At 47.3% G+C, this 288,358-nt stretch overlaps 2 protein-coding genes and 1 pseudogene across 7 annotated transcripts; 1 reads left to right on the top strand and 2 right to left on the bottom strand.

The window, feature by feature from the left end:
• Nucleotides 1-14,760: 14,760 nt before the first annotated feature.
• On the top strand, nucleotides 14,761-71,388 carry ACTR2 (actin related protein 2). 2 transcript variants are annotated; one of them, XM_089327603.1, is made up of 10 exons: nucleotides 14,761-14,923; nucleotides 29,035-29,145; nucleotides 31,789-31,803; nucleotides 35,502-35,717; nucleotides 42,694-42,766; nucleotides 47,279-47,415; nucleotides 50,801-50,950; nucleotides 55,305-55,450; nucleotides 64,776-64,908; nucleotides 68,825-71,388. In XM_089327603.1, the coding sequence occupies exons 1-10, from the start codon at nucleotides 14,876-14,878 to the stop codon at nucleotides 68,993-68,995; spliced, it is 1,200 nt and encodes a 399-aa protein (XP_089183729.1). In that variant the 5' UTR covers nucleotides 14,761-14,875; the 3' UTR covers nucleotides 68,996-71,388. The 2 variants fall into 2 exon arrangements, with proteins under 2 accessions (XP_089183729.1, XP_008252549.1); XM_008254327.4 differs by lacking the exon at nucleotides 31,789-31,803.
• LOC108177422 (cytochrome c pseudogene) lies at nucleotides 19,482-19,966 on the bottom strand (annotated as a pseudogene).
• Nucleotides 71,389-107,424: 36,036 nt separating the features above from the next.
• On the bottom strand, nucleotides 107,425-233,186 carry SPRED2 (sprouty related EVH1 domain containing 2). 5 transcript variants are annotated; one of them, XM_017340722.4, is made up of 6 exons: nucleotides 232,835-233,186; nucleotides 144,462-144,639; nucleotides 134,500-134,668; nucleotides 132,402-132,466; nucleotides 113,367-113,516; nucleotides 107,425-110,570 (listed from the first exon to the last, which is right to left on the bottom strand). In XM_017340722.4, the coding sequence occupies exons 1-6, from the start codon at nucleotides 232,858-232,860 to the stop codon at nucleotides 109,905-109,907; spliced, it is 1,254 nt and encodes a 417-aa protein (XP_017196211.1). In that variant the 5' UTR covers nucleotides 232,861-233,186; the 3' UTR covers nucleotides 107,425-109,904. The 5 variants fall into 5 exon arrangements, with proteins under 5 accessions (XP_017196211.1, XP_089183726.1, XP_089183727.1 ...); XM_089327600.1 differs by lacking the exon at nucleotides 232,835-233,186 and adding an exon at nucleotides 198,394-198,553; XM_089327601.1 differs by lacking the exon at nucleotides 232,835-233,186 and adding an exon at nucleotides 198,231-198,335.
• Between the last annotated feature and the right edge of the window lie 55,172 nt (nucleotides 233,187-288,358).

Raw genomic sequence — 288,358 nt, 5'->3', positions numbered from 1 at the left:
TTCTTAATTCTTGAAAATAACCTTTTTTTTTTTTACCTTAAATAATAGACTTCCCTCTGTTATCTGTACATTCTTCCTGTCAGTTTTATTATTCTGATATTGGTCTGATGACTCAAGGCTGTCCCATCATATTTAAGAGTAAAAAACACTGATTGGAACCTTGTGTTGGATGCTGAGTCTTGCTGACTAATGGGTTTCACGTTGGGTGTTACAACGGGGATTTGGCTGTTTTTGTTCGGGGATCCCCAGCTGTCAATATCTATAGATCTTGTTTCTGGAAAGGTGCTGTTTTGTTTTGCTTCATTTTTCCCAAGACAGGAAGGGAGTGGAGTCAAGAGGAGATAGAAAACCGGTTACTGGCCTGTAGGCAGAAGTCGAATGCTATGGTTTGAATGTGTGCCCCCAAACTTCATGTGTTGGAAATTTAATCCTCGAAATCCCATGTGAATTGCCTTAGAGATGTCGGGGGTGGGGCGTCTTTGGGAAGTAATTAGGATTAGATGAGGTTGGCACCCCATGGTAGCCAACCTCATCATCCCATGATTAGGATCAGGAGGTTGGCACCCCGGTGTAGCGTTATACGAAGAGGAGCAGAGACCTGAGCTAGCAGCTTGCTCCGTCTTTGCCATGTGATGTCCTCCACTACATTATGACGCAGCCAGAAAGTCTGCACCAGGTGCCAAGCAGATGCTGGCGCCACTCTTGGATTTCCCAGCCTCCAGAACGGAGGGGTAAATGAACCCGTGTTCTTTCTAAGTTACCCAGGCTATGGGATTGAGGGATAGCAACAGAAAAGGACTAAGGCACTGTGTGTTTTTTTTGTTTTTTGTTTTTTGTTTTTTTTTTTTTTTTTGACAGGCAGAGTGGACAGTGAGAGAGGGACAGAGAGAAAGGTCTTCCTTTGCCGTTGGTTCACCCTCCAATGGCCGCCGCGGCCGGCGCACCATGCTGATCCAAAGGCAGGAGCCAGGTGCTTCTCCTGGTCTCCCATGGGGTGCAGGGCCCAAGCACTTGGGCCATCCTCCACTGCACTCCCTGGCCACAGCAGAGAGCTGGCCTGGAAGAGGGGCAACCAGGACAGAATCCGCCACCCCGACCGGGACTAGAACCTGGTGTGCCGGTGCCGCAAGGCGGAGGATTAGCCTAGTGAGCAGCGGCGCCAGCCATGCACTGGGTTTCTTACACTTTGGCTACAGACTTCTCACCTAAGCTCCCTGTTTTCAGTAAGGTCCCCTATCCCAGTTGTACCTGTCTTTTAAAAGAGTGCCCTTGGGGCTGGCACTGTGATGCAGTGGTTTAAAGCCCAGGCCTGCAGCTCCGCCATCCCATATGGACGCTGGTTCGTGTCCCAGCTGCTTCACTTCCAATTCCAGCTCTCTGCAGTGGCCTGGGAACACAGTAGAAAATGGCCAAGTCCTTGGACCCCTGCATCCATGTGGGAGACCGACCCAGAAGAATCTCCTGGTTCCTAGCTTTGGAATGGCTCAGCTCCAGCCGTTGTGGCCACTTGGGGAGTGAAGACCTCTCTCTCTCTCTCTCTCTCTCTCTCTCTCTCTCTTACTGTCTCTCTGAAACTCTGTCTTTCAAATAAATAAAATAAATCTTGAGAGAGAGAAGTGCCCTTTTCTTTATCCTGAGAGTAAAAGTGCTCCACATCGTTACAGAGGACTGAGGAGGGCCTGCAAGGACTGACAAGCATATTTAGGACTCCGGCTGATCTCTTGCCTGTTTCCCCTGGTTCCTTCTCGGGATTCTGCTTCCCGACCAGGTTGGCTTCTTTCTCCTCCTCTTTCCAGCTCAGCCATTATGTTTTAAGCTTCCTAAGATTTGCTGAGTTAACTACCATTCCTTCCTCTGCTCTCTGGTTTATAAATGTTTGCTGATATTCTTTCATCTCTTTGTCTTCCTGTGGGCTTCTTAAATGAACCTATCATTTTACTGGAGAGAGCAGAGAAAATCTGTCATGCTTAACCAGATATGCTTGCTTGCCAGTGTTCAAATAAAACCTTCTCAAACTGCTGAACACCTTCCAGAGCTGTGCCACATCTCCTGGAAGAGAATCTCCTCTCACTGCAGTTTACAAAGCTCATGACAGCTGCCACCGCCACCGTTAGTTACTGTGCGCTGGCCACATTGCCCTACTTCTGTTCCTTGAACAAATACACCGGGCTCATTTTCTCCTTGTCTTTTTGTTTAATGCAATAGCCATTCAGTCCCCTTGCCTGGAAATAATACCTCTGATTTTTAACTTGGCACATGGCCATCCAGAACGAAGACAACATTTCCCATCCTTTCTTACAGCTGGATGTGGCTAATGGGCTGGGGCTGGGGCTGGAAACAAGCTAACTTCCAGGAAGAGTCCTTCAAAGAGGGCAACAGCTGCCCCTTCTTCATCATCTCTGCACCCCGATACTCACCCCTTACTCCTTCCTACTGACGGAATGTGGAAATCAGCGCAGCACAAATAAGGACCACATTCTAGAAAGCAGAGCTGTATGACGAGGTGCATAGGGAGAGTCATTCAGCCCTACCAGGCTGACCATAGGCTTGATTCATGTGGCACAGAAATAAACATGGGTTTTCTAAGCCAATGTTATCTCATAGCTGAATTGAACAATCGCACAGGGGTTCAGGTCATGTGACACCTCTTCAGAATCGTGTCCCCCATCCTAAGTCACTTTCTTTTTTCTTTTTTTTGAGGTGTTAGAAATTTTATTAAACTTTTTTTAAAGATTTATTTATTCATATGAAAGAGTTACACAGAGAGAGGAGAGGCAGAAACAGAGAGAAAGGTCTTCTATCTGATGTTTCACTCCCCAGTTGGCCGAAATGGCCAGAGCTGCGCCGATCCAAAGCCAGGAGCCAGGAGCTTCCTCTGGGTCTCTCACATGGATGCAGGGGCCCAAGGACTTGGGCCCTCTTCCACTGCTTTCCCAGGCCATAGCAGAGAGCTGGATCAAAAGTGGAGCAGCCAGGTCTTGAAGCAGTGCCCATATGGGATGCCGGCGCTTCAGGCCAGGGCGTTAACCCACTGCATCACAGCACAAGCCCCAATTTTATTAAACTTAACATTCCATGATTCCATACAAATCAAACTGCAAGAATTTCCAGGCATACTATCACCTATGTAAATGTGCCATCTTTCTTCCCCAAATGTCAAAAATGTACTTCTTCTAATGATACAAAAAGTCTTTAGAAAGTCAAATCCACCGTTGATTTGTGTTGGATAATCACTTCATGGAACCCAATGTTAAAAGAACCCTGTCTTGGTTGTATAGCGTTCTTGTGTTAATCCATTTTCCTCACTTCCCCATAGTGGACTGCTGTCTTGGTTTCTCTGTGGTAGTGTCCATTTGAGGCTCTTCAAGCTGACTGCTGTAAAGGCTTCCACCAGTGTCCGTCCCTTAGGCTGTACAAGCCCTCTAGAGTATCCAGTCTGAATACTGACATTTTTGCTGTTTGAAACACAGACTTTTCCCAAAGATTCCTTGCTCCCCAAGGATAAAATGTCAAAGTATCAGTCTTCAAAATGGCATACCTCAAATAAAAGAGCTGTATTTTTTTTTTTTTTCAGAACAATCAGCAATCAAATCAATTTTAATATTGTATGTTACTGGGAAGAGTCTCGGAGGCCCCTCCTTGGGAGACCCAGAGAGAGCTTTCTCACCCAGAAACGTCAAAATTGCTCCCAAGGTGGGAGGGGACTCGCCTCGGCCCCTGAGCCCGTGTGGCCCGCCTGGCGCCCTCAGTCACTTTCAATTTCTCATTTCTGAATTTATCCTATTTTTAAGCTTTTTTGGTAAATATTTGTTTCTCCCAACAAGAATATATGCTTCATAAAATCAAAGCCCGTGTCCAGGACATAGAATGTGACCTGGTGTACAATGAGTATTCTACATGTATTTGCTGACTGCATTAACAACCCTGGTGAGGTCAAAGTGCTACTGGTGTTAGGAAAGAGGTGCAATTCTCTAGGCTCCCTCTGCACAGAACAGTTAGTTGCACTCTCTGTTCAGACACCACACTCACACAGGTATGTTCTGATCATACACTCAGTTTCCCAAGTGTTTTGAACCTGGAAGATCAGATGTCTGAAGAGATGACTCACATCTCTTGCTCAACAAAAGGTGTGTCCCCCATCAAGAACAACATACTGGGCTTGTGGTTTGTAATAGTTAGGAGGCATGGCTTTCAAGGTGGGCAAATGTGAGAATAGCAGCTTTTCTGTCTATGGAACTGGGAAGTTGATTACTCAAATTTACTGAGCTACAGCTCCTTTGTTTATTAAACAAAGAGGGGGACTTGCAATACCCACATGTCAGAACTGATGTGAAGATCCAATGAGAGAACACATGCAAGAGGTTGAACAATTTGCTCAAGGAGAGAGCTAAGAAGTAAGGGGATCAGACTTTAAATCTAAATCTCTACCATGCTGATGCTTAGCTCCTTTTTTTTTTTTTAAGATTTTGTTTTATTTGAAAGGCAGAGTTACACAGAGATGGAGATACAGAGAGAGAGACAGACAGAGAGAGAGAGTCAGAGACAGAGAGAGATTCCATCCATTGGTTCACTCCCCCAAATGGCAGCAATGGCCGAGCCTGGGCCAGGCTGAAGCCAGGAGTCTGGAACTCTGTCCAGGTTTCCAATATGGGTACAGGAGCCCAAGTACTTGGGCCATCTTCTGTTGCTTTTCAAGCACAGTATCAGGAAGCTGGTTCAGAAGTGGAGCAGCTGGGACTTGAACCAGTGCCCATATGGGACGCCAGCATTGGGCGACAGTTTAACCTATCAAGTCAGACCTGGATGCTTAGCTTAACCTCTGTGCTATGCCACCATGGAAAGGATTCTGTGGCTATACTTTGTGGCCTATCAGTCTTACAGCCTTAATGGGTTAGAATATCCCAACTGGCTAGGGGAGAATACTTTAATTTTTTCCCCAAATCTCAGCTTTAGGTGGTAAAACAAGTCTGAACATTTAGGACCTGCAGTTTATTCAGTCACAGAATCAGAGTATTTGGTAGGAAGGGTAACTTTGGGTTGGAAAGAGTAAGAATGGAATCAGTTAACCCAGTTCTAATCCACCAATAAAAGTAGAGCAGTAGAGGGCCAGCGTTGTGGCTCACTTGGCTGATCCTCCGCCTGCAGAGCAGCATCCCGGGTTCTAGTCCCGGTTGGGACGCCGAGTACTAGTCCCGGTTACTCCTCTTCCAGTCCAGTTCTCTGCTGTGGCCCGGGAGGGCAGTGGAGGATGGCCCAAGTGCTTGGGCCCCTGCACCCGCATGGGAGACTGGGAGGAAGTACCCGGCTCCTGCCTTCGGATCGGCGCAGCGCCGGCCGTGGCAGCCATTAGGGGAGTGAACCGATGGAAGGAAGACCTTTCTCTCTGTCTCTCTCTCTCTCTCACTGTCTAACTATGCCTGGCAAAAAAAAAGTAGAGCAGTAGGGAGCCAGTGTTGTGGCATAGTGGGTTAAGCCACCACGTGCTATGCTGGCATCCCATGCTCTACTTCCAATCCAGCTCCTTGTTAATGGCCTAGAAACAGCAGCAGAAGATGGTCCAAACGCTTGGGCCCCTGCCACCCACATGGGAGACCTGGATCTGGACCATTGTAGCCATCTGTGGAATGGAATGGAAAATGGATCTCCCTCTCCCTCTCTCCCTTCTCCTCCCCCTCTCTCCTTTTCCCCCTACCCCTCCCCCTCTCCCTCCCTCCTCCCCCCCCCCCCCCCCCCGTCTTCCTCTCTCTGTAACTGGTTCAAAGAAATAAATAAATCTTTAAAAAAAAATAATAGCACAGTGTGTCCCTAAGTGAAATTCTAGTGGATTATTCTGAAATTTCTTTAAAGAAAAAACAGCTTGGGGCCAGTGTTGGGGTGCAGCAGGCTAAACTACCAGCAGCAATCAGAGATCTGCTTCAGATCCAGCTCCCTGCTAATGCACCTGAGAAGCAAAAAGATGATGGCCCAAGGACTTGATTTCCTGCTACTCACAAGACCCAGACAGAGTTCCAGGTTCATCGCTTCAGCCTGGCCTAGTGCTGGCTGTTGCGGCCACATGGGGAGTGATCCAGCAGATGGACAATCTTTCTCTTTCTGTTTCTGTCACTCTATCTTTCAGATAAATAATAATAATAATAATAATAATAATAATAATAAAGCCTTATTGAGGCCGGCGCTGCGGCTCAATAGGCTAATCCTCCACCTTGCGGCACCGGCACACACGGGGTTCTAGTCCTGGTCGGGGCGCCAGATTCTGTCCCGGTTGCTCCTCTTCCAGTCCAGCTCTCTGCTGTGGCCCAGGAAGGCAGTGGAGGATGGCCCAAGTACTTGGGCCCTGCACCCCATGGGAGACCAGGAGAAGCACCTGGCTCCTGGCTTCAGATCAGCACGGTGCGCCGGCCGCAGTGCACCAGCCGCGGCGGCCGTTGGAGGGTGAACCAACGGTAGAGGAAGACCTTTCTGTCTCTCTCTCTTTCTCACTGTCCACTCTGCCTGTTAAAAACAAACAAACAAACAAACAAACTCATTGAGATAAAATTCACATACGATTCACTCCTTTAGAATGTGTAATTCAATGGTAGAGCTGGGCAATCATTAACAAGCAACGTTAGAACAGTTTCACTGCCCCAAAATGAAATCTTACACCCAGCAGCAGTCGTCTCCATTTCTCTGCCACCCTGCAACTTCATTCTAGCCACCACTAATGTATCGCTATAGATTTACCCATTCTGAACACTTATTTAAAAAGCATTACATACTTATTTGAAAGGCAGAGCAACACGGAGAGAGGCAGAAAGAGATAGCTTCCACCTACTGGCTCATTGCCCAAATGTCAGAACAGCAAGGGCTGAACTAGGCCAAAGCCAAAAGCCAGGAATGCCATCCTGTTCTCCCAGATGAAGGCAGGGGCCCAAGTATTTGGGCCACTTCCAATGCCTTCTCAGGCCCGTTAGCAGGAAGCTGGTCAGAAACAGAGTAGCTGAGGCTCAAGTAATGGCTTAAGACCTGGATTGAGTTCCCAGCTCCTGGCTTTAGCCCAGCCCAGCCGCAGCCATTGCAGGCATTTGGGGAGTGAACCAGCAGGTGAGAATTTTCTGTCTCTGCCCCTCCAAAAAAAAAAAAGTTTATTTTGGTGCATACTCATATATTTTGCCATTCTGTGATTATTTTTTTCTTTTATTGTTGTGCCTTTGTTGTTATACCTAAAAAATTATTGCTAAATCTGAGGCTGTTATGAGTATTTGCGAAGTGAGCCAGGAGATGGAAGATCTCTTTCTATTTCCACCGTTCAAATAAAACAAACAAAAAACCATAATAATTCCTCAGAATTATTTTCTGTCAATTTTGAGATTTAATTATGTATACAGAGCATCTAAAAGCAAGCAAGTGACTAAACAAGTCAGGAAATTGGATAGGAAAATGTTTGTTTATTAACTCATATTTATTCCCTTTCCCAAGGCAAGAGGCCAAATCACACATCCATTCTTCTTCTTTTTTTTTTTTTTTTTTGTATAACAATTGTACTTATCCTAGCCTAAATCTAAATTGGGACAATAACATATTTACCATATCATAAGATCTGCACTTCATTTCTATGCCAAACAATGTTAATGTATTTTCTAAAGCAAACCATGTCCTTGTAATGCAGCCAAACTGGCCAAAGCATCATCAAAGAACATAATAGCATCTACAAATATCAATTTAGAATGTAATTAACCTTGAGAAAACAATCAGACAAATCCAGAACACAGGGCATTTCTGCATATCAAATGTCCTGTACCCTCTAAAAGGTCAGTCTGATGGAAAAAAGTGGGAGGACTAGTCTAGATTAAGAGACTAAAGAGACATAACACCAAAAGCAATATATGCTTTTCATGACAGATGCAGAGTAACCAAGCAAAGCTCTGGTTCTGGTATCAGGCACACCCCTGTCAAATCTTGGTTCTGCAATGTTATAGGTGAATTTGGGTAAGTAAGTTTGATGTTTTTAGACAACTTTATTAAAGTTACCATGCATAATTTACATACCTCAAAACCTTTCAAAGTGGGAAGTTTGAATATTGTTAATGAATTTTTATAGTTTTGCAGCCATTAGCAAAATCCTATTTTAGGACTTTCCATCAAAACATGAATTTGGGGCCGGTGCTGTGGTGTAGCAGGTAAAGCGCCGCCTGCAGTGTAGCATCCCATATGGGTGCCGGTTCGAGTCCCAGCTGCTCCTCTCCTGACCCAGCTCTCTGCTATGGCCTGGGAGAGCACAAGAAGATGGCCCAAGTCCTTCGGCCCCTGCACCCAAGTGGGAGACCCAGAAGAAGCTCCTGGCTCTTGGCTTCGGGTCAGCACAGCTCCAGCCATTGCAGCCATCTGGGGAGTGAACCAGCGGCTGGAAGACCTCTCTCTCTGTCTCTCTCCTTCTCTCTGTGTGTAACTCTGAACTTCAAATAAATAATCTTAAAAAAAAAAAAAACAAAACATGAAGTTGTCTCCTGCTCATTTACAGCCAAACCTGGCACTTTGCTCTTGTAGTCACTCATTTGCTTCCTGTATCTAGAAATTTGCTTTTTCTAGAGACCCCCGTGGAGCATACAATTGTCTTCTTAGTTTCCTTCAAGTAATAGCATGTTCATTTTACTGCTAGATAACATTCCATTGTATGAATATACCAGCTATTTTTCACTTCTTATTCACAAACTATGGACATTTGGATTTGTTTATACTTTTTGCCTCCTATGATTAATACTGCTATGCGAATTTATGCATAAGTCCATAGACACATGATTTCATTTCTCTTGGGCATATATCTACGTGTGGAATTGCTGGATTATGCATTAAGTTTACGCTTAAGTTTTTAAGAACTGGGAAAACTTTTCCAAAGTGGCTACACCATTTTACATCCTCACCAGGAATATTTGAGTGTTCCAATTTCTCCACCTCCTTGCCAACATGTTTGTCTTTTTGATTACAGCTGTTCTAGTGAGTATGAAGTGGTATCTTACCATGCTTTCAATTTCCTTTTCCCTAATAGTTAATGATGTTGAACATCTTTCATGTGCTTATTACCTATTCATAACTTCTTTGGCAAAATACCTATTGAAATTTTTTACCCATTTTAATTAGGTTAAGTTCTAAATGTTCTTTGCTTTTTCTGGATACAAGTTGGATATACAATTTACAAATATTTGCTCCTAATCTGTGGCTTTGCTTTTTATGAATACATGAATTAAAAGTTTTAAACTTTTATTAAGTTCAATTACCAATTCTTCTTCTATGGGTAATGATTTTAGTGTCACAGCTAAGCAATCTTTGCTCATCTCAACATCAAAATATTTTTCTCATTTTCTTCTGAAATGTGTAGTTTAAATCTTTTACATTTAAGTCTGTAAGCAATTTCATTTTGTGTCTAGAATGAAGCAAAACTGTTAAAATTCTTTATTTCCTGTACCATTTGTTGCAAAATGACTTTCACCAAATCAGTAGTTTCAACTCCACTATTTAAGATCAACTGGCCCTAATGCAAGGGCTTATTCCTGAACTACCTGTTCTGTTCCACAGATCTGCTTATCTATCTCTATGTTAGTATTGCACTCTCTTCACTACTGCAGCTTTATTAATAAGTTTTGAAATCAGTTAGCAAAAGACCCTCACCCTTTTTTTAAGTTATTTTATTTATTCTGCTTTCTTTGCATACTATATAAATTTTAGTCAAATTTGTCAATTTCTTTAAAAAGAATTTGGGGGGATTTATTGAAAGGTAGTCACACATACACTTATACATAAGACAGAGGGAGATCTTCCATCTGCTGGTTCACTCCCCAAATGCCCACAATAGCCAAGGCTGGCTAGGCTCAAACCAATAGCCTGGAACTCAATCCAGGTCTAACGTGGATGGCAGGGATCCAAGTATGCTGGAGCCATCACCTGCTGCTTCTCAAGGTGTGCATTAGAGGCTGCTGGAATCAGAAGTGTAGCTAGGACTCGAACCTAGGAATTCCAATATGGAATATGGGTGTCCCAAGTAGCATCTGGTGTCTTAACCATCAGGCCAACACTTTCCCCAAAGATGTTAATTTCTAAAAAGAAAAAAAAAAACCTGGCTGGAGGTGGAAATTTGGCACAGCAGTTAAGAGCCTACTTTAGAACCTTGGGGGCCAGCGCTGTGGCATAGCAGTGAAGCCACCGCCTGTGGTGCCGGCACCCCATATGGACTCTGATTCGAATCCCAGCTGCTCCATTTCTGATCCAGCTCTCTGTTATGGCCTGGGATAGCAGTAGAAGATGGCCCAAGTCCTTGGGCCGCTGCACCTACATGGGAGACCTGGAAGAAGCTCCTGGCTCCTGGCTTTGGATCAGCTCAGCTCTGGCTGTTGCAGTCATCTGGGGAGTGAACCAGCGGATGGAAGACCTCTGTGTGTGTGTGTGTGTGTGTGTGTCTGCCTCTCCTTCTCTCTCTGTGTAACTGAATTTAAAATAAAATAAATAAATATTTAAAAAAAAAGAACCTTAGGATGCCTGCATTCCATATCGTAGTGCCTGGAGTCAAGGCTCTGATTTTAACTTCCTGCTAATATGCAATCTGGAAGGCTCAAATACTTGTGTTCCTGCCACCCTTATGGGAGAAATGGATTGAGATCCAGAGCTCTTGGCTTTGGGCTTGTCCACCTGGTGTTTGCAGGCATTTGGGGAGTGAACCAGAGGATAGATCTCTGTGTATTTCCATCTCCATGACTTTGAAATAAGTAAAAATAAATATATTAAAAGTCTACTGGCATTTTAATAGAGAGAACAGTCACCTTTTAAAAAATTTATTATTTATTTGAAAGTCAGAGTTGCAGAGAGAGGAGAGGCAGAGACAGAGAGAGAGGTCTTCCAGCCGATGGTTCACTCCCCATTTGGCCATAACGGCCAGAGCTGTGCCTATCCGAAGCCAGGAACTTCTTCCGGGTCTCCCATGCAGGTGCAGGGGCCCAGGCACTTGGGCTATCTTCCACTTTCCCAGGCCATATCAGAGAGCTGTATCAGAAGAGGAGCAGCCAGGTCTTGAACCGGCACCCATATGGGATGCTGGCGCTTCAGGTCAGGGTGTTAACCCACTGCACCACAGCGCCGGCCCCAAACAGTCATCTTTTAAAAAAATTTTTTTATTTATTTGAAAGGTAGAATGAGAGAGAGAGAGAGAGAGATCTTCCATGCTGGTTCACTCCCTGAATGTCCACAACAGCCAGGGCTGGGCCAGGATGAAGACAAGAGCCAGGAACTCCATCAAAGTCTCCCACATGGATGGCAGGGACCTTAGTACTTGGGCCTTCATCTCTACTTTTTTTTTTTTTTTTTAAGATTTATTTTATTTATTTGAAAGAGTTCCAGAGAGAAGTAAAGACAGAGAGAGAGGTCTTCTCTCCGCTGGTTCACTCCCTAGATAGCTGCAACAGCCTGAGCTGCGCCAATCCAAAGCCAGGAGCCAGGAGCCTCTTCCAGGTCTCCCACACGGATGCAGGGGCCCAAGGACTTGGGCCCAGGCCATAGCAGAGAGCTGGATCAGAAGAGGAGCAGCCAGGACTTGAGCCGGCACCCATATGGGATGCCGGTGCCTCAGGCCAGGGCTTTAACCCACTGTGCCACAGCCGGCCCCTACTCTGCTTTCTAAGATGCATCAGCACAAGGAATCATTTATCCTCTTGTACCACAGAACTGGCCCCAAGAACAGTTATCTTAACAAGAAGCTTTCCTCCACGAATGTGGAATGTTTATTTATCTAGCTCTTTGATTTCTCTCAGCAATGTTTTGTAGTTTTCAGTATATAAGTTGGCAATACTTTCATTATTCATTTTTACGCTCTTGTGAATGGAATTTTCTTATTTTCAGACTGTTCGCAAATAGTATATATAAATAAAATTGGTTTCTGAATTGAAATATCCTATTACCTTGCTAGAATGATTATAAGAATCCATTTTCTCATGTGTAAAATGGGGGATAGTTACCCAACAAGGTTTTTGTGTGGAATAATATAACTAAAATCTTATCAAAAGGCTAGAAATGAAGTCTCTTCCCACCAACACATTTCAATTGCCTAAAATTTGAGACTGCATTTTTTTTTTTGACAGGTAGAGTTAGTCAGTGAGAGAGAGAGACAGAGAGAAAGGTCTTCCTTCTGTTGGTTCACCCCTAAATGGCCGCCATGGCCGGTGCGCTGCGCTGATCCGAAGCCAGGAGCCAGGTGCTTCCTCCTGGTCTCCCATGCGGGTGCAGGGCCCAAGCACTTGGGTCATCCTCCACTGTCTTCCTGGGCCACAGCAGAGAGCTGGACTGGAAGAGGAGCAACCAGGACAGAATCCAGCATCCTGACCGGGACTAGAACCCAGGGTGCTGGTGCCACAGGCGGAGGATTAGCCTAGTGAGCCGCGCAAGGACTGTGAAATGACCTGGTATTGAAGGATGGGGCTACACACCAATAGCGGTACATCTAAACCTCCATGGCCGAGGGGTTTTGGCTGCATTAGTGCACTGAGACAATGTCAACATTTTGTATCATGGCCCTGTATTGGTTTTACAACAGAAAAAAGCTACAAATGTCTTTAAAAATAAAATTAGCAATCCATTTAATTCCATAAAGAGGAAGAACACAGAGATGCTTGATTTTACTTTGGTAAGACCAAGTAAGGGGCTGGTGTCGTGGTGGGTAGCCTGAGCGCAGTTGGTGTCCCGGCTGCTCCACTTCTGATCAGAATCCCTGCTATGGCCTGGGAAGATCAACAGAAGATGGTCCAAGTGCTTGGGCCCCTGCCACCCATCCAGGCAGACCTGTATGAAACTCTTGGCTCTGGCCTGCCCCAACTCTGGCTGTTACAGCCATCTGTGAGTGAACCAGTGGATGGAAGATTTCTCTGTCTCTCCCTCTCTATAACTCTTTCGAATAAATAAATGAGTCTTAAAAAAAAAAAAAAAACTTAAACTAAATATACTTACAGGAAAACAGCACTGTGCTAGGCCCTGGGACCACAAAAGAAAGATACAGACTTTCACTAAAGGAATTTATGCATCAATGCACTGTGGGGAGCCAGTGTTATGCTGCTACCTATGATGCTGACATCCTGTATCATCCAGCTCCCTGCTAATGTGCCTGGGAAAGCAGCAGCAGATGGTCCAAAAAGTACTTGAGCCCCTGCCATCCATGTGGGAGACCTGGATGGAGTTCCTGTCTCCTGGATTCAGCTTAGTCCAGACCTGGTTGTTGTAGACATTAGCAGAGTGAGCCCAGAGGAAGGGAAGATCTTTCTCCTTCTCTGCCACTCTGCCTTTTGAATAAATACATGAATTTTTTTAAAAAACGCACTATGGAGTAGGCTGAGGTACCTCAAGGACTGCAAGGCAGGTGAAGAGAAAAGATATTCCCTGAAGGCCCTATAGCCATCCCAACCTAACTACTGCAACTATGGCAGCTTTACTTATTTATTTTTAATCAATTTTATGTGTTGGGGTTCCAAATAAAATTAAATATGAACAAAACACTCAATGCCTTTAGAAGTGTTGAAAACCACTGGTCTAATAAAAGAACAAGGTGAAACTGATAGGCAGCTGCTACTACTATTACTAAAATAATTGGGGGGAGACGTGTGATCCAATTCTAGTTGTTGGATGTGTAGACATGTGGAAGTCACAATTTTAGTTCTCATCTCTCAAAAATGATGCAATGCTTTCTATGAGTTTTAACGTCATTCATTCAATAAATATTTGTTGTGTGTAATAAACACAATGATGTTATTCACAACTCCATGGGAAAGCAATAGCAAAGGCAGGGGTAAAGAACATCTTGGGGTACCAGCAAAGGAGTCAGAGATGGGACAAGCTTAGCATATGAGTATTAGTTTGACAACTGGTTAAAAAGAGAGAAAGTAGGGACATTATAGGTGGGGAGACCCACAGGTTCAAAAGTACAGGATTAATAATAAATGGCTACCCCTGAATGAACGTGTCCTCTAGGCACAGAATTCTATCCTCACAACAACCCACAGACGTATTACTACCATGCACAGACCAGGTTTTGTCCAACAAGACTCGTGAATGGTCGGGCCAGATCTGAAACTGGGGTTGTCTGATTTCAGAGCCCAGGTTCTGGGTTCGATCAGGCACGCGTAGTGAAGAGGGGTGAAGCAACCTGCGGCTACTGGAGGAGGAAGTGGTGGGCGACAAGGCTGCGAATGCAGGCACCTAGTCGACTGTAGACGACTCGGGAAGGCTGTGGAGGTAGCAAATGCATGAGCTCCAAGAAGTGTGGGTATATCCATCCCAGCTCGGGGCACTGAATGGGTCCAGCGGCAACGACGCACTAATTAAGCCATATTCAAGGGGGTTCACAAGGACCTCCGGGTTTGCTTCCAGCCGCCCCGGATGGCCCCTCCGTCACCCTCCACGGCCTCCTCGTGGAGATGTCTTCCACGCGGTGTCTTCCACCTTTCTGCGTCCTCCAGAGTCCGTTAAACAGCGCCCTTGATCCATGCCACACCTTAGGGAGAAAGCCGCAGCTTCCGCGACTTCCGCCGCCATTAAATCCCCACGAAACACCGAACACCAGACGCAGCTTGAGAAAGACCTGCCTGCTCCGCATCCGTGACAGCGGAGCCCTAGCCAGGCCCTCGGGCGGGGCCCCGGCGCTTCTCTGTTTATGATTGGTGCACACAGCTGCCATTCGCGGCCTTCTACGTTCCGTCCCACCCCTTCCGCGCAGGCGGTCAGCTAAATGACGGGCGGGACCGGCGAAGACTTCCGGTTGGGGGAAGAAAGTTGGGGCGAAGGAGGGGCAGTGAAGGAGGAGGAAGAGGCAAGAGCAGGGCGGCGGCGGCTGTAGGTTGTGCGACGGCGGCTCTCCTCCGGACGGACGATGGACAGTCAGGGCAGGAAGGTGGTGGTGTGCGACAACGGCACCGGGGTAAGCGCCTGGACGGGAGGCCGCGGCGGCCACAGGCCTGGGCGGGGATGTTCAGGCGTCGCGAGGCCCTCGGCGCGGCACCTCTGGGCCCTCGCGGCTAAGGGGAACGGGGCGGCACTCCCCGCTCGTGCGGGTGTCGGGAGCGAGCGGGTGGGGCGCTGGTTTCTCCAGAACCTTCCCTCCCGGTAGCCCTGCGGGTCTGGGCGGTGGGCGAGCCCGGGGCGGGACGCCGGTCCCACCTGCCGCCCGCGGGGGCCGGCTTCGTGCACAGAGAGGGGTGGGGTTTGCAATTTGGCTCGAGTGCGGAAGGGGTTAGAGGCTGGGTTCGTGTTTTGGGAGAGGGGCTGCAGCCCCAGGGTCGCGGGTGTGTAGAATGGAGAAACACCTAGAGGCCTTCCTCTTCCTGTCTAGTTGAAGATGCGGAACGCGAGGCAGGAAGTGGGCTCACTGAAGAAAAGGGAAGTGCTGTCATTCAGGGGGCTACGGCCCTTTCTCAGTGTTGCTGCATTTTGTTGATTTGCTTTGGTTTGTTGGTTTGCTTTGGTGTTATCCCTCTTTCTTCTCGGAGCGAGGAGGCGGCTAGACCAACAGCACAGCGTTTGCCCTGTGTTCTCCATGCTGGTAGTTTGGCTCAGGTGCAGCCCTGCAGAGACCAGCGTGTTCCGTTGGATGACTTTGGGGGATCTGGGACCGGCGAGCCCAAGTGTTAATCCCATTGACCTGGGGGAAGTTCAGTCCCCGCCCCCATTTTCCTCCATTAGGTTCAGAATACAGATGATGGTAGTTTTCAAATACCGTAAAAACGTAAAGCACTGATTTAGAAACCATTTGAAAGTTGCTTTAAAAACGTTTAAAAGATGCATTTTGGGTAGCAAAGTCGGCAAATGAGATGCTTACTTATTTTTATGAGTTCTGTGGTGATTGCCGAAACTATTTTTGTGTTGCAACATTTTGTGACTTTTCTCTCCTCCCTTGCGTAAATGCGACATATGACTTAAAATAGATTTTACTTGAACTTTAAAATACTTTGGAAACGGGGGAAAAAAAAAAAGCTGGTATGCATTGAGGTAACTGCCACTGCCCTGCACTGAATTTATTAGATTTTTTACAAGCAGTAATTATACTGGCTTCATCTGAGTATTTAGTACTACAGTAAGAATGTTACAATGGCGTGTCCATAGAAAACACTTTAAAAAAGGAGGCAGATGCACTGCTATGGAGATGTATCTAAAGACAGACTTACTGTTAAATTACAGACAAGTTTATGATTCCACTTACGTGAGTGTTCTTCATTAAAAATACTTACCTGTCCACAAACTTCTGCCTGTGTGTTGAAGTTTTGGTGGGAGACATAAGAAATGGTGCCTGTGAGACAAGGAATAAGGGAGTTAAGAAAGACAGGGAAAACTTCACAACCCTTCTGAATTACTGGGAAAATGTTTTCTTAAAGCAGATGTTGCTAAACTATATTTAAATGAAGTCAACTATAAACATGTTATTTTTACAATTAATACTCAGTTAAAGATGCTTTTAGAAAAATATTAGCTTGATTTCCATTTTAGTCTCAAGTTCTAAGAAAATTTAAAAATTTAAAGCTTTAAAAATTAAATTTAAAATACTTTGTTTTGTGACTGTCAAATACTTTTAGAAACTCTATCCAATAATATTTATATGGATTCCTCTGAGTGGCTCTAGATAAAGAATCCTTTATGTATTTATAGAATATGGGAGCTTTTGATGTTAGAATGGGAATGTTAGCCATAGCTAATTTTTATGTTACTATTTTGTTTAGCTCACATTAAAAAGCTGATTGTGTATATTGTCAGTTAGTCTTGTATCTAGTTCATAGTTTAAAAATCCTGTTCCTTAAGACAAAAGATGAGTTATTGCACAAATGAAAAAAATATAGTTAATCCAAATAAAAACTGATGTGTTTGGTGTTATGCTTCTGATTAAAGTTTTGTCTAGGTTTTTTTATAGATATGATTGATTTCAAAGAAGAAACAGTTTTGATAAAATATGTCAGAGGTGCATTTGGTACCTTGTTCAGGCCACTGCCTGGGTTGCCTGCATCTCACATCTTAGTGCCTTGGTTCAAGTCCTAGCTCTACTGCTGATACCAATTCCTGTTGGTACACACCCTGGGAGGCAGCAAGCAGGTGATCACCCAGGTAATTGGGTCCCTGCCATCCATGTTGGAGACCCGGAGGGGTTCCCAGCTCCTGGCTTCCATCCGGCTGAGACCCAGCTGTTGTGGGCATTTGGGAAGTGAACTAGCGAAGTTTTCTCTCTCTATCTGCCTTTCAAATATATAAACTTTTTTTTTTTTTTTAACAAAGTGAACCATATGACAGGAATGCTGTGATGTTTCTGAAAATTTACACATCTGGAAACCTCTTAGATTGTGTGTGTGTGTGTGTTTACTACTTCTAGACATGAAGAGTTGCCTTGATTTTATTTAGGTATCTGAAGTTATAATTATTCTTCTAAAATTAAATGTTAAAGAAGATACGGAGGCCGGCACTGTGGTATAGTGGGTAAAGCCATCGCCTGCCGTGCTGGCATCCCATATGGGCACTCGTTCGAGTCCCAGCTGCTCCACTTCTGACCCAGCTCTCTGCTATGACCTGGGAAAGCAGTAGAGGATGGCCCGAGTCCTTGGCCCCTGCACCTACATGGGAGACCCGGAAGAAGCTCCTGCTTTCAGATTGGAGCAGCTCTGGCTGTTGCGGCCAACTGGGAAGTAAACCAGCAGATATATGGAAGATTCTCTCTCTCTCTCTCTCTCTGCCTCTCCTTTCTGTGTGTAACTTTGACTTTCAAATAAATAAATATATTTTTTTTAAAAAGATGCTCACATTTCATTTTTAAAAATTTGTGGAGTTGTTACCCTAGTGTTTTTATTTGTTCCTGACACATTTTAGGGTCAAAAATTATAGGCCATTTGAGAAGTTGATGGGGTTTTGTTTTGTTTTTTAAGCCTTCTCACAGGCCCAAAACTGAGTGCTCACATGTCAGATGTAGGGCCTGCTGCAATTCTTCACTATCCTCATAGCGAGGCCAGTACCTCATTAGGGTGGCCTAGTAGAGAAAACTCATCCACTTTTAATAATTAATGCATTTCATCCACCTAACCACTCAGACCTACTAAAATAGAGCCACTGAAAGTGGCCAAATAGATGAAAATATGGAGATCTGTGAAGCCCTAGGGTTATGTCCTTTTCAAGAGTTGGACCCAGGCCCCTGGTGTTGTCTCCTGTTACCGAACTCAGGCAATTTAATCAAATGTGAATTAGTTGACCAACAAACATGACTTCCCTAGCTAGTGCCTAGTGCTTCACTGGGACAGTGCTGGTTAAGATACCTTATAGTGCTAGAATAATTATATTTCCTTTTATAATTCACATTTGTTGCTGGTTTTTATGTTTGAAGATTTGAATAGTATGCAATTAAATTAATACATCACTAGCATCAGATAAAATCAGTAAAATACAAATTTAATTAAGCCTAACTGGGGCTGAATAAATCCCAGTTTACTTTTTGAAGGGAAACAGTACTTACAGAGTAGATGTGGGAAGGCCCTTCATTTTTGCTTGCAAGAACATTGTGCTGTTCATACTCTTACCGTTTGATGACTCAGTGGGAAGTAAGAGAGCCAGTTCAAACCACAGTGCTATGAAGAGGAAACTATATATGGTAAAATCTATTTCTTAAACACAGCCTTACTGTACACAATAAGAGAACTAAATCACCAAGTCTTAAAATGATTCGCATGGGGGAGGAATTTCAAGGATAAAATACCTAATGAGTCGTCTTAGGATATTTTCTTCATATTTATCACATTATGATGTATAGATTTTTTTTTTCATGATCTATAATTCTGTTTTTAATTTAATTTCATTCTTAAGTCTTGTGATCACATATTTTAGAGGTTTTGTGCTGATGGTATCCCCTCTACCTTAGTCCTTCCATTGAGCTGGCAAAAGCAACATTACTAAACACAAATATGCAGTAGCTCCTCAGTTTTATGTGTTTCCAAATGGCTGCTTATAGACAATCCTGAATTTTAACTTAGTCTAAGGTAGTAAAGAATTCAACAGCAAGTGTAACTTGTTACTCCACCTGGTCATGCTGACCTTCAAAGCACCTGACCTTACAGATCATCTATAAAATGTGAGAAGTGTTAAATATTCTTTATTTGATATGCATAAACCACACTAAAATGCCTTTCAGTAAGTAAAAGGCAGAAGTTTAGATACAGGAAATTCTAATGAGATTGCCACAGCTAAGACCAAAAATACGAAGTAGACGTTTCCAAATGTCTTCAGCTCTTGCCTTAGGTAGGTAAAGAACAAGTGAATCTTGTTCAGTTCTGAGACAGTGAGGCAATTTCCCCAGCATTTAAATCTAAATCCAATCTCCCAACAGGTTTTGGGATGGCATTGACAAGTTTTGTTAGTTAAGTCCAATCATATCCTTAGAAGGGGAAAAACGGTGAGGGCATTCACTGAACTGGAATTACTACCAAAATTTCCTATTTAACCACACAAGGCAATATTAGACTGTTGGACAAAAATATTCTGTCAGCCATTCATGATCTGAATTCTGGTGTATGAGAATTAAATTATGGTGCACATAAAAAAAGTCACGGGACATTGCTGTTTTGTAATAAATAAGGCAGTGGCCAGCTATTACTCATTCGTAGCTTTTTTGAGATAAGCTATCAAGTCTGCCCTTTCATTCTTCTTCTTAATGCCAGCGAAGATCATTTTGGTTCCAGGGATGTATTTCTTGGGATTCTCCAAATACTCCATCAGAGTGTCTCTCCCCAGGTGATGCCTTTGTTCTTGCTGGCGTCTGTGTAGGAGAATCCAACGGCCTGACCTGTCTTCCGCCCGAACAGACCATGGAGATTTGGTCCAGTCTTGTGCTTGCCTCCCTTTTCCACAGTGTGGCACTGGGCACATTTCTGAACAAAAATCTTCTTGCCTTTCTCAACATCACCCATTTTTAACTTGCTCGTTAGTAGCTCGCGCCCCAAAGGACCGCACTGGGAAGCTGGACATCCCGCTCTCTCTAGATTTTTTTTAAGTATAGATTTTTTTTTTGCAGGAAAGAGATGGTCTATTGTAGACCATTGAACATGGATTATCTTTTATTATAACAATCAGTGCTTTTACATTTGAAATAATGTGAAATAGTGCCGTTTTTGCTGTTTCAATAAAAATATCTAGTACCTTGTAGGAATGCTATCACTGGATTCTCTGACATCTTTTGCTTCCCGTAAGCTGCTTAGGCAGAATAAATAGTTTATTTATATGTGTTTGATATCTTTAGTTTGAATTAAAAGCCAAATTTTCTTTTTTTTTCTTTTTTTAAGATTCATTTATTTATTTAAAAGGCAGAGTGAGGGAGGGAGAGGCAGATCTTCCGCCAACTGATTTACTCCCTGAATGCCCACAATAGCGGGGCTGGGCCAGGCTGAAGACAGAAGCCAGGAACTCCATCTGGTTCTCCAGCATAGGTGACAAGGTCTCAAGGACTTTGACCATCTTCCACTGCTTTCCTAGGCACCTTAGCAGGGAGCTGGACTGGAAGCAGAGCAGCTGGGACTAACTAGTACTCGGATATGGGATGCCTGTGTCGCAAGTAGTGGATTAACCTGCTATGCCAGAACACCAGCCCCAAATTTTCATTTTTTCCATGAAGCAGTAGCAGTGAGTTCACAACTGTTACCATTTCAGGGATCTCAGTCTTCAACTTCAGAGGCACTTGGCAAATGTTATGTCACTTGAACTATAGTCAAACATGAATTTTAATGAACTGTCCATCTGAACAATTATAGTAAGAAAACATTGAGGGATGTGATTTTTTACTGCTTTGCTGTGTTGTATGTTGCCAGAGTATCTGACTGAGGTGAGTGTAAAAGGACAGATGTAGCAACCTTAACGGCCTCCTCCCTACACCAGGGTTTGACTGGGTCCTAGGCGCCTCCTCCAATCTTCAACTTCTGTTAAGAAGTTCATAAAATCGTAAGTTTACAGTTAGTATGCTGAAAATGGTCCGTACAGACTTGCAGCTTCTCTGTTCGTTCTATAAGTTTTAAAAAGATTTACTTATCTATTTGAAAGGAAGAATGTCACAGACTGAGACAGAAAAAGATTGAGATCTAGCCTCTGGTTCACTCTCCAAATGCTTTTTTTTATTTATTTATTTTTTTAATTTTTTTTTTGACAGGCAGAGTGGACAGTGAGAGAGAGACAGAGAGAAAGGTCTTCCTTTTGCCATTGGTTCACCCTCCAATGGCTGCCACAGCCGGCGTGCCACGTTGATCCGATGGCAGAAGCCAGGTACTTATCCTGGTCTCCCATGGGGTGCAGGGCCCAAGCACTTGGGCCATCCTCCACTGCACTCCCTGGCCACAGCAGAGAGCTGGCCTGGAAGAGGGGCAACCGGGACAGAATCCGGCGCCCCGACCGGGACTGGAACCCGGTGTGCCGGCGCCGCAAGGCGGAGGATTAGCCTAGTGAGCCGCAGCGCCGGCTGTCTCCAAATGCTTTTAACAGCCAGGTCTGGGCCAGGCCAAAGCCAGGAACTTTATCTGGATCTCCCAGATGGGTGTCAGGATCCCAAGTACTCAGATCATCATTTGCTGCCTTCTCATGTGGATTAGCAGGGAGCTGGATTAGAGGCAGAGCAGCTGGGACTCTGATATGGGGTGTGAGTGTCCCAAGTGGTATCTTAACCAACTGTGCCATGATACCTGCCCCTCTAATTTTCTTTGAGAACATTTTATATCCATGTAAGTGAGCATTTTCAGACTGATGAGTAGATGCTTTCAGCTTACCCAGTGTCCATACCTGTTCATTGCTTTGCAGAAAATATAAAAATTTAATAGTCTAATAGTATTTTCTATTTTGTTTATATGGAAATTTGAGTATGTTTAGGATAATGATGAGAACATAGTCTCTGCTCTCCTATAGCGTTTAAAATCAGATTGGTGAGTGGATTTTGATCTAAGGCCAAAAGAGAGCTTGTGATTCAGGAGGAAAAGTGATGAGAGGTTCATGGGTTTTTGTTTTGTTTGAAAATGCTATAATAAATATATTAAGTATTAACATTTTCCTCTGGTAATTGCTCCTCCAAGTCCTAGGTCACATTAATAAATTATTTGAGAAGACATTGTAGGAAAGTAAGCTAGTGCTTTTGAATCCTGTCTGTTTTAACATTTCTTTGGGGTGGAGAAATATATTCTGGTTCTGTATTCTAGTTCTCTTCAGATGAGGAGGTGGATACAAGTTAGCAGGTTGTCTGCATATGCCATTACAGCATATTAACTTTGCCTTGAAAAGTCGTGTGGGCAGAATTTTTACAATACTGTGCTTTTCGAAATAGGTAGCTGTACTTGAAAAATGCCTTAGCCTTGATGGCTCTGTGGTAAACTGACTAGGTCTAGGTGATGAGGATTTGGGCACAAACACATCTTAACAGTCTGTTTTATGTAGGTTCTACAAGTGTAAACATGAACTTAGAGGATGTGAATCCAGATTGTATTGGGAATAGGAAACTTCCTTGTTTCAGACAGATTTTCAGAAAAGCTTTAATCTCTTTAAATCATTACTTTGACATATTTGAAAAAGCTTTATTTATAAAAGACAGTTGAGATTCTGGATGGCAGAATGTTCTAGGCTATTTATAATTCAATGTGGTTCATTGATGCAGATGTTTGGTACAGCAGTAAAGATGCTGCTTGGGGTGCCCACATCCAATTTGAGCCTTCTGCTAATGCATAGCATCAGAGGTGACAGTAATGGCTCAAGTTGTTAAGTCCCTGCCACCCACATGGGAGACCTGGGTTGAGTTTTGATCTCCTGGCTTCAGCCTGACCCAGCCCCAGCTATTACAGACATGTGAGGAATAAATCAGTAGATGGAAAATCTCTTCCTTTTAAGTAATTTTTTTAAAAAATGAAAAAATATGGGGCTGGTGCCTGGCTTAGAAGCTTAAGCCTCTGCCTGCAGTGTGGGTGCTGTTTCAAGTCCCAGCTGCTCCACTTCTGATCTAGCTCCCTGCTAATGCACCTGGGAAAGCAGTGGAAGATGGCCCAAGTGCTTGGGACTCTGCACCCACATGGGGAGACCCAGAAGATGCTCCCGCCTCCTGGCTTCATCCTGGCCCAGCCCCTGCCATTTCAGACATTTGGGGGGTGAACCAGCAGATGGAAGATCTCTTACTCTCTCCCAGTCTCCTTCTCCCTCTCCTTTTCTTCCTTCCCCTATACTCTCCCCTTCTTTTTCTGTGTGTCTGCCTTTCAAATAAATAAGTAAATCTTTAAAAAAACATTTTAAACATAATGAAGGTGGTTAATCCACATTATTTTCAATGAGATTGCTGAAGGGATATTTGAAAATATAAAAAATGAATCAAATTTTTATATTTTGGAGGATTAGTCAAAACAGTTCCTTGTATAGTAGTAGCTTTCTGATAAGGAATATGTTAATATTTTGTACCCTTGTCATTTATTGCATTCAGGCATTGTTTTCATCCTTCTTCTAAGAATGTATGGTGCCTGGAGATACAGAATAGGTGTTTTTTTGTTTTTTTTTTTTTTTTCTGAACATTAAATGTACAGCTTATTCCTCATATCCATGGGCAACTGGTTGCAGAACACACACACACCCCGTGACCCATGGATGGTTAAGTTCCTTATGTAAAATGGTGTAATATTTTATATAAACTACACACATTAACATATACTTTAAACCATCTCTAGATTATTATAATTATACCTTGGGGGCTGGTGCTGTGGCATAGTGAGTAAAGCTGCTGCCTGCACTGCCAGCATCCCATATGGGTGCCAGTTCGAGTCCCAGCTGCTCCACTTCTGATCCAGCTCCCTGCTAATGCACCTGGGAAAGCAGTAGAAGATGGCCTAAGTGCTTGGGCCCCTGACCCACGTAGGAGACCCGGCAAAAGTTCTTGGGTCTTGCCTTTGGATCAGCCCAGCTCCAGCTGTTGTGGCCACATGGGGAGTGAACCAGCAGATAGAAGAGCTATTTCTGCCTCTGCCTCAGCTTCTCTCTAACTCTGCCCTTCAAATAAAAAAATAAATCTTTAAAAAACTACCTTATACATGGAAAGCCAAGGCACTGTGGCAAAAAAAAAAAAAGAAAAAGAAAAGACCTAAATGAAAGATCTATGGCCTTGTCTAAATAAGATCGGAGTTGGTGAACTCAAGAGGCTTCCGTAGCCTTGGCAGCTCATGACAAGAGTCTCGGGTGGTTACTGACGTCATAAATAAGGGTGTCAATTGTTAACGGGAGTCACTGTGTACCTACTCCCCATGTAGGATCTGTCCTTAATGTGTTGTACTATGTGAATCAACAGTAAAACTACTACTCAGTGTGTACTTTGTGTATCCGTGTGGGTGCATTCTGTTGAAATCTTTACTTAATATATACTAAGTTGATCTTCTGTATATAAAGATAATTGAAAATGAATCTTGATGAAGAATGGGATAGGAGAGGGAGTGGGAGATGGGATGGTTGTGGGTGGGAAGGAGGTTATGGGGGGAAAGCCACTATAATTCAAAAGTTGTACTTTGGAAATTTATATTTATTAAATAAAAGTTGAAAAAACCTACCTTATAATATAGTATACATATTGTACTGTTTAGGGAATAGTGACAAGGAAACTAGTGTGTGTATTTTAGTACAGACACAATACCTTGCTTTCTAGTATATTTTTTAAAGATTTATTTATTTATTTGAAAGAGCTACAGAGGCAGAGAGAGAAAGAGGCCTTCGATCCACTGATTCATGCCTCAGATGGCTGCAATGGCTGGAGTTGGGCTGATCTGAAGCCAGGAGCCTGGAGCTTCTTCCGGGTCTCCTGTGTGGGTGCAGGGGCCCAAGGACTTGGGCTATCTTCCACTGCTTTCCTAGGTCATAGCAGAGAACTGGATCTGAAGTAGAGCAGCCAGTACTTGAATCGGTACCCATATGGAATGCTGGCACTGCAGGTCATGCTTTACCCCCTATGTCACAGCGCCAGCCCTCTAAATTTTTGAACCATGGTTAATTGGACCATGGATGCAGAATCCATGGATACAGAGGACTCATTATGTTTTGTTGTTGTTGTTGTTGTTTTGACAGGCAGAGTGGACAGTGAGAGAGAGACAGAGAGAGAAAGGTCTTCCTTTACTATTGGTGCACCCTCCAGTGGCCGCTGCGGCTGGCACATCGCACTGATCCAAAGCCAGGAGCCAGGTGCTTCTCCTGGTCTCCCATGCGGGTGCAGGCCCCAAGGACTTCGGTCATCCTCCACTGCACTCCCGGGACAGAATCTGGCGCCCCGACTGGGACTAGAACCCAGGGTGCCGGCACCACAGGCAGAGGATTAACCTATTGAGCCACAGCGCCAGCCTCATTGTGTTTTTAAAAGGCTTTTGTTGGCCAGCACTGTGGCTCACTTGGTTAATCCTCCACCTGTGGCGCTGGTACCCCGGGTTCTAGTCCCGGTTGCTCCTCTCCATTCCAGCTCTCTGCTGTGGCCCGGGAAGGCAGTGGAGGATGGCCCAAATGCTTGGGCTCTGTACCCGCATGGGAGACCAGGAGGAAGCACCTGGCTCCTGGCTTCAGATCTGTGCAGCACGCTGGCCATAGCAGCCATTTGGGGGGTGAACCAACGGAAGGAAGACCTTTCTCTCTGCCTCTCACTGTCTAACTCTGCCTGTCAAAAAAAAAAAAAAAAAAAAAATCTTGATTTATTTTCATTTTGTTTGAGAGACAAAGAGAGCTTCCACCTGTTAGTTCACCGCTCAAATACCCAGAGCTGAATCAGGCCAAAGCCAAGAGCTGAGTGGTCAAGCCAGGTCTCCCAAATGGGTGGCAGGGATCCAGGTACTTAACAGTCAGCAACTGCTGCCTCCCAGAGTATGCATTAGTGGGAAGCAGAAATCAGATGTGGAACCAAGACCTATTCTCAGGCACTCTGATATGAGATGTGGGTGTCCCGAGTGGCAACGTAACCACTGTGCTGAAGGCCCACACTGGGATTTTTTTTCGTAGCAGATTATTATTAATATTATTATTATTATTTGAAATGCAGAGACACAAAGATAGATCCTACACCTACTGGTTTATTCCCCAAAAGACTTCAATGACCATAATTGGTTCAGACTGGAGCCAGGACCTGGGAGGTCAAACCAGGTCTCCCATGTGGGCAGCAGGGACCCAACTACTTGACCCATCACCACTGCTTCCCATGGTGCTTAGCAGCAGGAAGCTGTAATCAGAAGTGGAGCCAAGGGGCCAGCGCTGTGGTGTGGCGGGTAAGGCCACCGCCTGCAGTGCCGGCATCCCATATGGGCACTGGTTCTAGTCCCAGCTGTTCACTTCAAGCCAGCTCTCCGCTATGGCCTGGGAAGGCAGTGGAAGATGGCCCAAGTCCTTGGGTCCCTGCACCTGTGTGGGAGACCTGGAAGAAGCTCCAGGCTCCTAACTTCAGACTGGTGCAGCTCCGGCCATTGCTGCCTTCTGGGGAGTAAACCAGCAGATGGAAGACCTCTGTGCCTCTGCATCTCTGTAATTCTGTTTTTCAAATGAATTTAAAAAAAAAAAAAAAAGAAGAAGAAGTGGAGTGAATTCAGGCATTCCAGTGTGGGATGCATATGTCCCAAGCAGTGTCTTTTTTTCTTTTTTTAAAGGTTTATTTTATTTATTTATTTATTTATTTTTTTGACAGGCAGAGTGGACAGTGAGAGAGAGAGACAGAGAGAGAAAGGTCTTCCTTTTTGCCGTTGGTTCACCCTCCAATGGCCGCCGCTGCAGCCGGCGCACCGCGCTGATCCTGGCAGGAGCCAGGAGCCAGGTGCTTTTCCTGGTCTCCCATGGGGTGCAGGGCCCAAGCACCTGGGCCATCCTCCACTGCACTCCCTGGCCATAGCAGAGAGCTGGCCTGGAAGAGGGGCAACCGGGACAGAATCCGGCGCCCCAACCGGGACTAGAACCCGGTGTGCCGGCGCCGCAAGGTGGAGGATTAGCCTATTGAGCCACGGCGCCGGCTTATTTTATTTATTTGAAAGAGTTACAGAGAGAGGGAGAGAGGTCTTCCGTCCACTGGTTCACTCCCCAGATGGCCGCAATGACCGGGGCTGCGCCGATCCGAAGCCAGGAGTCAGGAGCTTCCTCTGGTTCTCCCACATGGGTGCAGGGGTCCAAAGACCTGGGCCATTCTCCACTGCTTTCCCAGGCCATATCAGAGAGCTGGATCGGAAGAGGAGCAGCCAGGACACGAACCGGTGCCCATATGGGATGCTGGTGCTTCAGGCCAGGGTTTTAACCCACTTCATTACAGTGCTGGCCCCCAAGCAGTGTCTTAACAGTGTCAAACACCTGCCCTGCATTTGTATTTTAAAATAATTGAATAGTTTAATATTTACCAGTTATTTAATGTATATCTGCAATGTGCCAGACACTGTTCTAGGCACTTGGAATTTATTAATAAACACAAAGATTCTTTACCGTGTAGCTTACATTGAATAAAGACTTAAGGGGGATTGATTATCAACTTGAAGTTTTCAGTTGTTTCTTCCATGTAATATTTGATTTTCTTTTGAAGATTTATTTATTTTTATTTGGAAGGCAGAGGTAGAGGTAGAGGAAGAGCGAGCGAGGTCTTCCATCCACTGGTTCACTCCCCAAATGGCTATAATGGCCAGAGTTGTGCCAATCCGAAGCCAGGAGCCAGGAATTTTTCTGGATCTCCCACGCAGGTGCAGGGGCCCAAGGACTTGGACCATCTTCCACTGCTTTCCCAGGCTGTAGGAGAGAGCTGCATTGGAAGTGGAGCAGCCAAGACTCGAACTAGCACCCATATGGGATGCCAGCACTGCAGGTGGCGACTTGACTTTACATGCTATGCCACAGCACCAGCCCTCAATATTTGATCTTTTTTTTTTTTTTTTTAACATTTATTTCTTTATTTGAAAGGAAGAGTATAGAGAGGCAGAGAGGTCTTCCATCTGCTGGTTCACTCCCCAGATGGCCACAATGGCACCAATCTGAAGCCAGGAGCTTGGAGCTTCTTTCAGTTCTCCCATGCAGGTGCAGGAGCTTGAGGACTTGGGCCATTTTTCACTGCTTTTCCAAACTATAGCAGAGAGCTGGATTGGAAGTGGAGGAGCCAGGACTCAAACCGGCGCCCATATGGAAGTTGTCACTGCAGATGGTGGCTTTACCCGCTATGCCACAGCACCGGCCCCTTGATTTTAAAAATAAACAGAGGAAGATGTGTGGTGCTGTGGGTTAAGTTGCCCTTGTTACACCTGCATCCCCTATCAGAGTGCCAGTTTGAGTCCTGGCTCCTTTGCTTTTGATTCAACTTTATGCTAATGCTCTTGGGACGGCAGCAGATGATAGTCCCTGCAACCAACCTGGGAGACCTGGATTGAGTGCCAGACTCCTGGCTTCAGCCTGGCCCAGCCCTGGCCATTGCAGGCATTTCATGAGTTAACCAGTAGATGGGAGATTGTTCTGTCTCTGCCTGCCTCTTAATAAATAACTAAATATATAAGTAAGTAAATAAATAAATTTTTGTTTAAAGTAGGTTGCCTAAAATGCCTAATGTTTATTTTCTTGTAATGCTAGTTCACATGTCACTTGTTTTTCCCATTTTGGAAAATAAGATTGCTTAAGTGCAGTTGCCCAAAATGAATGAAAGCCTGCTTTAGAACTGAAACTTCAGTTCTATTTATTTCCTGATATCTCTTTTTTAAAGTACTTAGCACATGTTGAATGAATTTGTTCTTTCCCCACATCTCGCTTGAGTGACCACTAGGCATCAAGCTCCAGCAAGTTCAGCTTAGCTCCTGCTCTTGTGTGGCTTTCCCACTTGGGGGGATTAGGCACTAAATAAGCAGTTAATGGAAATAAACACCTCCAGTAGTAAGTGCTGTGAAAGTAGATGATTTGGTAAGAGTGCTTTGGATCATTTGAAAGCACCAACAGTTTATAATGTTGGATAAGCACCAAGTGTTTTTCAGATACTGTTTTTAAATGAATATAGTTTATACCTTGACACTAACTCAGTTTTTTACTTTTTCCTTCCAGTTTGTGAAGTGTGGATATGCAGGCTCTAATTTTCCAGAACACATCTTCCCAGCTTTGGTTGGAAGACCTATTATCAGATCAACCACCAAAGTGGGAAACATTGAAATCAAGGTAATATTTTATTTATTTATTGACAAGTGACTGTCAAAACCTGTGAGCTGTTTGAATTAAGTGTTACTGAAAGTAATGCCATGAGAAGCAAAGGGGGAAGGCAGAATTTCCCATATTTTTCATTTATGTTAATACCTGAAGTTAATTTAATCTGATTTTGTTTATGTGTGGCTTGGTGCCATTATTATGTGAAATAAAATACTTAAATTTTTTACATTGATGTGAAACATTGTATAAGTGACATAATGTTCTATTATATATTTTTTAAAAAGACATCAGGCTGATATTTTTGTCTGTCAATTCCATGTATTTGTCGTTACATGTTAGCGTCTCTTTGGGACCTTTGATTTTTTTCTTTCCATGTTTTCATGGCTTGATCCCCTGACTTTATATAACTAGTCAGGAAAACACAGGATATAAATCTCATTGGTTCTATAATGTGCTGGAGAAAACCGTGCTAGTCTTTATTTTGCCTTGCATTGTTTTTCTTACCATAAGGAGAAAGAAGGGAAAGGTGTTATTGCTTGCTCATTGTACATAACTTCAGAGACTCTACATTAAGGGTGATATGTTTTCCCCCTGTATTGAAGAGATCAGAAATTACATTATTTTAGAAGAAAGAAAAAATAGAACATTAAAAAGACAGTGGTCACCAATTGACTTTCAGTTCATCTGGTCTGGGGATCAAGTTATACAGAATGCAGTAGATTTAAAGGCTGTTGCAGTGGCTTACTTGTGAATAAGCTGGCATTGCTGGTCCTGCCTGGACAGTCTTTTCCAGCACTTCAGTGAGCTATTAGGTTATATGTTATTTGAAATGTGAGTTAGGGTGTACCTCTTAGGTTCAGCTGAGAGATCTAGGAGGGTGGTGAGAGGAGTAGAGATTTGCCATGTGGTAGCTCTGCAGTAGGGACTAGAGAATTGAGTTACACAATGGAAGAGCAGTACCTACTGAAAATTAGATACTGTGTTAATTTCTTAAAGATTTAAGATAGTGACTGTGGCCTCTGTTATGTTACCAAAAAATTGAGATACTCAATGTTTTTTATTAGGGTCCTGTCTTTTAGGAAACTTAGGAGATTTCTTGCTCTCTTTTTGTGAACTCCTTTCATTCTGGTTGAATTCTATCTTAAATGAACTATGACTTGAAATTTAGTTAATAGCGATGATGAGAATTAACTACTGTTTAATGAAGTTGAAGGCAATACTTTTTATTCAGTGTGAAGCTTTTTAAAGAATAGCTTTAAAAAAAAGATTTATTTATTTATTTTAAAGCACCATGGGGAGAAAGATCTTCCATCTACTAGTTCTCTCCCCAAATGGCTGCAACAGCCAAGTCTGGGCCAGGCCGAGGTCAGGAGCCTGGAACTTCATCCTGGTCTCCCACCTGAGTGGCAGGGACTCAAGTACTTGGGCTGTCTTCCACTGCCTTCTCCAGTGCATTCTCAAGGAGCTGGATTGGAAGTGGAGTAGCTGGGACTCAAACCCACACTGTTATCAGATGCCCGAGTCTTTAACTTGCTGTATCATCATGCTGGCCCAAAAGAATGCCTTTTTTTATTGCTTCATGGAAAATGAGATTTTTGAGATGTAAAGATATGTCATGTTTAGCCATTTTTATTCTGCAATAAATTTAAGCACAAATACACATCTCTTCATTCCCACATTCTTGCTTTTATTTATTTATTTGAAAGACAGAGTTAGAAAGAGGGAGATAGAGAGGGATCTTCCATCCACTGGTTCACTTCCCAGTGGCTGCAATAGCCAAGGGCTGAGACAGGCTGAAGCTGGGAGTCTGGAACTCCTTCTGGGTCTCCCACATGGGTGCAGGGGCCCGAGTACTTGGGCCGTTTTCTACTGCTTTCCAAGGTCAATTAGCAGGAAGCTACATCGGAAATGGAGTGGCCAGGACTTGAACCATGCTCATTTAGGATGCTGGAGCTATAAGCTGCAGTTTAACCTGCTATGTGTGCCACAGTGCCGGCCCTCCACTTTCTTGCTTTTTAAGGCAAGTGATAGAAATCAAACCAGTTAATAATCTAATAAGACTTTTTTGCCAAAGAATTTACCAGTAGCATTTGCTTGTGTGATTTGTTGTTCTGTGCCGTAGACTCAGTTCTGTTCTCTCTGCTCAGTCTTTCAAGCCTTTCAAATTAAATTGTTCTTCAAGTAGAAAGCAGAACTTGACCTTTGAATCTAAGCTGAATACTAGAGCTTGGGAAAACAACTCTGAACTATCTAACTCTCCATTGCTCATCTAGACTTTTGCTGTTCACGTTTATTTTCTTTTAAGTTCTTACATTCAGTAATAAATTAAAGAAACTTTACTTTTTGGAATTCGTGTGCTTAGTGGATTGACTTAATACTTTTTATGTCTTGCTAGCTAAAATGTGATGGTAAACTTAAAAAGTGGAAATTAAATTTAAATTAATGAGTTAAATTTTGTTCACGAGTAATAACTGTCCATGTTAATTTGGCCCTAATTATTAACTCCATAAAATACAGTAGTACTGCATCTGACCTCAACCTAATTTGTCTCTATTGCTTGTATGTTTAAAAATTTCAGTGAGGATTTTATTTAGGCCTTTTCTGACTCTTACTTCTACCTTCTCTCTCTTCACCTTTCTTGACCCGTTGAAGTAGAATAACAAAAAGATGGTAAGTGAGGTTACACACATGCTCTGTTTGTTTTCCACTTTTGCTTGATGGGACAGTAGTTGTTGTTTTGTGTCCCTTTAGTAATGGGGAGGGGGGGTAATTCCATAATTTTATTTTAAGTGCTTTGATTTTTAACCTTTTCCATTGCTTCGATTTGGTAGCAACTAATAAAGTCGTATGCTTTCCTGATTGCATACAATGGACCAAACAAGAACTAATTACTAACATAGATTTGAATTGTTTTCCTTGTTTTTCTTGTAGATAAATGTTATAATTAAAATGGAATGTGGTGTGCATAATATTAGAAACCAAGTGGCATTTTGTAGGATATATGTGATCCAGAAAATTGGAGTCACACATGTTACATTTGGATAAGTCCACTTTACTGACCGATGTTAAATTAAACATTGTCTGTCATTGTCTGTGTATATATATATATTTGCATTCTTCGTGATATCATGTATGAACTGAATAAACTGAGTCAAATTAGGATATACAAATGAACCACAGATGGGAAAAGGAATAGAAGAATTATTTCCCATGTCATTCTTTCTAAGGAATATGTTTGACCACGTTATCTGAGGATAAATAACAAAAAGGTAAAGCACTTGTGAGGCTTTTTCGTGAATGGTAGATTTTCTCTCCCAAGATAAATACTGTTGTGTGGTGTCTTTGCTTTCAGCCAGAAGCTTGCTGGGGTCATCCCAGACATTTGGCTCTGTTATTACATTTTTCAGTGATAATCTAAGTGCTTCTAAATAGCAAGTAGTTTCAAGTTCATTTTTGTTGTTTGTAAGCAGTTTTGACAAGAATATCAGACATTTCTAGTGGTAGGATGTATTTTACCTAGTAACAGTAACTGAAGTTTCCTTCTGAGTAAACGAAAACATTTAAAAGTGGAATTGCTGTATTTATCTTACATAAGAGACTATGCATTTGTCATAAAGTACTAAGGAGATTAAGAAAAGGTTGAACTTGTAGAGAATAGTGTAGGCTTAATTTAACACAGTACTTTTCATGGAATTTCCTTCAAGGGATATAATTGTGGTTTTAAATTTGTTTGCTCTATTTTCTAATTAAAGGTGACAAACAAAATGATGGCGGGCAAATACAGTCTACACTGCCAGCTTTTAGTAGAGCATAAATGCCTTTGAAACAGTATCTCAGTTACTGCAGTTTTTCATTCTTTAGGTTATAGTTGATGGTTCAGATTTGAAGTCCAGTGTGAGGCACGTGATAAAAACCCAAGGCCTGATCTGATTGTTATAACTTTGGTTCTGAGAGGTGAGGGCAAGTTAACCTGACTCTTAGCTTTTTTTTTTTTTTTTTTTTTTTACAGGCAGAGTGGACAGGGAGAGAGAGAGAGAGAGAGAAAGGTCTTCCTTTGCCGTTGGTTCACCCTCCAATGGCCGCTGCGGCCGGCGTACTGCGCTGATCCGAAGCCAGGAGCCAGGTACTTATCCTGGTCTCCCATGGGGTGCAGGGCCCAAGCACTTGGGCCATCCTCCACTGCACTCCTGGGCCACAGCAGAGAGCTGGCCTGGAAGAGGGGCAACTGAGACAGAATCTGGTGCCCCGACCGGGACTAGAACCCGGTGTGCCGGCGCTGCAAGGTGGAAGATTAGCCTATTGAGCCGCAGCGCCAGCCTCTTAGCATTTTTGACTTTGAAAAGTTGAAGTGTTCTAGGGAAGATTTATGTATTCTAGGATTTTTAAATCAAAATTTCAGGTACAGATATGCAAGAAGTTTTGCACTTCCCAAATACTTATTTTCTTCTACTTTAAATGTCCCCTTTGTTCTGGGGAACTAAGGATACTTGATGGCAGACAACATTCTTTTCAGTTAATCCTTTATAGTATGTGTGGTCCAAGAAGTAAGATATACAAGGCTTTTATTTTGAAGTGGCATTGAGTCAGACATAAGCCCCTATTTTTTTTGTGGAGTTTAAAGTAAATACTCTGTTGAAAATAGATCACACTTAATCTAATTTAGTTGAGATAGTACTCATTACTTTAAACCATTTAATAGCTTACCTTGTGTAACACAAAGAAATATAGGAGGAAAGAAGGTATAACAAATTGGGTATTAAATTAACATGTTACTATCTAAAAGTAGTATATGTACTTATAGGTATAGATTCTCCCAGCATTTTACTAAGCAGTATTTAGAATGTGCAGTGATGTTGAAAAAATTTTACAGTAAAAACCTATATACCTATCACCTCAATCCTGACATTTTTAAATGTTGTGCTGATTTATCATGTTTCTGCTCATTTGTCTATTCATCAGTCCATCTTGTTTTTTTTTTTTATGTATTTTAAAGTAAGTTGCAAATATCAGTTACCATCTCTGAATATTTCAGTGTATGTATGTCACTATCCAGAATTCACATGTATTTGTGAATTCACATGTTTTTAGTTTTCTGTTTTTTTCACAGAAGATTACAAACAGATGATATTTAAGACATTTGAATAATTAGTAAATCAATTTTATAAGGAATTAGAGCATAAAGTTTTAGTGAACATTTCTAAAACCTACTTTAATTTTGTTTTTTCTTCGGGCTATTGCTTTCAGTGGATTTTCCAGAAATCTGATTGTTAATAGAGACCTTACATAGGTTTTACCTCTGGTTTTTTAATTTTAAATTTTTTTATGTTTAAAACTCATGTTTTTCTAACTTCCATTATAAGACATTTCATATTAATGTAGTCATTGCTTTTCTTCATTTCCCCATAATTTGAACTTAAAAGTACTATAGCAAATAGTAGCCATTTCTGATGTTAGGATTTTTTATTTATTTTTTTTTTAGAAATTGAATTTATCAGCACAGGTAGGAACTAATATTTAACATCTTGACTAGTTGGTTTTGAAATAAGTTTGAATTCTAGAACTTCAGTAGCTTTACTATACTTGCAAAGTTTGACTTTTCAAATGTGGGTCATCTTAAGTATGCTCTCATTGGAGGGAGACAAGACTTGTGAGTATTAAGCTTCATGTATGATGGCATTGTTTTCCAGTATCACATTTTAAGATTGAAAATGTTGCTCATGAGATAATTTTAAACTTCTTTCTAATTTTTTGTTTCTCTGAAAATTCTCATTCATACTAGTGAGGCACATGTAGATAGAAGTTTGTGGAATTTACAGTTGATTAATTCATATGTTCATTACTACAGAGAAATAATCATCTTTTGCATCCTTCATTATGCTTTATATTACTTACATTTATCATTCTGATCTTTAGTACAAAGAAATGTACTGCATGCATTGAGCATTTTTCTACAAGGTTTTTTTTTTCCCTGATGTGCTATTTCACATATCACAGGCCTTATTTTTTGAACATTTGAGCAAAAGAAACAGATGAAACCTCATACAAAACCCTTCAAAATATGAAAATGTGGGGTTTATTTGTGCTAATTATCTTCTTTTGGAAACATGTGTATTAAAGGTAAGGTCAATTTATTGATTTAAACCACATTGTACATAAAGATTTATTACCCATGATTGAACTTTGCAAGATCTTGTTTTGGAAAGAAAAAAAATTTTATTTGTGGAATAAAAAACTTTACATAAAAGTGTCAGAAAGATTAAAATTAATTATTCCAAAGTTTTCTGAAATTTCATGGGAATATACTTTTCTGAAGCTATTTTTGTGCAAAAATTTGAATGGTCTAAAGCTTTGCAATTGTAATTTTCTAGGATCTAATGGTTGGTGATGAGGCAAGTGAATTACGCTCAATGTTAGAAGTTAACTATCCTATGGAAAATGGCATAGTACGGAATTGGGATGACATGAAACATCTGTGGGACTATACATTTGGACCAGAGAAACTTAACATAGATACCAGAAATTGTAAAATCTTACTTACAGAACCTCCTATGAACCCAACCAAAAACAGAGAAAAGATTGTAGAGGTAAGTTTTTAGATGGGATATGCAAATGTGTTTCTTTGATATAATGGTAAATAAAAAGTCTTACCTTTTGTCTTACCATTGTTGTCATAGGGGTGGTAAATCTTTTTTTCTGCCAAGGGCCATTCAGATATTTAAAACATCATTTGTAGGCCATATAAAATTGTCAACTTAAAAATTAGCCTGCTATAGATTTATTCAGTTTCAAGTCCCACCTGCAGTTGCCTTGTTAGGGCCAGGCAGACCAGATGTTCCCCACCCCTGTAAAGGAAACATATAATTTTTTTTCCCCTAGATCCTGTTTATTGAGCACTTGCTAGTCTAGTTACTGAGTACTATTGTGATGTTATTGGCGATGAGTAGTAGGGTTCTTGTCTTCAAGCAAGAATTCAGGCATGAGACAGAGAGCAGTGGATAGCAAAGTAGCAAGGTTTTATTGGGGTAGAGCGTGGGAAAGAGAGAGAGGGTGCCTAGTCACCCAGGCTGGGGAAAGCAAGGTTGCAGGGTTCAATGGAGAGAACACACCTGGCAAGACAGACGGGTGGCTCAGCAGAGAGCTGAGTGCTGAGTGCGCAGACTGTATTCAGACTGCCGCTTATAAGGGAGAGGGTCCAGTTCTCCTGCCATTTTTCTTTCCCCTCCAGGACAAAGAAAATTCCTCCCAAGGGTTTACTACTCAGTGCTATCAGACTGGGGAGCCCACCTGGCAGGGGAGCTTCCTCTAGCATGCCTGCCTTGGAGGAAGGCTGTGAAGGTTTTATTGCTCCATGTTATCAGGCCAGGTAACCCATTTGGTGCTAAGGAGAGAGGAGTGTCCTGGGGGGCTCCCCTTGGGGAAAGGGTTGAGACCACCTGGGCTGCTTCCAACGTGAGCTTTTGCAGATGCTATTGCTTCCCTCTCAGACCCTTCTCACACACATTTCTAACTTCTAATTTTTAATTTCTAACTTCCTACCTAACTGTGACACTCAAGAAGTTTCAGGTTTTGAAGCATTTCAGATTTTGGTTTAAGAATTCTCAAATGATGGGGGCAGCGCTGTGGCGCAGCGAGTTAACACCTTGGCCTGAAGCGCTGGCATCCCATATGGGCGCAGGTTCTAGTCCCGGCTGCTCCTCTTCTGATCCAGCTGTCTGCTACGGCCTGGGAAAACAGTAGAAGATGGCCCAAGTCCTTGGGCCCCTGTACCCACGTGGCTCCTGGCTTCAGATTGGCGCAGCTTCTGCTGTTGCCGGAGAAATAAAATAAATCTTAAAAAGAATTCTCAAATGGTAAAGTATCAAATATTCCAAAATGTGGAGAACTCCAAAAACTGAAGCATGTTGATCCTAAGCGTTTTGGGTAAAGGATATTCAACCTATATATGCTAGTCATTATTATTTTTTTTTCAGAGATTTATTTATTTGAAAGTCAGAGTTACACAGAGAGAGAGGGAGAGGCAGAAGGAGGAAGAGAGGTCTTCCATCCGCTGGTTCACTCCCCAGATGGCTGCAATGGCAAGAGTTGTGCCAATCTGAAGCCAGGAGTCAGGAGCTTCTTCCAGGTCTCCCATGTGGATGCATGGGCCCAAAGTCTTGGGCCATCTTCTACTGCTTTCCCAGGCCATAGCAGAGAGCTAGACTGGAAGTGGAGCAGCCGGGACATGAACCAGCACCCAAATGGGATGCCGGCACTGCAGGTGGTGGCTTTACCCGCTATGCCACAATGTCTGCCCCAGCTAGACATTTTTCTAAGTAGAGTATATTAGCCGACAAAATAAAGTCCTGCTGACACAGAGTTTAGGGAGAAAGTGGGCCCCCCAAAATAGGCTAATTAATTAATTAATACATTATTTGGCAGAGACAAATCTCCCATCCACCAGTTCACTCCCCTCAGTTGTTAGACTAGGGTGGACATGTGTTTGGTGAAGTGGTTAAGTTGCTGCTTGGAACACCTGCATCCCATACTGGAGTACTTGGTTTGAGCTGCAGTGCCACCATTACTACTGCTGCTACTGCATTTTTTAAGATTTATTTATTTGTTTGAAAGAGTGACAGTGAAAAAGAGATCTCCCATTCACTGAATAGCTCCCCAAATGCCCACAACAACCAGGATCAAGACTGGGCCAGGCTGGAGGCAGAACCTCCATTCTGGGCTCCTACACAGGTGGCAGGGACCCAAGTACATGTGCCTTTTTGCGTTGCCTTCCCAGGTGCATTAGCAGGAAAGTGGATCTGAAGCAGAGTAGTTGGGGTTCCAACTGCCACCCTTTGATCCAGCTTCCTGCTAATGTGCACTCTGGGAGTTAACAGGTGATGACTCAAATACTTGACTCCCTGCCGTCCATGTGGGAGACCTGGATTGAGTTCTGGGCTCCTGGCTTTGGGCTCGTCCAGTCCTGGCTGTTAGTAGGCATTTGGGGGATAAACCAGTGAATGGAAGATCTCTGTCTGCCATTCAAAATTTTTAAATAAAAGTAAATTAAAATAACCTTTAGACCAAATACCTACCCTTTTAAGTTAAATTGTTTGCTCAAAGGTAGTAGATGCTATAGGGGAAAAAAATAGAGCTGGTTAAAGAGTGGAAGGTGGCAGTTGTATAGTGATTATAGTTGATTATAGTGATAGGCCTCTCAGAAAGTGTTGATTAAACAAAGATAGGGTAAGTAACAGAGCTAGCCAGATATTTAGGAGAAGAACATTCTGAGTAAAGAGGGTAGCCAGAGTAAAGATCCTAAAGTGGAAACAAGGCTTGAATATTAGAGAATATACAAGGAAGACAGCATGCCTGGAGGGCATGACGGCACCAGACGATGAGAATGGGTCAGGAACATTAGGGCATTGTATGCTCTTTCAGGAAACTGGGCTTTTATTCCATGTGAAATGAGAAATGATTACAAGGAAGGGAAATATTCAGATTTAGATTTCTCTGGCTGCCGTGTTGTGAGGATACCATAGGGAGGTAAAAGTGGAAAAGATACCCATTTGGAGATTTTTTTTTTTTTCAATTATTTAGGCTAAAGATAATGATGGTTAGGATTAGAGCTAGTAATAGTAGCAGAAGTAATGAGAAGTGACCAAATTGTGGGTCTGTTTTGAAGGTAGGGCCAAAGAATTTTCTAGTGCACTAAATATTGGTGGTCGTTGCACAGAGGGAAGAGGAGTCAGAGATGACTCAAAATGGAGGATGGAATTACCATCAGCTGAAGGAGGAGGAAAACAGGACAAGATTTGAATTCAGTTGTAGACAGTAAGTTTGAGATCATCATTAGAAGCCAAGCAGAAATGTCTCAGATGTAGGAAATCAAGAGAAAAGCCAAGGGGTTAGAGAGTCATCAGGGTATAGATGATGCTGTTCACCAAAGAAGAGAGAGAGTGGTGAAAAGGCCAAGGACCCGAGAGATAATGAAGCCTGCAGAAGGAGATTGAAAAGCTCATGAGGTCAGCAGTGTCAGAGGAGAGAACGAGCAAGAGGGCTACATTCCTCAAGAGTTCAAATAAGACATTTTTCAGGGTTCTCTTTGATTTTATGATGTGCAAGGTAGGAACTTTTCAGTAGCTTCTGAGTTATTAATGTATTTTGATTTGCTCTATGAATATATTTAGGTGATGGATATTTTAGAGAGAGTTTAAAAGAATTCTTTTTTTGTTTTTTTATTTTTTCATTTGAGAGACAGCAAGAAAGAACTGTCCTGTTCTGGTTCACTTAAATATGCAGAACAGCTGGGATCTGGAAACTCAACCCAGGGCTGGCGCTGTGGTACAACGGGTAGAGCTGCTGCCTGGGGTGCTGGCATACTATATGAGTGCTGGTTCAAGTCTTGGCTGCTCCACTTTTGATCCAGCTCTCTGCTATGGGCTGGGAAAGCATTGGAAGATGGCCCAGGTGCTTGGACCCCTGCACCTGTGTGGAAGACCTGGAAGAAGCTCCTGGCTACCAACTCCCATCAGCCCAGCTCTGGCCATTGCGGACATTAGCGTTGTGAATCAGTAGATGGAAGTCTCTCTCTCCCCCCCCCCCTCCCTCTCTCCCTCCCTCCCTCCTTCTCTCCCTCTCTCCCTCTCTCCCTCTCCCTCACCCTCTCCCTCTCCCTCTCCCTCTCTCTCCCCCCCCCCCCTTTCTCTGTCTCTCTCTCTGTAACTCTGCCTTCCAAATAAAATAAAGCTTTAAAAAAAAAAAAAAAAGAAACTCAATCCAGCTTTCCCATATGGGTGGCAGGATCCTAAGTAGTGTTTAACCACTAGGACAAGGCCCACCCTTTTCTTTTTTTTTTTTTAAGATGTATTTTATTTATTAGAGAGAGGTCTTCCATCCGAAGGTTCACTCCCCAGATGGCCCCAACGGCCAGAGCTGCTCCAATCTGAAGCCAGGAGCTTCTTCCTGGTCTCCCACGTGGGTGCAGGGACCCAAGGACTTGGGTCATCTTCTGCTGCTTTCCCAGGCCATAGCAGAGAGCTGGATCAGAAGAGGAGCAGCTGGGACTAGAACCGGCACCCATATGGGATGCCAGTGCTTCAGCCAGGGCTTTAACCCGCTGTGCTACAGTGCCGGCCCCAAGCCCACCCTTTTTAAAAGTCTGAATTAGGGGCCTGTGCTATGGCATAGCGGGTAAAGCTGTCGCTTGCAGTGCACTTGGGCCATCTTTTATTGCCTTTCCAGGCCATTAGCAGGGAGCTGGATTGGAAGCAGAGCAGCCAGGACTAGGGATGCCAGCACTACAAGCAGAGGCTTAACCTGCTATGCCATTTTGCTGGCCCCGAGAGAGATCTATCTGCTGGCTCACTACACAGATGGCTGCAATGACTAGAACTGAAGCCAAAGCCAGGAGTCAGAGCTTTATCTGGGTCTCCCACATGGGTAGCAAGGGCCCAAACACGTAACCCACCTTCCGATGCTTTTTTTTTTTTTTTTTTTTTTTTTGGACAGCAGAGTGGACAGTGAGAGAGAGACAGAGAGAAAGCTCTTCCTTTCTTCTGTTGGTTCACCCCCAAGTGGCCGCTGCGACAGGCGAGCTGAGGCCGGTGCACCGTGCTGATCTGAAGCCAGGAGCCAGGTGCTTCTCCTGGTCTCCCATGCAGGTGCAGAGCCCAACGACTTGGGCCATCCTTCACTGCACTCCCGGGACAGAATCCATTTCCCCAACTGGGACTAGAACCCGGTGTGCTGGCGCCGCAGGCAGAGGATTAGCCTAGTGAGCCACGGCACTGGCCCGATGTCTTTCCTAGGCCACTAGCAGGGAGCCGGATCAGAAGTGGAGCAACCATCCATATGGGATGCCAGCATTGCAGGTGGTGGCTTTACCCAGTCTGCCACAACGCCAGCCCCTAGACATATCATTCTTTATGGTTCATATTTTAATGTTCTTATTTGTCTATGATATAAAACTTGCTGTGACTGATAATGTCTTACTTAATCTCATCCAGAAAATTGTTTTAGTAATACTTTTTAGTGGTCTCACAAACAAAACCAAATTCTAACAGGCTTTCAAGGTGGTATGTGGGAATTTTGCATGATACCACTATACTAGGATGTATACCACTACAAAGGATGATGGAATCGAATACCAGTCAGAATATCTGTCTGCTTAGTTGATGGGCATGTGTATGTTTCAGAGTTGTAAAATCTTCATTCTGTATAATTCCCATTGTGGTCAATTATAAAATGTATTTTTTAAAAAAAGATTTGTTTATTTGAAAGTCTGAGTTACACAGAAAGAGGAGAGAGAGAGAGAGAGAGGTCTTCCATCTGCTGTCACTCCCCTGTTGGCTGCAATGGCTGGAGCTGTGCTGATCCAAAGCCAGGAGCCAGGAGCTTCTTCCAGGTCTCCCACTTGGGTGCAGGGGCCCAAGCACTTGGGCTGTCTTCTACTGCCTTCCCAGGCCATAGCAGAGAGCTGGATCAGAAGTGGAGCAGCCAGGTCTTGAACCAGTGCCCATATGGGATGCTGGCACTACAAGCAGCAGCTTTACCTGATACGCCAAAGCACCAGCCCCCAATTATAAAATTTCTAAACACCTAAACTAAAATTCAGATAGCTCTACCAGTCAAGGACTACTATAATTGATCCAAAAAAATCAGTCAGAATGTTCTTGCTCACCTAGGCCATCGAGAATGAGCATAGGTATAAACAGAAGACATAAAAGAAGCTTTTCCTCCCTTGAATGTAGTCCATTGTGGGGTGGAGTTATAGCTTGGTTGCATGTAGTAGATATTGTAGACTCAGGAGCTAACTCATTAATTTTGTCTTTGCCTTCCTGTTTTACCTTTTTTTTTTTTTTTTTTTTTTTTAAGATTTATTTATTTGAAAGAGTTAAACAGAAAAGGAAAGGCAGAGAGATCGATCTTCCATCCTAGATGGCTGCAACGGCCGGAGCTGCGCCGATCTGAAGCCAGGAGCTAGGAGCCCTCTCTAGGTCTCCCACTTGGGTTCAAGGGCCCAAGGACTTGGGCCATCTTCTTCTTTCCCAGCCCATAGCAGAGAGCTGGATTGGAAGGGAGCAGCCAGGACTCAAATTGGCACCCATATGGGAAGCCAGCACTGCAGGCAGCAGCTTTACCCACTATGCCAGAGCACGGGCCCTTACCTTTTTGTTTTAACTGCTAGGATAAGAGCCACATTCTTGGCCCAAATTGAGGGGAAGAAGTGGGAGGCTCAAAAGTTATTTCTTCGCATTAAAAGATTCCTCCTTTTAAGGGACATGAGTTAAGAAACTTGTTCAAATGTAGAGTACTTTCTTTAACATTAATTAGCTGTTAACTAACAACTCAGAAATCTTTGCTCTGTAGCCCTTATGAAATACTTGGGGGCAGTCTGTGTCCAAAAATCCGTCCTCAGAATTAGAGTTCTGTGACAGCAAGAACGCAATACAAGCTATAGGAACTAATGAGAATGGAGAACTCTTTCAAATCCCTTTCATTCTCTTCTCAGCAGCTAATCTACTCTGTGACCATGATGAAAGCATATTTCATATTATTAAATAACTTTTCTCTCTGCATTTCCAGGTAATGTTCGAAACTTACCAATTTTCTGGTGTGTATGTAGCCATCCAGGCAGTTCTGACTTTATATGCTCAAGGTAGGTGAGTCGTTTGGTATTTTTTTTTGAAGATTTATTGATTTATTTATTTGAAAGTGTTACAGAGAGATCTTAGAAGGAGAGGCAGATCTTCTATCCACTGGTTCACTCCCCAAATGGCTATGATGGCAAGGGCTGGGCCAAGCCGAAGCCAGGAGCCAAGAACTTTATCAAGTCTCCTGTGGAGATGGCAGGAACCCAAATACTTTGGGTCGTCTTCTGCTTTTCCCACAGTAGCCATGACTTGAACTGGCAACTCTGATAAGGGATGTGAGCATCCCAAATGGTGATTTCACCTGCAGCACCACAGTGCCTACCCCTCATATTGGATTAAAACATACTAGATACTGTATGTGGATGCGTAGAAGAAACTATTTACTTGGGGGATTTAAATTTCTAGAGAAACTTTTTTCTTTCACCAAATTTTTTTTTAAAGATGTATGTATTTATTTTGAAAGTCAGAGTTACGCAGAGAGAGAGAGAGAGAGAGAGGTAGGTCTTCCATCCACTGTTTCACTCCCCAATTGGCTGCAACGGCCGGAACTGTGCCCATGCAAAGCCAGGAGCCAGGAGCTTCTTCCAGGTCTCCCACGTGGGTGCAGGGGCCCAAGGGCTTGAGCCATCTTCTACTGCTTTCCCAGGCCGTGACAGAGAGTTGGATAAGAAGTGGAAGAGCTGGGACTCGAACAGGCAACCATATGGGATGCTGGCACTGTAGGCGGCGGCTTTACCTGCTATGCCACAGCACCGGCTCCTCACCAATATGTGCCTTGCACTCTGTTTAGTACAGAGGATGTAACAGTAAGATAGGTATAGTTTCTTATCCTTAAGGCGATCATAGTCCAGTTACAGTTTTTCCTTTGAAAAAGGAATTGAAAATCACTCAAGGTTAGAACGTGCTTGTCTTTATCTAGGTAGTTTTATTTTTATAAAAGTAACTTTTGGGGCCGGCGCTGTAGCATAGCTGGTAAAGCTGCCAGGTGCAGTGCTGGCAGCGCGTATGGACACCGGTTTGATTCCTGGCTGCTCCACTTCCGGTCTAGTTCTGTTATGGCCTGGGAAAGCAGTATAGAAGATGGCTCAAGCCCTTGGGCCCCAAAGATTTCATTTCTTCTTTTTTTTTTTTAAAGATTGATTCATTTATTTGAAAGTCAGAGTTACACAGAGAGGGAAGGAGAGGCAGAGAGAGAGAGAGGTCTTCCATCCACTGGTTCACTCCCTGGATGGCCTCACCTACTGGAGCTGTGCTGATCTGAAGCCAGGAGCCAGGAGCTTCTTCTGGGTCTCCCACACAGGTGCAGGGGCCCATGGACTTGGGCCATCTCCTACTGCTTTCTCAGGCCATCGCAGAAAGCTGGATCGGAAGTGGAGCAACTGGATCTTGAACCAGTGCCCATATGGGATGCTGGCACTACAGGTGGCTGTCTTACCCACTATGCCACAGCGCCGGTCCCGATGTCTTTTCTTAATTGCTGATACTCACTCGTTTTCATTTAACTAGTGAACACTTTGAGAAATACTATTCCAATAACATTAACCAGGCCATAGTGAAATTCTCTTTCTAAATAAGGTGCTGCCAATAAAAATGTAGACATAAAAGAAACATTTTTGCTATAGAAGATTTTTGGGTTTTTGATTTATTTTACGTATTTGAGAGGCAGAGAGATAAGCTGCCATCTGCTGATTCACTTCTCGGATGCCTATAGTGGGACTGAGCTAGGCTGAAACTGGGAGGCAGGAATTCTAGGCAGGTCTCCCAAAAGGGTAGCAAGAATCCAGTATTTGAATCATTATTGCTGCCTCCTAAAGTCTGCATTAGCAGGAAGCTGAAGTCAGAAGCTAAGCCAGGTATCAAACCTGCAAACTCTCATCTAAGGCACGAGTGTTACAACTGCTGGGTCTAACATACAAACCAGAGGAGAATTTTTTTTTTTTAAAGATTGATTTATTTGAAAGGCAGAGTTACAGAGTGAGGGAAATTTCTTCCATCTGCTGATTCGCTCCCCTAATGGCAACAAGAGCTGGGCTGGGGCCAGGCTGAAGCGAGGAGCTTCTTCCAGGTTTCCCAGGTAGCTGTAGGAGCCCAAGTACTTGGGCCATCTTCCACTGCTTTCCCAGATACATTATCAGGGAGTTGGATCAGAAGTGGAGTAGCCAGGACTTGAACTGGTGCTCACATGGGATACTGGTGCTGCAGGAGATGGCTTAACCCATTTTACCACAGTGCTAGCCCCAAAGGAAGATTTCTGAATAAAAAACCGACATGGTGATTTGAGAAAATGTTTCACTGCATGATACACAACTGAGGGGAATAACTAGAATTACGGAATGCTTGAGTGGTCAGGGGTGACATAAATGAAGAACATGCAGGCAGGCATTTGACTCAGCTAAAGTTAATAATGTCACTTGGAATGCCTACAGCCCCATGTCAGAATGCCTGGGTTCAAGTCCCACATTTGTTCCTGATTCCAGTTTCTTGCCAGTGCATACCCTGGGACGAAATAGGTAATGGTTAAGTGATTAAGTGCCTACTCTACATGGGATATCTGGATTGAGTTTGAGGCTCCCAGCCAATGGGAACTCTGTCTCCCTCACGCTTGCTCTCTGCCTGTTTAAATCAAAAGCAAGAAGAAATGATAAGAATTTGAGCATCTAATAGCTGATAGGAATTATAATGGAAAGAAAGGATAATTCAGTGACAAAAGGATATGTCTGTGAAAGTGAATCAAGTGTGTTCAGGGAAAGGCCAGTACATGAATAATAGAGAATGAGGATTGGTAGAAAATGAGGTGAGAGGCCAGTGCCGCAGCTCACTAGGCTAATCCTCCGCCTGTGGCACTGGCACCCCAGGTTCTAGTCCCGGTTGGGGCACCGGTTCTGTCCCGGTTGCTCCTCTTCCAGTCCAGCTCTCTGCTGTGGCCCGGGAAGGCAGGGGACGATGCCCATGTCCTTGGGCCCTGCACCCACATAGGAGACAAGGAGGAAGCTCCTGGCTCCTGGCTTCGGATCTGCGCAGCGTTCCAGCCGTGGTGGCCATGGGGGGGTGAACCAACGGAAGGAAGACCTTTCCCTCTGTCTCTCACTGTCTAACTCTGCCTGTCCAAAAAAAGAAAAAAAAGAAAAAAGAAAATGGGTTGAGATTGGGAGCTAGTGCTTTTTGGGAAGTAAATTGTAAATGCTTTAGTTGACGTTACTGGAAGTATTTCTGAATTAGGAATGGTAGAAATTTTTTTTTGTCAATTGAAAATTTTTTTTAAGATTTATTTATTTATTTAAAAAAGAGTTACAGAGAGGTAAAGAGAGAGGTCTTCCATCCGCTGGCTCACTCCCCAGATAGCCGCAGTGGCTGGAGCTGGGCCCGTCGAGAACCAGGAGCCTCCTCTGGGTCTCCCACATGGGTGTAGGGGCCCAAGGACTTGGGCCATCTTCCACTGCTTTCTCAGGCCACAGCAAAGAGCTGGATCTAAAGTGGAGCAGCCAGGACTTAAACCGGCGCCAATATGGGATGCCAGCATTGCAGGCAGTGGCTTTACCCACTACGCCATAGCACTGGCCTGGAAAATCTTTTTTAGAAGACTATAGCATTAGAAGATAGTACATGTGTTTTACAAAGTTTATATCATCATTCAAGGAAAGTCCAATTGTATCAACCTGAAAAGGAGATGATTTGGATAAAATAAAGCCATTATAGTTAAATATCACAGTGCATGCAAATTTGTATTGAGAAACAGAAGGGGAAAATACTGTTATGAGTAATGCATATTCTAATTTAAAGAATTTTTTCTATTAAAATGTGCATTAGAAAAAATTTTCTTCCTTTTGAATTAACCATGGTACGAAAGATAAAACACCAACTTTTTGTAGCCGTTTTTACCTTTAAAAAGCGCATTTAGGAAACACTGCCACCTTTTTGTTGTTTTTTATTATGAGGTTTAACTGATGTTGCTTTTCTGGCTTCCCATAAATAATTGAAGTGATGCTTTGCCTAGCTAAGATTGTTGTCAGATTTCTAATTATCTAGTATCAATAGGCATTTTCCCAAAGCAATAGTTTTAAATATATCAGTGACCAAAAAAAAAAAGGAACTAGGTGATTTCAACAAATGCACTTTACACCTTTGTACCTTTGTGTAGCATTCACTTTGCACAGTGGTTTTCATAAAAGTTATCTATGTTGCTTTAGAAAATTTCACTTTAAGGGAAGTCATTGATCAGAATTAAGTTGGAGAGAAAAAGGATTGCACTAAGCTTTAAAAACCTGTTTATTTTTCAGTCCTATGTATGTCCCCATTTCCATCCTTTAGTAGGAAGTGATTAGACTAGAGGTCTCTTCAGAGACAGGAGAGAATACTTACTTTGTATCTATGTTTTAGAAACAAACTGCAAAATAAAAAATAAAACACTGGCTTCTAGGCCTTGACAGTGGGTTAAGTTTCTAGTTTGGCCTCAGTTCCATATTTGAAACTGTTTTTTTCTGACTTACCTTTTATTTAAAACCCCCTGGTTCCTGCAGGTTTACTGACTGGTGTTGTGGTGGACTCTGGAGATGGTGTAACTCACATTTGCCCAGTGTATGAAGGGTTTTCTCTCCCTCACCTCACGAGGAGACTGGATATTGCTGGGAGGGATATTACCAGATACCTTATCAAGGTAAGCAAAAGCAAGATTTTGTGGAAATTAGATCTTGTAGTTTGTTTACCAACTTAACACAAAATTTATCATTGTAGGGTTTTGGCAAATCTCTACTAGAGAAATCACTGTTAGTCCATTACACATGTAAAAATTGACATGAGATTTACACACATGATCTCAGATATACCAATAAAAATACACTGGCTCATTACATAGTTATATGTGTTAATTCCTGAGGAAATGAAACAGAGAGGTATTTCAAAGATGGACAAGACCTTGAAACTTCCTTGGACAACCTGGGTAGAGTTTTCTGCAGCAAAACTTTTTGAACAATATATTTTAAGCTGTGATTTTGGCTGGGTGTTCTTGTTCTTTCCCACAAAGTATAGTGCTAGTAAATTAACAATATTTGGGGGGAAAATTTAGAATGTTGTTCATACTAGAATTCTGTAACCTGTGAATTTTTTTTAAAAAGGCCAATGGTTCTTATCTAGGGACAGTGCAGTGTGCCCCCACTCCCAGGGACATTGACAGTGTCTGGATACAATTTTGATTGTCAAATTGGGTGGCAACGCTGCAGAGCACATGAATGTGGACAGGGAGGCCCTGCAGTGATAGTGATGTGGTCCGAAGCGACAGTGATGCTGCTGTGGAGAAACCCTGCCAGTGCGTTATCAGTGGTGTCCTTTGGGTCTGTGAGCTTGGGTTCCTTCAGTCTGATGGCAACAATGGCAACCTCAGGGCCATTGTTGTGGCAGAGAGTGTTAAGCCACCACTTGTGACACTGGCATCACATGAGCGCAGGTTAGGGTCCCAACTGTTCTGCTTTTGATACAGCTCCATGCTAATGTTCCCAGAAAAGCAGAGGATCCTAGGGCTAATTATTTGGACCTCTGCCGCTCATGTGGGAGACCCAGATGGAATTAAAGGTTCCTGGCTTCTGCCTGGCCCAGCTCTGGCTGTTGTGGCAAATTGGACAGTGAACCAGTAGATGGAAAATCTCTATTTCTTCCTATCTCTCTCTAACTGCTTTTCAAATAAATAAGTAGATCTTTAAGAAAAAGACAAGGAGGGCCGGCGCCATGGCGCCGGCATCCCATATAGGCACCAGTTCTAGTCCCAGCTGCTCCTTTTCCAATGCAGTTCTCTGCTATGGGCTGGGAGAGCAGTGGAAGATGGCCAAAGTCCTTGGGCACCTGCACCCATGTGGGAGACCTGGAAGAATCTCCTGGCTCCTGGCCTTGGATCGGTGCAGCTCCAGCCGTTGCAGCCACCTGGGGGGTGAACCAACGGAAGGAAGACATTAATGTCTCTACCTCTCAAATAAAATAAAATATTAAAAAAAAAAAAGGGAGCGAGATCCTTATCACATGGGAAGATTAAGTTAGGGAGAATTATATGTCTTTCTTGTAAGGGTCTTCTTTTGAATGTGCACACAAAGATTAGGAGATTTTAAAGTTTTTCTTTTTTTTCTTAATTGCTATGGCTGACACTGCTACTCTTTTTTTTTTTTTTTTTTTAAGATTTATTTATTTATTTGGAAGGCAGAGTTACAGAGAGGCAGAGAGAGACAGAGGTCTTCCTTCAGCTGTTTCACTCCCCAGATGGCCACAATGGCCAAAACTATGCTGATCTGAAGCCAGAAGCTTCTTCCGGGTTTACCACGTGGGTGCAGGAGTCCAAGGACTGGGGCCATCTTCCACTGCTTTCCCAAGCCATAGTAGAAAGCTGGATCGGAAGTGGAGCAGCCAGGACTTGAACTGGTGCCCATATGGGATGCCAGCACTGCAGGTGGTGGCTGTACCCTCTATGCCACAGCACCGGCCCTGATTTTGAAGTTTTCTATGAAAAGTCGAGTTGTGTTTATTATGCTTTATGTTTTTTTACTCTAGTGTTTGGGAAGTAGAACACTAGATGTTATACTTCCATGTATCCCAGTAATACTGTTTATCATTCACTTATTTTTTAAATGTATTTATTTATTTGAAAGAGCTACAAAGAGGGAGAAGCAGAGAGAGAGGTCTTCCATCCACTGGTTCACTCCCAATGGCTGCAACAACTGGTGCTGGGCCAGGCCAAAGCCAGGAACTAGGAGCTTCATCCAGGTTTCCTACGTGGGTGCAGGGGCCCAAGTACTTGGGCCATCTTCCGCTGCTTTCCAAGACACATTAACAGGGAGCTGGATCAGAAACAGAGCTGCTGGGATTCAAATCAGCACCCATATGAGCTGGGCTTTACTTGCTATGCCACAGTGATAACCCCTTTATCATTCATTTTCAACAAATCCTATTGCCCTGCTAATATATGCCAGACAGTATGGGAATCTAGGTATAAAACTGTTTTAAGGTCTGGGGGATGTCATATATATGGCATTGATACTGTGAGCAAATTGCCAACTACAGAAGCCCAGCCAGCACTGATACAATCTTTACTCATTAATTTATTTTGGATTATTTATCAAAACTAAACATGAATCATAAAATAGTATTCTTTTAAATATTTATTTTCAAATAAATAGGCAGAGCAATAGAGAGAGGGCAAGACTGAGGTCTTCCATCCTCTGGTTCACTTCCCAAATAGCCACAAGAGCCAAGTCCAGGCCGAAGCCAGAAGCAGAAATTCCATATGGGTCTCCCACATGGGTGGCAGAGACCCAAGTACTTGGACCATTCTCGGCTAGTGCCCCAGGTACATTAGCAGGGAACTATATTGGAAGTGGAATAGTTAGGACTAGAACCAGCACTGCAATACAGGATGTTGGCATGGCACAAGTGGTAGTTTAATCCCCTTCTGCATAACACTGGCCCCAGTAGTAAGTACTCTTTATAAAAACTGGCTTGTTTTCATTTGTTACTCAATAACTGTTAATCTGTTACTGTGAAACTGAAATTAAGTATTTTTAAAGCATTCATGTTTGCAAATATACCTAGTATGCTGTGTGAGTTTAAAGGCACTGCACCTCTTAAAATAGATGAGCCAGAAATCCTTATTTCTTAAGCAGGTGTGTCATACTGTGAAGAAAAGTGCAGCAAATTTAGATCCAAAGTACAAAGTCGTTCTGATTAGTAACTTCCAAATTCTTCTTGGGCCCTCCCCATAATGATTCCTGAGGACCACAGAGGCTGTGAACCTCCAGGTGCTCCATCCCAACATAGCAATTGGAAGCGGTACAAAAACTGCAGACTGAAGAGGGGAGGCATGGCAGCACCACACCAACTCCACCTTTTTCACAACCTTCTTACAGCGGGTAAAATCCTTGCTGCTGAAATATCCAGTAGAAGCTGAGGATTCACTGCCTTTTGTATTTATTATTGATGTGACATATTTAGTGAGCATTAATAGCTTTTGCAGAGTGAAATTCATTCAGATCTGTTATGAACTTACTGCTCTTTTTTTGTACCAGCTGCTTCTGTTGCGAGGATACGCCTTCAACCATTCTGCTGATTTCGAAACAGTTCGCATGATTAAAGAAAAACTGTGTTATGTTGGATATAATATTGAGCAAGAACAGAAACTGGCCTTAGAAACCACAGTATTAGTTGAATCTTATACAGTAAGTATTTGTAATGCATAATATATATATTTGATTTTAAGATGGACAGCCTTATAATTATTGTTGTCAAATTAAGGAGATTTTCTTGAAATCAGTATTTTTGTTTTGGGTTGTAACATATGTAGGTGTGACTTAAATGTCTCTAAGATTCTGTATTTATTTTAGGATACTGTATGATTTGAAGGCAAGAATCCTAAAGAACTTTCTACTATAGGATATAATTAGATATATGAGTTTGAGATTCCAGTATTTAATTAGCATTTTTCAATTTTTAAGATTTTATTTATTTGAAAGGCAGAGTTAAAAGGAGACAGAGGGGTCTGCTGGTTCACTGCCCACATGGCCATAATGGCCAGGGCTAGGCCAAGCTGAAGCCAGAAGTTCCCTCCAGGTCTGCCACCTGGGTTCGGGGGCCCAAGGACTAGGGCCATCCTCTGCTGCTTTCCCAGGTACATTAGAAGGGAGCTAGAGCAGAAGTGGAGCAGCTGGGACTCGAAATGGTGTCCATATGGGCTGCTGGCACTGCATGTGGCAGCTTAGTCTGTTATGCCACAGTGCTGGCCTCTTTCAATATGGTTTATAGGATGTTCTTTCCCTGAGATGTTAATGCATGTTTCAGAAAAGTTAAAAAGGGTTAAATTATCACTTAAGTATGTGAGACAGTTTTACTTTTTGCGTAAGACTTTTCAGAGTCATTGATGAGCTAATGGTTCACAATTGTGAGATTATAGTTTGCCTATTTTCCTGATTTATTAAACTCTGTGGCTTTTCAGCATTTCATGAGATTAGGAGCCCAAGAAACATCCTTTGGAAAGTGGTCATTCGAAAGTATTGCTTTCATAATTCAGTAGGTGGCAGCATTTCCTTAATAGTTTCCTAATGAGTTGTTCAAAACATTATATTGTAACTGATGAGAATCAGAATCTAGTTACAGCACCAGGGAGATGATCCTCCCAGAATTTTCCAGATTTATTTTTACTTATTGGAAAGGCAGAGCAACAGAGAGAGGTCTTCCATCAATTGGTTCACTCCCCAAATAGGCTGGGCTAGACCAAAGTCAGGAGCCAGGACCTCTACCCTTAAACTCTCCCACACAGGAAGCAGGGGCCCAAGGTCTTTGGCCAACTTTTTCTGCTTTCCCAGGCATAGCCAGTCTGGAACCTGTGCTCCCAGCATCACAAGTGGCAGCTTACCCCGGCTGTACTATAACACCAGCCCCATCCCTGAATTTTTAATGAATTACCATCTTTAGCCCATTAAATTCATCTGGATGTAAAGTACTTGCATTTCTCATTTTTGCATTTGTATTACTAAAATGAAGTAGCGATAGGCAATAAAATGTATTCTTAAACTGTGATCAGTATTAGCTCTGCATATTCACAGATATGTTTAAGATAGTCATTTTTAGAGTAATTATAAAATGTTATGAATTGGTTTATTTTCATTTTATCGGAAAGGCAGAGAGAACATAGATCATCCATTCTCTGGATCACTCCCAAAATGCCCATAACAACCAAGGCTAAAGGCAGAAGCCTGGGACTCAATCCTGTACCCCCTTGTGGGTGGTAGGATCCCAAGTACTTGAGCCATCATCTGCTGCCTCCCAGGGTGCACAGTAACAGGAAACTGAATTGAAAGCAGAGGGACTGGTACTTGAATCAGGTACTCTGCTACGGGATATGAGTTTTTCAAGCAGTGAATTTAACCATTGTATTAAAAACCAAGCCCTGGGTTTTTGAATATTGATGCAAATACACAATAAAACACACACTTTATAACTTAATGATTTCCAGATTTGCACAAGATATTCTTTTCTGAAGCCACTAGATTTCTTTACTATTTATTTATTTATTTGAAAGGCAGAGTTACAGAGAGGCACAAAGAGAGAGGGGTCTTCCATCGCTGGTTCACTCCTGAAATGGCAGCAACGGAGCCAGGAGTCAGGAGTTTCTTCCAGGTCTCCCATGTGGGTGCAGGGGCTCAAGGACTTGGGCCATCTTCAACTGCTTTCCCAGGGCATAGCAGAGAGCTAGATTTGAAATGGAACAGTTAGGACTTGAACCAATGCCATATGGGATGCTGGCATTGCAGGAAGCAGCTTTACCCGCTACACCAGGGCAGGCCTCTCCCCCTTTTTTAAAGATTTATTTATTTAGAAGGCAGAGTTAGAGAGAGGCAGAGAGAGAAAGGTCTTCCATCTGCTTGTTCACTCCCCAAATGGCCACAGTGGCCTGGAGCTGGGCCAGTCCGAAGCCAGGAGCCAGGAGCTTCTTCTGGGTCTTCCACGTCGATGCAAGGGTACAAGCACTTGGGCCATCTTCGACTGCTTTCCCAGGTCCTAACAGAGAGCTGGATCGGAAGTGGAGCTGCAAGGTCTCAAACCGGTGCCCATATGTGATGCTGGTGCTGCAGTCGGTGGCTTTACCCGCTACACCACAACACCAGCTCCAGTTCTGTAGATTTCTAATGTTCCATCTACTGGACCTGTTGGTAAGAAAGTATCACAAGGCAGGACCAGTATTACAGCCACACGGGTAAGCCACGGCCAGTGACTTTACTGGCATCCTGTGTCAAAGTGCCAGTTCAAGTCTCAGCTACTCCACTTCTGATCCAGCTTCTTGCTGATGGGCCTGGGAAGTCAGGAAAAGATGGCCCAAGTCCTTGGGCTCTTGATACCCATGGGGGAAACCACGATAGAGTTCCTGGCCCCTGGCTTCTAGCTTCAGTCTGGCACAGCCCTGGCTGTTGTGGCCTATAGAGAGTAAAGCAGCAGATGAAAGGTTTCTCTCTCCCTCATTCTTTAAAAGAGTGGCACAAGCTCGCTCGCTCGCTCTCGATCTCTTACATTCTCTTAACCCTCTCCCCCACCAACCCCACCCCGTCGGGCTTCCCCTACCTGACAATAAACCTTTCCTCTAAAAAAAAAGAGTGGCATGAGGCAACTAGAGATGTAAAAAACAAGTCTTATTTATTTCTCCCCTTTTGTAAAGGCAAGTTACCAAAATACATGAGTATAAAATAGCAAACTTTAAAAAAAGCCAGCAAACTAATAAGTAAAGGAGAACAATGGTGGATAAACAGATGATAGGATAAGATTTGGTGCAAAGAAATGCCTTGCCTGTAGTTCAAACAGTTCCTACAGGTGGGTGACTGAGGAGCCATGCAGGCCAGCAGCCTGCAAATGGAGGTGAAGTGCACTGTCAGAGAGGTTGAGGTGCACGGGAAGGAAATTTTGCTTTGTGAAGTCTTTCCAAATGTCTTGGCTGAGCACACGTGAACTCATCTGAGGGTTTTTGTTTGTTTTTAAGGATAAAATATTTGGATTGATATCTCATTTTTATGAAATCTGATACAATTTACAAAAAAGTTAATCCTCGAGTTTGTGGGGGAGATGTAATTGCTTTAAACGTACTCATGTGTGTGAGCAGTAACAGCCATATGTAGTCAGTGTTTTAAGGAATTTAATTTTGTAGTGCTTTATCATATTGGGTAGTTACTTTTAGAATATAAATATACTTCTAATTACAGAAAATAATTAGAAATACTACTATAAAACTAATTCTGATGTCTCATAATGCACAGTACATGAATGTGTTTATTAGATCAATGCATTGAAGTGAAACGAGCTTCTCTACCATTTTTCATTTAATGTAAACATGTAAATTAAGAGTTTTTCTATTAGAAGTCATGGTGTTATGATATTTGAGCTGTTTACATCTTTGAAAGTAACTGATAAATACTTTTAATTTAGCAATTTATAAGGATTTAAAAGGGTAGAAAAGAATTACCTAATGAAAAGAATTCTAGGTCAGCATTCCTTAAACTTTCTTGATCATAAAATGGTTTTTGGATTAAATGATTTGATAGAAGTAGTATGCATGTTACAAAGTATTATGGCAAAATAATAGTTAAACAGTAATTGTTTGATAAAAGAAAATTTAAATGTTTAATGTTTGTTCTACATGGCAGAAATTTCCGTAAGATCACAACTGTGTTGAAATTACAAAACAAACAGCATTACCACATACAGACTGTAATCAGATCCAGTAGTTGGTCAGTGCTGCCTGTTTAGTCCTTGGCTGCTCACACAGATGGGATATCCTGAGCTCATGCATTGGTGATTTCTCCAAGAAATTCCCAGATACGCAGAGGGGCACGGCACACCATCTTTAAAAACAGCGGAGCATGATGACAGTGATCAACCTTTGTCCCCCTCAAACCATATTTTAGCAAACATGGTTGCAGATAATGATTTTGATTGTAGAACAATTGTGTTTGAAGTGCTAGTGTTTTAGAGAACACTGGAAAATGTTCATGTTTTGCTAACTGGAACCTGGTTGGTGTTGGTTTCTAGCTCCCAGATGGACGCATCATCAAAGTCGGGGGAGAGAGATTTGAAGCTCCAGAAGCTTTATTTCAGCCTCATTTAATCAATGTGGAGGGAGTTGGTGTTGCTGAATTGCTTTTTAACACAATTCAGGCAGCTGACATTGATACCAGGTATGTTAGAAGTAACAGTTTCCATATCATTTCAGACATAGATGAAGTATAAATAAGAACAACAAAGTTGTCTATTAGCCCCTTCATAAGTTTTGATAGTGTGGTACTGGATGTTGAATAACATCTTTACATACATGTGTGTAATAGCATATATATGAAGTGAAAAGCCACTTGAAGGTTTTTTGAAATAATTTCTAAGTTACATAAAAGTTATAATAATTCAGAAAACTCAAATATACCTTTTAGTTGGATTTATTATTTTACTAATTTTCATGTTTTAATTGCTTTATCGTTCTTTCTCTATTCATTTTCTTAACTACCTAAAAGTAGATTCAGTGCATCAATTCTTACCAGTTTGTGTTTCCTAAGAACAAAGATACTCACTTATATAATCCAAGTTTAGTTAAGGAGTTTGAGACTTACTGTTGATGCACATTTTACCTACCCTCTTTATCTGATAGTTTCTTAGTCTTTTAAGACACTGACATTTTTGCACAGTACAGACTGATTATTTTATTGGTTTGTCTGTTTTTTCACAGTTAGACCCAAGTTACATAATTTTGGCTAGCATACCATGTAAGTGACATATCCTTCTAAGGGTATCACATCCAGAGGTCATTTCTCTTCCTTGTTGGTGATAGTTTTTCCTTTCCTAATTAATAAGTAATTTGTAGAGAAATACTTTGAAATGACACCAAACTTTGTTCTTTCCCTACATGTAGCATCATTGATGATTCTTGCCTAAATCATTTTTATTGTGACGGTTGTAAAACAGTGGGTTACATTTTATTACTGCCTTTAATGTGCTGCTCATATTGTTTCTGATTTGGACTGTAGAAGTCCCTTCTGTGACTTGCCCCCATTAGTTTTTGGGCATATTCTGTTTTGTAGTATAGGATGGTCTCAGCTCATCTTTGACATTGTTTTTGAAATATATAATATTATCTGTACAGTCAAAACTGTACAAAAATGTATATCGAGGGGCGAGCATTTGGTATAGTTAAGACACTACTTCTGACACCTGTCTCCATTTTAGAGTACACATGTTCATGTTCCAGATCCATTTTCTTTTCTTTTCTTTTTTTGACAGAGTGGACAGTGAGACAGTGAGAAAGGTCTTCCTTTGCCGTTGGTTCATTCTACAATGGCCGCCGCGGCCGGCGCACCGCGCTGATCCGATGGCAGGAGCCAGGTGCTTCTCCTGGTCTCCCATGGGGTGCAGGGCCCAAGCACTTGGGCCATCCTCCACTGCACTCCCTGGCCACAGCAGAGAGCTGGCCTGGAAGAGGGGCAACCGGGACAGAATCCGGCACCCTGACCAGGACTAGAACCCGGTGTGTGGGCGCTGCAGGCGGAGGATTAGCCTATTGAGCCACAGCGCCGGCCCAGATCCATTTTCAGTTCCAGCTTCCTGCTAATGAGCACCCTGGGAGGCAGCAGTGGTGGCTCAAGTACTTGGTTACTTGTCACTAACATGGGAAACCTGGATTGAATTTCAGCTTCCTTGCTTAATCCTGTCCCAACTTCAGCCATTACAAGCATTTGGGGAGTGAACAAGTGGGTAGATCATTTCTCTGCCTTTCAAACAAAATTAAAAAGAACATTTTTTAGTGGAAAAAAAAATGAGAAGTATCCCACACAGTCCTCATCCCTCTTACAGGTCCATCATCTCACAGGTTTCTGGTTATCCTTTCTGTGTTTCTTATTTCTTCTTACACAAAAGGTAGCATACATCAGTTACTTTTTTGTACTTTGCTTTTTTACTTAACAGTGTATCCTAAATAATGCTGTATGATTTCATAGGGATTGTCTTCATTCTTTTGTCAGTTGCATAACACTATGTTGTACAAATATATCCAGTTAATTCAGTGAATTTTTTAATATTTATTTGAAAGGCAGAGTCACAGAAGAAAAAAGATTTTCCATATCTGCTGTTTCACACCCCAAATAACTGCAACAGACAGGGCTGAGCGAGGCTAAAGTCAAGAGCCTGGAACTCCATACAGGTCTCCTGTGTGGGTGCAAGGGCCCAAGCATAGGAGTAATCTTCCACTATCCCAGGCACAGTAGCAGAGGTGGAGCAGACAGTGGCTTAACCCACTGCTGGGTCCCTTATTATTGGTTATTTAGGTAGAGTCCAGTATTCATGGTGACAACACTGTAGTTAATAACTTTTTTCATGCATGTAAATGTATATGTTCTAGGAGAGGAATTTGCTGGGTCAAGGCATAAATGCATATATTTGTACATTTTCAAGTGTTTTTATTTATTTGGGAGGAAGGGAAAGGGAGAGAGGTCTGTCTCCCATCTGCTGGTTCACTACCCAAATGCCCAAAATGACAAGGGGGCCAAAGCTGGAAACTCAGTCCATGTGGGTGGCAGAAACTCAATTACTTAAACCCTTACTACTGTCTCCCGAGTCTGCATTAGCGTGAAGCTAGAGTCAGGAGCCATGTGGGACAGCAGGTTTAAACACTAGGCTACTTGCCCACTCCAGTTAATCTGTTTAAACTGACAAAACTTGCATGTATTATTGGTATACAGCATGATGTTCTAAAATATATTTACGTTGTGAAATGGCTGTCTCACTAATAGAATTTTTATGAGAATACTTAAAAGTATATTAATAGCAATTTTAAAGTATACAATATGATGTGGTTAAATATAGTCACCAGAGGATGGGCATTTGGCTTACTAGTTAAGGTGTCCACATCCCACATCTGAGTACCTGGGTTCATTTTCAAGCTGTAGCTAGTTTCTACTGCAGCTTCCTACTAATGCAAACGTTGGGAGGCAACAGAGCGCTCAAATTGTTGGGTACCTGTCATCCATGTTGGACATCTGGACTGAGTTCCCTGCACCCAACTTCAGCCCTGGTAGCGGACGTTTAGGAAGTGAACCAGTGGATGGGAGCACTCTTTCCCTGCGTTTGTCTCAAATTTTTTAAAAATATCATTTTAAAAATCTGCACCATGGTACACAATAGATCTCTTGAGCTTTTTCATCCTAACTGAAACTGAGTCCTTTGACCAGCATGTCACCCCACTCCCATGTTCACTGCAGCACTATTCAGAGTGGCTACATGGTGGGATTGCTGGCCCACACGGGAGCTCTACTCCAACTCTTTGAAGAGCTTCCATTCCTTTGTGCACAATGGCTCTACTACTTCACATGCCCACCAAGAGTGCACAGGTTCCCTTACCTCCACATCCTCACTAATGCTTACTTTTTGTCTTCCTGGTAATAGCCACTTCAACAGGTGGGAGGCCATATTATAATTTAATGTTCATTTCCATGATGGTTCAGCAGGTTGCATCTTTTTTTTTTAAACATTTTTTACAGTACAGAAGTCTTTTATTTCTTTTTACACTTACTAAGCTGTGAATTCATAAGGAATGGGTTCCAGCAGCTCAGGCTCCTTTCCATTGGTTTTGACCAAGTGGGCTTCTCTGGGTGGAGCAGGCTGGCCCTTCTGTTGAACCCAGGTACCCTTCTCTTTGGCTTCCTTCTTTTTCCAGCCATTTTCCTTTGCAGGTTTCAGGAAATTATCTCAGCTCTTAGAGTGCTTAATACGCTCAATAAGTACATTTATTTTCTTAGCAAGAATCTTACCCTTGTTTATAACAATGCCAGCAGCTTTGCTGGGTAACATTGTTGCCATGGTAACAGTGACTTTTTTTTTTTTTTGAACTGTACCCATTCCCTTGATGTCTGCAATGTCACCTTTCTTGTAAATGCTTGTGTATGAGACCAAAGAACTCCAGGAATGCCTGGAAGACTTGTATCTGGTGCCATTCTTTGCCTTTGTGTTCATTATCTTGGCAATTACTGGAAGATGGCGGTTTGGATGAAAGCAAGCATTTTTTTTTTTAATATTCCTGTTGGCCATTTGTATGTCTTTTTTTTTTTTTTTTTTTTTGACAGGCAGAGTGGACAGTGAGAGAGAGAGAGAGACAGAGAGAAAGGTCTTCCTTTTGCCGTTGGTTCACCCTCCAATGGCCGCCGCGGCCAGCGCGCTGCGGCCGGCGCACCGTGCTGATCCGATGGCAGGAGCCAGGAGCCAGGTGCTTTTCCTGGTCTCCCATGGGGTGCAGGGCCCAAGCACCTGGGCCATCCTCCACTGCACTCCCGGGCCACAGCAGAGGGCTGGCCTGGAAGAGGGGCAACCGGGACAGAATCCGGCGCCCCGACCGGGACTAGAACCCGATGTGCCGGCGCCGCAAAGCGGAGGATTAGCCTAGTGAGCCGCGGCGCCGGCCTGTATGTCTTTTTTTTTAGAAATGTCTATTTAGGGCCTTTGCCCATTTTTTAATCAGGTGGTTTTCTTGTTGTTGAGTTGTTTGAGTTCCTTATGTATTTGGAGTATTAATCCCTTTTTCAGTTATATGTATGGTTTACAAGAATTTTCTCCTAAGTTTTCTTCTAAAGATTGTTTCCTTTCCTATGTGGCTTCGAGTTTGATGTAAATGTGGGTTCTTTTTGTTAGATGTTGCCAAATTCCCCTCAGAAGGAATCATCCATTTGAGGGTATGTTCTTCCATCCACTGGTTCACTCCCCCAAATGGCCGCAATGCCTGGAGCTGGGCCTAATACCAAAGCCAGGAGGCAGGAGCTTCTTCCGGGTCTCCCATGTGGGTGTAGGGGCCCAAGCACTTGGGTCATATGCTGCTGCTTTCCCAGCCTATAGCAGAGTTATCTTGGAAGAGGGGCAGCTGGGACACGAACTGGTATCCATATGGTATGCCGGAGCTGTACCATAGAATAGTCCCAGGAGCCTGGAAGGCCATCTGAGACTCCTACATGGGTGACAGGACCCAAGCACTCATGACATTTTCCACTGCCTTCCTAGGTGCATCAGCAGGAATTGGATAAAGTGGAGCAGCTAGGACTTGAACAAGCATTTGTATGAATGCCAGTGTCACAAGCAGCAGTTTAACCTGCCATGCCACAATGCTGGCCCCCCATTTACTACTTTAAAAAAAAAATCATTTATTTTGGAAATCCGAGTTGGAGGGAAGGAGAGACAGAGATCAGTCTTCCATCTTGGTTCACTCCCGAGATGGCCACAGTGGCCGACGTACTGGGCCAGACCACAGCCAGGAGTTTGGGACCCAGGTACTTGGGCCATTATCTGCTGCTTTCCCAAGCAGTTAGCAGGGAACTGGATCAGACAAGAACTGGCACCCATAGGGGATGCCAGCATCGCAGGTGGCTACTTTATCCACTGTGCCACAGCACCTGCTCCCCCAAGTTTACTGTTACTCCAAGCTCAGTATAGTGGTTTTTTTGTTTGTTTTTAACAGGCAGAGTGGACAGTGAGAGAGACAGAGAGAAAGGTCTTCCTTTTGCCATTGGTTCACCCTCCAATGGCCGCCGCAGCCGGCGCACCGCGCTGATCCGATGGCAGGAGCCAGGTGCTTCTCCTGGTCTCCCATGGGGTGCAGGGCCCAAGCACTTGGGCCATCCTCCACTGCACTCCCGGGCCACAGCAGAGAGCTGGCCTGGAAGAGGGGCAACCGGGATAGAATCCGGCGCCCCAACCGGGACTAGAACCCAGTGTGCTGGCGCCACTAGGTGGAGGATTAGCCTATTGAGCTGCGGTATAGTCTTAATTCAGTATAGTTTTAATTTTTGCTTCTCTTAGTAATAAAGTTGAGGGGTCAGCTTATATGTTTTTAAATTTAGCTTATTTTCATTTTATTTGAAAGGCAGAGATCCTCCATCTGCTGGTTCATTCCCAAATGCCCCCTACAGCCAAAGCTGGGCCTAGGCCAAAGTCAGGTGCCTAGAACTCAATTTGAAACTCAGTGTGGGTGGTAGGGACCCTGCCATTTCACTCATCAGCTGCTGCATTGGTAGGAAGCTAGATTAGAAGTGGAGGAGTTGAGCCTTGAACCAGACATGTAGGTGAACCAGGGAAGCAGGTGTCTCAAGCAGTGACTTTATTGCTGTAACCGATGCCTACCCATGTCTTTGGTTTGTTTTTTTTTTTTTTTTCTAGGTTTTTATCTCATTTTTTAAATATTCCACTTATATATTTGAAAGACAGAAAGAGAGACATAGCTCTTCAATGCACTTGTACACTCCCCAAATGGCCGCAACAGTCAGGGTGGGTCAGGCTGAAGCCTTGGGCCATCTTACGTTGCTTTCCCTGGCATATTAGTAGGGAACTGGATTGGAAGTAGAACAGCTGGGACTTGAACCAGTGCCCTGTGGGATGCTGGCATCGCCAGCAGTGGCTTTACCTACTGTACTACAGTATTGGCTTGTTTACTCAGTTTTTAAAAGTTCGTTCTTTTAGCTCTGTGATAGCTGTTGGAGATATTTTTATCCCAATTTGTCTTTTGTTCATGGTATTTTTATTTATATAGAAAGATTTATAATCTTGTTCAAGTATCGTTTGAGTCATAGTTGTTAAGTTAAAAGCTCTTCCCTATACCTAGCAGCATAATGCCAGGGTTTGTATGTTTGTTTAAACCTGAATTAAATAACCCCTAATTAATTTTGGATGGATGGCTGGGGAGCCCAGATAATAGAAATTAATAAAAATACAAATGGGCTGATAAACTATAAACCAAGTGGAAGACAATCAAAAATCTCATCTAGCCTTAGTAATTATGGTAAATTCTTATGGTAAGGATCAGGTAGATGATTTTGTTTCTTGATCTAATGATCCTGAGCAGCAACCATGTATTTTGAGGCATGTGCTTGGGGCAAGAACCCACTGCTTAGAACACCCACACACACCCCGACCCCATTTCCCAGATTGGCTTATGTCCTGGCTACTCCATGTTTCCAGTCCAGCAGATGATGACCCGAGTGCTTGGGCCCCTGCCACCATGTGGGAGACCCAGATAGAATTTCAGACTCTTGGGTTCTGCCTGGCCCAGCCCCAGCTGTGTTTGCCACTTGGGAGGTGAACCAGCAGATTTTTCTATTTGTGTGTGTGTCTGTCTGTCTGTCTTTGATACTCTGCCCTTCAAATGAATAAAACAAATCTTAAAGGACAGGTATTTGGCACAGTAGTTAAGATGCCACCTGAGATGGCAGCATCCCATATCAGAGTGCCTGGGTTCAAGTTCTGGCTTTGTTTCCAGTTCCAGCTTCCTGTTAATGTATGCCCTAAGAGGCATGGATCTCTGCCTCCCATGTGGGAGACACAGCGAGTTCTGGGCTTCTGGCTTCAGCTTGGCCCAGATCCAGCTGTTGTGGACAAATAAGAGGATAGGGGAAGTGAATCAGCAGATGGAAGATAGATAACTCTGCCTTTCAAAGACTGAATTTTAAAATATATATTTTTTTAATTTTTTAATTTTAGGGGCCAGCATTGTGGCATAGCAGGTTAAGCCTGCAGTGCTAGCATCCTGTATGGGTGTTGGTTCGAGTCACAGCTGTTCCACTTTTGGTCCAGCTCCCTGCTAATGCATCTGGGAAAGCAGTGGAGGATGGCCCAAGTCGTGGGCCCCTGCACCCACATGGGAGACCCAGAAGAAGCTGCCAGCTTCAAAGCCTGGCAATTGCGGCTGTTTGAGAAGTGAACCAGTGAATGCCAAGACCGCTCTCTCCCCCACCCCAGTCTGACATTCTTAAATCACAGGAGTCAGATTTGATATCCTCTCCAGAGCTTTACATTACAAAGTGACATAACACAAATGTTTTTGTGTGTTTTGCTCCTTGAAAGCAAACATGTAAAAGATCACATGTTCATAGCACATGTAGCCATGCTTCAACTGCTTGGCTTATGCTATATTCACAGTGCTTGCTTCAGCAGTAACATACAAAAACAGTGGTTCTCTTTTTAAGGCTTTTAAAGACTTTGAGGACTGGCGCCATGGCTCACTTGGTTAATCTTCCACCTGAGATGCCGGCATCCCATATGGGCGTCAGGTTCTAGTCCTGGTTGCTACTCTTCCAGTCCAGCTCTCTGCTGTGGCCCTGGAGGCCAGCAGAAGATGACCCAAGTCCTTGGGCCTCTGCACATGCATGGGAGACCAGGAAAAAGCTCCTGGCTTCGGATCAGTGCGGCACCAGCCGTAGTGGCCATTTGGGGAGTGAACCAACGGAAGGAAGACCTTTCTTTCTCTCTCTCCCTGTCACTGTCTATATCCCTGTCAAATAAATAAATACTTACTTGAAAGGCAGAGTTAGAGACATTCCATCTGCTGGTTCACTCCCCAAATGGCATAACAGCCAGGGCTGAACCAGGCCAAAGCCAGGAGCTTCATCCAGGCCTCCCATGTGACTGGCAGGGGCCCAGTTGTTTGGGCCTTGTGTAGCTTTCCCAGACACATTAACAGGAAGCTGGATGGGAAGTGGAGCAGCTGGGACTCTAGTTGACACTGCTATGGGATGCCTGCATTGCAGGTGCCTACTTAAACCTGCTGTGGCACATCAGCCCCTCTTTTTCTAAAATTTGAGATTCAGAGAGACAGCTCTGATCTGCCAGTTCACTGCCCAGATGTCCACAGTGGCCAAAGCTGGGCCAGGCTGAAGCTGGGAGGTAGAAACTCAATCCAGTTCTGCCACATGGGTGGCAGGGTCCCAACTACTTCAGCCATCATCTGCTGCCTCCTCGGGTTCTGGCAATTGAGAGCCGAGGCCAAGAACTGAACCCAGGTACTCCATTGTGGGGCGTGTAACTTCTGGGCCAAACACCCCTCCCACAGTGCTTTTGTAAACAGTAAAATCGCAGAAACTTAAGCCATTGGAAGCCTAACTTAAACTAAAAACTTAGATGACATTTTGTGACTCAGCTCCCAAACTTTGCTATAAGAGTTCTGGAGACCCTCATTCAGATTACATTACTGCTGTGTAATTACTTCAGATTTATCTGGTATATATACAGCCAAAAGCATATTTAAGAAAAGAGGGAGATGTTATAAAAAGGAAACACATCAACTTAGCCAAAAATAACAGATAGCCTCAAGGCAAAAGGAACAAAAGGAAATACTTAAAAAGGCAAATGAAAAAAACTGAAAAGCAGTAATCAAAGTAGAATATAGCTAATTATGGGAGATAACCACTTCTCAGCAGCTCCAGGGAAGCACTTGATAAAGTTTGTAATGCTCTTTATTAAAAGACTCAATTACATTTGTGATGAAATGTCATGTAATTTTTGAAATATTTTTATCAAAACTGATAGAAAATGTTATGTGTAAGTGGGTTGTTTTCTAAGAATAACAGTAGTGAACATTCAGCCCCATAGTTCACATGTGAAATTTTACTTAATTCTTCCAGCAGCTCCCTGAGGATGACGTAAGTAATCCTGCAGTGCTATTTACCTAATCTGAAAGTACACTAAATGAACACCATTGTATCTTTCTAGATCTGAATTCTATAAGCACATTGTGCTTTCTGGAGGGTCTACTATGTACCCTGGCCTGCCATCGCGGTTGGAAAGAGAACTTAAACAGCTTTACTTGGAAAGAGTGTTAAAGGGAGATGTGGAAAAACTTTCTGTAAGTATCTGTTAGCATTCTTTCAAAAGCATGTGAAGTAGCTTGATGACCACCAGAGGGCGCAGAAGTCTTCCAAAACAAATTCCTGCATCAGTCAAGTACAGCCTGGCATAGTTACGAGAATTGGTTCAAGGTACGCTGAATGCTGGTATTTACCAGTATATGGAGACAGCAAAGCCTAGGACCAAGTGTTCTGGTTTGTGACGACCAGCTTGGAATCTAAGCCTCTAAGTGACCTGGGAAGAACCTGTAATATTACAGAAAAATACCCCGTTTTGGGATTTCTTAGCGTACTATTCTTGGTGTATCTCATGTTTCTGATTTTAGGTTTTCTGGTGATCTGTATCATGCCTCCAGTTCTTTTATATTCCTAATAACATATCTCCTGAAGTAGACATTAATTAGTAGTTGTTGATGTGTAAAATAGAAAATTATAACCTAGTATATAACAGTTGGTGTTTCCTTTGGGGTGTGTGTGTGTGTGTGTGTGTTTTTTTTTTTTTTTAAAAGATAGACTTATTTATTTGAAAGGCAAAAGGACACATTTTCCATCCACTGGTTCATTCCCCCAAATGGCTACAATGGTCAGGACTAGGCCAAGCCCAAGCCAGCAGCCAGGAACTTTATCCAGGTCCCCCACATGGGAACAGGGGCACAAGTACCTGAACCATCAACTACTGCTTTCCCAGGCATATTAGCAGGGAGCTGGAGGGGAAGCAGCACAAGTGGCCCTAAGCCTGGTGTGGTAAATAGACACCAGCAAGGAGGCTGAGAGGACAGAGGTAGCTGAGGTTTGAAGTGGAAGAGTTGGGGCTGGTGTTTGGTGTAGCAGTTAAGACATTCTATTTCAGAGTACCTAGGTTTAAGATCTGGTTCTGTTCCTGATTCCAGCTTTTTGCTAATGCAGATCCCAGGAGGTAGCAGTAATGACTCAAGTAATTGGCTTCCTGCCTCCCACGTAGGGAACCTAGATTGAGTGCCTGGTGCCAACTCCTTCCCCAGCTGTGGGTCGTAATGGGCATTTGAGGAATGAACTAGTACATGGGAGCTCTTTCTGCCTCTCAATAAAAGTTAAAAGTAGAATGGAAACTTTAAAGAAATAGACTGAAAGGGGTATCTTGGGGGAATGGAAGGAGGGAATGGAGCAATGTAATAGGCTTACCAGCTAGCACTGAGGGATCAGTTGAAGTTACTGATACATTTACAGGAAGACACAGAGTTTCTTTCCTGTCTTATTCAGCTGCTTTAGGGCAGGTACAAAGTAGAGAGTTGATAACCTGAGTTGATGTTCTGCCAAGTGCATATGAGAGGAGGAAAAGGCCAAAGTCACTAAGGATGATATCAGGATGTGGTAGACGAGTATGTGCATGAGTGAACCTTGAATAGGCATGAGAAGAAATAACCTGGAGATCTGTAGGTGTGAGCAAAGATCCATGGATGATTTCACCGAGGAGGAGTGCAGGAGCACATGGCCTGATAGAGTGAGTTTCAGAGGGGCTGTGGAGTTCAAGAGGAGGGAGATGGAAGCAGCAATGAAGAGCCAGAACTCTTGTTACCGATCTCCAGGGTTACAAGGAGGTAGTGTGAAAGGAAAAATAGCAAAGAGTTGACAAAGCCACAGGGAAGACAGTGTCTTCAGGAACTGGGTAAGTTTCTCTTAGAGCAGATGTGAGCAAACTCCAGTCCTAGAACCAAAACAGTCTTTTTGTAAATAAGTTGAACTGGGATACAGCCAGGCCCAATTGTTTACCTAGTGTTATCGATTACACATATGGCCACTTGCCAGTAGCACTTGGCGTCAAGTAGTTAGAAAAAAGACCTGGAAAACCAAGTGCTCACTGTCTGCCCTTCCAAAAGGGGGGTGGGGCTTACTGACCCCCCAACTCAAGCAGAAGGTAACTAGGAAATTTTTTTTTAAATAAATCTTTATTTTAAAGAGTTAGAAGGAGAGACAGTTCTCCCATCTGCTGGTTCACTCCCCAAAATGGCCACAATGTCCAGGGCCGGGCCAGGCCAGGCTGAAGCCGGAGTGAGGAGCTCAAAGCAGGTCTCATGTACTTGAGCTATCACCACTGCCTTCCAGGATGGGGGTAGTAGCAGGAAGCTGGAATTGGGAGCAGAGCTGGGATTCAAACTCAGGCACTCCCATATGGAATATAGACTCCCCAGGCAGAATCTTCCCTCTGCCCCCCTGCAGTTCTCTATGAAGTAAGATAATTTGGAATTACATACTTTGATCTTCTTTGCAGCCTTTGTGACTGTGACACTGGTAAATAGCATCAGTCATGTTAAAGTTTTTCCTTCAGACATTGATTGACCCTACACATAAGGGTGTGTCCTTTCTTAACAATTAATAGTAACTATGGAGTACAGAACATTTTCCAGTTGTCTTTAATTTTGGTTACTGGGTTCGTTTTATCCAGCATCCTGTGATTTGTTTTGACCATATTTGGCTTTGTTTTATTTTGAGAACATTTCATTTGAATTTGAGACAACAGAAAGTCAACTTTAAAAGAGCTTCGGTTTCTCTCTTGCACTGGACCAGAGTCATAATGGTGTTAGACCTCTAAGTCCTCTTATGCAGGCTTTATTATACAGTTAAGTGACCTTCCCATGTGGTCATCCACCAATGAATGAGAAAACTTGCCTCTACTCAGACTCTGAGGGTGATTGATTCTAAAAAGACATCGTTCAAATCCACTTTGTAGAGGGAAGAGGAGTACTATTAGTATTAAGGATGTACAGTAAGTGTAAATAGGACTGTCCAAGGGGCTACACTGTGCCGTAGTAAGCTAAGCCTCTGCCTGCAGACCAGCATCCCTGTTCGAATCCTGGCTGCTCCTCGTCCAATACAGCTCCCTGCTAATGTGCCCGGGGAAGCAGTGGAAGCTGGCCCAAGTGCTTGGGCCCCTGTTCTCATGCCGGAGACCCAGAAGAAGTTCCTGGCTTTGGATAGGCCCGCTACAGCAGTTGTAGCCTTCTTGGGAGACAACCAGCAGATGGAAAAACCTCTCTATCTCTCCCTGTCTGGAGCTCTCTCAGATAATTTTTTTTCAAGATTTACTTTTTGGGGCTGGCACTGTGGCATAACAGGTAAAGCTGCCGTCTGCATGCCAGCATCCCATATGGGCGCCAGTCCCAGTCCCATCTGCTCCACTTCTAATCCAGCTCTCTGCCGTGACCTGGGAAAGCAGTGGAAGATGGCCCCAGTTCTTGGGCCCCTGCACCCACGTGGGAGACCTGGAAGAAGCTCCTGGCTTCAGATCAGCCCAGCTCCGGCCGTTCTGGCCGTTTGGAGAGTGAACCAGTGTATGGAAGACCTCTCTTTGCCTCTCCTCTCTGTAAATCTGCCTTTGAAATAAATAAATAAATAAATAAATCTTAAACAGAAAAATATTTGAGAGGCAGAGTTACAGACAGAGGGAGAGAGAGAGGGGTCTTCCCTCTGCTGGTTGACTCCATAGATGGCTGCAGCCACCATAGCTAGGCCAATCCAAAGTCAGGAGGAGCCAGGAGCCTCCTCTGGGTCTGCATGAGGGCACAGGGGCTCAAGTACTTGGGCCATCAGCAGGAGAGCTATATCGGAAGAGAAGTAGCCAGGACTTGAACCAGCACCCATATAGTATGCCAGCACCACAGGCAGATGCCCAGCTTCTGTGCCACAGAGCAGGCCCCAGGAGGTAAATTTAAAAAAAAAAAAAAATTAGGACTTTTTAAGTGCACTGGAAGAGCTGTTCTATCTCGTGCCTGTGAGCTTTGGGACATCGATGGCAAAGTGTACCTCAGGAATCTCCTTCTGCATACATCGCAGGGCTGTTGTGAGGTTCCACAAGAGAATACATGAACGTCATTGTCACAGAACAGAATGCAGAAAGCACTATGCACGCATGACTTGTTACCCTTTTTTCTCCTTTAGAAATTTAAGATCCGCATCGAAGACCCACCCCGCAGAAAGCACATGGTGTTCCTGGGTGGTGCAGTTCTAGCAGATATCATGAAAGACAAAGACAACTTTTGGATGACCAGACAAGAATATCAAGAAAAGGGTGTCCGTGTGCTGGAGAAACTTGGTGTGACTGTGCGATAAACTCCCAAGCTTGTTCCCTTCACACCCCTGATGCTTTCTTTTTTCCTTTATTGCCAATCTTTGAACTCATTCAACTCCAGGACACAGAAGCAGCCTCTCTCTGCCCTTTGACAAGAAAGGTCAAGTTGTATTCTGGTGTCTTGGGGAAGCTTTGTTAAATTTTTGTTAACGTGAGTAAATCTGTTTAATTCAACCACTTCGCTACAAACAAAAGGGCAAAGGTCCTGTTTGCTGCTTTGTTTCTCCCAAGTAGGCATTTTAGATCACTCCTGTAGGCTTCCTGTTTTCACTTTCACTGCTCCTGCTCCCAGTGCTGCTAGTTGTAGTCTTTAGCACAGTAGGTGGTCTGCATTTATTAGCATAAGAAACTTTACCAGGAGCTTTTACTTATTATTGGGGTGGGGGTGGTAAGGGATGGGTGGGTAGCCCTGAACCCTGGAGGGCATTCCCTTTGTAGTCTGCCTCTTTCAGCAGTGACTCCTGCAGCTTTAAGTACCTTCCTGCTTCTCCTATTAACATCTTAGGGAAATGTTGAACTCAAAACTGAAGTGTTTGGGGTGGGTTTTTGCATTGGGAGGGAAGTGGGTGTCTTATTTTAAAAATTTGAGGTACAGAAAATGAACTTTATTTACAGTACTTTGATTTGGCTAGTTTTCTTCTACTTTTGGTTTGCCTGGAACTGTTTTCCATGCGATATAAAAAGCAAGCATAGTATTCCATTACCATGTGGCTTACGGATTTGTTTTTTAAAATCAGCCATGTTAGCTGGGACTAGACTTCCTAGAATCTGTTAGTGGGAAAGTAAGTTGTAAAAATACTTGTGTTAATTGAAATTACAGATACAAAAAGTGCTTAGGAGCTGGTGTTTTCTAAATGCTTCTATTTATTACAGAATTAAGGTAACCCAGTGCCAAGTACCATTCTTGGAAATTATTCTTTTATATATAACTGACCGGTTCTTATTTAATAAGACAAGCAGATACATAAGTAATTGCTGGCAGGTTATGATTGTTGGGTTAAAAATAACACTGGCATATGGGACTTGTTGCCAGTTGAGTGATTTTCATTTTTGTTTCTGTTGGTATTCATTTGTTTTGATTTGAAAAAACCTGATGACTATTTAAAATGTTGCTCTCCCTCCCCCCCAATCAGGATTTAAAATTGTGTTTGTACTGCAAACTAATCATAACTGCTAATTCTCAGCCATCATGTTTGAAAGAAGAGCACAGAGTATTTTATAAATGCTAGCAGACTTTAGTGCCTGTCAGAAAGTCCTATTTATGGGTCCTGTTGGTGTTGCTTGGTACCTGGAAAAAAAATCAGTACTCAGACCTGAGTTCTTTCAAATTTGAAAAAGAAAATGAGAAATGTTATCATGCTAAGTACAAAATGCAGTCTAGGAAAAGGTTTTCGTTTATTGAAAACATTGTCTACCAACAATGGATTTGAAAGAAGTGACTTAATTTTTTGGGTGACAAATCAGAAAATACTGGCTTCAGAGTCTTCTTTGTGAGAAAACTTTTATCAGTTTATATGAAATAAGCAGCAGCAGGTTAGCTTCAATATGCAGCTTCTGTAAATATTGTCTGTCTGTCTTACCTCAAGAAGTTTGCATGCTGGCCATGCCTCCTTACACACGAATAGCCCATGAGAAATGTCTACTGCATTGTGGAGACCCGGGCCTACCAGTCACTTTGGAGTTCTAAAGCCTTCCTAACTCATGTTCTTAAAAGTACCCCAGCCTTCTGAGGGCTGCACTTGTTAAAGGACCTGCTGTGGGTAGGACCCATACCTGCTGGCTCTTCAGCTGGAATAAATGGATTGGCCTTTGGTCATGATTTTATAGAGGAGTAGAGAACAAAGAAGAGGATGGACTCTTATAAACAATAAAAGAGCACTGGTCCCTTGAATGTAGAACTTTTTATTTTATAATTCTGCTAGCAAACATGACAGTTAAAATGGTGTATATATATAAAGTAATCTAGAAATTCCATTTTATAATTTTCCTATTCTAAGGCGAAATATTGCATTTAATAATGTGGAAGTTGGGGGAGTATTATGTTTAATTGAAGTTGTTGTCCACTCAGTTTTCTAAGAGATATGGTTTTTAACCTCTTGAAACTCATTGTCATTTAAATTTCCAGTAGTTATTAAAATTCTTTCATCTTTAGAATTGTCAATGCCTTGACCTTTGAGAAGGATTTCTTAGAAATAGGTTCTACATTTAAACTGTTTTCTCTCAAATGTGGTATTGGATGTTAACTTTTACATAGTTCTGAGCACTGCTATTATCTGGAAAGTATTTTGAAAGATCAACAGAAAGCTAAACATTCTAAGTTTAACAAGAATACACTTTTTTGATTCAGAAAATAAATCAGATTTTTCAAAGTAAATCTGAGTTGTGTCTTTTTTCTTGTAATAGTTCTTTATGTTCATATGTATATTTTTACTTTGCCTAATGCAAGATGGATGGACAAATTCATGGTTGGGGTTGGTGGCACTGTGGCGTAGTAGGTTAAGCCTCCACCTGCTGCACCAGCATCCTGGCTGCTCCATCCCAGCTCCCTGCTGATGGCCTGGGAAAGCAGTGGAGGATCGCCAAATGCTTGGGACCCTGCACACAGGTGGGAGACCGGGAGGAGGCTTCTGGCTTCTGATCAGCTCGACCATTGTGGCCATTTGGGGAGTGAACCAGTGGATGCAAGTCCTCTCTTTGTTTCTCCCTCTTTGTAACTCTACCTCTCAAATAAAAATAAATCTTTATGGTGGTTGTTAAGCCAAGCTCAGTACTATTGAACTGTTTTGTTAATGACCAAAACTGGTTTGATGTTAAATAAAAATTAGGAAAAAAAACCTAAAGGGGCTGGCACTGTGGCATAGCAGGTGAAGCCACCACCTGCAGTGCTGGCATCCTACAAGGGTGCCAGTTCGAGTCCCTGCTGCTCTACTTTTTTTTTTTTTTTTTTTTTTTTTTTTTGACAGGCAGAGTGGACAGTGAGAGAGAGAGACAGAGAGAAAGGTCTTCCTTTGCCGTTGGTTCACCCTCCAATGGCCGCCGCGGCTGGCGCGCGGCGGCCGGCGCACCGCGCTGATCCGATGGCAGGAGCCAGGAGCCAGGTGCTTTTCCTGGTCTCCCATGGGGTGCAGGGCCCAAGCACCTGGGCCATCCTCCACTGTACTCCCTGGCCACAGCAGAGAGCTGGCCTGGAAGAGGGGCAACCAGGACAGAATCCGGCGCCCCAACCGGGACTAGAACCTGGTGTGCCGGCGCCGCTAGGCGGAGGATTAGCCTAGTGAGCCGCGGCGCCGGCCTGCTCTACTTCTGATCCAGCTCTCTGCTATGGCCTGGGAAAGCAGTAGAAGATGGCCCAAGTCCATGGGCCCCTGCACCCACATGGGAAACCTGGAAGAAGCTCCTGGCTCCTGATCAGCCCAGCTCTGGCCATTACAGCCATTTGGGGAGTGAACCAGCAGATGGAAGAACTCCCTCCCTCCCTCCCTCCCTCCAACTCTGCCTTTCAAATAATTAAAAAAAAAAAAAAACACTAGAAGTCAGCAACTTAGAGCTATAGAGAGATCTTTTTTTGTTCCTGCCCAGATTTTTGTTTTCCAAGAGACTTAAGGTAGCTTTCACAGAATTTAGATAGACCCTCATGTAACATGCCTCTTTTCAAGGACACTTTAGCTCATGATGCAGAATTTTAAGCATGCTATTTTTTTAAAGCATGTTATTTTAACACAGTAAGGCGTAAAAATGTGTAAATATATTTATTTGTCTTTATTTGAAAGGCAGAGCAGCTTTAGAAAGAGACCTTCATCTACTGGTTTACTCCCCCAATGCCTGCCACATTCCAGAACTGGGCCAGGCCAAAGCCAGGGTCAGAACTCAATCCAGGTCTCATGTGGGTGACAAAGACCCTCAAACTTTGAGCCATCATCAGCCACCACCCAGGGTAAGCATTAGCAAGAAAGTGCATCAGAGTGGAGTAGCCATGACTCCATGCAGGATGTGATTAAGTGACAACTAACCACTGAGCCCATCCTAAGATGAAAGTATATTTCACTGACCCTTTGTTTTATACTTGTCTTATGAGACTTTAACCATTTTATTTCAAATAACCTTAGAAGAGAAAGCAGGGGAGATGAAAATAATTATATAAATTTCAGTAATTTTAATATTAAAGCATCCTGAGGCATCTTGCTCTGCATTAATTACGTCGTGGTTACTTTTGTCCTCATTATCTACACTTGATGGTCCTGCACCTGCTCTAAGTATCTCAGTTTGTGTTACCAGCAGCTACCGGCGATTTCTCTTCTGGGGGAATGGAGTTTCTGTCTCTGTCTCTTTTGTATCCCCCCCCCCCCAACTCCCACCCACTAGAGAAAATGTTTAATTTTCTATGAAATACTTAAAATATTCTCTAATTCTCCTGTGCCCACTTAAACTTGGGTTTTGCATGGGCTGCTTGGAAGGTGCGGGTATGGAAAGTGTAGAAGCCATTTGGAGGTAGTAGTTTTCAAGCTCGAGGTAGATGCTGAGAGCTACCCTTTGCCATTAACATTAAGTTGGGCTTCTGCCTTATGAATGCTTTTTTAAAGATAGGTTAAAAAAAATGAGCTATTTTGCTCCTTCTTGAACAGAAGTTGGGACAACAGCCCCAACTCATTAAGAATTGTATAAGAGAAATGATAAATATTAACATCAAAAGTTGGTGTTTTAAGCAATTAGTTTGGGGAATTCTGAGGTTAATTAATTTGATCATTTTGTTAAATTGAGCACCTCAATATCCTTGTGGGTTTTGAGATTTTTCTTTAAGCATGTCTAAAATATGCATAAGAAAATTGCAAAGTCTACATGTTTTTTAAAGGACTCTTTAAAAAAAAATCATATTTGAAGGGCAGAAAGAGATCTTCCATCTGCTGGTTCACTCCCCCAAATGCCTAAAACATCCAGAACTGAGCCTTGCCGAAAGCAGGGACCTAGAACTCCATCTAGGTCTCGCTACACCACAGCCACAACACCAGCCTCTGGTATTATTAAGTGTGATTTGAGAGCTACTGAAAAGGAGTGGAACCTGAAAACAATGGTGACTACAATTCAGAAGTCCTCCATCATTTAGGGAGGCTATCTTGCTCCTTTTTTGTTTAGTTTTTATGGGCTGTAAACATACTTTTAGCATTTAACAAAGTTCTCCACTTACACACCTTGGAATTCCAAAGAGAAAACCTAAAATGACATCACATTTTTCTTTTAATGTATTAAGTACCCATTTCACATTTATTTAAAGTAGAGAGACAGGTGGACAGAGATCTTTCTGCTTGTTCACTCCCCAAACCTAACAGGGCTGGGCCAGTCTGAAGCCAGGGCCTAGAAACTCAATCCAGGTCTTCCACATAGGTGGCAGGGACCCAACTACTCGAGGCTGAGCACTGGCAGGAAGCTGAAATCAGGGGCGGAGTGGAAACTTGAACCTAGGCACTCCAATAGGTGTCAAGTGGGAAATGCCCACAATAAATAAGTGTCACATAGGAAGTGAGGTAGCTAGAGTATAATTCTCTAAATTTTAAAAACAGCTTACGTGCCCCCTCAGTGCTTAAGATTATCAGAATTGGCCAGTGCCGTGGCTCAATAGGCTAATCTTCCACCTGCGGCGCCCGCACCCCGGATTCTAGTCCCGGTCAGGGCGCCGGATTCTGTCCTGGTTGCCCCTCTTCCAGTCCAGCTCTCTGCTGTGGCCCAGGAGTGCAGTGGAGGATGGCCCAGGTGCTTGGGCCCTGCACCCACATGGGAGACCAGGAGAAGCATCTGGCTCCTGGCTTTGGATCAGCGTGGAGCGCTGGCCGCGGCAGCCATTGCGAGGTGAACCAACGGAAAAAAGGAAGACCTTTCTCTCTGTCTCTCTCACTGTCCACTCTGCCTGTCAAAAAAAAAAAAAATCTTTAAAAAAATTATCAAAATTATGAGGAATTTTTTTTTAATGGCGGTTCCTTAGCCCCACTATGGACCTCCCTGGGGGTGGGGCTGAGGGTTTGCTTGGTTTTCAGCTGCGTCCCAAAGCGCTCCACCTGCACACCCTTCTTGCCTCCCTCCTTGGGAACCCACAAAGAGCTTATAGCAGGTAGGTCACCAGAGAAACCAACAAGCCCTGGGAAGCTGGGACTAAAGAGATCCACTGCCTGGCTGGTTCCCAGGGTGCAGACCTCCACCCCAACTCCCCCAAAGGAAACCCCACTTCAAGTGGGTGATGAACAGACTTGACTCAAAATGCGGATTCTGAAAGGTGAAAGCACCAGCAGCTACTCACATATTTGTGTGGATTAAAAAGACACCTAGTGACTCCCAGGGACACCTAGGGAAGATTAGCAGCTCTTTGTGATTGGAGTGAACGGGAAGGTCTGTAACTGGCTTTGGCTTAAGGCACGCCTTGGGGACAACTGGCAGACTCAGGCGGTGCAGTTTTTAGAGCAAGCCCACTTGTAGAGGTCTGGGTAGAAGGGGGTTGGGTGCCAGAAGTACTGAGAGAACCAGAGCAAATTGCCCATTCCAACGTCCCTTTGAGAGATGTGTCTCCTCACTTTGACCTGCTGGTCAGCTGGAGCTGGTACTGCCAGTGTGTCCGAGTCTGCTCTCCATGGATGAGACTGACCGGCGGTCTGGCAGAGAGGCTTTGCTTCTGGAGGGGAGGCATACAGCTGCCTTACAACGGAACTCTGGGGGCTGGTGTGCCGGTGTGGAGGTGAAGCCTCCACCTGGGACTCCGGCATCCCATATAGACACTGCTGCTCTACTCTGATCCAGCTCCCTGCCAATGGCCTGGGAAAGCAGTGAAAGATGACCCAAGTCCCTGGGCCCCTGCACCCATGTAGGAGACCAAGAAGAAGCTCCTGGCTTAAGACTGACCCAGCTCCAGCCAGTGCTGCCATTTGGGGAGTCAACCAGCAGATGGAAGCTTGTTCATTCTCTCTCTCTAGCTCTGCCTTTCAAATAAATAATTAAGACTAAAACAAAGGAACTGCAAGAAGCAGCCTGGGAGACTGCTCATATGTAGCTCTTTCAAGTCTTTCAGGGTTTGGTTTGGCTTTGTTTAGGTACAAACCCAGTTAGTTCAAGAGTCGATTTGTGGAACGGTTCTGACAATTGGTAAAGAGTCAAGCTCACCCCTGTGTGTGCCGTTTTAGACAAGGATGATTCTACCCAGAGACCTGATGGGCAGGGCGTACGTGCAGCTCTGGCAGTGAGTCCAGGGGGTAAACCTGTGTTTACACTTAGTGAGCAGCTGCAGGCAAGAACATGAACGCAGCGAGTGTTCCCAGCGTGCGCACCCTCTCCACGGGCCAGTTTGGTGGGATTTCGAGCGGAGTCAGAACTCACTCGATATCCTCAATCTGACTAGGCAGCCCCTACGAGGGGCTTCCCAGCCCTGTCTGCACGGGAAGCACGTAGCTCACGCTGGATCCATTTTCTTTGCCTGCATATCTGCTGTTTTCACTGCGAAAGCTTCCCTCCAGCTTTCTATTCTAAAGCACACAACAGATACACGGTACAGTCAGCCGAAAACGTGTTGTCAGGTGCTCGGAAGCCATCTTACTTCTGAGCGCCTACCTGGAAGCTGTCCCCAAGTGCAGGTGTCCGATTGCTCCTGCCGACCCAGCCTCCACACAGGACCTCGAATGACCCCTGTGCTCACCATTCCTAGGACATCAAAACTGACAGGTCCCCCAAAGCAGAATGCGGCTCGCAATGCAGATGTGGAGGGTACTGGGGTCTACTGTTCGCTTTTCTTCAACACACGAGGTGCAGGGAGGGCTATGCAAACGCTCTAATGACTTCAAACTGCCGTTCTTTTTCAGGCGATATGATGTTCGTGTTGAGTTCTTCGCTCTGGGTCAGCCCTCCCAGTGGCAGAGGAGCTCCAGCTCTCTGCCCCTGCTCACATGCCACGCTCGGAGGCCGTCTCTCAAGGTCACACTACCAGGAAGGCACTGAGATTTGCCGTGGCAGCCCTAGGCACTGACACATGACAAGGCAGGCTTCCTCAAACATTCAAAATGAGAAGCTTGCTGTGTTCTGTTGTATTTGGGGGTTTGAGGGAAAGGGTTTTGTAATGCAATTCCCTTTAGAGTCTAAAGAGGTTTGGATTTGTGGTGCTCCCTCCCCCACCCCCACCATCAAATCCCTGAGATGGGGAGACTTGAACATGGCCCCGACCACAGAAAAACCATTGCTGCTCCCAAGTGCTCCAACCTGTCGGGATACAACGAAATCCCAAAGAGCACCTTCAACGCCTAGGGGCCACAGCTCGCTAACGGGTGGACTAAGCCAGATGGCCGCTCACTCCAGCGGATTTTCTGATTCAGGAGGGGGACCAAAGCAGGGACCTCTCCCGCCAAGTTTCACTGCAGTTTGACAGGCTCTGCGCCTGTCTGGTGAAACACTTAGCTGTGAGGCAGACAGGGAAAGGAGGCAGGAAGTCAAGGTCAGGAGCAGGGGAGATAAAGCGCTCGCTGGACTCACAGCTGCCCACCCTGCAGAGGAGCAAGCTTGCCAAGAATATCCACGCTGATTTATGGAAGAGAAATGAGGAAACCATTTACCCCAGATAGCTTGGATTGGTGACAACATCGGTGTAAACTATTTCCATTTAGGCTGAGAATTCTGAGTCTCCCTGGTGTTCCCTCACCCCCGCCTGCACCCCTTCCTCTCTTGGTGATTCCAGCAGTAATCAGGCCAGCCGTGCTTAAACTTGGGGTGCCCAGGGATCTCTTGGGGGGCTCACACAGATGCCTGGCTGCCCGTCCAGGTCCTCTGCACCTGGAAAAACACGAATCCCAAAGAAGGAAGCTGCAGGAAGAAGGTGTGCACAAAGTGATAAAGATGGAGGTCTGTTCAAAGGTTTGGCATAACAGAGTTTTCTAGAAGGAGGCAGAGGCTTCTCTGCCTCAGATGCAGCCCCGGGCTCCGGGGGCCACCGGCTTACTCTCCAGGGCTCCTACTGTGTGCCTGGAGCAGTCAGCTTCAATACTCCGCCTTCATTTTGCTGCACAGGACGGTGCCACCAGGGTCCTCTATTTCAAAGGGCCTTTGTTCAGAGCCCTGGGGAAGTGTGTGTTCCTGCCGTGGGTTACTGCCTTCTGGAGAACACAAATGCATCTTAAACAAGTGTTTATTGAACTTTTAAAGTTCCCCGACTGGGGCGGGCGTTCAGCCTAGCAGTTAAGATGCCACTTGGGACCCCGGCATCCCACATCAGCGGGCCTTTCCCAATTCCAGCTTCCTGCTGATGTGCACCCAGGGAAACTGCGGCCGATGACTCAAGTACTCGGGTTCCTGCCACCCATGGGATAGGCCTGAATTGAGTTCCAGGCTCCTGGCTTCAGCCAGGCCCAGCCCAGTCACGGAGAGCATCTGGGGAGTGGAACAGTGGATGGGAGAGTCCAAGATCTCTTTCCACTCTGCCTTTCAAACAAAAGTAAATATTTTATAGAGACAGATGTGGTCTCTGCTCTTCAGCTGTGTGTTAGCTTTTAAAAAAATAACGTTCTTTGATTTTCTGTGAGACAACAGGGGTCTTTCAGGCCCTACATTAATGAAAAGCCACATCAGAAGTAACAGCAGTGAGAACACCACACACAGCTGCAGTGGGCACCGTTTATCGAGTGGCCCACTAAGTGCCAAGTGGAGTGCCTTCAGCATGTTACCAACATTCCCATTTGATATAAATAGGAATTGTTATCTCTGCTTTTTAAAAATTTCATTTCATTTGCTTATTTGAAAGGCAGAAAGAAGAAGTGAGGGCTGGCACTGTGGTACAGTTAAGCTGTTGCAATGCTGCCATCCCATGTGAGTCCCAGTTCAAGTCCCAGCTGCGCCACTGCCCATGCAGCTTCCTGCTCAAGTGCCTGGGCCCCTGCCAGGCTCATAGAAGACAGGGATGGAGTCCCAGGCTCCTAGCTTCAGCCTCACCCAGCCCTGGCCACTGTAGATGTTTTTGGTAGTGAGCCAGAGGATGGAAGAATTCTGTCTCCTCTATCATTCTGTCTTTCAAATAAGTAAAATAAATCTTTGGAGAAAAAAAAAAAATAGGGAATGAGCTCCCATCTACTGGTTTACTCCCCAAATGCCAGCAATAGCTGAGGCTTGGCCAGGGCCAAAGCCAGGAGCCAGGAACCTCATCTGGGTCTCCCACAGGTATAGCAAGGACCCATGTACTTGAGCCATTACTCTCTGACTCCCAAGGTGTTCCCAATGGGAACCCCTGTTGGAAGTGGAGCTAGGACTGAAACCCAAGGTCTTTGATATGGGATCCAGCATCTCAAATGACTTCTAAACCAGTAGGCAAAAGCCCAGTACCCTCCACTTTATAGGTAAGAAAATGGAAACTTAAGAGGCAGAGCAACAGGAACAAGGACTCAGAGATAGGAAACTGTACAGCCAGAGCTGACCCCAAGCATCTCTCTGGCTATGTAAGCCTTGCTTCTCTAACACAGATGATTGTCCTGTGTGGTGGCTTTAGAGCACCCCCCCCCCAATTTCTCCCACCACCTACAACTCACCCCACCTCCCTCAGTCAAAAAAAAAAGTCTTGATTAGTTTACGAGCCTGGATTGCCCCTGCCCCTCACTCAGGGCCCTGGGAAAAGCACTTCTCTTTTGTGCGCCTTAATTTAACTCCGAGCGAGTCGAGTGCTCCAGCCTGGAGTGGCTGGTGTCCCAAGAGCCATTTGAGCAGCGCTTTGATATGAAGTGCCCCACAAGAGCTTGCTTTCCCATGAAGAAACTCAAGTGCAAGCTCGGGGAATGAACAAGTGGACGGCCTGTTAGCCACAGGCATTTAGATTCAAAAGGAATTTATCACACTTTTAGGATTTATCGAGTTGGGACATTTTCTTTTTTTCTGTAGTAGGCTTAGTTTTAGCCTAGCAGGTGTTCCCTCTGGTCCAAAGCCCTGGATTTACATCAGAACTTGACAAATGAGTCAGTGGAGTTTTCAAAGTCTCAGCTCCCAACAGGAAGGCAAGAAATGGAAAGAATGTCAGTTATTAAGGTTAGCAGGAGCTCCTGGAATCCAAATGGCCCTTGAGAAGAACACTGGGGAAGGGAAGCTTTTGAATCGCCCGATTCTCCTAAGAACTTGTCCCGACAGTGGCACGTGCATAAGCAAGCTCTCCAAGGAAGGTCGCCCGCACAGGCGATGGCGTGCATGGGGGACGTTGCCCTCCCAGAGGCAGGAACTGGCTTCCACGCACAGCAGCTGTGGCTCACTGCAATGGCAACTAATTGTGCCCTCTGAATCCAAGGCTGGACTGTAGACAGGCTTGCACTGAAGATGGCCACTGTTGCCTCCTGTCTGCCTCCCGGCCAGGAGCCGAGGGAGGCGCCGGGGCCTGGTCTCCTGTCGTGGCTGCAGGAGGACGTGATTAGTGGTTAGCCTATCTCTGAAAGCCCTAGGGAGCAAAGGGCAGGAAGGAAGGAAGGAAGTCGTGTAGGATAAACAAAACAAAGCAAGCCCAAAAAAAGCCGCAAGAAAGCAGTGCAGATGTGCAAGAATCTGTAACTCATATACTCATGGGATAGCTGAGGGTTAGGACCTGGATTAAATGTTTTCACATGAAATGGGAGGATGAAGAAAAAAGCAACCAAGGGTGGGACTTGGGGTGCCTGGCTTGGTTTTTAAAGAGGTCCTGGAAACAGACTTCTCTTGCGTTTCTGGATGTTTGGACACACCAAGGCCCTACACATAAGTTGTTTAAAAACATATCCAGCAAGTTTTGCCGTAAGAGCACTCATGCCGCCAATTTGCCCTTACTTGTCCATGGCAGGACTAAATAGGTTTTATGATCTTGAACACAATTCATCACTTTTTCAAAAAATGTGGTTTAAAGGAAGTCATAGTCCCGACGTGAGGTAAACAGATTTCTTGAGGGGGCACTTGCAGGGCCGCTGCACCGCTTGCTGTGTGCCGCAGGCAGCACTTCCGGAGCACAGGCAAGGAGACGCAGCAGAGCCCGGCGCACCTTACAGATGTCCCCACCCTGCACACACACCCAGCATCTAACGGCCTTTGGGATGAGACAGGACACCTTTAGAAAGTAGGAATGGTGGGGTCATGTTAAATAAACTGCAAAACCGTCTCACTGTCAAGTGCGCCAAGGATTACTGAGCCAAACGGTGCGCCCAGGTTGGAAATGCTGCTGTGTGCAGCTGTGACGGTGGGGAGCTTGGGGCCCAGCTTGCATGGCAGCCAGGTTTTCGACGTGTATGTGTGTTAACCTAGTTTGAAGATGATCTGTCAAGTTGCACTTGGCAGTAAACAGAAAACAAAACCAAGAAAAAGCAAAGTCAGCTCATGACAACGTTACAGAATGAACACCCGAAATTCTGTGTGTATTAAACTGACGTCATCGGAAATGAATCTTTTTCATGGGAAACCAATCTTCCTCAGCACATAATGTCACTGTAGCCCGCGTTGGTCACATTCATTTGACCACAAAGCTTGCCTGTAAGGCCGGGGCCCTGCTGTTTAAAGATCTCACGCTGCACTTCCCTAGTCAAATGGAGATGGGGTAGGGCAGCTTCCCAGAGAGCTGGAGAGGCCCGCGGCTCGGCTCAGCACCCTCCTTCCATTTTTAAAGGAGCCCTCCACGTTGGTCTGAAACCAGGTGACTTTACAATCGCTGTATCTGCATCAAAGTTTTGAATTTGGCAATGTGATTTCTGCAGGGTTCTAACGCGACCAAGAGGCAGTCTAGCCTAACACTACACGCCCTGGGAGTATTCTGTGAGTCCCAGCAAGACGCCTTACATCAAAGAGTTTAGGGCAACGCTGCAAAAACCTCCCTGGAGTCTATCAGAGTCTCCAAGTCCTGCAGGGTGCAACGTGAGCTGACTTTATCCAGGGCAAGGGGAGGTCTCCTCAGCTCTGTTTCTCTGTGTGTTCTGTTTGCCTCTCCCTCCATCTGCTCTACCTCCCACTCTCTTCCCCCCTACTCCTCCCACATCCCTCTCTGGCCCACCAACTACTAATCAGCAAAGCACATTCTGGAAAATCCTGGCCATAGCCAGTAGCGTCACTAGAGTAGCTATGGCCAAATCCCACCTCTCCAGGCCCCGTTTCCTCTCCTGTAAGCTGTAGGTTTCCAGGTGCTTGGAACAGTTTTCATCTGCACTCCCTCCCCCAAAGGATCGCTTTAGAATCAAGAATCAAAGACTTTACAGGGTTTTTCTTTCTTTTTTCATGTTCAGAACAAGCTTTACAAAACTAAAACAGCAGCTGGTGGACAGAGAGAAAATGAATTCAATGATTGCAAGGAAAATCTAGAAACTGGAAGTTTTCTTTGTGTTGGTTCTTCCCACCATGGTGATGTATTAGTAGACACTGGTTATGGCTTGTGGCCATAAGTCTTTTTGTTTTGTTTTTGTTTTTAAACTTATTTCCCATCCTTAGGGGCCTTTCCACCTTAAGTCTTGCCTCCCTGAGACAGAAGTCAGTAACTCAACCTGCCAGCCTGTCCAGTAAGGAGGATCTGCCCATGAGAAACTCCCACTTGGGAAGCAGGCACCCAGAGGAACTGCTCCTAGCCAGGGTACAACACAGGCCTAAGGCTTTGAAGAAGAGCCGAGGGGCCGGCACTGTGGCACAGTGGGTAAAGCCGCCGCCTACAGTGTCGGTATCCCATATGGGCACTGATTTGAGCCCTGGCTGCTCCATTTCTGATCAGCTCTCTGCTATGGCCTGGGAAAGCAGTGGAAGATGGCCCAGGTGCTTGGGCTCCTGCACCTGTGTGGGAGACCTGAACAAGCTCCTGGCTTTGGATCAGTGCCGCTCCAGTCATTGTGGCCATCTGGGGAGTGAACCAGTGGAAGGAAGACTTCTCTCTGCCTCTCTGTAGCTCTGCCTTTCAAATAAATAAATCTTTAAAAAAAAAAAAAGACCTACATGATAGATCTCTGTGATTGATATCCCAGTGGAAAGAATGGGCCAAAGAAGGAGGTACCTTTCTCTGAAGGGAGGAGAGAATTTCCACTTTGCTTATGGCCTTGTCTAAATAAGGTCAGAGTTTGTGGACTCAAAAGGCTTCCATAGCCTTGGCAGCTCATAACAAGAGCCTCCGATGATCACTGATGTCATAAGAGTGTCAATTATTAAATCAACAACAGGAGTCACTGTGCACTTGCTTCCCATGTAGGACCTCTGTCTTTAACGTGTGTCTGTGTGGGTGTAAACTGTTGAAATCTTTACTTAGTATAGAGTTGGTCTTCTGTATATAAAGATAATTAAAAATGAATCTTATTGAAGAATGGGTGGGAGAGGGAGTAGGAGGTGGGACGGGAGTAGGGCTGGGGGGGCAGGTATGGGAGGAAGAACCATCATATTCCAAAAGCTGTACCTATGAAATTTATGTTTATTAAATAAAAGCTTTCTTTAAAAAAAGGGCAATAAATAAATCTTAGTTTAAAAAAAAAAAAACAAGAGCTGAGTGGAGTGCCTGGTACCCAGGGCCCGGGGGCACAGGTATGAGTGGCGCCAACTAGGCCAGCAGGGGTGGTGGCAGGAGTCCCTGCTGCAGGCTCATTGTGTGGCTGGATTTGATCCCTAACCAGAGGCCTCCAAATGGATGCTGTGACCCTGCTGGAGATGCCGTGAGCCCCCAAGTATCTTCTGTATTTTCTGATGAAATCATCCAAGGTAGGTTATGTTGCTTGCAGCTCAGACCCCAAGACAGCTAGGACGCAAATGACGCAAATCCGTTTAATCAAACTGGTGCTTAGCAATGAATGTCAGAGGGTAGTTCCAAAACATTCTCCTCAGTAATACAGAGTGTGTTTATTTTCTCATGTGTCTGGGGTAAGAGCGCTACCTACCACACAGAGCAGGGGCTCCCTAACTGTCACCTTCAACTCTCTTCATGACACAGAGAGGTCACACTCAGCCCCTGCATCTGGCAGAGCGTGACTGTGACCTGGGGACAGTGACAGGAAGGGCAGAGAGTACACTCGGCCACGACTTGCTCACCTGCTCAACCCCAGCTACACTTCCAGGAAACATGCAGGAACTTCTAAACAGATTCACACCATGGTCCCCCCCCCCCCTTTTTTTTTTGACAGGCAGAGTGGACAGTGAGAGAGAGACAGAGAGAAAGGTCTTCCTTTGCCGTTGGTTCACCCTCCAATGGCCGCCACAGCCGGCGCACTACGGCCAGCGCACCGCGCTGATCCGATGGCAGTGGTCTCCCATGGGGTGCAGGGCCCAAGGACTTGGGCCATCCTCCACTGCACTCCCTGGCCACAGCAGAGAGCTGGCCTGGAAGAGGGGCAACCGGGACAGAATCCGACGCCCTGACCAGGACTAGAACCTGGTGTGCCAGCGCCGCAAGGTGGAGGATTAGCCTAGTGAGCCACGGCGCCGGCCCGGTTTTCCCCTTTTTCAGAGGAGCTAGGCGTAGAGAAGGGGGTGGAGAGGCTCCCATTTTTATTTGGGCCTTCTCTGAAATAAAACAGAAGCGTTGTAAGCAAAGAAAGCCACTATGGAAAGTATTTTCCTTGATGTCAGGAGGCTGCGGAACTATTTAACCAAGTAACCAACAAGTATTTTTAATTTGTTACCTGCTGTGGACTTAGCTGTCTGCTCCCCGGAAGATAAAAGCAACATTTACTCTTTCTGGACCCTCCCAGGGTGGCTTCAGACATCATGGCCCTTTACCTGCATTTCCCAAGAACAAAGGTGCCTTCCTCACAGCCACCGCGCGGGCAAGCTCACAGCTCCCATACTTTCTGCTACTCTCCACTCCGGGCCCACTTCTGTCACCTCCCCGTCCAGTGCGGAATGAAACCCAGCGACAGCCACCTCGGCCAGGAGCCAGATGATCTGTTCTCATTACTCTGCAAGAGTTCCTACCCCGGCCTTTCTTAATCTTCCATGACACTGAAATCTTTTGTTTTTACATTTTAGGTACTCGTTTGTTTTTATTTGATTTGAAAGGCAGACAGCGACAGAGATCTCCCATCTGCTGGTTCACTCCCCAGGTGCCTACAAAAGCAAGGAATGGGCCAGGCTGAAGCCAAAAGGCTGGAACTCGATCCGGGTCTCCCTTGGGGGTGCAGGAAACTCAGGCACTTGCGCTGTCAGCTGCCGCCCAGGGTGCGCTTCAGCAGGAAGCTGGAATCAGCAGCCAGTTGAGCAGCTGCCTGGGGTGCTGGTATCCCTCATCACAGTGCTGCTTCAAGTCCCATCTGCTCCACTTCTGATGCAGGTCCCTGCTAATGCACCTGAGAAGTCAGAAGAAGATGGCCCGAGGATTTGGACCCCCGCCACCCATACGGGAGACCCAGATGGAGTTCCTGGCTCCTGGCTTTGGCCTGGGCCAGTCCCAATCATGTGGCCATTTGGAGAGTGAGTTGGCAGATGGAAAATCTTTCTGTATCTCTGTCAATCTACCTTTCAATAAAACAACAACAACAAAACACTATAGTGTTTTCTGTCTCCATTACACAGGAAAAAAAAAAAAAGACAAATTGAGACTCAAATCTACCCAGAAATTGCAATGTTTGAAGAACAGAGGCCAATTATTCTGTAGGGCAGTCCTCACCGAGAGCCCTGGGTTGGCCCAAATCCATTCCGCAGCAAAAACAGCATTTCACCCTCCTTCCGCCTCCTTTTATAAGGAAGGGGGTGGTGCCTCTCCCCCAATCAGCTATACATGCGGGGTGGGGTCTGAGCATGTGCCTGGTCCTGGATGCTACAGGTGTGTCCTGGGAAGGCGGGCCTATCAAACCAACAGTTAAAAAGATAGGGCAGCTTTGCAGGGGTATAAGAATCCCAGTCACCTAAACTTTAGCCACCAACTTAACACCATATCAATTCTGTGTTTCCTCATCTATGAAACGAGGTGCTTGAACAGATCTGTAGCTCTCAATTTGGCCTGTGCATTCCAAACAGTAGGGGAAATTTTAAAAATAACAATTCCTGGGCCTATCCCCAGGCCACTTGAATGAGAAGCCAGACACCAGAATTTTTCAGAGGTTCCCCAGATGATTCTACTGTGAGGTAAATGGGAGAACCACAAGCCTCAATAATCTTAAATGCCCTTACTTGCCTGGAGTGTCTAGGAGTCCCTGAGTGGACTATTTTGAGGAACTGAGTTTTCTGGTGAACTGAGAATTCACCACCAGAAATTTCTTTTTGCTTCTATTTCTAGTTTTGAAAACTCTTCTACAGTGGACAAGTTTAAATCATCTGGAAAGCCCTTCCTACCTTAAAGTTTCTATGACCACATGAAAAGGATACTTTTTTAAGATTTACCTATTTGAAAGGCAGAGTTACACAGAGAGAGGGAGAGGCAGAGAGAGAGAGAGAGAGATCTCGGATGCACTGGTTCCCTCCCCAAATGGCCTCAGCGGCTGGGACTGGGCCAGGCCAAAGCCAGGAGCCTGGAGCTCCATCCAGGTCTTCCACATGGGCAGCAGGGGCCCAAGCACTTGAGCCATCTTCTGCTGCTTTCCCAGGTGCAATAGCAGAGAGCAGGATTGGCAGCGGAGCAGGTGGGACAGGAACCAGTGTTTGTATGGGATGCCAGCATCGCAGGCAGTGACTTCAACTGCTGTGCCACAACGCCGGCCCCTGAAATTTTTTCCGGAGTCTACAGTACTAATTTTCTGCCTAGGGAAGCAGGAACAATCAGTTCACAACGTGGGGACTGTAACCTGCTGGCTTTTTAGATAATGCAGGTGTTTCTAGCTGATGAGACACTTCTTCCCCCTACACAGCCATGCCCAAACACATTTGAGGTGAAACCTATTTGCCATCCTGGGAATGGTGCATTTAGTGTGAGGTTTCTCAAATCTGCCCTCACTGCCTTTCACCGGGCACAGGATGTGGCCCCAAGTTCTTACTCTTTTTCTAAAGAGCTGGTGACATCTCAGCCTTTATTTAAAAAGAGAACTTTATCTGGGAGGCAGAGAGACAGAAAGTTCCCACCTGCTGGCTTATTGCCCAAGTACCTGCAACGGCTGGGGCTGGGCCAGAGCCGGGAGCTGGGGACTCAACCCAGGGCTCCCATCAGGAGACAGGAGCCCAGTCACTGCTGCCTCCCAGGATCTACACTAGCAGGCAGCAGGGGTCAGGAGTCAGGAGCAGGAGCTGCACGTTGAGCCCAGGTACTCGACGCAGGACGTGGGTGCCTTCACCTGCATGGTAACTGCTAGCTAATGCCCCCCACCCCCCAAGTCCTTGTTGAGTACTAGAGACTTTTTTCTTATGACCTTTATGCCAAGTTGTAAACTAGGGATCTACCCTGATGCTATACTTACAAATAAGCCCCAGCTGAGTTATGACGTTGAACCGGTAGCTTGCTTTCATATGTTCTCTCTATTCTAAATAAGGTTATTTTATTCTTTTCCTTGTATCCGAATGTATTCTCTGTTGTTACTTGGTTTAAACCCAGTTGCCAATGTCCCTTTGTACCACTGCTGTTTCAGCTTTCTGACCTTACTTCCCTTAAACCCAAAGCCACTCACTGGCGATCGGTGCAGGCTTCTGGCACCTCACGTGGCCTCCTGGGCGTGCTCACGCGTATTACTGGAACTACATGCAGTTTTCTCACACGCTGACTGCTTTTTGTTGATTGTTTATGTTGGAGGAGTGGTTCTCAACTGGGGACATGGTTCATCCTCCTCCCTGCCTCCCGCCCCGGGCATTTGGCAATACCTGAAGACATTTTGAGCTGCAGCCATCCTTTGGGATAGGGGCCTGGGCTGCCTCTAATGTCCTGCAATGTACAGGACACCCTCTCCCCAACACACAGAGTCACGTGGCCCCAAAGCGCTGAGGCCAAGAAACCCTGTGATATAGAGATGTTAGGTAAGCCATGAATTTCATCTGGCATAGTAAAGAGAATTGACAAAATACTTACTATAAAAAGTCACACACCACTGGCATACATTGAAATAAGAGGAAGTACTGTGGATGCTCCACTTCCACAACTGCCCTTGAACGAATGATGTAAATAGAAAAAGTGTCTGTCCAAGGTCAAATGCAAAACTCAGCCAAACTTGCAGCTGTGTTTCTTGAACATCCGTCACCAGGCATCCTCACTTCAGGTAACATTTGTTCAGAACTGGTGATTCCAGATGCCCCCACTCCCCACCTCCCACCTCCAGTTTTGATGGTGAGTTTTAGGGAGCACTTGAAAGGGTCTAAGTCACCCAGGTTTGGGTAGGTTCACTCACAGCCCTGGGTCTGTCTCACTCTATCACAATTCCTAAGCTAGAGGCACACAGCTGCAAGAAGGCAATGAGGGCTTCCTCTCCATGCCACAAATATCCTGAAAAGAATCCTCAGAATTATTTGAAGGTGTGGCACTTAGTGTGGCCAACATGGGAGAGGCGAGTTTGTATATAGTAGCAGTTAGCACATTCCTTCCCAAGATGCATTAGGAAGTCTTCATCACAAGTGGTGTTGGGCAGATGGAATGGAAAATTCCAGAGTCTGCAAAGCAAAGCAGGGGTGAGCACACTTGGGAGGAGATGATCCCTTCGGGTGCACAACACGGCGGCAGGTGGACCTTGGTTTCACCATGCATGGTGCTCCATGGCTTTGGGTCTCTCTGCACCTCCATGACTGCTCCTCTGTAAAAAGGGGGTCATGAGGTGTACGAAAGGCCTAGCAGGTGTCTGGCCCACAAGCTGTGCTACCAGTTCCTCTGGCTTATGAACGCGCTCAAGGCTGGACTGAGGCTCAGTAGGATGGGCCCCGCCCATGTCTGAACTGGAGTTTGCTTTCAGTGAGCTCTGTTCAGGCTGTTCAGTCAGCGCAAGGGAAGGGGCCCAGGCTTTAAACCAGCCCTGTCCTTCCAGTTTCGGGGCTGCTACTCAGTTAGGTGCTGGCCTTGGTTCCATGCATAATCTCATTTTATTCTCATGGTAATCCAATGCAGAGTCGCTACTGTGCCTGCTGGTGGCTAAGCGAGGCCCAGAGCAGTGCATCACAGTGCCAAGTGGCCAGGGAGCCAAGGCAGGACTGCGCCACGGCCCTCGCCTGCTGCCTCTGTCCCTGGTCAGGGCCTTATCCTGCCTTCTGGAGAAGTCACTGCCGGAAGCCTGTGCTGATGCCTCAGCAAGAGAGGCCCAGGGAAGCCAGCAGGCCCTTCTCTGAGGCTTCCACTCCCAGACTGAGCTCGCTCTGCCTCTCAGCTGGCGCTGTCCCCAACCCGCCTCTCAAGCCTTGGCTCCCGGCTGCCACATCTGCTTGGTGGAGAAATGGGTGGGGCCCCCAGAGCAGATTTATTGCACCCCCAGTGCCTTGGGCTCCGTCCCAGCCATGCAGAATTGGACCAGTGTGACAAGGATAAATGTGTTTGGCTCCAGCCTCAGTCACTGAGGATTTATTTAGCACCTGCAGTAATAAAAAATAACAATGCTGCAGTGTGCAAGGCAGCGCGCGGGCATGCGGGGACACGGGACACGAGAGGAGGTGGGACAGTGGCCGCTTGCCTGCTCTCTGGCAGCTTGCAATCTAGTGGGAAAGAGATGGTTCTGGGGGAATCCAAATCCGGTTCTGGAAGGCTCCCGAGAGGTTAAGTGCTTTGTCTGAGATCACACAGCTAGTGGAGAGCTGGAGACTTGCTGACAAGTGAGTTCTTTAACATGTGTGGAAAACTACAAAATAAAAATACAGCTAAGCAGAGTGGGAGAAAAAATAAATCACTGCAAATCCCATCAGAGACAACCATGGTCACCCTCGGACATGGAGGACATGTCCCAGCTTCTCTCTCTGCAGATGCATCGAGATGTGTCTGAGAGAGCCTGCTGATGTCTCCGGGCGGATCCTGCGCACCTGCCCGGGAACCACCGGGAACTCCTTTGTGATGTGCATCTGTGATTTGTTTACTTATTTATTTAAAATTTTTTAAAAAAATTTATTTGAAAGAGCGAGAGAGTGCTTCCATCCACTAGTTCACATTCCAAATGGCCCCAATAGCCAGGGTTGGTCCAGGCTGAAGCCAAGAGCCAGGAACTCTACTCTGGTCTCCCACATGGGTGGCAGGTACCCAAGCACTTGGGCCATCCTCTGCTGCTCTCCCAGGTGCATTTCAGGAAGATGAACCAGAAGTGAAGGAGCCAGAACTCCAACCAGTGCTCTCATATAGAATGTGGGTATCACAAGCCGTAGCTTAACACACTAGGCCACAATGCTGGCCCCTTTTTATTTATTTAAAGTTAAATTTTAAAAAAGATTTTATCTATTTATTTGAAAGTCAGTTACACAGAGAGAGGAGAGGCAGAGAGAGAGAGAGAGAAAGAGAGGTCCTCCATCCGCTGGCTCACTCTCCAATTGGCCGCAACAGCCGGAGCTGCACCAATCTGAAGCCAGGAGCCTCCTCCAGGTCTCCCACGTGGGTGTAGGGGCCCAAGGACTTGGGCCATCTTCCACTGATTTCCCAGGCCACAGCAGAGAGCTGGATTGGAAGCAGAGCAACCGGGTCCTGAACCAGCATCCATATGGGATGCCGGCGCCCCAGGCCAGGGCACCACAGTGCCGGCCCCAAAAGTTAAAATTTTTTATTTCATTTTTTTAAAGGCAGAGAGGGGAAGAGAGATCTTCCATTCACTGATTCATTCTCCAAATACTCCCAACAGCCAGGGCTGGGCCAGACCAAAGTCAGAAGCCCAGTACTCCATATGGTCTCCCACATGGTGAAAGGGCCCAAGTACTGAAGCCATCATCTGATGCCTCCCAGGGTGCTCGTTAGCAGGAAGCTGGAATCAGAAGCAGTGAGGACTTGAACCCAGGCACACTGACATGGAATGTGGAAAGTTATCTTTGCACCAAATGCCTACTCTGGCATCAGCTGTTTAAATAACTCCCCCAGGGGCTGGCACCATGGCATAGTGGGTAAAGTCCATATGGGTGCCAGTTCGAGTCCCAGCTACTCCACTACTTCTGATCCAGCTCTCTGCTATGGCCTGGGAAAGCAGTAGAAGATCCTCAGGCCCCTAGACCTTCATGGGAGACCTGGAAGAAGCTCCTGGCTTCAGATCGGCACAGTTCCGGCTGTTGCGACCATCTGGGGAGTGAACCAACGGATGGAAGACCTCTTTCTCTTACTCTGCCTCTCTGCAACTCTGCCTTTCAAATAAATAAATAAATCTTAAAAACAAACAACACTGTCTCAGAAGCAGGACAATGTCTCAGGAGGTACCATGTTAGCAGGCAGTGCTGCTGCGGCATTGGTGATGTCCAGGCCGTGCTTGGCTGCACAGGGCATGGCTGGGGTAACCGAATTGCATCAGAACATAATGGCTGCTCCAAGAGCCTTTTCTCCTGTGGTTGGCTGGGAGCCCTTTCCCTCATTTTTCCATAAAAGCTCAGGGAGGAGAGGATGTTCACCCAGCTACACAACAACCCTGGCTCCTGAGAGCGAGTTTGGGGAAGTCCGGTGGAGAAGCACGCTTTTTCAGAAGGCTTTGGGGATTGTTAATAGCAGAGTGCGCAGGGCATAGGAAGGGGCTCTGAAGGAGTGTTCTCCATGAGACACTGCAGGTGAGAAAATACTAGCACCCAGGGGCTGGGGCTGGGGCGCAGCAGGTTAAGCTACAGCCTGCAGTGCTGGCAGCCCATCAGGGCACTGTTTCAATCCGATCCAGCTCCCTGCTAATGTGCCTGGGAAAGCAGTGGAAGGTGGCCCAAGTGCTTGGGGCCCTGCACCCACGTGGGAGAGCCAGAAGAAACTCCTGACTCCTGATTTCGGACTGGCCCATCTCTAGTCACTGTGGCCATTTAGGGAGTGAACCAGCAGATGGAAGATCTCTCCCCCACTCCCCTGTACCGGAACTCTGCCTTTCAAATAAAAAATAAATATATCTTTTTTTAAAAAAATTAAAGCCCAAACCAGCACTTGCTCTTCAAGCAATGGCCTTAATGATTCTGTCAGATATCTGGGCCCTGTGGTTAAATGAACAGTGAGCTTTGGGATTTACCAAAAACAGCATAATGGGTGCCATGAGTGGGTTTCAAGGGTGTTTTTTGGGTGCTCAGCTCCTCTATATCATTGTATTCAATCTTCACCTTACCCAGCAGGGTGGGCACTGCTATTGTCCCCATTTCAGAGATGAAGAAACTGAGGCTTGCCCAGGATCACACAGTTCATGTGGCAAAGTGTGGCCTGAACTCTAGGATTGGGATTCCAAAGCCAATGCTTGCTTTTTCCTTTTCCTAGTTTGAGAGACAGAGAGCGAGTGAGCGAGCGAGCGAGAGCTCCCAGTTGTTGATTTACTTCCCGTTCCTTGCTGGATCAAGCTGAAGCCAGGAACGTGGGACTCCATCCAGGTCTCCCATGCGGGTGGCAGAGATGTAACTACCTCTGCCTTCCAGTGTGCCCATTACCAGGAAGTTAGACTCGGGAGCTGAGCTGGGATCGAAACCCAGGTACTTCAATAGAGATACAGGTGTCCCAAGCAGCAGCTGACCTGCTAAGTCAAACACCCTCCCCAAAGATTGCTTCCTTGACTTCTCTGAAATAAAATTTAAAGGGGACACATCCCCCTCTGGTAAAAGGTAGTACAAAAGAGTTTACGGTGAAAATGACCTCTATCGCACTGGACTCCACTCCAGGGCAGCACCATTACCCATTGTGTTGTCTTCTAGCTATATGGAGTGTGCCCTCAGACATGCACAGCTCTGTGTGTCTACGCGTGTGCGTATAAAATGCTATCCACACTCTCTTCACCTTGCTTTCTTCACTTCACATTTCTTGGAAGGCCTTAGCAAAGCCTCACAAAAAAGCTGCCTGATTGTGAAGTGGCTGCACAGTGGGTCACAGTATGTCTGGACAGGAGCTGTACCAGTCCATTCCTTAGGGACACTGAGGACTTCTGAGATTTTTGCTGTTGGTAGTAAGGTTGCAATGAGCACCCTGGGGCAAATGGCCCTGCACCTGTGTGAGAGCAACATTGTGCTTCTGATAACAAGAACCAGATGGCATCTGGGATTGTCACTTGCCAGGTCACTGGCCCAGAGTATCTTTGCAGCACCCAGAGCACATCGGGGATAGCATGAAAGGCACAATGTGGGCTGCCAGCTTTGGGATAGCCCATACATATGACTGGCCAGGTATGACAGTGACAGACCGCAGCACACCTGGTGCCCAAGGTGCAAGCAACAATATGGATAGAAGTGCCTCTCTCCAGGTGTCATCTTGTCGCAGCACCCCCAGGAATTGGGACACGGCAGGAGGCATGGACAGAAGTTCTGAGAGATGAGGAGCTTGGCCAAGGTCACACAGATTGTGGGGGAGTCAGTGGGGTGGGGCTGGAGTAGGATCTTCTGTCTCCTTGTGCCCAGCTGTCTCCACTGCCTCACACTGGGCTGGGGCAGGGCTGCTGAGCAGAGGTTTCCATTTGCTGTAGTTAGCAGGAAGGCTTGAGGGGACCCTGAAACCACTCCTGTGTCGGGAAGTGGGTGCAGGACTGACGGCGACGCCTGTCCTATAGGCAGGGGTACAGGAGTCCCTTTGTCACCCTTTGCCTTCCTCTCAGGAGGGAAAGCTGCTTTTTCATCTATCTCATGAGATCGATTTTTTAAAAATCATTTTTATTTTTTATGTGAAAGACAGAGACAGATGGAGATACATCTTCTGTCCACTGGTTCACTCCCCAAATATGTGCAAGAGCCAGGGCTGGGCAGTGTTTGAAGCCAAAGCCAGGAGCCTCCCACAATCCAGGTCTCCCACATGGCTGGCAGGAACCCAGATACTAGAGCCATCATCTGCTGCCTCCCAGGGCGCACATTAGCTGGCAGCTGGACTGGAGAGCAGAGCTCTGACTCAAACCAAAGCGCTCCAAGGTGCGATGTGGGTTTCCCAAGCAATGCCTTAACCACTGCACCAAACACCCACACTGACGTTGAGGTTTCCCCCAAAAACTGCCACTGTCTGTGTATCCGTCGGGATGGTCTCCATGGGTAACAAACCCAGAATCGTGCTGGCTCAAGCCACGTTTTAGCTTTCATCTGCCCATTCACTCCCAGACGCTTGGCGTTCCCACGTCAACTGCCCTCCCACGGTGACTCACCGACCCAGTCTGCTTTCATCTGCTGGGTCTGGGCTCAATGGGTGGCCAGCAGGATTGCTCTGGGTGTATGTGGGGTGGGGGGTGCCAGGCTAGGGTCGGGTGGACACACGAGAATCACAGACTGACCCTTCAATGTCACGAACAGCCCAGAGTTAGTCATTGGCCACACCTAACCACAAAGGAGTGAGAATGAGGCTCCATGGACCACCCTGAACAGTGTGTGCCTCCACCAGCGCCCCCTACTCGTGGGGCAGGGCAAATTTGGGCTGCATGAAGCAGGACATGGACCACAGGTCTGTGTGGACTTTGTTAACTGATTTGGGAACCGATACTAGCTTTTAGGTGCTACTCAGCTGCTAACTCATCTGCAGAGGACTTTTATTTTTCTGACCATTTTATTGTAAACTAAAACACACAGAGAAAACCCCACAAAACCTCATTAAATTATTATAAGACAAACGTTCTTGAAACTGCCTCCCAAGGTGGAAACCAGAACTCAACAACAGAGTTAACTGTTTCAGTGTTTGGATTGAACTCTAGTTTGTTGAACCTGAGTCTAGCCCAGTTTCAGGAAAAGTGAAATGCTGACTTTCAGGGGTGTAATGCTCCACTTCTGAACAGAGGGCTGTCTCATCTCAACAATGGACTTGCAATATCCCATGGCTAAGGGAGTGAGGAATAAATGGCGGGTGGGTGGGTCACAGGCAGGCCAGCCAGTAGACTGGGGAAGCTTCAGCCAGACTCTCCTCCTGTGCCCCAACCGTGGCCACGGTCCCTGGGTTAGCCTGCTTCTTGTGGCCCTGGCGCTCCCAGGGAACAAGTCTGCTCTGAGAGGCCACCACACCCACCGTATGGCCTCTTCTTAGGCCAAACTGCAGCCTGGAGGTCAGCCTGACCCCGGGGACTCCCAGCTTTGGGCAGAAGCCGCGTCACCCCTGCCAAGGTATGTGTCAGCTGAAAAGCAGCACACAGTGTTTTGGTAACTTGTAGAGGCTGAATCCTAGAAAGGCTGCGTGTTCTTGGCCATGGGATATCCAGAGATGCTTGGAGATGCTCGCCCCGCCCCCTGGGAGCCCGATGCACCTGCTGGGAGATAGCACTGGGCTAGGCCCTCCCGTTCAGCTCTGTCAACACATATTTCCAGGCTCAAGTCAGCGCAGCTCGCTCCCTTCTCCACACCCATGGAGCAGCTGACCTAGTTTTGGGGAGAAGAATGAGACTCTTCATCAATCAGATGACAGGTGAGGAAGCAAAGGCCACACTACCCCATGAGGCCTGGACACGAGCCTCCTGAGGAAGGGGCAAGGGACCTGGGTCTTCTGTCTCTTTTCAGAGCATTTAGAACAAGCTCCCAAAATACCAGAGGCGGAGTGCGAACCTCCTCTGCTGTCATCAGGCAGGAGCATCAAGCATGCCAACGCGCAATTCCTCTGCTCTCCAAATACTGCACATGTACTTACACTGAGTGTCATTTTACATGTGCAAGGTATTTTTTGAAAAACTCTCTCTCTTTTCTAAACCAAAAACACCAGCTGTGAAACCCACTGCTTCCTTGCCCGCCAAATTTGTAGTGTCTGGAGGCGGCGGCAGCAGACGGCTGGGCCCCCTGTGCTCTGAGTCAGGCCTCCCTCTCCGTGGCTCGCCCCGCCTGCAGAACAAGCTGGGAAGCTGGTGAATGGCCCGCAAGCGTGTAGGAGGCCCAAATTATTTGCAAAGGTGCACACTCTGTTTGCAGAATGAAAGGCCGCTATGTAAATACCTGTGGCATTTTCAAAGGGGCTTCTCTGCGTGCCACATGAAACTGGGGAGGAAGCAATGACACTCATTCAAAAACATCACACAAGAGCCACACCGCAACTTCCTGGCCCCAGAGGGTCAGCTTGAAGGGACCACAGGCCCGGGGGCCTGTTCCGACCTTTCTCCTTCACTGCTCAGGGTGGTTTTGTGATGGCCTCTACAATGTCAGCTTGCAGGGCTGGCAGCCGGCATCGATTTGCTCCCTTCTGGCAGGGAAAGGGCTTTTTTGGAAGACACTCAAAAGGCAACCATAGTTACCAATGGAGCGCAGCAAGCACGAGCCAGAGGCAATTACTACCCGGGCTTGACTAAAGGGGAAAAATCGTGGGTTTTGCATCAAGCCACAGATAGGAATTCCAGGGACTCCGTCCCGGACGAAAGACGACGCAGAGCAGACTCACCTGAGCGCCCTGGCAGTGTCTGATCGGATTCCCAGGAGTCTCCCCCTAGCATGGAACCTGGCAACAGCCCTCCCGACAAGGCGTGGCCACGAGCCCAAATCCATTGGAATTCTCACTGCCCACAGTGAGCGTGGGGAGGCATCTAGAACATCCTTGGATCGACACCACTCACGCCGCCCTCTCGGAGCCAGAGCAGCACAGACAGGAAGGGAAGGAAACACTTGTTCCTCAGCCCCTTCGTTGGTGATGGTCTTCCACCTTCTAGGTCAGACAGGGCCTGGGCTCACCCTCCTTTTCCACCTCTTTCCAGAACAACAACAAAGCGCACAATTGCCAGCACACAACACAGTGAGCGAGCAGACAGAGAGAAGGCAGGCGTCATGAGCAGCGGTAGACGGGAAGGTGCTGAAAGTGCTGTCCCGGGAAGGGAGGGGAGCTGCAGCAGAAACTCCAGCTTTACCTGCAACCCCAAGAGCCGAGCAGGAGGCCCAGCTGTAGGCTGGCTCGGGGTACCCCCGGCTACGCTCACCAGGTGTTTCCTGCGTGAGGCAGGATTAGATCCACGAGGGGAGGACCGCCCCAGGACCCAGGTGGGAGGCGAATGACTTTACATTCATCTCGTCTGGGGCTGAGCTTGAGCCAGCATAAAGGGTTCTCCATGCAATGGAAAAATACTCACAAATGGCCAACGAAAAGGGAGTGGAGGGAGACTGCCCTCAAGACCGGGGGCAGCTTCTCTCCGCACACGACTGCTCCACAGGAAACGGATGCTCGGCTCTGCTAACTGTTGCTTACTGGCCTCAGTGGAGACTGGCCCAAGAAAGAGCTAGAACACAATAGTCTGAGATAAGACAGGAGATACAAAGGGAGCTGTCTAAAATAAGAAGGTAATGCAAAGTACCCAAAAATAGAAGAGCCCAGTCAAAGCTGCATTTAAAGGGAGTAGGAGCAGACTTGACCACAAAACAGCCTGCTAACCAGCAGAGGAAGAAGCCACACACGTTTTGTTCTCAGTTTCCCTTTATAGCCTAAAATTTACTCAAGTTCTCCACGTGCTTTAGTCTAAGTTATGCTACTGATATGGCTGTGTTATACATTAAAACTGAGAAATTTAAAAATATTTATTAAAAATCATTTAAAATACAATAAACTATTTGCATGTTCATGTAAATAACATTTTCATATTCAATGATTTATGTATTTATGGATTTGAAAGTCAGTGTGATAGAGACAGAGGGGGAGAGAGAGAGGAAGAGAGAGAGTCTTCTATCCACTGGTTCATTTTCCAAATGGCCTCAACAGCTGGGGCTGGTCTAGGCTGAAGCCAGGAGCCCAGAGCTCCATCTGAATCTCCTACATTGGGGTCAGGGGCCCAAGGACTTGGGTCATCCTCTACTGCCTTCCCAAGCGCACTAACAGGGAGATGGATTAGAAGTAGAGCAGCCAGGGCTGGAACCAGTGTGCTGATATGGGATGGCAGCATTGCAGGCAGTGGCTAGCTCACTGCACCACGCTAGCCCTGTAAATACCATTTCCAGTGAAAAATAACTATTTTCCAAATAAAATTAATTTGGTGAGAAGAGAGTCACTGGCTTATATTTTGCAAATCTCTTAACTAATAGAAGACAGCTGGTTCTCATAGCTGCTTGTGAATTCAGTCTGTTGTGATATGCAGTTTTGGTTGATGTATATGAAGAAAATCTGACCTCAGATATGTTACTGGAAAAATAAAGAGAATTTAAGCAGATTTTTTTTAATTAAAATGAAAAAATTTCTTGGGGTTTATTTATTTGAAAGGCAGACAAAGAAGGAGAGAGACAGGTATCTTCCATTTGCTGATTCCTCTCCCAAATGCCTGCAACAGCTGGCGCTGGGCCAGATGGAAACTGGAAGTCAGAAACATAATTTGGGTCTCCCAAGTGGGTAGCAGGGACCTAACTACTTGAGCCATCGCTGCTGCCCATCCCGCACCACCCCCACCAGGGTGCACACTGATAGGAAGCTGGAATTGGGAGCAGAGCCAGTAATCAAACCCAGGCATTCTGATATTGGATGTGGATGTCCCAACAGGTGGCTTAAATGCCTTGCTAAATGCCTGCTCCAATACCCTCTTTTTTTTTTTTTTTTTTTTTAAGATTTATTAATTTACTTGAAAGGCAGAGTTATAGAGAGGCAGAGGCAGAGAAAGAGGGAGAGGTCTTCCATCTACTGGTTCACTCCCCAAATGGCTGCAATGGCTGGAGCTGAGCAGATCTGAAGCCAGGAGCTTCCTCTGGGTCTCCCACATGGGTGCAAGGGCCCAAAGACTTGGGCCATCTTCTGCTGTTTTCCCAGGCCATGGCAGAGAGCTGGATTGGAAGTGGAGCAGCCGGGACTTGAACTGGTGTTCATATGGGATGCCAGCACTGCAGGCTGTGGCTTTACAGCGCTGGCCCCTCTAATACCCTCTTGAGATCCTTGTGGATAGTCTTTGATACCATGCCAAAACTCACCAGTGACAGTTTCTTCAAGGTTAGTTGTAAGGTAAAATTTGGAACCATATCACTATCTCACACATTCCAATTCAGAGCCTTGTACTTCGAACGGCTCTTTCACCCACTCATGATTTTGTAACAGCCTGCAGGGATCACTTGGAAGATACTGGTCCAATGAATTACACAGGTCTTCCGAAAGTTGACACAGTTCATTTCCATTATGTAATATTTTAAAAACTCACATTTTTTTATAGAAACAATTTGTTTTTATTGCCATTGAATACTGCAGATTAAATTCATGTTAAAGTAAAGTCAATCATTTGGAGTGACTATTGAAATTTTTTTTTAACTTTTATTTAATGAATATAAATTTCCAAAGTACAGCTTATGGATTACAATGGCTGCCCCCCCCATAACTTCCCTCTCACCCGCAACCCTCCCCTTTCCCGCTCCCTCTCCCCTTCCATTCACATCAAGATTCATTTTCAATTCTCTTTATATACAGAAGATCAGTTTAGCACATATTAAGTAAAGATTTCAACAGTTTGCACCCACATAGAAACACAATGTGAGCAATACTGTTTGAGTACTAGTTATAGCATTAAATCTCAATGTACAGCACATTCAGGACAGAGATCCTACATGAGGAGTAAGTGCACAGTGACTCCTGTTGTTGACTTAACAATTTGACACTCCTGTTTATGGCATCAGTAATCACCCCAGGCTCTTGTCAGGAGTTACCAAGGCTATGGAAGCCTTTTGAGTTCACTGACTCTGATCATATTGAGACAAGGCCATAAGCAAAGTGGAAGTTCTCTCCTCCCCTCAGAGAAAGGTACCTCCTTCTTTGATGACCTGTTCTTTCCACTGGGATCTCACTTGCGGAGATCTTTCATTTAGTTTTTTTTTTTTTTTTTTTGGCCAGAGTGTCTTGGCTTTCCATGCCTGAAATACTCTCCTGGGCTTTTCAGCTGGATCCGCATGCCTTAAGGGCTGATTCTGAGGCCAGAGTGCTGAAAAACTCACATTTCTTATGATCACCAACAATTTTATGAGAAATGTCTATTGGGAAACTGTCAAGGCCAACAGTAGCAGACACATGTTTTACAAAATTCCAATTTTTGCTTGACTGCTCACATTTTGTCACTGGCAACAAACACTGCTGTCTTCCTTGAAGTAACAGGCTTGTTCTGCTCATCTTTTGTCTGCCAAATATCCCTGCCTGAAAAACCATGACAATAAAGCTGTAATGACAGCCTGTCAGTTGCTCTTTCAAGTAAAAGTGGTGTCCTGTGATAAAAACAGGTAGTTCAGCTTTGCAACTCAAAACAACTGCAGACGTTTTGCCCTAAGACAACAGAAATGATTATGTTCCATTTTGTCACAGAGAATGTTATGATGTGAAGGCAAGGGTCCATATTTTATATAAATAATAATATTTATTGTTTGAGCATATTCTTATGTGAAACTGACATTTTGTCTTAAGAGCATGCATGGCTTACAACGACTAAACTAGCAGCTTAGTAGTTCTGTCTTGATTGGTGTTAAGGCACTAGCAGCCTTTTACCCTTCATTGCTTTTGCACCATCAGTGCAAATGTCAACACAACAGGAAAAGCAAATAATGTTTTTATTTATTTATTTATTTATTTATTTTTTATTTTTTTTTATTTTTTTGACAGGCAGAGTGGACAGTGAGAGAGAGAGACAGAGAGAAAGGTCTTCCTTTGCCGTTGGTTCACCCTCCAATGGCCGCCGCGGCCAGCGCGCTGCGGCCGGCGCACTGTGCTGATCCGATGGCAGGAGCCAGGAGCCAGGTGCTTTTTCCTGGTCTCCCATGGGGTGCAGGGCCCAAGCACCTGGGCCATCCTCCACTGCACTCCCTGGCCACAGCAGAGGGCTGGCCTGGAAGAGGGGCAACCGGGACAGAATCCGGCGCCCCGACCGGGACTAGAACCCGGTGTGCCGGCGCCGCTAGGCGGAGGATTAGCCTAGTGAGCCGCGGCGCCGGCCACAAATAATGTTTTTTTAAGATAGGTTTGATCTCAAGGGGTCTCAGGGATCTGCAGACTACCCTTTGAGAAATGCTTCTTTAGCAAAGAAAAAAAAAAAAAGAGTGAGAGAGAGAGAAAGAAAGTTAAAAATCCCAGAGTGCAATTTAACAAAAGGTCAGGATGAAAATGATGAGAGGATATGATAAGGAAGATTAGAAAGCCAATCTATAACTTACCTGTCTGAGGAACTTGAACTGTAAGGAGAAGCAATCATCAAAGAAATACTAGAAGAAAACTCTGCTGTATTAAAAATCTGGAGGGCTGGCACTGAGGAGTACTGGGTAAAGCCACTGCTGCAGTGCTGGCAACCCATATGGGCACTGGTTCAAGTCCCAGCTGCTCCACTTCCAATCCAGCTCTCTGCTATGGCCTGGGAAAGCAGTAGAAGATGGCCCAAGTCCTTGGGCCCCTGCACCCTTTGGGAGACCTGGAAGAATTTCCTGGTTCCTGGCTTCAGATCAGCTCAGCTCTGGCCGTTGTAGCCATTTGGGGAGTTAACCAGTGGATAGAAGACCTCTCCCTCTCTGTCTTTCTGTAAATCCCCTTTCAAATAAATAAATAAAAAAAATCTAGGGGTGGAGGCAGCACACCTTTGGTCTAATGGTTGAGACAACAGTGCTCTACATCCAGAGTACCTGAGTATGATTCCTGGCTCCTGACTCCAGCTTCCTCTTCACGAAGACCTTAGGAGGCAGGGCTGATGGCTCAAGTAGTTGGGTTCTTGCTCCCCGTGTGGGAAACTCGGAGTGAGTTTCCAGCTCCAGCTTTGGGCCCCTGGCTGTTTCTGGCCCTAGGGGTGGGAGCTCTCTTGCTCTCTAATTAAAGAAAAATACGGTTTTACAAACCAAAAAAGGCTCACTGAATTTCAGAAAAAAATGTTATATACAAGCAAAAGGCTTTAGTAACAAGATCTATGTTTAAAAAATGTTACCAATGAACAAAAATTGGAGAAGACTCACAATGATCTTTTTCACAATAAATGCCAGGAGAAAGGGTCATATATCCAGCATTTTCACGGGGGGAAGGATTGTTGGCCAAGGATTCTGTACTCAGCCAAGCTGTTGGACATGTGTGTATGCAATAGAAAGACATCCTTTTTAATGCAAAAACTCAGAAAATAACATTCACTTTTAGACTCTTCCTGGGAAAACCACCTGAGACTTAACTCCAAGTATGAAGAACTCTATAGAATGCAGTATTGTGCTGCTGGATTGGTGGTGAGCCTGAAACTCACTACATTTACAAGAAAGCATAAACAACTGCTGTGAACACGGTTACACATGTTGAAGGCAAAAGCTCAGGGCTGTTCTTGAAAAATAATCTGGATGCTAATCGATGGTTATCTCTTAGTGGGAGAATTTCAGGTGATTTTTATTTTCTCACATTGAATCTGAGAGCTCAAGGGTACAAATCACACGTATTCCAACAGAAGGCCTGCGGTACAGAGTTAAAGTAGGTAACATAGTGATTAACACACCACTGACGCACCTGAATCCTATAAAGGAGTGGCTGGGTTTGCGTCCCAGCTCCACTCCTGCTGATGCACACCCTGGGAGGCAGCAGGTGATGGCTCAGGTACGTGGGTTCCTGCCATCGTGTGGGAGATCTGGATTGAGTTCCAGGCTCCTGCTTTCTAACTGGCCTAGTCGCAGGTGTTGTGAGTGTTTGGGGAGTGAAGTAGCAGTGGGAGCTCTGTGTCTGTGCCTTTAAAATAATAAAGAAATTTTTTTTAAAGACCACTACGTTTTATTCCACTATTAGATACAAGGTTTATAACATAAATGCTCCTGGCTGGCGCCACGGCTCACTAGGCTAATCCTCCGCCTTGCGGCGCCGGCACACCGGGTTCTAGTCCCGGTCAGGGCGCTGGATTCTGTCCCGGTTGCCCCTCTTCCAGGCCAGCTCTCTGCTGTGGCCAGGGAGTGCAGTGGAGGATGGCCCAAGTGCTTGGGCCCTGCACCCCATGGGAGACCAGGAGGAGCACTTGGCTCCTGCCATCGGATCAGCGCAGTGCACAGGCTGCAGCGCGCCGGCCGCGGCGGCTATTGGAGGGTGAACCAACGGCAAAAGGAAGACCTTTCTCTCTCTCACTGTCTACTCTGCCTGTCAAAAAAACAAAACAAAACAAAAAAACATAAATGCTCCCAAGAAGACAGCCGGGCAGCAAACTCACCTTCAGGTGTAACACTGATACAGATAGTCTTTTTCTTCCATAGGGTTTTGGAGTAACAGTGAAAGACACTGTTCTTGCAAAGGGGTTTATGGCAACTGAAAGGGCAGGGACAGAAGTTGACTTGTCTGTCAGTTTTGACCTGTGCTGGTTAGTTCCCAGGCAGAAGCTGAAACTGGTATGGCTGGCCTGGCAAAGGTCATGGATGCTCATTCATCAAAGCATCACCCTCCTGCCCTCAGTCAGCCCAGGCATTGAGATCAAGGTGCTGAGCTCACTGCCAGCTTCAAACATTTATTGCAAAGACTGATAGCCCCACCAGGAGAGAAGGCTCAAGGAATTTATTCTGAATTCATTGGAGAAGTTAAGGAACACACATCCATTTCAACCAGAAGGTTAGGTGGACTGTATCTTACATTTTTCTTTTTAAAAAAGACTTATTCAGTTATTTGAAAGGCAGACTTACAGAGAAAGGAAGAGAGAGAGCAAGAGAGCAAGAGAGAATGTTACATCTTCTGGTTCATTCCCCAAGTGGCTGCAACAGCCAGGGCTGGGCCAGGCTGAAGCCAGGAGCCAGGAGCTTCATCTGGATCTCCCATGTGGGTGGCAGGGGCTGAAGCACTTGGGCTATCTTCTATTGCTTTCCCAGGCATATTAGCAGGGGGCTGGATAGGAAGGGGAGCAGCTGGGACTTGAACCAGAGGCCATAGGGGATGTTGGCACAATGCAGGTGGAGGTTTAACCTGCTGAACCATCACATTGGCCTCTTATATTTTTCTAATCGGATAAAAAATTTTTTTTATGTGAAATTCACCCTCCCTGCCCCAACTTTCCAATTATCTAGCAGCCCCATTCTCCGTGGTTACAATTGTCACCAACAACTATCTGAAAAACACCAAGGAACCAGCTGAGAGAGCCCCGATAGTTGTGGGGAAATTAGGCACAGGAGGCAATTTAAAGATGGCGCCCAAAGGAAGTAAGGTGGGCGGTGCCCAAAGTCGTTTACCACCAAAGCTGATTGGCCGCGCAGCATCAAGGGAGGTGACGACTGATGATGAGTGTACAGACATATGGCTGGTCCTGTAAAAAGTCACCCTGTAAAATGACCTTTTAAGTAATTGGTTGGTCCTTATGCCCTGCCCCAGTATCCTGTGGTCTTGTGCTTTAAAAGGCTTTGCTACAGGTGCAATAAACGGAGTTCTTGCTTGCTTGACTTGACTCCCCGCTGCTTCTGATTGTCTCCGGGATCGGGAGGCTGGGGAACGGACAAGCAGTGCACTTACCTTTCTTTGGACCCCGTCCATCCTCGTTCGGGTGGACTAAGACCCAGCAGATAGTCAGAGCCTGCAGATTTCCTTCCTTGAAACTGTTTTCTTTTCTACCAAATGGGAATGGGACTAATTTTCCTCATCAGGTGATTGTGAGGATAAATGAGGGACAGAGAGAGCGAGAAGGCTGCCAAGGGAGGTATTCAACAAATGTTGGCAATAGCACAGTGCTTTGGATTGGGAAATGGCAACATAACCATGTTATGAACACAGTGAAACTGTTGAGAAGGGCACCATCCATGTAGTCACAAGCCAAGGATACATTCAATTAAAAACCAAACAACAGGTTTCAGAGCAAGGTAGCAGGGTACATGACTCTGTTTTAGTTCCCCTCATGCACAGATAAAGGTGCAGAAATGTAAATGCATAGAAGACACAGTGGTCACCTTTGGTGACAGAGGAGTGTCAGCGGTTGCAACATGGCACCCAAATTTCTTGGGTTGCAGTCCTGACCTCTAGGGCCTCCCTGAGTGTGACTGACTGGAAATAGTTTTTTTTTTTTTTTTTTTTTTTAAGATATATTTAAGTCAGAATTACACACAGAGAGAGAAGGAGAGGCAGAGAGAGAGAGAGGTCTTCCATCCGATGGTTCACTCCCCAGTTAACGGCAACGGCCAGAACTGCGCCAATCTGAAGCCAGGAGTCAGGAGCTTCTTCCGGGCTTCCCTCGCGGATGAGGGACCCAAGCACTTGGGCCATCCTCCATCACTTTCCCAGGCCCCAGCAGAGAGCTGGATCGGAAGTGGAGCAACCGGGACTAGAACCGTTGCCCATATGGGATGCCGGCGCTTCAGGCCAGGGCATTAACCCACTGTGCCACAGCGCCAGCCCCTGGAAATAGGTTCTTTACAGATGTCATCAAACTGACATCAGGGCACCAGGGTGGGCCCTACTCCATGTGACTGGGGTCCTTCTGAAGGCGGAAATTCTGACATGGGGACAGACATCTTCCCATGGAGAGGGGAGACAATGGGAACAGACGTGGGGAAAAGAGGCTGGCTGTGAGCTATGTATTAACATCTATTTAAAAAATTTGAGAGGGGGAGAGAAAGAGAGAGAGGAAGGGGGGTGGGGAGACACTCCCATCCTCTGGTTCACTCCTCAAATGCTTGCAACAGCCAGGACTGGGCTGGGCTGAAGCCAGGAGTGAGAAACAATCCAGGTCTTCCATGGGGCAGGCAGGGACCCTACAGGACCCAACTACTTGAGCCATCACCTGCCGCCTCCCAGGGTGTGCACTGGCAGGAGGCTGCAGTCAGGAGTGGAAGCCCCACTGATTACAGGCACACCAATGTGGCAAGTGGGCATCTTACCAATTGTTTAACACATTTTTACAACTCTTCTAGTCTGACACCCCCACCCCCATCCCAGTTTTCAGCAGAAAGAGAAAGATGTAAGATGGGGAGGGCACCACCAGGTGCCACATAACTGTCTCCTCCACCTTAGAAACAGAGCCTACTGTCTCCCCCGGCACCACTCGCACATGCGGCTGATGCAGCTGGGGACAGCAGGCAGGCTCTGATTCGCTCAGCCAAGGTTGGTCATGGATGTTACCAGGGTCTTCTCCCTTCATTCCACGCAACTGGTTCTGGCCTAAACGAACAAAGGGAGCGTGGTGCTTCTAACGCCCTCACCCGGCAGGCAGAAAGCTCCACAGGCCTGCAGGACGTGTGCCTGTCCAGGAGTCGCACACGCTCCGCACTCCGGCCCCGGTTCCCAAGGACGGCTGTTGACTGTCTGCTCAGGAGCCACCATGAAATAAGGAGCTGTCCTGGGAGTCCCTGTGCCACAGGGCTCTCCCAGGACACTCTCCCCTGGGCCAGGCGGACTGTCTGGGGAGTAGACCCTCAGGGGAGGGGCCAGTGAGCAGCAGCAGAGGACAAAGCGGGCTTGGAGGGGCAATCCAGGGGAGCGGGGTGGGAGGTCAGGGCAGGCGGCGTGCTCGGATCCGGGCCAGCACAGCTGAGCTCTCCCCTGCCCACCAGGCAGCCACCACTGGGGCTGTCAACCTAGAAGGCTCGACAAGGACTTGACACCCGGATCACAGGGAAGTTAAGACGAAACCTCGACTCACAGGTTGTAGATCTCAGCACTCACAAAGCATCCATGCTGCCTGCAGCCTCCTGGGCGACGAAGAGGTCGTCCTGTGCAGCTCCCGGCATTTCCGGAGGACCCCAGAATACAGGAGGCCCCGAGGAAGGAGCCTCCGGTGTACTGCACTCTGCCCCGCCTGCTATCCCTGGGGAAACTGAGAGGTGACGTCACCTGCCCAATGGCTCACCACCAGCAGTGGCAGAGAGACCCTCGGTGGTTTCTCTGAGCTTCATGCTACACAGGGGCAATGAAGCCCCCACTGTGTACAGGGGTAAAGACAAGACGGGTAATGGGTCTCATTCCCCGCCTAGTGCCCAGGACGCCAGACAGCAGGCTCCTCCTGAGGCAGCCGCACAGAGCGAGGCCCCACAGGGACTGGCGTTCAGCCCCTGCCTCCTGGCCTGCAGGCTGCCCGACCTGCTCCCCCTTTTTCTCAGCTGGGCCCCTCTGACTGTGTCTCCGGCTTCTCGCCTTCACCTGGGGCTTGGGAAAGCCACCCCTTCCGGGAAGAGGGAGAACATCTCTCTTCGGAGAAGGTCCTCTGTGACCACTCCTCCAAGACCCCACCTTCCGCTTCCTCCTGGGGCCGGTCCCAGAGCTTCGGAGCACCCACCAGGCCACTGGAAAGGAAAGTGGGCCAGGTTGTCTTCCCGGTTGTCTTCAGTGAGAAATGGTCTTCCATACTCCACACGCAGCCCGGTGGCCAGCAGGAACCTGTAGAACGCAACCTGGAGGCTGCCCAGCTGCTCCCTCTGGGGGGCGCGGGCGGGGAAGCCAGGTCTGGGAAGTGGGGTGTTCCCCGTGGTGGCTGCGACACGCAGCATTCCTTTCACTTGAGGCGGCCAGGCCCAAGAAGCTCCGGCCCCCGCCTGGGGAATATGACATAACCAGAGGCGGGGACGCATCGCAAAAGCCAGAGTGGTGTCCACACATCCCTTCCACAGAGGAAAGCCCACCCCATCCCAGGTGCAAGAAACGCCATGTCTACCCCGGCTCCATGGCTCCCCTCATCGGTCGCCGGCCCCACAAACACCCCCAAGTCAGTGATCTGATAGGATGTGTTTATATTTACATGGTACATTTTAAAGCAATGGCTACATTGGTCATACATATTAGAAACCATAAAAAAAAGTTAAGAACTAAAATGTACATCATACACTTGTATATATATTTTTTTACACAGAGGTAAAAAGGCTTATTATAAAAAATCAATACAACGGGGTTTTAATATACAGGGAAAGAATGGATCATGTCTCAGGCACTTTTAATCTGTTAATGTGAGCAAACAGCTTGGGTGGGGGAGGGGAGACGGTCAGGGAAGCTTCCCAACAGAAAACCTTTTGGTTAATGTTTTGTTACCACCGATACAAAAATAAAATCTGAGTACTTTTCTCAAATGACTGACGTCATGATGGCAAAGCTGACTTGGGAAAGCACTACACGTTGTTCAGCTGCAGGGTGGTGCTGGGAGAGACGTATTTACATAAATGTCCCCATGGCCGTCTTTGTGCCCTTAACCGCTGCCTTCACAAACCAAAAAGGATTTGCGGAGAAAGACTCGCAGGTAGGAAGGGTCGAGGGGCAAAGGAGGGTGGGCAGGACGACAGAGGTGACAAACAAAAGGTGGCTCTGAAACGTGTGTTCCTGTTGAAATAAATAGGGGCGCTTGAACGGAAGTCTAAGGACACATACATTAGTGTTGTGCTTTGTAGAGAGGAGACCTTAGAGAGAGACCCTGAGGGAGACCTCAGGCGGGAAGAAGGTGCCGTCTCGACAGCGTCGTCGGAGCGGGAGGCTGGAGGGTGTCTCGCTGTTCTCCAGGCAGGGAAGCCGTTAGCTCTCCTTCCATCGATCCACATGGACGGTGAACCGGGTCCCACTGGTCACTCCAACAAATGGCAAGAGCTGCCAACCAACTCAGAAGCACACTGGGTGTGTACGCAGAAGAAACGGGTAGGGCTCCCAGGCGGGCTGAACGCCCTGCCGGGGAGGTTCAGCATGGCTAGCACTTTCCTTGAAGACTATGTCCTGTGTGCAAGAGAGAAAGGACAGGGGAAAGGAGGCGAGGAGGACAGGGTCCTGCCAGTGGCTGGCGATTCCCACAGAAGGACTGTGGCAGGAAGAACAGCCAGTGTCGACAGGCCTGCTGTCTGTCCCCCGTGGTCTCCACGAGGTTCTGATTGTACTATGCTAGGTACAGGTAACCACTCTTCACTTTTCCTTTTTCTTCAATAAGAAGATTTGGCTTTTCCTCCCAATATATTAGAAAAATACTCTGTTCCAGCTAAGTAAGAAGCCTCCTACGTGGCAAGGTGACAGGTGGAACTGGCCGGCTGGCCTAACCACCTGTGCACGCAAAGTGGCAAGTCTGGGTTTGGAGTTGCAGGAGAAAGACACTTAGGCATTGGAAGGGTTTTTACATATGGCCTTGTTTTTTCCCAAGTATAAATGAAGAATTTGGTGACATGAAGTTGAGTCCAAAATGAAAATGAAAACATAAACCCACAGGCAAAAATGCGACCCCACCACTCTTGGAAGTGATGATATTTAAAACCCCCCACCCTGTTACTATAAATAGCCACCAGGGGGAGGGAAAGAAACTCCTATAGCTTTATCCCCCACAACCGTAGTGTAGTGCCACTTGCTCCTACAGCACTGGTTTGTGTTTGAATAGACTATCTGGCTCGCAAAACCATGAGCAAGATTTCTTACTCTAATTTTTACTCTTATTCTAATATTGCTAATTTTTTTTAGCAAGTGGTGGCAACACAACTGTTAAAAAAAGTCAATTTTTAGGATAACCAGGGAGGCTCAAAGAAACCTGAAATATCCCCTTTCTAGCCCTGGTCTGAGGGTGTGACGCAGCTGAAGGAGTTTTCCTGATTCTCACGAGTTAATCTGAAGTTAAGGCTCAATTCTCATTTTATGGTGAATGTTTTGCATCAGTGAACAATTTCGACAGGTTATTATTATTATTTTTGCACGAGGAGGGGTGGGGGGAGGCAGGGACAGAAAATGATGATGGACTTAAGAGAAACTGCAGCTTTCATGGGAAATTTGGCTTTAGAAGAGTTAAAGCGATATTTTATGGTACAAGTTTGTTAACTAGCTCACCTCCTATACATAATAACTGACTGCAGGTTAAAATACTTCCGGTAGGGTCGCATCATTCGGGGATCAGGGTTCCGCAGGAACCTGCTGCCGGACCGAGAGAAAGACCGGGTCTGGGAAAACCCAGCCCCAAATCCACAGCAGTTCCCACTGCAGACGCCCTTGAACTGGAAGAGGTGGGGAGGACAGACAGGAAATGGCCGCGTGGATAAAACAGCTTGATTACAGGTTGTTAATAATACACCAGAGTCCAGGCCCAAGTTCCTTTCCTCAGAACACTGTGTGTGAGTGGGTGTGTGCGGCTGCCGCAGGGCGGTGGCGGAGGGAGCTGAGAGCCCCCCGGGCAGGTTCCCGGGGCTGGAATGGTGCCTCAGGGTCCCGGGGCAGGAGGAGAGGAGCGCGGGAGAGACGCCGAGTCAGGCGGCCGCTTTGTGCTTGCCCCCACAGCACCTGCACAGCACTCCGCAGTGGTAGCAGGCCCGAAGGGGCAGGTAACAGCACATACAGGGGGCCAGGAAAGACAAGGCAATAAGAGCCATCCACCGGAGGCAAAACTTCTCGTCGCTAGTGTCGCACGAGCAGGGGTCTGTGTAGTCCCCCTCGGGGTCCGACATACAGTGATACAGCATGCTGTCCGCACACCACATACAGCTCACCCGGCGGATGCAAGTTCTCACCGAGTCGGGAGCGTCCTGGCAGTGGCCCCGCCGGTTCTCCTCGTGGTTGAACATGTCCCTGCAGTACACGCACCGGGAGCGCTCGCCGTCCTCCTTCCGCCACCGGGACTTGCCCCGCGACGGCTGTGTCTTGATCACGCCGCCCCCGCGGCCTTTGGGGTCCTCGCCGAGGCCGAAGTCTGAGGAGTCCACGTAGGGGTAGTTGTAGTCGTGCTTGGGGACCTCGCCCTTGGCGAAGCGCACGTACGAGTCCACGTCCTCCGAGGGGTCCGGGTACTTGGCCCTGACCGGCGCGTGCCGGTAGTCCTCGTAGCCGGTCATCCAGATCTTCTCCCGGGGGTTGATGCGCACGATCTCCTCGTCGTCGTCCGGGAAGCTCACCTGGCGGTAGGGCCTCGGCATCGGCTGCCGCGGGGAAGAAGGAGAATTTGTTTTATAGTAGTGGCCAAAAACAGCGGCCTCCCTCCCAAGTCGGCCAGAAGGCACCTTTCACCCCCAGCAAGGAGCTTCCTTTTAAAATTACTTTCATTTATCACAATGAGACACAGAGTTCTCATCGGCTGGTTCTCTCCCCAAAAGTCGGACACACACTGGGTGGGCCAGGCTGACACCAGGATCCCAGAACCTCAATCTGGATCTCCCACATGCGGGCAGCAGAACCAGCATTGGAACCCAGGCACTCTGATGGGCAGCGTGGGCACCTTAACTGCTAACACAATTACCAGCATGGCCCCTTCCAGGCACTGCTTGACCAAATGGACCCATCTTGTTAATTACTGGACATCTTGATGGTTGATCAAAGATGGATTTCAAGGTCTGAGTCTCAACTCATTGAGTGCATCTGGACATCTGTGTAATGGGTTGAGACCAGCATTTCCCTCCCTTTTGTTGAAGTATTATCATATATGCCAGGAAGTGTGCACATCACAGGAGTCTAGAATATTCAGAAGGCCAACACACCCAAGTGACGGGGCAGAACAGGACCTGCCTGCCTCCCAGAACGTCCTCCACCTCCCTCAGGTACCTTCCACTCCCAGAGTACCAGCCATGCTGACTCCCAACAGGTACATCAGTCTCACCTGCTTTTTTTTTTTTTTTTTTTTTTTTAAAGGGGATGGGTGGTGGGAAGGGAGGAAGGAGGGAAAAGGAAAAGAAAAGAGAGACACATAGAGCAAGCTCCTATCTGCTGGCTCACTCCCCAGATGCCTGCAAGGGCCATGCTGGGCTGCACCAAATCCAGGAGCTGGGAATTGAACTTAGGTCTCTGTGGGTGATGGAGATCCAATTACTTGAACCATCACCTGCTGCCTCCCAGGGTCTGCACTGGCAGGAAGCTGTAGCCAGAAGCCAGAGCTGGGACCCCAACTCCAGCAGTCTGCTGTGGGACTCTGGTGTCCTTCCTCACGCCAGGTCACAGGCCTGCCCCTTGGCTGTTGCTGTGCAGTACGTTCTCTTGTGAGCCTGGCTTCCTTTACATGTTGTATGTAACAGCAAGGGCTGCTTCAAGGAGGTTCTCATCTTCTGCATGTATACGGTATGTGGGCACTGGGGCATGACCGGAGACGCACTTCTCAGTGCTGGCCACGTTCTAAAGAACGGTAGGGGGCATTCTAGAAAAAAAGAGGGCTCAGTCTGCAACCTGCTGGGCAGATTGCATGCAGAGAAGAGAAGGGTGAGTGAAGGCTCTGTGACCTGACCTGACCTCTGGGCTCCAATCTCTCAGACTGCGAGTGGGCAGATCCAGAGCCACACCCTCTAACCCTCAAATCCAAACTGCCTTCTCCCCTTGTGCACATGAGCCTTCTCGGCAGCTGGTCCCGCTGCGGTGTTCAACAGAGCCTTGTCCAGGGCAGCAGGCGCGGGGTAAATATTTACTGGAGAGACGCACGTAACCCGGCTCGCCCAGGAGCCCCGCTTGTGGCAGAGAACGAGATTTTCTGCCTTTGAAGTCCTTGGCGGGTGAAGGGCTGTCTGGGGATGAGGGGCCTGGCTCTGGAGTGACCCACTGCTGTCAACTGCGGACTACGCTACGGGAAGCCTAGCAAGTCGCTGAGACGCAGTCTCCGTGGCTACCCAACTGCATGGGCCGTTGTGAGGATGAAGAGAAGCAACCTGTGCCGAGAGCCGGCTCAGAGCCTTGGTGCGTAGGATGCAGGTGACACCTGCTGCCGTCACGGTTGTTAGAAGGCTGTCTCAGAGCCCATCATGTGGCGAGAGGTTTCCCCACCACCAGCCCGCGCGCGAGCTCCTTGAGGTCGGGGCCATGCCTCACACACTTCACCCGAATCCCTGCCAGATCTTCCCTATCAGAGTTTCCCAGACTTCAGAAAAATCTCAGTCCTAAAGGACTTCAAAACAACTTGTGGGAACTGATAGACTTTGCTAGTTTCTATGCTGCCAAGTAAGGCAAGCCAAAAAGTCCATTTCCAATGACTGCTATCATAATGTTATTTTAGAAAGAGAACATTTTAATGCTAAAATATTAGGAAGCACATAATAAAGTTACTTTAAAAAAAAAAAAAAGTCCAAGAAATCTAGCTTTATGTTTAAAAAACACACACACACAACTCGCTGCCTTGTGCTCCTTTTTATTCTTCTCATTTCAAAAGCAGTCTAGCGAGCACATCACCCCACACAGGCACCAGTCCATGCCCCACAGTTTGGAAACCTGCTCTGCAGAGCAGTCGCTCAGTAAATATTTGTTGAATTACTGAATTCCAGACTTCGGCTGCATCCCCCTGAGCGAGACTGGGCCTGCAGCCTGTGATGCCAGGGGGCTCACGCCAAGCGCGCAGCATTCCTTAGTGCTGATCGCGGCTCTGTGCTTCCACACAGAGCCAGGAGGCCCTTGAGACGCAAGAACGCAGGGGCCAGTGTAGCCCCGTGGGCGAGGACAGACTTGGGTTCCCACCTTGTTCCACCTGGTACTCCAGCTCCCCTAAGTCTCGGCTCCCTCACCTATAAACCAGGGACGCTGGTGACCTGTCTTGTGGGGTAACTGGTGAGGATAAACCAGATAAAGCACATGAAGGGCTTGGCACACAGAAAATCCTGGATAAGGCTGAGACTAGCACGTTCAGTATGGGGCCGGGGGGCACAGAGGAGAGCAGAAGAGACCCTACCTGGGCTCGAGGCTGTGGCTCCCTTCCAGAGCTGGAGCCAACTGCACTGAGGATGGCAGAGGAGCGAGACACCACTCACCTGGTCGAGGTGATAGTGGTCCGTGGGGTACGAGTCATGGAGGTGGCCCAGGGTGTAAATCCTCTGGTGCTCACAGGATGTGGGAGAGGAGATTGTCCGAGTAGGTTGTTCCCTCTTCTGGGAGGAATTAGAAGAACTGTCTGTAGCTGTCTGTTTGGAGAGAGGTAACTGAGTGTTAATGAAGAGACAACAGCAATAGAACCCCACACACTATGCAAATGCATCTCCCGAGCCATGGCCTCTCGCTGGACTTCCAACACCTTGACTTTATGCCGGCGCAGCAGGAGGACTCTTCAAGGGCCGGGCCTGTCTAAACGCCAACAGCCTCTGGAAAGCTGGGTTTATTTTCTCCGACTTAGGAGCAGCAAGTGGGTTTGAGGGGAGGGCCCAGCGCAACCCAGCAGAGGTGTTCCACTGGGTCGAAAATGGTTACCCTGGCTGCGGCCCTGGCTGCGAGGCACTGTGGCAAGGAGGGGAGTACACATCACTAGAAGGAAATCCCAGATATTTAAATCTTCCTGCACTCGGCAGAGCAGGCCAGCTGGGCCCAGGTGGCAGCCATGTCACAACGCTCTGGCCCAGGAGTCACATGCTCCTCAAAGGCAGCCAGCTATAACAGCGTCCCCGGCCCATCTTCTACTGCCTTAGTGTGACAGATTCCCCACTGACAGATGCAAAGAAAAGGGTTGTCTTCAGGGCTGGTCTCCTGCTTGTGGCAAGTCGGAGGTATCCCCTCCTGGGCTGCCGCCTCTTTCTACTCCTCCGGCCCTACTTGCATATCTGTGCTTTACATGTTTTTCTGGGAGCAAGGCCAAGTTGAAACAAATACACTTGGCAGAAGTTTGCTTTTTATTCCCCTCCCCATTTATGAAGTAGTAATACCTGGACTACAAGGAAACAGAAAAAAGACCAGACCCTCTGGTTCCCATCATGCAATATGATCACTGCTAGTTTTTAGAAGTTGGTGCGGTGCACAGCATCAACCGTCCTGGATTTCTCTCTGTTTTGGTAGGTTCATAGGAAGCAAGGTTTCTATCTGTTTCAGATCTTCCAGTCCACCTAATTCTGACATGGACACAAAGTCTTCCCTGAAGCAGTAGAGAGACACTCTGACAGAGAGGTCAGAAAAGCCGTTATCTCCATCTTTGAAGTTAAGGGCTAAGGGTCGCATGAGCCTGGGGATCCTGCTGAAGATGAGGGGACATGAACCATGAGAAGAAGGTCCCGGGCCCCACGGGAGCGAGCTTCTGGATCCAGCAAGCCTGAGTGCTGGGCTGCTCCAGGATGCCCCAAAGCCATGGGCCAGGTCTCCTGTGTAACGTAAGCTTGAATGTCCCAGGTTTGCCACCTGTGTCCTACTCCTGGCCTCTCCCTGCCCTCGCTTACAAAGTGTCCTAGGCAGACGGAGTGGAGCTGGGCGTGTTGTCTGCTGTCCCCTCCTCTTTTCCCTTTCCTTGGGAAGCAGCCCCCTGACTGACGTGTGACTGTGTGCTCCACTTGGGGGTGGAGGGCCAGCCTCTCCAGCACCCACATATGTCCAGTGGGACATGTCTGTCTAATTTTGGGGTCCTGTCCTAAGAAGCCCACTTCCTGCAGATATAAACCAGGACCAGCCACATCACTAGTACAGGGTCACCTGTCACTCCCCCCCCCCCCCTTACCTGGCTGGTTCAGAACTCAGGGAAGAGCTGCTACCTTACCCCTGCGATCCCAGTAACCGAAGGAGACCAAACTGATCCCCAGCACTTGTACTTTCTCCCAAACCCCAGGCTGCTCTCCTCCGCAGGTGAGAGGTACTGCCTCTATCCTTTCCCGTACAGGTGGCTGTAGATCAGCCAAACCCACAGCATCAAACTGTGTGAGCGCTTACAGTGTACCAGGCCCCGCGTGACTGTGATTCCTCAGCCCACCCCTGCAGGTCAACACAGCGCCCACGTCACATGTGGAGACCACGCTGTGCGGGGCACTGCAGTCACTGCTGGAGCTGGGATTGCAATGCAGGCTCCTGGCTACAAAGCCATGTGGCATGCTCCTCTCAAACTTGGGGACACCGCTTCCTAGTCCCACTCCTTGGGGTATTTTATTAAAACACACACACACACAAGCAAAATCACCTTCGATAAGCAATGTCTGGACTGTTGAGAAACATTTTTCTTAATTTTTTTTTCATTTTCCCCCTTCTCTCTTTTTTTCTTTCTTTCTTTTACTTTTTCAGTCTAAACAGGAGAGGGGGTGGGAGAGTGGGTGGGAAGAATTACTATGTTCCAAATGTATTTTACAAGATACATACACGTAAATAAATAAATAAATAGAGTTAACACCAGCATAGGTTCTTCTAGGGCACCCTGCTTTATATGAACCTGGGGGAGATAAGGGGAGGACTTCTCATAATACACAGGTTGCTAAAGACCTCAATAAATACCTTCTGAATGAGTACATAAGGGCCTGTCAGCATGATTCAAATCTCAAGGGTTAAATTCTTTTCCAACAACCAAGGTTCGGCCACCTATTAGGTGAGACGATGCCCTCTGTGAGCACAGCACAGCCACCGTTAGTCATCTGATCACCCTAACCCACCCTATTTTTCCGTGACTGAAGTCTGGGTTAATAATGTGTAGGAAGTCACCCTGGGACATGAGACACTCCCAGTTTCCCTCAGTGTTCGTTAGCCAGTCGGAAGCACCACCCCGATGCCTTCCCAGCCCTCAACAGCCTCTTCTGCACAGTGAGTGCAAAGTACCCCAGACATTTGGCTGAAAATGCACCACTGAGAAGAACCCTTCGGCACCTCCTAATCTAACGACAAGTCTGGACAAAAGACGACCACGAACATGTCTGCCCACAGTGTACGGCCTCTTGGGGGCAGAGCTGACAGTGTGCCCTGGCCCACCCCCGCATGCTCAGGGTTTCTCTGAACTCAGGGAAAGAAAGCAGGCAGGAGAGGTGCCACCAGATGTAGAGGCTGATTTCTGAGCTACACAATCACACAAATCTTGCAGAGCAGCAAAAGAAAGGAACGGACTATCAGGGCAAGAGGGAGGTGCTGGTTCGAGTCCCGGCTGCTCCACTTCTGATCCAGCTCTCTGCTATGGCCTGGGAAAGCAGTGGAAGATGGCCCAAGTCCTTGGGCCCCTGCACCCACATGGGAGACCAGGAAGAAGCTCCTGGCTTCTGATTGGCCCAGCTCTGGCTGTTGCGGCCATCTGGGGGAGTGAACCAGTGGATGGGAGACTTTCTCTGCTTCTGCCTCTCTGTAACTCTGCCTTTCAAATAAATAAATAAATCTTTAAAAAAAAAAAAGAAAAAGAAAGAAAGGCCAGAGGGAACAAAAATCTTTTACCTGCAAGCACCTCTCAGCTGGTTCTAACTCTGCACAAGAAAAGCGGCCCGCTCGATGCCTGCACTTGCACACAGAAGCAAGACTCTCACACACTGGTGAGACCTCCCAACCTACCCACCTCATCCTTCATCCCCAAGACCCACCCAGCAGTCGTGAGCTCTCTGGCTCTGAACTGTTCGGGCTTCAAACACATGAACATGGAGGTCTTCTGCAACACCCCTGTGCACAGGCCATCACTCGAGCTCCTCCAAGAGGCGCTCACCCACAGGCCTCCCTCCCAGCCCCAGGAGCCTTTGCACCCGGTGTGCACAGTGAGGCTGCACTGCTCACTCACGGGTGACCTTCTGCACAGCCCTGCCACCTTCAAAGGTGCCTCCCAATAACCCTTGCCTCTGGGTTTGCCTCTGACTCCATGTTAAGCCCTTTATTAAACAGATGTGCAATTAAGAAGTGTGCAACCTAACACGAGGCACTGAACAGAAACGCAGTGCAGGGTGACGCTAAAAATAACAGGCTCTTGGCTGGTGCAGATTACATTTGAGCCAGGTCTCTGCTAATTATTAGGTGTGTGATTTGGTCAAGTTAATCTCTAACTTGTTTTTACATCTGTAAAATGGAAATAAAGTCTTCCCCAGGGTTACTGAAAAAAGAAATGAGATTTAAAATGCTTATTTGCTTTTAAATTTTGCATTTCTCTTTTATATCATATATTTCCAACAATGTCTTAATCTAAAAAAAGGCAGAAATTAAATAAGTAAAAATCTCAGAATTTAAGGTCATGTAACAAGCTAAACCATACACACCTTGATTAAGAAACTAATACTTGACTATTATCCAAATAATAAAGTAGGCACTTGCTCAATGATCTCATTCCCTGTATCAGAGAAGAGGCATTAAGCATTCAAGTAGTAAATTTATTTAGAAACATACCTAGCATGCTAGGAGATCAAGAATTTAATCCATTTTTCAGAGACGGCACTTTCTGAAATGCTGTTAGCTGGTAAACGGGTGACCTAAAGCATCCTTATTTCTTAAGTTGGTGTCGTACTATGAGGAAAGGTGCAGCAAATCCAGGTCCAAAATACGAAGTCATAACCAGCAGCCTCCACCTGTCTTCACTGAAAATGGCCAACTCTTCCCCAGGCCTCCTCACGGTGGCTCCTGCCCACCACGGAGGCTGTGAACCTCCGGACGCTCTGCTGGAAGTGCTGCGTGAGGCACAGAGACCCAGGGAGGGAGAAACAGCGCCACACCAAGCCTTGCTCTTTTCTTTTCTTTTCTTTTTTTTTTTAAATTTATTTGAAAGACAAGTGACAGACAGGGAGAGATACAGAGAGGGTTATCTTCCATTTACTGGTTTACTTCCTAAATGCCCAGGACAGCCAGAGCTGGGCCAGGCTGAAGCCAGGAGCCTGGAACGCTCTCCAGGTTTCCACCGTGGGTGGCAGGGCCTCAAGCAGCACACTAGCAGGAAGCCGGACTGGAAGTGGGAAGGAGCTGAGACTCAAACTGGAAACTCTGACATGGGATGTGGGTGCTGACATGAGAGGTGGGTGTCCCAGGGGGTGGCTTAACCTGCTGTACCACAATGCCTGACCCTCGAATGTACATTTTCTTTTCCTTCTTTCCCCTCTTTCTCCCCCACCCCCTTCAATTTCTTTTATTTATTTGAAAGGCAAAGTTACAGAGAAAGAGAGGAGGAGACAGAGAGAGGCCTGGCCAGGCCTACACCAGGAGCCAGGAACTTCTTCCAGGTCTCACGTGGGTGCAGGGGCCCAAGCTCCTGGGCTACTCTCCACTGCTTTCCCAGGCATCTTAGCAGGGAGCTGGGTTGGAAGTAGAGCAGCCAGGACTCCAGCCGGTGTCCAAATGGGATGCTGGCACGGCAGGCGGTGGTTTATCTGGGTATGCCACAATGCCAGGCCCAGGTCTCGTTAAATACTAACTAATTCCTTATTCAGAAACTTGTCATCTAGATTCCTAGGTGAGACTGGCTTCTATTTTTCTCCGAGTCTCATAAATGGAATCAGGCAGTTTTCTATTTTTTCTATGCTTTGGAACAATATTTATAACATGGAAATTATATGCTTTAACCACTCAAACTAGGTGCGTTTTTAAAGGGCATATCTTTGAATACGTTTCAATTTGTCTATAGTTTGTATAAAAACTCACCTATTCTGAGTGACACAGTAACAAGCTCCTTGTGCCCTGGCTTTGAAAAGCCTCTATCAGGGCAGTGAGCTGAGACAAGACTTTAATAAGTAAAGAAAATCACAGGAATGGGAGGGGAAGGGCGGTGGAAGCAAGAGTCAGAGGGCAGGGGCATGAAATGGGCACTGCCAGCCTTAACAGAAAACGCGGCCATGTTGCTGGGGGGATGCCTCGTGGCCCAGGCAGAGGCAGGAGCGGAGCCCTCGCGTAGCACAGTGCAGGCCTCACAGTAGCAGGAAAGCATGGGCAGGGCCCCTGCAGAGCGGCTCCAGAGATGAGTGGACAACCCTGAGTGAGGGCCAGAGGAACGGGGCTCAGGTTTACCAGTGAATACCCGATAGACTCCTCCACAAACAGTAAGCTTCGGTGGCTGGATTCTGCAGGCACACCAGCACGGTGTACTTACTGAGAATTCAATGTTTCCTAGAATTCTCCAGGATTTATTTGAAAAGCAGAGAGAGGACGGGATGAAGAGGGAGACAGACATGGAGAGGGAGAGGCTTCCCACCTGCTGGTTCACTCTCTCTACAAATGCCTGCAGCAGCCAGGGCTGTTGGGCCAGGTGGAAGCCGGGAGCCAGGAACTCAACCAGGTCTCCCACACGGGTGGCAGGGACCCATCACCTGCTGCCTCCCAGGGTGCACTTTAGCAGGAAGCTAGAATCAGAAGTGGAGCCAGAACTCTGACATGGGATGTGGTATCCTAAGTGGTGTCTTACGCACTGTACCAAATGTCCACCCTAGCCCTCCAGAATTTAACACGAGAGGAAAACCAGAGTCTCAAAAGCTGGTGCAAAGTATTAAAAAAAAAAAAAAGAAGAAGAAGAAGAAGAAAGAAAAAGAAGAAAGGACACCTTGACAATCCTATTAGAACATGAGTGCAGAATGAGCTGAGGCTGCCTGGGCTCACGAACTGGTCGATCCCCCAAGGTCAGTGCTGTCTGCTTTGGCTGGGATTTGGATTGAATGGAGGAGAGGGGAAGGCCGATGCTTCACGTTTCATTGGGGGCAAGCTCCCTCCAACTACACGGGCCCATTTTGTACCTAGGATCTCTGACTCAGAAGTGCCGCTCCTCTTCCCTGTCTGCGGAGGGACTTTGGATTTAGTAGGAAATTCTTACAGAAGCCACGCACCTGCTCACGTGCCCTGGGTCTGAACGTGCCTCCCTCTGACTAAGGGAAGCTCAAGGAGGCAGAGAAGGAACCAAGAGGCCAGTCAGCTGAGGGGACCACGTGCCTCAGTTGGGGACAGGACCCTGGCTGTGGACCAAGCGCTCGGAGGCAGTTGGACTATGCATCTCCCAGTGAAAACAGTGCTTTCGGGGCTACGTGCTTCCCTCCATGCCCCTGGATTTTCCGGCTTAGTCTGTTTTTTCCAAAAGGGGGTGAGGGCAGAGCACGAGGCAGCTGCAGTGAGGGGGAGGGAGGCCTGGGGCTGTCTCCTCCAGGACACCTGGAGCTAGCCAGGGGCACCAGCTTTCCAGGTGTCCGCCTTCTCAAGGGCGGGGCTGTGGGAAGGCTGGATCGAGAGGTGAGGAGCAAGCGCAGGCATTTCATCAGCACTGACCCGAGACCACCCGGAGACCACCCAGCGGCAGGAGCCAAGCCCTCTCTGCGTGGCACGGTGGGAGGTCCACAGGCTCGCACCTCTGACTCCATCACCAAAGCCGAGAAGGTGGTGAGCGCACCAGACCACACTGCTCAGGAGTCCTGGGAGGCTGCATGGGCCCTGGAGGGCTCCTGGACCAGTGACCTTTTCTGGTTCCAGATGACCTCCAGGGTCTGTGTGAGCTCTAACAAGTTCCCACGTAACCCTTCTCCCCCGCTCCCAAGAATGTTCCGGGTCAGAGGAGCTGGATTAGGATGGCTGCTTGACTGACTCAGGAGCTACCGAGTAAGCACAACTCTGCCCTGTCTGCAGTGTTGCTGGTCCTCTGGATTTGAAGGTGGCTGGCTGGCAGCTAGGACTGTATCTGCCTTCTTTTTTGCCTCTACCTAGCACCAAAACACATCCCAACAGCGGACGCAACCAAAGCTATCTTTTCTATTGTAAAGGATTCTTGTTTTATTAATAAAGAAAAAACCCCTTTTATACTCATACATGAAGATACTTTAAAAAGTCTGTGAAGGGGCTGGCACTGTGGCGTAGCAGGTTTAAGCTCCAGTCTGCAGCTGCGTCCCATGTGGGCACTGGTTTAACTCCTCGCTCCTCTACTTCTGATCCAGCTCCCTGCTGGTGCGTCTGGGAAATCAGTAGAAGATGCACCCACACGGGAGACCCCTTAGAAGTTCCTGGCTCCTGGCTCTGGCCTGGCCCAGCCCTGGTCATTGCAGCCATTTGGGGAATGAACCAGAGGATAGAAGACCTCTCTCTTTCTCTCTCTCTCTCTGTCTCTACCTTTCTCTGTAACTTTGCCTTTCAAATAAGTAATATAAATCTTAAAAATGGAATTAAAAGTTGATTTTGATGCAAATAAATTTTAAAATCTGTGCAATTTTTTCGTAACACATTTTCCATGAACTTTTTGAAGCCCTTATGTATGCATGGATTTCAAATTTGCACCAAAATAAACACATTAAATATTTTTTAATCTTTAATTTATTTGAAAGGCAGAGAGAATTTCCATCTGCTGGTTTACTCCCTAAATGAATACAACAGCCAGGGATGAGCTAGGCAGAAGCCAGGAACCTGAAACTCTAGTCTGGGTCTCCCATGTGGGTGGCAGAGGCCCAAGCATTTGAGCCATCATCTGCTGCTTTCCAGGATGTATTAGTAGAAAGCTGGCTTGTAAGCGGAGGAGCTGGGACTCAATCTGGCACTTAAAAATGGGCTGCAAGTGTCCCAAATGGCAATTCAACCTGCAGTGTGTGTGTGTGTGTGTGTGTGTGTGTGTGTGAGAGAGAGAGAGAGAGAGAGATCATTTCTCTGAAACTTGGGCTGGGAGGACCTCCAAAAGTTGTTGGTTCAAGCCGTCTGGATGAGCTCCAGGCCCTCTGGCCAAGCCTTTCTCCTTTGGCAGACAGGAAGTGGTCATTTTGCCAATGGGTGGTTGGGAGCAGGTAGCTCTGGCTCCCCCGACCTAAAGATCTACATTGGTCCCAGGTGTTCTCTTCTGAAGAGGCAGCTCCTTGGGGAAGACGACCCTGTCCTCCTCCAGGACACAGCCCCCCAGCAGATCGCTGGAGGATGCCTTTGCTGTCAAGTCCGCTCACGGCAAGCATGAAAACAAGAATGAGTTTGTGAAGTTTCCTGTTTCTGTATCTTGAAGTTCCATTTCGATATAGGAGGAAAGGACTCCCATGGCTCACCTTCACTGGATGGACCCGGGGATTGGGAGCGGGAAGGCAGGGTTTCGGTAACCCTGAACAGGTACAGTGAGAATCAGTAAAATGGAGTCAAAGTGCCTTTTTGTCCCCAGCTTACAAAGATGGAAGTGACCTACTCGTATGTATAAATACAGACAGACCCAAGTAGAGGGCAAAGACCTTTGCCTTCCCCAAATTGTGAACTTTTCAAAGCTTCTGTTTGGAACCATAGACATTTTTACATTTTTAATTTTTTTTTTCTTCAGATCTGGCCTAACCTGAAGTTCCTGTCTACAAGATACCTAAGGAAAAGCTTGGCCAAACAAATTATTTTTATTTATTTTTTATTTATTTGACAGATAGAGTTAGACAGTGAGAGAGACAGAAAGGTCTTCCTTCCATTGGTTCACCCCCAAATGGCCACTATGACTGGAGCTACGCCAATCTGAAGCCACGAGCCAGGTGCTTCCTCCTGCTCTCTCATGCAGGCACAGGGGCCCAAGCACCTGGGCCATCCTCCACTGCACTCCCGGGCAACAGCAGAGAGCTGGACTGGAAGAGGAGCAACCGGGACTAGAACCCGGTGCCCATATGGGACGCCAGCACCACAGGCGGAGGATTAACCAAGTGAGCCACGGCCCCGGCCCCGGAAGCATAGACATTTAACTGCTGTAATTTAGCCACTGTAGGCATTACAGACCAAATAAAAAGATCTTCTTACTGTGTAGTGTAAGCTTGATAACTATGGTCATTCAGAGGAGAAAGGAACCCATACCCATCTTCCGAGACCTCCACACCAGCCCACCCAGTGCTGGGTTGTGGCCAACCCCTGTTATGGGGATGCCCTGTTCCCTTGGGTCTTAACGACATGCACCAGCTTCCTCAGTTAAACTTCAAACTGTTTTCTCTTTTACTTATTCCTCCTGCTCCGTCACACACAGTCAGCCCCAATCCTTCAGTTCCACAAGAAAAGACACCAGCAAACATTTTCCATCAACGATCTTCCCAAGTGAGACAGGGACTTCCAGGCCAGCACACGGGAGCCTCTACTGAAGAGGTGGCTGGGGCTGGAAGTCAGAGCACTGCCTACAAAGTCCCTGGTTTAGGCAGCTCTTCAGTAGCGAATGGAATCAGTGTTTTGAGTATGCAAAATTTCCAGAGACTTAATGAACCATATTTCCTATCCTTAAACTTCCCTGAAAGGCAGCAAACAGGTCTGGGGTTTGCCTTCTGAATGAGCAGAGAGTGGGACCACGCACAGTTCCCTTCCTCTTTCTGAGCCATGGTGCCTTTGTCAGCAAAAATGAACAGTGTTAGTACCTAGCTCTCGGGGTGGTGGTGAGGACCGAACGCAGGCATGTGTGACAGTGCAATGCTGCTGGGACATCCCTGTCCTCTACTGGAGAGCCTCAACTGGAGGCTCAGCTCCACTGCTGACTCCAGCCTCCTGCTAATACACACCCTGGGAGGCAATGGTGATGGCGCAAGTAGTTGGGTCCCTGGCATCCATATGGGAGACCCAGATTGCATTCCCAGCTCTTGGCTTTGGCCTGGCTCAACCCCAGCCATTGTGGGCATTTGGGGGATGAACCAAAGGATTGCAGCATACTCTGTTTCTCTCAAATAAATAAAAATTTGGAAGTACAGTGCTAAATGCCAAGGACAGAGATGGCTCCACACCACTGTCTTGTACCTTCCCTCTCCTACAATCAGCAAGCTCAGACTCATAGGAAATAAGTTCACTCTGAAAAGGTTTTGAATTCAAAGGGTCAGGTCAGTGCTCCTAGCAAACCAAGTCTAGAATCCAGGCCTTTTCCTAGATTCCAGCCTCTACACCCACTTGACCCTTCATCCTTTACAGGACTCTCCCGCAGTGGGTGTCTAGCCTACCACTGACGATACTCGATCGCATATCACACTACCTGGCTGTGGATCCAGCTCCAGATCTGAGTCTAGCTTCATTCCAATGAGCATCCTAGGAGATGGCACTGATGGATCATGTCACTGGGGTCCTGCCACTCATGTGGGAGACTCAGATTGAGTTTCGGACTCTCCACTTTGGCCCTGGTCCAACCCGCAATTTTTGGCATTTACAGAGTGAATCAAAAGATGGGAGTGTTTGGGGCTGGCGCTGTGTTGCAGCAGGTTAAAGCCCAAGTTTGCAGTGCCGGCACCCCATACAGGTACCAGTTTCAGTCCCAGCTATTCCACTTCTGATCCAGTTCTCTGCTATGGCCTAGGAAAGCAGCAGAAGATGTCTCAAGTCCTTGGGCCCTCGCACCCACATGGGAGACCCAGAAGAAGCTCCTGGCTTCGGACTGGCACAGTTCTGGCCATTGCGGCCATTTGGGGAGTGAACCAGTGGATGGAAGACCTCTCTGTCTCTACTTCTCTCTGTAACTCTGTTTATCAAATAAATAAATCTTTAAACAAAAAAAAGCTGGGAGTGTTTTCTTTCTTTCAAAAAAGATTTATTTATTTATTTGAAAGGCAGAGTTGTGGCTTGGCGCTGTGGTGGAGCAGGTTAATCCTCTGCTTGCAGCACCGGCATCCCATACAGGCACTGGTTCTAGTCTTGGCTGTTCCTCTTCCAATCCAGCTCTCTGCTATGGCCTGGGAAAGCAGCAGAAGATGGCCCAAGTCCTTGGGCCCCTGCACCCAGGTGGGAGACCTGGAAGAAGCTTGGCTCCACATCAGCTCAGCTCTGGTCATTGCGGCCATTTGGGGAGTAAACCAGCAGATGGAAGACCTTTCTCTCTGTCTCTCCCTCTCACTGTCTGTAACTCTACCTCTCAGTTTAATAAATAAAATCTTAAGAAAAAAAGAAAAAGAGAAAGAGAGAGAGAGAGAGAGAGAGAGAGAGAGAGAGAGAGAGAAAGGTCTTCCATCTGCTGCTTCACTTCCCAAATGTCTGCAATGGCTAGCACTGGGCCAGGCCAAAGCCAGGAGCTTCTTCTGGGTCTCCCACATGGATGCAGGGACCCAAACAATTGGGCCATCTTCCACTGCTTTCTCAGGCACATTAGCAGGGAGCTGGATCAGAAGTGGAGCAGCTGGGACTTGAATTGGTGTCCATATGGGATGCTGGCATTGCAAGTGGTGGCTTTACCTACTATGCCACAATGCCGGCCCTTATTTGTTCTTTCTGTCTCTCAAATAAGTCGATCTGTTTCTCTGTTTCTGTTTCCCTCTCTCAGCAACTGAACCCCACTCACTACAGAATCAGCAGATTTGCCCTCTGCTTTAATGTTTGCTGGGGATGAAGTTAGTGTAAAACACCCTCAAGAAAAAGAAAAAGCATTCTGAACTCTTCTGGCTATGTAAATGAATCCTTGATAACTCAACAAATTCGCTGTTTCCACTGAACCAAGAATGCAAATAAGCACTACTTGTAAATAGTCAAAAATCCATCTAGGACAAAACAAATGGCTTCCTGGTGCTCTGGTTTGAACCATGGGCTCCAGCCCTTTTAGGAACACCTGGGGTGGCTGGGCGGGGTCTGAGATGCCACTAGGGACAACTGCTCTGAATAGCCAGAAAGCCATAAAGTGCAGCGTGTGATAAACAGGATGTTAAGGTTCATGCACAGGGCATGATTAAAGACCACGTTTTCCAGTCTGGGCAAAACACGGCCAGAAGCTGATGCTGCTGCAGAAGACTGGGCATGCTCATTGTGCGAAGGGGGACTGCCTGCTACACAGGAAACCATGATGAGATGCCACAACAGAATCCCAGGCCAGCCCCTGCCAAGTGGCTTCGGGAGAGTGTGAAGCCCCAGGCAGAATCATGTGAGTGACTCAGTTCCGAAAAGGATGGCACACAGCTGGTGCCATTCTCCGTGCACTGGAGAGAAGTGAGTTTATACACAATGGATGCCTGAGGGTTTTAATAACGAATTCTGGTCGAGATGGGCTGCCCAAATCCACATATGCGATACTCTGCTGATAGCAGAAACCTAGACGGGTGGAAATATCTTGAAAGCTTCGTGTATGGTAAGGCTATGTAGCATCAAGCATATTGGAGACCTCAAATACGTGACACCTACTACAGTGGGCCCTGATCTGCCATGTGAAGGGCTTTGGTGGGCACAGGTCACACATCTTTCCTTTGATCCATCCCCTTTCCTACAGTACTCTATTGTATAACTCTTATATTTGGTGGTTGTTTGAAACACAGAAGAGCTGAAATATCATGAGAGTAATTATTCAATCAAGGAAGAGAAAACAGCAGTGGTGAACTGGAGAGGCTGGCAGACGGCATTGGCTGCTCCTCCACCATGAACTAGCAGTGCGACCTTAGGCAAGTCTGACTTTCAGGGCTAATTCAGTGACTGCAAAATGAGGCAGATCCCTACTATGCTTGCCAGAGGGAAGCAGGCTGGATCGGATGAGCTCACAATCCGACCCCACTCCAAGACCTGTAATTGCAAGGACTTGGCACAGCTATGGTTTTCTCACCTCTCAGCAAGCCAAACACCTGCAGCTAACTCCCGCCAGCCGTCCTACCTGATGGGCCATTATTTATCTGGTGGATAATCTGCTTCCTAACGCCAGGCAGAGAAAACAGCGACGGCCACTGAACGAGCCCCGGAGCCAGAGCACTGTCTCCGCTCAGTCTCTAAACTTCCAGATGAGGGAATCTGGACGGCCAGGATGTCCCTCGGTTCCCCCTTCCCCTTGGCCTCCCATCCTTCCTCCTTTTCTTTCGTAAAAAATGAAAACAATACACGTACAAATGTACAAACTTCAAAGAGTTTGTGGAAAGATTGAATCAAAAGATAAGTTTGGAGGCCAGGTGTTGTTGTACAGTGGGTTAAGCCACTTCTTGTATCCCATATCAGAGTTCCTGGTTCAAGTCCCCACTCTTCCACTTCCAATCCAGCTTCCTATGAATGTGCCTGGGTTCAAGTACATGGGTCCCCGCCACCCACCTGGGGGACCCGGATGGACCCAGACTGGCCTTGTCCAGCCTTGGCTGTTGCGGGTATTTGGGGAGTGAACCAGTGGATGCAAAATAATCTCTGCCTCTTTCTTTGTCACTCTGCCTTTCAGATAAATTAAACAAAGATGTAATTCCCCTAAATTTGAAATCCATGCACAAGTTTTTTTATAGTATGCCTTTTCTATGGACCTTTTTGGAAAATGCCTCATCTGCATGCAATTCAAAGTTTTTTGGTACCAAAAAGCTTGTCTTAATTTGCCTCATATAGTGTTTAATAAATCAAAGAGCAGCCCCTGTCTCACACCTGCCTAGAGAAACCCCCTTTCAATTCTGTGGCTCTTTCTCCTGATATTTGTCTCCGTTTTTAAAATGCCATGCATGGTCACACTGCTTTTCGGACTTAGATATTATTTAAGGACTTCTTATTATGGAAGATGAGGACTTGGGTACTTCACACACCCCCAAGTATCTTCCTGTGAAGCAAATATTTCCCTAATCCCCGGCATGAGAGCCAGAGCCCAGCCTCTGAGGGCCAGGACAGCTGAAGCAGCGACAACACTTGACCGCGGAGTGCGGATTAGTGCTCCAGAGGCATGCGCGCGCCGCAGCTGCATTCTCCCAAGACCACGGAGAGATTATCCCTGTCTATCTGCGAAGATGCTAATCACACTGCAAAATGACTGTGGAATTCTGCGGCAGGAAATAGGCCACCAGGGTTCAATGGACCAAATCCTCTCAGCAGGAATTTAGAAAACTGTCCATGAAATGCGGGTAAGACGCAGGGTATCTCTGGTTCTCTACACCCCATTTTCTCTGCTCCCACTGGCCGACCCCACAGCAATAACCCCCTATCTTACCTGCGCCAAATCCTCTTGCCTCAGGCCTCAACCGCAGAGATGTGGGAGGAAGTCAGTCCTACGTCAGAGAGCAAACCAGCTCAGCTTTATCCACGGAGCTGCACTGTTTTTGCCAGTTGCCCAAAGTACAACAGACGGGACGGACTTCTGCTCTCTCAGCTCTGTCCCAAGAATCCCCAGCTCTCAAGTAAAACTGACCCTCAAAAATGCCAAAAACTCCCTTGCCATCGAATGCTAACTTGTTTTCCGCTGTTGATGTTTTATATTCTTTGCAGTTTTTAGCTGACAAATTTGTACCAAACGGCCCTGACACTGGGATACCTAAAAGCATCCACATTAAATACTGGGCACCTTTGTAACTGAGCCCCCTCCCCTACCCCATGGAATTGCCGGGGCTGGCGGGAGCAGGACTGCAGGATGAGAGGCCTAAGTACCCAAGGCTCGTGCTGAGCAGTGACGCTGGCTGGCAGCTCAGCTCTGGATGGCAGCAAACAGCCAGAGTGTCACCCAGCCCTGCTGAGACGCCCCTAAAATCATCCACCTATAGAGTCTTGAGGATAACAATAAAGCAAGAGAGTGAAAACACAGGATTATTGCCTACTATACCTGGGTTGCAGAATTCCCACTTACTGAGCACAGAGCAAAACTACTGTCAATTTATAGAGACGACAATGATGAGTTGCCTGCTTATAATCGAATTGGATAAAGATTTATTCAGTCAGCAAATAAAATATGAATGGGAATAAAAAAGGACAGGTGTTCAAGTGGCAAGTGAGAAAGGAAAAAATACTATGGAATTTTCTTTTTTTTAAAATATTTCAGAGGGGCCGGCACTGTGGCGCAGTGGGTTAATGCATTAGCAGGGAGCTGGATAGGAAGTGAAGCAGCCACTACTTGAACCAGTGCCCATATGGGATGCCAACGTTGCAGATAGGGGCTTAACCCACTGTGCCACAAAGCTGGCCCCCAATATGGGCATTTTAGCCATTAGGCTAACGGCCTATCCCTGCTATGGGATTTTAAAGGAGAAATAACAATTCTAACTAGGTAAGGGAGAAATATGTGGAAACATACATGGAACAAACAGAACCAAAGTCAGAAGGAGCAGCCTCTGTGGGGGAGCTTCAGGCAGTGACCTGGGCAGGGACGGAGTAGGCAGGCCCCAGGCCGGGTCAGAGAACTGGGACGGACAGTGGAAGAAGGCTGCAGAGGCGACAGTGCTGGTGACTGGTGCGAGTGTCTGGGAAGAGTGTTTCCAGGATTGCCACAGGGTGTCATGCTCCCGAGACGCCGGGGAGACCCTGTGAGTGGGGGAAGGAAAGCCGAGACGGCTCGGCTCCACTGCGCGGCTGTAGGGGGTGCCCCTTCCTCCAGGCTCTACTTCCCAATGAGAACATCGGCTCATGAAGTGACCACAACATGCTGTTGTCCTCTTGGGCCCAAGGGACCCCCTCCAAGAGGGCAGCCTGCGGCTCCAGTGGCAGGAACAGGAAGGCTGGCCCCCGGCTTCACTTCCCTGGCTCTGGGTTTCAGTCTCATTTACTCTCTTAAGATAGCAAGTCCAATGGCAGGGAGAGCTCCCGAACAAATGGGGCCCGGGGTGTGATCCCCGCTGCCCACTTTTCCATGGGGTGTGCGTCTGCTGGTCGATGGCTGCTGTCAACGGGTCCTTGGTGGTGCACAAATAGAGCACAGGCAATGGACCATGTGCGTCAGGGCCCTGGAAGTGGACACTTCTCCCAGGAAGTCTCTGAGCGTGTGGAAGCAGAAGGCTGTTTCTACACTTTCTTCCAGGCCCTCAGCGTCACCCCGGAGCAGCCTGTGGACGCGAGGACGGATCCAGGAGGGGTTCTGCCTCCACCCTCGCTCAGTCCTATAAATCACTCCTGGTAGGTAGCTGGAAAGCAGCTGCGGGGCCCACTTTGCTCCGCAGCACAGGAAGCCACCTTTTAACCCGCCTGCTGTTGTTTGTCTCCCGAAACGTGACAAAAGAACAGATGTAAGCAGCGTGCCAACTGTTGAGAGGCTCTGCTCGGAGCCCGGTAGGAAGCCCGCTCAGAGCCCCAGCACACCAGCCGCTCCAAGGACGCAGGGCTGAGTTCACTTCCTGAAACCCTCACATCCACTCTATTCACACTGCAGTGGGATGCACAGAGCTCAGGCAGCCACCCTCTCACACCCCTACCCCTGCTTTTGCCCCGGGGGGCTCCCCATTCTCCAGGGACCCTGCCTCTCCACTCCAGTGGTCCAGCCTCCCCTCTTGTGAGGCCCATCTGCCTCCAAGTCCCTTCCTCTAGTCCAGACTTTGCCTGGCTTGGGCCAGTCCCGAAGCCTCCCATGCATCATGTACATCTCTGCAAACCAGCCTGTAACGCCCTACAGGGCTGAAGCCAGGGTCACCTTATCTCTGTGTGACCAAAGCAGTGCTTCTCAGACCGCTAGATGCAAGCCATGGGTGCACTGGGAAACAAGCGTAATGGGTGACACCTAGTATTTTAAAACATGAGATAAAAACTAGCTTATAAAAGACATCGTTAGGAGAACTGGGGAACTAAGAGGTGGACAGGAGATGACATTATGAGATTCTTATTAATTTTCTTAGGGACGGTAATAGCATTTTGGTTGTATAGTAGAATAAAAAATGTTTTTATTGGACTTTATTTTCTGGAGAGTGGGAGGTATCCAAATAACCTGTACACTCGGCCCCACATTTGTCATAATCGACGGAGATACACAGGCACATCATCACCACCTAAGGGCTTCCACCCACAAAGATCTCACACTTGGTGGGTCAGGACAAAAATGCAATGGCGCACTTTCCCACTCAAGTAGCACCGAGTAGTTTTACTGCCCTAAAATTCTTCTGTGAATGCCTTACTTTTGAAATATGTGTGTGAAGTTCTGACAGGAGACACTTTCAAACAGGTCAGCAAAACAATAAATAAATAAATAAATAAATAAAGCGTGCATGTGTGTGCAGGCCCCTAACAAGCAGAGAAGTCAAGCCATCTGTTTAATGTTATAACTGTTGAAGCTAGTTGTACCGTATGCAGGCAGTCACTGAATTATTCTGGGTGTGTGAAAAGTTTCATGATTAAAAAAACGAAACAGAAAAAAAGAAAAAAATTCAGAAAGCAGAGCATGAAGTACGGTTTGGTGTGGGGCATCTACTGATTTGTGTGTGTCCTGGTCGCAAAGCAAATGCAGTTCTTACTGTGGGTCATGGCCCTGCACTTGAAAATGCTGCCTGATAGCAACTTGCTGCTGTGAGCACACAGCAGGCGGGCAATGAACTGTTTGTTAATTAACTTCTAGAAGCACAGATTTACACAGAGAAGCAAGCCGAGAAATCAGTTTGTTACCCGTTCCATCCCGTTAACTTGGGCTGTGTCAAAACATCTAAGCCCTCTTGGGCCCTACACACTTGAGCCTCACCTCAACTGGGCTTTAGGCCTTTCTTATCAGACGTTCAGCTACGCCCGGGAGGGTAACACGCCCTCCATGCCACGGCGTGTGTTAACGCAAGACTCCAAGAAGGGTGACCAACTGTCCTGGTTGGTCTGGGATTGAGATGCTTCTCAGGACTAGGGACTTGTGTTGCTAAAACTGGGACAGCCCCTGGCAAACCAGGGCAGCTGGTCATCCTAAATTTAAGAGTGGATTAAAAATATGTATTTTTATTTGAGAGGCAGAGAGATTGAGCGAGAACTCTCATCTACTGTTCTACTACCCAAATGCCTACAATGGCTGGGGGACACAAGCCAGGAGCCGGGAACCCAACTACTTGAGCCGTCACTGCCGCCTTGCAGGGTCTGTATCAGCAGGACCTGGATTCGAGGCGGAGCTGATCTCCAACCCAGGTACATCAGTATCAGGTGTGAGTGAACCAACAACTAGGCCAAATGCCAGCCCCGACAGAAGATTTTGAAGGAACCCTTGACAGATCCAGGAGAGCCGACGCCGTTGTGCTGTGTTGTGGATGTTACCACCGCAGCATGACAAACAGGAGCAAATATAGTGCAAGAAAAATTGTGATAAAGGGGCCAGCGGGTTCAGCTGGTTAAGCTGCCACCTTGTATGAGTGCCAGCTGGGGTACTGGCTGCTTCATTTCCCATCCAGCTCCCTGCTAACATGCCTGGAAAAATGGTGGGAGATGGCCAAAGTAGTTGGGCCCCTGCACCCACGTGGGAGACCCAGATGAAACTCCTGGCTCCTGGCTTCAGCCTGGCCCAGCCCAGCCCTGACCATTGCAGCCATTTAGGGAGTGAACCAGTAGATACATGATCTCTCTCTAAATCTTTCAAAAAATAATAAATAATTCCAACCTTTCTTTGAGTATCCATGAACTAATCCAGAAAGAAGAGGACAAAGGCAACTTACTGTAAAGACATCATCGTCACCAAGCTCAGCTTCATTATGGATGGTAGAAGATGAAGTCGTGGAGCCTAAGAAGACAAAATGTAATAACAAGTGTTTCCAAAGAGGGTAAGTCAAACCCATCCATTCAAAAATGCGTTTTAATAAAAACCACATTCCATTCTTTTTGCATCTTTCACCAGGAGAAACCAGTGATTTGGGAATAAAGTGCTTTTAATTTATTCTTCTTTAAATGGCTCTTGCCAGGATGCTCCTTAAATTAACTCAGCCTACTACCGTGTTCCCTATTAATGCCTTCAACTTTGTCACTGGTCACTGGTGAACAAGCGCCTAGGAGGTTCCCAGAGCGGGAGAAAAGAGAGCCTGCATCCCACCCAGGCTGCACAGTGACCTTGAGGGAGGTACAAGCAGTGTGGAGGGGGCCGGGAAGGCCCATGTTAGATCTGCCCTAATCTCACTGCTCAGCTGGATGGGGCTTCTGGGGGCTTCTCAGCCAGTGAGGAGGTTCTGAGTAACTGGCTGTGTGGTCACCCTTGTTTTGAATTCAGACACCATCCTCCAAATGCCAGACTGCAGGAGCCTCCTGCCTCAGGGACACTTCTCTCGTGACAGCAGAGCACCAGTGAACTTTCCCTACTTTGCTTCATCAAAATTAAGGCTCCTATTAGAAAACCCAGCGAATTCCATCATGGGATGAACTGGTCCTTAAAGTTCAACTTATGCATTTGTTCACCTCTTCATTCTACGTATCAGCAGAACTGTCTCATTTTCCTCCCTAAGAGCACCTCCTAAAGTGTCGATCAATTAAACTGATCCAAAGAAAACACATTTACGTTTACGTAAGTGATAGATACATGATAATGGGATTTGTTCCCCACCTTTTCCTTTCTGTGGTCAGGGGTTTTCAAATGTGCTTTTGGAAAATGTTTTGCCATTACATACAATTGAAATTATAAGAGCGGCAGAGGAAGGGGTGACAAACACTTCAACTTCTCAAGAGGGACTGCAGGAGGAAAGATAACCATCCCAGCTGCTGCCACGCATGCCTGCTAACGTTCAGGATTTTCTCTACTTTCCGATTTCCCCCAGTCAATGTTTAGGGCAGGTTTACCAGAAAACAGTTAGACTGACTGAATATGGAGAAGGTAAGCACAAACAGGAGAATCAAATTTTATGCACAACTTCAGTGATTAAGTACATAGATAGCAAACTTCTATGGGTAATACAGAAGCTATTTTGTCTAAATGCTTAAAAAGCTATGCTTTAAAAAAAAGAATTTGCCACTTCAGTCTTTTTGGCTATCTCACGGCTGTTGTAAACAGATTCACATTCCAGCTAGAATCGTCCTACTACTGATGACAATGTTATGTGATTTTTCCTCTTAAGATCTGCCCTTCTCCCTTCTCGTAAATGAAGAAAACGACTTTGGGACACTTAATTTATAAACAAATCAAACACCTATTCTTGTGACTGAGTTCCCCAAATTCTGAACTTGGCATTAACGTTCTTCACTCAACAATTACGACACCTTCAACTCTCTGATTTGGGTGTGAAGTGGAGTTGCTGGGTGTCTCCTACCTGTGGACTGCAGCCAAGCCCACCATGAAAACTGCCCCAGGGTCTTCCTGGCCATGCCTCCGACCCACTCACAGAGTAGGCTGCAGACCACAGCCCCTTTCACAGTGGCAGCCACCCACCAGGACCTTCGAGTGCAAGGGGTCCGTGGGCAGGCCCAGAGCATCCTGGGATAGCCCGAATCCATCCTCGGGCATGGCAGACTGGACAGCTTTTTAAAAGATGAGACCTTTTAAAAAAGCTGTCTCAACAGTCAGAACAAAGTGAAATCAGGCAAAAATTCATTTGTGTGGAAACCCAAAATGCGCCCACTTGGCTTGTTCAGAACAGACTACCATAAAACCACCTCCCATTGGTCTCCATTGCTGCTCTAATGACCTCCTTGGACTTCTGAAAGCTTTGGCACCTACTGACCTGGCCCCAGATCCTCCTCAAGTAAACCACAAACGTAAGCTGGCAGACAGTTGGAATCAGAAAGAACGAAGACATTTGCACAGACCACAAAGCCCCACTAAGAGTTCAGTACCTTCTATAAGGTCTTCGATTGCTTTCCTCACTCCCCTGTCAAAGGCGCGAGCATCGGCAGGGCTCTGGAAAGTAAGTCCAAACTTCCTGTTATCGACTTTCCAATGATGAAACGTTGGGTTGGCTTTGGTGTAGACCAAGTCCTTTCTTACGTAGCATTCCAGTACCACCTGCAGAATTGAAGCACACAGGCTGGTTACTCGTGGGCCAGCCACAGTGGGGTCTGCTTATACCAGTCTAATGAGGAGCCCTCCCAGGAGGCAGCTGAAAAAAACCCCTCCCTGCCTCTGTACCGGTGCAGCCTCTGCCCTTGGCTTTCGTGATCCTCACAGCGGGGCCGTCCTCCTCCGTGCCCCTCCTCTTCATCCCACCCCTTCTTCTTCCTCCTGCCCTGACTATTTGTCCTGTTCTGGACTCCTCCTTCCAGGTTAGGGCCTTTGTAAATTTGATGGCCCTCAATCTCCCCTCTGCTGTCCTAATGGGTGCCTCCCTGTGACCTCAAATTCAAAAAGCTGAAAAATGCATCTGCTCTGAAATTTCTGCTACTGGTTTTCTCTCCTGTCTTGTCCTGAGCTGGCAACGGCAACCCCACTGTGTCTGGCTCGAACTCTCTATGGTACCTTTGCCTCCTCTGAGTTCTCCATCCTCTGCATGATTAACTGTCAAGTCCAAGTCATTTTTCCTCCAGTATCTGTTATATCAACCTCATTCCAGGTGTGATCACCTTGATCTAGGTGCCCATTAACTTTATAAGAGTACTAGAAGATGCCCCAAGTTTCTAACAATGTGGTTTCAAAACTAGTTTTCCAGGCTGATCTTTTCACCTCTAGATCAAGATGCCTTTGAAAAATACTCTTGACCAAGACCCTTGATCTTTTTTAGCTCTGAGATGGAAACAACACCAAAGTCATCAGTGAGAACTTTAACATTTCTCTGAATTAACAAGGGTCTTAGCAAGGTCACACTCATTTCGCCATCAGGTTCTACTCTTGTGTTACTCTGTGGTCTTTCTTGTTACCTTCACAGCTTAGTGCCTGCTTTCAAATTATTCTTTATCAGAAGTTTCATGCCCCTTTAGTCTTATTCCCCTAACTAGACTATAAAGGACCAAGGTGTGTTATACGGTAACTGTGTCTAGTGGTGCTATTGTTGATAAAGATACCAGAGTTCATTTAATGCCAGAGTAAAAGCAGCATTGCAATCATGTGAACATAAAGTTCCTTCTTTATTAATATAAGAAGCAAACTGGGGCCTGCACTGTGGTGCAGCAGGTTAAAGCCCTGGCTTGAAGCGCCAGCATCCCATATGGGCGCCAGTTCGAGTCCTGGCTGCTCCTTTTCTGATCCAGCTCTCTGCTATGGCCCAGGAAAGTAGTGGAAGATGGCCCAAGTCCTTGGGCCCCTGCACCCACGTGGGAGACCCCGAAGAAGCTCCTGGCTCCTGCCTTTGGATCGGCGTAGCTCTGGCTGTTGTGGCCATCTGGGGAGTGAACCAGCGGATGGAAGACCTCTCTTTCTGCCTCTACTTCTCTCTGTGTTACAGAGGGAGAGAGAGAGAGAGAGGTCCTCCATCCACTGGTTCACTCCCTAATTGGCCTTAACGGCTGGAGCTGCCCCGAGCTGAAGCCAGGAGCCAGGAGCCTCCTCTGGGTCTCCCACGAGAGCACAGGGGCCCAAGGACTTGGGCCATCCTCCACTGCCTTCCCAGGCCACAGCAGAGATCTGGACCGGAAGTGGAGCAGCTAGGTCTGGAACCAGCACCCACATGGGATGCTGGAGCCTCAGGCCAAGGCGTTAACCTGCTGGGCCACAGCACCAGCTCCAATTAAAAAAACCTTAAAAAAAAAAAAGAAAAAGAAGCAAACTCTTTGCAAAGATTCAAATATTCGCAAGGCTTCATGCTTTGATAATTAAAGAAACAAACAAGCCATTATGTCCCATCATCCTTCATATAGGACAAGTATAAAGACTTAAACTGAGCAACAAATATACCACTTATACTAAGAAATAAATACTATGTCACTGAAATATTCACAGAATTAAAAACTTGGGATTTTTTTTTTTTTTTTTTTTTTTTTTTTTTTTTTTGGACAGGCAGAGTGGACAGTGAGAGACAGAGAGAAAGGTCTTCCTTTGCAGTTGGTTCACCCTCCAATGGCCGCCATGGCTGGCGCGCTGCAGCAGGTGCACTGAGCTGATCCGAAGGCAGGAGCCAGGTACTTCTCCTGGTCTCCCATGGGGTGCAGGGCCCAAGGACTTGGGCCATCCTCCACTGCACTCCCGGGCCACAGCAGAGAGCTGGCCTGGAAGAGGGGAAACCGGGACAGAATCCGGCGCCCCGACCGGGACTAGAACTGGTGTGCCAGCACCGCAAAGCGGAGGATTAGCCTTTTGAGCCACGGTGCCGGCCTAAAACTTGGGACTTAATGAGTTAAATAATTTGAGGCAGAGGGACAAAGAATGAGATAGAGACAGAAAGCTCCCTTCCTCTGGTTCACTTCCCAAAAGGCCAGGAGCTGGGAATTTAATCCACATTTCCCACATGGCGGCAGGAACCCAATTACTGGAGCCATCAACGTTGCTTTTCAGCGTCTGCACCAGCAGGAAGCTGGAGACAGGAAGCAGAGATGGGAATCAAACTCGGGTACTTCAGGGTGGGATGAGGCTAACAACCTGCTGTGGTCTGGCTAAGCTTTTAGGATCTCCATCTTGTTCTGGCAAAGCTTCACTTTTGATACAAGGGGCTCTTATTAATTTAGACCAAATGAAGGGTAACAATAAAGGCCTGTCTAAATTAGTATATGTTTAAATTAGGGAATATCATTAAACGAGTACAAATTTCAAGAACACATCAAACTGAAAAGAACTTAAATGCTGCCTAGTAAATGTTCCTTAACTTAATAAAAGAGAATAATGTTCAAATTGGTATATGCAATGGCAGTCCCAAGCAGTTAACTTCATTACATTGTATTGCAATAGGACAACAATCCCCTCACACAATTCTATTTATGATTAAATTGCTTATTATGGCCATTTTCCCCTAAGAATAGTGCAATGATTAAATGTCAGCCCAGCCCCATTCCAAATTGGGGAAATCCAAATAACCAAGGCTTTAACTAACAAATGTTATCTATTTTAGAATTTAATAGTCTCAATTCAAAGTCTCAAAATAAACTTTTTGTGAAAACAAAGACTACTTAGCTTCTTCATATTTTTAGGGTGGAAAAAAATTAAGTTGTTGCTTGACATTTTCCAACTTTAAAATTATTCCAAAGGTGTATTTTCTTTAAAAAGTGTTAAGGAAAGTGAGTTTAGTCACCTAAATTAAGTAAAGGGCAGGGAAATGAGATACAATCTTTTTATGTCCTCTTGAGCAAAATATCATCATGTATCTAAGTTTAACAACAAAAGGGAAAAAGTTGAGAGGCTTCAATATTCACAACCCTCTCGGGCAGTTTTGGCGTATACACAATTAGGCATTGTCTTGAAACTTGACAAAGGCTTTTAAAAATACCATTTAAAGGGGTCTGGCACTATGTGTAGTGGATAAAGCTGCCCCCTGCAATGCTAGCATCCCAGATGGGCGCCAGTTCATGTCCCGGCTGCTCCACTTCCCCATCCGCCTCCCTGCTATGGCCTGGGAAAGCAGGGGAAGACGACCCAAATGCTTGAATCCCTGTACCCACGAAGGAGACCCAGAAGAAGCTCCTGGATCCTGGCTTTGGATCAGGCCAGCTTTGGCTGTTGCAACTATATGGGAAGTGAACCAGTGGATGGAAGACCTTTCTGTCTGTAACTCTACCTCTCAAATAAATAAAATCTTTTTCATTTTTTAAAGTATGAATTAAAATAAGAAGCATGGGGAGGAAAAGAAGTGTGGTTAGATGCTTGTTGGAAGTGTTGAAGTCAACACAAAAATACATACTGTAAAAGATTCCAGTAATTTAGATGAACACAGGAGAGCTCCACTGTCCCTTACCCCCCCTCCCCCAATCCAGGGTCAATGTGGCGGGCACAGCTCCAGTCCCCGCTGTAGCTCCTTTATCCACACACCTAAGTATGTGTGTCGAAACCTAGTCAGACCTATATACTGCTTTGCATTTCCTTTAATCTTCCCTAAAGACATATCCTGGAGATACAGGAAGGTAAAAACCATCCTGTTTGATGGCTGTAGAGTATTCCTCAGTACAGACACAACAGATTTAGTCAACCGCTTCCTACACAGATGGGCATTGAGAATTTGTAAGTGGCCACATGTTTGCAGACAGCACTTCAGTTTACATCTTTGTACATTAATAGTTCTCAAAAGTTTGGTCTGCGGGCTCCTGGGAACCTTCTCCCCGCCCCAGACCCTTTCAGAGTCCAGAATGGGAAAACGGCTTTCATGATCATGACGAGGCATCATAGCCTTTTCTCTGCGTCGAGATGTCTGTTGTACAAAAGGAATGGTGAGTGAGCCCACCGTGCCCCAGCAAATGGCCACAATGGCTGGAGCTGATCCGATTCAAGAACTGGAGCCAGGAGCTTCTTCAGGGTCTCCCACATGGGTACAAGGGTCCAAAGACTTGGGCCATCTTCTACTGCTTTCCCAGGCCATAGCAGAGAGCTGGTTCCGAAGGGAAGCAGTCAGGACTAGAACCAGTGCCCATATGGGATGCTGGCACTGCAAGTGGAGGCTTAGCCCACTATGCCACAGCACAGTCTTCAGATTTTTGACCATCACATGGTTTAATAAAAAATGCCAGCTTCATTTAAGAATGTCTTTGAGGAAGCAAAAAAATTTATTATATCTTGACCTTTGAGTACACATCTTTTATTTGGTGTGACAAAATGGGAAGTACACACAACTGATTCTCATATCTGCTTCTGCACAAATGCACAGCTGGAGAGGAGGAGGGTATTCTAACAGCCTTTCCACTGCTGCTGCAGGTGGCAGACAGACAACTCTCTCAAGAAAAAAGACTCGGGTGTCAGCTGAACTACGTGGATCAACATTTTTACTTGAAAGAATGACTGACCAGCTATGGATATTCAGACTTGGATAACTGGCAGACATTTCTTAAAAATGAAGAAAGTAAGCTTTCAATTCAAGGAAAACAAGTGGAAGCATTTGTTGCCAATAATAAAATTTGAACTTTCAAGTGAAAATGAGGATTTTGGACAGCTTCCCCGTACTTAAAACTTTTCTAATGAGATCAGTGGTGATCATTAAGAAATGTGAATTTTTGATATTGTAGAATAAAATGTGTCAACATTTGGAAGATCTGCTTAACTCAGTAAACCATTATTTTCCAGATGACTAATGCATGATGTTACAAAATCAGCCATGAGTCAAAGATCTACTCAAAGTGAAAGATAAACCAGGGGATTTTAATGTAACAGAGTATGAAAAGTTCATGGCTATGGTTTCAGATTCCTCATTTAAGAAAGTACTATAGGTTGAGTTTTGGTGTAGTATCAAAGAATAATAATCATCTGAAAAGCTATGAAAATACTTTTCTCTCTTCCAAATTACTTATCCATGTGAGGCTGGATTTTTTTGCTCCATAATTTCAACAAAAATTAACATTACAACAGATTAACAGCTGGAGTAGGTATTAGAATCAGCTATTATCTATGAAATGAGCTATTAGAGCTTTCCAAAAGTGTAAAAGCAACACAATTCTTCTCATGAACTACTTTTGTTCTAGAAAATTATATAGTTATTTACATTAAAATGTCATTTATATTAACAGTATTGTTTAAGAGTTTTTTTTAATTCAGCTTTAATTTCTAATGCTGTAAATATTAATAGCTGTAACTCACCAATACAAAAGCTCTTAGGGTCTTTAATGCATTTTTAAGAGTATAAAGGGATCCCAAGACAGAAAATATGTTGATGAGCTGTTGCTGTCCATAAATCTTATGAACAGGGGTGCTTCTAAAAGCTCATAGAAAATGGAATTAGAAGGTAAGTTTATTTTGATGCAAAAAAAAATGTGTGGGGCAGGCATTGTGGCGCAGGTTGAGCTTTGCATTCTGTATCAGGTCTCCACAGCTTCTGAACCAGCTTCCTGCCAACGCAACCCGGGAGGCAACAGATGTTGGCTCAAGTGCTTGGGTCCCTGCCACCCATGAGAGAGACCCAGATGGAGTTCCAGGTTCCCGACTTCGGCTTGGCCCAGCCCCAGCTGCTGCAGGCATTTGGGGAGTAAACCAGTAGATACACGATCTCTTTCTGTCCTGGCTCCCCCCTGTCCCTCCCCCTATCACTCTACCTTTCAAATAAGCAAATCTTTAAAAACTTCAGTGTACGTTAAAATTTTCATAATATATATATTTTCATGAACTTTTTGAAGACCCCCTCATATAACTGTTAAAGGTATAGACATTCAAACTGAAAATCCTGCCAACCTGCCCTTCAAAGAGCTTCCCCAGCTCAAGTCCTACCAATGTTATGTGAGAATCCTCACTACAGTGAGCAGTGACAGGAAGGACCCACCTGTTAGATGCTGTGATTAATCTTCCTAAGGTGGTTTCTCACAGGATTTAAGACATAAGCTCTTCCTACCCACCAAACGCCACATTCAACTCAGAGCATTTACATGTACTTTCTCAGGAAAGCTTTATGGTCCACCTTTCCAAAAATCACCTGAGTACCTTGTGAATGCAGCCTAGGCCTTCCCCACAGCAACCACGCTGGTGGAGTTCACAGGCCTCGGCATGCATTCAAAACAAAGCAAAATCAGGCACTGAATCCCAGGTCTGGACTACGCTGGGAAATCTGCTAACATCACCATTTCTATCAGAAAGGCACCGCATGCCCACACTGGGATACTGACAACTGTGACAGCAGGTGCCCTGTGTATCCTAAAACTGGTCTCCACCCTGGGTGGGCCATTGCACTTCTGAGAGAGGGGCTGCCTCAACACCCACCCCCTGTACAAGCTCCCTGTGGGCTCACGCCCTCCAGTGGGCAGAAGTATGACATTTCAGAGGCTTTAGAGGCCAAAGGAAGGAGTGACTGTTTCCTCCAAAGGTGTGGTGGTGTGTGTCTATGTGTGGGTGAGCCCAGGATGCTCCAGAGTGTGGAACAGCCACTGCAGGGATGCACAGATGAAGTACCGCTGGGTGGAAGGTGTGTGGCTGAAGGACTGGTGGATATGAAAGTCCAGAAGGGGACACGAGGAGGGACGGAGAGATGGAGAGACATGACGGGGTAAGTGGGATCCTTGGACAGCAGCAACAGATAGCAGGAGCTGGGCCCCAACCCCATGAGGTGGCCCGAGGGCTGGGACTGCCCTATCAGTATGTAGAGTTAGAATGAAGGGGCTGACTGGGCTTTGGCATCACAAAGAAATACGTGAGTGCCGGCTCGGCCACACCAAGGAAGTGGACGCCTTCTCGGAGCACTGAGTTTCCCCACTCCAGTGTGGAGATGACAGTGTCTTCTCCTTCAGAATGCTGCAGGGTTTAACTGAGGACACTTATGTAAAGGGCATCAAACAAGGCAGTCAAGTTCATAATTATGTGCAAGTCACTGGTGAGACACAGTTTGCAAAATTAAAGGACTAGATCAGACGATCTAAAGGTCCACGTTAGGCTGAAATATTCTGATAAACCACAAAATGCCAGGACAAATACTTCCAAAAATATATAACCTATAGCTAATACCCTCCAAGAGCAAATAATTTGCTAATGCAGAATATCTATAAAAACAAAAAGGGAGTAAAGTGAAAAAAATTCTATCAAAATTTTGTTGAGTAAGAGCTTCAGCTGAAATGAAAAGGGGTAGATTGTGAAAATGTTACGATAAAATATGGCAGATGCAGATCAATATATTTACTGTTTAAGGAGGCACACATACCAAGGAGAAAAATAAGGCCCCAGTAGGTAAATATGTAAAGGACACTAATAGAAAATTCACTGACAACTGTTTTATAAACAAAAACATCTGATCTCATTAGTAAGCGAAAATGAGATGCTACCCTAACAAACTGGTAGATTTAAAATATATGACCTTCAATGTGTGAAAGGCAATTCTCACATGCGCTGGCAGCAGCCCTTTGTACATGCAACAAAAGTCATGAAAATCTGACCCCCACCCAGCCCATGGGGCCAGTGCTGCGGTGCAGTAGGTTAAGCCTCTGCTTGCAGTGCCAGCATCCCATATGGACACCGGTTCATATCCCAGCTGCTCCTCTTCCGATCCAGTTCTCTGCTAATGGCCTGGGAAAGCCATGTTTGGGCCCTTGAATCTGCGTGGGAGACATGGAAGAAATTCCTAGCTTCAGACTGGCCCAGCTCCAGCCATTTGGGGGAGTGAACCAGCGGGTGGAAGACCTCTTTCCATGTCTCTCTTTCTCTCTCTCTCTGTAACTCTGCCTCTCAAATAAATAAATAAAGGAAAGAAAATCTGGCCCCCCAAATTTTTCCAAAAAACAGTAAATGGGGAAAATGCAGGTAAATGTCTATTCATAATACTGAGGGCAGGGATAAGGGGAGAAAGGAAATGGAAATGTCTTCTGAGAATGCTAGGGCAGAACCAATGGGATACGAAACTGTTCATGATGATAGCTATATAAAAATAAGAATAGGTACAAGGAAAAACTACATCCAAGGGCTAAGGTGGTTGTGCACATGTGACTCTGCCTTGTTTTTGGATTCAGAGTGTCAAATATTGGTTCCGGGGCCCCAAAATGAGTCACAGCCAACAAAGCATCTTTCTGAATCTCTGAAGGTTACTGTAAGGATACAATGACACAAATTAACCATACGCACTTAGCACGTGGTAAATGCTAGATAAACAGGTAGTTATTTTACTTTTTGGTAGTGTAGTTATATTGCCCTTCTTGCAAAAATGTTATAAACAAGAACGTTTTCACTACTGGACTATGAAAAGGAATGTCATGAATAGAAACTTATAAAATTAGCTTTTTTCTCCCTCTGAATTTCCAGAAATGAATCAAGTATGAGTCAGCGTTTCTGTCTATTCATATGTAACACTCACAAACTGCGCTTCCCTATTGTAACTTTCTCAAGCTATAATAAATGGCTGCAGAGGATTACAAGCATACACTTGACACTTAAACTCAACCGGTGCCACTGTGAGTCTCAGATGGAACAGCAACATCCCCTGTGGTGTCTGTGAGATCCTGTACAATCTTGTGCATTCCGATTCATTAATGGCTTCTGAATACATACTAATGATTTAATAAAGATAGGACAGTGTCCTTCCACGTTTACAGCCATTAATTTAAAATAGCTTTGGGCATGTGAGGTTTTTTTTTTTTTTCCCTTCATGGATTCCTTCATGACAAAGAACCGGACAGCCCAAGTCCTTTATGCGAATGTCCTTCTACTCTTGGGAGATCATGATTACACTCCAATTTACTCATAAGCATGTATAATTATTTATAGAAGTATGAAAGTGCTACCTTTTGTTACTGTCTTTTTCCAAGCATGGGTTACTCATTAGCTTATGAGATTAACGCTACAGTGTCTTTCAGATAAACACTCATTTACTAGCAGTCAATGTCAGGTGACCTCCTGCCCTTCCATTTTACCATTCACCATCCAAGCCTTAATGGCGTGCTCTATGAATAAGCCCTACAGTTTTAAAAATCGAATGCACAGCTCAGAAAATCTGATTCATAATAAAGCTTACAGTTTTGTTGCGAATTTCTTCCATGACAGACTTCTTGATTAATCAGAGATGTAAGCGACACAGCCACATAACACTTTTAAGTGTCTGGGTTATGTGGTGTGCAGGCAAAAGATACTTTGCTGGATGGAAAAGGAGGGCTATGTTTTGCAATTTGGCACCAGCTCCTGGGTTCTAACTTTTGAAGTTTTAGCAAGAGTTTGAAGTCAGGGAAAGAAGGAGAGGGAAAAATGAAACAACGCCTAATGGGATAGGGCTACAGTTGAAGGTAGGCAAGTCAGCCACAGGTAATGTAACCCACGCGCGTGTGTCTGCCATTACCAGTTTGTCTTTCTGTCGTTCACCATGGATGAGAAAGCCGCTTCGTCCACTGCCTTCGGGGTGCATGACCTTACACACCCCGACGCGACTGATCCCGCCTCCTTCCTGTGGGAACCATCCCCCGCTGGAGTCATCTCTGGTCATAACCACAGCCTTGACACGCACAATATAGCTGTCACTAAAACGACAACAAGAAGAATGGGGCATGACAATGGTCTGGCAGCCGCGGAACATGTTTCACAATGCAAGAAGACCACCAGCTAGCACCGTTCTGGACTTGTCCAAAAAAAATCTGTGCCGGGCAGCAACCACAGGGGCCCACCTCAATGTTTAGGGCTACAACAAAAACATTTAAATTCAATATAAAAGTACATTTACAAAAAGAAAACTAGTAATTAAAGTTCCTGAAGATGTCTGCAGGTAATACAATCTCTATACTGGGTGTGTTAATGAAATGAGCTGATCTTTATAATTTGGTATCTGTAAGCTGGAAGACAAATCTGTTAAAAGAGTAGTATGGTTTCAAGCCTTTAAACTCAGCTTGTAACATTATGCAAAGTTAATAATCTTAATATATTTTTAAAGTTTTTCATCTTATTTAACACAGGATACAATCATCTACTTCCGAGTCACAAATTCATCACGTACTCATTTATGTAGGTGGGAAAATATTTCAATTCAAACAAGTTTTTAGACAACTGTAGCCTTCTGTTTATGATTTTATTTTTTCCAGTCTAAAATTTCAATTTTGCAATCAGTTCTTTGGCATATTTGCCAAAACTCTTTTCTCCTCCAGAGACCAACTCGAGCTTCTTTTCATTCTTCATCACTTTTTTTGGGAAATTTATTTGGATTTCCAGCAAGGCCATTAAATTCTCCCTTGCTGTTTTCTTCCTTGGGATAGAAATTTTTTTACTTAAACATATATTCACATCTTGTAAGTGCCAGGCACTGTGCCAGATTCCAGGGTAACAAAGACACAGAAGAACCCAGATTCCTGTTCTTCAGCCCGGTGCAATCTGCCCGAGACCACGGAGACAGTCCCTCTGCCCCACAGCCCTGCTCACCCCAGTCACTCCCCACTGTGGCCCAACTCCCCCTGTACTGTGAATCCAGGACTCAAGGTCTCTTACGTCCCCCATTACTTCCCCATTCTCTCCCCTACTCCTTTTATTTATTTATTTCAAATAAGGCTAGTAATTTAATGAATTATTTATTTATTTATTTGAAGGGGGGGGGGAATTTGTCCATTTGTCAGTTTATTCCCCAAATGCCCTCAACAGCAGGGGCTGGACCAGGCCAAGGCAAGAAGACTAGAACTCCTGGGTCTCCCATGTGGCTAACCCAAGTACTTGAACCATGATCTGCTGCCTCCCACGGTGTGCATTAGCAGGAAGCTGGATGGGAAGCAGAGTGGGGACCTGAACCCAGATACTGTTGGGTCAAACAATCACCCCAAATCCTTTTTATTTTGGAAGACTGTGGTAACACATACATAACATAAAATTTATTATTTTAACAATTCCTCGTCAGTGACAAGAAGTATATTCACACTATTGTGCAATCACCCATATCCAGCCCCAGAACTTCATCACTCATCCCAGACTGATGCACAATGCACACATTCAACACTGTTCTCTCCCCCTCCTCCAGCTCAGCCCCCAGCAACCACCATTCTGCTTTCAGGAATCTGACTCCTCTAAGCCCCTCACAGAATGCCCTTCTGTTTCCTTAGCCTAAATAAAAGGTGCTCTTGGCTGAGCCTCCGTGGCCCATTCTCACAGGCTGCTCTCCCTCCTGTTTGGTACTCGCCAGCTGAGATGTGGGGTGGGACACTTACTGTGGCTGTCCCTCCAGTTCAAGTTCACACACGTGACCAGGCTCTCCACTACCCTCAATATTCTTCAAGCACTTTTATCCTGCTCCCTGCCGTGTCCTTACCTGATACTCTACCCAACTCAAGTTCCATGGTCTATCATGAACTCCTTTGCCCTCTCTCTCCTCACTCTAATTGCCTGGCACAACTCAACCTACTAAATCCTACCCTCTGCCTTTTCCACTTAGGCTGCTGAACATGATCAGACAAAGTCCATCTCCACCATGCTCCTAAGCCCTGTCTTAAAATTCATAACCACTAACCTCAAGTGGGTCCTTAGGTGCTACATGGCATCCTGCTACCATTTTCCCAATCCATCCCCAAGAAGACTGCTCTTATAATGAGAGACACATGAATGAACACTGGCATCTGTCCCCATTCTCTTTACAACAGCGCCCTGGACCTCTTGTAACTCTCACCTGGCTTGCTCTGAAACATGGATATTTGCCCTCCAGGACATAAACTCCCAGGAGCAGGCTTGGTGCTTTAGGTTCATTTAATACATATTCCTAGTGCCTAGAAAAGTGCCTGACACATAAAAGGTTGTGGAGTGAAAGGGTTAAATACACAATATAAACAGGTTTAAAAATTATCTGTAGCTAACAGAACCCCTGCTGTTGCTGTTGTTTTTTAAGTGCTCAGTAGTCATTTGCTTATGAACTGCACAGCTTAATTGGGATAGCTGTGAAGGTTCTCTTTTCATTAACAGGAAAACTGAATAAAAACCACAGGCCGCACAAGCACACCATCCAGAATCCAATCACCGCCATGGCCATGCATGTGAGCTCCTAGGGGTTAATCATGAATACTTGGCCGGCGCCGCCACACCGGGTTCTAGTCCTGGTCGGGGTGCCAGATTCTGTCCTGGTTGCCCCTCTTCCAGGCCAGCTCTCTGCTGTGGCCCGGGAGTGCAGTGCTTGGGCCCTGCACCCCATGGGAGACCAGGATAAGTACCTGGTTCCTGGCTTCAGATCAGCGCGGTGCGCTGGCCGCAGTGTGCCAGCCGCAGCGGCCATTGGGTGAACCAACGGAAAAGGAAGACCTTTCTCTCTGTCTCTCTCTCTCTCTCACTGTCCACTCTGCCTGTCAAAAAAAAAAAAAAAAAATCATGAATACTTTATAACATTTGTTTGGATCACTGCACAAACAATTGTGGAGAATGACCTGGTTTTCCCCCCTACACCCCATTTATCCCAGAAAAGCGAAGGGCCCCCAGTGTGCAAGGCCGCTCTGCGGTAGGGGTACTCTGGGCTCATCTCCACAGGAAACGGCCAGGGTGAGGGGCTGCAACTCTAGACCCCTCTCGGGCAAACGTGCTTTTACTTTCCTCCGGCCGCAGCTGTGTGCTCTGCTCTCTTCCTTTGAGGGGATTAAGTAAACATGAAAAAGGGAAGTTTGCATTACTTAGGTTAGTGCCATAACGTGATTTCCAAAAAAGAACTCATTTATTAGAGATGTAAAAGGGGACCCCCTGCCACCCCTCTGCTTCTGTTCACTGTGGCCTCTGCAGGCGTTATGTTCTGCGCCATCTCCTTCCAGCCCGGATTCCTCCTCTCCGGCGCCTCCCCCATGACTGCTGCGTGGGTGGGGGAGCTGGGGGTGCAGAAGCCACCCTTAACTGCAGCATCTGGCTATTTCAAACGAGGCTGGGGGATGAAGCACTGTACTGAGAGCTGTCGAATAACCCAGCTGCGGGGGGCCCGCACCCAGCTGCTTCCTACTGGGGCGCATCGCCCCGCCCCACCCCGAACAGAAATGACAATAAACTCCACCACCAGAAGGTATAAGGAGGAAAACTCCCTTCCCACCTTCCCTCCCCCTCTTTCTGGAAAGAATTAAACAACATCTGCTTAAAACAGATGCAGGGGTGGGGTGAGGGGACGGAGCAGGAAGGACAGGGCAAGTTTGTTTTTTTAAAATGTGTACAGGGAAATTGCTGCAGGTATGTCTTAGGAAAAATTCCAAAAACATGCTAAATATTGTCAAAAATAACAAAATAATAGCAACTTAGGAAAGACTTCTGAAACTGGAAACTGCTGCCCCAGTGGTGGGGACCTGGTGACGCTCCAGCCATGGGTCCAAACACCAACTGGTTGGAGATGCCGCATCCGGACTTGAGCTGAGCTGTTCCAATCAGTGTCATCATAAATGGTGCTGGACAACCTGACGTCCAATGGGACCATATTCTTTTCTTTTTTTAAAGAGTTATTTATTTATTTGAGTCAGAGTTACACAGAGAGGAGAGGCAGAGAGAGAGAGAGGTCTTCTATCTGCTGGTTCACTCCCCAACTGGCTGCAATGGCTGGAGCTGAGCCGATCTGAAGCCAGGAGCCAGGAGCTTCTTCCAGGACTCCTATGCAGGTGAAGGGGCCCAAGGACTTGGGCCATCTTCTACTGCTTTCCCAGGCCATAGCAGAGAACTGGATTGGAAATGGAGCAGCCGGGACTCAAACCAGCACCCATGTGAGATGCCAGCACCGGAGGCAGCAGCTCTACCCACTACGCCGGCCTCTGGTACCCTATTCTTTAGGTGAACTATGAGTAAAACTGGCCAGAGATCTGCTGTTGAAATGAAGATCCTTGAAGGAAAAAGCTTTGTGTTCCCAATATGTGGTCTTATCCTGAGGTCACCTGATCTCCTGGAGAGTCTGAGTCCAAGTCCTGGCTCTACTCCTAGTCCAGCTTTCTGTAAATGTGCACCTGGGGAGGCAGCAGGTGATGGCTCAAGTCATTAGGTTTCACTGGGTTCCGGGCACTCAGTGTGGGAGACTCGACTGAGTTCCCGGTTCTGACTCTGGCTTGTCCCACCCCCTGGCTGTTATGGGGCATCTAAGGAGTGAACCAGTAGATGGGAGCGCTCTGTCTCTCTGCCTCCCAGATAAATACATTTAAAAAACGAAACAGTGCGGACTGTATCTCCTGAGGAACGCGTGCTTCTCAGGCAGGTGCAGCACAAGTGTCCCACCTCTCTTTAGCTGAGCAGCCTCTCCCTGAGCTTTAGCTTCTTCCTTTGCAGGATGAAGAGCGGATGGGACCTTGCTGTTTAAAATAAAAGCAGTTATGGAGCAGGTGTTTGGCACAGCAGGTAAGACACTCCTGGGTTCTGGTCCTGGCTCCACTCCTCAGTTCCAGCTTCCTACTGATGTATACCCTGGGAGCAGCAGGTGATGACTCAAGTGGCTGAGTCCCTGCCACCCATGTGGAAGACTCACAATGAGTTTTGGGCTCTAGGCTTCAGCCTGGCCCATCATCAGCCGTTGCAAGCATTTGGGGAGTGAACCAGTGAATGTAAGATCTCTGTCTCTGGGGTCGGTGCTGTGGCATAGTGGGTAAAGTCGCCGCCTGCAGTGCCGGCATCCCATATGGCCACCGGTTCAAGTCCCAGCCGCTCCTCTTCCAATCCAGCTCTCTGCTATGGCCTGGGAAAGCAGCAGAAGATGGCCCAAGTCCTTGGGCCCCTGCACCTGCATGGGAGACCTGGAAGAAGCTCCTGGCTTTGGCCTAGCTCTGGCCATTGCAGCCATTTAGGGTGTGAACCAGTGGATGGAAGATCTCTCTCTCTGCCTTTGCCTCTCGGTTAACTCTGCCTTTCAAATAAGTAAATAAATCTAAAGAAAAAAAAATCTGTCTGCCTTTCCAATAAATAAATGAAAAAATAAACAGACCAAATGCCAGAGTCAGAGAGGTTTGCTCCGTTGTAGCCAGCATTCCTGTTTGTGAAGGGCTGCCCTGGACTACTCCTGGTCACTGAGGAGAGGTTTCCAGACTGCCTGCCCTTCTCAACTGTGGACAGAGCAGAGGGGCAGGGAAGCTCTCAGGCTCTTTGACAGGAGGAAAGCTGACATGGACCTCCAGCAACTCCCAGTGAAGTCGGGTTTACAAAGAGCAGGTTTGCTTGCACACTGTACACACACCTGCAGAGGAATCGGTTCCGCCTGCCATCTGCGAGGTGGCTCCCGCCCCTCCCCTGTGGTTTCCTTCAGGGATGGAGACTGCAACTTTTATATCCCCCATAAATACTGCACCCCCTCCCCCATCCCAGCCCTTATCTGATCCCAGGGCTCCTTTATCATTCCATTATGCTAGACCTGGGAGTCACTTCCTCCCAGCCGCTTCCCCACTCTTGTCCCCTTCCCCAGACCTTGAGAGGGATTAGGGAGGATCCCAGCCTCTCCAGCCCAGCTCCCAGACACCAGCTGAGCCAAATATAATGCCACCCTCTCCCAGGGAGCCAGGCACAAGCAGCTCATTCTAACCACCCCCCCCCACACACACACACCCCACGCCAGGTTTTCCCTGGGCCTACAGATTTATAAAGACTCTTTGATTACCTCAGATCTTGTATGTAAAAAATATGTGGATGTGAAGTAAATATATATATGCCTGGTGATCTTTTAAAAAATGAATCAACAGAATATTTCAGCAGGATCAAATGTGTGGAGAAGCCAAAGGCGCTGGTTACATTCTGTTGGGTTGGCTGGTGGTCTTAGGAGTATCTGTTTTGAGAATCAAATACTTAAGAATTTTTTAAAAAGCTGATCGCCCAGGTTTTAGAAATATGTGTGTGTGTGTGTGTTTAAGATTTATTTATTTATTTGAAAGTCCGAGTTACACAGAGAGAGAAGGAGAGGCAGAGAGAGAGAGAGAGAGGTCCTCCATCCACTAGTTCACTCCCTAAATGGCTTAAATGGCTGAAACAGCTGGAGCTGGGCCAATCCGAAGCCAGGAGTCAGGAGCTTCTTCTGAGTCTCCTATGTGGGTGCAGGGCCCAAGGATTTGGGCCATCTTCTACTGCTTTCCCAGGCCACAGCAGAGAGCTGGATTGGAAGCGGAGCAGCCAGGACTTGAACCAGTGCCCACATGGGATGCTGGTGCTGCAGGCAGCGTCTTTACCCGCTATGCCACAGTGCCGCCCGTAGAAATGTGTTTTGAACTCTATGGGCAAGGAGAGTGACCCACCACGCAGAAAACTGCACGGTGGTGACGAGATTTTCAGTACAAAGCCTACTACTAAAGGGGAGCAGTAGCTCGGCATGCAGGAAGGAAGGCCTCTGCACTAACTACCCAAATGTGCACCACCCATGTGGCTGGCCTGGCCAGTGCAGAAACAGCCTAAGAAAAACACACCAGGATGCCAGACGTGGCAGGGCCAGTCTGGTGGAGGCACCAGCTTTCCTCTCAATACCGAGGGACAGGGAAGAAAGGTTCTGCGCGGTAAACATCTGCCAGCCAACAGAGCTGCTCTGCATGACATCTGGTTGGGGAAGTGGAACGGTGGGTTAAGATCCCTCTGGAAAAAGGCTTTCCTGCAGTTGTTTAACATCAGCCTTGCCCCAGGACACACAAGTCAAAGAATCAGTGAACTTGAGCTGGTGCTGATACCTTAACTTGAACTCATGGTGCCAGGGCATGATGCTAAGGAGCAGATTTACCAACAGAAGAAAATGGGCTCTGGGCCGGTGCTGTGGCATAATGGGCTAAGCCTCTGCCTGCAGTGCCGGCAACCAATATAGGCACAATTTGGTGTCCCAGCTGCTCCTCTTCCAGTCCATTCTGCTATGGCCTGGGAAAGCAGTAGAAGATGACCCACGTCCTTGGGCCCTGCACCTGCATGGGAGACCTGGAAAAAGCTCCTGGCTTCAGATTGGCCCAGCTCCGGCCGATGCAGCCATTTGGGGAGTGAACCCGTGGATGTCAGACCTTTTTCTCTGTCTGTAACTCTGCCTCTCAAATAAATAAAATCTTAAAAGAAGAAGAAAACAGGCTCATCAGTGTTCCCCAATTTCCTGAGATGCCCCAGTGACTCTTGCCCACGGACAGCAACCCCACCTCCGCCCTAGAGGACTGCAACACAGGTTTGATGTGTTTCACGCATTCATTTTGAATGGTATGGAGTGAGTTTTCAGAAGTGGAACCCTAGCACATACAATGATATCCGAGAGGTGTGTGTGTTTGGGGTAGGGTGGCGGTAGTACTGGGTCCTTGCCTTACAATGACTGGGGATGGCACTTTCACTCATGAATCAGTTGGGTCCTGTTCCGATTGTGGACCTCCAAGAGGGGCTGTGAACAGGTTTTTCTCCTTCGCTGTGTTGAGCTCAGAATCTGAGTGAAGCCACTAGAAAACGTTTTGCAATGCCCCATAGTCCTGTACAAGCCAACAAGCTAAGCAGGGTCATTAACCTCCCTCAGTCCAGGCTCCACCCTGAGAGGGGGAGGTGGGGGCGCAGCCATCCTCATCCCCGCATGCCTCGGATAAGCCTACCATCTTTGTTGTGGATGCTACCTAGCTACATGGAAGCACATAAATAAACCCGCTCGCCCACACACCATGCTCCAGAGCACGTGTCAGAAAGGGCCATGTTCTCTACTACCGTGAAGATACTGGTAGCATATCTGAAATATGAAAGATCATTAAATTTAATAACTCGTCTCGTCATTCTTCAGAACCAATCCTAGGAAGTCAAGACTTAATAGACATGAGCCTTTAGTATTTTTATTTTCCTATTGAAATTTTACTACAAAAATGTTTATAGGCTAGTGATTTCTGATTTAAATGTAATACTTTTAAATTTAATACTTTCCTTTAAATCACAACTTAATTTAAATTTAATACTTTTAATACTTTCCTTTAAATCACAACTCACTGTAAATACACATATTGTCCAATCTCCAGGTGCTACCATATACCTTCAGGTCACAAGGGTCAGAGCAGTATTTGTACTGCTCATTCTGGCTCATTCTCTGGCAAGGGCGGGGGAAGAGAATGAGAGAGAACGGCACCCACTCTGTAGCCATCTTTGGGAGGAGAACAAACACTCTGCTAAGCCATCCCAGGTCAAGGATGCCAGGGCCACTCACCACTCTGACCTCTCCCTCTTTCTTTGCTGCGGTGTCCTGTGACCCATAATGGCCAAGAAAAGGAAATGAGGCAAAGACACAAAGGAACAAAAATCAGGCTGGAAGCTAAACTTGTAAGCTTAGCAGAGGCTTAAGAGGCCTCGGTAGAAACAGTTGGGCAATACCAGCAAGTAACTAGGGACCCTCTGACAACTTCCAGCCAGGGAGCCTTGAGGGACACTGCAAGGGAGCTCAATACACCTGCTGGGCCTGGTTTCTGGTGGCCCCTACCAGCCCACAGAGGGAGCCCCAACTTGAAAGGCCAATCTGCACGGACTGGAAGGAAGGTGGTGATGTCCCCCACATGGCAATGTCCGGGCAGGCTGGGCACTTCCTCATGAAATGCTGGCTTCCTTTGCAGCAAGACTTACACAGCTATATTGGCCTCCTTCCACTGTACTGTGTTTAGAACACAATTCTTAATCTACCCGCTAAGTGACCGTCTCCTGTTGTATGAACACGTGTAAGGTCTGACTCAGCTAGATTCTACCTGTACTGCTCCCACTTCTTTGTATTCTACACTCAACATCACCCAATAACTTATTTGGAATCAGAATTAACAGACGACTTGGTAATTGTGCACTGTCTCTCTATTGTGATATTTCTGGTAGCTGTCCAACTGGACCATGACGAATCACTGAATGACTTTACATTATTTCTTCAGGACCGGGATTTCTGAAGGCTCCATATTTGAGCTCCTCTGATTTGAAGTTAGGGAATGTTCATGTCTGCTCCACCACACGTGTGCTTAGGCTTAAAAGGCTCCCTTTCCAAATCTAGGCCAGGATCAACAGGTCCTCCAGGGCCTGCTGCTCCCATCTGTATCCTCTAATCCTGTTCAGGAAGAGTCTTGGTACAGGATCAGGTTCCTCATTAAATGCCTGTGTGGACAACCAATGCCCCTCCCCAGATGGCCTGAGACTGGCTGCTGAAGCAGAGGACCGCCTGGATGCCTCAGAAGGGTCCTGGGAATGTGGCTGCTTGCAATTCCCCCTCTTAATAAACACCTTTTGATTTTGCTTAATATACGCAAAATGTCTTAAGGATGTAGTTAGAAGGTTTTTTTTTTTTAAAGCAACGACAAAACCTTTCCTACCAGCATTTAAATTCAGCAACCACAAGCATGCAGAATGTGCTGTCCACAACGCCTGATCACTTATAATTGGAGCACAATAAGGACAAAGGCATTAGTCCTATTCTGCTAATGCACAGCCCCAAACCATCACACGGGAGCCCTTTTAAACACAGGCAGTGAAGTGCGCACCGAGGTCAATTTTACCTTCAGCACCTGAAGGGGAAATTTTAGAAGCCGTGTCCAGGGCAGATTTTTTTTCTTCTTTTTTCTAAATGGCTTTTTGGCAACTCGCCCTTTGTCGATACAGCTTTCCTGTACAGGTACCTTTGAGGGGAGTAGTACACCCCAGCTGATGGAAAGCCGGGCTGACCGCTGGAGCCCCAGCCTGGGAGGCGAGGCCTGCAAGCCCTGGCAGTTGGTTGACTGGTGGTGGGTGGGTACAAGGTTCATCCACAACCAGGAAAGAAATCCCTTCTTCTTGAAATCTGAAAACTCTGCCTTCTCCCTTCTGAGAGCAGAATCTTCCTACCCTGGAGGGCCAAGGGAACTGGAGACTCCTGGGCATTTGCCTCTGAAATCCTGGGTAGGTTTCCTGGTCCTCCAGTTCGTACCTCTCATCAGTCAAGCATCTACACAGCAGAGAAATCACCTTCACAGAATGCACGTAAAATTATTTTTGAAACGTTGGTCCCATGAAATTAAATTCACTACCTTCTACCAGCAGCAACAACAGCAGATCCTTAGATTTCAAAGTAAATATAGTGGGGCCAGTGCTGTGGTGTAGCGGGTAAGGCCACCATCTGTAGTGCTGGCATCCCATATGGGCGCCCATTCGAATCCCGGCTGCTCCACTTCCAATCCAGCTCTGTACTATGGCCTGAGAAAACAACAGAGAATGGCATAGTTCTTGAGCCCCTGAACCTCCGCCAGAGTCCTGGAAGAAGCTCCTGGCTCCTGGCTTCGGGATCAGCGCAGCTCCGGCCATTGCGGCCATCTGGGGAGTGACCCAGTGGACGGAAGACCTCTCTATCTCTCTCTGCCTCACCTTTTCTGTGTAACTTTTTTTCTTTTTCTTTTTAAACATTTATTTATTTATTCGAAAGTCAGTTACACAGAGAGAGAGAGAGAGAGAGAGAGAGGTCTTCCTTCCGTTGGTTCACTCCACAGATGACTGCAAAGGCCGGAGCTGCGCTGATCCAAAGCCAGAGGCCAGGAGCTTCTTCTGGGTCTCCCATGCGGGTGCAGGGGCCCAAGGACTTGGGCCATCCTCTACTGCCTTCCCGGGCCACAGCAGAGAGCTGGATCAGAAGAGGAGCAGCAGGGACTAGAATTGGCGCCCATATGGGATGCCGGCACTTCAGGCCAGGACGTTAACTCACTGTGCCATAGTGCCAGCCTGTAACTCTGACTTTCAAATAAACAGATAAATCTTTAAAAAAAAAAAAAAAAAGTAAATATAGCACAATCTTAACATTAAAAAAAAATCACAACTCCACTGAATTCAAGAAAGTTAAAACAGTTGCTGCAGGGGAAAGTGTCCCTCCCCCCACTTTTTTTTTTTTTTTTTTTTTTTAAGATTTATTTATTTGAAAGGAGAGAGGAGAGACCTTGCATCTGTTGGTTCACTCCCAAAATGGCTGCAAAGGCTAGAGCTGGGGACCAATTGGAAGCCTGGAGCCAGGCGCTTCTTCGGGTCTCCCACGTGGGTTCAGGGGCCTAAGCACTTGGGCCATCTTCACTACTTTCCCAGGCCATAGCAGAGAGCTGGATCGGGAAGTGGAACAGCCGGGATTCAGACCCATGCCCATACGGGATGATGGCGCATCAAGCAGAGGCTTAGTTTACTACGCCAGCCACAGCGGCAGCCTGCCAAGGGATCCCTTTGTCAGGCTCAGCATCAAAGCAGCCACTGACTGCTCAGGGAAGGTGGTTCAGACTGGGCTCTTCCTTACAACGCAAACCCTGTACACCAGCCAAGGCCTCCATTCCTTCTTCTACCTGCAGTGATGGAGGAGCCCAACTGCTGTACCTACAGCTTCGGAGGAAGAAACCAGATAAATACAGTCAGGCATGTGTTAGTGTTGTTGTAATGTTAAACCTATTACTGCATGACACACAGCCATCCCTGCATGCTAATTTGCGTATTTCAAATTCAGTGAAAACATTTGGGAGACTATGGGAAGCATTTATTGTTAACAGTTTAATAACATTCAAGACATCCACTGGGAACAGTTTTGAGTTTTTGTCAAAAACCCCGCAAACTTTGACCTGAGTGAATTACCTTAAAAGATGAAATTTATTTTACTGAAACCAAAAAGGAATGAATGCGCTTCTACACAGAATGAGTTGCAGTGTGATTACAAGGTGCAAAGCAGGCAGAAGGGAGTCCTCAGAGGCGAGGGGCCAAAGTTTGAAACTAGGCTTCTGATTTGGCTTTTATGGTCTGTCTGCTCTGCTGAGCCTGGAGTTCAGTAGAGTTCATAATTAATCAAGATCAAAGGATTACCAACTTAAAACAAACAAAAGAACCCACCCCCGAAGAGCCCTTTCTTCTTTGACTTTTTATTCCGAAAGCAGTAATTTTCTTTGACTTTCCCTCTGTTTTACACACCCTTCCAAAAACAGTATTTATGATCTACACTGAAACCCCAAAGGCCAGCTAATGGAAATGCAGGATTACTAAACAAAATTAACTCTTACCACATTAAAGTGTACATGTAATAGAAAAATTGGTACTTCAAAACACAAATGGCAAAGGGAGCCATTTAAAGTTAATAATCTCCAAATCGGGGTTTTAAATTGCAGCCTTGAACTTCTGCGCCCGACTTTCTCAGAAGGTAATGCTTACTAATCCACATGCCAAAATGTTTACAGAGAAACACACAGACATCTTCAACTCTGAAATGCATTAAAAAAAAAAAAAATACCCACCACTAAGCACAGAGTCTCAGACAGCGACACCTGGCTGGGTAGAGATGTGTGACACGTAACAGCAGCCAGCCACTCATCACATGCGCCGGGTGTGGGCCTGAGAATGCTGACCCTGCCCTCATCCCACGTGAGCACCTGAGAACTTAGGTGCTCTGATCAACACCAGACCTAAAAGATGCGAGCAGGGATGAAGCCTGGCTACTTCCTCCCGCCAGCCGGGACACAAAGCTCGTTCTGCAGTGGCCACTTTCCCCCAGAAAGCAAACTGTGCTCCAAAGGTCAGGAAAGTACCAAACTAGGCAAATACCAGATTCTAAACCTACAAAGCCCTTCCCAAGCGAGTCCTTAACAAGATCTGTTCTCAAACAATCCAATGGTGGGGGTGGAAGTGAAAGCCGGTGGCTAGAGAAAGGCTGGACACCGATCTTCCAGGCGTCTGCCTGTTTATATTCCCGACAGAGCCCTGCACTTGGATGACCCTTCGGGGAGTAGGGATTCATTTAGCACCTTTCTTCTAGAATTCAGTGGAAAGCTGAACACACACACACACAAAGCAAGCAAGCAAGCACGCTCAAGCCATTAGCTCTTCACTCCGGGTTGCCTTCTTCCCAAGTGGAGGCAGGGCTGAGGTCTTTAATTATGACCAATGAAGAGTCATACAAACACATCAGTGCCGAACCCAGGAACCGGAGACTCCATCCGGATCTCCCACAGTGGGTGGCAGGAGCCATCATCGCTGCTTCCCATGATGCAGCAGCAGAGAGAGCTGGACGAGAAACGGAGCAGGCAGGACATCGCCAGTGGCAGCTCTCTCTGCTGCATGTCCACCTCCAGTTACACATGTAAGTTACGAATAATCATGGAAACCATCTGCTTTAGATATCTGGCAGAGGAAAAATTAAAATCCAGACTGCAGAAGGGACTTGGTAACCATCCTCTTGCCCCTGCCCCCTTTTTACGGGCCCCGGTGCAGTGGCAAAATGTCCCCGTATCTGTAAAGGGATATGACAGCCCTGGGGGATGTCATTCTTGTTGTGACAGGAGCTGGAAGGAGAAATGAGGCGATCTTACCAGCTACACAGCTCCATGTAAGCACTAGAGCTGCAAGGTGGGCAGCGGAGCCCTGCTCAGCTCAGGGACGTGTCCCAGGCTTCACGCCAACAGAGGCGAATCCTCGGTGCACCCATCAGTGTAACCAGTCCCCAAGTTACCCTCATCTCCTCTACACCTCTCCTTGTCAGGTCTGGGTGAGCCTGCAGAGTGGCAGGGAAGATGCCCTCCAGAGCGAGCGGCAGGGGCCATGTGACTTCTGAGGTCCCTTTTTAAACTCTTACGTTAAACAAACGAACTTAAAGTCCTTTAGCTGTGCCAGAGGGCTCAGCAAACCGAAGCTACCACTACAAAAGCAGACCCGAAAACTCCCAGCAGTGAAATGCAACTGAGACAGCTCTCAAAAAAACCCTAAAACCACAAAGACCTGAAACCATGACAAATGGACAGATATGTTCTCTCAGTGCAAGTGTTATTACTCAATTATGAAGTCCCCAGGAACAAAACTGGCTGGCTTATCAAAATATTTTTGAAAAAGCAAGAAAATGATGAAAATTGAACAAGTTTAATGAGATCGTTTGTGAAAAACAGCTACAACCCAGTTATCTAGCCGGGATTATGCGTCCTCAAATGTGACATTCTCATTTGCCACAAGGAAGAAAAACCCCAAGGCAAGGAAGAGCAGAGAGATCAGCGCTTTAGGCCCTACAGTTCATCCTGTGTGTGTCAGCTGGCGTGAGACACACTCTCTCACGTGGAAAATGGGGGCCTACTAGGAAAAGGTACGGACTGCTCAGTTTGCAGGTGGGGAGGGACGCCTTTGTAGGCCTTTGATAGAGCTCAGTGCACTTCAAGCACAGGTCAGGTCCAGGCCAATCCCGTGTGACAAGTGAGCTCTGGTCACAACATTTCCTTGTCAATCAGTTGTATGGGATTGGGATATTCTCTACAGGAAAAACATAAAAGGATGAGCAGTGGGACTCCCACTGCAGCCCGTGAAAGCCTGGCCAATTCCTGACATACTGAGTGCAGTTACATTCGCCAGTGTTTCACTGCCCAGGGATATACAGACTCCCTAACAGAAGTCTCTTTGCCGGCTCTCAGTGGGAACAGCCAGTTCTTCTCAGCTCTTATTGGGTGGTGGCCAAGTAAGCATGGCGTGGGGAGAAATCCTTCAACTCTTGATTTAAGGTTCATTATGGGGGGCCCTGAAATTTGGCATCACTAGATCTTGAATGGCTTTGAAAAGAGCCCACCTAGGGGCCGGTGCTCTGGTGTGGTGGGTAAAACCCCAGCCTGCAGTGCCGGCATCCCATATGGGTGCCAGTTTGGGTCCCAGTTGCTCCTCTTCCAATCCAGCTCTCTGCTATGGCCTGGGAAAGCAGTAAAAGATGCCCCAAGTGCTTGGGCCCCTGTACCCGCATGGGAGACCCAGAAGAAACTCTTGGCTCCTGGCTTCGGATCGGCGAAGCTCCAGCCGTTGCGGCTATTTGGGGAGTAAACCAATGGAAGGAAGACCTTTCTCTCTTTCTCTCCCTCTCACTGTCTGTAACTCTACCTCTCAAATAAATAAATAAAATCTTTAAAAAAATCTTTTATGCCAAGCAAACAAACTAACAAAAAGCAAAGCACTTATGTGCCCAAATTAAAAATGATTTCTTTAAATAAAAGCATCAGTGGTATTTGCATTGATGGTGTAGTTCATAAACCACAAACTATTTGTTACTGGGGACATTTTCCCCTAGGGTTACAACACTGGGTGATAAGGGAGGCAAGTATCGGGCTTATAGGATAATCACAATTCAGGGGATTCTAGACTAGCTGACTACACAGAAGGGCAGGATTTGACCTACAAGGGCAAATTCCTTCTGAGCTGTAACAAATCAAAGCTCTCCACTCAGTTTGTGTACTTCTCTTTAAGTTATTTTCCGGACATGAGAGAGTTGAGAAGTAAGGAGAGTGTGCAGGCCTATGAAGCTTGCCCACAGTTTTAACACAACAGTTTTCAAACAGTTTTTCATTTATAGTTTGAGGTGCCTGATTCAAAAAGGGCCTTCAAGAAAGATGAAAGCTGTCTACGCTTCCCCAGGTCTACAGCTTTGGGAAATACTAGAAGACATTTGATTTCAAGCCTCGTGATCCTCACAGAATGAGACCCTGGCCGGGCAGGCAGCCTGGGTATCACCAACATGCCGGCAGCAGGTGCAGGACCAAGTGTTAAGTCACACAGCCACTGGAAGACTGCTATGGTGGCCATCACAGCTGGTTACTGACAGGTGACAGTTGGCCTGGGCAGCCAGATGTAATGACGCTATTGTAACTGTGCCATCCTGTCACGAACTCACCACTGCAGGCTGCCGCTTGGTATTGCAAGAAAGCAAAAAGGGATTTAATGTCAGTCAAGAGGGACAGCCTCCAGCTCATCCCATTCACTGGTGAGCTTCAGCTACCTCCCAAGACTAAGCCCCCATTGTGCTGGTTCACTAGGAAAGCCCCACTCCCCGAGGGCACCGTGGCTACGCTGTCCTGTACCCAGCCATCGCCCTCGCTGAGTAACTCGGTATATGGAGGCTCTGGGTAAACAGAAAAGCTGAGATAAAATGAAGGTGACACAACATGAGGATGACAGTGCTCATTCTTGTGTGTTTGTACACACTTACTGAAGGGTAACTCCCATCTTCAAGACAAGTAATTCACACCCATGTTCACTGCAGGATTATTCACAATAAGCCATCGGGTGGGAATAACCTAAATGTCCACCAGGTGTATGTGTACACGTCCACGTCCACGTCCACACACACACACACACACACACACATACAATGGAATATTACTCAGGCTTTAAAAAGGAAATCCTGCTGCCTGTATGACATGGCTGAAGCTTGAGGACACTGTGCTCCATCACATAAAGACAAGGACTACGTGACGCATTCCACTGCCAAGGTAGCTAAATGTGACTCGCAGAGTCAATGAAACAGAAAGTAGAATGGTGGTTGCCAGGGGTGGGAGGAGGGGGGAACGGAGAGTTGCTGCTGAGTGCGGAGAGAGTTTCAGTTTTACAAGATGAAAAACTTGTAATGGTCTGTTGCACAACAGTGTGCATGGAGTGAACACTAATGGTTAGGATGATAGACTGCGCTGTGTGTGTGTGTGTGTGTTTAACCACAATAAAGACACTCAGAGAGACACAGAGGGGCCACCTGGATTAGGTATACTAAGGAACCACATATTCAGATATTTTAGGTTTAGTTAAGAAACACTTCTGCAGACCTTAAGAAGTGAACATTACCACTGTTAAAAAAAAATAACTTTCCCTCAATTATAAAAACAACACTATGTTCACTGGATAAATCACATACATCACAACTATCCTTTCAGAAATGTTGTTCCAGGGGCCGGCGCTGTGGCGTAGAGGGTAAAGCCACTGCCTGCAGTGCCGGCATCCTATATGGGCAATGGTTCGAGTCTCGGCTCCTCCACTTCTGATCCAGCTCTCTGCTATGGCCTGGGAAAGCAGTAGAAGATGGCCCAAGTCCTTGAGCCCCTGCACCTGTGTGGGAGACCTGGAAAAACTCCTGGTTCTTGGCTTTGGATCAGCCTAGCTCTGACAGTTGCAGCCATTTGGGAGTGAACCAGGGGATGGAAGACACCTTCCCCCCACCCCCCACCCCCCACCCCGGTCTCTACCTCTCCCTCTAGCTCTGTCTTTCAAATAAACCTTTAAAAAAGAAAACAAAATATTGTTCTAAGGACCAGCATTCTGACGTAGTGGGTAAAGCCACCAGAGATGCTGGCATCCTATATGGGCGCCAGTTCGAGCCCTGGCTGCTTCACTTTGGATTCAGCTCCCTGCTAATGTGCATGGGAAAGCAGTGGAAGACAGCCCAAGTGCTTGGGCCTTCACACTCATGTGGGAGACCTGGAAAAAGCTCTTGGCTTTGCCTGGCCCAGTCCTGGCCATTGAGGCCGTTTAGGGAATAAACCAATGAATGGAAGATTTCACTCTCTCGGTGTCTCTCCTCCTCTCTTTTTAACTCTTTCAAATATTTTTTTTTTTTATTTAAAGGAATATTGTTCTATACTATGAGGAACAATTAGCAAACTTGTTAAGACCATCTGAAGAGAAATATAAAACAGAAAGACTCCGATATGCGATGGGGGAAGGAAGTCTTAACTGCTGTGTTGAACACCCGCTCGCTTCAAATGTAAATGTTTTTATTTTGTTCCTGGGGCACAAGGCAAATCACAAATATGAAAAAACCCAAACATTTCCTTTGGTATTGACTTTACTGAGATAAAAATGGCTTTTCTTGGTAAATCATTTCAAAAAAAAAAAAAAAAAGAAAAGAAAAAGAACAGAAGAAGGCTAAAACAGAATAGATTTTCCCCTACTTGTTAGCGTTAACAATTTCCCTTAACCCTTAAACAAGTATACACTAATGGCATAAATTACCATGATTACAACACAAGTGACAATCCCAGGAAACATTCTTGGAGTAGTCCATTTCTTTTGTTCTAACTGCAGTGTTTTGTTGTTGTTGTTCAATGTTTTATGAGAGGCAAAGAGACAGAGAGACACGAATACCCACAACAGCTGGGGCTGGGGCTGGGGCTGGGGCTGGCTGAGGCAAGGAAACTCAATCCAGGTCTCCCACCTGTCACTTGGGTAGCAGGAACCAAATTACTTGAGCCATCACCACTACCTCCTAGGGGCTGCATTAGCAAGAAACTGCAATCAGGAGCTAGAGCCCAGAACTGAACCCAGATACTCTGAGTATCAGACACAGTTGTCTTCACTGTTGGCCCAAAGGCCCTGTCTGCAATTTTAAAGATTATTTAACACATACAGATGCACACCATCACAAAAATTTTCTAATAATTCCAATTCTTCTACAGGGGGATTAGTGATTAAAAAAAAAAAAAAAAAAACCCAACACATTACTCAAAGTAGAAAAGGGGGGCTGTTTTCTTTTCCTTTGGAATAAGTTCCTGCCAGATTTTGCACGCTGCAGTTCTGTGGTGGTGTGATGAGAACACATGCCCACCCACAGAAACTAATTCTGTTCTTCACCCTTCCCGAGCCGCCTGCATGACACATGCTGTCTGTGCTCCCCTTTCTGGAACTCGAGGGGCCTCGCCAAAGAGTGGGGACCCAAGAGGCCAGAGCAAGGGCAGGCAGCCCAGCCTTCCAGTGGATGGCTACAAGAAGCATCATTAAAGAGAACCACACATGCAACCCAAACCCAACTTGCACATCTCCAATCTGAAGAATCCCAACAACTGCATGAATTAACACTGAAAACCGGAAGTCCTCTCCTGGGTTGGGATCTGGAAAGAGAGTTTCTTGTCAGGGCTCCTTGCATGCTAAACTCCATGACAAGGACATGGGTAACTCCATGAACTGCTATCAGCATGCGTTAACAAAGAAGGCACCACTCTCAGCCCAAGCCAAAAGCTCTTTTCTAATGCCAGCCTGGCTCCGAGGTGTTTGCTTTCTCTGTGCTGATCATTAGTCATGAGGACATGGTGGTGATTAAGAATCCACCTGGGTTTGATTAGAGGATGGTCATCCATCTCATTTATGTGTTCTTAGAATGGTGTGTGTGTCCTCAGAACGCTGTTCCACACCTGTTTCTTGGCTTTTCTAAGCTACACAGGAAAGTTCGTATTTCCAGATAATAAGATTTCCCCCTAGTAATATTAATCCCACAAGTTTCAGGTGTGGGGAAAAGAATGGAAGAGCACAACAGTGGGCACGAAGAGATCAAGCCATCCTGGGGGAGCTACAGTCGTGGCCACTACTAGGCGGATCGCCCCATTCACTTACACCTGTAAATCAATGATCAATGAGCTTGGGTATAGCTATTCCACTATGAGCAGGAGCAATGATCACTGTATTTTGCCACATAATCCACAAACCACGCATCTGTACAGCATGAAAGGACTGTACACTCCAAAAACAGGTATCTCTACATGCCAGTAAATGTCTTTACACGTTGACAGATCAGATGTCTAGAGCGGCTCTAAATTAACCTACCTTTCTGAAGTAATTTCTAAACTCACAATAGTTTTGAGCTACTTTTTATTTTTATTTTTTTTAACAGATAGAGTTAGGCAGTGAGAGAGAGAGAGAGACAGAGAAAGGTCTTCCTTCCGCTGCTTCACCCCCCAAATGGCTGCTACGGCCGGCGCTGTGCCGATCCGAAGCCAGGAGCCAGGTGCTTCTTCCTGGTCTCCCATGCAGGTGCAGGGGCCCGGGGACTTGGGCCATCCTCCACTGCCTTCCCGGGCCACAGCAGAGAGCTGGACTGGAAGAGGAGCAACTGGGACTAGAACCTGGCGGCCACATGGGATGCCGGCGCCGCAGCCGGAGGATTAACCAAGTGAGCCACAGCGCAGGCCCCTAGGATACAATTTCAATAGATGCTAAAAGGGGGAGGGGTCTTCAAGCCAGCAAGCGGAGATTTGGAAAAACTGTCTGCTCCACTGAAATATCTTGGACTGTCTAACCTCTTGAGATTGACCCCAACTGCCATTCACCATAAGACACATAAAAAGAAAAACCTTCTGTCTGAGGTTGCGTCACTCAACTTGGCTCGGAAAACATGGCCACCACAAGGATCAAATGGAATGTTGAGTAGGGAAGTCCTTTCTTGACTCCCATCCAGGAAGAGTCAGGCCGAGGACCCAGAAGGGAACCGCTCAGCGCTGCTGATACACATAGCAATTACACACTCCAATCAATCTAGGAACAAAGGAAACCCGGGGAGAGATCTACCACCAGTCATGATGAATCCTCACTAGACCGGAAACTGAAGCGAGGACAGGGCTGAGTCCAGATCCCACGCTTTTTTTTTTTTTTTCCCCCTGGACAGGCAGAGTGGATAGTGAGAGAGAGAGACAGAGAGAAAGGTCTTCCTTTGCCGTTGGTTCACCCTCCAATGGCCGCCGTGGCTGGTGTGCTGCGGCCGGCGCACCGCGCTGATCCGATGGCAGGAGCCAAGTGCTTCTCCTGGTCTCCCATGGGGTGTAGGGCCCAAGCACCTGGGCCATCCTCCACTGCACTCCCTGGCCACAGCAGAGAGCTGGCCTGGAAGAGGGGCAACCGGGACAGAATCCGGCACCCAGACCGGGACTAGAACCCGGTGTGCCAGTGCCGCTAGGTGGAGGATTAGCCTAGTGAGCCGCGGCGCCGGCCAAGATCCCACGCGTTTTTAAACAGAACACTGCCCAGCACACCGCTCTGAGCATAGGCAGTGTCTCACTCAGTATCTGTCGGTTACATCCAAGCTGAATGACATGAGACCTTGGGTACTGGCCATGGCTCTCTATTCCCGTTCCCTCAAAAGGGAAAGAGGCCTCGAAGCACCATGTGGTCACTCTTGGCTACCAGCTGGCTAACGCTTACCAGCACAGGGGGCTTGCCTGGAAGCAGTGGCAGGCACAACCTTAGGGGTCGCTGTCACTGCCCAATCGTGAGCCCGGCTGCCTGGATGCGAAGTAACCAGAGCCAGAAGAAATCTACGCTGTTCTGGAAAGAAATTCGGACAGGACTCAAACTATTCTCAGATACAGAGATCACAAGAAAAACAAGACATTTTAACAGAAAACACCCACAAATCAAGAACTTAAAAAAATATTTTTTGTATTTCTGCCTATAATCATTTTTTACAGGCCTGGCGGGGGGGAATGATAGAAAGTTTCAATGAAATCAGAGAAAAGAGCTATTCTGCCTTCAGGATAAAACAGAATTCACATTGTTTTTCTCATGACTTGACAAAATGAACCTGAAGTTGAGCGTGGCGTTCACCAGAACGGTGAGAGAACCCCTCTTCCTCAAGACTGCAAATCAGTGCTTTAGTTCAAGCTAACATTTATAAAGTAGCTTTTCTTCCACAACCTAAAGAGAAGTTATATTAGCAAGAAGGAGCTAAAAAAGGGCTTTCCCTTTGAATTTGAAGTATTTTTTTCATCTCACCAAGTGCTGTTATTAAATATGTACTATATATGCATGTATACACATACACATATAAAAATAAGTACTACAGATGTTGGCAGGAAAATTCTTAGCAAAACCCCCACATATTTCAAATACTGTTCTTCCTCATTATTGCCCTCTACCATAATTAGCATGTTACAGCATAACAGGTGGCTTTCATTTATAGAATGCAAAATTAATGAAATTTGGAGATGGTTCTGTCTCTGAAAACAAACTGGCCATTCTAAAAAGAGTCCACCCCATGATCTACTAAACAGAAACAAGCCCAAAGTTTCCTCACACTGGCTCTCCAAATTACAGGAATTTCTTAAAGCATTTGGATAAGTAATTCAAATGCATTTATTGGCCATTTAAAATTCACACATCCCAAGGAAAATGGATCATTAACGTGGACTTCACAGTACAGGGGAAGAGGGACAAAGACTGCCTGCCCATTTTCTCGGTGTGGTCACCCTCTGATGGGAGCAGGATTTACCACCCTCCATGGAGCCACTCTGCAAATGCTGTATCTTAGGCTAATTCGCGGGCAGTTGTGTGGTAGGTCCTGACCCAGCCATTCTGGACCAACAGACCAGGAAAGCATAAATAGTGCTGCTATAAACTAACTATAGCATCTGTCCCTAGCAAGGAGGACTACTCAAAAAGTAGTTTTTAAAAATATGAGGAGACACTGAATAGACTGTCAACACACACAGGAATGTTTAATATACTCAAATAAACAAGATATGTGCCTTAACTAGCCAGGCATTGTTTAAATTTAGGGAGTGAAGAGAGAGGGTCAGACGGGCAGACACAGCCTCCCAATTATGCAGAACCATCTTTCAGATCATGTGAAAGCTATAATTAAATGTTGCTACCAAATCCCCACTTATCCTTTCTCCCACCTAGGAAAAAGTGAATGCATGAATTCAACATAAGCAAATTGTGATCTGCCAAATAAGTAAATTAATTAATTAATAATAATGACCACCACATTCACTCAACGGGGGTAAGGCTTTCTTGCGTTAAGTCATGCATCTTAGGGATAGGAAGGACAACAACTGTTACCCTCAGACCCCCTCCTTCAGCTCACCTCTGCTTATTCATCTTTTTAAAGCTCTAAGCTACCTACCCAAAAAGTGGGTACATCTCTGGGAGCTGTTTCCTAGCAGCACCTATTAGACTTAGCACTTAATCCAAGGGATGGGCTAAAAACATTTCTATCTGAAAACCTAAGGAGAAATTTGTTTTCAGAAGGGAGGATGAGTTTATAAGAGCTCTGTGTCCCGTAACACAGGTTGATGCCAAGAGGTCACGCCTGTCGCAGCATGTGGGCACACACACCTGGATAAATACATGTATTCTGGCTCTTAACAATCAGAATAACCTGTCTCCCTTAAAAACATGTTAAAAGCAAACACCGGAAAGCTTAGGCAGAAGCGAACAACAAGAAAATAAAGTTCATAAACAGTAGGCACATACCTGCCTGGCGATGCCATTTCCTCTACATCGTGGAGCCCAAGTGCTGGGTATTAGCATTATTGCTACTATAAAGCTTCCGATAAAAACGGACCGTCTCCTGCTGACCTGAGAACCAGCTGGCTGCCTGAGAAGTGGTTTCCCCCATATATGATTCAGTCTCCTTGACAAATACACTGCATTGTACTGGATGAGTCATCCGAGGGTTAGTCCGCATTTTATAGGCCTGTTGTGTCATTACTCACATTCAACATCCTCCTTCTCAAAAGTGGAAACTGGAAGCCTGACAGCTGACACACGCTTTTGCCAATTAAAATAGTTTTTTAAAAAAAATTCCTGAAGTTATGGATAACAATCATTAATGATAGCATGAGACGCCCAGGAAGCAAATGGCACGGCTCAACACCTGAGATTAGAATTTGCATAACCAGAAGTGCAAAATGTTCATCCACCCCCATCCGCCAGTCAAACAACTGTTCAGAGAGTAAGGACCCCTCTTTCAAGCAGTAGAATCGGTCACGTTGCTTCTTGTGTTCCAAGGTCACCCAGTGGCAGGAGCTATGTAAAAGCTACACATCAAAATTTTGGTCCCCAGATTAATTATGTTAGGTAAAATGGTGGCACTGCATTTATAAAACATCTACGTTTGCAGAGGTAGGGAATTTTTTTTTTCTGCTAAGGGCCATTTGGATATTTATGACATCATTCATGGGCCATATAAAATTCTCAACTTAAAAATGAGCCTACCATAGATTTATTGAGTTTCTTGTCCTGCCTGCGGGTGCATTGGCACGGCCAGGCCAAATGATTTTGTGGGCCTTATACGGCTCATGGGCCGGACGTCCCCCACCCCTGTTTCAGAGTCAGACTGATGTACGTTAGGGCTGAAATGATATGGTATCTGGTATTTGTCATGCATATTTTTGCCAGAAAACAAATAGAGGGACAGGGTAAAGAAATGTGTCAAAGCCCTGATAAACTGCTGCATCTGTGTGGTGAGCATTTACAAGTTGACCACCTCTCGGTACCTTTGAAAAATGTTTAATGCTTTTAAAGATAAAAAAAAATTTCCACTCCCTATGATCTAATTTAGATACAAATAAAACACTCTTCTAGTTAGGTATGAAGCTACTACACATATAACCATGGGTGAGGGTGGGTTGCTATCCACACAGAGCAACAAAGCAGCACTGTGGGTGTGGGAGCTGAACTTGATGTTGTTTTAGCTTCCAGCTCGGAGGTAGGAGACACAGGTCCTAAGGCCACTGGGAGGGCTGCAGCAAGGCCCTGAGCAAATGCCTGGTACACTGTCCCAGCTCTCATTGAGGACACAGGCCTGCCTGGTGTTCAGGGTTAGCATTAAGGAGAAGGCCCTGTGTTCAGCTTCCTTTTATGGCTTTGGAAAGGTTCCATGAGAGGTTATGTAAGTCACATCCTTAGTCCCTTGTACCAACAAATCCCTTTGTGGCACAGTGTTTGCTCTACTCAATGCTCCAAATGGGTTACTTAAACCATGCAGAGGAGAAAGAGGGCTCTGATTGGATGGCTGAGAAAATAATCCAGATATGGACGCTCCAAGGTATGTTAAACGACACCCCTGTTGAAACTCGGTCATTTCAACAACTACCCACGTTAATGTAGTGTGAAAACATGACAAGTCACCACAGGAAACTAAACACAGAGGTCAGACTGAAGGCCAGAAACTAAAGAATGGGAGGATGCTTTAGGCTGAGGCTCCCACTTCAGCCAACAGCCAACTCTACCTCGCAAAGGACACTGTGCAAGAGGATGGCAGGCTGGTTGTAAATGGTTGGACAGTCCCCTTACAAGGTCAGAGTACAGCCTCACTAACACAGAATGATCAAGATTATGTGTGGTCCTCAACTGGAGCATTCTCTGGCTTTCAAAAATTCTTTCCTCATCAGGACAGCAAGCTACACGCATATCAAAACATTCCCCTCTAATTTCATAATCTTTCACATTTGCAAAGCATAATTTGCCTTAAAACAACAAGCAGAAATGGAGGGGATTTATGAACTTTTAGCCTAATTGGAGTTTTTATAAGGATTCCCAAGAAATAAATCCAGGGGCCAGCGCTGTAGCATAGTGGGTTAAGCCACTGCCTGCAGTGCGGGCATAACATACGGGTGCCAGTTTGTTTCCCAACTGCTCTACTTCAGATCCAGCTCGCTGCTAATGCACCTTGGGAAAGCAATGGAAAACAGCCCAAGTGCTTGGGCCCCAGCAACCACATGGGAGACCCAGAGGAGGCTCCTGGCTTCAAAACAGCCCAGCTCCATACATTGCACCCATCTGGGGAGTGAACCAGAAGATGGAAGATCTCTTTCTCTCAAACTGTACCTTTCAAATAAAATAAATAATTTTTAAAATAAATCCATAATTCATTTAAGAATTTTATAATTCAGGTCTAATAAAAGACACAAACGTTATTGCAATAATAATGTTTCTATACACATAGAAAGACTGATAATAAGGCAACATGGTAAAATGTTAACAAATGAGGAAATGGGTGTAGAGAAGTCCTTTGTTCTCACCTAACTTCTCTTTCAGTTTGAAATAATTCAAAATATAGTAAAACACATACTCTCAAACTACAAGAAAGAAAATATGTAACTCCTGATTAAAAAAAATACATGGATTTAATAACCACTGTAGCTGCTGCTACTGACATGCCCATCTATTTTAAAAATCTTGAACCATAAAGAAATTTACCAAAATGTTAACAATGGGAAATGTTGCTGGGTTAGGGTTTCTCGAAGGGTGTTCCTACAAACAATCTTATAAAAGGCTATACACACACCCAAAACACAGATTTTTGGAAAAACAACACACTATACCCCTGAGAGTACTGTTTAAGTTTGTTTAGCTTTGCATTTCCCAAATGTACTTGACCACAGAACCCCCACCACCCATCACCATCCTGCTGAGCCCGAAGAATGAACTCTGGGAAACACTGCTGTAGGTGATGACACAGGGAATACTACTTTCCTGATCTTTCACTATAAATTTTCTTTGGAAGATGTTTTACTTATAGATCAACCAAAGCCATCCAAATGTAAGTTTCTGTCATTCTTAACGGCCATTTCTATTTGGTTGACCCAAGGGCTAATTACCACCACCAGTTTGGAAAACAATGTGGATTATAGGGTTATCCAGTCTCCTGACCATGCCAGCTAGAGTGGCCTATGCCACTATGAATGACAGCCAAGGAGTTTGAGTACCTGTGTGGATAATAGGTGGACAGCTTGTGTCTGCTGGTGTTTCTGGTAGAGCTGGCTGGCCTTAGGGCAGGCCAACCCAAGGGGTAGGAGCTTGCTCCCTGCCCAGCCCAACCCTGCCAATTTTCAGGGCACTGGATCTTGAAGCCTGGAAACCATCTTGGATATCTTTTGTCTCCGAGCTCCTTAGGCCTTCACTAGGTTTCTGGCACTGGTTCTTAGCAGGTAAAAGGCAAAACCAGCCAGGAGAAGCACAAGAGAACACGGCTGCCATTTTCTTACAACTTTCTGATGGATTCTTATTTTTAAAAGTCTTGCCATGTACTAATTTATAAGCTTTTAGCAATTACCTGGGGTTTCTTTTTTAGGGGGTGGTGGTGGTGGTGGTAGTGGTGGTTTTTTGCTTAAGTCCAAATACTGGCAATGTCAAGTTCTGAAAGCAAACATGTATCAGTGATGTCAGTACTACAGCTTGGAATCAAGCTGTTATGGTTCAAAATTCAGCTCTGCCCTTGGTGATGTCCTTTAATGTCTTTAAGACTGATTCCTTATCTGTGAAGTGGGTATATTAATACCCTCAAAGAACTACTTTGGATGGGATGTGATCATTCCCTGAAAGTACAGCCAAGCGACAAACACAAGACACTGTCTGATCAGAGTATTACCCACTGGCAGAGTACACCCTATAATGTCTGCACACCGATGAAATCATTTCTTAGACGGTGTTCCTGTCCTTAAGGGACATATTGTAAGCACAGAGCCTGGCCACATACACAACACTCGTCAATTTATGCAAACAACAAAGATGAAGATGTCTGTACATCTCAGGATTCAAGACTTCTCAGGGGTGTGCACACTGGGGCCAGCTACCACACTCTATCTGTTTACATACTGTCTTTGCCTGCTGGAGAGCTATAAAGGCAGAGTTGAGCAGCTGTGACAGAAACCATATGATCCCCCAAACTGAAACTACTTATAAGCTTAGACCTTGATAGGAAAAGCAGGCCAAGCCCTGATGATCAACATTTGGGTACATGAAGAACCATGTCTTCTCCCTTCAGAAGTTTTGGTTGTTGGTCTCTTATCTGCTAACTGTCCCAGTTTAGAATCAGACGTGTTATTCATGGTGACCTGGTCCCCAGGAGCTGTGGCTCATGCTTTCCTCCCGACACAAGACACTCTGCTCTCTGTTTCATGGTGGATGGGGAGATGTACAGAGCCCGGGGCTGTGGCTCCTTCCGCCTCCCCTCTTTCAAAGAGGACTTCGTTCTTCCAGAGTCCAGTGACCCCAGCTGAAGTGCGAGTCCACAGCCGTGCCGCCCCTCCCCAAGTCACATCTGTGCGTGATGGAGAAACCACACGTGTCCCCAGAGCTTGAAGCAGGAGGTGAAAGATGATCTGAAAGAGGCATTCAGGAAACCGAGCAAACAGAAAAGAAGGATGCCTTCCACAGGGCTGGATGGCCACACACAGGACTAATAAAACGGCCTGGGGCCTTCGGAGATCAGCGCTGCAGCCACACAGTCCCCGACGACCAGGGCCCAGTGAGGAGACAAGGGTCAACCCAGAAAAATGAAGGACACGCCTCAGCAGCTGGTCCCCAGACACATCCCAGATCCAGCATCCAATCGCGCTCACACTTTCTCTGGCAGCAAAGCTTGTTTATTTGGGGAAATGAATCCACAGCATTAATGAAAAATGCAGGTGAAGGGACTCCCGGGACTGGGCCCTGGGAGGGGAAATTTGAACAAAAGAAACCATTCTAACAGCCTTCAGCTATGTTCTGTTGGAGGAAAAAAGTCTCAGCAAGTTGTCAGGGTTGAGATTAAAATTTGGGGTGTGCTTTTTAGTATCGTTCTGGTGGTCTCGTGTTCCCTTCCTGGCACATCTCAGCATCTTTGAGGTTAATCCAGCAAGAAATGCCTGTGTTAAACACTAAAGTGAATGACCAGAGCTCGTCAAGGAAGGGGGAAACAGGCAGATGATTCCTGTTGCTATCCACCAAGGAGGACAGGATTTTCACAAATGTTGGTTTTTGGTCTTAAGCTGTAATTGGTTGGCAGGAGGGGTAAGAATAAGGAACACCCCAAAGCTCTGCACCAGAAGACCTGCACTGATGAAACACATGTGGGCCACGATGCTAAGCAGATGTAGCTTCTTTTTAAAATAAGAAGTCCTGGGGTATGAGCAGGATTCTTTAGGAAAAGGCAAAAGGAACTCATCTTCACCCAACGCCTACTCTGTGTGGGGTACTCTGTATGGTGATATCATCGTACCCATAAATTTTGTTCCTGGCCTGTGTGGAGGAAAAATGGGGCTGAACTAACAGCAGAATCTGAATTTCTACAGCATAGTATGTTACAAGCAGGGCAGGACTGACGAGAGAGGAGGAAGGAACCCGAAATATATTAGGAATATGAGAAAGCCACTCTGGGAAATTATGGGAGGAGCCAGGGGCTTCATGAGCAAGTAAAAGGGAAAGATCACAGCGTCTAGAGTGCTGGCCATACAGCTGAGGACAAGGCCAAGTGTCTAAGACCAGTTTCCCCTTGGAGCCTGAAGAAGGAGTGTTGCCAGTCGAGGCAAGGCTTGGCTTCCCGGAGACCTGGGCTGAAACCAGACCTAGATCTGGAATCTTAAAGTCAAGGGATTAGCTCGAGACCTGCAAGTGCCTAAAGGGTTACCATTTAATGTATTTAGCATCTGCTAGGGTAAATAATGACAGTTGCCCTTGAAATCTGCTCAAGGTTGAATGGCTTTTTCCTTACAGTCCACTTGATGATCAAGATGCTATGATCAAGATGATCATAGCACAGTATTATGGGTGTGCTGGACCCAATCTGTCACCCAGCCTACCTCAGCCCAGAAATAGTCTTCAGGAGGGGAATCTATCACTCAACTTGATGTTTGCCACAAAAAAAACTTAAGACAATGGAAGCTTCCCAGCTAAGCAAATCTTTCAACTGGAAGCCATCCCTGTACAGCAGATAGCTACAGACAGTCAGCTGTAGAAATGGAAATCTCTCTCAAGAGCTTTCAACAATGCTCTTCAATCATTCAGCTGTGAAAGCAGCCAGCAACTCACAGAGTTAGAAATCCTGCAAGTTCATTCTGTGCAGAGGTAGTAACGTTGGCCCGCCTCTGCCACCAGTTATATGTGATCTTGGGCAGCGTCACTTAACTTCTCTGTGCCTCAATTTTCCTATCTGGACAATGTAGGCTTTAAGCTAGTTCAGTCCTTAAAGCTCCAAAGTTCTACAAAGATTGGACAGGGAATAGCTCGTTGAGAAAGCTGCCTGTAATACAGGTAGCCAAAGAAGCAGGGAGTGGAAAGAAAGCTGGCGGATAAAGGCTAAGGGACTAGGAGGAAAGCTGTGTTCCTGACCCTGCTTCTAACAGCCCACGTTAAATGATGCGGATAGCTCCCCAAAGCTAGAAGTGACTTAACCTTACAAACACTAATCAACAACAGTACCTCATGTCAATATTAGCTGTGGATGGGTCACATGCAAGCACTGTGCCCTAGAATCACAAGGCACTGTTATTCTGAAAACCCAATATGAGTTCAGCACATCCTCTTCTCTGTCTTCACAGCAACCAGCACCACAGTTACATTTTGTTATGACTTGCACGTCCTTTGCCACTGGACTTGACATTCTGGAGAGAAAGCTTTTTGCTTTTTTTTTTTTTTTAAACTTTGGTAGCTCAGCATGTGGCATATGGTAAGCCCTTGATAGACTGGGTTTCTTCTGTTGATTCAAAAGACAGAGATTAGTTTTTAGTGGCTTAAATAGGGGTTGGAGATGAAGATTATATGAGGAGGGAATGACAGGTGGCAGCAAACTTATAATGACCATTCCCCCCTCATTACAAACAGCAATAAGTTCATTGTACAGAATTTAGGGACTGCAAGGGAAAACAGTTGCCCGAAATGACATGGAGATGGCAGAGTATTATAGGTATCTACAGTTAAATGATACTTGCTTGCTAATGTAATGTACCATTTGTATCTGATTTAAAAAGTGACTGGGGGGCCGGTGCTGTGGTGCAGCGGGTTAATGCCCTGCCTGAAGTGCCAGCATCCCATATGGGTGCCAGTTCTAGTCTCGGCTGCTCCTCTTCCAATCCGACTCTCTGCTATGGCCTGGGAAAGCTGCAGAAGATGGCTCGAGTCCCTGGGCCCCTGAACTCGCATGGAAGACCCGGAGGAGGCTCCTGGCTTCAAATGGGCGCAGCACCGGCCATTGCAGCCACCTGGGGAGTGAACCAGCAGATGGAAGACTTCTCTCTCTGTCTCTATCTCTCTGTAACTCTGTCTTTCAGGTAAATAAAATAAGCTTTTTTTTTTTTTTGTCAGCAATGAATAAACATTTTTCTCTTTGTTCATTGCTGACAAAAAAAAAAAAAAAAAGGTATCTCCTGCCCTTGCTTCATTTAGTCCTGCTCCCCAGGGTCAAGTAAAAAGTTTGTTTTTCATTCCTACAGATCTTAGATGTTAACCCAGAAACCAGAAAAGCCGCTTACAATTCCAACACAGACCTTACACACAGTTCTAGCCCACTCACACCTAGCAGATGAGGCAGCTAAAGCCAGTGACCGCGCGCCGTGCTCAAGTCTACTTGCAGCAGCCACAACTGGGCCGCAAACTTCGGCCTCCAAGTCCACTGTTCCTACTCAAGAGTTAGCCACCTAGCTAGAACCATTATCACCCTAACTCTGTCTCGCTGTTAGCAATCAGGTGACTCCAGAACAAGACAAGGGGCTGCCCTGATCTGGGCTATCTGCCTGGGCTAGAATTCTCAGGTGCCACGTTAAAGCGCCTGAGAGGTGCTCAACACTTCGCAAGTCCTTTTTGGCTTTGCTATCAACCTTTCAGCTCTGCCAGAAATCTTTAACGGAATGGTGGCCCTGAGAGTTAGGGCTCACTGGTCAACAGACTGGGGAGCCATCAGGTAAAGCTTACCGATCACCGCCTTCCCCCAGCGTCCTACCCATGGCTGCCCGGGACCCTCCGTAGGTACTGCTCGCCTGAGAGCATCCAACTGGCTTCAACCCTCTCCTTCTCTCAGGAAAACCTAAGACGGATCACAGTCAAACTTGCCGGAAGAGCGGAGGGGCCCCCAAAAGAAGCCTTCTCGGTGTGGCTCTCATGATGAGTGCCTTGCAAGGGAATTTCACAAACACGTGGTTAACTTTCCAAATCCAAAGAGAACAGAGGCAAGAGCCTGAGTTCGCTGGAAGAGAGCAGAGGCCCTTCCTCCGACTGAACACACACCCTGGAGTCGGCTGAGATCTGGGGACCGCTGTCCACCTGTCTCCTGGTACATGAACCTTGCCAGCCCTGATGTGCCGTCAGTGTCCGATGACGCAGTACGCCTTTCAATCGGCCCCTACACGCTGGCCAGGACATCACCTGCTGCTGCAGTACAGACACTCTGCAGGAAGGAGCGACACAGTACAGACAGGTTTGCTGTAGGACGTCAAGGTGGCTGAGACCACCTGCGATTTTCACTGGGTCTACAGCTCTACTCAAAAGAGGCAGGACCTGTGGGAGAGACGCCAGTCCCGAGTGGGGCTCATCCAGGCACAGCACTCGCCGTAGTACTCACTAAAGGAGGAAAAGGCCAGAGGAGGAGGGCTTGCTCCCTCTCTTCACTTCGCTGCCACTTGAAAAGACAGCTCTTAAGTTCCATTAAGTATCAGATAGCTAAGAGGGAACGGCAGTGGGGATGGACAATGAATGTGGGCTCCACCTACTTTCTGGACTCAAAACCAAAGGCTAAAGCACAAACTGGAATCAAATAGAAAGGGTGCATTTGTGGTCGAGCCAAGAATAGATCCAGAATGTCCTTGCATTTCATCTTTCAGAATGCTTTTAAGCAAGGTTCCCTCCCACATGCTCTTTGTTTCAAGTCTCCTCAAAGATCCTTTCTGCCCCTTTCTCCATCCACTCAAGAGGGAGAAAAGAGTCGCCTGGATTCCATTTGTTTCCTGTGAGCCCCGGAGGAACTGTCCTTGATGCTAAGAATGTGCCACGTGTGAGGAGCAAGTCCTAACATCCGAACATTCCGCAGCTACGGGGTGGGACCAGTTCAGCTCAAAGGGATTTTGCCACCACTCAGGAGACGCTGGAAATAAACACAAACACACAGACAATATAGCACATAGGATGCCAATGGATATGCCAAAGACTGCACAGGGAGACGGGTGGGAAAGGCAGCCATGCGCCTACGCCAGGCCTCCACCTGCCTTCCCTATCCCCAGCATTCAACTTCAGCTGGTGTCAGCTCAGTTTATGTTTCAGGCTGAAGAAGGGGAAAGCCTGAAACACGACCGGGTATTTATAATCGGCTGCTTAGCAAAGCATCATGGGGGCCCTGTTCCATGGGCTCGTCCTAGTCTCGGCCCTGTTCCATGGGCTCGTCCTAGTCTCACTGGTCCATTTCAGGGGAGACAAGCAGTGGGCAGCTTAGGAAACAGACTATCTGGGGCATAGTACATCCGGCAATTTACCTGCCCAATAAGGAGAGGACTGAGCTTGCTTGCTTGCTTGTTTGCTTGTTTTTTCTTTGTTTTAGATTTGGAGGCCAAAACAGAGTGAGAGAGAGAGGTCTTCCATCTGCTGGTTCACTCCTCAAATGGCCCCAATGGCTGAGGCTAGGCCGATCCAAACCCAGGAGCCAAGAGCCTCCTCCAGGTCTCCCACATGGGCACCGGGGCCCAAGGACCTGGGTCATCCTCCACTGCTTTCCCAGGCCATAGCAGAGAGCTGGATCGGAAGTGGAGCAGCCAGGACTTCAGCAGGTACCCATATGGGATGCTGGCAACTGCAGGTGGCAGCTTTACCCGCTATGCCACAGCACTGGCTCTGAGTTTTCTTTTGAATTTAGTTAATTGTCCTTTATGGGTAACACATTCATTTGATTTATAAATCCAAAAAGGGATACACTCAAGCATCCATAGGGTTCTGCATCCATAGATTCAACCAATCATGAACCAAAAATATTGAAAAAAAAATTGTGGCTATACTGTATATGTACTTTTTTTTTTTTTTCTATTTACATGGGATTTATATTGTGTTAGGTATCATAAGTCAACTAAAGATGATTAAGGCATGTTGGAAGCTGTTTGTAGGTTATAAGCAAATATTACGATATTTTATATAAAAGACTCGAGCATCCACGGATTTTGTTATCTGAGGAAGATGTCCTGGAACCAGCCCCCTATGGAGACTAAAGAACCACCACCCTCCTACCACATCACATCTGCCCCTTCCTTCTCTCACCCAACGAACCCACAGTAGCCATTTTAAGTTTATGTCTCCCTCCAGGGTTTCCCCTACTCCTTACAAAACAGGTAGCATACCATTCCTGTGCTCTGGACCCTGGTTTTAATCTCTGGGAGATCTCTCCATACTGGAACACAGACAACCAATTCATTCCCTTTCATACCTCCACACAGTAATCCACTCTAGGAATACAACATGGTTTATTTAACCTATTCCTTATCAGTGAGCCTTATTAGGTTTTCTCTAGACTTTTTGCTATAAAAACCACTTCTGCAGAGAGTCATCTTAAATATTATTTTTAAAAGATTTATTTATTTGTAAGGCACAGAGAGAGATAGACAGACAATCTTCCATCTGCCAGTTCACTCCCCAGATGGCCATAATGGCTGGGGTTAGGCCAGGCCAAAGCCACAAGCCTGGAACTCCAGCCAGGTCTCCCTCACAAGCGGCAGGGTCCTGAGCACTTGGGCCATCTTCCGCTGCTTTCCTGAGCGCATTAGCAAGGAGCTGGATCAGAAGTGGGGCAGCCAGGACTCAAACCTGAGCTCTGATATGGGATGCCAAGATTGCAAGCAGCAGCTTCACCAGCTGCACCACGATATCTGGGTTTTGGAGTTTACATATTAAGATGCTTATTTACTGCTCTGTAACTTCCTGACCAACATCCAGAGAAGGAAGCAACACTGCAACTGCAAATCCATTTGAAATCAAGTCCAAACTCTTCTAAATCAGATACATGCATAGATAGATAGATAGATATGGATATATCTATCTCCATGGACAAATAAAACAAGAATGTAATGTGTTGGGTTAGGGAACTGTATGCTGTCTACATAACAGGCACTGTAGACATTTGTGAAAGGAGTGAGACAGAGCTCAATTATTTAGGATCCTCATTCCCCATCCTTACCCTCCTGCTGACCCCTCAAAGTCTCACCACCCAGCCGGCGCCGCGGCTCACTAGGCTAATCCTCCGCCTAGCGGCGCCGGCACACCAGGTTCTAGTCCCGGTCGGGGCGCCGGATTCTGTCCCGGTTGCCCCTCTTCCAGGCCAGCCCTCTGCTGTGGCCAGGGAGTGCAGTGGAGGATGGCCCAGGTGCTTGGGCCCTGCACCCCATGGGAGACCAGGAAAAGCACCTGGCTCCTGCCATCGGATCAGCGCGGTGCGCCGGCCGCAGCGCGCCGGCCGCAGCGCGCCGGCCGCGGCGGCCATTGGAGGGTGAACCAACGGCAAAGGAAGACCTTTCTCTCTGTCTCTCTCTCTCTCTCACTGTCCACTCTGCCTGTCAAAAAAAAAATTAAAAAAAAAAAAAAAAAAAAAAAAAGTCTCACCACCCATTCAACCTGGAGCCACCCAGGCATTTTCCCTTTAAGACATCCTAACAGCACCTGTCTCAGACAGGGGACACTGAGCCAAAGCACTGCCTGGTGAGGTGGCTGGTACTATCCCAGGGGGCGGTCTTCCTTGGTCAATATCTAGACCTGAACCCTAAGGTCCAGCTGGAGGCAAGGCCACACAGGGCCATCCACACCCTCAGGAGAGCGGGAACGAGGGGGTGTTGGCCAATACCTCCACCACAGCACAAGTCCTAGGTGGCTCCCTAGGCGGCTACCACAGCAAGACCCCTTGGCAGCGCCCAGTATGAAGTCCCAGCCCTTCTTTGTCACAGGCTCCAGCAAAGGGGCAGGACATTCTAAGGCAGCTGCTGCGAAGCTGACTCACTCTTTCCACAGCATCCTGAAGGTTCTATTCTAGTCTAGAAGGGAATATGCCTTCAGGCATAAGCAGGGTGCAGAAGTGGCTGTGGCTGGGGCCTCAATTAGCATTTCCTCTGTAACTTGTCAAGGCCCCAACAGAAGAGCTGGGGAAGGTAAGAAGGAGACAGACATCCTGTAAACATCAGCTCAGCCCAATGCCATTGACACCTCTTTTCAGAAGTGCATATGCATCATTACCTGTGTGTGTACACAACAGCTATTTCATTACCCTGAGGTTAAAGCCCAACTATTAAAAACAAATTACACTTGCTTGGGCCCTAATTGGAACAAACCAACTACATAAGGGCACTTTTGAGACAAACAGGAGAAAACGGAACACGGATTTAATATTAGACAAGGTTAAGGTGTTACCATTAATTTTCTTAGGTGTAATAAATGGTATTGTGGTTACTGTTTTAAAAGAACTTATTGGGGCCGGGTTGGGCCACTGCCTATGATGCCGGCGTCCCATATGAGCACTGGTTTGAGTTCCGGGTTCTCCATTTCTGATCTGCCTGCCTGCTGATGCACCTGGGAAAGCAGCAGAAGATTGCCAGGGTGTTGGGATCCCTGCACCCCACGTGGGAGACCTGGATAGAGTTCTGGGCTCCTGACTTTGGCCTGAACCAGTTTCAGACACTGTGGCCATTTGGGGAGTAAACCAGAGGATGGGGGATCCCTCTCTCGTACTCTCTCTGTAACTGCCTTTCAAATAAATAAATCTTAAAAAATTAAAAGTACTTATCTCTGAGATACATACCCTGAAGTATTTTAGATGAAATGGGATGAAATATAGGACGTGCTTTGAAATACTCCAGCCTACCTCTTCCTCCCGATAAAAAGTGTGTGTGGGGCCGGCGCTGTGGCATAACAGGTAAGGCTGCTGCCTGCAGTGCCGGCATCCTATATGTGCACTAGTTCGAGTCCCGGCTGCTCCACTTCCAATCCAGCTCTCTGCTATGGCCTGGGAAAGCAGCAGAAGATGGCCCAAGTCCTTGGGCCCATCCCTGTACCCGCTTGGGAGGCCCAGAGGTAACTCCTGGATCCTGGCTTAGGATCAGCACAGCTCCAGTCATTGCAGCCATTTGGAGAGTGAATCAGCAGACAGAAGCCCTCTCTCTCTGTGTGTCTATCTTGCTCTGTAACTCCAAAACTCTGCCTTTCAAATAAATAAATAAATCTTAAAAAAAAAAAAAAAGTAAAGTATGTGTGGTGGGGTGGAGGAAACTAGGGTCAGGGATACAGTGTCCACCGAAAAAAGATTTAAAAGTAAAACAGTTTTATAACAGTAGGAAAGACAGGCCGTTACCATGGCTCTGTGCCACTGTGGCCCCTTGGGGTGACGCCTCTGTCCTGGAGGTCTGTCAGTGACAGAGTCGGTGACCCAGCAAGGAGCTCTACCAGGAGAGCTTTCACTCTGCCACCTGAGATACTGGCTGTTAAACTTGGCTGCACACTGGAGGCACCTGGGAGGTTTCTGTTGCTGTTTTAACTGGTGCCTGATTTAATTGTCTGGCTTGAATTTCTGGATTTTTCAGAGTTCCCCAGGTAATTCTAGTGTACAGAAAAGTTTGAGAATTAGTGCTGGAAGCTAATGGGGTGATGCAGGGAGAAGTCAGAGCTAAGTGTGGAAGGACAGTGGCAGCAGGATGCTCTCTGCCGGAGCTTTTCTGGGCCCCTCTTGGCCTAATCACGTCTCTCCAGGGCTCCCAGTCTGGGGTCTGGGCCAAACTTCTATGAATTACCGGTGCAATCAAGGATGGCACTAGAGCTACAGGGAAAAACAGGGACCTGGCAAATAGAAGAAAACCAGAAGCTGGGTCTACGGTCATCAATATCTGGATCGCAGTACAGACCAAACATCCCACTGGCCACTCCCCGTCAGGCACCAGAGCATTAAGCATTAATATGCATCTTGTATTAATATATAATCCATCCATCCATCCATCTATCCATCTCAGCTGCTGAGTGTTGGAGCCCTAACAGCTGGCCCTATTCAAGCAGAGAGGAACTAGAACTCCTCTCAGGAATCCACCCTCGCCTGATACAGGGACCAGGGACATTTTTGTGCATCAGCTGTACAACTGGTACACTTCTTGTGGCAAAGGGGTTGTTGTTAATTGAGATTCTCAGCTCGGGAAAGGTGGAGGGTTTGTATCTGTTGAGGCCTCTCTTGTATGTAACTCCTCTGACTTTCCCTCCTAACAAGCCTGTCGCACTTGGCAGAAAAGAAAGGAGGCCCAGGGGCTGGTATGGTGGACAGCAGGTTACAAAGCCAGCTTGCAATGCTGGCATCCCATACCAGAGTGCCAGTTCCAGTCCCAGGCAGTCTGCTTCTGAGCCAGCTTTCTGCTAATGCGCCTGCCTGGAGGCAGCAGATGATGGCCCAAAGACTCGGGCTCCTGACACCCATGTGGGAGACACAGATGGAGTTCCTGGCTCCCAGCTTTGGTCTGGCCCAACCCTGGCCATTGCAGGTGCATGGGGAAGGGGAATGAATCGGTGGATGGAAGATCTCTCTCTCTCTCTCTCTTTGTCGCTCTTTAAAGAAGAAAAAGAAAGAAACGAGGCCCACGTAATCTTAAGTCGTCATGCCTGAGTCAGCATGAGCAGAGAGATCAGAGGTGGGATTTGACAGAGCTCAATGTCAAAGGCCCACGTCCTCCCCGATGTGCTTCAGGACAGACTGAACTCGGCACTTCCCATTTCCCCCAGAGGGCATCAAACTCCAAATAGTGCCTGGCACCCTGCCCTCCCGGACGCATGTATTAGTCACCGTTGAACCTGAAGACACAAAGCCCTTGAAACTTCTTTACCATTTTTCATGGGGACATACATTTGTCCTCCAGCCCAGGTGTGCCCCGCTCAGTACACGGTATGACATCACAGGGACAGGGATGAGTGCTTCTCACACCCAGCAGTACAATGCTTGCTGAGGATGCGACCTGTGGGCTCTTTCCTTAACACACACCCTTTCCTATTTGAATTCTGTAAGTCACAAGGCAAGTCAGGTTAGGTTAGAAGTCAGGTTTGGACTCTACCCCTTGGATGCTGGTGACCTTCTCTTATTGGCCCTATTTGCAGCTATACAATCCCCAAATGCAAAGGCCACTCAGCTCATGCTATAACTTACAGAGTAGATGCCTGTGACGTCAGCATCCCATGTGGGTGCCAGTTTGAGTCTCAGCTGCTCCACTTCCAATGCAATTCCCTGCTGATGCATCTGGAAAAGCATTAGCAGATGGCCCAAGTCCTTAAACCCCTGCCACCCATGTGGGCAACCCAGATGGAATTCCAGGTTCCTGGCTTCAGCCCGGCCTAATCCTGACTGTTGTGGCCATCTGTGCAAAGAACCAGTGGATGGGAGAGGTATTTGTGTGTATGTGAGTGTGTGTGTTTCTCTTTCTGACTCTGTTTTTCAAATAAAAAAATAAATCTTGTTTAAAAATCAACTTTGATATAACAAATACTTAATATTGCCAAGAATGGCCCCCATAAAAATATATTTTATATATAAATATATACATATATGTATTTTTTCCTGAAAAGAGCTCGAAAAAGGCATCCAAACATGTTTCAAACAAACAGGTTTGGAATCAAGATGAATGTGGAACCTCCCAAGGTGAGGTTACGGCTTTGAAAGACACAACATTCAAATCCAAAAGTACATGCTCTGATGTGTGTTTGCCTTAACACAAAAACTTCAAGCCACATGATTATATCTGCTGTCACATTTCATATATGATTGCAATTCATCATGCAAGCATTAAATGGCATTAATGATGAGCGTGGTGAAATGCTAGCTGGCATTTACTCAATATGGCAAGTACGCCCTGTCTTTCTTTAATTTTCAAAGCAGTTCTTTGAGGGAGGTACTCCTCATATTCCCATCTTAGAACTGGGGAAACTGACAGCCAGGTAATGAAGAATGCGACCTATCAAGACATACAACCAAACAGCAGGCCAACTCCTGAGCACGTGGCTCATTCATAGGCCTGGATCCTGGGATACAACAGCCCGGGGGGTGGAGGTAGTCTGCAGCACACAGCAGGAAACAAGCCAAATGAGAGGCAGTCCTCCCAGCCAAGGCCAGAGGAACCCAGTGCTCCTCACTCTTAGCTGGGTGGTACAGTGTCCGAGTCTGCACGAGGACATGTGGACTAAACAAATGCTCGTGCAGATGGAACCATGCAAACACGGAGTCAGTCTGCATGGAGCACAGACGCCTGCATGGTGAAACACTGGCTCTGAAGTAGCAAGGCCCAAGCTGCACCTGTGCCCCATGGATTTCCAGCTATGAGTTCACTCATGGACAACTTATTCTATCTCTCTAAACTGCAGTCCTGCCATCTGCAAAAAACAGGGAGACAAGAGCATCAGAGTTTATCAGATCGTCACACTGGTTAACTGTACTGTGAAGAGGCCCTGTGCATTGTGCCTGCATACAGCAAGCACTCCATAAATGTTGACTCCCATGATGATGACTCCAGCAGAGGTCCAGGATCTAAGAGACAAGGGGGACAAACCATGGCAAAGTGAGCAATGCTTAGTGTGGGGCTGGAAACAGGACCCCGACACAGGTGCCCGCTCAGGGAGATGTCACTGCGTGACAGCACACGAGAAGCTCACAGCCCAGCAAGCTTCTTGCTGCCCCTCCGCAGTCACTACGAAAGTCCTCCTTGTGACAGGGAATTCTCTGGGGCTTTCAGACACCAGCGGAATTCCCCACCCCCCTCCTGAAGTGCCAGCCTGACGCTAGGTGACTGCTTGTGGGCCTGGGGATTTCTGAGCTTCAGATCCACCTTGTGTTTTCCCAACACGTCCACAGGACTCCAGCAGGGGAAGGGGGGGAAGTGGCCTGCAGCGGTGGCTTCCCAGTTCCTGAGACAGCCTGCGGGGGTGGGGGTTCCAGGAAGAAGCCTGGGCAGAAAAGCAGGTGAAGAAGGAAAACAGCTGGGCGGGAGGGAGGTTAGGGGGAAAGGATCAGTGCGCTCCTACATCTGTATACATGAAATACATGGAATTTGCTCACTTTGTATACATTTTAAAAATTGGAGGAAAAAAAAAAAGAAAAAAAGGAAGGCAGGAGAGATGCTTTGGGAAAGGGTTCTTAGAAATTCCCGCCACTTAGTAAGGGATTCACTTTCTGCTTAGGAAGAGGTTGTCCCCCGCTTTGCCCTGGGCAGTCTTGGGCTGGGTCACTCCCTCAGCAGGGCCAAGGGCACAGGGGCCTCCTCTGGGAACACACTCCCTTTGAAGCCACATTGGAAGCTGAAGTCACTCACGGCATGGAGTAGCAAGACAGTCCTGCAGAAATGAACTTGAGCCACGTAGGCTTTTATTTCAAGTCTCCTTAGCAATCACACTACAAGAGCACCAAAAACAACACAGGTGAAATTAATTATAATGACATGTTGACATAACCCAACATATCTAAACTATTTTCCAACAAGTAGTCAAAATAACGTTATTACTAATGAGATACTTTAGATTCTTTGTAATAAGGCTTCAAAACCTGATGTGTAGTTTGCACTGGCAGCTCAGGTTGGTTTACGCTAGCCTCATTTCAGGGGCTCGGCAGCCAGAGCCAGGGGCTACGACAAGGCGCAGCACCGGTCTACAGGCCATGGCTGGTACAGCAATTCCCAGTGGAGCCACCTGAGTCTCCGGTGCCTTGCGGTGGTACTGTTTGAAAACTGGGCATCCCAGCCCCACCTCGGAAGGCGTCAGGGAAAGGCAGCTGGCCTCCCTCCAAGTTGTGCTGCGGCACAAGCCGCCGCCCACGCAGCCGGTCACCGCGGCCTCTCTGCAAGAGCCATACAAGAAGGCGTACGGTATAAAAAATACCCACCAGCGTGCTGGCTTGGGGTTTGTACGCACAAATAGTGGGAGAGCAAGGAAGGCTCCCCGAGGCAGGTGGACTGGGGCTGATGAGTAAACCACCCACCCACCTAACGTGACCAAGCTTGTCTATTTGTCAATCGGGTCTGAGCTCGGGCCAAGCTGCAACATGGCTAGGGAGGGAAAAGCACCATGTTCTAATGAGTGATATTTTGAGCTCCTCAAAGGAGCAGGGATTTCTTTCCCTCACCTTCCCCTGTGCAATTCAACAGGACATTTAAAAGTGAGGCAGACACCCCTGGGACTCTGGCCTCCCACTTAGAGGAGGTGGACTGACATGCCTCTCAAAATCTACTGGGGGCCACACCCCACCTGCCTGGGCTTCCTGGGTGCAGGGATGCGCCTCTGTGGGTTGGTGAGACTCGCTGGTGTGCCTAACGAAAGCTCTCAAAGAAGCCTGCCCCGCCCGTGTGGAAAAGTTCTCTTATCATTTGGAGAAAATAATTTCAGGCTGGGTAGATAAACATGTACAGGAAATACTTCTATAGAGGTCTTGATCCTCTGAAGATTAATAACCCACGGAACTGGAGACCAGCCCCAAACTCAGAGGAAATAGGCAAGTTATAAAAACAGGAAGAACGGGAAGTTTATTTTTGGATGAATATTTGTTCTAGTGAAGCTCTCGGTGCTGACAGAGACCTTGATCTGCAGGTCACTTGCTGCAGCCGGGCAGCTGCCGCGCCTGTGTCCACAAGCCGTCCCTCCACGGATTTCCGGGTCTTTGGGGAAAGGGCCTCACCCACTCTTGCAAAACATCTGCTTCGCTGCACTGGCTCCGGGACTTCTTTCTCTGCATTCCTGCTGGGCTCCTACAGCCCATCTAAAACCTCTGCAGCAGCCCGCGCGGCCTTGGTCCCCAGTGCTCAGAGCCCACCCATCTCCAGCAGGAGTGAGAACCGGGGTTCTGTCCCAGCAGGATGTTACCAGCCTCCGGGCCTCCTTGCACCACCAGCCTTGTCACCCTTCTTCCAGAGGAAAGCCACATGTTCCCAAGTTGGACAGACAAAACTCTCCCTCATCTGGTCCAAACCCAAGGTTCTAACTCCATCTCAGGCAGGAGCAGCTGCATGATGTGCAGAACCTGATGCAAAACGAAAACTGTTTGGGGCCACCTTCTGTTCAGACTTTATTAAGAATTTCAAGTCAGCAACAGTAGCGCATTTAGTCCCGTGCGAGGCCCAGTGTGACAGCACAGACTGCATATACCTGATGCTACTCTTCCCTCTGAGAAAAGCCTTCCCCCTCTCCTAGCCCTCCTGAACCTCATCCTTCCCCCAAGGAAGACTTCAAGACAAGGAGATCCGTATCCACCCTCTCGGGTGACCCATTCAGATGCTCCCTCCCGGGTGCTCTGGTTCCAGCTTAGTGGAATACTTATTAACTTGCCTCTCCTTCATGCCTCGGGTAAACAAGCGTCCCAGGGTCCCTTGCTTAGCATTTCCATGCACTCCCTTCTCTCCAGAACAAAACGAGGCACACAGTAGGGCCTATCCTAAGTTCCTATAAGATGGCCACTAGGAATCTTGCTTTTCCCCTTGTTAAGGGACACTTCCAAAGCCTCCTGTGACCCTGCCACCCTGCCAAGTAACAAGCTAAAGGAAAAGTAAACAACTCCCTAAGGAGATTTCTGTGCCCTCTGGAGGGTCCCAGGGCAATCTGAATAAGAACTGGCATGAACTTCATGGCCATTGTGAAATCTGCCAGGCTGCAGTTGTGGACTCTGGCACCTGCATGGGGAAGGGGGGGTAGACAGACGGAATTAGGGGATCAGCATTATCTACCCTTTTACTTCCATCCGCCTGACAGGAGGGAGGCAGAACCCAGAGAAAGAAAGGGTAATCTACCCAGGGCCATCGAAAGGGAGGACATGGATAAGAACCTGGAAACTTTAACAAGATCTCGTTTCCCTGCATATGATGAGCTTTTAAGGGAAAATGCTTAGGGCCCTGAATTTCCTTCTAAGCCAGGGTGCAGCCCTGGGGCAGGCAGCAGAAGAGGCAGATGATAATCACTACCCTGGTAACATAGACCTGCTTATTATTTTTCAAGAGGAAGAAAAACACTGGGGATCCCAAATCGCTTCCTAAACGTCCGGGCAGTGTTGCTTTTTCCAGCAATGGTCAAGTGATCGTGCCTGTGGGAGATGGAAGCAAAGCCACAGCGGGGAATGGTGAAGTGAGATGAGACAGCAGAGGCATTTATCCTGTGCGTCCACGGACCTCAGCCGATCTTCACCAGGCTTAACCAAGGGACACGTCCAACAGGCGCTAACAGTAAGGGCAGGGGTTGCAGAGGCACCACGTGCCAGGGGAGGGCTAGGCCGCTTATGCTCCATTCTGTCTCCCGTGGCATGGGTGTAACCTGTACTCCTGTACACAGGCTTCTGCACCCACAGGGTCTCTCCTTGAAGATGTAAGGTCATCTCTGATCCCCGCAGAGCCACAGCAGAGTTGCAAACCCAGCACATGCTTAACGCCAACATCATGAATTTGTCAACTGTGCCATCTGCATCCCCATTTTAGAGGAAGCAGATCATTCGAGATGCTCAGGGCATCTGTCTAAGGCAGGCCGGTTCAGGTCTGGGCTCTTCCGCTGCCACTCTGGACGTTCGGAGCACCTGGCTGCTTACGAAGTCCTGGGTAAAGAAGCACCTTCTAGAATATCTACTTAGAGACCTGGCTTTCCCTGCACACTTGACACATCACAAGCATGGAGTTCCCACAAATGGCTCTCTAAGAGCTCCTTTTTCCTCCTCCGAGGGTGAAGCTGGTTTTAATGTTCCAGAGAGACGCTTGCACCCTGAAGGCTTGAGTGAATACCCTGCACATCTAAAACCCCAAGGCAGGGTCTGGGGCCCTTCCTGCTGTGCCGGGGCGAAGGGCGTGTCTGCGAGGCATGACCCCAGCACCTTGCGTGGTGTGGTTACGTGCTAGCGGCTCAGTGGCTGCCGGTCCCTCAGCTGGAGTCACAGGACGCTGGAGCCAGGACCATCGTCCAAGTCTGCGGGATGTCTTCCTGTGCTTTCTCCATGAAGGAATACAACCATTGTTCTCTGGAGACAAAAGGGCCACGGTGAGGGCAGAGGTGGGCTCTCCCTCCAATACAGGCGGCTCCTGTCCGTGACTGACCATTTGTGACCCTCATCCGGGAGTTTCCAGGTTTCTACACAACATGGAGGTCAGTACACCCAGTGCTCCAGTTTACTTAAAGGAGCATAATGGCTAAGCAAATTCAATTCTGGTGCCCGTGAACAAAAACTAACAACAAAAATCTCCCAACAAACCTATCAAAGCTGCAAAAGTTGTCTTGGAAGTCAATGAGGGTCTACGTTGGAAAGGTTAGGAAATTGTGCGCATGTGAACTCCAGAGTGGAGTACTTGCTTAAAATAAACCAGAAAATATAAAATACTAATGTTTCCAATTTAGGTACATAGACTACAAAACCAGAAGTGCAAATTTGCCACAAACATAACCATCTAGAAAGAGGACCTGCAAACACTGCAAAAGCAGGGAGACCCTGCGGAAAAGCCACCACGATCCACCTGTGAGACACCCATCTGCAGGCTGAGTGCGTGCCTCACCCACAAGGTCCTGCTCAGGGCCTTGTTTTCATACAACCTGTCTGGGGGAGAAGCAAGTTCAATGTGAGCGAATCCAGAGCTTATGAAACAGAATCTGAGCCCTCAAGGTAAGGATCTTGTGTCTCCCACTAGGGGCGGGGCCAGAGACTTTATCGGTGCCCAGCAAATGAGGGTGAGGTCGGGGCAGCCCTGGCCAGCGTGTGGGCGGGGCCGCCCCCTGCCCTGTGCCCGCCTCCAGCATTCTCTCTGCTCCTACTCCATCCTGGGCGCTGTGGCTCCATTTGTGGTGACTTCTTGAGCCCCTGAGAGGGCAGTGAAGGCCCCCAGGAACAGTTTTTCCATTTGCTTTCCTGAGAGTGACAGGGAGATGGTCTCTTCAGGAGCGGCAGGGGTGGAGTCTTCAGTCCCATCTGGTGACTACCAGTGCAGACAAGGGACCAAAGCCAGGAGGCCAGGGAGTGAAAAGCACTCTTCCCAATACACACACACAACCAGGCACACTCCTATAGTGTTCACGGACAGCCCCTGGGCGCCCAAAGCAAAACTCAAACCCTGAGAGCCGGGTCCAGTGTAATAAAAGTCCTAGTCTTTAATTAAATGGCCTTTCTCAGTGCAGCTCCTGGCCTACCCCTGGCCCCATTCTCCTTGGCCTAGGGGTAAAATTGGTGTCCTGGGCAGCTCACAAGCCCCCAGTTCAGCTAATATCCATAGGCACAGCAAGTGAGCCACGGGATTCAGTGGGTACCACCGGCAGGGGTCAGGGCGAAATCCTGCCATGCTGCTGGTCCTGGGGAGGGGCCCCGGGGTCCTGACTAGCCCCGTCTGCCCCCCACTCCAGCTTCCCAAGCCCCCAGCCCTCTTTCCTCTTCCACTTCCCAGCTCTGCCCCAGCATCAAGATTCCACCTGGGCAGGCCAGAAAATTCAGTTCTCCTCTCTTCTCACCCCACGGACGCCTCATCCCCCTTCCAGAAGCAGCAATGCAAATGCCTGCTCTTTTTTTAAGGAACATCTTGCCTTGGGAACCATAATCTTTCCCTTGGACACTAAACATTTTAAGAATACTCCACTTTAACGTTTCAGCAAGAACCTTCTTCTCTTCTCCCAAAAGAAGTATGTTGTAGGGAAGGGGGAGTGATAGATACTTTTGAACGTCACACAGCTTCTTCCAAACATAACACACAGACCCCAATTTAAATGTTTTTAGCTGAAAACATCACAGTCCCCACTGAAAATCAAGTAACTAAAACGTTCATATTTGTCAGATAATAGTTTTCCAAGATTTAAAAGCAAAAACATCTCTCACATCTAAGAAATGTCATGCCTGCATCCCCTGGGTGAAGAATGCCAGGACCTTTTAACTGCTCATTTACTGTGGCAAAACAAAACAGCCAGAAATTCTGCCACAGTCCAGACAACAGTTAGAGGTGTCCCTTGGTACAGACGGGAGCTGCTCTAACTGGATGACGGCTAGGAAGACCTCTGCCATGCACACATTTATGAAGGAGCTGAAAATATTGCGCTAACAGAAAATCTAGATTAAAAGAAAAACTTTTAAAAAAGTAATGCATCTTTTAAACTTGGAACATGGGTATGTGTGTGGCATAGCAGATTAAGCCACTTTCTGGGACACCTACATGCCATACTGGAGTGCCTGGTTCCAGTCCTGCCTGCTCCATTTCTGACCCAGCTTCCTGCCGATGCACCTGGAAAGGATGCAGAAGATGGCCTAAACAGGTGGATTCCTGCCACCCACATGGGAAACCCAGATGGAGTTCCTGGCTTGTGGCTTCAGCCTGACTTAGTGCTGGCCATTGTGGCCATTTGGAGAGTGAACCAGCAGATGGAAGGTCTGCACCCCCAATCCGTCACTCTATCTTTCAAATGTATGAATGAATAAGTGGATAAATGAAGTCTTAAAAAAAATAACCTGGGAAGTAAAGCAGGTTTCTTGAAGAAATATTTAAAACAGGTAACCAAAAAACAGTAAATACAGGGGCCAGCCTTGTGGCACAGTGGATTAAGCTGCTGCCTGTGACGCTGGCATCCCTTATTGGTGAGTCACTGGAAGCCAGTGGCAGTGCCACTGACCACTTGGGGAATGAACCAGTGGATGGAATCTCTCTAACTCTGCTTTTCAAATAAACAAAATAAATCTGAAAACACACACACACACACACACACACACACACACTAATCACTTGGGGAATGAACCAGTGGATGGAATCTCTCTAACTCTGCTTTTCAAATAAACAAAATAAATCTTAAAACACACACACACACTAACCACTTGGGGAATGAATCAGCGGATGGACTCTTTCTCTCTCTGTAACACACCAGAATAAAAACCTCCGCTGTTCCACCACCCAGAGACAACAGTGGGTGCTGAGCGATGCTGAGGATGCTCACCTGATGCTGTCACCCCTGCCTGTGTTTGGCCTCCTCCTGAAATCTGCAGAGTCCAGAACTCTCACAGATGATCGCAACACCTGCAGAGATGTCCGATGGTCTGGGCAGAGGTGCCCAGCACCACCTTACAGAGGAAGATGACTAACGAGCCAGACTTGACCAAACAAAGGAGAAGTATTTCCAGAAATAACCAAGGCTGCACCTGGACCCAGCCCAGGGCCACAAGACCATGTGCCAAACAGACAGAGCTCTCTCAGCAGCCGCTCTGCTGTGGAAATCCCCACCCAGGCGCCCTGCAGCAGGGGAAGATGTTTCCTCTGTGTGAGGCAAGGGCAGTCCTGGCTACAGCACTGGGGCTGAGGCAGCAGGAAGCTGAACCTGGCCAGCTCAGTGGGGGCAGGGCAGCCAGCGGAGTGGCGAGCATGGGCATCTGTGGCGATGTGGGGGCTGGTCAGCGGCCCAGTCTGAGACGCCGCAGGAGCTGTGTGACCCGGGTGAACCCCTCCATCTCTCTCTGCCTCCATCAATGGGCTGCGTCACAGGACCTGTGATGAACACGGCGGTAACCAGCAAAGGCACTTCCAGCACCATGTGCCACGTGTAAGCGCTGCTTATGTGATCGCCTGTTTATTTACTCTCAGGTCAGTCATCAAAATCCTGACTGTCTGACTACCTACCACACAGGCCCCATCCACGTGCATCCACATGTCACCTCCGTCAGCTTGGCCTTCCCTGCACAGTGGCACAACCTCACCTCGATACAGAAGTACTGGAAGGTGTCCGGTGCGTAACAAATCTTCTCAGGCAGATTAATCAATTAATTCATAAGCTTTTATTGGGATTCCGCTCCCAGGTGAGGTTCCCCGGTCTCAACAGGGCAGGGGCATCAGAGGTTGGGAGGGTTCCTTTTATAGATACAGGGCGTGGGGGTTAAAGGTCGAGGCAGGTCTGATCCTCATTGGTTGACCTTTAGGCACCCGTGGGGACCCTGACAAGGACTTTTCATCCCCACAAATGCGGGTAGGGACTCTCCATTCCCAGGAGAGTAGGCCTTCTCTCCTTGCGGATCCCAAAGCTACCAAGTACATCCGTATATCCGTCCATGTGCAGGGCTTCAGAAAGTTTATGGGAGGATGGGACAGAAGGAAAACACATAAGCTTCCTTCCTTCTTTTTTTTCCTTATGATTTCCTTATTTATTTGAAAGGCAGAGTTACGAAAGAGAAAAAGGGAGAGACAGAGAGACAGATCTTCCACCCACTGGTTCACTCCCCAGGTGGCTGAATAGCCACAGCTAGGACAGTCCAAAGCCAGGAGCCAGGATCTTCTTCCAGGTCTCCCACGTGGGTGCAGGGGCCCAAGCACTTGGGCCATCCTCCACTGCCCTCCCAGGTGCATCAGCAGAGAGATGGATGGGAAGTGGAGCAGCCAGGACCTGAACTGGTGCCTATATGGGATGCCAGTGTTGCAGGAGGCAGCTCTGCCCACTGTGCCATTGTGCTGGTCCCCACATAAGCCTTCTGAAGTGCCCTTGTACATGCATTAATACTAGAGTGACCAACCATTCACTTACAATGCTAAAACCACAGCAGTGCTGGGCAAACCGGAAGCAGCTGATCACTTTAACACACACAGAAGAGAATAAAGGATGTAAACAAGAGTCCTGTCTGTGACACCACAACCCAGAAATGACCTAGTTCGGTTCCTGCCATCCTTCTGTGTCCTCGTGTTCCGGGCCAACTTGGGATTGTGTCCCACAGGTACAGAGTTCTGGATCCTGTTTTTGTCCGACTCTCTAAGAGCACTGTTGTTCAAGGCTGCATTCTATGTGGATGTTCTGCATGGCTGAACTGCTCTACCAGGCTCTTCACGACATTTCCACTCACAAAACTTTAAAGCACCACTGAGCACAAATGTGTTTTCGTTTTGATTATTATCTTTAAATTTCTACAAGAGGAATTCGTGGAGAGAATGAACTTTCAAAAAAACAAACAACAGAAATGATCGATTTGCTTTCTAGAAATTCTCCTCCTAACAACAGTGTACGAAAACCACTACGTCACCAAAAGTACACCAGTATTTAAAATATTTTTCTATTTTATAATAATCACAGCTGAAACCCATGATTATGCTTTCATTGCATCTGTTTAATAATCTGTGAGGTAAACTATTTTGTTCTATGTTTAGCCAACTACATTTTTCTTTCTTGATCAATCAGTATGACTTTTTTTTATTTTTTTAAAGTTTTATTTTATTTATTTGACAGAGTTACAGTGAGGTAGACACACAGAAAGAGAGAGATTTTCCATTTACTGGTTCACTCCCCAAATGGCCACAATGGCTGGAGCTGGGTCAATCCGAAGCCGGGAGCCAGAAGCTTCTTCCGGGTCTCCCACATGGGTGCAGGGGGCCAAGGACCTTGGCCATCCTCCACTGCTTTCCCAGGCCATAGCAGAGAGCTGGATTGGAAGTGGAGCAGCTGGGACTCCAACTAGCACTCATATGGGACGCCGGCGCTGCAGGCCAGGACTTTAACCTGTTGCACCACAGCGCCAGCCCCAATATGGCATTTCTTAAAGTGCTGTCTATGTTCTACTGGTTGTCTTAGTGTCTCTTTTTTTAATTTCCTGAATGCTTCATAGTTTTACATTAACTCTTTGCATTATCATAATTGAAGGAAACTTTTTCTCTATTTTTGTTGAATCTATGATATTTTTTACAAGTGGACAATCCTTCTTCCTTTAGAGACAAGTTAAATATCCACCTATAGGGGCCGACATTATGGCACAGCAGGTAAAGCTGCCGCCTGAGACACCCGCATCCCATGTGGGCACCAGCTCGAGTCTGGCTGCTCCACTTCCGATACAGCTCCCTGCTGATGCACCTAGGAAATCAGTGGGAGGTGGCCCAAGTGCTTGAGCCTCTTCACCCACATGGGACACTCAGAAGAAGCTCTTGGCTCCTGGTTGCAGACTGACCCAGCTCTGACCACTGCAGCCATCTGGGGAGCGAACCAGTGGATGGAAGATCTCTGTCTCCCTCCCTCTCTCTGTAACGCTGCCTTTCAAATAAATAAATCTTTAAAAAAAAAAATCCATCCATGAGTTGGTCTAATTTATTTTTTTAAGATTTTCATTATATATATATATATATATATATGCCTCAGACTTAAATAAAATATGAGGCAAGATCCTACATTCATAGGAAATCATAAAGCTTATGACTCAACGGTGTTGAAATGAGGAAATTGTGAGAAATTAAATCTGCAGGATCCAGATGGAGAGTTTGCAGGAGACCTACTCTCAGTAATGAATCAGCTCATTAAAAAGCCATACTTGACAATGAATGGGATTAATGAACGGGATTAATCAGACCATGCCTGGGACACCCAGTCCTCCCCTTCGTCCAAGCTCTTGTCTTCCTAAGTGTTGTTACAGTGGGCTGCTGGGAGCTGAGTGGACGGGATAAGGGATGGAAGCAGAGGGCAGCACGAATAAGAAAGGGAGAGTGGGTGGTCTGGCGGACCCCTGAACAAGAGACTCCACCTGCCACTGAGTGACAGGAATAAAGGAGCTTTCTCCTCATCTCCTTTCCCAAAGGCAAAAGATCAGGGAGCGGAGTATTCTTCTTATTGCTACAGAGATAAAAACAGGCAGCATATTCTTGAAAATAATCCTAAATACAGCATTCAACCACCTTGAATACACGGGCACACACATGTAGTACCACTGTGGAAAACTCAGTACAGGAAACATGGGCCCTCTCCCAAGTCCTCTCCACCTGCTCTCCAACCCCTACTCCCTGGCCCAAAATGCAGAGCTAAAATGTGCAATTTTATGCAAAAAAAACCTTATGCTTACTGAATCATCATAGTTTTTTTCTCCTTTGCAATAAGGATCATTATACAAGGATTTATCAGAAATAAGAAAGAGCTGTTGGTGGGCTATTCTTCTTGGAGCATCCATTCATTCCGTAATCATTCCTGCCAACTGTCAGGCTACTCCTGACAACTCAGCAGAAAGCCTTGAGGGAGTCAGAGAGCTCTGCACCCCTGCCTCAGCCCCTGGCCCGGGCCAGCTGGGGATCTTGAACAAGCCACTATGCTTTCTGAATCCACGGTCCTCTTCCCTAAAATGGGACAAAACAGTACAAGTTAAAGGTGTTGGGAAGAACACCAGGAAGGTCTAGCAGGCGCTCTAGCAGGAAAGCTGTAAATCTGCACTGAACAGGGGCTGCTCCGGAGGAAAAAAAGCCTTCCCTGGCCGGCGCCGCGGCTCACTAGGCTAATCCTCCGCCTTGCGGCGCCGGCACACCGGGTTCTAGTCCCGGTCGGGGCGCCGGATTCTGTCCCGGTTGCCCCTCTTCCAGGCCAGCCCTCTGCTGTGGCCAGGGAGTGCAGTGGAGGATGGCCCAGGTGCTTGGGCCCTGCACCCCACGGGAGACCAGGATAAGCACCTGGCTCCTGACTCCTGCCATCGGATCAGCGCGGTGCGCCGGCCGCAGCGCGCTGACCGCGGCGGCCATTGGAGGGTGAACCAACGGCAAAGGAAGACCTTTCTCTCTGTCTCTCTCTCTCACTGTCCACTCTGCCTGTCAAAAAAAAAAAAAAAAAAAAAAAGCCTTCCCTTTGTCCTATGTGTGGGTGGAGGAAATGTCTCCCACACAAGTAAATTTCTGAAAGTCCAGCAAACAATTTAAATTCTCATTTCCTTTCAGGTAGCTAATCTGCTAGAAATAGATTAGCCAATAGCTCAATAACTAAGCAATTACACATCGTGGGATTCAGGAAGACCACACTGGGGATTGAAGATAAATCCAGGGCCGGCGCCGTAGCTCGCTTGGCTAATCCTCCACCTGCGGCGCCGGCACCGTGGGTTCTAGTCCCGGTTGGGGTGCCAGATTCTGTCCCGGTTGCTCCTCTTCCAGTCCAGCTCTCTGCTGTGGCCTGGGAGTGCAGTGGAGGATGGCCCAAGTGCTTGGGCCCTGTACTCACATGGGAGACCAGGAGGAAGCACCGGGCTCCTGGCTTCAGATAGGCACAGTGCACTGGCCGTAGTGGCCATTTGGGGGGTGAACCAACGGAAGGAAGACCTTTCTCCCTGTCTCTCTCTGTCTAACTCTGCCTGTCAAAAAAAAAAAAAAAAGATAAATCCCTGCTTTTAAAACTCACTGTGTCAGAGAAGGAAGCTGCTATGGGAGACTCACCATGGTGGGTGGGAGGCGTGGCTGTGGCGTCCTGCACAGGAACCAGGTTGCGATGGACCTTCTCTTTCAAAAGAGCCCCCAATAAACTCACTCCTGAGAACTGCCCCTGGGCCAGAAAGATGAACACCGAGCAAAATCCACTGCCCTGCCCCTCCTGGGCACTTACTGAGCACCACACACCTGCAGCTTTGTGTGCATACAGCTTAGTCCTATACCTCTCCATCTTGCTGTCTGGTTTTGATATTACTTATATTACTTATTATGTCTATTTCCTGATGCCAAGCGCAGTTCTGATCACAGTGAGATTCACAATTCAAGTACTAGTTAATAGGTTTTTTTCCTTTCAAGAGAAAACAATTAAATGAAACATTACAGGGCAGGTGTTCAGTGCAGTGGGGAAGCCATAGATGGGATATCAGGGTACCTGGTTCCAGGTGTGGCTCTGGTCCCCGCTCCAGCTCCTTGCCAATGCACACCCTGAAGGCAGCAGGCCCAATCACTGGAGTTCCAGGCTCCCGCTTTTGGCCTGGCCCAGCCCCAGCTCTTGGCAGGCATTTGGTGAGTGAACCAGAGGATGCAAGATCTGCTTCTGTGTGTGTCTCTGTGCCTTTCAAATACATACATATATAAAACACTACATTGTCATATTATGCTACTTCTTTTTCCTTAGGCAAATTTATGCCAACTGTAGTGATTTATATCCATGTTTTGAACAAGGAAAATGGGAGACAGCCTGTTTAGGGTAGACTCTAAAAGCAAGAGCAAAGAGTACAAGAGCACCCAGAGACCAAGATCAGCTGCATCGCCTAACTTCATCCCATCACCCGGCTCCTCTGGGGGCTCCAGCCGGCCCCCACGTCCCCACTTAAGCTCTGGCCTCAGGTCCATGTGTTCAGTGATTCCCCAGCAGTTCTCTGTACATGGCCCAAGCTCAGTGGCTACCACATCCCCTTCACTCACCCCCTATCATTGCTTAGTCCTTAGTCCCTGATACCTGCCCTGAGCTCAAGGCCTTCAGCCCCACCTATGGGTACAATGTCCCAACTTGACCCTTCAGGTCTGTTTGGGGGGTCCAAAAGGGGACTCCTCCCCCATCCTCTTACATTCCCAAGGTTCTCCCCAGTGCCAGCAGCGCATCCCACAGACGTCAGAGGCCTCTGCCATCGGACTCTTCTCCCTCAGCCCCTGCAGCTGTAGCCCAACTCTCTCACACCTGCGCCTTCCTCACCTCTCCTCTCTGCAGACTCCCTCGGCGGCCTGACTTACCTCTCTGCCTCCAGCCTCCAGCTCATCTCGCACAGCAATACCTAAGTCTACTCGGAGCAAGTCATCTGCACTCAGACTCCTTCCCGGGAAAAGGAGGCATCCGCAGCACCTATCTCACAGGACTGTCGTGAGGATGAAAGGAGGCGAGGGGTGTCGGGCACCTCCAGTGTTTTTGCAGTCACACTTGGAAGCCTTGCTGCGGCCACGTCACACTCCACTGAAAGCCTTCAAGGGCTCGCAGCTGCTGACAGAGCCATCAGCTGGGCACTCAGGGTCTGCTCTCCCATCTGCCCGCCCGGGCCACTTTTTTCTAAATTTGAAAAACTTCTCCTTCCCCCCTTTCAAATATCTTTCTGCTCTAGCTGAAGTCTTTCCTGGCTTAGGGGCTAGAAATCGGAGATCTGGCACAGGGCTTGAGTTCTAATCTCCCCTCGTAACACACAGGCCCATCCTTGGGGAGGTTGTGCAAATACCCCAGACCTTAGTTTGCTCGACAGGAGAAAAGCTGCTGGGAGGGTTCAATGCTACTGGGGGGGGGGGGGGACTTCAGCTAAGTGCCCGGCAGCCCGTGTGAAGGCAGCCCATGGGGATTACTCTTCTTCCTGTTCTCCAGCCATGCCCGGGTTTCCAGCTCCTCCGCCCAGAACATCCCTCTCGGCACAGCTAAACCTGCCCTCCAAGGCTCAACTCCAAGGTCACCTTCTCCATGAGGGTTTCCCTGAAGCCCACCCATCTGTCTAATCTGCTCCCTCCAGTAAACACCTACTGAGCACATGGGCAAAAGCGCCGGGGGCCAGGCCTAGGTCCTATCTTTAATGACAACACTTGCAGGCAGGCCCCCTGTCTCATTCATCTTTGTGTTCTCTGCACGGTCCTGCGGATGGCAGAAACTTGGTAAATATTTGTAAAGTTTAAGAACAAATTTTTGGAGGGGAGGCAAGAGGGAGTTCCAGGCTTTGAAGACTAAGGCACCAGCACTGCTGTGTAACCGAGCAAGAGGACAGAGATGGATCTGTGCTGGGCCGGCCTGGAGAAGCAAAGACATGTTTATTCCAAGGCAGCACTGCGGCCAAATTACACAGAGGAAAATGAAGTCAGCCTCCTCCTGTCTACTCCCAGTGAAGCATGGCTGTCTCTCCAGAGCCAAGGGTGGCCGCCATTTTCAACAAATAAGTCATGCCGCCTCTGGTGCAAACGGCCCTCCACGCTCCGGTCCTGAGGGAGGGATTCTTGTATGCTATGCACTTGAAAAATTAGATCTTTGATCCCAAGAGGCTATTCTAAACTTCTAACCAGGCCTGTCTGCTCAGCAGCTCACTCCTTCAAAGCATGTGTTGGTAGCAAGTCCAGCTGCATTCTTAATCACTTACACCCCACAACCAACTAAAGATAGCTTGGGGAGGTCTGCCATATGCCAAATTCTTCTTTTAAATAAGAACACAAGAACCGTTCATGCAAGACAAATTCGGTCACGGCCATCAGAAACAGGAAAGGGAGAAAGACTGGACTTTTCTCCCCTTGTTTTGAATGAAATACTGTAGTAGCAAGAGGTTGATGGAGAAATAGGTACACGGCACATCTTGGCACCAGGCTTAGATGATCTGCACCGCTGGGGCCTCCAAGACCCCCCACCCCAGCACTCGCTCACCAACATCCTAAGAACGACTCAGGCCTGTCAGAAATCCGCCAATACAGCGCTAAGTGATAACCCAGCTCTCGCGGCGGCCATCTTGAAAAAACCAGCGGCTAACTTTTCTCAAGGGAAACCAGAGTGGTTTGGGTTGAGGGCCCATCTCTCTTTTCCTTTTTACGGAAACCCTACTTCTCTCTCAAGGCGAAATTCAATTCCTTCCACTCCCGTGAAGGTGTTCTCAACCCCCTAAACCAAGGTAATCTCCCCTTCCCCAGCACCAAGTGCCCACAATCTGCTCTTGGTGCACCCCCTCCCTTTTTCCAGCTCTTCACTTGCAACACAAGGTGAACATAGAATTCTACCAGAGTCTCAGACTCGGGCCTTGCTGAAGACGGGGGCCCCATCTTAGCTAGATCTTTTTAGACACATCGCCTCCTCCATAGCCTGCACAGTGCTATTCCCAGCATCGCGGGGTGTGGGCACGGCTCTTTCCCCAATGGCTGCAATGGTGCTCAGCTCTTCTGCCGCCAAGGTTAGCCCTTCCCTCCTGGCTTGCTGATGTGTAAGCTCTCTTACAGACTTCCTGCCCCTTAGCATTAGTTATATGGTGTGATTTATTAAATCAGGATTTGGTAGTCAACTGGTACAATTACGTCAATATTTAGTGCTGACCTTGCAGTAGTCTGTAGATATATTTTCTTCTAACTTTATATTTTATTCCCATATTAAAAAATTGCCTCCCTGTTTATGTCTGCTTAGTTTTCTACATGAGTTACTATTTCATCCATAAACTAGATATAAGCCAGAGATTTAAAGTTCTCAATAGATCTAAGGCACTGTGGCTCTCTGCGCCATCACTTCTGGGTACTTCTGCTGCCCATTCCATGTGGACCGGCTGCTCTCCAGGTCCAAATGTGTGGCTGTGGAGCCAGGGCTTCCTCCTTCACTGTGTTCCACGTGGGACCCTAATCTTGGATTCTGTGGTGTCTTCTGTCTCTCTTTCCTCTGTCTCTCGCTTTGACGGCATGTACTTTCACTCCCAGTTTTTGGGTGTATGGCATCTGGAACCCCAGCTTTTAGGATTCTGTAGCAAAATCTCAATCTATCCCATCCCCAGCTTTGCTCCATCCATCTGACAGGCAGCGTGGTCCCAGCTTTCTCTGCTCTGCATTCAGCACTTACAATCTCACAAAATTTGGTTGACACCTCTTTGAGAGGCTTTGGGGTTTATACTGTTTTTATTCCTTACTGTCACTAGGAGGAAGTAAAGATACACACATTTGTTCAGTAAGCTATGTTTAACCGGAAGTCAAGCTCTGAATGTTTACAAACAGAATTACAAGGTCACCAGCCTTTTCTTATGCCATTTCCCCCCACTCCTCGCGTCAAATGCAAGGACTTACAAGTATGGAGAGTTCAAGAAGTATTTGCCAATTATGGTTGACCAACATGCTGGATTACTACATGCTAACATAACATCTAGACCGCTTACCAATGATAGATGGTGCAGCCATCCAAACATCAAAACACACATACATGTGTTGTTTTTCCTAGTAATTCTAAAGGCATGTGGGTTTCTCAGGAACTTGGACACCAACACGATCAGGTACTTTATGTAGGCTTCTCATCACAAGGCCTCACCTACCCACATGCTCTGGAGATCATATTTTTGCAACATACAACAAAAAAGACTGTAAGAGGTGCACATTGACTTAATTGTATTACTTTTTGCCCAAACAGTAGAGAATAAGTAAAAATGCTAGTAGAAGACTTAAGTTCTTTGCATTCCAGATAGCCATTCATATATTCAACAAATACTTTCTTGCTACTAGTATATACAAGTGAGAAAACAAAGGAGGTTCCTGCTTGGGTAAAAGGAGACCGACAGTGAAGGTACTCAGATGTAAAGTCTAATAGCCTAAGAAGGGACGACAAGGGTCGGGGAAGCTCTCCCATGGGAGCTGACGTTTAAACTCATGGTGCAATCATCAAGAAAGAGTCATTCATGGGAACAGCATTCTAGTCAGAGGGAACAGACAATGCAAAGACCCTGGGACAAGAAAGAGCCTGGCCCACAGCAGAATAGCACAAGATGAGAAGAGTGTGTGGTAGGCCGAGGCAGGGATTGGGAACTGATAAACTGGATCAGTAGTCAAAGTCCCATGGGGAATTGTTAATTACTGCTAGGAAGCAAGGAGAGACATGCAGCAAAGTAGTTTCTATGAAGATCATATGGCTACCTGGCAGGAAATATCTTATTCAGGGGGTGGGAGTGAGGTGGGCTGCGAGGGGCTACAGCAGCAATTCAGAGAAGAGATTCTAGTAGCCTGACCCAGGGAGGGGGCTCAAGGAGAATCAAGGCCAATTAAGGGGCCAGCATCCCATAAGGGCACCAGTTCAAGCCCCAGTTACTCCATTTCTGATCCAGCTCCTTGCTAATGCACCTGTGAAAGCAGATGAAGATGGCCAAAGTGCTTGGGCCCCTGTAACCCACATGGGAGACCCAGAGTAAGCTCCTGGCTTCAGATTGGTCCAGATCCGGCTGTAGCAGCCATTCGGGATTGAATCAGCAGATGGAAGCTCTCTCTCTCTCTGCCTCTCCCTCCCTCTTGCTATTCTGCCTTTTGAATAAATAAATAAATCTTAAAAAGAAGGGGGGCCGGCACTGTTACACAGTGGGTTAGCGCCCTGGCCTGAAGTGCCAGCATCCATATGGGTGCTGGTTCAAGACCGGCTGCTCCACTTCCAGTCCAGCTCTCTGCTATGAACTGGGAAAGCAGTAGAAGATGGCTCAAGTGCTTGGGCCCCCGCACCCACCTGGGAGAAGCTCCTGGCTTTGGATCAGCGCAGCTCTGGCCGTTGCTGCAAATTGGGGAATGAACCAGTGGATGGAGGACCTCTCTCTCTCTCTCTCTCTCTCTGCTTCTCCTCTATGTAATTCTGACTTTCAAATAAATAAATAAATCTTTTTTTTAAAAAGGCCAATTTGGGTTGTGCTGTGGAGGAACCACGGAGAGCCTTGTGGAATTGCGAGAAAAGGGGCAACCAGAGATACAGCCTGAGTTTTGGGGTCTAGACACTGAATGAGTGGCAGTGCCATCTGTCAGGACAGGGAAGGCTGAGTGACCCATGTTAGGGCTTGGGAAGTTCTCTTCTGGATAGTTCAGTTTAGATGCCTGTTAGACGTTCAAATGGAGATTCAGATAGAAATCTGGAGTTCTGGGAAGGGCCAGCCAGGAAAAATCCATCTGGGACATGAAGTCACCAGGCAGCAGGGGGCAGGTTGAGGCCCTAGGGTGTTCCAGTGCCTGTTGCAGTAGGGAAGGTGTGGTCATTCCCATGGGGTTCACTCTGGAATCTCAGCACCTTGCAACAAGCTACCCGTGAAACTCACATCTGCACCACTGCCTGAGTTACTGAATGTAATCCCACAAGCAGCTGCGTCGCAAACTCCTCTGACAACTCAGAAATGATTCAAATCAACAGGCATGTCACAGACACGCCAAGAACTGTAACGAAGGTTTTAATTTTGCAAAGGAGTTGCTTGAGTAACCAAAAGAGGGTTATACAACGACGAGCACATTTGGTTCAAGTGAGAAATATAAATGGATCTACCATGTTTGGGGCATTTCACACTTCTGCCAAAGAATTTGTTGGCACCATCGACTTTCAGCCAACACTGAACCAATAACGCTTGACTCACATCCAAAAATCAAAATACATTCCCAAAAGCCAAACAGAAAGCTTCAGACTTCACCCATGGTCTGCAGTGGATCCTGAAATGGCCAAGGTCTCAGAGCAGCTGCAGAGAAACTCAGCAGCATGCTCCTAATCAGGCACAAACGACGACGCTCTCAGAAGCCAGTTGCAATCACACCTCCGTGTCCTGGGGACTCATCCCACAGCCTCTACCCGGTCCCTGTGGATACCCAAATCCGTGGATATTAAGTCCGTTGTATAAAATGTGTGTGTTTGCAAATAAACTACGCATGTCCTCCTATATACTTTAAATCATCTAGAGGTTACTTAGAAAACCTAAATGATGTAAATGTTGTGTAAATGGAAGTCACTGTGTACTGTTTAGGGAATAACAACAGAGAAAGTCTGTACACGTTCAGCCCTTTTTTTTGGGGGGGGGGGAGGGGGCTATTTTCAATCGGTGGTTGGCTGCATCCATGAACACAGAACCTGCGGATACATAGGGCTGACTGTTATTTCCAGAAGGGATTAAGTATAGAAAAGTCAACATTTAGAATAAGATATAATAGATGTTTTTAGAGCACAAAGTAAAACACAAGAATACTAAAGATAAATTAAAGTCTTGCTACTTGAAATGTGATCCAAAGAGCAGCAGCATGGGCAGGCCTGGAGAACTCAGAACTTACTAGAATACAGAATCTCAGCCCCGAGCCCCAGCCCAGACACCCAGACGATTCACAGCCTATCAAAGCACTGGTGTGCGAGGCTTCGGCCTCAGTGCTTGCTTGGTGGTCCTGTGCTGATGGAACGTTTGCCAAGGTAATACCCAAAATATGACACACACTTTATTCCAGAAGCAGCAGTGTAATCAATTTCCTAAACAGGAATGTCGGTGCTAATGATATTCCCCTTATTTAAGGACTGTGTGTAGGCAGGGAACCATGTTAAATAAAGTGAAAATCTGGGGCTGGTGTTGGGGCACAGCAGTTTAAGACACTGCCTGGACACTAGCATCCCCTATGAGCACTGGTTCAAGTCCTGGCTGCTCCTTTTCAAATCTAGCTCCCCGTTAACGCTCCTGGGAAAGCAGCAGAAGATGACAAAAGTCCCTGGGCCTCTGCCACCCACACGGCAGACTCAGATGGAGTTCTAGGCTCCAGGCTTCGGAATGACCCAGCTCTGGCTTTTTGCAGCCGTTTGGGGAGTGAACCAGTGAATGGAAGATGTCTCTTTCTCCATCCTTTCCTCTCTCTCTATAACTCTGCCTTTCAAAAAAATAAGTTAATTTTAAAAAATAATAAAGTTAAAATCTATAATCATATAGTTCAAAGTTAATCACATATTAAATACATTGGAAAACTGCATAGTATCTAGGTGTAGTACAGCTATTTAATAGGGTGCTTCAGAAGTTTGTAGAAAATGTATATTATGAAAAAACTATGCATGAATTTCACAAATGATTTGCATCAAAATAAACATCTTTTAACTTTATTTTCCATGAACTTCTGGAAGTCCCCTTGTACTCCTTGTTCGATCAAACCAAATTTTTAAAATATGTCTATTGGATCCTTAAGTCTCAGTAATGAGTTTCTCCAACAGCACACATAATTCAGGGTAGATATTCATTCATACTTCATCTTATTCATTCATTCAGCAGATACTTCTTGAGCCCCTGTTACGCCAGGCACCAAGCAGCGCAATGAACCAAACAAGCAGACCCCCTGCCTTTCTGGAACTAAATGGTACTGTGCACAAATAAAGGAGACCTGGAGTCATTGGCAGCTGTGGAGTCAAGAGATCTCCAAGAAGAGATCTTCTTCTGGAAGAAGCCATCGAATAGGCAAGTGCTAGAAATCTGCAAAACCCACGTACCCATTTCTTACAAACCCAGTACTACCCCTTCCTCAGCACCAACGACCACCTTGCCTCAGGCCTGCTCCAACAGACCCGTCATCCCTTCTTTGCGGCCTGTTGTGGGGCTACATCTGTTGAAGGAATAATGTGTTTTTCTCGCAATGTTACAACTATTATTACAAACAATAATTATGGGGCCAGTGCTGTGGTACAGTGGGTCAAAGCCCCGGCCTACAGTGCTGGCATCCCATATGGGTGCTGGATTGAGATCTGGCTGCTCCACTTCCGATCCAGCTCTCTGCCATGGCCTGGGAAAGCAGTAGAAGATGGCCCAAGTCCTTGGGGCCCCACACCCACGTGGGAGACCCGGAAGAAGCTCCTGGCTCCTGGCTTCGGATCGGCACATCTCCAGCCGTTGTAGCCAACTGGGGAGTGAACCATCGGATGGAGGACCTCTCTCTCTGCCTCTCCTCTCTCTCTGTAACTCTGACTTTCAAATAAATAAATCTTTTAAAAAAATACAATAATTATAGGGGCTGGCACTGTGGCATAGTGAGCAAAGCCACCGCCTGCAATGCCAGCATCCCATATGGGCACCAGTTCAAGTCCCAGCTGCTCCACTTTCCGATCCAGCTCCCTGCTGATGGCCTGGGGAAAGCAGTGGAACATGGCCCAAGTGCTTGTGGCTCCTGTGACCCACATGGGAGACACAGAAGAAGCTCCTGGCTCCTGGTTTTGGCTTGGCCCATTCCCGGTCATTGTGGCCATCTGGGAAGTGAAGCAGTGGGTGGCAACCTCTCTGTCTCTCCCCTTTCTCCGTAGCTCTTTCAAATAAATAACTAAATCTTAAGAAAAATTATGAAGATGATGACAGCATGTAATTATTTACCAAGTGCTTTCTTATGTGCTGGGCATGACTATCATATCAGTCCATTTTTCAGAAGGGAAAATGGAGCCTTGAGTTTACATTCACTGGCCCTAGGCCTGAGGATCAACAGCTGGCAGCATCAGGACTCACAGTGCCTCGCAGCACCCTCCAGCAAGCCGGAGTCAGTAGAATTGACAAAAATACGGAGGGCCTGAAGCGGTTTCCCAGGGGCTTAGGAAGCATGCTTTTCAACTTTCCTTGTCATCGCTCAAACAGCAGTTAGCAGGGACCGGCTGCCCTCAGATGTCATCCTCAGTTTCCCCTCTTGCTCAGATCTTACTTTTTTCTGACTTCAAGTATGCCCAGCTGAAACGTTCGGAGCCCTCCTTCTCCTCTCCAGGCCTTACACGGTACACATGCAAAGCAACTGTGAATGACTGTCCGCAGGGGCAGGATGAGAACGCCCCCAGTTAAGTCCAATACACACACCTGGACTTAATGGGCTTCAACACCCCCGGGAGATTAATCAGCGCCAAGGGGCTCCTGAGAACATGAAGGCTATTTTGTGGGAGTGACAATCTTCTTTTCTGTGATTACACCTCATTTTATAACAATGTGCAGACATTTGGTTTGAGCAAGTATAGTAATTACATTTCTCACTCTGAACTAATTTAAGCAGCTACATCTGAGCTCCTCTGCCAGTCCTCAGGCTTAGCCGCCTTCCTCCTCCCACCCAGAGCACTCCTGTTTTAGAAGACCCAGGGCCTCTGTGCCAAATGACTGGTCCCCTTTCCCCCAGGCACGCTTGCAAGCTGAACTAATTCTCCTGCAGTAAGCAGCCCGGCCCTACCCTTTCTTCCAGGCACCCATATGGATGAGTCCTGCAGGAGGACAACCAGGCCAACTGGACTCTCCCACCACTCAAGGCGATGGCCTGGCCTTAACTCCCCAGGCCTCAGTGTCCCTGCCCCCAGCCCCAGAACATGGTGCTCCCGCCTCTGTGTTGTTAATGGCCACTCCTTTGGACTGACAGTGCTACCCTGAGGTCAGAAGAGAGAACCGGTGCCAGGTGGCAGGTGCCCCAGAGCTACCAAGGCTGCCCCAGAGGCAGAAAAGTCCACCAGCCTGTGCCCTGAAAAAACACTGAGAAACCAGGATTTCCTAAAATTTTCCACTCAAACCTATCCAACCTTTCAAGTCCTTTCTAACAATTCTTTCTTTACAGCAGTGGAGAATAATGAATTGAAATGTTATTAACAGAAAGCAACATCAGCTCCGCCTGCTCTCTTCCAAATCAAAGAGCCTGCTTCTGCTGGTGGGGCCCAATCCTAGCACTTTACCCATTCATGTTTGTGCACTCGGTCTGCCTCCAATACTGCAAGGAACTTTTTTAGACAGGCAGCATGACAAGGGGCCTAACTGGTTGTGAAAGTCAAGTCAGCCATTAAACTCTTTTTTGCACCGCACCTGAAATATCTTTTTTAATCTCTTGGGAGAAGTTTCTTTTTTGGGGCTAGGGGGAGAGTTGGGGGCAGGCAGCAACACACCCCTCACCTTCCTTCTGCTTGGCAGATCTGCCTGACTTGCTGCATGTGAGAGGCTACGAAGAGTTAACATCATGTTTTCCTTTCTTCCCTTGCTGGGAGCTAACCTGTTCCACCAGAATGGCCTGATAAAGGTAGCCTCACTTCCTCGGAGACAAGATTCACCAAGAGGGAGGCAGGGCCCTGCACCAAGCCACCTGCCCTGGAGGCTGACACAGGCTTCTGGTCCAAGTTACTGGACACCACTCGGGACAGTGGAAAGTTTAGTCTTTCTCAAACGGGGCATTCAGCTCCTTTATCCTGGGCTCCAAATCCCATGACACAAAGTCTCTGACCTCACAGTTAATGGAACTAACCATGAAAAGACTCCTGAATCACACTAATTGGAACTTGAGATGAGTAGCCACCTCTCTCCCCCCACCCCTCCGCACCGTGTGTGTGTGTGTGTGTTGCTGGGCAGAGGTGGGGGTAATGATGAATTCCTATGCCTGAATTCAAGGAAAACAACATGCACAGTGAACACCCATCAGTGGGCAATTTTTAGGGCCAGGTTCAGCAGGATGGGGCTCTGATCTGTTGGTATGTGGCCACAGATGCATGAGAGCTACAGGTCAATCAGAAGCGGGTGCATGTTATTCTCTCTGGCTAGATCACCCGTGCAGCACCGTGTCTGCTCATGCTTCACCTTGTGGGAACACAGATGACAGAAGAGAGTGAGGATGCTTTTCCCCTTTGGCTCTTGAGGGCATCCTAAAATATAAATACTACTAACACGAGAGAGTGCAATGCTCTGGCTATACTTTCTGGGACAAACAGTAACAACACAATATTGAAAAATGGGCAAGGAAGGCAGAGGACTAGAATGGCAGAAAAAAAGAACATGGGGCCGGCGCTGTGGCCTAATGGGTAAAGCCACCGTCTGCAGTGCCAGCATCCCATAAGGGCACCAGTTCGAGACTCAGCTGCTCCACTCTTGATCCAGCTCTCTGCTATGGCCTGGGAGAGCAGCAGAAGATGGTCCAAGTCGTTGGGCCCCTGCATCCGCATGGGAGACGGGGAAGAAGCTCCTGGCTCCTGGTTACGGACTGGCCCAGCTCCGGCTGTTGCAGCCATTTGGGGAGTGAACCAGTGGATGGAAGATCTCTCTGCCTCTACCTCTCAAATAAATAAAGAAATTTAAAATAAAAAAAAATAAAAAAAGAAGAAGAATGTCATGGCCCACATGCAGGGAGTGACTTCCCCACCGGCCACCAACCCACATCATCCCCTGCTCCCCTCTAGTTCTATTTCATTCCTAGGGCCCCTTGGGCACTCTGCAGCTTAAAACAGTCTACAAGAATGCTGGTATTCAATGAACCAAACAGGGGCGAGTCTTTAGGTCCTCCACAACCACCCACTTGGCCTAGGCAGCACCTGTCAACCTTTGCAGTTGAGAGCTCTTTACAAAATCAGTTTGGGGGCCCCTTTCCTTTCTTGCTGGTTCCATCTTTCCACGCATTCTCAGAGGAGCAAGACCCTTCCCTTCTGGTCTAGACCTTGGCTCTTTCAACAGGTTTTAGATCAAAGCTGCTTCCCAGATACCAGCACCATGCTCCTGGCACGTATTAAAGACCTCAAACACGAGAGCTGCTGCAGCGGGCTGTCCACTGAGTGCTGTGCCCTACTTATCCTCACAACGCTCACAGTAGCAGTCTCGTCTGACAGACAAGAAAGCCAAGGTTGAAGAGATAAGTCGGCAGAGTAAGAGACAGTCACAAATCTAAATCAGCCCCATCCCCACTCTGAAGCAGATACTGCTTTTTGTTTTGTTTTCTGCTTTTCGTAATATTTTTCATTCATCTACTTGTAAGGCAGAGAGACAGACAGGAGGGAGAGCTCTTACTGCTGGTTTACCCCGCAAATGTCTGCAGCAGCTGGGACTGGGCTGGGCCAAAGCTGGGAGCCGGGAACTCAATCCATGTCTCCCCCATGGGTGGCAGGAACCCAGGCACCTGAAACAGCACTGCTGCCTCCCAGGATGCACAGCAGCAGGAAGCTGGAGCCAGCAGGAGTGGAGGCGGGTGTTGACCCCAGGTTTGCCAACGTGGGACATGGGCATTTTAACCTCTAGGCTAACCTCCGACTTCCAATGCTGTTTTTATGATGCCGACGCTATTCCTACAGGGATTTCCTGTACGCTCTCTTCCCTACAGAGCTCCAGGCAAGTGCTCTGACCAGAATCTGAGCTCCCCTTCCCAATGTTTGTATTAAAAATCCCAGTCCCCAGCCCCAGGAACTGGTCAGTGGTAGAAGAGGACAAGCCCCTCTTCAGCCCATAAATATTGCCCTAATACTGGCTTTCAGCACAATCCCTACCTTTTAATCCTTATCCCATGTGGGGCCCAATTAACAAGAGGACATCCCCAAAACCACAGATGATCCACAGACATCAACTGACTTAACCCGGCAGCCCAAAGAAGGAGGGATCACAGGTAACTGACCCCTGGTCACGGGCTACTAAGCAGCAGAGTGAAGCTCACCCCCATGTCTGCTTTCACCTAGAGGTGCAGTGTCCCACCAGCAGCCACCAGCTATGTGTGGCCTCTCAGCACAGAAAAATAGACACGTACTGCAAGGGCAACACACACTACATCTCACAGGTGTGGTACCAGAGAAGACTCCATCACCCATCATTTTAAGATACTCATTAAATGCTGAGATAACAATTTACTAGGTAACTATGAGATTAAAAAACACAGATTAAAATTAATTTCACCTGTTCCTATTTATTTTTATTTACACTACTACCAGAACAATTAAAAGTTATGTATCTAACTGAGAGTTATATTTCTATTGGACAGCATTGATCTGAGTCCTATGGTTTTTTACCAAGGATTTACTGTTTTCCTTTAATAACTCAGTCTTAGCAATTCGCATCCCATGCACTATTTTAAAAAGAATAAAGCCATCTTGATAGTCTCACTTCTAGTAACAAGAACTTTGTTTTCTGATGAAGCGTTAAGAACCATTTTAGGATGGCTTCTCGGCCTTTTGGCTAAGATCAAGAGAAGAACAATTTTAGGGTCAGTGTTGGGAGCCCAATGGGTTAAGCCACCCCTTGAGACGCGCACATCCCATATGGGAGTGCTAGCTCAAATTCCAGGATTCTGCATCCAATGCAGCTTTCTGTAAATGCTCCTGGGAAGAAGCAGATGATGACTCAAGTGCTTGAGTTCCTGCCACCCATCAGCCCCATCAGCTCTTGGAAGTCCTAGCTCCTGGCTTCAGCCTAGCCCAGTCCTAGCTGTTGCAGACATTTGGTGAGAAAACCAGCAGATGGAAGATCTCACTGTCTCTTACTCTGTCACTCTGCCTTTCAAATAAATTTTAAAAAATCACAAAGCTTAAATGCAAGAAAAAGGAGTGCTCATTTAACTTGATGTGTGTGCAGGTGCTAAAGGCAAGTTGCCTGTGTGTACTGTCCCTCTCCCAGGCTCATCCTGGGATCTTCAGCAGCATTCATGACATCTTGTATACCTCTCAGGCAAATTCTCCGACCTAGAGTGGGTGTCTGGTGCAGCAATTAGGATACTGCCCAAGAGGCCTGCATCCCATACTGGAGAGCATGGTTTAAGTCTTCACTCTGCTTCCAATTCCAGCTTCTTGCTAATGTGCCCCTTGAGACAGCAGGTTCAAGTACATGACTCCCCGCCACCCACATGTGAGACGCAGATTGCGTTTCAGGCTCCTGGCTTCAGCCTGGTCCCGGCCTGACTGTTGAAGGCATCTGGGTGGTGAACAGCAGATGGAAGATATCTCGGTCATGCTCTCTTTCTCTCTCTCTCTCTCTCTAATACATATGAATAAATAGAAATGTAAAAAACACTACTAGTTCTCAGCATCCCAGTTCCTAACCTTGCTGGTAAAAATGATTCCCAAATCAAAAGAAAAGCTAGCTTTTCTGGAAGGACGCGGCTTTCACAGCTAAAAAGCCAGGGAGAAAGCCGTAATGCACAGGGTCTACAATGAAAGCAGAAGGCGCCCACTGCACGCCCCTGCTTTTCTTTGGGAAAAGGTCTGGCTGGGGGCCCCACGCACAGAGGAGGACCTCAGGCTGCCTGTGGGAAACCCAGGAGAGGAGGCTCTTGACTCACTGCAACCGCTAACCGTGCAGGGCTAGCTCTCCTTCAGGTTTTCACTTTTATGTTAAAATCATTGTCAGCGACTTTAAAAGACTTTCTTTCATGGCCAGCGCTGTGGTGTAGTGGGTAAAGCCGCCATCTGCAGTGCTGGCATCCCATATGGGCGCCGGTTCAAGACCAACCTCCACTTCTGATTCAGCTCTCTGCTATGGCCTGGGAAAGCAGTGGAAGATGGGCCCCTGGGAGACCCGGAAGAAGCTCCTGGCTCCTGGCTTTGAATCAGCCTAGCTCTGGCTGTTATGGCCATCTGGGGAGTGAACCAGCGGATGGAAGACCTCTCTCTCTCTCTCTCTCTCTCTCTCTCTCCCTCCCTCCCTCCGCATCTCTTTCTGTGTGTAACTCTTTCAAATAAATAAATAAATCTTAAAAAAAAAAAAAAAAAGACTTGCTTTCCATACACCAGGCACTGTGCTGAGCCTGGTCAAGGGACCTACATTACCTCATTTAATCCTCCGTCAACCCTTCGAGGAGTTGTCCTTTGGATGCAAGCAAGACTCAGAGACCCAAGAGCCACACTGAAAGCCACACTGGGGTGTGGATGGGGGGCTGGGTCTCTCTCTTTTCCTCCTAGCACTCCAATGACACCCTGCAGCTCACAGCGGGGAGGGCAATTTACCCAGCTGCAGAAGTGCTAACATGGCATCACTTTATAGTGACCTTGAACTGTGTGCTTTTAAACAGCACTCCCGCCTGAAGACAGGACAGATGGCACTGTAAGCTGTAACGGGCCACATGTGCCCAGGCTGTGTGAAGTAACTGGTTTGAAGAGACTCGTAAAACCAAGTTACAACAGGGACAAAAGTGAGGGATGGAATGTTGGCCCAAACAGCTCACTTCCTTGCCTTAACTGGCTTCTATCTTGGTGTTAATTGACTTTGAGTCAAGCAGTATCTTTCATACAAATCTAAGAAAGCTGACCTTTGGAATCCTGGTGACTTGTTGGGTAAATGTCTTTATGGACTTCATAAAATACACATACTCAGGAACTATTAAAAGCACTGGATCTGGGGTAGGCACCAAGGTGGCCTTTAAGATTCCTGAGTACTCAGTAGTTAGACATTTAAGAAAATGAACATCGAGGAGGTAATTATAATTTAGGAAGTGGATCTGGCTTGCAGGCAGAGGAATAACCGGGGTAATCATTTCAGAAATGCAGAGTCCCTGGACCCCCTATCCAGAGAGGCAGATCCAGGAAGCCTGGGTGGGTGCAGACATCTGTATTTTACCAAGCCCTCCAGAGTACTGACTCTGAGTAGGTGGCCCAGGAACCAGCTTTGAGCAAGGACTTCAGTGCTATAAAGCAGCTCCTTCCTAAGAATACCACCCAGGGGGCACAAAGACCACAGGAAGAACTCCCTATCTCTGCCTGCTACACCACAGGGCTGATAAACTGCCCAGCAGGTGACCACGCTGGCACCAGGAGGGCCTTCTTTGTGCCTCTGTAGAGATGTCTGCTCCTCCAAGGCACACAGAAGCCAATGATGAGCAGCATATGCACACATTAAGCCACCCTAAACTGCACAAAGATCCACGTGAAAGAAGCCATGGCCTCTGGAAAAGCATCCCCCGTTACGAAGAGACATGGTTGCACCTGACTACCAGCCAGGAGAGCAGGACTGTGTGTGTCTGCAGGGCGGTCAGAGCCATGGAGAACAGAATGCTGCTGCTGCACAGAGGACAGTGGGTCCACAGAACTTGCTGACATCAGAGCTGCACACCCAAGCACCAGGAATCAGGTGCTCTGTACTGAGGACGTGTCCGAGCAGAACCGCAGGGCCAGGCGATGCAGAACAGACCTTACGTCCCAGCTCCCTCCTAAGATTTCTGGACGCTGTGTTTCTGTCCTGAGAAGGGGGAGCTGTATGTTTCCTTCACAAATGACCCTTACCCCAAATTAGACTGCTTCATCCCAACGTATTTTCTCTACTGGACATACAGATTGCCAAATTAAGTGTCCAATGTGGTGGCCATTCCCTGAGGCCAGAGAGTGTCAAATCTAAAACAGTTTATGAATGAGTGTAGAATTTTCAACAATCAAGAATGAGTGCTGGTTGGGGCTGGGACTGTAGTGCAGATTAAGCCACTGTCTGCAATGCCAACATCCCCTATGGGCGCCAATTTGAATGCCGGCTGCTCCACTTCTGATCCAGCTCCCCTGCCAATCCACACAGGAGACCCAGATGAAGCTCCTGACTTCAGCCTGCCCCAGCCCTGGCTGGGTAGTGAATCAACAGAAGGAAGACTTCTCTCTCTCTCTCTCATTCTGTGTGTGTGTGTGTGTGTGTGTAACTCTGCCTATCAAATAAGTAAATAAATCTTAAAAAAGAAATGAGATAAAAAAGAAATGAGTACTGGCTGATAGTTTGTTTGCAATTACTGAAAAATTTACAAAAGCTACAAATTGTTCATATTCTAGGAATAAGCTGCTTCAGGAACACTAACAATCCAGTCGACATCAACACACCATTAGTAAAACAACTTAAAGAAACATTAAAGATGGGGGCCCAGCATCTTCAAAGAACAAGTGGCTTCTTCTCGGGTACACACTATAGCACAGGCTCTATTCATCCCCACACACTGACTTGCATTACGTCATTCTTCATGTCCTCTGAATTCTCCCTTCTCCAGGCAGGGGAGAGGAGGAAGGGCTGGCTTCTGGGATCAGTCTTTACACACGCGTGAGCACTGCACGTCCCCTCACACGACTGCTGCAACCTCAGACGCTGGCATTCTTGCTGCCCTTGAGAAACACGGAGGTTCTGAGGATGGCATGTGACACTCAGGGTTGCATCAGCTGTCATCTTGGAGAAATTTCCTTGCAACTCCAGTCTCCAGGCACGTCTGGGAAGGAGTTGTCACCGCCATCACCCACCACCCGGAACCTGCACTGCTGTGAGCTCTCCTGTAATGCTCTCAGAGCTTCCAAACCCTTGCCCAGACACAGTGGTGTAGAGAAAGAATCACAAGCATGGGGAGCTGCAGGAGCCTTACGGAGACACACAACTTGGGGCATTGATGCCCTAATACCCAAGCTAAACTGCCTTAAACTTCTGTGAAGGGAACTTTGCTAGATATCTATAAAAAAGGATGAAATAGGGGCCAGCCACTTCCGATCCAGCTCTCTGCTAATGACCTGGGAGAGCATTGGAGGCCCCCTGCACTCATGTGGGAGTCCCGGAAGAAGCTCCTGGCTCCTGGCTTCAGATTGGCCCAGCTCTGGACAGTTGCAGCCATTTGGGTATGAACCAGCAGATCTTTCTGTGTCTCTCCCTCTTTCTGTAACTCTGCCTCTCAAATAAATAATTAAAAAAAAAAAAAAAAAACAAGGATGAAATAGGAGAGTCTGGCACGTAGGAAGCATAGGACAGGCAATTGTATGGTCAGGATTCCACTGTTTGGCAGGAAAGTGTTTCTTTAAATTCTACCAAGTCATCAGTTGATTCTGTCCCACTTAAAAATTTTAGGGGGTAGGCATTTGGGCTTAGTGGTTAAGACTCCTGCGTCCCACATGACAGTCCACATGGAATTCCTGGCTCTGGCTCTGGCTCTGGCTCCTGACTCCAGCTTCCTGCTAATGCAGACCTTGAATGGCTCAAGGGGTCGGGTTCCTGGCACCTCTGCAGGAGATCTGGATTGCACTCCCAACTCCTGGCTTCCGGCCCCAGCATCAGATGGGGGCATCTGGGGAGTGAGTCAGTGCATAGCAGTTCTCTGTCTTGCAAATAAATTAAATTAAAACCGAACTGTTGTAAAATATACATAGCAAAACTTCCCATTTTAACCATTTTTAAGTGTGCAATTCTGTGGCATTAAGTCATCCACACTGTTGTGCAAGATTGTCCCATTTTTAAACGTGCCCTTCACATTTTTGGCTGAAATGTTAAAGCAAGTTTTGGCCCTTTCCCTCATTTGCATGCAGTGCCACACTGGTGAGTGACAAGCTACAATCTTAAAACCTGGCATCAGGTTTTGTTAGAGACATCTGTTTCGAGTCAATGTATTTTCATCTAAGTTAAAGCATAAGATTCTATAGCTCTGCTCTCCTTTAATTTCCAGCAAACACAGGTCCTACGTTAACAAAGGTTTGTCAAAAAGTCAAAGTTAAGAACTATCCTGTTTCCTATAAAATAACTGGTCCTACTATACTGGGACAATAAACAAATAAACAGGAAAAAAAAGGAGGAAAAAGAAAATATAAGAACCCCTAAATTTACTACCCTAACCATGAAAATAGTTAAATTTGTATCCTAGAGGCATCTGTGTTACATCACCAAGGAAAACTTCTGAAAAAAATTAATAGGCCTTTTAAAGTTTCAGCCAAACCTTTTTAAAAATAATAAAAAACAGTTGTAATTTTGGACAGCTGTAGGTGCTTTTTTTTGTATGCTTTCGAATTTTTTTCTTCCTATAAAAAGACCTTTAGGATCAACAATCAGAATTTATTTTTTAGTGTCTCTTACGATCTCTTACTTCACATGGAACAGCAATCTGGTGTGTTCCTCCCCAGGAAGTCACTGTATTATCTAACTTGAAATGAGGAAGAACAAAGGGCCAGAGTTAGGAAGGCGCAGGACTCCGCCGGGCGAGGGCACCCTCGCTCACCAGGATGGGAGGAGTGCCTTTCTGAGGACCACCGGGCAGGGCTGACCAGGACCAGCCCACCGGCAGCCGGGAGACAGCTGGCTTTTCCAAGACCTGCTCCTGGGTCCACACTTCCCACATCAGAATCTCCTGGATTTTTAAAATCCCCCGGAGGGTGTTGTCTCACGGCATCCCCAACCGGCCCCGATATGCTCTATGACCCCAGGGCCTCTAGCTGTGTGGATAAACTGCTTGGGGGGGGGGGGGGGAGGGCTGATTCAGGCTGCCTGTCAATCACACAGCACCAGCTGGGAAAGAGGCGGGAAACGCGCCACACGCGGCTGTACTGAACCCCGAGCAAGGGGCTATCTACAGGTAAACCATTTCTAAGCAAATCGCTCTTACTGATCGGGCTCACAAGGGACCCTTTATGAGTTAAGAAGAATGCCCAGCTGGTGAGGATTAACACGGGGGAAACAAAGAGGGAGGCCCGGAGCCTGAGAAGGGAAGGTTTTTAAAGTTTCCTCTCCTATACAAGTAGCTGACTCTTGTGAGCCAAAGGGGAGTGCAGGCTGAAAAGCACAGTTTCAAAGCACAATGGGAACAGTGCACGGCGGGGTGTGTCCTCCGAACTCTGGGCTGGAGGGGGACGCACGTCCAGGTCTGGGAACTTTCGATTCTTCTTCAAGCCTAGCTTTTTGCAAGCCTGTGGCCACAAACTGATCCAGTGCAGAGGATAGATAATCTGACTTTCTCTGAAGTTAACCTATGGAGTAGAGGCCTTATAGAAACTTAAGAGTAAAAAGACACTATAAAAGTGCTCCTTATAGGACCACCTGGTCAGCTCCTCCTTCCTTCTCTTTGCTATAACAGCACCTGTTGGCTTATTAACTGCACGGAGTTTTCACAATCATGTGCCAAAACCACCACCCTTCCCATCCCAGCATCCACACCCCTCACACACCCCCGGGAGACCTGCAGATCAAATATTACTTCCTGCTGTCTATGACCACATCGCCTTGGCAGTTAACATCAAAAGCAAACACATGGGGAGAACAGAAGGTGATGGAGCTGGGAGGAAGAACGAGCACTGGTAATGTTTCAACTTTTTTTTTTTCTGATGCCCAGGTGCAAAAACCCAGCTATATATATATATATATATATATATATATATATGTAATTCCACTGTTCCTCCTCTAAGGGTGCATCTTCTCTCTCCCTGGATGATGAGCCGGAAGGCCTTCCTTGCCTCCTCCTGTCCCTGAAACATGACATGTGGAAGCCATGCCTTAGGAGCCCTACCTGCCATCTGCAAGGAGCTCCACAGGAATGGTATTTGGAAGGCTCACACAGTTCAGCCTCTTATAGAGAGTGACCAAGGCTAGCAATCTGTTCAGTGCTGATAGTTCAACATCTACATGGGCCACACTAACAGGAACTGATTCCATTTCTACCATCTTTTATCCTGTCTCCTGAAGGTCCAATGACTCAAGAGTAGCAATTGCCATGCACAGCATCCAAACAGAACTGGAAGTAAAGTCAGACGACAGCTCACCGACATAACCCAAACTTCCAGTGACCTGTGCAACCCTGAGTTTGTCGCTCAACCTCTCTGGATTGAGATTTATGTGTAAAAGAAGGGAACTGATAGCCTCTCCAGTTCTAGAAGTTTATGGTCAGGTTGCAACATTTTAGTCTACTGAGAAAGGGCAGTGCAGTCACCACTTTACAAGGCCAATTTCAACTGATGAGCACATGAGTGAGAAGCAGCAACTCCACAACCAAACAGAAACAACACGACCGCACAGGTGATTTCTCAACTGTATGTCTGACCTACAAAGTAAAGTTGCTTAACATTGTTCTGCATTTCACAGCCCACGTGAGCATGTTCCACTGGATAGAACAGCCTCTTTGGAACACAGGTTTCTGCATCTGTGCCCCTTTCAGTTAACTGAAGTCAGGGAGAGAATCAGAGACGTGATTACCCGCGGTCTCCCTGGCTCCAGACAGGCCTGCACCTTCTCACTGACCAGCTCAACTTTCCCAGCATGTCCCTCCCTTCATCATCTCTGCGTCTAAGCCTTCAACAGTTCCACTCTACCTAAAGGACCTAAGTCCAAATACCCACCTTCTCAACACGGTGTTCATTACTCCCTCTACTTATCAGCTCTTTCTCTCACCTCCCTCAGCACAAATGAGGAGTGGACTGTCCCTGTCCGTGGAGGAAACCTTCGGATATGAGATGCCCTCTCCTCCTAAAATACTGCCATCAGCCTCCTCTGAAACTCAACTTCCAAAACATTCTTGGAAACTCAAGACCCTCCCTGTTACATATTTCTGTTAGGCTGTCACAAAACACACCAAACACCGGAGTAAAGGAAAGGGTTTATTGGGGAAAACCAGCAGGCTGGAGGGAAGGGGTGAAGAAGAAAAAGAGAGAGAAGGAGAGTATAAGAGAGAGAGAGAGAGAGACAGAGAGGAGAGGAGCCAAGAGAGCAGCAGAGAAGAGCCAAGAGAGCCACGCGTTCAGGAACAGGTCCTTTCAAAATTTTGCCGGAGGGAGGGTGGGCAGGGAAGCAGGAGCAGTGAATCCCATTAGGATGGGGGTGGAGCTTGACACCGGTGGTTGGGCCACGTGGCCACCTGGCTTTCAGCAATGGCGGTGGGGGCTAGGGCCTAGGATGTAAATCAGGGTATAGATCGCGCCATAGATAAAACTGCTCCACTTTCCTAACATTCCCTGTTGAAAATGAACTCTTCCCCTGGCTGGTATAGTGCCAAATATTTTAATGTCCTCATTATGTTTTTCTTCATTAAAAATATTTTTTATAAATAAGCTTGTGGTTTAACACAAAAACAAAATGTGAAACTAGGGCCGGTGCTACAGCACAGAGGGTTAAGCTTGTGCTTATGACACTGCCATACCACACAAGATCGCCAGCAAGTTCCAGTTGCTCTACTTCCAATCCAGCTCCCTGCTGACGTGCCTAGGAAGGCAACGGAAGATGGCCCAAGCTGCCTGTGTGGAAGACCAGGGTGGTGTTACTGGCTCCTGGCTGTACATTAGTTTTAATATAAATTTGATTTATCTGAAAGGTAAACAGAGAAAGCAAAATACATAGGTCTCCCGTCCTCTCATTCATTCCCCCAATGCCTGCAGCAGCCAGTGCTGGGCCAGGCCAAAGCCAAGAACTCAATGTGGGCATCCCACATGAGTGGCAGGGACCCATCTACTTGAGCCATCACTTACTGCCTGGCAGGTGAGCATCCGCAGGAGGCCAGAATGGGATGTGGAGCCAGGACTCAATTCCAGACACTCTGACATGGCACGAGGGCATCCCAAGTGGCACCTTATATACTGTGCCCAACACTCATACCTACAATTGTATTTCTTAATAACTGTGAAAAACAGCCACTGTGAATTCAGCAGTATTTTAATAAGGTTATATTTTATTACTCTAAAAATGCAGTTACATACACTGAGAGATATGGGTGACATTCCGTATTCAGGTCACTAATGTCATTCCCCCTCTTCATGGAGGAACGACACTAAACGCTGCCTAGGCTTCATATCCGAGTCACGGCACCATTATGTCGCTCCCCCTCTTCGCGGAGGAACAACACAGGACCCTGCGCTGTTCTTTCGTCTGCTCTGCCCTTCCCGGGTTTGCTGCTGGTTCTTCCCGGGTTGGCTACCGACCCTTCCACGGAGGTGGAAGGGCGGTTCCCCCTGCCACATTCCCCACTTCCGCGGGGGAGCGGCACACCGCCGGCCGGCTCTCTCGGGGGCTGCACAGGTGTTCCTTCAGATAGATGTTCCTGGTTCTCCTCCTTTATAGTCCTCTTCCACCAATCCCAACTCTGCTACCCACACGCCGAGTACGCTGCTCTCCTCCAATCAGGAGCAGGTCCCACAGTTTATTAGTTGAACTGGAGGCAGCTGTGTAGAAGCTGTTTCCCTTCTCAGCGCCATATTGTGGGAAAGCAGATGCATAGAATAAGTCTTAATTCCAGTAACAGTCTAGTCCGAGTTGCTCCCAGTTGCTCCCCACAACTAACAACACAGGGAGTGCTATGGGTCCCCAGCCATTCATCCACTGAGTGGCCGATGTCAGTTCAAAGCTTGCAGATAAGGTATCTAAGTGCTGGGGAGGGGCCTTAACTCTTACCTTTCTCTGAAAGAGAAATAGGCCAGGCTAATGAAGATACAAGCTGAGGGCCTCCGGTTAGCTCATTTCAGATCTACCATGTACCTACCTCCACATTGGAGTTACTGATATCACAGGCTCTTGTGTTTCTAATACCTCTACCTGCAGAAGAAAGGGTTTCTCTCTTATTCCAGTGCTTCTGGCTACTCTTGGCTTTCTCAGCAGTGTGCCTCAAGTCGGGAACCCTAGTCCAATTCATATTCCAGTCTCTTCTCCAGTTCTCACCAGGAATTATCTCTAAAGAGTAAGCACTGACAAGTGATGGATAATTTGCATTTTAACCCTATTCAAATTTGGGTAAATGGTTTAATATGCATGCTAATATTCCATCATTATTCCAATTAAGGAAACTATTATGTTAAAGTGTTTAATCAGGAGAATTAGGGAGAACTCCAGACACCTAAAATTAACCTCTAATAGTCTTGACATTCATTCCATTTAAGTGCAATTTGCCAAGCTATAAGCAACTCTCACTTTAACTTAAGACTTTAGCTCAGGCACGTGGGAATTCCTGATAAGACCTAAAAGCAATTTATTTCCTAGCTAGATTGCTGTCAAAAAGAATAAACTACAAGGACTCCAATTTAAATACAATCAAATCCCCAAGCAGTCACATTCCAAGAGACTTAAACACCATCATCTTGATCCCCAGTAACAACAATGCTATTCGCATCAGAAACAACACAACCACTTCCTCTTTCTCTGACCTTTTCTGTTTAATTACTTCCTGTGATTTCTTCTAGGGCTGAGTGTGCATGCTTCCCAGGGCGGCTGGCTTTCCGTACATGACTGATTCTGCTGCAAGGTGCAGAATGCCAGCCGACTGCCACACATTCCACGCGGTTTGGGGGCTTCACATTTCTTTTTATGCAGCGGATCTCTCGGGCCTCCTGGCACTCACCAAGACCTTTTTTTTAAAATCCTAAGAAAAAAGTCTTCCTGCACAGTCCCATCTGAAATCAAGCTGCACCTCAAGGCTGGAAGTCCCGCCAGGGATAAGGAAGGGCAAGTGTACAAAGCACCACCTTCTTCTCCGATGAACTTTAACAATGCCAAGGAGGCGAGGCCATCTTTATTAAGGACTGGGCAATGAAGATGCAAGCCATCATCACAACCAGCAGCAGCAGCATTACTGATGGCTGTGTTTAAAATGCAGACTCTCAGGGCCAGCATCGTGGAGAAGATGGTCCGGGAACTTGGGTGCCCTAACACCCACATCAGAGAGCCACATGGAGCACCTAGCTTCAGCCTGGCCCAGCTCTGGCTATTGCAGCCATTTGGGGAGTAAACCAGTGGATGGAAGATTTCTCTCCCTCCTTCTTTTCTCTGCCTTTCAAATAAATAAATAAATCTTTAAAAAAACAGATTTCCCTGGGCAATCCTTATGCAAGTTCAAGTATGAGAAGCACTGATACAGGAGCCTCCTCTCAAAACAGCTAGACTAAAACTCAGATCGGGCGAACACTATGCTTTCTGGCCATTCCACTCATACACACTTTCCATCGGTGGTAAAGGGGTGCATTCTCTTTGCAAAGCAAGAATCCATTCCTCACAGTACAGAGAAGGTGACCAGAACGGGCACTGGCTCCCTGAACAGAAAGGCAAGGAAGACGTGTCACTACAGGCATTCACAGGATTCTGAGTTCTAATTTCACTTGTTCATAGCACACTGTTTTATGTAAGGAAACCGCGGCCCTGTGAAGTTTTGACATCTAACATCATTCTACAGATGTGAGGTCTGAAGTCAAATTGACTACGGTCTGTGACTCAGCCACAGTGCTCCACTTCCCAAGAATCCTCTCCTCACCTGCAGCGTGTGGACCCTTGACCACTGGATGGATTCACCCATGTGAGAATGAGCACATGTCTCTCCCCAACCCCCTCCAAATCTGGGAAGCCCAAGGCTGGTGTTTCTAGCTTGCAGCTCCAGGAGGCACCCAGCAGGAAGAAGGGGAAACCACTCTAGTGATCAATCACCAAGATGATGCTGTCCATTCCACTCATACCCTAAGGTTTGCCCCGGAATGTAAGCTCCTCAAGTCCCAGCTCTGGATCTGTCCAGCTCTGTATTTGCAGTAAGAGTGGCAGGCAGGTACTCACAGCCACTTACTCCCTTTCCTCTGGCTGCCACCACACTGGCAGTATTTTATCCAATATTTTATATGGTTTTGCAACTGGAACCCAAGTATGTTCTAAATTCAAGTCCTTTAGAATCAAAGCCTACCATACTCCAAATTGGCTTCTGTAATCTAGTATCCTATAATTTTCCTTAGTACAGAAGACACCTAAGAATGGTCAGGAAGGGGCAGGCATTGTGGCGCAGTGGGCTAAGCGACACTGGTATTCTACATCATAGTCCCTGGTTCTAGTCCCAACTCTGCTGCTTCCAATCTGGTTTTCTGTTGATGCATCTGGGGAGGCAGCAGATAACCAAGTCCTTGGGCCCCTGCCATCTGGGAAACCCAGATGGGGTTCCTCACTCCTGGCTTTGACCTGGCTCAGACACGGCTGTCGTGGGAATTTGGGGAATGAATCAACCAGTAGATAGAAGATATCTTTCTCCCTCTGTGGTGTGTTACTGTTTTTCAAATAAACAAATCTTCAAAACAAACAAACAAGAACGGACAGGAAGTGCCTCAAAGCTGGTTTACAAACAGCAGACCCCTATTCCAAAACCTTACCCACAGACCAGTGAGAAGGCAACCATTAGGGTTAGGGTCGCAAGTGAGATGCGGAGCCAGTGCACAATGCCCTTGCAAGGCATACTGTGCCGGAATTTTGAGCCTGAGAAAAGCCAGACTTGAGGCCGGCGCCGTGGCTCACTAGGCTAATCCTCCGCCTTGCGGCGCCGGCACACCGGGTTCTAGTCCCGGTCGGGGCGCCGGATTCTGTCCCGGTTGCCCCTCTTCCAGGCCAGCTCTCTGCTGTGGCCGGGGAGTGCAGTGGAGGATGGCCCAAGTGCTTGGGCCCTGCACCCCATAGGAGACCAGGAGAAGCACCTGGAAGACCTTTCTGTCTATCTCTATCACTGTCCACTCTGCCTGTCAAAAAAAAAAAAAAAAAAAAAAAAAAAAGAGCCGGCGCCATGGCTCAATAGGCTAATCCTCCACCTTGCGGCGCCGGCACACCGGGTTCTAGTCCCGGTTGGGGCGCCGGATTCTGTCCCGGTTGCCCCTCTTCCAGGCCAGCTCTCTGCTATGGCCAGGGAGTGCAGTGGAGGATGGCCCAGGTGCTTGGGCCCTGCACCCCATGGGAGACCAGGAAAAGCACCTGGCTCCTGGCTCCTGCCAGGATCAGCGCGGTGCGCCGGCTGCAGCGGCGGCCATTGGAGGGTGAACCAACGGCAAAGGAAGACCTTTCTCTCTCTGTCTCTCTCTCTCACTGTCCACTCTGCCTGTCAAAAAAAAAAAAAAAAAAAAAAGCCAGACTTGACTAAAAAGAGGAAGAAAAGGAGGTAAATTTAATAACCATCTTAAGACTATTCACACGTACATAGCTTTCAAAGGTCTATAAAAATAAGCAACATTGTTGGCTGTTGATGATTAAATTAAACCTCACTTCCGCTGCTGCATCTGTAATCCTCCTCCCTCTCTACCTTGCTCACTGGCTGGAGACACAGAATGAAACCCTCGCATGGCATGCCGGTAGACAAAACATGTCATAAGCCAACTTACTCCCATGAGAACCTGCCCATTCCCGCCAAGCTTTTTACTTTTCTTTCAGAAACTATTTAAACCATGTTAACAATAGATCAGGAAAGGGGTAGGGACAGCAAGGGAGGCAAGGATGCTTCTACAGGTAGGGGACAATGACAGACGGCGGACAAGCTACAAACATCACAATCTCAAAAAGCCACTGAGTGAAAGGGCCAACAGTCAGCTGGGCATTACTGACACCACAGTACAAAAGCCAAGGTGCTGTTCTGCAGCGACCCGGCAGGACAGTGTGGAAAGCAAACACAACAGCAGAGCAGGTCTTCTAAGCTCTGGTTCTCTCCCCACAGGCTCTCTGAGGATCCTTGAGCAAGGCACTTCCACTCTCTTAGGGACAATCTCATTCCCTGCCTCCAAAGGCGGCTAGGAAGCCAAAATGGTTCATGGATACTCTGCCTTGTAAATCGGGAAAAGAAGTAATATCTTGTTGCAGGACACAGGACATGCAACATAGCAGATGCAGAGGAGCCTCGATCAGGTGATGTGCCAAAAGGCCTTCCCAAGGTCACCTCATTTCCACTTTGTTACAGCCTATGAAGCAGACAGCAGATCAACCCGGGGCTAGTGGCTCAGGACGCTTACCCAGGGCCTTTAAGTCAATAAGGAGGGCAGGGGTAGGCGCTGGTCCCAAAGCCGTATTTCATCTGCCACCATCACACTATTCCTCTGGTAGTCTTAAAAAGCAATCTCGAAGTCTCTCTTGGATGTATGTACAATGTGAACATCATCACATTTTTATATAATGTAAGACGGCTTTTTCAATAAATGTTTGCTTCAATCAATCAGTAGAAGTCGCAGAGTCAGCTGTGCTCAGCCCTCTGCCAGGCCACAGGTAGGAGGGTAAGTAAGCTCTTCCCACACCTGGAAGGGCAGCGAGGCCAAGCTTCTCCGGGCGCTCCCAGTGAAGTGCGGATGCAAATACACATCAGAGCCTCTCTGAGCAATAAGCTCTAGAGGCCAGAGCCAAAGCAGTGCGATGGGACAAAGAAATGGGTGGAATCCATAATGAAAATAATAAGACCAAGATGAACAGAGCAAAGCCAACTAAACACTTAACCTGCTAACTCGGTTTCAGGCCTTTATGAAAGAACCACAGGGAATACATCTAAGAACAAAACAACCAGATTGAAAAAAAATCATTATTTCAGTATACAGAGCAGCCAAAGACGTATATTTTAGAAGCTGTATTTGTCCTAACCTCTTCAATCCCACATGCTAAATGTGAGGATGAAGTCAAAATCGATTTCTAAACCTCGGCCTTCCAACTGCAAGGAAATGCAGAAATGTTGCTTTTCAACAGCCAACCACCCTGAGTAGCACATCCCAGAAGCACAATGTCATCCTGTGTGCACTACACCACAGTGAATATATCGTTGATAAAGGTTACCTAAGAGATCGTAATGAGTAGTGATGAAACAGTGCTCGCTCACGTTAGCAAACTCTATGCTTGTCAGTACCAGCTACTTTACCAATCCTTCCCATGACATCAGTGCACGCCAGGCTGTGAAATAATCCTTCATGCCTACCCAGGACAAGCACACAGAAAACACAATTTGCTTCACAGCACTGTGCGCATCAGTGCAAAATAGTCCTTCTATTTCCAAGTAACTAAAAGCCTCAGAAAACGCCTTTAGCCACCAGTACTCTAGCCTTAAATATTTATGAAGAAAAAAAAAACACACTGCTAAGAATTATCAAGTTTATCACTATGAGTGGGTATTCAACAACAACAACAACAACAACAAAAACCAGGCCCATTTTCCTAGGAGAAAAACAAGTCAAAACAAAACCACACACACCCCCAAACCTTCCGGCTCTGCCTCTATTATCATCCTGTTCAGTTTCGAGGTTTTTGCTATTAGATGGTGTGTTTGTGTTCAACCGGTAATAGAGGAACCATGCCAATATTGGCGTTCATCAGCACAGCTGTTTCCAACTTCAAGTGTTAAGACTCCACCAGAACCCTGCTGCTACTGCAAATTGTTAAGATTGTGATGGCTGCAGATTCTCCTGCAGAGGCAGGAGCACGCGCCCTGACTTCTGGAGCTCTTCCGTTGTCTGCTGTGATGTTGTACTTCTCAGTCCCCACAACAGGGGTTGCAATCAATGGTTCTGAGCTGCCAGTGATGGATTACAACGACCAGAGAGCTCTGCATCCAATTTCTACAGAACACACCCGCAGCTTCATGTGAACACGTTGAGCTTCTCAGAAAGAGGCTTACACTGATATACAGGCCACTTTAACTAAATGCAACAATTAGCAACCACTGCATTAGCCAGCAGGGACAAAAAAGAATTTTAAACAACAAATACCCATTGAATAAAACAAATGGATTTAAGTAAACACAATGCATCCAATGGTATTGAGTCAATAACTAGAAAACATCAGAGATAACCCTGATTCCAGAAAGCTCATACTGTGATGCTGTGTATAAACCCAGCCCTAAATGGTTATTAACTGGAGCCGGTACTGCGGTAGGGAAAGCTGCTGCCTGTGACATTGGATGCCAGTTCCAGTCCCAGCTGCTCTATTTCCAATCCAACTCCCTGCTAATTTGCCTACGAAAGCAGTGGAGGATGGCCCAAGTGGTTAGGCCCCTGCACCCACGTGGTTATAGGTGCTTTGGCCTGGCCCAGCTCTGGCTGTTGCAGTCACTTGGGGAGTGAACCAGTGGATGAAAGACACCTCTCTCTCTCTCTCTCTCTCTCTCTGTAACTCTGCCTTTCAAATAAATAAATAAATCTTTAAAAAAAAATGGTGATAACTGCTATACAGTGCAGGGGAGAACTGATAAAGAGTTACCAATTTTGACTTGGAGAGTGGGAAAAATCAAGGTACACCTCCCAAAAGAAGTGGCTCAGAATAAGGCAGAGTGCCGCGGCTCACTAGGCTAATCCTCCGCCTTGTGGCGCCGGCACACAGGGTTCTAGTCCCGGTCGGGGCGCTGGATTCTGTCCCGGTTGCCCCTCTTCCAGGCCAGCTCTCTGCTGTGGCCAGGGAGTGCAGTGGAGGATGGCCCAAGTCCTTGGGCCCTGCACCCCATGGGAGACCAGGAGAAGTACCTGGCTCCTGCCATCGGATCAGCGTGGTGCGCCAGCCGCAGCGCGCCGGCCGCGGCGGCCATTGGAGGGTGAACCAACGGCAAAGGAAGACCTTTCTCTCTGTCTCTCTCTTTCTCACTGTCCACTCTGCCTGTCAAAAAATAAATAAAGAAGAGGGAAGGAAGAAAGAATGCCAGAATAAAGAGTAATAGTAAGCACGTTTAAAATTAAAAAAGAAAAAATGTTTGAAATGGGGAGAGAGAGAAAACAGGGGTGGGGAGATCTATTTGCTGGTTCACTCCCCAAATGCCCACAACAGCCAGGGTTGGACAGGCCAACGCCTGGAGCCCAGAACTCCATCCAGGCCTCCCGTGCGGGTGTCAGGACCCAAGTTCCCAAGCCCTCATTGGCTGCCCAGGATGCACATTAGCAGGCAGCTGAAAGAGAAGCAGAGGAACTGGACATGAACCAGGCACTCAGATAGGATGTAGGTGTCCCAAGAGGAACCAGCTGCTACACCAAATGTTTGCCCCAAAAGTAAGCAGGTCAATGAGGCAAAATAGTTTTTAGTATTCCTACAGACTTCCCTTTCACATATTGTATTGGCTAAAGGGACAGGAAAGCAGAGGGGACCAGCTACAGTCAGAAAGGCAGTAGCTTCTGCTAACATCCTTGTGAAAACAAACCCAGAACAGCACCTACCGACAAGGTCAGCCCAGGTGCACTGCCTAACCAGCTCTGCAGCCTTGCTGTGAACACTTAGCTTCATACAATGACAGCTCTGCCTTACAAACCCCGTAATGGCTCTCAAAGTTTTTGCTTTATCTTGCTTTCAAAATTTTCTAGTGAATGGATTAAGATTCCAATTCTGCAAAGTCAACTCTAGTTTTTTATATTCCCATTTTAAAATTAACATAAAGAAAACATGGATCAGTAACTATATACAGTTTAATTTCCACAATGGTTATTTCAATTAACACAGATCTAGCATTTCAGTAATAATGAACTTTAAACCCTCTCCCCTCCAGTATCTTAAGGGTATCACAGAATTCTCAAGCCCAAATGATTTGTTTTCACTTGCACTCATGCCTCCCGGCATTTACCAGGAAGATAAGTGATGGTGACAGCAGATTATCACCAGGTCAGAATGATTCCAGCTGGACACCCCCTCCCCTTCTCAGTGGTCAGTTAACACCGAGTTCTTGCTGAACCAGGCTGCTGGCATGCCTAATTCCCAGCTCCTTCAGTTACTAATGGCATAACCTCAGGCAAACTATTTAACCTCTGTGCCTCCGTTTCCCCAGCAATAAACTTGAGTAAGAACACCATCTGCCTCACAAGATTATTGAGAAAACACTAAATGGGTGAAGTGCTATATAAAAAGTTTGTCATCTTAGGCAGTAACTTGACTTAAACTTCCTCATGGGGCAACACCTAACCTGAAAATTAACAAGCTAAGAAAACTATCAGGGGCTGGTGTTGTGGCTTAACAGGTTAAGCCTCTGCCTGTGATGCTGGCATCCCATATGGGTGCTGGTTCGAGACCTGGCTACTCAACTTCAGATCCCACTCCCTGCTAATGTGCCTAGGAAAGCAGCAGAGGATGGCCCAAGTCCTTGGGCCCCGGACCCACATGGGAGACCCAGATGAAGTGCCTGGCTTCTGATTAGCTCAGCTTCAGCCATTGAGGCCATTTTGGGGGGTGAACCAGCAGATGGAAGACCTCTCTGTCTCGACCTCTCTCTGTAACTATGTCTTTCAAATAAATAAAATAAATCTTTAAAAAAATCAGGAAGTTATTCTTAATTTTATAAGTTGTCATAATGGTATTATTATGTTTCATAGAAAAGCATACCGTTCAAGTATTCAGGTGTAAGAACCCCAATGTTTGTACTGTCTTTGAAATGGTTCAAAAATATGTAAGCACTTTTTCAAATTATGGGAAATTCTCAACAACTGGGAAAATATGACTGAAGGTAAAGCTGAAAACCCATTCCCAGCAAGAAGTGGGGTACAGAGAAGAGTTCAAGAGATGAAGACAGAAAGCTGAATGGTGGCCCTGCGTCTCTTGACCTAAAGCTTGCTTCAACAGTTTATTTTTTCTGCGAATTTCCAAACCATTTATAGCCATGATCAAATGCTTTAAAGATACACACAAAAGCACATATGGTTTAAAAGTTTTTCAAAAAACTATTCCAAAGGCCATTTTCAATAGTTTGCTGTGCTTTTACTTTTTAAATTAAAAAAAAAAAAAACCCTGCAGAATTTAATATGACTTCCTATCTGGAGTTGTCAGTGTATTTTTTATATGGAAACTATCTTTTGGGACCATCTTTCACAATAGAAGAGAGAACTTTTAAACTGATATGGAAAAGCACATTAGAAGGAAAAACTCTTTTTAAGATTAAGCACAATTTTAATAGCTCCAAGACTCTGATTTACTGTACTGATACTAAATGTAGCATATATTTAAGTATCTGAGCTGTTTAATAAAAATTTTAATTATATGGAGCCTATTAAGAAAATTTTACCCAAGGTACAAAGATGTGTATTTTCTCTGGAACTCCAGGTTGATGTTACCAATTCCCTCAGTAAGTAATACACCCTGTGTAGTTCCAAAGACTATCTGAGACCTGAAACATAAAGCCACTAGAAAACAGAAGACCAAAATCCATAGAGGAAGAGTAAATAAATCTAGCAATCATCTAGGCTAATATGGCTACCATTATCAAGCAGTATTTTTAAGCTCTTGAGTGTCTACTGTGGCAGTGAAAGAAAACCAACAAGAAACCAATCACAGTAAGCTTTGTAACTCAGGAAGAGAAACCTTCTTCCTGGCATAACATTTAGAAGAACTTTTTGAGACGAGCCATTACATAAGGACATTGAACAACCTAATGGACGGTGTCTGCAATGGTGGTCTACAGGGCTGCCTTCTCAGGCATTCCACACCTCACGCCAAGGTCATCACCGTAAAAGTGTCCCCCAGAAGGCCATCTCGGCAGTGACTAAGGCCCCCAGGCTTCCTGAGTCCCTAAACGAAGCCAGAACCTGTCCTCAGATGTATCCATCGTCTCGGCTGGGTTTCTGACAGCACTTGGTCTGACAGCCTGGTGCTCCCACCCTTGAGCCTGTGGCTTTGGAGAGCAGATGGGGTGGGAGGCGAGGGTGACACGATGCTGTGAAAAGGGCCAAGCTAGGCCTGTGCATACAAGAGATGGAGCCAAGGAAGCGGATGTGGAATGGTCAAACCTCTCCAAGAATCCCCAGGGCGGAGCGACGCAGCTGCCCTCCGGTGCACAGGGCCGAATGAGCACCTGTATGACAACACCTGCTTATCCAGCAGCGTATTCCTTCTCCACATTGCAGCACTAAAAGCCCAACTTTTCTTTTTTCCACTTTGCCACTTCAAGGCACAGTATACGAAGGCAAAGCAAATGCCTAAAATACAAAGAGCAGCAGAGGCGGCAGACGATGTGCAAACCGGGAGAGGAGGGATCCTTTCCACCGGTGCCTGGTGGATCAGGGGTTACTGCAGTTACGGCTCCTTGGGGACCCACAGGAAGGAAATTCCCTTTCCTGAACACCAGCCCCTCTCCTGCCCAGCCTGGCAACAGCAGACGCTAAAGGATAAAGGCGTGTTAAAAAAAAAAAAAAAAAAAAAAAAAGTGAGTACATTTCTTAAGAGTAGCACAGCATTCTATCACCTGCTCCAAGACACCTTCAAGCTCCCTGCTACCCAGCCCTGAGTCACTTCCCCTCCCGCACTGCCGAGTCTCAAGGCTGGCAGGCGGTGCGGCGGGGGGCGGCTGCTGCTGCTGCTCCCCCGGCGCAGACACGCGCGGAGCCTCCCTACAGGGCGCGTCCTCGCGGCCGCGGCGCGCCTCGGTGCGCCCAAGCCGGCCGCCGCTACCTCGGCTAATGGCAGCACTGAATGAAAGGAACCGAGGCAGGCTCCGGATTTATGAATGTGCAGGGGAGGAGGCATGTCATGTGACAATAAAGGAGAGCGTCTTATTCACAAAAAAAAAAAAAAAAAAAAAAGTGGCTGGTGGCGGGTACAGCCACCAAGCAGCGGCGGCGGCGGCCGCGACCGCTCGGACCCCAGGCCGAAGACCAGAGGCTCCGGGCCCAGGGGCCCCGCCGCCGCCGCCGCACCCGCACCCGCGACTGGAAACGCCTCGGGCGGGAGAGTGCAAAGGCCAAGCCAGACCCCGCGATCGCGAGGCGGGCGGCCGGCCGGGAGCTGCACCTCGGCCAGGGGATGCCGACACGGGTCTTGCGCCGGGCGGCCCAGGAGCCCCTCCGGCGGAGGGCCCGGAGCATTGTTCCACTCGGGCCCGCGGGCCGCGCACAGGCCCGGGCACGCGCTCACGCGAGCGCGCACACGCTCCCAGACACTCACACCACCCGCCCGCGGCGCGCTGCCCCGCACGCTCCCGCCCGCCCCCGTCGCACACGCCGCGGATCCGCCCCCCGAGCTGCCCCGACCCGCGGGGCGCGTGTGCCGGCCCGCAAGCGCGCGCATTCACACACTCACACGCGCGGGGGCCTCGGGCGGCTCCGGCTAGCGCGGGACCCCGGCGCGCCAGACCCCCGCGCGGCCCGCACCCGGCCTCGCCTCGCTCCGCCGTGTTTTTATGAATGAAAATGTGGTATGCAAATGAGAGCGATTCAAGAAAACGAAATGGCGGAGCCTGGGCCCCACTGGGCTCCGGAGGGGACCGCCGGGCGGGAGTCACAAAGTCACCAACGCAAAAGCCCACCGACCCCGGGAAGCCCGATCGGGGGTGTCAGCCTTCAGCTCCCGCCGCAAGGCTTGCAGGGTGGGATGGGTGGCGAGAGGGAGCCGGGACCGCCCCGAGGTCACCCGTGCGCCCTTGGCCCCCACGGCGGCCGCTAGCCCGCCGACCCCAGGCGTGCCCCCCGCCAGCACGCGGCAATTTCGGCCCCCTCCTCCCCTCAGCAAGGAAAACCTCGCGCCCGGACCCCGACAGGTCGGCGAGCCGCTGCACCCCACGCCAAGTTCACCCAGCAGCGTCCCCGCCCGCGTCCTCAGCCCCGGCCCCCACGCCGCCCCCTCGGGGCTCCCGCGTCCCACCCCGCGGCCAAACTTACTCGTCCGGGTGTGTTTCTTCGGTCATTTTCCTGTTCACCTAGACGCCTGTCCCGCAGCGGGCAGCTTTGCTCCCTTCATCTTCCTGTCCGCTCACCCCCCTTCTTCACATCTCCAGAGATCGCCTGATTGGGGTGGGGGTGGGGGGAGCGGCTAAAGATGAAGGGGGCGCCGCAGGCAGAAGGGGAAGCAGGGCGGCCGGGGTGCGGGGGAAGGTGCGGGGAAGGGGCGCCGAGGCGAGCCGCTGGGGGAGGCGGCGCCGCGGGCGAGGCGGGCGGGGGCTCCGGGGCGCGCGAGGCGCGGAGGGGCGAGACTGGGGCAGGGGACGGCGGAGGGGGAGAGCAGGAGAAAAACAAGCGCGCCTCGGAGCGGCGGGGACTGCTGAGAGGAGGAGGAGGAGCGGGCCGGCCGCCGGCGGGGGCTGGGCCCGGGGTCGCCCCCGGGGGGCCGGGCCAATCACGGTTCCGGGGAGCGGTCGGCGGCCGGGGGAGGTGCGCCTGGGAGGCGGTGCAGGGCGCCCCGTCCGAGCCCCATCTCTCGACTCCACCGATTTACTCCATATTGGATTCTCACAGCCGCCAACAGGAGGAGGAAGTAGGGCGGAAGCGATGACGTCTTCCCAGCGGCCAGAGGTGGTGGAGTGCAAAAAGCTTCCTACTTGCGACCGAAAAAAAAAAAAAAAAAAAAAAAAGGAGGAGGAGAAAAAAAAAAAACTTTGTCCCGCCTACTGAGCATGCTCGGCTTCCTTTCCTCCTCCCTCCTGGCCTCCACTCCCGGAGGAGCGGCGGAGCGGAGTTTGCTCAGCGTCGGTCTGGCTCCGAATCCTCTCTGGGCAGGGACTCCGGGTTTTAGGGAGCCCAAGAGGAGGGAGGAGGCGGGCGCGGGAGGCCTCACTCACATCTGGCTCCCGTTTTGCGCCCTCCCTCCTCCCAAACCCCAGGATTCCACGCCGAAGGCGAGGGGTGGGGGAGGCGCTGGGACGCTGGAGCGCTGGGGCTTGGAGGGGAACCACTGCCCCCTCCCCGCATGCGAGGGTCTGGGCGGCGCAGGTGGCAGCGCCTGGCCTCTGCACCCAGCCAACCAGAAACCGAGGGGGAGGGACGGCGTTCGGCTCTGCCAAGGTTCTGAATGGCAGAGGCTTTTCAGTTTCACGTGAATCTCGTGGTCTTTTTTTTTTTTTTTTTTGTCGTGATAGAGGAACGGGCGTTTTAAAGTGATTATTATTATTTGTGCACAGAAAAATAAAAATGAATCCAATACAGCCCAGAAACGCTTGAATTTCATAGAAACGGCGGTGTTTCTCGCGTTAAAAGGCAACCCCAAAATAGTTTTTAAATGATCCAGCCAATCTCTCTTGTTGATAGAGGATGGCTCTAGGCCCCTTGGAGGCCGTGTAGTTTCTGAGCCAGAGGTTGCCGGCCCTGTGGGCTTTGGCATCGGTAGAGGGGGCGCTCCCAGCCACTCTCCTGCTTCCACTCGCTCCTCCTCCCCTTTCAAATTATCTTCAAGGTCTCTTGGCTGGGACCTGCTGCAGATTTTCTGGGTGGGCCCAGGCTCTCCAAAAAGGCCCGGTCTGGGCAATGGGCAGGACTGGCTTCCTGTGCATGCCAACTACTATGTGACATAAGCTGTGCTTGGTTCCAGCCTCTCCTGTTGCAGTCTTGAAATTATTTATAATTTTTGAGCAAGGGTCTCTGCACTTGCACTTTGCACTGGGTCCCACGAATTAAACAGCCATTGGGTATTTGCTTCTGCAGTCCTGCTAGAGAGCCAAGGACATGGTCTCTGACCCTTTCTGTTCTCCAAGCACGGTAGACTTTTTCCATCCTCCAGAATATGCCATGAGAAAACCCACAAATTCTGAGTAAATAGAAACCACTGAACAAATTACAAGAATTTTAAATATTTATGTCAAATATGGTGTAGATGAAATACCCCTACTATGAAAATCTGAAATTTTTTGAGCAATGACATGATACCACAAGTGGAAAATTGTTCACTTTGAAACTTTGTTTCATGCACAATATTAAAATATTCTAGAAAATTACCTTCAGACCATGTATATAAGGTGTACATGAAACGTAAATGAATTTCATGACTAAACTTGGACCCCATCCCAAGATGTCTCATCATGCTGTCCATAGCATAATCAGATAAAGAATACAAGTGTTTTGAAAAGGTATCTGGATGTGGAGAGTCACCAGTGCCCTGAAGGTGGTAAGTCTCACCTTTAGACAGGGAGGAAACCCCGGGGTTATCCCGGGCTGCATGCTCCTCACAGCTCTGCTCTTGGTGCACATGGACTGGGCTTCACCACCTTCCATGCTAGTGCTGGTATGTGTGGTACAAGAAGTGCCCTAGATGGGGTGGGTCACCTGGGTTCTGGATTTTCTCTGAGACCCTGCATGAGGCTTTTAGCAATTATTCAGTTTCTTTATAAAACAGGGCCAAGAAGGCCAAACTTGTCTGTCTCCATTTTTGAGGCTAGTAAGAGTCTGAGAGAAGGCACTAAACAAAGCCAAGTTTTCATTGTTCTCTAAGTCTCTGGCTAAGGCATCTGCCCAGTGCTCACCTGTGGCCACTGTTTCTCTTCTTCCTGGGGATGCTGAAAAACATCCCATTCAGTCATTCCTGAACTTCCAAATTAGCTGCCCAACGGCATTTCTTTGGCCTCATCCTCCAGTTTCAGAGTGTCCAAAATGCAAGGTGGTTACTAATTTCTGCAGGTAGCTGAGCTGTGTCACCACTCACTCAGCCAGCTCTCTGCTAATGACAGAGTCCAAGGGCCAGGCAGCCAGGGGAACAATGGAAAACATTCTAAGGTCCAGGAGTCACAAAGTCCCTGCTGGGATCGCCTGGTGCCAGACTCCAGCTGGGCCATCTTGAACGGGTCCTTAGCTACTCTGAGCTTTGCATCCCTCTGTTGTGTCAGCATAATACCCACAACACAGGATTACTGGGAAGATTAAATGGACTGTGCAGTGAAGGTACTGTGCAGAGCACGCTGCAAATATCAGATTCCTGGCAGCTCTTTCCCGTCTCCTGCCAGTTGGATTAGCAAATACTCCCCTCTGCTCCCAGACCTTCGTGTTCCTCTAAATAAAGCCTTTTGGTTCGCTTCTGCCTTTTGATGGAAATGTTAGCAGCAGGTGACCTCCTGGTCCTACCCATCAACTGCAGTCAAGGGGAATATGTTCCTGCGCCTCCACAGAATGAATTGGGGACACTGGGCGAATAATAAGCTGCGCTTATTGATCCGAGTGTCAGGGAGTTATGCGGCCACTGGATTGCTCCCGCACCCAGAGGCTATCACGGATTCAGGGCTTTAATTTAATGGCACTGCTGAAAGAGCTACGGACTCACTTCCCCGTCTCTCCCCCACAACCCGCAAAACAGACGGCGGGCGGCTTTGAACACTCAGAGCGAGATCGTCACGCTTCAGAAGCGGTATCAATCTGCTCGCAACTTCACGCAAAACCCGCGGAGCCTAAGCTCGGCCCCCGGCCTCTCCACGCGGAATCCCGAGCGGGGCGGGACCCTCCTCCCGCGTCCCACTCGCCAGCCGCCGGGAAAGCCCGGAGCACGGAGCGGGAGCGACCCTCGGCGGCCCCGGGACGGGCATGCTCAGTAGACCCGCAGGTCCGGTTTCACTCGGAAGCCGGCGGCCCCCGCCCCCGCCCCCGCCCGCCGCGCTCGGGCGCCGCGAGAAGCGGACATTTTAGCCTCCTCTGCGATCCGCCCCTCGCGCCCGTCCGGGTCCCGCAGGGCCGGCCGAGTGGACGCCCCCTGGGGTGGGATCTGATAAGTCACTCATCCTTCCGCCCCCTCCTCGGAGGGCGGGGAGGGGGTGAGCTGGGGAGCGGGGCGGGGGGCGCTGTAGCTCGCCCCGGGGTTAGCGCGGCCCCGCTCCCCTCCCCGCGAGGCGCGCGCAGCTGCGCTGGGGCCTGTCCTCGCCTCACCCCCACTCTTCCCCTTCGCTATTTCTCAATGACCCGCGCGCCCAGGACACTTCCGACGCGCGGGGGAGAGGGTGTCATTAGCGCTGGGTTTATCAGTTCCTTCCGGTCTGCCCCGGGCCGGGCTCTGGGCGCCTTTGGGCCGCGCCTCAGGCACTCCGGAGCCTTTTCTGGTGATGTTTAAAGAAGCCGTGGTCGTGCTGACACGCTGGGCCGAGTGACTTTGCAGCCCCTTGCCCTCCCCCCAGCACCGCCGGCAGGAACGGAAAGCCAGGCGCTTTCGCCATCAAGCACTGGGCGCAAACTTCGACGCTGCCCAGGCGCCTGGGAACGCTGCCCCAGGCCCCAGCTCCGGGCATGAATGGCTGGAGCCGGGTTGCATAATCTGCGTGGTATAAATAGCCGGCGGGCGGGCCGCTGACACGCTCGGTTGTACCGTTACCGTGCAATACTTCAACCCCCGGGCCGCTCTCCTGTGCGCTGCCACGCCGGGGTTTTAAATCGCAGGCACGCGAGGCCCGGACGCCCGCCTCCCTCCTCCCCTAGGCCAAGCCTGATCAATGAAACGCCCACCTCGCGGCGCAGGGTCAGCGCCATCAGCCACCGAACGAGAGGTGGGGGTGCGAGACCGGGAGACGCAGACAGCAGGAGATCAGTGACAGGGCCAGGAAACACGCTTTTCGAGAAATGTGGGTTTGCCTCTGGAGTTTCAGTTTACAACTGTGCAATCTCGGTGAATTTAAGAATGGATTATGCGAAGGGCCTTTCGACTGCCAGCCACTGTCCCTGGACAAAGTGCTGCTTTATTCAGAGGAGCTGGGGCCTGCCCTCCCAGGGCCCCTGAGGTCCTCCAGAAAAGCCAGTGGGACCGGTCACTTTAGCCATTCCCCTGAGCTCTGCACTTCTTCCTTAGAAGTCTCAGTTACCTCCAAAGCCAAGTGTGTCTCAACAACAAATTATTATTTCCTAGAGTATTTCACAAATATGTGGTCATTTTAAAAATTAAAGAGGCCGGCACTGTGGCCTAGCAGGTAAAACCACAGCCTGCAGTGCTGGCATCCCATATGGACACCGGTTCAAGTCCCGGGGGCTCCACTTCTCATCTAACTCTCTGCTATGGCCTGGGAAAGCAGTAGAAGATGGCTCAAGTGCTTGGACCCTTGTACCAGTAGGGGAGACCTGGAAGAAGCTCCTGGCTCCAGGCTTCTGTCATTGTGACCATCTGGGGAGTAAACCAGTAGTTGGAAGACTCTCTCTCTTGCTCTTGTTTTCTCTCTGCCTCTCTGTAACTCTTTCAAATAAAAAGTACAGTCTGCAGACGTCTTTTTCCCCCTTTCCCTTAAACTCCAAACTCCAAACTTCAAAATATAAAACTGCCAAATCCTCGCAGATGAATTTCTGGTGTTGTGAAAGCAAGGTCACGATCCTGGAGTGCCCGCTCCTCCCAGGTACTTTTGGAGGCGGAGGGGATCCAGGAAGTGAATGGACCCCAGTCCCGATCTCTCTGGGAGCTCAGACAGGTGGGCAGCAGGCCTGTAAAGAAGCCTGGAGGGCTGCGAAGTGGGACAAGCCAGCGAGAAGGAAAGCGGAGAAAAGTGGTTGGGGCTCCATCTTGAGGGTTGACAGAGGCTGGTACCCAGAGACAACTGGAAGGTGGGCATGGGCTTCTCAAGGAGAGACAACCTGGTGAACACTAAGGCCCTGAGGGAGCCAGGGGGAGAGGGAGAAGGGCAGAAGCTGGGTCAGGAGTTGTTTTGAAGTCTTGGAACCTTTTATAGCTGATCTCTGTCCAGTCCTCCATGGCCACAGGGATTCCCCCAAGGTTACTTGCAAGGAGAGCAAGTGGCCATTGTTGTTCTGTGATTAGGGTATCAAACCAGCTTCACAAACCTAAGCTTCTGGGCAAGGCAAGGCCCCACACAAGCTTTGTTTCACTTGTTTTGTTTTGTTTTGTTTTTGTTAAGATTTATTTTATTTATTTGAAAGAGAGTTACAGAGAGAGGCAGAGACACAGAGAGAAGTCTTCCACCCGCTGGTTCACTCCCCAGATGGCCACAATGGCCGGAGCTGCGCCGATCGGAAGCCAGGAGCCAGGAGCCTACTCCGGTTCTCGCACGTGGGTGCAGGGGCCCCAGGACTTGGGCCATCCTCCACTGCCTCCCCAGGCCATAGCAGAGAGCTGGATCGGAAGAGGAGCAGCCGGGACTAGAACTGGCACCCATATGGGATGCAGGCGCCTCAGGCCGGGGCTTTAACTCGCTGTGCCACAGTGCCCCCCCCCCGCCCCTTTTAACATTTAAAAATCAGAATATAGGTTAGGGCTGTTGTGGTGCATCTGATTAGGCTGCTGCTTGGGACAGCCACATGCCATCACAGTGCCTGGTTCAAGTTCTGGCTACCCTGCGCTTCTGATAACAGCTCTGCTAGAGTGCTTGAGAGGCAGCAGATGATGCTTCTAGTACTTGGGGCCCTACCACCCATGCGGGAGACCCGATGGAGTTCCCCTGGCTTTGGCCTGGCCCAGTCCCAGCTGTTATGTACATTTGGGGTCACAACTGCAGGGGCTGAGCTGGGCCCAAACTAGGAGCCTGGGACTCCATTGGCTCTCGCATATGGGTGGCAGGAGCCCAAGTACTCAGGCCATCTTCTGCTGCTTTCTCAGGTGTAACATGATCAGGGAGCTGGAAGGGAAGTGGAGCAGCCAGGACCAAGTCCCATATAGGATGCCAGTGTCGTAGGTGGTGGCTTAACCTGCTGCACCACAATGCCAGCCCCAGCATTTGAATTTTTTGATCCCTGGCATGAAAGAGTGTTTTACAACTGTATCAAGGCAGGCCGGCGCCGCGACTCACTAGGCTAATCCTCCACCTTGCAGCGCCAGCACACCGGGTTCTAGTCCCAGTCGGGGCGCCGGATTCTGTCCCGGTTGCCCCTCTTCCAGGCCAGCTCTCTGCTGTGGCCAGGGAATGCAGTGGAGGATGGCCCAAGTGCTTGGGCCCTGCACCCCATGGGAGACCAGGTTAAGCGCCTGGCTCCTGCCTTTGGAACAGCGTGGTGCGCCGGCCGCGGTGGCCATTTTGAGGGGTGAACCAACGGCAAAAGGAAGACCTTTCTGTCTCTCTCACTGTCCACTCAGCCTGTCAAGCACACACACACACACACACACACAACACAACTGTATCAAGGCCCTACTCTGAGATACCAGCTAGGTAGAGTGGTCACTGGGTAAAGCAATTTGTGTAGAGACTACTGGTCTGTTGGGAGGAAAGACATTCGCCACCCCCACAGCCATGCAGTCCCGGCAGAGTGGATTAGAGCGGGCCTAGCCATAGCCAAGGGCAGGGAACAGTGAGGCTTCTAAACTAACAACCAGCACTTATTCCAGCTTAGGCTCCCGTTTCTGTTGAACCTGACCTAAGATTACTTGGTGCTCTGCCAGCAGGGGAACTGGGTATTCAAGTGATCAATTGGAAAAATCCAGATAGGATCATGCTTGACCCCAGATTTCTGGAGCAGATGATACAAGTTAGCATAACCAAACCTTTCTCTCCTTCTTCTTCTTCCTCTTCCTCCTCCTCTTCCTGTTTTCCCCAACCCAAATGCCCACAACAAGTGGCCAGCCTATGTGGGTGGCAAGGACCCAAATATCTAAGTCCTCACCACTGCCTCCCAGGGTCTGCATTAGCAGGAAGCTGCAGTCAGAAACCAGAGCAGGAATGGAACCCAGGACTCTGCTGCAGGACACAGCCATCTTTTATTTTTTTTTTATTTATTTTTTTTTATTTTTTGACAGGCAGAGTGGACAGTGAGAGAGAGAGACAGAGAGAAAGGTCTTCCTTTGCCGTTGGTTCACCCTCCAATGGCCGCCGCGGCCGGTGCGCTGCAGCCGGCGCACCGCGCTGATCCGATGGCAGGAGCCAGGAGCCAGGTGCTTTTCCTGGTCTCCCATGAGGTGCAGGGCCCAAGCACCTGGGCCATCCTCCACTGCACTCCCTGGCCACAGCAGAGGGCTGGCTTGGAAGAGGGGCAACCGGGACAGAATCCGGCGCCCCAACCGGGACTAGAACCCGGTGTGCCGGCGCCGCTAGGCGGAGGATTAGCCTAGTGAGCCGTGGCGCCGGCCTAAGACACAGTCATCTTAACTACAGTTCTCAGCCCCAGGCCAAGTGCCTGCCTCCATGACAAAACACGGTAAGCAGGAATGCTAGACTCAGATTTTACTTTTTTTTTTTTTAGATTGATTGATTTATTTGAAAGGCAGAGTTACAGAGAAGCAGAGAGAGAGAGAGAGAGAGAGAGAGAGAGAGAGATCTTCCATCTGCTGGTTCACTCCCCAGTTGGCCACAATGGCTGGAGCTATGCTAATCTGAAGCCAGGAGCCAGGAGCTTCTTCCGGGTCTCCCACGTGGGTGCAGGGGCCCAAGGACTTGGACCATCTTCCATTGCTTTCCCAGGCCATAACAGAGAGCTGGATCGGAAGTGGAACAGCCAGGACTTGAACCGGTGCCCTCATGGGATGCCAGCTCTGCAGATGGCAGCTTTACCGGCTATGCCACATGCCAGCCCCAGATTTTACACTTTTAATATATTATTTCAGGCATGGAAGATGGTTTGCAGGGAGTGAAAGCATTAGGAAGACATTTTCTTCTTCCATGACAGGAATAACTGCGTGACAAAGCTCAGTGGCAATGGCCGTGAGGAGAATAATCAATTCCAAAGCCATAAATGGGGTAGAATGACTTGGCTTTATGATTTATTAGATAGGAGGACTAATGGAGAAGTCTGGGATAACATCCAAGTTTCTGACTTGGGAAATTGGGTGCTTCCTGGTGCCTTTAACATGATTAGGGTATAGGTAGGGAGGAGGAGGAGGAAGGCTTGGGTCACTCAGGTTGGAGAGACACAATAAGCAATTGCAACCATTCAAGTCTGGACCCACAAACTAGGTCAGCAATTGGTGGATAGAGATGGGCCAGGACAGAGGAGAGCAGAACCCAGAGATGCAGACGAAGAGAGATCCCTGAGGACATCATTTAGAGAAAAAGATGGAGAGGAATTGAACATGAGGGGAATTTTTAGAGTGTGCATTTGCAACTTAACAGAGGGACATTTGGGGTCAGTGCCAGGGAGTTTCATAGAGATTCTGATTCAATAGAAAAAATTTCTTCCAGAAAGTGAGTTAACACTTGATGAGTTCTACTATCCTCTCCTTTTGGTGTCAGAATCCCACCATTGTCACCACCTTAATAAGAATCTCTTCTCTCCTCTCCCAATAGCGTGCCATATTTTTACTATCTTTTTTCTGGAAAGACCACAGATGGAAAACAAAACAAAGCACAAAGACAAGACCACAGGTGAAAAGGAAGCTTCATTATATAAGAGAGTCAGAACTTTTCAAATTGGAAGAAAGTGAAAGCTCCTGTGTTTGTGGCAACTGTGGTTCCAAAACCCCAAATGTCTTAACCCAGCTTTTTGCAGTAGGTGAAGGTAAGAGAGGAAAACAAAACACAGTGAGACACAGACTTTGTGCCAGTTAGCTTCTGCTGTGTAACAAACCACTGCAAAACTAGGTGGTTTAAAATGACGGATGTGTCACTATTTCTGAGCCTCTGGTCTGTGGGTTGGTGGCTCATCTGTTCCAGGCCTACTCAGCTGGGGCCAGATGGTCTAGAAAGGCCTTGCTCACACGCGGTGACTGGCAGGCTGATCGGCCCAAGAAGAGGAAGGGCTGGGCTATCTCCTCTCTGCTCGGGGTAATCGACTATCCTCCAGCAGGCCAGCCCGGATGAGATCACGTGGTGGTGGCGGCGGCAGGGCTCCCAGATCACCAAGACAAGGCCTGATATTCCAGTGTGTGTGCCTTTGTCAAGCTTGTACTCATGTCACATACTTAGTAAATCTCACGTTAGCCAGGGAAGCCACACAGCCCTGAGTCAGAATCAACGAGGGGTGCAGTAGACGCTTTCTGGGTGAGAAGAAGAGAAGTGCAGAGCGGGTAAGAGGAATCTGTAACCATTTTTACAATCTGCTTCAATCCCTAATCCAAGTTTCACAATCTAGAGAAGGATGTTCGTCATAATATACATTTATCGTATATATGACACATATTTATTATAAATATATAATAAAATATAATTATACATACAAGTGCATATATATTTATATAGGTATCATCTATTTTATATAGGTGTACTGTTTATATATAGGAAGACTATTGATGGAATTAAACTTCTACCTTTATAGCCACTGATTTATGGTGAACCATCTAAAACTGCTTAATGTTTATAGATTTGTGCTTGCTATAAAACTCTCCTCAATTAATTTAGTGACTAAAGAAAGGGGCCTTAGGAATGTCTTAGGTCTGCCGTTCTCTCTCAGCATGAAAATCCTGTTGCTGATATGCCTTACTTCTTAAAATAGCTGTGCTCCTGAAGAGATCTGGGCAATTAAAATGTTTTTAAACTGAAGCACATTTTTAAAACACTAGGGAAATTTCACTACTTAAGGTTGCTCTAGACAGAATAATTTGGAAAAGCAAATAATTACTCCTTCATTTGCTCGGTGTATGAACTCCAAGTTCACCCAGTTTTCAGATTTATTAAAACAAGGCTCAGTTGTGCTGGCGAGAGTGGCAGTAATGGAGGTGGTGGTGGTGGAGAGGGGAGGGTGGCTGTGGAGATGATGGGGACGTCTGTAAGAGGAACCTCCGGTGGGCTGCAGCACTCTGCCTGTGGTTCTCCCACCATATCCATGGCTGTCCAGACAGCTGAGGGGAATGCACTGAACAGAGCAGGCAAAGAAGCCAGAGAAGTGTGGGCTACGGGGGCCTTGGAAGCCAGGTAACTCCTCACCCCTGCCTCAGGCCTCAGCGGGGTGTCGCTTCCTCCAGGAAGGCTTCTCTCACGAGTCCTCAGTTGGGCGAGGCACTCCTGCTGCACACACCTGTCTCGGTCCTCACCATCTCCATACCTGTTCATAACAGCTAATCTGCTTATCTATGTTCCCTTCCCACTAGAATGTAAACTCACTGTGGGCAGGGACCACATCTCACCCTTTCCCTTTCCCTTTTAAAGATCTGTTTATTTGAGAAAATGGCCGGGCTGGGCCAGGCCAGAGCCTGGATCCCAGAACTCTGTCTGGTTTTCACATGTGGGTGGCAAGATCCCAAGTACCTGGACCATCATCAGCTGTCTCCAGGGTGCGTTAGGAAGCTGGTTTGGAACAGAGCAGCAGGGACTCTAGCAGATACTCCGGTATGGGATGTGTGGTCCCAAGCAGTGGCTTAACCTCTGCACCCTGACACCTGCTCCTCATCCTCCCTTCTTATTCAATCCCTAGTCACTGTGGCATGTAGCAGGTGCTATGTCATACCACGTGAGTGCCAGCCACTGTGACTGGCCTTCTTTCTATCTCACTCACACTACATTTTGCCCATGGCTTCCGACAAAGTGCCCTGAATGGCTTGTAACACATCGCTGCCCCCTGCTCTCTGGCCTTGGTGGTGTCAGATAACAGGCTGGGCAGGTCCCCCAGTTGAACAGCCATATAAACTCATGGAGAGCACTGGAGTTCAAAAGGACATTAGGAACCACCTGTTTTAAGATGAGGAAATGGACCCAGATAAGCAAAGTGACTCAATTAAGACCACACAGATAGTCAGGGTCACATCCGGAACAATCACTCAGGAACTCAAAGTCCAAATTCTACAACCAAGGTGCCTTTGTTGCAATCATGCTGGGTTCACCCTTGGCGCTTACTGCTAATTATGCTGGTGGGGGCCAATGTTGCTTGTCAATGTTGTAACTCATTCATGAAGGAGAGCAGGAAGATTTTTTTTTTTTAGCATTCCCAAGACTGACTCAGGGATATATAAATGGCTTGCATTTGTGGCTCAGGTCCAGGTGTATTGGGCACTGCTGGTCCAGGGCAGTCATGTCCATCACCATCTCCTTCTCCTTGGCCAGTTCTTGCTTTAGTAGTGGCTGTGTTTTTCTTCTGAGTAGCTTTTTTTCCTCCCCTGCATTTTTTATTACACTGAACAGTCGCAGTATGGCCAATAAAATGAAGGAAGATGTGTGCCAGGGAGATTCTGGGAACGATTTTAATCTCTATAAAAAAGAGAGATGGAAGAGCAGAACCCTCCCCCACACCACCCGCCTGCCTGCCTTGAGAACTTCCTGTGTGAGGTGGCCATGCTGGGAGCTACCAGGAGGGGGACACCATAAGGGAAAGCTGACCCAGAATCCTGAAACAATTGAGTTCCTGAATTAACCAGTGTTGGAACGCACTTACGTCTGGACATCATGTTATGTGAAGTAGTAAATTTTTTTTAAGGCAGAGAGAGAGAGAGAGAGAGAGAGCGAGCGAGCGAGAGCTCCCATTTGCTGGTTCACTCCATCAAATGCTCACAACAGCAGGGGCTAGGCCAGGCTGAAGCCAGGAGCCAAGATTTCAATCTCGGTCTCCCACATGTGTAGCCATCACCTGCTGCATCCCAGGAGGTGCATTAACAGGAAACTGGAATCAGGAACAGAGCCACAGTTTGAACCCAGCCACTCTGATATGGGATATGGGCTTCCCAAGCAGCATCTTAGCCAGTGTTCACGTGCCCACTCTTAACTCGATTATGTAAGTCACCTTTGGTTCAGCCAAACAGAGTGATTCACACTGTATTCACTCGCTGTGTGTTCACTCCCTGCTGTGCAGTGTCGCAAATGCTGGTGTTCCCAGCGCAGGTACCTGGGCTTGGTAGGCCAGTGTGTAGGAGAGAACTAGCAGAGTGGACTTCTAGACAGTCCTGTGAGATGGCATCTGCTGACATTTATACACTGAGACATTGTTGGTGCTATATGTGTAAGTAAAAATTATACGATCTATAAATCAACACCCTGTAGCCTGTGTGCTTACAAGTACACGTGTCAGGTGGTTGTCACATGTTAAAAATCAGTGGGTTTGTTCCCTTGTTGTTTGTGATTATAAAGGTAAACCTTGTTCACTAGATTAACATTTACAGTACAAAAAAGTATAGAGAAGGAAATAATATTCTAGTGATCTCATCACCCAAATATAACTCCTGCTAATATTTAGAGTGTCTGTCTCGGGGTGTGCCTTGTGGCACAGCGGGTTAAGCTGCTGCCTGGGAGAAATGATGAATCCTGGCTCTGCCACTTCCAGGCCCAGCTTCCAGCCAATGTACCTGGGAAGCAGCACATGATAGCCCAAGTCCTTGGGTCCCTGCCACCCATGTGAGAGACCTGGCTTCTAGCTTTGGCCTGGTATAGTCCTGGCTATTTGGGGCATTTGGGGAGTGAACCAGCGGATGGACAATCTCTCTCTCTGCAGCTTTCAAATAAATAAGAAAACCAGATTATACCATGATGAAGGCCACAAGAGAAAAGAAGACTTGGAACTCTATTGTCAACAGCAGCAGCAGCAATTCATAAATCTTCATCATCAGCATATATTTTTTAATGGGTTCTGGCTTTGAGGTTCTGCCTGCAAGTTCTGGACCTGAATTTTTCTTTTAAAACTTATTTATTTATTTTGAAAGTCAGAGTTACAGAGAGAAAAGGAGAGCCAGAGATCTTCTGTATGCTGGTTCACTCCCTAGTTGGCCACAAGAGCCAGGACTGGGCCAGGCTAAAGCCAGGAGCCAGGAGCTTCATCCAGGTCTTCCATGTGGGTGAAAAGGGCCCAAACACTAGGGTCATCTTCTACTGCTTTTCCCAGGCCATTAGCAGGGAACTGGATAGGAAGTGGAACAGCCGGAACTCAAACTGGTGCTCATATGGGATGTAGATGTCACAGGTGGTGGCTTTACCTGCTGTGCCACAATGCTAGCCCCTGGACTGGAATTTTAACCTTTGAGGTGTTACCCAGCACCAAACAGTTTAGTGGAAAACCCATCAGATACATTTTTGGTGAGCATATTTTAAAAATTCAGGTAGCAAAACAAATGTGTTCATTTTTATCTCAATACTTGCAGCCTCTACTGTCCTAACTCTCCTTCCTCATTTCCATCCCCTCCTGATCCCACCACAGTCCAGCTCCCGTCCTCGCCACTGCCCACAAGCTCCTTCTTGGTGGAGTCCTTTCATTTGATTGACAAATCTGACCATCTTTCTTCAGTCCTTGATTTGTCACTTAACGTGGCTGACCACTTCCACCTTCCTGAAACTTCCTCCTGTGGCTCCCATGACTCTAGTTTCTGGTTCCTCTTCACCTCTCTGCTTATCCATTTATTCAGCCCACATTTCAAAGTCCTGTGCGAAGTGTTGTGCTAAGGGTATACGATAATGTTAATAGAACTAGTGTCTGTGGCGTGCCTATCCAGCTGCAAGGCAATCCATGTCCTCAATTGTAAACACCTCACATGTTGCCTTGTATGAACTCAGTCTCACCTCAGCAAACTCTTCTTAAAGGGTTAGATCACAGGCATTTTCATATGGGTCTTTGTTTCAGCCACCCAGCTATTACAGGACAGAAGTGGCCATAGACAATATATTTTTTAAAAATAGGGGGCTGGCGCTGTGGCGTAGTAGGCTAAACTTCCATCTGTAGTGCCAGCATGCTATATGGTCGCCGGTTCGTATCCCAGCTGCTCTTCTTCCAATTCAGCTCTCTGCTTATGGCCTGGGAAAGCAGTGGAAGATGGCCCAAGTGCCTGGGCCCTTGCACCTGCATGGGAAACCTGGAAAAAACTCCTGGTTCCTGGCTTCAGATAGGGCAAGCTCCGGCCATTGCAGTCATTTGGGGAGTGAACTAGTGGATGGAAGACTTTTCTCTCTGTCTTTCCCTCTCTCTCTCTATGTAATTCTATCTCTCAAAAAAATAAATAAAATATTAAAAAAAGAAATGTTTTTTAAAACTGGATGTGGCAGGGCCGGCGCTGTGGCCTAGCAGGTAAAGCCACCACCTGCAATGCCAGCATCTCATATGGGTGCTGGTTCAAGTTCTGGCTGCTCCACTTTCGATCCAGCTCTCTGCTATGGCCTGGAAAAGCAGCAGAGGAAGGCCCAAGTCCTTGGGCCCCTGCACGCATGTGGGAGACCCCGAGGAAGTTTCTGGCTCCTGACTTTGGATTGGAGCAGCTCAGGCCATTGCGGCCAATTGGGAAGTTAACCAGCGCATGGAAGACCCCGACCCCTCTCTCTGCCTCTCCTCTCTCTGTGTAACTCTGACTTTCAAATAAATAAATAAATAAATACTTTTTAAAAATGGGTGTGGCTGTTTCCACAAGAATGTATTTACAAAACAGGTGGCTAACTTTCACCAGAGGCTGTGGCTTCCAGCCCCTGCATTGGACTCTAATCCAAGTTCTACCAGGACAGGCATTTCTGTTTTGATATATAAAAGCAAGCACTTAGTAAATATTTGATGAATGAATACCCTCCTTCTCAGATAGGAACCACTTGACTCTCTGCTTCACAAACAAGGAAGCTGAAGTACAGAGGTTAAGGAACATGCCCAAGCCTACCAACTGGGAAGTCTCAAATCTAGAGCCGTATAGTACAGCATCAGAGTACAGTGCTCTTAATCACCACCCTGTACCCTGGCGACAGGGGAGGAAGCCACCAGCTGCTCTCAAGGGGTTGGGGGGATGAAGAATTTACCAGAAGAAAAGGAAGGCAAGGGAGAAGGCTTGCCTTCTAGACTTTGGAAACCACAGGTCCAGGGATGGCGTTATGAGCACACAGGTAGCAAAGGATGGCGTTCCCTTTGGGAGTGCACTCGCTTTCTGGTAACTCACATGTCTGGACCCAGGGTTCGAGCTGCAGGGTGGTAGAGATGAGGCTAGAGAAGTATGCCAGGGGCCTGTGTGCCATGTGAATGAATTTGGAATTCAGCTTGGTGGCAGATGGGCTGCGGAAGTGTTCTGAGCGTGGGAAAGGATGATCACGTTTGCATTGTAGGTCAATTTTTAAAATTATACTTTATTTTAAAATTGGGTCATACTTGCATATTGTACTCTAGTGAAAAGCTGCAAAGCTCTTTCTTTTTCTTCCTTCTGCCTGCATCAGCCACCCAGTTCTCTGTTCCAGAGGCACCCGTGGCTTCCAGTTAGAAAGATGACTTTCACCATAGTGTGAGGAATGGAATTGTCAGGTAAGTTGAGTGTCTTTTTTTTTTCTTTTAAAGATTTCATTTATTTATTTGAGATGTAGAGTACAGACAGAGAGAGAGAAAGGCAGAGAGAAAGGTCTTCCATCTACTGGTTTGCTCCTCAAATGGCCACAGTGGCCAGAGTTGAGCTGATCTGAGGCCAGGAGCCAGGAACTTCTTCCAGGTCTCCCACACAGGTTCAGGGGCTCAAGGACTTGGGCCATCTTCTACTGCTTTCCCGGGCCACAGCAGAGAGCTGGGTCAGAAGTGGAACAGCTGGGACGTAAACCAGTGCCCATACGGGATGCCAGAGCTGCAGGTGAAGGCTTAGCCCACTATGCCACCATGCTTTCCCCTGGCTGGGTATCTTTCAGCCAGCCCCACCTGGACCCATCTCTTGGCAGGAGGTCTCCTCACTTGGTGTTCTCTGATTCTCACTGGCCACTTCAGGCCTTGAGATGGTACTTTAGATACCAGCACTGAAGCACCTGGCTGTGCCTGTGGCTCCCTCACCAGGGCTGGGGAACATCCAGCCCAAGGCCATTTGAGTCCTGTGAAACCTCTGGGGCTGTCCCTGCTGCCACAACTGCAGGTGGGATTGAAATTCAGTCTATCTATCCCGGGCTAATTTTAGGTATATAATTTTGTATGGCCTGTGAATGATGTTATAAATATCCAAACAGCTCTTGGCAGAAAAAAGGTTCCCTATCCCTGCCACCTTGCCTTCCCAGGGGGTGCTGCCAGGGAACAAAAATTGGTCCCTGGGGATAAAACAATCTTAGGGATTAAAATAGTTTGTGGGGCTTCCAAAGCCTCATTCAACAAAATCTTATGCATTGGATCAATCTGTAAAAGTATATATTTATTATCTTTATTTATTTATTTATTTATTTAAGAGAGAGAGAGAGAGAGAGAGAGAGAGAGAGAGAGAGAGAGAAATATCTTCCATCTGCTAGTTCAATCCCCAAATGCCTGCAACAGCCAGGGCAGGGCCAAGCTAAAGTCAAGAGCCCAGAATTCAATCCAGGTCTGCTACATGGGTGGCAGGGGTCTTCCAGGGTGTGCACTAGCAGGAAACTGAATCAGAAGCAGAGGTGGCATGGAACCCATGCACTCTGATATGGGCTGCTCGTGTCCTAAGCAGCGGCTTCACCTTCGGTGCCACAATAGCAGCGCCCCATATGTTAATGAAAAAAGGTTGAAAAAGCACAGACCTCTGCCTTTACAGAGAGTGCTTCCATCCAGTCCTCCTCAGACGACTCAGGTGGAGTGTGCACTGCTTCTGCCTAGGTTCCCACCTGATTCAGGGGGTGGTGGAACTCAGGCTCCTGTGGAGAACGCTTATCCATGTACTCAGCGAGAAAAGGCAGTAGTGACCTCTTAGATTTAAGAAGCATGGGCTGCTGGGATTAGAGTCCTGGCTCTTCTATCTACTACCTGTGTGCCTTAACCTCTCTGTGTCTCTCTGCAAGACAGGGAGAAGCACGGGATCTCTCCGGCAGAGGTTGGGAGGCTATTGCTCAGTGTGTGTTAGCTATTGTTCAAAGAATCTGATAAGAGCTTCAAAGGGGAAGGGGCTTTTGGAGGCGGGCTGACCAGTAAAGATTTAGAAGTGGGACTGAGGCATGTGGAGAATGCCATCAGCACTTCCCAGGCCAGAGGTTACAGGGCATGGGAAAATGAATAGCATCCTTTCTAGACTCCAGCAAAGGAAGAAGATTCCTTAGGGAATGCATTCACTTTGCAGTTAAAGCAAGAAAGGAGTACAGAGGTTAAAAGCAGAAAGAAGTTTATTTATAATCGAGTCATGGTTTCAAGGCACAAAAGAAAGACCTAGGGAGGAAGAGGGCAGGAGGTAGAGAGGAGACTCAGAATTAGAGGGCTCATTGCCCAGTGAGGGACAGGAGAAGAGGCCCGGCTGGATACAGGGCCACCCCATACGATGATGTCGGCTGAGCCAGGCAGGAGCTGAGAGAATATAACCATCCATCCAGCTGCATAATTTTGTGTGGCCCAAGGCTAATCAGATTTTTAAATGATTTGTTTTAAAGCTTTATTTTACCTATGTGAAAGGCAGAGTTACAGAGAGAGGCAGAGACAGAGACAGACACAAGAGAGACATCTTCCATCCAATGGTTTACTCCCCAAATGTCCACAACAACTGGGGCTGGCCCAGCCTGAAGCCAAGAGCCAGGAGCTTCTTCCAGGTCTCCCAAGTAGGCACAGGGGCCCAAGCACTTGGGCCATCTTCTGCTGCCTTCCCCAGGCACATTAGAGGGGGCTGGATTGTTAGAGAAGCAGCTGGGACTCAAAACAGTATCCAAATGGGATGCTGGTGCTGTAAGGCTTCAACCTGCTATGCCACAGTGCTAGTCCCTTAAATGATTTTTTGAAAATGAAAATAGAGGCTGGCATTGTGGTACAGCAGGTAAAGCCACCAACTGCAGTGCTGGCATTCCATATGAATGCCGATTCAAGTCCCAGCTGCTCCTTTTCCAATCCAGCTCTCTGCTATGGCCTGGAAAAGCAGTAGAGGATGGCTCAAGTCCTTGGGCCCCTGCACCCATGTGGGAGACCTGGAAGAAGCTCCTGGCTCCTGGCTTTGGATTGGCCCAGCTCCTGCAGTTGCGGTCATTTGGGGAGTGAACCAGCGGATGAAGACCTCTCTCTCTGCCTCTGCCTCTGCCACTCTGCCACTCAAGTAAATAAATAAATCTATTTTTAAATATATTTTTTAAAAGTTTAGTTTTAGATGGTGATAAAGGATTGCAGCAATGAGGGGAATGGATGGAACTCAGTGATCTCAAAGCTCTTCTTGGGGTGTGGGCATAAGATTGTTTTGTTTGAGCAAAGTGAAATTGTCAGCCTTGGTTCAAGCCACCCCTTCTTGGCTGGTGATGAGTTAGGTATGGTAGGCATAACTGGTTGCCCACACAATCTTTGCTTACCTTCTCATTCCTTGCTAATTGGACATCTGATTTTATCAAGGCAGCAATGCACCTTGTTGAAAATAATCATCTTGGGGCCAGCGTCTTAGTGTAGAGGCTTAAGCCACTGTCTGCAATGCCAGTATCCTATAGGGGCTATCCAGCTCCCTGCTAATATGCCTGGGAAAGCCAAGGAAGATGGTCTAAATCCCTTGGCCCTTGCACCTGTGTGGGAAACTCAGCCAGAGTTCCAGGCTCCTGGCTTCAGCCTGGCCCAGCTGCAGCTGTTTTGGCCATTTGGGGAGTGAACCAGCTGATGGAAGACCTCTCTTTCTCTATTTCCCTCTCTCTCTCTCTCTTTGTCACTCTGCCTTTCAAATAAAATAATAAATAAATCTTTTAAAAAAAATCTCAAAAAAGAAAAGTACTCAGAGAATGATGGAAGTATGTCATTGGGACACTCAAGGATTCCTAATGACTAACCTGAAACAATTTCAGTATCTAAATGATAGCAGTGTGATGTACCACAGTGGATTAAATCACTGCTTGTTATGTGGGCATCCCATATTGGAGTTCTGTTTTGAGTCCCAGCTGCTTGCATCTGATGCAGCGTACTGCTACTGTTCCTGGGAAGGCAGTGGAAGACGGCCCAAGTACTTAGGTCCCTGACACCCATGTAGGAGACCAGGATGCAGTTCCTGGCTCCTGGCTTTAGCTTGGCCCAGATCTGTTAGGGCCATTTGGGAGTGAACCAACAAATGGAAGATGTCTCTTTCTCACTAAATCTTTTTTTTCTCTCTCTCTCCCCCTTTCCCCCGCCTCTCTCTCCCTTGCTCCCTCCCCCTGTCACTCTGCCTTTTAAAATTAACAAATAAATCTTTTTTTTTTTTTAAGTAATGGTGATACTGGACTCTAACCCATTGAAAAGAATATGACTTAAATAGTCCACACTGATAGAAATAAATCAATGAAAGAGGATGCAAGTTTTAGTAGAAGACAAACTAGTAAATATAGAAGGAATGAAAGAATTACATAATTACCATTTTGCAGTAACCATGTTATTGTTTCAAGCAAGAATCATCATAGATGCTAAAACTAGTAGGTAGTAGTTTGATGGGAAACATGCTATTAATACTTGTCTAGTCTGAAAACATCTCCCCACTTGTTGTTATTAATTTCAAAGGGTAAAATAAGAACATTATAGCAAGGAAACCTGACAGATACCCCTTGCAACTTTAACCAAATGATCGAGTTAATGTCATTAGTAATAAGATGAGTCAAAATTATGTACTTCCTGATGTGATGCACCGAGGACCCCACATTCCTGATGTGGTATTCCAGCCAAAAGTACATCACCTGGCTCATAAGGAAACATCAGGCAAACCCAAGGAAGCGGTGAGCTGCAAAGTAACCGATCTTTGGTCTGCAACAATCTTAGTGGGGCAGGGGCTGTGGTGCAGTAGGTGAAGCCACGGCTTGGGATGTGAATGACCCGTATCAGAGTGCTGGCTTGAGGGCTATCTCTTGCTTCTGATCCAGCTCCCTGACAGTGTGCCCGGAAGGCCATGGTGATGACCCAACTACTTGGGTTCCTGGCATCCATGTTGGAGACCCAGATGAAGTTCCTGAGTCCTGGTTTCGGCCCGGCTCAGCCCTGGGTGTTTTGGGCATTCGGGGAGTGACCCAACAGATGGAAGATTGATCTCGTTGTGTTATTCTCCCCAATTCTCTGTCATCCTGTCTTTCAAGTAAATAAATAAATTAATAACATAAAATACAAAGATTGAAGAACTGCTTCAGATGAAAATAGACTAAACTGGGACCAGTGCTGTGTCATAATGGGTTAAACCACTTGGCCTGTAATGCTGGCATCCATGTGGGCTCTGGTTCATGTCCCAGCTGCTCCACCTCCAATCCAGCTCCCTGCTAATGTGCTTGGGAAAAAATGGGAGATGGCCCAGGTGTTTGGGTTCTTGTACCCATGTGGGAGACCCGAATGAAGCTCCTGGCTCCAGCCTGATCCAGTCCTGGCTGTTGCAGTCATTTGGGGGGAGTGAATGAGTATAAAGAAACTGTCTCTCCCCTTCTAACTCTGCCTTTCAAATAAATAAATAAATCTTTTTTTTTTTTAATTAGACAGGCAGAGTTAGACAGTAAGAGAGAAAGACAGAGAGAAAGGTCTTCCTTTCATTGGTTCACCCCCCAAATGGCTGCTAGTGCACCAATCCAAAGCTAGGAGCCAGGTGCTTCGTCCTGGTCCCCCATGAGGGTGCAGGGTCCAAGCACTTGGGCCATCCTCCACTGCCCTCCCGGGCCACAGCAGAGAGCTGGACTGGAAGAGGAACAACCGGGACTAGAACCCGGAGCCCATATGGGATGCCAGCACCGCAGGAGGAGGATTAACCAAGTGAGCCACGGCGCCAGCCCCATAAATAAATCTTTAAATAAAATGAAATAGACTAAAACAACATGACGATAAATGCTATGAGTGATCCTAGATTGGTTCCTGGACCAGAAAAAAAGTTTTTCTTTTCTGTAAAAGACATTAGTGGGACAACAGGTAAGAGCTGTAGACTAAATGATAGCATTGAGAGTAGGTGTGTGTCCTATCTGTTAAGATGCCAGCTGGGATTCCATCATTCCATGTTGAGGTGCCTGGGTTTGAGTCCTGGCTCTGCTCCTAATGCTGGCCTTCTGCTAAAGTGACCCCAGGAAGGCAGCAGGTGATGGATCAGGTGGTTGGGTCCCTGCCACCCATCTGGCAGATCCAGGTGGAGGTCCTGGCTCTGGCTTCAGTCCAGGCTAGTTCTGGCCATTGCAGGCGTCTAGGAAGTGAATCAGCAGACAGGAGCTCTCTCTGTAGTGTATATCTCTTATCTCTGAAAGGTATGCAGGAGGACCAGCGCTGTGGTGTAGTGGGTAAAGCAGCCTCCTGCAGTGCTGGCATCCTATATGGATTCCAGTTTGAGTCCTGGCTGCTTCACTTCCAATCCAGCGCTCTGCTATGACCTGGGAAAGCAGTAGAAGGTGGCCCAAATCCTTGGGCCCCTGCACCTACAAGGGAGAGCTGGAGGAAGCTCCTGGCTCCTGGCCTCGAATCATCATAGCTCCAGCCATTGTGGCCAATTAGGGAGTGAACCATCAGATGGAAGACCTCTCTCTCTCTCTCTCTCTCTATCTCTCTGTCTCTCTGTCTGTCTCTCCTTCTGTCTGTGTAATTCTGACTTTGAAATAAATAAATAAATCTTTTTTTTTTTAAAAAAGAAAGGTATACAGGAATTCTTTGTACTACTTTTGCAAATTTTGTCAATCTAAAATTATTTTAAGGGGCTAGCACTGTGGTGCAGCAGGTTAAGCTGCCTTGGATGCCGGCATCCTATATGGGTGCCAGTTCAAGTTCTCAGCTTTTCTACTTATGATCCAGCTCCTTGCTAATGCATCTGGGAAAGCAGCAGCAGATGGTCCAAATACTTGGAGCTCCTTCATCCATGTTGGAGACCCAAGCAGAGCTCTAGGATCCAGGCTTTAGCTTGGCCCCGTTCCAGTCATTGTAGCCATGTGGGGAGTGAACCAGCAGATAGAAGCGCTCTTGTTCTCTGTTTCTCCCTCTGTCTGCAACTCTTCCTTTCAAATAAATCAATAAATCTGTGTGTGTGTGTGTGTGTGTGTGTGTGTAAAGATTTGTTTATTTTATTTGGAAGACAGAGTTACATAGAGAGAGAGGGAGAGTCTACGGCCATACCACCCTGAACGCGCCCGATCTCCTCTGATCTCGGAAGCTAAGCAGGGTTGGGCCTGGTTAGTACTTGGATGGGAGAGAGAGGGAGAGAGCGAGAGAGACATCTTCCATCTTTTGGTTCACTTCCCAAATAGCCACAAAGGCCAGAACTAGGCCAGGTCAAAGCCAGGAGCTTCATCCAGGTTTCCCAAAAGGGTGCAGGGGCCCAAACACTTGGGCCATCTTTTGCTGCCTTCCTGGGCACATCAGCAGGGAGCTGGATCAGAAGTGGAGCAGCCAGGTCTCAAATTGGCACTCATATGGGATGCCAGCACCGTAGGCAGCAGCTTTACCTGCTATGCCACAGCACTAGCCCCAAATAAATAAATCTTTTAAAAATTAAATAAAATTATTTCAAAACAAAAAGTTAAAAATAGACTTACTTCCCTCTGTACCAATGCAGTAATATAGTCCTATACTCAATCATGGCCTTTGAGTTGTTTTTATTTTAAAGGTTTATTTATTTATATATTTGAAAGAGGGGGGGAGGGAGGAAGGGAGGGAGAGAGAGAGATAATCTTCCATCCACTGGCCCACTCCCCAAATGACTGCAATGGCCAGAACTAGGTCAGGTCAAAGCTAGGAGTCAGAAGCTTCATCTAGATCTCCCACATGGGTGCAGGGGCCCAAGCACTTGAGCTATCTTCCACTGCTTTCCCAGCCCATTAGCAGGGAACTGGATCACAAGTGGAGTAGCTGGGAGTTGAACCACTGCCCATATGGGATGCTGGCACTTCTGACGGCGGCTTAACCTGCTATGCCACTATACTGGCCCCATGTTGCAGTTTTTAGTCTAATGGATGGGGCTTATTGGAAAACTATTATTTTTCTGATAATAAGGGAGAGACTTGGCAAATGGCTTTTGCCTTTTACTCTTCCTCCTCTTCCTATGTGGAATGAGGGCTTAGTGCCTGGATGTGGAGCAGCTATTTTGAGTGTGAAGGAAAAAGGAGCTGGAAGTAGCAGGGTCCTCATGGCTTCCTTGAACATCAGCCCTGCACTGCCTCCCTTTGGATGAGAAGTTGACTAACCCACTGTAGTCAGGTTTCTGGCAGAGTGTGTCCAGCCAAATGCAATTCCAACTGAGCTAGCACAGCCAAGACTCCCAGTGGGATTTATACTTTCAAGTTTGTGTGGTTTGCTTCCTTACTTGTTTAACTGCTTCCACCCTTAGATGTTAATGTTCCCAGAGTTTGAGTCCCTGCTCCTCTATATTGTCTCATTGGGCTGCAGCACATGCTCCCATCTACCAACTCTGATTACTCTCAAATTATTACCTCCAGCCTGAAGTTTTTTTCCTGAATTGTAAGCCATCTACCCAGCTGCTTACAGGATATGTTTGTGCATGGTCCATAGACACTTTGACAGACTTTTCAACCATACACACACACACTGCCAACCACCATCCAATCATTTTCCCAAGCCAGAAACTCCAGAGTCATCTTCCTCCTCTTCCCACGTTCTCACCCACTTCGTGCAGTTAGTCATCCAGATCCTGATGACTCCATCTCCCAAATAGTTTCTGAATCCATCTCCTCCTCTTCCTTCCCATTACAGGGCCAATGCTTCATCATCTCTCACTAGAATCTTTTTTTTCACACTAACTTCCTGTACAGGCTCCCTCTTTCTGTCCTCTGTTCCCCTAACACATACTGTGCTCCATTTTCCTTGTGTGTGAATATGATTACTGTATTCTCCTGCTTAAACGCCCCATCCCTTCAGCTGCATATGGCGATAGGTTTTCTCTTCGTGGTTCCTCTTGTGGTGTCACGGTGCTCGCAGGATTATCTTCTCCTGGCTGCCCATCAGGGCCGGCCTCTAATGAGAGAGGGACTGTTGACCCCCCGGCTGGTTGGGTATATTCTTAGAGGGCAGCTTCTCCCAGGTTCATGTCATCCAGTGATCTCCCACTTGCTCCAGCCCTCTCTTATTCACATCAAGTTGTGCATCGCCCTGTTGTCAGATGACCTGCAGTGTTCTTTCACTTTTGCAAAAATAGATTCTGAATGTTGATCAGAAAGAGGTGTTGGGGCCGCTGTGTGATAGTGAGGGCTGAGCGCTGCCTGAATGCAGCACACGCTGCTCATAGAGATGGCACGTTAGTCCCTGTGTACTGGCCCTGCTCCCTGGGGCTTTCGGTTTTATGAAAAGCCCCATCCATTAGACTAAAATGGCCAGGATTGGGTACATGCCTATCTCACTGTGAGCACCAGGAATGTTTATAATGCAAACTGGCTCCACACTGTGGGGCCTCTTATGTTGCCTGCTTATAAGTTAAGCCAGCCTGGGGCTTCTGGGACTGTTTTGTCTATTTCCTGGGACCGGCTGCTAGGGCTTGGGTGGGAGGGGTGATTCAGAGTCCTCAGCAACAGAGCAGAAAACAAGGTTACCCTGCTTTGCAGCTGCCAGCCATCAGCCTCCTGTTCCTACCAATATGCTTTTCGACCATTTCCCATCCAACGGAATATATTAAAGCCTCCTCTGAGCCACACAGAGGCAGACACTCCTCTAAGGAACTCCTATGTGTTTCTTACCACACCATCATGGCCTTCTTCTTTTTTTTTTTTTTTTTCTATAAGATTTATTTATATATTTGAAAGGCAAAGTTACAGAGAGAGAAGGAGAGACAGAGAGAGGTCTTCCATCTTCTGGTTTACCCCCCAGACGGCGACAATGGTCAGGACTGGGCCAGGCAGAAACCAGCATCCAGGAACTTCTTCTGGGTGTCACATATGGGTTGGCAGGGGCCCAGTCACTGGGACCATCCTCCACTGCTTTCCTAAGTGCATTAGCGGGGAGCTGGATCAAAAGTGGAGCCCTGGGACAAAAACTGGTGCCCTTATGGGATATGGGTGTTGCAGGCTTTACCCGTTACACCACAAAGCCGGGCCCCCTTCATGCCTTTCTCTATTTGCATGCCCATTTCCCTGTGTATGGTTTTCAGCATCTGAATGCAAATCTGAATTTTTTGCATAGAGTGGAGCCTGACATGGAGAGCGAGCTTTAAGTGTCTCTTGACTGATTAAATGATTGGATGTGTTTTCCTAGGTTCCTGGTGAAGCACTGTGGAAAGAGCCTGGATAGGGGAACTATTCCCAGTGAGTTCCTCTGTTGACTAGCTGTGAGGCCATATTCTCTCAAGTCTCTTTACCTTACCAACAAACTAGACAATACCGCCCACCTTGGAAGAGTTGTTTTGAAGAATAAGAGTTCATGGTAATTGATTCATTCAGTTGTAGAGCTGTACTGCCTCCTATGAGCCACACACTGTGTTAGTGACCAAGGGTATAACATTGTCTTTTCCTCATCAAGCTTTTCAATCTAGCAAGAAAGATAATTAAACCAATACCTATGGTTACTTTAGTAGGGGAAGAACAAGGTGCTATGGGAACATAGAACTTGGGGCATAATCTAGTGCAGGGGTCAGGAAAGACCTCGCCAAGGCTGTGAGACAATCGTAAAGTCCTATATCCACGTCAGGTAGGACGGATGAGACTGCCCTCAAGTTCTCAGAAGGATGACGTCACGCGGTGGGGAATCACACTTCCTGGAACTGTGGAGTGTTGAGCTGGGCCCAGCGTCCTTTGATGTTGCTGACTGATCGTCCCCTTTGAATGACGTTTCTAGGGTCAGCAGTGGATTTGCCTTTATCTAGCCACACTCCGACTCACCTTTTTGCTCTAAAAACCTAAGCCCTCCACTTAAGAAAGAGTAAAAACTACAGAGATAGAGAATGTTGGAGGGGAATCTGAGAGGCCAGAGGGGCTAGGCAAAGCAGCAATGGAATGCTGTCCACATCTGCCTTCAAATGTATCCAGAATCCAAGGACCTCTGCCCACCTTGCATGCAACCTCCTGGTGCAGACTGCTGTCCTTGGTCCCTGGACCAAGGCTTCCTACTGGCCTTCCTGCTTCTACCTTTGCCCTCCTATAACATCCGCACCCCCCCCCCCCCCAACCACATTCCAGCTCTGAAGTTTTTTGTTCCTGCTTCTGGAGCAGAGCTTGGATGAAAGAGTATGGAAGGAAATCTGTACCCGCGTGCAGGATGAGGAAATGTGAGTAGGTGCGCCCACCTACTTCACGGTGTTAGCCTGTGGTAGGTAAATAAGCAAGACCAAAGGAGTCGTCCCCTGTTGGTTTTGCATTAAAGGATTTTCACACGAGTCCCTGCTCAGTCTCCCTTATCCACGCTCCCCTCTTCCACGTTTCCCACACATTCCCGGATTTGCCTCCCAGTTGCAAACAGCCCATCTCTCTGCCCCCTCATCTCTTTCCCAGTCTTTTCCTGACTCAGCCTTCATGGTCTCTCCCAGCAATGCACAAATACCCTGTTGTCTATGAAAGCCTGCTTCCAAACCATCACCGTAACGCCCCGGCCTGGAGGAAGGCGCCGGGGAGCCAGGGCCTCATTCAGGCAGCTCCTGAGAGTGCCACGTGGGCACTCAGCGGGGCTTAGCAGTGAGGATGGTTACCTGAGCCAGGCTTCAGACAGCACTCTGTCCTCCAAGGATAATCTGCTTCAGATCTTAGCGTTTCTCAAATGCCAGCAACAGAAGGTGTGGAGACACCATCTATACTAAGGCCTTTATTTTTCTTCCCCAATTTTTTTCTCTGACAGATTTCAAACCTGCGGTCAAGGTGAATGAAAAAAACCACAGAGACTATCTATGTTTCACGTGGATTCAGCAGTGTTAACACTTTCACTCTTTTCTCTCTCCCTTACTTTTTTGAGATTATCTATCATCTTTGCATGTATGCATGCCTTCCTCTGTCCCTATACACACACAGAGGAGACTTTCTGAAAGTAAATTACAGACAATGTGCCCCTTTACCCTAGTATTCTGTCATGTATTTCCTAAGAACATTTTCCATATATACCACAATATCATTATCATATCCACAAGATCTAACAAAGATCCTGTAGCATTATCTACATGTGGTCAACAGGGAAGGCATTTGGCTCAGTGGTTCACGTTGCCTGTGACACTTGCATCCCACATCAGAGTGCCTGGTTCCAGCTTCCTGCTAATGTGTATCCTGGAAGACAGCAGGTAATAGTTCAAGTAGTTGGGTCCTGCCACCCATGTGAGAGACTTAGAAGGAATTCTGACCCTCTGGCTTTATTATGGCCCAGCTCTAGCTGTTGCAGGCATTTAGGGAGTGCATCAACAGATGGAAGATTCCTCTTTGTCTCTTTGTCTTTTAAATCAAATGAAAATAAAGCATTTAAAAAATAAAATAATGCATAGTCACACTTCCCCATTTGTTCTCAAAATGTCTTTAACAGCACATCTCAGGACTATTGTTTGTGGCATAGAGCTTAAGTTGCCACTTGGGACAACTGCATCCCATGTAGGAGGCCAGTTTGAGTCCCAGATGCTCTGCTTCCAATCCAGCTCCCTACTGCTGTGCCTGGGAATAGAGCAGAGTATGGCTCAAATACTTGGTCTCCTGTCCTCCATGTGGGAGACCTGGATGGAGTCCCTGGCTCCTAGCTTCAGTCTAGCCCAGACCTGGCTGTTGCGGCCATTTGGAGAATGAATCAGTGGATAGAACATCTACCCCACCCCACCCCCTTTCCCCAACCCTTTCCTCTCTGTCACTCTGCCTTTCAAATAATAGACAAGTAAATTTTTAAAAAATTACAAGTTCATCTCACAAAGCTTCAAATCCAACCAAGGATTAAGTGTTGCATTTTTCCGCTTGATTGTCAGGTTCTTTGGTTTCCTTTAATTTAGAAAAGTTCTTTCACCCCCACATCCCCCTCTTTTAGTCTTTCATGATATTGACATTTTAAAAGGAGTCCAGGCTGGTTGTCCTGTGGAATGGCTTGCTGTAGACTTGTCAGATTGTTTTCCTGTGACCAGACTCTGGCTAAACATTTTTTGGCCAGAGTATTACACAGGAGATTTTGTGTTTCCCATTGCAAGTCATCAGGTGGTATCTAATGCCAGTTTGTCCCATGGTTAGTGATGCTTGGTTCAGGGGGCATCTATTGGATTTCTCTATTATAAAGGTACTTCTCTATTTTTTAAAAGATTTATTTATTTATTTGAATGAGTTACACAGAGAGAGAAGGAGAGAGAGGGAGAGAAGAAGAAGAAGAAGAAAGAGGAGGAGGAGGAGGAGGAGGGAGGGAGGGAGGGGTATGTTTTCCATCTGCTGGTTTACTCCCCAGTTGGCCACCAGTGGTCAGATCTGCGCCAATCCAAAGCCAGGAGCCAGGAACCTCTTCCGGGTCTCCCACATGGGTGCAGGAGCCCAAGGACTTGGGCCATCTTTCACTGCTTTCCCAGGCCACAACAGAGGGCTGTATTGAAGTGGAGCAGCCCAGACTTGAACCGGCGCCCATATGGAATGCCAGCACTGCAGGCAGCAGCTTAACCTGCTACACCACAGCCCCAGCCCCAGCTACTTCTCTTACCCCATGTAATTAATGAGGGACAAGGGGTATTAATACTCTGAGTTTGGGAAATATCCTGTACCCTGACAATCTGTCACCTAATGGCTTAGTAAATATTGATGATCCTTGCTTAAAGCACTTTGTAAAGAGTGGTTTCAAAATGGTGATTTTCTCATTATATCATCTCTTCTACATTTATTATCTGGCATTCTTTTTTTTTTTTTTTTTTTTTTTTAAACAGCCCCTTCCTATCTAACTCGTAAAAAAGTTTGACTCTGGGGCTGGCACTGTGGCACAGCAGGTTAATGCCCTGGCCTGAAGTGCCAGCATCCCATATGGGCGCCAGATCTAGTCTTGGCTGCTCCTCTTCTGATCCAGCTCTCTGCTATGGCCTGGAAAAGCAGTGGAAGGGGGCCCAAGTCCTTGGGGCCCTGCACCTGCGAGGGAGACCCGGAGGAAGCTCCTGGCTCCTGGCTTCGGATCAGATCAGCTCCGGCCATTGAGGCCAACTGGGGAATGAACCATCAGATGGAAGACCTCTCTCTCTGCCTAACTCTGACTTTCAAATAAATAGATAAAATCTTAAAAAAAAATTTTGACTCTGAATTCTAGATTCTTTGTTTTTCTCAGTGTTGGAGTCTTTTATTATCTACATTATTTTTGAAGCTGAAATTGTTCCAAATTTGGCTAGTAGAGCCAACACTTTTAACTTTTAATTAGTTTTGTAGACTTCTAAGGTCATTATTTCAGAACAAACAGTTGTTTTATTCTACGGATAAGACAATTTCTTTCTTTCTTTTTTTGGAGTGGGATTGGGACTAGACTTCAGAAATATAAAAAGCTAACCAGGGTTATTTGTTCTGAAATGGATAGCCATTTGAAGAATTTACAGTTGGCTTAAACCTCATGTGTTCATGGAATATGAATCAGAAAAATAATCATTTAGTAGGAAAGATGAAATTGAGGAAACCACCCTTTTGACTATGACGTGAAATTAGCTGACATTACAGAATATTTTCTTTTAACTTAGAACTTTCTAGAGTGATGGCAAGATTGTGAAAGGCAACATGACTCACAGAATAGGGCTTTGTAGCTGCACAGAGCTAGGTTCAAATCCCAAGTCTTTGCCGGCTATGTGACCATGGAGAGATTGCTGGCCCCTCCCCCTCAGTTTCCTCACATGTATAACAGGAATGCTGTTGGTAATAATGATGAATAATGTAATTTTAGTGCTTGTCAAGTAGTAGGCACTCAGGGCAAGTCATTCATCTCAAAAAAGAAATAGAGATGGGAACTAAGTTGGGTTAACAAATGGTTGAAAGCCTTTGTTACAGCTGCATCATGTGAGTAGCTGGCTACGCCAGGGTTAAAACAGTCTAAAGCTATCCCCCCACTCTCCTGAGCCTGCAGCAAAGGCCTATCGCATACTGGAACAGCACTTCCAAGGGTCAGGCATTTCCATCCTTTTCATTCCAGGTTTTGCCTCTAATTTCTGAAACATAGTTTGTTATATCTGCTTCCAGTGAATGAGAGTGAGCTTGCCAGACACACTGGAGAACCCTTCTGCTATGTAACTAGAAAATACCAGCCTCTACCCTTCACTGCATTGTCAAAGTTGGCTTCCTCTGGTAAAACATGGCCTTCAACCACTACCAAAGTTACTCTGCCTAGCAAATTATCCTGAAATTCAGTTGCTAAAAACAACAATCCTTTATGTTCATGCCCGTGGGTCTACAGATTATCTGTAGCTCAGGCTGAGCTAGGCTGGCCCTTGGCTCTGAACTCCAAGCTAAGGACGGATTCGTTTATGTTTTGTATGACTGTCATCCTCTTTGGACCATTGGAATTTTATCTGGTCCCTACATCTCATTCTAAGGCCTAAGATGAGAGAATGAGTGTATAGGGTTGTCATAATCTCCCTAAGTTGAGTTGACCTTTAGATTTCTATCACTGTAGCTGAAGTATGAATAGTCATTCTCCTAACAATTTCAGAGCATGATTTTTGGGCCTGCTAAACATAGACATGACCACACACTTCACATTCCCCTCTCAAAGACAAAGAGGAGTTTTTAGAGGTAGTATAAGCTACTAGATATAAGAAAGGAGGGGCAAGTGTCTAGCTTAGTGGTTAAGTTGCCACTTGAGATGCCCACCCCCCTATTGGAGTGCCTGGGTTCAAGTCCCAGCTCTGCTCCTGATTCTAGCTTCTTGCTAATGTGTACCCTTGGAGGCAACAGGTGATGGCTCAGGAAACCGGGTCACCCCTGCCATGTGGGGAGACCTGGGTTGAGTTCTGGGCTCCTGGCTTCAGTCTGGCACAGTCCTTGCTGTTGTGGGCATTTGGGAAGTGAACTAGCAGATGGAAGCTCTCTTTCTCTCTGTCCATTCTTGCTCTTGCTATCACTCTATCTTTCAAATACCTTTTTTTTTTTTCCCCAAGAAAAGAGCTCTCTGGGCTGGTGCCTATGGCATAGTAGGTCTGCAGCACCAGCATCCCATATGGGAGCTGGTTTGTGTCCCAGCTGCTCTTCTTCCAATCCAGCTCTCTGCAAGTGGCCTGGGACTGCAGTGGAGGATGGCCCAGGTGCTTGGGCCCCTGCACCCACGTGGGAGGCCCGGAAGAAGCTCCTGGCTCCTGGCTTCAGATCAGCTCCACTCTGGCTGTTTTGGTCATCTGGGGAGTGGACCAGCAGATGGAAAACCTCTCTCTCTGTCTCTACCTGTCTGTAACTCTGCCTCACAAATAAATGGATAAATCTTAAAAAAAAAAAAAAAAAAAAAAAGAGAGAGAGAGAGAGAGAGAAAGGGGACTTAACTAAAATTTTGGCTAAGATCTTCTGGTCTCAGTTCAAATGTGGGTAAAAGCACACACACACACACACACACACATATCTGATATGTAACAAATCATGATAGGATGAAAGAAAATCCAGTATTACTGGAAGAACCTTTGCAGTCCCCCCTCAGCTTCCATTCACCTACCAACTTCCTTTCATCACCCAAGACCCCTATGTCTTAACACAGATGAGTTTGCAGGTGAAGCCATTAAACAAGAGATCCTACAACCTATTTCTGCCTCCCCTACCTATCGTCTTGTCTTTATATCTACTTACCGTCTTTGATTTTTCTGTCCAAGGTTAATCCTGACATCTCTGCTAAAATCCCATTCAGCATTTCCGGTATATCAGATTACCTCCTTTTTCTCTTCTATCCTCAATTTCTTCCTCGGCAAGTGCTCTTGTCCTTTGGCTATTTAAACTTCTTTCATTTTTTTTTTTTTTTTTGACAGGCAGAGTGGACAGTGAGAGAGAGAGACAGAGAGAAAGGTCTTCCTTTTGCCGTTGGTTCACCCTCCAATGGCCGCCACGGCTGGTGCGCTGTGGCCGGCGCACTGCGCTGATCTGAAGGCAGCAGCCAGGTGCTTCTCCTGGTCTCCTATGGGGTGCAGGGCCCAAGCACTTGGGCCATCCTCCACTGCCTTCCCGGGACACAGCAGAGAGCTGGCCTGGAAGAGGGGCAACCGGGAAAGAATCCAGCACCCCGACCGGGACTAGAACCTGGTGTGCCGGTGCCGCTAGGTGGAGGATTAGCCTATTGAGTCGCGGCGCCGGCTTAAACTTCTTTCATCTTTTAAAAAAAAAAAAAGATAGCATGTTTGATCTTGATCAACCCCTCTAGATTCTGCTATATGAGTTAACTATGGTAATTTAACTAAAAGGGGGTGGGGACAGGGATCCTATGGAAAATGGTGGTCCTCTGGAAATAAAACCAGCTGATGGCCAGCACTGTGGTGTAGAAGGTTGAGCCTCCACTTGCAGTGCTGGCATCCCAAATGGATGCCAATTCAAGCCCCGACTACTCCACTTCTGATTCAGCTCCCTGCTAATGCACCTGGGAAAGTAGAGGAAGATGGCCCAAGTGCTTGGACCCCCGCACCCACATGGGAGACATGGAAAAACCTCCTGGCTCCTGGCTTCAGGTTGGCCCAGCTCCAGCCATTGTAGCCATTTGGAGAGTGAACCAGTGGATGAAAGATCTCTCTTCTCTGTATTTCTGCCTTGAAAATAAATAAATAAATCTTTTAAAAAAATAAAGGAAATAAAGCTAGTTGAGAAAGGGGATGTCAGATAATGAGAAGAATGAATACTGGTTTGATTGGCAAAGGAAACCATCTAATAAACATGTCCAGAAACATTGCTGCTCAATTTATAAAAATGAATATCAGGGGCAGTTGCTGTGGAACAGTGGGTTAAGCCGTGGCCTGAAGCCCTGGCAACCAATATGGGTGCTGGTTCATGTCGTGGCTGTTCCACTTCTGATCCAGCTCCATGCAAATGCACCTGGGAAAGCAGTGGAGGATGGCCCAAGTCCTTGGGCCCCTGCACACACGTGGGAGACTCAGAAGAAGCTCCTGGCTCCTGGCTCCATCCTGGCCAAGCCCCTGTCGTTGTGGCTATTTGGGGAATAAACCAGTGGTTGGCATCTCTCTCTCTCTCTCTGTCACTCCTTCTCTCTCTCTGTAACTCTGCCTTTCAAATAAATAAATAGATCTTTTAAAAATGAATATCATATCTATATTGGCAATAACCAAATAAAATGCAGTTAAAGTATGAGAATATTCAAAATAGTCATCAAGAATCATAAAATATGATCAACTGTTATAGGCTGACTGTATCCCTAAAAATTCATCTGTTGAAGTCCTAGCCCCCAGTACCTCAAACGTGACTGTGTTTGGAGACAGGGTCTTCATGAGATCATCATGTTAATGGGAGGTCACTAGGGTGGGCCCTAATCCAATATGACTGTGCACATGTGAAGACAAAGGAAGATGCGGGCAGGCAGGTGGCACACTTAGGATGCCGCTTAGGATGTCATCATCCCATGTGAGTTCCTGCTTTGAGTCCTGCCTTTGCTTCTGATTTTAGCTTCCTACTGATGTGCACCCTGGGAGGCAGCAGATGATAGTTCGAATACCTGGGTCCTTGGCACCCACGTGGAATATGTAGATTGAATTCTGAGCTCCTAGCTTCAGCCTGGGTTAGCCCTGGCTGTTACTGGCATTTGGGGAGTAAGTCAGTGGATGGGAGATCTCTTTCCTTCTGTCTCCATGTCGCTCTCTCTGTCTGTCCCTCTGTCTTTCAAATAAAAAGAGAAATAAATAAATAAAAATTTCCACAAAGGGAGAAGATGGCCATCTACAAGCAGAGGAGAGAGGTGCCAGCAGACAAAGCAACCCTACTAACACCTTAATCTTGGACTTCCAGCCTTCAGAACCAAAAAATACATTTCTGGGTTTTTAAAAAAGATTTATTTATTATTTGAAAGGCAGAGTTACAGTGAGAGGAGAGTCAGAGATCTTCCATTCACTGATTCGCTCCCCCAAATGACCACAACAGTTAGGACCGGGCTGGGCTGGAGCCAGGAGCCAGGAGCCAGGAGCCAGGAGCCAGGAGCCAGGAGCTTCTGGGTCTCCCATATGGGTGCAGGGGCCCAAGCACTTGGGCCATCTTCTACTGCTTTCCCAGGCACATTAGCAAGGAGCTGGATCAGAAGTAGAGCAGCCAGGATACCCAAACTGGCACCCATATGAGATGCTAGCACTGCTGGCCATGGCTTTAAACCACTGAGCCCCAGTGCCAGCCCAAATTTCTGTTATTGATGCCAGTCACTCTGTGGCATTTAGTTAAGGTATCCTAGCAAACTAATAAGCCATGGATACATAAGACCTTTTTTTTTTTTTTTTTTTTGACAGGCAGAGTAGACAGTGAGAGAGAGCAGAGAGAAAGGTGTTCCTTTTCCATTGGCCACTGCGGCCGGCACACAGCACTGATCCGAAGCCAGGAGCCAGGTGCTTCTCCTGGTCTCCCATGCGGGTGCAGGGCCCAAGGATTTGGGCCATCCTGCACTGCCTTCCTGGGCCACAGCAGAGAGCTGGACTGGCAGAGGAGCAACCGGGACAGAATCCAGTGCCCCAACTGGGACAAGAATCTGGGGTGCTGGCGCCGCAGGTGGAGGATTAGCCTATTGAGCTGCGGCACCTGCCCATAAGACCTTTTTTATGAACCTTTAAAAACTCCAAAGTGGGCTGGCACTGTGGTATAGTAGGTTAAGCTTCTACCTGTGGTCCTGGCATCCTGTAGGGGCGCCAGTTTGCAGCCCAGATGCTTCTCTTCTGATCCAGCTCTCTGCTAATGGCCTGGGAAAGCAGGAAAGTGGAAGATGGCCCAAGTGCTTGGGCCTCTGCACCCACACAGGTGACTAAGAAGAAGCTCCTGGCTTCTGGTTAGGATCCGCCCAGTTCTGGCCATTGTGGCCATTTGGGGAGTGAACCAGCAAATGGAAGACCTCTCTTTGTCTCTCCCTCTGTCTATAACTCTGCCTCTCAAATACATAAATAAAATCTAAAACAAACAAACAAAAACCTCTAAAAGTATTTATTCTACTTTTCCCCTTAGTTTTCTTTCCCTTCCTGGACCATTTGGTCCTTGGCCATTGAGTTGAGCAGAGCAAGGTGGGCTCGCGTGGTTTGGGAATGGGAGCTGGTGGCAGAGTGAACCAAACACGCAATGTAAAGGATGCAGAGCAGCTGTGCTCTGTGCAGAGTGGGCTGCGGGTGCTGTGTTCGTGCTGCCATGAGCTTTGGCATCTGGCCTCCTGCCTCCTTTTCGTGTTCTTGACTAAAAAGATAAGGGCATCGGTAGGTCATGTTATGCCCCCTTCTCTTTTTCTGGTGGCAATCATACAAATGAAAATAATGACTTCAGACACCCACTTTTCCCTGTTACGAGGTGTTGACTTCTCATTCAGTCTGGGGCTGTGCCTGTCACTGCAGACAGAGCAGGCTGCTCTCCCTCCCCAGATGCACAGGGCTGGCTAATGAGGGGGCACTGGGCTTAGGCTTGGGGAAGAAAGCAACCTCGCAGGAATCGTACCTTGTGCTTGACATGCCATCATCAGGGACAGTGACTAATACTCACTGAGCACTTACTTTGTACCAGGCTGTGTTCTGAATACATTAAGCCTACCAACCAGCCTGAGATGTGCTACTATCCCTACTCAACCCATTTTAGGGATAAGGCAAACCGGGTCCAGTACCTAGGCAAGTAAAGCAAGTTGCCTAAGGTCTCTCTCTCTCTCTCTGGTATAGGGTTGGAAGCAGGATCTGAACCCAGGCAACCTGGCTTCGGGCCCAAGGCTGGTGTTTACTGCACTGATCAGCCCTGGTGTTTAGCCACTACACCAGGAGCAGGAAGTCACTTCCTTCAATGTGTTTTTTTTAAGTGCCCTCATCAACACTGACAAGCTGATAGGGAAATCCATTTCCAGTTGTTCACACAGCCATGTCAATTAGGTTCCCAGATGACTTCCTGTCCTCTTGAGAGCACACCACAGAGGCTGGCCATTGAGGAGGAAGGGTTTCAAGGAGTTAACAGTTTTCTCAGCTCCAGCTGGGAGGTGTGTGGTTGCAGAGGAGCCTCCCAGAGGCTCTGGGTGTCCGCACTGGGCCTGGGACCTGGGACACTGTGGCTTTCTGGAGGGGATGGGCAGCATGGTAACGGCCAGCCTCACAGTTCTGTGCAGCTCTGTGTCTAGGAAACAGCTGGCTGTATTTTTGTTTGTCCTTTAATTTTGAGGGACAGAGAAGCTCCCACCCTCTGGCTCACTCCCCAAATGCCCACAACAGCCATGAGGGTGAAGCTGGGAGCTGTGAACTTGAACCAGATCTCCAACATGGGTGGCAGGAACCTAATCACTTGAGCCATCACCGCTGCTTTCCAGGGTCTGCATTAGCAGGAAGCTGGAGTCAGGAGCAGCGCCCGCACGTGAACCCAGGTTCTTTGGATCTGGGACACAGATGTCCTAGCATGCTAGCCCCGCACAGCTGGTTTCCTTCAGTGATGGTAATGGGGGAGGGACTGGCCTCCCAAGCACGGGAGAACAGAGAAGAGAGCAGTCAGACTAGTTTATAGTTTAAAATTATTTTCTTCCCGTTGTTACTTGCCTCCAGCCTTTCAAGTGCAAATAGCCTGAATGCACTAGGATTCTGACACCTGAGGCCCTCCCTGCCCTGCACAGCCCACGCAGTGCGTCGCATTGTTCGTTGTCTGCAGCGCACTTGAGTTTAGGCTGGTGACCTCTCCTCTGCTTGGGATGTGCAGCTTTGGTCTTTTTCAGAGGCCCCAGAAGGCACGGCTGTGGCAGGCGCCAGCGCGCTGATGTGCCACCCTACAAACACGTGGACCCGAGTCACGGTCGAGTTGCATTTCTGGATTTAGGAACAGATATCAGTTGTGAGCTAACCGGCTAAGGGGCAGAGAGGCCCCGGTGGAAGGAGGAGAAGAGAAGCCGGCCCCTGTTTCCATTTGCTGGAGCCCTTCTTTCAGAAAGGATTCCCTCGGGAGGAGAGGCCTCCCACGCGCATCCCATCCAGCCTTGCAGAGGGGCTTACAGCCCTTCTGTTGTAGGCCCTGCCCAGAATGACCTCCCCCCCAGGATATGGCTATATTAGCTCTGCAATTTTATTTTCCAGATGATGCATGCATGGCTTTGAAGCTTGGCTGGGGGAGCGACAGCTCCGATGAAATGGGCTTCAATGTTTCATGACAACGCTTCCTTACTGACATAGGACTTTAAAATGCACACACATATATAATATAAAAAAAATATAAAATCTTTCTAGTTTTTCATGTCTTAAAACCTGTGACACAGAATTCCACTTTATCATTCATTCCCACATTTAAAATGCTAAAAAATTATTATTTGAAAGGCACAGAGAGAGAAAGAAAAAAATAGACAGACAGATGGTCCATCTGGTGGTTCATAACCAGAGGCTTGCAACAGCTAGGACTAGGCCAGGCCAAAGCCTCCAGCCAGGTTTCCCACAGTGGGTGGCAGGAACCCAGATATTTGCAGTATCACCTGCTGCCTCCCAGAGTACACATTAGCTGAAAGCTGGTATCAGAAGCAGAGCAAGGACTTGAACCCAGGCACTCCGATGTAGGGATATGGGCGGCCCAGGCGGCATCGTAACTGCTGCACCAAATGCCTGTCCTGTTTTGAGTCCCTCTTTTTTTCAGCCCTTCCTTGGAGCTAGGGAAGACATTGCCATGAGCAGAAACCAACCAGCTCTGATGGAAAGAAACTCACAGCCCAGGGTGGAGGTGGCTCGTACCTCCAGGTTCTCACTGATGTACAGTCAGCTATGAGACATGCTGAGGAGGCCAGGAGCTGGCGCTGGAAGAGTGTGGGATGTCTGGGAAGTCAGGGAAGGGATGCTGAAGCCAAAAAGGGGAACAGCCCCAGTGCAAATGCCCTGATCTGTGTTTGGTGCCAAGGACTCAGCCAGTAAGGGTGAGCAGAGGTGGAGAGGGTAGTGGGGACAAGACTGGAAAGGCAAGAAATGTTAGACCACGAGGCTTTTACAAAATGTAGCACCTGGACCCCACGCACAGTCTGATTCAATTGGAAGAGGAAGGCTAGAACTAGGTGTTCATAAAAAGTTCTCCCAGGGAGGGGCTGGCGCTGTGGCGCAGCGGGTTAATGCCCTGGCCTGAAGCGCCGGCATCCCATATAGGTGCCAGTTCGAGTCCTGGCTGCTCCTCTTCCGATCCTGCTCTCAGCTGCGGCCTGGGAAAGCAGTGAAAGATGGCTTGTGTGGAGACCCGGAGAAGGCTTCTGGCTCCTTGGCTCCTGGCTTCAGATTGGCGCAGCTCCGGCCGTTGTGGCCATCTGGGGAGTAAACCAGCAGATGGAAGACCTCTCTCTCTGGCTCTACCTCTCTCTGTAACTCTGTCTTTCAAAATAAGTAAAATAAATCTAAGAAAAACCCCCCAAAAAACAAAAAACGTGGACCTAAAAAAAAAGCTACAGGAAGCCACTGACTTGATTATAGCGGGGTGACACAATTCAGATGTACATCTTGCGTTCCTACGATGCCTACACAGCTGTACACCCACAATTATAAGGGTAGGCCCGCAAACCAGTCAGAACTACTGTCAACCTGGGCAGTGTTTGCTCACACGGGAAGTAAATAGATAAAACCCCAGAGCAAGCCCTGAGATGACCCCACTTTAGTCCTTCTTTAGCTTTACATTTCTTTGGTGACTTGAAGTCCTTCGTTCTTTCTAAGCCCCTCTAGTTCAAGTGGTAGCAAGTGCCTGGGAGATGCCTCTTAACAAAGACTAACTTCAAAGCTCAGAAGACATTTATAACAAAGCATGCTGTAGGCAGAACAGCTTACAGCAGCAAGATCGCTTTACGAAAGAAATTATTTCAGTATCCAAGTAGGAGTGGGCATAAATGTGCCTTGTGCGAATCTGTGAATAAGAAGGTAGTTAATACTTGAGGAAAGTGGCTTTTAGAAGCAATGTGGCCAGGGGCGGGCATGGTGGCACAGAAGGTCAAGCTGTCCTTGAAATGTTGGCATCCGGTCGGCGCTGAGGCTCACTAGGCTAACCCTCCGCCTGTGGCGCCGGCACCCCCGGTTCTAGTCCCTGTTGGGGCAACGGTTCTCTCCCAGTCACTCCTCTTCCTGTCCAGCTCTCTGCTGTGGCCAGGGAGTGCAGTGGAGGATGGCCCAAGCGCTTGGGTCCTGCACCCCATGGGAGACCAGGAGAAGCACCTGGCTCCTGGCTTCAGATCAGTGCGGTGCGCAGGCCGCAGCGTGCTGGCCGCAGCGGCCATTGGGGGGTGAACCAACGGAAAAGGAAGACCTTTCTCTCTGTCTCTCTCTCACTGTCCACTCTGCCTGTCAAAAAAGAAAGAAAGAAAGGAAGGAAGGAAGGAAGGAAGGAAGGAAGGAAGGAAGGAAGGAAGGAAGGAAGAAAGAAATGTTGGCATCCCACATCAAAGTGCCAGTACAAGTCTCAGCTACTCCGTTTCCAACTCAGTTCCCTGCTAATGTGCCTGGGAAGCAGCCAATGGTAGCTCAGGTACTTGAATCCCTGCCAACTGTGTGGGAGACCTGCATGGAGTTCCTGGCTCCTGAATATTGAAGCTATTTGAGGAGTGAACCAGCAGATGGAAGATCTCTGTCTCTGTTTCTCTTTGTCTCTCTGCCTTTCAAATATATTTGAAAGTCAGAATTACACCGAGAGAAGGAGAGGCAGAGAGAGAGAGGGGAAGGGGGATCTTCTATCCACTGGTTCACTCCCCAATTGGACGTAACGACCAGAATTGAGCTGATCCGAAGCCAGGAGCCAGGAGCCTCCTCCAGATCTTCCCACACAGGTGGGACTTGGGCCACCCTCTGCTACTCTTCCAGGCCATAACAGAGAGCTGCATTGGAAGTGGAGCAGCCAGGACTCGAACAAGTGCCCAAATGGGATGTGGGTGCTGCGGTGTAGTGGATAAGGGCGCTAAATAAATACATCTTTTTAAAAAAGAATATGTTCAGGATTTTATCTCTCATTGCAACTGCCAGATTCCCAGAGATATGAAATGCAGGACTGGATCTAACACCTACCTCTGTATCAGCATTCAAATTCAAGAAGCATCCAGGAATCCAAAGTAAACAGCACAGGCCTTTTGCAATCTCCCTGCAATATTGGACACTTTAGATAGGATTCTTTCCATCTTCTGAGCACTGGTTCCATAGATAGCATAAACTCTCCGGGGAGATAAGGAGGAACAAAGGGCCCTGAATGCTTTCTCCTTTTCGCAGATAAGGAACCAGAGTGGTCAAGTGACTTCCTCGGATGGCTTTTTAGAAGGGGCGTGAGAGCCAAGAAAGGAAGTCAGAAGCTCCGGGCTTCCGCACACAGCTCCGGCCATTAGGCTGATAGGCATTCATCTTTAAAAGACCTGCAGATGATGAACTTTTTTGAATGCCTTATCATACAGATGGAGTGATGGCTTCCAGCCATGGAACTCACTTAGCCTGAACTGCTGTCAAGGTTAAAAGTTCTATTTGGTGTTTTCCTCCCCCTAATGTGACTCCTACTGATTTGGTCGACCTGGATAACAGCCTCCCTATGCTGTTCTCTGGGGTGTTAGACCACATAGCAGTAAGGGTGTGGGCACCATGCCAGATCATAAGTTTGTGCATGGTGCCAGCCATGGCCAATTTCTGTTGAATCACGAGAAAACAATGGCCTGATATCCCTTAAAAGGCCAGGGTGTTGTTCTAGGGCAATGCATTGACCAAGTACCTTGCAAACCTCCTTCCTTCCCATTTTCTTGCCATGCTGTTGTTCTATCAGCTAGGGATGGATGGAACATCCTCTCAAGTCAATCTCTAAATACATAAAAACAGTAAGAGGAACCACATGCTCACTCTATGCCGCGATCTCGTCAAGGTGCCTTTCCTGTGTTTTTCATGTATTTAATACTATTACTGTCCCTGCCAGCTGTGTACCTCTTCCATCCCCAGGTTACACGCTGAGGCACAGAGAGTTTCAATGAATTCTCCAGGATCACCCAACTCCGTAGGCAGTGTCGCTGCAATTTGGGCCCAGGTAATTTAATTCCAAGCTTTGTGCTTTCAATCACTTATGCTAATTTTTCCTCTTTAAAAATAGTAAATATAACTTTACCACGTTACACTGAGCACAGCAAAAATTCCGCTTGGACCCACGGATAACTGGAATCTGAACTGCTGAGGACCCTAACATGCCACAGTAGTAAAACTCACTAAGTACTCCTTGAGTGTTTGCAAAAGCGTTTGGATGCCTGCAAAGCACTTTGAACTATTGCCGCTTGTGCTCACATCCCCGTGTTTCCAATGAGGAAAAGCTGGACTGCTACCTATAGCACTATCTTAGTATTTCTATCGATCCCTTCTTAAAAAAAAAAAAAAGATTTGTTTTATTTATTTGAAAGTCAGAGTTACACACATACACAGAGCTAGCGAGTGAGTGAGTGAGCGAGCAAGTCTTCCATCCATTGGTTCTCTCCCCAAATGGCCACAAGAGCTGGGGCTGGCTGGGTCAGGTTGAAGCCAGGAGCCAGGAAGTCCATCCAAGTCTCCTGCCTGAGTGGCAGGGGTCCAAGCACTTGGGCCATCTTCTGCTGCTTCTCCAGGTGCATTAGCAGGGAGCTGGATTGGGACTGGAGCAGCTGGGACTCCAGTTGGTGCTCGTACAGAATGCTGGCATCACAGGCAGCAGCTTAACCCGCTGTGCTACGATGCCAGCCCCCTGAATCCCTTCTTTCCTTCTCTATATATGAAGGTACTTTAAAAAGTTTGTGGAAAAACTGGAACATATGTTTACTTTTGATACAAAAATTTTTTGAAATCCATGTGTAGCTGAATACATGTCAGCTTATCCTAAGGCTACCCACGTACTTGTTTAAAATAAAGTGCTCACTGTATATAGAAATTTGTGTTTTAGAGGTGTTTGATCTATCTACAAAGAACGATTAGGAATTACTTTATTATAAGATGTTCCTAGAAGTCTTAATTGTGTTTATTTTTACAAAAGAAACTGTTAGACTTGTGTGCATGGAAGGAATTAAGGTACATCATTATTATAGTTTAAAAGTTGTACATGGGGCTGGTGCTTTTGTGTAGTGGGTTAAGCCGCTGCCTGCAGTGCTGGCATCCCATATAGGTGCCAGTTCGAGACCTGGATGCTCTACTTCCGATCCAGCTCTCTGCTATGGCCTAGGAAAGCAGTAGAAGATGGCCCAAGTCTTTGGGCCCCTGCACTCTAGTCGGAGACCCAGAAGCAGCTCCTGGCTTCAGATGGGTACAGCTCTGGCCATTGCAGCCGATTGGGGAGTGGACCAGTGAATGGAAAGCCTCTCTCTCTCTCTACCTCTTCTTCTCCGTGTAACTCTGACTTTTGAATAAATAATCTTTAAAAAGCAAAAACAAAAGTTGTACATGGTAAGATATTTTGTTATTATGTTTCTACTAAATGATCTACTCCCCAAGGCAAGCATGAATAAAATTGGGTTAAATGTAAAAAAAAGGAAAGAAATACAAGCATAAGAAGGGTCATCAAAAAGTTCATAAAATGTATATTATGAAATAACTACACATAGATTTCAATTTCAAAGATTTATTTAATTATTTGAAAGGCAGAATGTCAAAGAGGGAGTGAGAGAGAAAGAAATACATAACTGGTTCACTGGGGCTGGGCCAAGCTGATGCCCGGAACTTCCTGGTCTCCCATGTGGGTAGCAGGGGCCTAAATACATGGGCCATCATATTCCATCTCCCAGGTGCATTAGCAGGAAGCTGAATATGAAGGGGGAGTAGCTGGGGTTCAAACCAGCTCTATGATGTACAATGTAGGTATCCCCAGTGGGAGCTCAACTCTCTGAGCCACAGCATTTACTCCCCAAAATAATTTTAAATTCTTTTCAGTGATGACAAAGCATCTTGGTTAGTTAAAAAGAACACCTTTGTCATTATTGCATTAATTGTCAATGATTTGAAATACCATGCACATAACATTGAAGAAAGATACTCTTCAATGAACAGGGTTTCTCTTCAAACATGTTTCAGAGTGAATTCAAATATTTAAGATCTTAATTTTATTGCTCAAAAATAAATTCAGCTGTTGTGATCCATGTGGCCACTTGTTTTTTTTTTTTGTTTTGTTTTTTGACAGGCAGAGTGGACAGTGACAGAGAGAGACAGAGAGAAAGGTCTTCCTTTGCCTTTGGTTCACCCTCCAATGGCCGCTGTGGCCGGCGCACTGCGGCCGGCGCACCGCGCTGATTCGATGGCAGGAGCCAGGTGCTTATCCTGGTCTCCCGTGGGGTGCAGGGCCCAAGCACTTGGGCCATCCTCCACTGCACTCCCTGGCCACAGCAGAGAGCTGGCCTGGAAGAGGGGCAACCGGGACAGAATCCAGCACCCCGACTGGGACTAGAACCCGGTGTGCCGGCACCGCAAGGCGGAGGATTAGCCTAGTGAGCTGCGGCGCTGGCCCCATGTGGCCATTTGTAAGTGGACCAATCTCCCTGCAAATGGACCAGAGTTTTGCAAGGGTCTGGCATATGACCATATGAAAACTAGCAGATAAATACCTAGCCTCATTTCTCTTGTCTGGGATAATTCCTTTAATCAGCCCTTTCCCGCATAAATGTCCGTGTCCTGCTTAAAAACTCTGTTCTTAGGTTTCTGGCTCCAGGTTTCAGAATAAACTGACCCTCACCCTGGGAAGTGGCGAGAGTGTGGGAGGTGCCTGGCAGGCGAGTTCTATGATTTGGACGTTGTGTCCCCCTGTGTTCAGATGTGAAATCCTAACCCCTAATGTGATGTTACTGGGAGGTGACTGGGAACAGGATGAACATCCTTACGCGAGAAACCCCAGAGAGCTAGCTGGGCCTTTCTGTCATGTGAGGACACAGAGGCTCCAGGGCATGGGTTCCTCACCAGCACTTTGATCTTGGACTTGGAGCCTCGGAAACTGTGAGAAACACATTTCTGTTGCTTATAAGTGACTCAGTCTATGTAGCTGCATAGAGCAGCCTGGGTGGAGTAAGACAGGTGACTTCCAGGAAGAGGTCATATCTGCTGTGGGCTGACCTGAGGCACTTGGAGGGTCACGGCCAGTCACCTGGAGGACATGGGACAGGCAGGACACGTGTCCTGAAGCCTCCAAGGCTTGGAGTGTAGTCAGCAGAGATCAGAGTCCTCCCAGCTAGAAGGCTGAAGTTGTCCCCAGAAAGCCTGGAGCCTTCCCCAAGGGAATGATCTCAAGACTTCATCCCAGCTGTGTCTGTGCCACGCGGACCCTGTCCGATCTCCCTCTGCCCGTCAACCATCACGGCCACACTCCCCTCTGTGTCTCTACTTGGCCAGCCCCGAGGCTTCCACTCAGAGCTCTCTAGGGCCCTGAGTGTGCCTTTTGCTCCCACATGTATACCCCTGTGGTTTGATATTTGCTCATTTGGGACCACAGCCAACATGGACTTGGCCCAGGCTCTTTTATAAGCACAAAGTTGTGTTGCCTTGGATCGGTGCATCTGTCCTGGACAGTCTGTAGAACCGATTTCTGGGGCCCTGCCCCAGAATTTCCATTTCAATAGGTCTGGGGTGGAGCCTGGGAATGTTTTTTTCTCACAAGTGCTGATGCTGCTGGTCCAGGCACCGCCCTCTGACAGCTCCTGCCTTAGAGCATCAAACGGCCTGGAGGGGGGCTTGCTCTAAGGGATCCAGTGTGACGTTCGAAGGATGCACTCATCTTGGCGGCCTTCCTTTCCAGTTGCACAATGTTTCCTTGACAAAGGAAACCTCTATTGAGGGTTGGGTATTGATAGCTCATGCCACTTTGAGGCTGGGAAAACAGGGCGGTTCTCAGGGCCCTCAGTCGTGGGATTTTAGAGCAGAGGTGAGAGTTCAGGTGCTGGGAGAAAGCACCACCGTGGGCACTGCACGGGGCTCTTGGCCTCTAGGACCATCTCATGGAGTCCAGCACCCAGTGAAGTTAGTATCCTTCTGTTTTGCAGGTGAGAAAACCCATAGCTGTGGCTTGGAGGGCAAAGGGTCTGCGGCAGATCTTTCTAGTTGGGGTGCTGGAAGGGGCGTTGAGTACCGAGCTATTTATCCCCCAGCCCTGGAGCACCCTGCCAGGCCCCAGCTGAGAAGAGCTCCCCAGGAGCATCCTACTCATGGGACAGGCACCTCAGTGGTCTCAGACCCAGGTCTTCTGTCCTCTGATACAGCCCTGCAGGGGCCAGGACCTATAGGGGAGACCCCAGGAGTCTACTTATGGCCAAAGGCAGAGAGCGCCTGGAGGCATAGTGTACTTGGATTAAAGCTGAGACCAAGGGGCTCCATTGGCACAGACTTCCCAGGTACCCTTCAGAAAACAGACCCCCTTTCAGGTAAGAAAGCACAAGGTTCCTCCCGATACTCGTGCACCACCATCATAGGCTACAGCTCAGGGAAGGAGCATCCCCGCTTAGCCCTCCTCACTCTGTGGAGCTGCCTCTCAGGGAGGACAGAAGGTTGCCAGACTGTCCCTGGCAGACTGTGGCAGAACTAGAGATTTATGACCCACATTTTAATAGTCTCTTGATTGGATGATTGGAGTGCCCTATATTTTTGTCTGCTGGCTAAGTAGCTTGGTGTCTGCACAAGGCCCAATGCTGTAGCCAGACTCCCAGAGAGTCAGTGGCCATATATGTTGGGGGAAAGCTTAAGTAACCCAATTGACTTTCAGTTGTTGAGAGCATTGATTTTTTTTTTAATTGCACTTACGGTTTTAAAGACCCAAAATAGCCTTGTGTAATAGAGTACAGGTTGCACTATTAGGTCTTTAGGCAACTTGTCACATATTCTGCCTTCTGAAAGGGGTTTTTCATGCATCAGTTAATATATTAGGAGCTTCTCGTTCAAGCCAAAGGTTTCCATTGACAGAACTTGAGGACAACTGATGGTAGTACTCATTCCTACGGGAAGGTAATATCAGGATGTCTGCACATCTCCACCAAGTTTCTGGGAGATATTCTGCCTAAATCAGACATGTCTGGGGAGTTGTGCAGCCTCTCTTCTGCTCTGAATGTGATCCATGCTGGCCTTTTCTCTCTCTGTAGGGATGTTTGTTCTCAGACTGTTTTACCAGCTTGTGTTGGAGGGAAAGAAGGCATTTTCCAGGGAGACTCATCATGCCTCATGTTTGTATAGTCCTTCTTAGTCTCTGGCATCACAGACAACATTAAAAATATTCCAGGCTGATGCTGCTTTTATAAACTAAGAAGAGAAGCCCAGGGAGGTTAAGTGATTATCCAAAATATCACAAGAGACAGGGCCCCTAACTGTAAGCCCAGAGTCCTTGCCAGGATGCCAGACTAATGTATTTGTGGTCCCGGAATCCACGATCAACTAGAGAAGCTCTTACTGTTATCCAGTATGTTACTTCTCTGCTCGCTCCATGTGTGGGAGTGTGGTGGCGAGACAAGGACACGCTCAGATCAAAGTGTAGAAGAGCAGCCACAGCTCCTAAGGCCGCCTCTGGGCAGGGCCACAGAGGACCTGGAGAGGGGCTCCTGTCCCCAACTTTCTGCAGGTTGGAAACTAGGACAAGAAACCAGAGCTAATGGAATCAACACAAAATAGATTAGCTCTTTCATTGGCCTAAGTGGTCCAGCCTGAGAAATGTTTAGGAAGGCAGATAGCAGACAGACAAGGTACTTATGCAATTAAAATATCAAGAATATGAGGACTGTGACTGAATGGCCTGACTCTTGGAGTGGACACTTAGAAGGGCAGCCGTGTGTCCTAACAAAGGAAACCAGAGGATAGTTAAATTGACAAAGACAATTTTTACCCAGGATTATTGCAAAAGCGGGGGGATGAGACATCAGTGTAGAACTGGGTCCAATTCAGAATACAGAATGGGCAAACAGAAGCCACAGCTAAGGGGTAAAGCTAAAGGGTAAAAGGGTGGTGGAGGGGTTGATGGAAAATTACTAAGGAAAAACCAGGGGTTGGGAGTTTTCTGGTTAAACCAAAGTGACAGGATTCCTGTTGAACATGGGCCAGGGGAATCAGATATCACCTGGGGGGTGGTGGAAGTTGAGAAACCCGATCAGTTATTGAGGGTGATCAGATACGGCAAGGGATCAGATTGGGAGAATAGGGGTTTCCAGCTAAACCATTTTTGTAGAGTTCTTGCTAAAACAAGATTATATAATAAAGTTTATAGATGGGATTAAAGGAGGTCCAGGAGCTGATTAAAGTTTGGTCAAGCGTAAGTCCTTTGTCAGTGCAGAGCCTGGGAGAAGTCAGATTTAAGGACTGATAGGCACTGGTTTTGACGCTAACAAGTGGGTCACAGCAGTGGAGGCTATCCTCTGGAGAAGAGACAGTGCACTTTCTGGCCTCTCGTGGGTAAGTTCTGCAAAGGTTTGCAAGACAGGTACCACGTGCCAGGGTCTGAGCCCAGACTTGAAGCTTTACGGCCCCACCTCTCCGAGTTCTCAGCCCAGCAAAGAGATAAGAATGGTGGGAGCTGGAGCGGATGTGGAGCCCAGGCTAGAACAGGCGCTCTGAGCTCATCCAAGGCTTGGGGTGACCAGGGCAGCCTCCCAGGGCAGGGCAGCTGTGATCTTATGACCTCTGTGGCTGGCAAAGCAGTTCTGCCATGGTCTCAGAGGAACTACCCTGCAGCAGCTCTTGGGTTCATTCTTCCCTTCGAAGGCTTTCAGATTCATAGAGACTCAGCTGGTGTACAGAGGTCAGCAGACTTTAAGCCATGCCTCTCCCATGCTCCCAGAATCCAAAACACTGCATCAAGGTTCCATTTTCAGCTAAATGTCAGTATACCTGGCCTGATGTCAGAAGATACATTAGAAATCGACAGCAATAGTTTCCCAATCTTGGAAGTGTGGTTCTTAGGCATTGTACCTAACAGGTCTTGCTTAAAGCAACCTCCTTCCAAGTCTCTTTAATAACAAAAGCAGCTGACATTTGCTAAGGACTTAACTCTGCCACAGGCATTATATATGCATTAGCTCACTTAATCCACTCAACGATGTTATGAGGTAGGTCCTATCACTATCCCCATTTTCTGAATGGGTAACTGACATTCAAATAAGTGACTGGCCCAAAATCACACAAGGAGGAAATGACCGAGTGGAGATTTGTGACCCCTGAGCTGTTTAAATCACATTAGATGGAGTGTCTCCCCGAGATGGAGTGGCACCCAAGGCAAATTCCTGCTTCATGGGTTCTCAGAAGGGTGAAAGAGGCTCCTCAGGCTTTTAGAAGCGTGCAGTTAGAGGAAATGACATTGACCATATTTATTGCATGCTTTTATATTTAAGAAATGACAATAGTACCCTTTGATACAACCTTCCTAAGGGAAGTCACTGATGCACGGTTTCCAAGATGGGGGAAGCCATGGGCTAAACATAGTATGGTACTGGTTAAAGGGAGAGAGCAATGGTGTGGAGAAGTTTCCCAGGTCACAGGTAAGAGGAGTAACAGCCATTAGGGTTATTGTGAGGGTTAAAGGAGATAATGCCTGTAACGCTTTTGCACTGTCCTCAGGAAATATTATTTATTTGAAAGGCAGAGTGACAGAGACGGGGTGAGACAGATAAAGAGGATCTTGCACCCATTGGTTCGTTTCCCCAAATGCCTGCAATAGTCACAGTGGGGCCAGGCTGAGGCCAGGAGCCTAGACCTCTGGCTGGGTCTCCCATGTGGGAGGCAGGGGCCCAAGCACTTGGGCCAACATCTGTTTACTCCCAGGGTGAATTATTAGGAAGCTGGATCAGAAAGAAGCAGAGGAACTGGGATTTACACAGCACTCTGAAAGGACACAGGTGTCACAAACAGGTGGGCTTAACTTGCTAGGCCACAATGCCTATCCTTGCAATGAATATTACTGAGTACTCCAGGATTTAGGGGGCAAGATAAGCAATTTGACTAACTTATCAAAAGTATTCTTTTATTAAAATAATAGTTATGGATAGGACAACAATACAAAACATTGCATGCATTTTGAAAGATAGCACAACTTCAAAAAAATTTGACATCTATTTTGGACTCCTTTCAGGGTCTGCTTTAAACATCTCTCTTGCGCTTCCCTTTGGGGATTTGCCTCTGGAAATGGCTAGATGGCCAGGGCTTGAAGAGCCCTTTCTGGGTGTATTGTGTCCAGCAACTGGGAAAGGGAGTGGGCTTCATTCCCTTGCAATGTAAACAAATTCTGGGCAACCTGGACACTTAAACTGGTCCATTTCACATTTGTTGGGCTCTCTCTGCTACCGGAAGGTCATGGGACACCTCAGGGAAGGCAGCTGGGAGGCGTCTGATTCCACGTAGAAAGGGCACTCTGCCACCTGCCCTGGATTCTCTGAGATCAGCTAGGCTGAGGAATCTTGATGACCTCCTCTTGTGTTGTTTGCTTATCTCCTTTCCATTTCCTTTAGAAATCAGTCTACAACGCATCCAACTGCTCCCTTTGTCAAATCTAACGCGCAGGGAGATTGTGCCCCTTCTTGATCAGAGTTAGAATGAGACCCAGAGGTTTGAACATAAGTCATCCAGTCTATTCTTGTGCAAGTCCCACACCAGGCCACTGGCATCTCAACAAGGCCCTTCTGAAAATCCTGGCTATAAGCTCTGGATGCAGCGTTAGACTGACCAGAGTTCAGATCCCAGACCCTCTAGCTAGTCTTATGGTGGAGAGTTGCATGACTGTGTAAAGCTTCAGTTCCATTTCTGTATTGTGGGGATTATTGACAAGATGATCTATTTACACTAGCCCTCCCTTATCCCCAGGGGTATGTTTCAAGACCCCCCCCCCCCACCAACACACACACACCCAGAGGAAGCTTGAAACTGGAGACTACCAAATCCTATATGTACTTCTTTTTTCCTATCTATAAATACCCATGACAAAGTTTAATTTATAAGTTAGGCACAGTAAGGAATTAACAGCAATAAAATCGAACAATTAAAATAATAAAACTTATATAAATGTGGCCTGTTTCTCAACATATCTTATTGTACTGCTGATCTTGTGAGGAGTTACATGGGTTAATAGACAGCAAGGTAAGGTCCCTGTTAGAGTGGAAAAAGGAGACAGGCCCCTTCCAAAAGAAAATGCTTGCTCCCTCCTGGGAGTGTCTCTTGCAGCACATAGTTTCATCGTAAAACTGGGTGTTTGCTCAAGATAGCCCATGGTGCCTCCCTGACCCCAGTGATAATCAGTGAGCCCCACTCCTTGCTGATTGGGCGATCATTTCATCCTTGGTTCCCTGATTGATCGTTAATCCCTACCTGCTGATTGGGAGGCTCTCTGCTTTCAACAGAACTTAGGCTTGGCTCACTCTCGTTGTTTGCATGGAAATTCTTCGGCATGGGATACCAACACCCTCCTCCAGCAACAATCATACCTCTGAATACAACTTTTTTCTGTCCTTATTAATACATTAAGAACTTTCACATTTCTGTTAAAGGAAGCACTTATTGGCTTATCTTATATCTGAATTGCCAGAATCATTACTCTGGTGTTTGGGAGCATTACTAAGCAAAATAAAGGTTACTTGGACACAAGTTCATGGTTGACATGGGTAGCTGGAACTTCCATGGCCAGTGAAGCCATCTAAAGGTGCAGCATGGGGCCGCCAGAGTAAGCCCTCAGGAGATGTTAGCTGTCCATATTCTTTTTTTATTAATTTTTTTGACAGGCAGAGTGGACAGAGAGAGAGACAGAGAGAAAGGTCTTCCTTTGCCGTTGGTTCACCCTCCAATGGCCGCCGCGGCCGGCGCACCGCGCTGATCCGAAGGCAGGATCCAGGATCCAGGTGCTTTTCCTGGTCTCCCATGGGGTGCAGGGCCCAAGCACCTGGGCCATCCTCCACTGCACTCCCTGGCCATAGCAGAGAGCTGGCCTGGAAGAGGGGCAACCGGGACAGAATCCGGTGCCCCGACCGGGACTAGAACCCGGGGTGCCGGTGTCGCTAGGCGGCGCCGGCCTGTCCATATTCGTAACTGTAAGTCAATCAAAGAAGTGCTTCTTGCAAGTTCAGCAAGCAGAGCCTGATGGCTCTCAGGTCCACTTCAAGGGAGTGATTGCCTCCTTACCTCGTGTGGAGGCTGCAGCACTGACCCGACTCAGATCCAATTCGTGGAAGAGCTGAAGTGTTCCTGCAGGTGAGGAGGTCCTGCTAAATGAGTAGCGGTTACACCTGGACCGAGGAGGCTGGCGTCCTGGATGCCTGTTTAAAACCAGTGCAGGCGGCACAGTCACCAGGCAGAGGGAAGCCGGCCCTGTGGCAGCTTTGTGCCTGCTGAGGAAGAGTTCCAGGTGGAAGGACAGCTACAACACAACCAGTCACGTCTGCGGTTCCGATACAAATCGCTGCACTTCAGAAGAACTAGTTTGTCTGGAAACTCAGTGCATCAAACACAGGAGCGGGGCAGGCATTTGGCGCCGTGGTTAGCACGCTGCCTGGGGTGCCTGCCTCCCACATGGGTGTGACTGCTGCAAGTGCTGACCCCTCTGCTTCTGCTGCCGCTCCACCTTCCTGCTAGTGCGCACCCTGGGAGGCAGCAGGTGATGACCCAAGCGGTTGGGTCCCTGCCACCCACCTGGGAGACCCAGATTGAGTTCTGAGCTTCTCTCTTTGGCCTGGCCCAGTCCTGGCTGCTGCAGCATTTGGGGAAGTAAAGCTGGGCATGGAAGATCGCTGGGTCTCTGCCTATCAAATAAATAATTAAAAGAAAAAAAGAGAAGTACCTTTCATTTTGCTTATTGCTGCGTGGAAGGATGCGGGGCCCAGGGACTCCCTGGGCCGCTGCAGCTTCAACACCGCCCTCAGGTGCCAACCAGTTAGTGAGCTTTCTGGGCTACCTCCAGACTGTTTGTAAAGGCAGTCACTCACCCAGTGTTTATAATCACCCAGATTCAGGAGGGAGAAGCATCGCAGGTGGCAGAGAGTTCTTGTCTTACTGACAGAACTTGCAGGTCAGGAGCACGGGAAACCCAGTGAAGAGGAAAAAACCCATCCCTGGCACGGCTACGGGCAGCTCGCATCTGTCCACAGAAGGCTGCGTGCACCCACGCCCATTATTCCCTGTGTTAGGAGACTATCAGCTCCCCCAGCCTTCTGTGGAGAGGCCACGAGCCCAGGCCCAGGTGCGTGTGAGGCTACCAGCCCCAGGGAGGCTGGCTTGCATCAGGTGTCTGCTTGGGCTTCTCTCTAAACTGTGGGTCAGAAGAGAACCCACCGGTTTCTCCTAATTGCACTGATTATAAAAGCTGAGTGATGAGTTCTAGTTATAAAAAAGTTGACCTGGGAGAGAGTTCCTGTGCAAGGCTTTCCTAACTGGTGTGTGCTAACAGTCAGGACTGATGCAAATATCCCACATCCATCCCCTGCCCCCTGCCCTCTTCCGGCCTGGACTCTGTTGCAGGAGGAAGTCTACAAAGTTGATTATTTTTAGCCTTTGAGGTCGGGCTGGCTCACTCCTCCCCTCGCCCTTCCTTTGAAATGCAGAGTCCCTTTTTCCTCTTCTCCCAGCCCTGCCAGGCTGCGGTCCTGGAGCAAAGCTTGCTCAAAGCTGCCACTTCCGCAGGGTGTCTGGCTCGGTCAGGGCAGGTGAGGAGTGGCAGGTGGCGCCGACCTGCAGGAGGAAGGGTTTACAGGAAGTGAAGTAGGGGTACTTCTGGCTGTCAGTCCATTTGCTCACCCAGGCATTGGCATAGGCAGACAGTGTTCATGAACCAGCAGGGTGTTGTTTCCAGGTAGGGACTGAACACAGAAATGCCCTTTCTAGGGTGGAAAATGCCCCCATGCCACAGTTTTAGTTACTTAGCAAAGAAGGGAGAGTGTTTCAAACACAAATACATGGAAATGTATAAGGCACATTATAGCTGTGAGCTATGGGCTCCTAACACCCCAATTTAACTTTTCATCCTATTGAATTCTGTTTTAAGATTTATTTATATATTTGAAAGAGCGAGGGGGGAAGAGAGAGATTGATCTTCCATCTGCTGGTTCACTCCCTAAATAGTAGCAACAGCTGGGGCTGGGCCAGGCCACGGCTAGGAGCCAGAAGCCAAGAACTCCGTTCAGGTCTCCCACAAGGATGCAGGGGCCCAAGCATTAGCTGGGACTTAAACCCGAGTGCATACAGGAGGCTGGTGTTGGTGTTGCAGGCAGTGGCTTAACCCACTGCATCACAACATCAGCCTCAAATTCATTTTTTTAATTAAGTAAAACATTATAAATATTAGTTGAAGACCCCCTGTGCTCCCTTCTAACTCCTCTATTTGCCCTGAGGGGCTGTGTATCTTTCTACTCTTTGAGCTTCCTCCTCTTCTTCAGGTCTCAATGTCCTTATCTTCACCGCTACCATCCCTAGTTCCCATGGAACACATCTGTGTCCACCACAGATTGCAATGCAGTTTCCAAGTCACAGGCTCTTGGTCCTGGAGTAGGTTTGGAGCGGGCCTTGACATCAAGATGCAGGGAAGGGAGACCCCAGCAAGTGAGGGGTCTGCACGGTGATGGCTTAGATATTCAAGTGCAGGAGCTGTGAAAGAACCGCGTGGCTCTCCCCAAGACCCAGCACCCTGGCACAGACCCAGGCACAGATAAAGCAGTCTGGAAACACCTGTGGTGTGTTTGAGTGAGCAAACTGTGCGCACAGCACATATCAGGCCCTGAACCTGATCCTGCTTAATGAAAACCTATCAGGAGAAGCTTCATCTTGTTACTTATTTCAATCCCTGGGCTATTTCGCCAAACTTCCCAACTGGAAACTAGACAGAAAGTTTGCTTGGAATCTTTCAAGCAGTTTACTTGGGCAACAGGCTTTCACAAGAAGAAGAAAAGACACGCAAAACCAAAGAAAAATATTGGAACCCATAAACAATGTTTATCATGGTGTTGACGAAATGCCATGAAGCAGGTCGCCCTGGAATGGTGTCTCCTGTTCATTTATTGAACAGCTCCGTGCCAGGAAATAACGAAGAAAGCAATAAACCCACAGCCCTGCAGGGGCTGGGAAGAGCGTACCTTTGGCCTGGTGTGGCATTGGTGAGCTTACTGGCTTGGCTGTGCCGCACTGCCGGTGGCTGCAGAGAAGAGATTTTTCAAGCCTTCGGAGACAGTTGGCACTCAAAGCCAGGTTTCAGTAACACCCAGCTGTCATCCAGCCCAAGCTGCCTCCCAGGGTCCCCAGGGCATGGCATCATTTCTCCCTAGGAGTCCAGGCAGGGCAGAGGGATGGGTGGAAGGAGGCCTGGGGTGGTAGTGCAGAGAGCAGGCAGATTATCAGGATCCCCTGGCGGGGGTGGAGAGGCCTCTGTACTGTGACTGTCAGCTGCAGGGCCAGGGTCATAGCGAGAGCCACCGCTGAGTGGGTGCCAGGTGCCCACTCACGGATCCTTGTAACAATCCTATGAAGCAGGAGCTGCTCTGGCTCCAAGCACCGTGAGTAAACTGAGGCCCAGAAAGCTTAGGTCACCTGCGCAAGGGCGCACACTGAGGGGGAGGGAGCGTTAAGTCAGTGACGCCATAGCCCTTGTGCTTTAGAAATGGAGGCGTAATTTCCTTGTAGTAAAATTCAGCCTGTTTAGTGGTCTCCGTGAGCACTGCCGGCTGCATGTAGTTGTGTAACCTTCACCACAGTCGATCTGGGCAGCAGTGCCATCCCCTTCAAAGGGCCCCAGGCGTTCGTCTTGGAGATTCGTTCTTCTGTTTCTGCAAATACCTGTCTTTCTGTCTTAATTGCAAAGAAATGTCGCGTGGTACGGATGTACCACAGTGTATTTCTCCATTCACCAATCGGAGGACACGTGCCCAGTTTGGGGGAGGCTGTGAGTAACAGTGTGTGAACACTAATTAGAGGTGTCCGTGCACAGCTCATGCCTCTAGCCAGGCTCCAAGTTGCTGTGTAACTGGGTATCAGGACCCAGCCTCTCACTGCCAGGGAGG

Source organism: Oryctolagus cuniculus, chromosome 2 (genome assembly GCF_051225735.1).
Source record: "Oryctolagus cuniculus isolate XC-2025 breed Fujian yellow rabbit chromosome 2, ASM5122573v1, whole genome shotgun sequence".
In the NCBI taxonomy this organism is placed as follows: Eukaryota; Metazoa; Chordata; class Mammalia; order Lagomorpha; family Leporidae; genus Oryctolagus; species Oryctolagus cuniculus.
The sequence above is the reverse complement of the archived record's forward strand: the minus strand, read 5'-3'. Positions and strand labels throughout refer to the sequence as shown.

Coding starts and splice junctions, on each gene's coding strand:
- ACTR2 (XM_089327603.1), top strand. CDS start 14,876: ATGGACAGTCAGGGCAGGAAGGTGGTGGTGTGCGACAACGGCACCGGG. Junction 14,924..29,034: donor TGTGCGACAACGGCACCGGG/GTAAGCGCCTGG, acceptor TTTTCCTTCCAG/TTTGTGAAGTGTGGATATGC. Junction 64,909..68,824: donor GAGATGTGGAAAAACTTTCT/GTAAGTATCTGT, acceptor TTTCTCCTTTAG/AAATTTAAGATCCGCATCGA.
- SPRED2 (XM_017340722.4), bottom strand. CDS start 232,860: ATGACCGAAGAAACACACCCGGACGA. Junction 134,669..144,461: donor AACGACAGAAAGACAAACTG/GTAATGGCAGAC, acceptor TCAATTCTGCAG/GTGGTACTGGAATGCTACGT. Junction 110,571..113,366: donor ACCACTATCACCTCGACCAG/GTGAGTGGTGTC, acceptor TCCCCGCGGCAG/CCGATGCCGAGGCCCTACCG.